At 41.5% G+C, this 288,358-nt stretch overlaps 1 protein-coding gene, 2 long non-coding RNA genes, 1 other non-coding gene and 1 pseudogene across 5 annotated transcripts; 1 reads left to right on the forward strand and 4 right to left on the reverse strand.

The window, feature by feature from the left end:
• Positions 1-8,429: 8,429 nt before the first annotated feature.
• Positions 8,430-211,914, reverse strand: Ccdc60 (coiled-coil domain containing 60). 2 transcript variants are annotated; one of them, XM_087198003.1, is made up of 14 exons: positions 211,444-211,914; positions 116,634-116,713; positions 63,088-63,255; positions 55,266-55,355; positions 48,083-48,190; positions 38,103-38,193; positions 34,360-34,594; positions 25,559-25,643; positions 19,810-19,881; positions 16,555-16,617; positions 15,782-15,904; positions 13,416-13,547; positions 10,814-11,003; positions 8,431-8,846 (listed from the first exon to the last, which is right to left on the reverse strand). In XM_087198003.1, exons 1-14 carry the CDS (start codon positions 211,504-211,506, stop codon positions 8,766-8,768), a joined length of 1,581 nt encoding a protein of 526 aa, XP_087054129.1. In that variant the 5' UTR covers positions 211,507-211,914; the 3' UTR covers positions 8,431-8,765. The 2 variants fall into 2 exon arrangements, with proteins under 2 accessions (XP_087054130.1, XP_087054129.1); XM_087198004.1 differs by lacking the exon at positions 55,266-55,355 and having other exon boundaries at positions 8,430-8,846.
• On the reverse strand, positions 20,004-22,190 carry LOC101706711 (dixin pseudogene; annotated as a pseudogene).
• Positions 138,216-138,414, reverse strand: LOC147821999 (U2 spliceosomal RNA). Its single transcript, XR_015446358.1, has one exon. It is a non-coding gene; the product is annotated as a U2 spliceosomal RNA (small nuclear RNA).
• On the forward strand, positions 144,378-170,245 carry LOC110348818 (uncharacterized). Its single transcript, XR_015446276.1, has 3 exons — positions 144,378-144,654; positions 146,968-147,084; positions 169,197-170,245. It is a non-coding gene; the product is annotated as an uncharacterized LOC110348818 (long non-coding RNA).
• A 21,097-nt stretch (positions 211,915-233,011) lies between the features above and the next one.
• On the reverse strand, positions 233,012-245,977 carry LOC106009320 (uncharacterized). Its single transcript, XR_001183378.3, has 3 exons — positions 245,899-245,977; positions 244,181-244,285; positions 233,012-233,132 (listed from the first exon to the last, which is right to left on the reverse strand). It is a non-coding gene; the product is annotated as an uncharacterized LOC106009320 (long non-coding RNA).
• Positions 245,978-288,358: the final 42,381 nt, after the last annotated feature.

A 288,358-nucleotide genomic window follows, 5' to 3' on the forward strand; every position in this document is an offset into this window, starting at 1 on the left:
CTAGGGGGAGGTCTGGGCTGGTCCCAAATATGAAGAATCTATGGTGGCAATCTCCCAGCATGTTGAGGTATGACCACCAAACAAGGAAGATCACCTGAGCTTTGGTGTTCAGAGTTCTTCTTTGGTTTTCTGATTTTATTAAGACTTCGTTATGTGCTTGATTGAATCATTGACCATGTGATTGAACTCGACCCCTAGCCTTCCTCCTCTTCCCAGAGGACAAAGGGAGAATAGACATCCTGTGGTACAAAGCCTCAACCCTCTAGTTACATTGTTAATCTTCTGACATGATCAAACCCCAACATAAAATTATCTAGGGTCTTACTGAAGGTCACTCAGGGTGGTCCCAGGGTCCCTATGGATGATGACAAAGATATTTCTGTCACTTGGAAACTCCCAGGGTTTATCTCAGGTACTAGTTATAAACACCAAATAAAGACTTCATTTCACAACACTTCTTTGCTGGATCCCAATTTCTCCCCAGACCTGGTGATAACCACTGTCCACTGCTACTTTCTCCTCTGCTCTGCCACCACTTCTAGGCTTAACTCTGGCTGAGACTTTCAGCCTCTTGTTCTCATAGCCCATCAAAGGCCTCCTCTGGCTTCTCTTTCTTCCACACCCTCAGTGCTTCCTCTTCCCAGAACTACGCTCTCTTTTTTCAAAGCTTGTGGTATTAGAAAAGCCCACCTCTCCATGTCTCAGTTTCTTTATTGCTAAAATGTGAGTAGATTGCTTTTAACTCAGCTAAGATGTTCCTCCTTCCAGGAAACCTTCTCTATAGGATGCTTTTGGTGTTTTGTGACTGGCATCCAAATCCTTTCCCTTTCTTTGGGAATCTTTCACACTATGATTTTTTTATTAATTAAGTTTATTGGTATATTTTATATATACAATGTGAGGACACTCATCATTGGGAGTTTGTACCTGTACATGATATATCTTGATTCTTATTTTTTCCCCATTCCCCTGGCCTCCCTTCAACCCCTCCCCCTTCCTATTTACAAAGACTGTTTCCATTTTTTTTCTTTTCTCATATTTTTTCCTTTCCCTTCTTTCCTTTTCCCTCCCCTCTCCCCACCACATCCCTGTCTTCTTCCCCTTTGGACCCTTTCTTCCTGCTTCACATTATCTATTATGTATTTTGGTCCTCATTTACACTTTCAGTTTCTCACACCAGAGAAATTATTTGGTAGTTACACATGTGTAAGAGTATGGCCTCACTATCTATGATGTTAATATTTGTCCTAGTATAAAAGTTGAAAAGGCCAGATAATTGTCTTCTTAGCATTTCTTGCAGCTAGATTGTGGTAATATGACTTACTTAGCCTTTGCAATCTGATCTTTGTGTTCTCAGAGCCAGTAATGTAAAGACTCAGGAATAAATTAGCCAGAATCAGACTCTATTGCTTGCTCATAGATACATTAACTAATGTGCCTTCCGTGACTTGCCAGACTGGGGAGGTGGCTTTCTGTGTGCTTCCTCTGTATCATTTTTTCTGTCTTTAGTCCCATTGTTGTCAGAACTAATGTGGGTTGAGTTCTTACTGTGAACTGGATGCTCTACACAGGCCTCTTTGTGGATTGTTTAATGGTATCCACATTTTACAGGTGAGCTACATAGAAATGAAGATACCACTCAGGTGATGCAGCTAGTGAGAGAACAGCTAGGACTTGAGCTTTCTCAGTGTGACACCAATACCTTCTCTCTTAACCACTGCACAAGGGCACCAGCATTGAACCCATCTACAGTTCCTGGAAGACAGGGTTTATCTTTCTACTTCTTACATCTCTCACATGGCCTGGCCCACAGTAGGTGCTCAATGAATACTCAAGTTCAGGTAGTTGACAAAATCTCACCTGGCTCAAACATTCTATGAACATCCAGCAGTTGCCCGCCGCCCATCTACCTAATTTCAAGCCACTGCCCTTTAGCTCTCTTCTCCACTTTCTGCCTTCAGGATTTGTTGTCTGAACAGTATCAATGGTGTGTCATTTCCTTCACACTCTTGTTCCACCAAATACCTTCTTAAAATCAATGTTGAAAATCTTCTCCAATTGTCAGTTTTTCTTGTTCACTTCATCTCTAGTTTCTTGGTACTTTGGGGCCTTGTACTGCCTCATGTCCCTTATTGTACCCCCAACTCCCTGGTGACCTCAAAGTTTCACATCTTTGGAAAGGGTTTGGCAGAGTTAATTTTGTCATTTGCAGGACAGGCTGCCTCCCTAAGAATAATCCATCTGGATTCCATTTGGCATGATGACATCTTGCAGGAAAGAGTCAAAGGCTTTCTCTGAGATTTGTGCAGAAGGGTACTGTCATTCAAATGGCTACTTAAAGAGCAGACATAGATTGGGGAGAAGAGCAAGAATGTCACAATTCTGGATTTCTGTAACTGAGCGTTTTCAGCTTCAAGTGGCAGAGAAATTCAGACTCAATTTCCATAGACAACAAGTCTGACCAAGGGGATTCTCTTGGACCTGCCCCCTTCTATTAGCAGCAAGATGTCTGTGACAATGTGATGACTTTCAATGGGAGAAGGACTGTGTTTATCCTGTATCTGTCTTTAAGAAAAAATAAACCTTTCTCCAGAAGCCTCTTCTTCTTGCCTGTCCTTGATAAACCTGGGCCGCGGGACCATTTTGTTTTTGGTACCGAGAATTGAACTCAGGACCTTGCTCATGTGAGACAGGCGATGGAACCACTGAGCTAAACCCCCGGCCCACAAGACCATTTATAAATCAACCCTTGCACAGACAATGCAATTCCCAATCTGAATTAAAATGAATGACGATCTAGCCTGATTCACATGGGGAAGGGTAGACACAGAATGAAAATCAGGACTTCTAGCAAAGGAAGGATGAGAAATGGCTGTTGGATGGAACCAACAGCAATGGATATAGCCCCATGGGGCAAGTGGGGGAGACTTTTTACCAAAACATGGGAAATGGATGAGGTAAGGGTAGGATGTTTGTTGGCTTAAGGCGAGTGAAGATAAAGCCTGTCTCTGTGGTTTGTAATAGGAAGCTTTCCCTAAGCACTGAAAGCAGGTCTTTTACTTTTAAGAGTCTGAGGTAGAAGGAATACTCAGGGGTTACATTCATGACCTGATATGTCATTAGGGGAAATATTTGTGCTGGATTTGCCTAGGGATACTAAGCTGTGAGCTCATAACTCACACCATCAGCCTCCATCTTTGCCAGGAAGGACAATCTCACATATGGGTATATACCAGTTTAATGGACATATCTATTTCTCAGAATGAGAATCTGAGGAACACTGATGAGGCTAACCCTGATGATGGCTCATCTTGGTTTCTTTCAGAGCCATCCATCCATCCATCTGGTCAATATCTAATCATATAATTATCCATCTAACTCTTCAGTTGATGCTTGAAGTCCTATGATAGGGGCCAGGAATATACTGACTAATAAAGGAGAAATTGTCTTTGTTCTCATGGAGTCAATATAATCTGAGAGATAGATAAAAATAAAGGGGAGCTATTTTGAGACTACACCTAAAAGAACTTTGTTCCCACAGGGTCTCTAGTATGCTTCCTAGGTTTGGTCTCCCAGACTAGTATGATAGAGAAAACTAGAGAGGTGGAGAGTCAGGTCTATGTCTCAAGTTACTGTGTGAGAACTCAGAGGATTGTTTTGAAGCTCACATGATGCTAATAAATAAAAATATCCTTCAAAAGATGTCAATAGCTTTAAAATTTATTATTATTAAAGCTCTGTCTCTGACTCCCACCTAAAGAGGACCAATTTGAACACTCTGGCAAAAGGATCTAAATAAATAGATACTGTAATGTAGGCAAAACAGTTTTTCAAAATATCGTCATGATCGGGATTTGAACTGTGGATTTATATCTTGAAGGTGTATGACTTGATCAAGCCATATCACCTTTCTTGACTTCCAATTTTTACCATCTGCAAACTGGGAATATGCCAATAATGCTGGTCTCCCCGAGTAATTGTAAGGACTCCCTCAGTGAGTGCATTAATGATGTAGTGCTTGGCACAAGGCATTCAGAAACATTACACTATTATTAAGTTCTTACCTCATGTTTTCTACATCTGGCTTTACCTGGATAGCTCTGGGCCCCAAGATAGGGAAGGACAATTACTCTCAGTTATGCAGGCTAGTCTCAGGGGTTGAGATGAGCAGTACTGGGTTAAAAGGGAAGTGATATGGGAGTTTTGAACATGAACTTGAGCTTTGATTTGGATACCATTTTTACAATTGATTGCTAACTTATGGTTCAGTGCTTCCTTGATCGGGGATCCATTAATATAAATGCCACTTAAGGGTGTTGATGAGAATCTGGCTTCTGCTTTCAACACACTGATATGAAACTTGAGCCACTTTCCTCCTTCATGTAAAGTAGAAAGATCAAAAGTGAAATGCCACTAACAAAATGAAATAACACAGGAGTTATCCACTAGGCTCACTGTGTCTTTTAAAAAGAAAACAGGACACAAACCCAAATTCTGTAGCCTCTGGAAGATTGCTCAACTTTTCTGCATCCCTAGGTTCCTCTATTGTGAAGATAAACTAAAATTAACCTGCAAAGCACTTAGAACAATGCCTGCCACCAAGTATACAATAGATACAGGTACATAATTCTTTTTAATTAATTAAAAATGCTTTTGTTTGTACATGCACAAAATAGCTCCAGAAAGATACACAAGCTACTAGGCACAGTGTAACTGCTTCTCTAAATGAGAATGGGCTCTGAGAGTTGGAGAGGGAGGGAAGACTTACTATTTAGTTAATGTCCTTTTGCACTGCTCAAAATTTTGCACCATATATACATTCTCTTTCCATAAGGAGATAAGAACTATTATGAATAGTGCAAAACAAAAATCTCTTTTTCTAAATTTTCACCATATTTTTCATCAGCTCCCCCTGTCTGCCTTTTGGGAAGACTAGGAAATTCTTCTCCATCCTTACATTTGCCTCCTAGCAGAGAGAGGGGCCAGAGGCCTGTGGACTGTTTTGTGTATGACTTCCAATCTAAGAATGGTCTCTACACGTTAAAGGACTTCAGATATAAAAAGAATATGCTACAAATATTTACTATGTGATCTTTTACTGAAAAAGTTTTTCTAGGGAACGTGTAGTTTTACAAACTCTCATTATAACCACTCAGCAGGCTTGGTCAGAATAGGGGACAGGAACTACGGGCCTAGTACATACTTGGCGACACTGATGCTTCCTTTAGTCCCCGATCTACTTTAATAATAAAAGATCTTCCCTTGAGTAAGTATTCCTTATCTAAGTAAGCACAGTAGGTCTCCTTATTATGGTTGACACCTGCTTCTTCCTTTTTGTCAGGATGGCTGTATTTTGCTGAAGGGTGGGGTGGAGAGTAATGCTAATAATAACCACTAGATGGAGCGATAGCTCTGAGAAATAAGCTCAGAAAGTGCCACATAGGACTGTGGCCTAAATCTTGTGATCTGGGCATCATTCCTTTCCTGGACAGACAAGCCTCATTCTAGACTTGGCTCTGCCACGTACCGGCTGGTGACTGCTGGAAAGCAATCTTATGTCTCAATCTGCTTAGCTGCAAAATGTAGAGTGTATGAATGTCTAACTGAAAGATGCTGTGAAAGTCAAATAAGATGAAACTTGGAGATGAAACTTTGACAGCTCTGGAATACAATGCAAATGTGAGTTAATACAATGCCCAGGAGCCACACCATTGAACCATTCCTTGGGCACGATTGCAAAGGCTCAATAACTCCCGTGGCTTCCTGTATTATAGCTGGGGGCCGGGGTAGTGCTGAGTGTAGGGGTATTTACCAGGTGTCATCAGGACATGGGAGGAGGGAGAGGTGGGGTACAATGAGTAAGAGGCGACAAAATGTACTGTATCTTCCAAAAAGCTCACAGCAAGGATTTTGAATATTTTCACCATAAAGCAATGATAAATGGTGAGCTATGGATGCCTAGGATTTGTGAGGCCATGGGTTCCATCACCAGCACTACAACAAACAAAACAAAAAACAAAGATAATGTTTAAGGAGACTGATATGTTTACCATGATCTGAACATGACACAATGTATATCTGTATACATGGCATCCCCATGAACACGTAAAAGTTTTATGTTTTATGTACCAGTTATGTAAATTTAGTTTACATTTTTTAAAAAAGCATGCAGAACACATGTTGGAGCCTCCTTCTCATCATCAACAGCACAGGAAGAAGACAAGACTGCTGCCCGGGCAGGTTGTTAAGATGGGATGAGAGTATACGTCACACGCTTGGCACAGGGCTGGGGTGAGGCAGCCCGTCAGTAAATGCCACATTATGAGAACGCTACTTGATATATTTTGTGGTTCTATCATCAAAGACCCCTTTCTCCTTTCCTCTTCTGGCCCCTCCTCGTTCTCCTTACCTTAACCATCCCGACCTGTCACTTTTCTATGTCCAGCACAACCCTCTAGCCTGAGTTCTACATCTCTCCATTCTGTGGATCCCCAGGCTTCTCCAATTCAGTAAATTCAAACATAACTCCTCACCTTCTCATTATGAGCTTTCTTTTCTGCCTCTCCTCCTGGTACATTAAGAACATTACCTTCTGCCCATGATTCCTGATACTGTGTTCCCCTCCCACCTTATAATCCATCATGCCAAATTCTGTTGATTAAACATCCTTTCAATTGTTTTTTCTTTCTATCTTCCCTGACATTGCTTCCCACAAATCATGGCTGCAGTGTCCTCTTACCTTTCTGCTTCCTGCCTTTCACATGGAAGCCATTTCCTCCCCTGAAAGCAGATGTCATTATTTTCCTGTTCTAAATCCTGCTATGACTCCCTACCACCAGTAGGATGAAGTAAACTTCATAACATGACCTTTGATACATCTAAAAATTTGGCTTCTGCCTCCCTCTGTCCTGTACTTCTAATCTTAAACATAGTCCAGTTGGTTACTCAACTGAAAAATCAAGCTGTTCATTTAAGATTTCTATAAATCAACAGAGATTATGTAATAGTAGTCTCTCTAGCTTTGACTTCTGGGTCCTACTAAACTCTTTTTATTGTACTTAGGCTCTGAGTCCCCCCAGCCCTTTCTTTGCTCTGGAGCAGACTCACATGTGGAATACACCCCTTATCCTTTATTTCCCTATGACATTGCTCCCAGAGGACAATTGGGTCTGTAGCAGAAATGGCTGAAGGTCTAAGCAATGAAGTGGAGCAGTTGGTTTGTCTTTCTAGTTCTTAGAGATCCTTCAGCCAGCCCCTCCCTGGGAATGCTTCCTTGGTTGGTTTCTCGCATGGTATTTTCTTACTCTCCTGTTACTTCGACATCTCCTCCCTTCTCCTGCTCATTGTTCCTTGTTCTCATCCTTCCTCTCCATCCCCATCCTTCTCTTTTTGCTTTTTTCCCATCTTCTCCAGTCCCTTTCACTCAAATTCCTACTTAATAAAGAGATGTGTAGGGCTTCTGAATTTTGCCATCTCCTTAGAGACTGTATTGTATGTCTCTCATCTTTGCACACCAGTAGCTTGTCAAGATAGCATGTAAGACCCAGGGTACCTACACTGAGAGATGTGATGTTTCACAATCTTCTGTCTCCCCATCACATTTTGCTGACTAGTGCACATGTAACCTCTAGGAGAGCAGGGATCTTGGCTGACTTGTGCAATGCTGTACTCTCAGCCCCTAGAACTTGGTGCATATTGGGTTCTTGATAAATATTCACTGAATGAATGAGTACATGAATAAGTGGATGTATGAGTGTGAGATGTTGCTTACACTGAATAATAATTATGATTCAACTCTTCTCCTCACTTCTGGATTTTCACGGAGAGACATTGAAACCCAACCTACACGGATGCTTTGATAATCTTGATGTAATGGAAACCGAGTCCACTTGTCCATTGTCCATTCAGCTCAGCTATCATTGAGAGAAACAAAACCCTACAGTTCCTAGCTGATTGAGAATGTAGATGAGTGCAAGGATAAGATGAGAAAAGAGGTTACAAGGCAACAAACGCCCTCCACCTCCACCTCTTCGTCCTCCTCCTCCTCCTCTTCCTCTTCCTCCTCAGGGATGACAGGAAGATAAGCTTTCTCTTGCAACCAAAACCACTAGAAAATACATAAGAATTCTTATGGCTAAGATTTTCTTGCACACTATTGCCTTGTTAGAGAATGCCATTCATCCATCCCATCCCATCCCATCCATCCATCCACAGCCATTTTTATAATGTTGAGAAACATATCCTAGTTCCAATTGTGTGAAATGGGACTATCATTGGTACCTACTTAACCAAATTATTGTGAAATTTAAATAACATTATATAGGCAAAGCACCCAGGACTGGGATAGCTGGATAATAGAAGCTCCATGAGTGATAAGTATTACCATTATTAGAATCTGAATACCATAGCTCCAACTCTTTTCCAGCCAGACATTAAACATTCATCTCAATTTTATTATCCACAATGTGTGGAAAAGGAATGGGGTGAAGGAATCTGGAGAAGTAGGTAGAGTCAGGCTGGAGCAATGAGCAGAGACTTGGAGACTGAGGGAAGGGTGGGGGTTGAGGGGAGGACCACTTGGGAGTCTGTCTCTAGAGTGTTTCCAGGAGTCAGTCTCCAGTTGATCTTACTGTATCATAACAAGTATCCAGAAGAGCAGGCAGGAAGCAAGAACACAGGTGGGACACAGAATGTGCTGTTGGCGTGCCCTCCTCCACTGGGACAGCTGGTTGACCAGGCCTAGACTACGTCAGGGTACTGTGGGGTCAGACGGCCATACTGATCTGGCTTTGCAGCCAGGTGATGTAATCCTCACGAGGCATATGAATGATGTGTTCTCGCACAAACTGTGGGTTAAACACAGTGGCAATCTCAGAATTTAGTTTGAAAGCTAGCTTCCATCCTCACCCACCTCCTTTCAAAATCCTAGAAGATTTGTGATTGATCCTGATGATTCAGGATCAGCTGTCATCAGGCCGAGCTGGCCGGTTTGGGAAAAAGGACCAGTTTCCTGGTAATTTTCAGCCTCTCCTTATTGCTATTTGAGAAGGGTAGGAGAATTCAGCTGAATGCATTTCTTTTCTTTTCTACTCCTTAATCTCTTTTTAAAAAGCCCTTTGTTCATATATCTCTTTGAGAATTGATGACAGCTCTGGGCTTGCTTTCCAGGAAAGAGTTTAAGACACAGAAAACATACTGTTTCCTATAGACTCTAGATTTAGAGACCCCAACTTCAGCTTATCAGAAGTTCTGTAATGATCTTTCTGGAGCAGAAGAGAGTGCTAAGTTCTATTACTCAGGGCTGAGAATGCACCTCAGAGAAAGAGGAAGCTTCTGTAGCCCCTTCCTCTTACCCATTCAAGGACCGCCTTCTCCCTGCACCCCTAAAGGTGGCAGGTAGAAGTAGAACCTCACAACTGGCCAGTGCTAGGTGGAAGCTACCCTCTTGGCTTAGCCTGCCAGAGTCTTTCCTGAAAGAGCCTCACAGGGCATAGGGAGTAAATTCTGGACATCCACATTTGTCCACAGGGTCACCCCCTGCCCCTGTTTTTGGCCTTGCTCCTACACACACAATCCAAGTTCACCCTGTGGAAGGGCCAGTCTGATACGAAATGGCCAAGATCTCCGAAGTCCGTGCAGCTGGAGAAATCCACCATTTGAGTCATTTCTTTCTTTGCAGACTGAAGGGCTGATTAAAATGCACATATGCCATCTGATAAAGTTAAGGAAGTGAGTAAGCACCTGTTCATCCCTGCTGTGGAGTCCCTACTGCTGCTGGTTTTGTTGCCCTAAGGGAGTAGAGCTCCAGGAACTTCTGGTAGTGATGGTAATGGCTACAGAAAGCCTCCTCAGCACCTTGGAGATAGAGACCTAAATCTTCACCCTGACTTTCACAGGCCAGCACAGACTGACCTCCCCATTCCTCTTGGCACCTTGCACACCCTGCCAGCCACACCCAGTGACTGACTGCCTAATGAGCTCCTCCAGCAAGTCAAATCCTGTCCTGCTTTGGGGTCTTTGTTCATATGAACTGCTCTTCCTGACCTGCTCTCTCCCCTCCTTTGTATGGTGCTATCTCCTCATCATTCTGGTCTCAGTTTAAAAGTCACTTTCCAGCTGGGAATGGTGGTACATGCTTGTAATCCTGGCATTTTGGGAGGCTGAGGCAGGAGGATCACAAGTTCAAGCCCCATCCGGGCAATCTGACAACTTAGTGAGACTCTGTCTTTAAAAAAATCAAAGAGGGTGGGGATGTAGCTCAGTGCAAAGGCCTGGTGTTTGATCCCCATCACTGCAAATAAAACAAAAAATTAAAATAACAAACATAAAAAAAAAACCCAGTTGCCCTGGCAACTAGGTCTCTGTTAATTTACTTCAAATCAGAGCATCTCAAATTTTATTGTGTATGCAACACACCCGGGATCCCATTAAAATGCCAATTCTGAACTGGCAGATACAGTCTGGTGCCTGAGACTTCGCACAAGCACTCCGGTGAGGTGCAAGCTGCGGGCCCCTGGACTATACCTGCACAGTCGGATTTGGAGCACTCCTTATGATTATCCATTTCTTCATGTTTTCCAAAACCTCTTAGCTTTCAAAGGGCACCATTTGTATAGAATCTAACTTTCCTTAGGGTTGGACTTGAACAACCAAGGTCATGTGTTGATTCTTCTATTAAATTAGGAGCACCGTGATGCAGGGGCTGTATGTCTTTTGCTTGTGATGCCTCCATTCTCAAAACCATACCCAGATGTTAAGAAATGATTGAATAAGAGTGCTCAAGGCATGGTGAGGGGGAGGAGATGGCGGTTACCTCAATAGCCACAGCAACATCTGGGGAGCACAGTTCCCAGACCCTCAGATCCTGCAGCACCTTCAGGAGAACATGGGGCCGGACACTCAGGTCGAGGTTCTCCCCAAACTTCTGGAGTTTGATTAGGATCTTTTTGGCGGGGCGGTAGTTCTTCAGATCCTCAGGGAGTTTGGACAACAAATCAAGGTACCTTCAATGGAAGAGCAGAGGGCCAGTTAGGGAGGTCCCAGGAGGGGAGGGGCACCCTCTTCTCCACGTTCTCTTTCTCTCACTCATGGGAGGTTCTGGGGCAGCCCAAACCTCTATCTGGGGCCTTTCCTCCATCTTAAATTATTAATAGTCCCACAGATCAGGCAAATCTTTATTTCTTTTTAGGAAAAGCTGGAACATGTCTTGTACTTTATCAGAAAATAAATGAAAGGCATGCTTTCAAGGGACACATTTATAGGTTTTATACCAAGCAGACAATGTGAAAAGGTTGACAAAAGGAGGGGGTATTTGGATTCTGAAGCTTCTCTTCTGAGAGTTCATCAGGCCAAGGTGGACATGGACACATCTAGCGGAGGCCTACCAGGATGCCAGAGGGCTCCATCTACCTTCAAGACGACAATGACAACAAAAGTGTGTGTGTGTGTGTGTGTGTGTGTGTATTTTCCATCTCTCTGATAATGAATAAGCTTGGTCCATGGCTTGTGTGTTTCAGTTTTATGAAAGAGTACAATGATATATATATATATATATATATTCATGTCTCCTTGTATAGAATGGAATCCCCATGACAACAGGAACTTTCCCTGAGTTATTCAGCCTTGGGTGCTAGAACTGTGCCTAATTTGTAGTAGGTGCTCAGTAACTATAATCTGAAAGGATGAGTGAAGAGCTACAACTCAGCATCATTGTTACTATGCTGTGGTTCATTTGATTTAATTTTAATGTTACTATGGAGGGCAGTTGCATTCCCCATAACGATGCCAGAAATTCTGCCACTAGGAATGTGGGCTGAATCCAGCTGTGGGAGGATCAGCATTAATTTCCCACTGTAATACCTTTATGTGAGTTACTTTATAACTCTCATTTTCCCTTCTCTACCTCCCTCCTAAAGAAGAGAGAGCACTTGGGAAGGTTGAGGCAGGAAGACAGCAAGTATGAGCCTAGTGTTGGCAACCTGGTGACTTAGTGAGCCCCTGTCTCAAAATTAAGAAAAGAAAATGGACTGGGCACATAGCTCAATGCAAAGTCCTTGGGTTTGACCCCCAGTGCTGTAAAAAGAGAGGGGAGAAGATTTGTGAAAGACTCACCCTTTTCTGCCTTCAGGAGGGTCCCTCTTGAGAGCCTCATGAAAGCCAGCTTGGGAGAGAGTAGTACTCTGGGAGTGTGAAGCCCTGGAAGGTTCCACGACTCTGATAAGCTCCCAGGGATCTGGCTGTGGCACATTATTAATATCAGGGGAGGGATTCCGGGTACATGTTTAAATTTTCTCATCTTGTTCTTAGATCTTGGTTTAGTCACCCTGCCCGGGATGGGGTTTGTGATATCACGGTTCACCAGACTTCAGTTCTTTACTTTGAGTGAGCTCATTGACTGGGGCAGGACAGGGCCTTCCATCCTGAACTCACCATTCACCAGTGTGGCGACCTTGGATACGTGAATGGACTTCTCCAAGTCTCAGTTTTCTTATCTGTGAATTGGGGTTAATATGTGCTTCTCAGGATTTAGGGGGAGGAATAAAATGTTTCATGAAGTTTATTTAGGGTAGTTGTGTCTACCATCCAGCAGTCACTCAATTCATTGTTTCTAAATCTTTCAGTAGGCCTGCATTTTCTTTTCTTTTTCCCTGTAGTGCTCAGGATCAAACTCAAGGCTTTGTACTTACTAGACAAGTTCTCCATCACTGAGCTTCAGCCCTAGCCCAATGTGTATTTTGTTTCTTAAAAGTTTTATTGTACTTTTAGTTGACATAGTAATTGTGCATATTTAAGGGGTAAAGTGTGACGTTTTAATACATGCATATGGTGTGTACTCACCCAACTGGGATATTTAGCATATCCATCAAGCATTTATCATTTCTTTGTGGTAAGCATTCAGGATCTTCTCATTATTTTGACATACACAGTACAGTATTGTTAACTTTGGTCACCCTACTGTACCGGGGAACACCAAAAAGTATGCTGCTTTTTGTGGTTGTATTCACCCCTTGGTGTTCCTTGGGTGTGTCTGTTCCTTGACTAGTATATCCTTGAGGAATTAAATTGTTTGGGAAATGTAGTGATCACCTTATAGCCCTCAGAATCTGCAGAAAGTTTCAGGTTGAGGTGCTTTGTCCCCGGCACCCCCAACCAGCAAGTTGGTTCTCCTTATTTATACATCAGAATCAAACATAAGGTAAATATGGAGAAAACAACAAGTTAGGTTATCTATGGTTCAGAAGCTGATGAGTTCTTGTCTGATTATGCTCTGGATTTAGCCTATTATGGGGATCATGGGCAGTTTTGGGGTGATGTTTTTCTATGCCTTGAAGGACAGTGGAATAAATCGTGATCTTATAATAACAACTCCCTACCCCTTTTCAGGGACCATCTTAGCTGGTTCTCAGGATCTTTACCAGTGGTCGGCAGTTTCTTCTGCATCTCCTTTAACTACAGAGATTTGTTGTCTCATCTTTGCTATATCATTTTGAAAATTTGAGACAAGGCCAAAAGAACGGAACTTCTGGAGACTTCTCTCTTCTTGGTGCCTACAAAGTTGTACAAGAAAGAGGAAGAGGAATTAGATTCCCTCCTTTCACCTTCCTGGCTGCCATTTGAGATCTGACTTAATCACCTTATCCTTAATGAGGCCCTTCCTAACCCTCTCAGCTACTATTTAATTTATGATCTTGCTTTCAGTGGAAGGTAATGTCACTTTCCAGGGATCTGAAACACTTTTCTTGCTAAACTAGCCTCTTTCTATTAGCTCGGCCTTTCTTCCTACTTCTGATTGTGTCGACACAGTTTTCTCATCGGTAAGATGGAAGATAACAGTTCCCACTCTTCAGAGGTAAAGATTAGTTACGTTATGTGTGCAAAGTACTGAGCTTACTGCCAGGCACAGAGTTGGCGTTTAATTCATGCTGGTTCCTCTCTTCCCTAGTTCCTGCATCATTTTGTGCATACATCCTCTCTCTCAGAAGAATTCATGTTATAAATATAACCAACCCCCTCTACACACTGTTCAAAGGCTTTCCATTTTATTCATAAAACATAACTTTGAATAACTTGTCCTCCACGGTACCAGGCTATTCAGTCCCTCCAACATTTTTCAACTTCATCACTGTGTCCAGAATTTTATGCCTTGGCTCATGATCAAAGTTTCTGAGATGGAGTTTGACCTCCACTACTGGGCTAGTAAAGCTTTTTCTGACCTGGCCTCTGTCTTGCTCTCTGGTCACGTTGCAAGGCTCCTGAGCCCCAGCCATAGCTGACTCCTGGCGGTGTCCTTTCTGCCGTCGGGGACTTTGCTGCTTCTTTTCTTTGGAACTCCTCACCTTAAATTTTCCAGTGTGACTCTTCGGGTTTGAACTCTACTCTTACTCTCTAGCCACTTGGGGCACCTTTGATAAGAACTATCTCTGAGCCTACTTTTATTCTCTATAACATGGGTCTAATTCTAGCACTTACCCCACCATTTGTGAGGCACCCATAATACACAAACACAAAGCTTTCACTATACATTCCCTACACTCTGTGCAGTGCACTAACACAGTGTCCCAGAAATACCTTCTGTTTCTTCTTGACCTAAAAATGTGATTTCTTCCAGGAAGACTTCTGATGGCTGTCCCAGGTCAGGAAGTGTATCCTTTTTCAGCGTTTCCTTAGCCCTCTGCTTGTCATCCTGCTGACCCTCACCCCCTTGTGTAGAAACTGCCTGTTTGGTTGTCTGTCTCCCACACCTGATGGGGAGCTCCCAGAAAGAAGGGTTGGGATGAGTCCTCTCCAACCCTTGTCCCCAGGGAGCCATTTGATCACCACAGTAAGGATGAGAGTGCAGAGGGTCATCTTACGGTCCACACTGATTGGATGACTTCACCGGGGGCAGGTGGATGCTGGAGTCAAGGCACAGGCTGGGAAGAGGGCCAGCTGTTAGAATTTCCAGATGAGGAAAAGGGCCCAGTGGCCTGCTGGTGCTCTTAAAATCAACTCCCAATTATCACAGTTACAGCTGTGCATGATGCATCCCTCACTGCTATCCCCACTCCTTCCCCATATCCCTTCCTGCCTTGGGACTTTGTAATGGACTTTTCCAGCCGTCTAGAATGGCATTTCCCTTTCTCATCATACCACAAGTTCCTTCTCACCCTTCAGGGGTTGTCCGAAAGTTACCTCTTAGAGAGGACTTTGCAGATCAGCAAACATCTCCTCCTCCTCCTTCTCTTCCTACTGCTCCCCCTCCTCATATTGTTGTTGTTGTCCTTCTTCTTCCTCTTCTCCTTCTCCTCCTCCTCCCCAGCCCTCCTCTTCTTTCTTCATCTTCTCTTCCTTCTCCTTCTCGGCCTCCCTTCCCCCTCTCCTCCACTGTCTTCTTTTTACTATCTCTTCCCCCTGTCTCCTCCTCTTCCCTTTTTCTCTTTCTTACTTTCCCCCTCTCCTCCTCTTTATTGTTGTGGCTTCCCCTTCCTCCTTCTCTCTTTCTCTCCCTCTCTCCTTTCTTCCTTCTTCTGCTCCCTTTCCCTTTTCATCCCTCCCTGACACAATACCCTGTTGACTTCCTGCGTGGGATGATTATAGTTTGTAACTCTCTATTTCTATATTTATAGATGCAGTTATCTTGTTTCTGCCCCAGTTTTGCAGGGCACTGGTAGCTCCCTGAGGGCAGGGAGTATGTCTTTGCTGTTGCTAGCGGATTATAGCCCTAGCACCTGTCACCTGGTAGGCACGCAGTGGGTGCCTGGTAAGCATTCTGTGAGTGATTTAGATACAGGCATGCCCTTACTTCGAGAGGATTTCCATCTTGTCCTGCAAGCAGAAGCCAGCTTCCTGGGCTATGCTGTAGAACTTGGCCCTCATGATGCCACAGATCCCGCTCTTGTACTGGACAATGTCATGGTTAGCATGGCTGTGGACACAGATCAGAAGAAGTTGAGGGGTGGAGCCAAAGGGGTCCCTTTAGTGGCCTCAAGGGTCCCACTCTGGCCTCCGTGGGCCCCTGAGTTCTCTGCCTTCACTTGGAGCTTTCCCAGCACCCCCAGATGCAGGAAGACTAGATCTCCCCAGTAACACCAGGCTGGTGGCGCAGGCCGTATTAAATGAGCCTACAGTGAGAAAGCTGGTTGAATGAGGGTGCCACATGTTAAGGACAGTGAGATGGACTTTGGAACTGGGAGATTCAGGCTCAAATACCAGCTCCACTCCTTCTTAGCTGTGTGTTGGCCGACAAGACATTTCACTTGGCCAACTTTCAGCTTGCTCCTCTGTAAATAGGATAAAATGCCCTTGCTCATAGGATTGCTTTTGAAGAATAAACAAGGCAATGAATGCAGAATGCCTCTCACGGGGCCTGGCACAGCAGAGGAATTTCTTGCTATTGTCTGTGTTGTCACTTGGCATCTTGGCTGTGACCCCCTTGCCCAGTGGGCTCCTTGTCCCTCTGCACTGTCTGTGGCTTCTGGGAGTCTGGTCTGTATTGGGTCATTTCCACACCCCTGGGAAGGGGAAGACAGAGTGCTCACCATGGTGAGCCTGCCACTGCCCACTTGGCTTACTTACCCTTTCGTCTTCTTCTGCGCTGTTGGGGTGTGGCTTTCTCCACTTGTAGTGCTGGATTTCTCACTGCAACACCAAGGATGGTTTCACGTGGCCTTGAGCCTGCTTTTCAGAAACAGCCTCCCTCCATGGGCCCCATGAAACCCACAAGCCACCAGGATTCAGACACAGGAGGTGGTTCTAGTCCAGAACTCAGTGACTGTTTTCCCCCACTGCCTGGCCTTTTCTGCTGCCATATCCCATGCCTGGAGGGCCCTCCTTCTTCCTCTACCACCTGCTCAAATCCTACCGTGTTTCAGGGGCCACAGAATATCCTACACTCTTGGACTCTTCAGTCCATCTTTGACCTGCTGCCTCTGCATGGTGTCGGGGGACTGCATATTCTCTGGATCCTCTTTTTGTTTGTATAAAATCAGCCTCTTCATCTGGAGGATAACTTTGTTTTGGGCCCTTCCATCCTCCTCTTCACACTCAGCACTGAACACTGGGCCAAGTGCATGTTGGTAAGAGTATGACCAAGTCCTCCTAGCCGTATTGTCTTTGGTGTCTCCACCCCCAGACTGCCTCCTCATTGCAGGGTTCTCTCCGCTCCCTTCCTCTTCCTCCTCTGTCTCTTTTCTTCCTTCTCCCTCCCTCTTTCCCCTCCTCCCCTTCCCAGGGATTGAACCCAGGGCCTTTGTACTAAGCTACATCCCCAGCCCTTTTAAAATTTTTGTGACAGGGTCTTGTTAACTTGCTAAATTGTTCAGGGTGAGCTAGAACTTGCAATCTTCCTGCCCCAGCCTCCCAGTGTGCTGGGATTACGGACATCAGGATTCTCTTCTCCAGCCTGGACCCTTGATCTGAGCACGGATTTCACTCTGCTTTGGAGGCAGACAGGGCTGGATTGAGAGCTCAGCCAGTGGCACCTCTCCCTGTCTGTAACTCCATTCTGGAGTTTCCTCATCTGTGATCAACCCCTCACATTGGCTGGCCCTCTCTAGCAGTGGACTGATTGGATTCCTTGTGTGGATACTCTGTCCTGTGAGTCTGCCTGGGTGGTGATCCTAAGGAAGATAACAGCCTCAACTCAGGCCTGTCTCTCTGCTCGGTCTTTCTCCGAGCACTTCTTTTATTAACCGGGGCCTCCAGCTTCATGGTCTAGCACTTTTCTCCTTCCCTCTCTCCTCTAGTTTTTTCCAAATACTTGGAAAATTGACTTGACCATTTATCTCTGAGGTCCTGGGGTAAGACTGTCTTAGGACTCCTATGTGGATGCCCTTCCTTTCTGACCCTGACCTTTGCTGCTTTCCCCAGAAGTCCATGGGACTGGACTCAGAGGTCTTAGGCCTGGTAGGTGATGGGTATACCCTTATTCCACCTGGATGGGATGCAGGTCCCCAGTACTAAAATCTGGAAGGCTAACGGCCCCCATTCCTGTAGATGAATCTTCTGAAGACCAAGTAGACTTCTTCCTGTTTTCCTCCTGCTCTCTTTTAGAGTTTTGACATAAGAAAGCAGGTGGGAGGTGAGAGAAGTGGTGGTGTTAGCTAGTGATAAAGAAACAAATAGAAACAAAGGCCCCTTTGCTTCCTTCATTCCCCCTTCCCTCTATCTTCAGTGAGTTTCATCCACACTGGTCTTTTCTCAGTGCCTTTAAGATTTCTCCTGCCTCGGGCCCTTTACACCTGTTTCAAGGCCATTCCCACAGACAAGCCAATTCTTTGTTCTTCAAATCTTAGCTTAAATGTCAAATTCTGCCTTGGTTCAGACTCTGGTACTAAAAGTTCTCTCAACCCTCCTTCTTTTTCCTTCAGAACATTTTTCATAAATATGATTTTATGGCTAATTATTTGAGGAATGCTTGACAATTTTATCAAACTAGTGATTCTTAAGCACAGGCAGAATTTAAGGGTCCATCAATGCAGATGGGGACAAAATCCTTCATCTGTATTTTAACTAGCCCTTAACTGAAATAGAAATCATAGGCATTTGCATATCAGATTACAACTGTGGGAAGTATTTTGAAGAACTGTTTACACTCAACACTAATCCAAAATTAGAATAGTTAGTAGACCTGCTGTTATGTCTTATTATATAAGCCTTTGCTAAAGAAGCTCAGAGGTTACTATGTCCCAAACTGGGTTGTAATATAGTAATCCTTATTGCTATAGTTATTTCAGTAATCTGTTGTAATTTGTGGTATATATTTAAAACATCTTTCTGAAAGGAATCCATAGGCCTTCTCAAACTGATAAAGGTTCCACGGAGCGAAAAAGATCCAGACATACTCAGCCATGAAGAATGATAAACTAGAGACATTTATAGCTAAATGGATGCACATTGAGGCCATACTCTTCAGTGAAATAAATAGGACACATATGTGCAAATATCGAATTGTCTTTCTGGTGTGAGAAACTGAAAGTGTAAATGAGGACCAAAATGTATAATAGGTAATGTGAAATAGGAAGAAAAGGTCCAAAGGGGAAGGGGAAGGGGAAGTGAGGGGGCAGGGGAAAGGAAAGAACAGAAAGAAAAAATAAGAGAAAAAAGGGAAATAATGGAAACAAAGTCTTTGTAAATACGGAGTGGGGAGGGGTTGAAGGGAGAGCACAGGAAGGGGGAAAAAATAAGAACCAAGATAAGTCATGTATAGGTACAAAGTCCCAATGATGGGTGTCATCATAATGTATACCTAAAATGTACCAATAAACTTAATGAATAGTAAAAAAAAAGATCCAGACAGTGAGATCCATGAGGGAAAATTGCATTTGTTTGTTTGCTACTGAAACCTCAAAACCTAGTATAATTCCTGGGACATAGAGGAGATCTAGGAATATTCTCTAAATGAGTAAATCAACTGAGGGAAGCCCTCCACTTCTCCATTACAAGTCACCCAAGAGGGGATAGACATTTCACTTAGCATGAGGTCTTCCAGGTTCATCCATCTGTAACCCATAGCATCATGTTGTAAACCTCATATATGGAGGATAAAATTTATTTTTAAAATAAGAGCAGAGGGATAATCCTGTATTACACCCTCCAAACAGCTCTTCATCATTGGAGGATTTTAAATTTCCAACATATAATTGTTGGGAGAACTGCCTGGATACTCACACCCAGCCTCTTGAATGAAAGGATTTGATTCCAGTAAAGTCACAAGGAGAAGGGCCCCTCTCTGCTCCTCCTGTCATAGCCTGGGGAGGGGCATCTCTGCAGCAGCCCTGTAATGGGCGGGAGCCTCCCGATCCACTTGCTGTGGGTTTCAGGCCCTCCTACCTTGACTTGTGGGTGGCCTGACCCTCCTTCAGGGTAGAATCACTCTTGTGCTGGGTGAGCATGGACAGGAGGCTGCAAAGCAAGAGGGACTGTTGGCAAAATGCTGAACACATCATGCTCCTGTGGCAGCTGATATGGGTGGGAGAATGGAGGATGGAGAGTCCTCTTTCTAGAGTGGGATCTTCAGAGCTACCTGGCATAGGAATTCCCTGAATTTGCTAAAAACACAGATCCTGGACCATGGTTCCAGAGATCTGGATTCACTGAAGTTGGAGGAGGGCTCCATGCTGAATTTCAAACTACACACACACACATAAACACACACCCCTAGATTTGCACAATACGCACAATCAAGAATCACACATACACACACACACACACTATAGAATTCTTTTCTTTTTTTAAAGTAGTACATGAAATATACTTTATGTGGGCTAAAGGACAAGCTGCAGAATCAGTTAAGATCAGAAAAAGTGGCCCAAGGCCTCATGGTTTTAGCATAATACAGCACAATATGGACAGCCCTTTTTCCATCCAGTCAACAATTCAGCATCATCCATGTCCAGTTCAAATGATTATTGAAGAGTAACTTTCATCTTTGGTACCACCTCATGAGTTATTCTTAGTTTGCAGTATCCGGAAAGAAGCAGAAAAGTTGGTACCTTTGCCTTGTCTGTGAGTACAAATGCTGGGACTCTGGTTGGTGCAACCATCGAGGCCAATTAAATGAATATTGCAACACACAGGAGTGATGCATCCAATTCCCAGGTTCCAGATAATAGCAGCTATTCCCCCACAGGAGCAGGATCACTCATCCCCACTGGTTAAGGCCTTCATTCTCACGGACAAGGGATTCCAGATGAACCCATGGTCTACATTTGGATAGGGATTTTAAGTACTAGATATGCCAGGCACAGAAAGAGGGCTGGCCTGTGACCTTTCCTTTTGGAGAAGCTTTGACACTGACAGCACAATTTAGAAACTTCTTAGTGCACTCTGGTCTTAGTCCTCTTTCCTGAGTGAAGCAGCCAGAGAGTAACCAGATCTCAATCCTCAGGGTTAATTCTCTCCACGGTCTGCTTTCACCCAGGCTACAATTTTTCCTTCCCAACCAGGGATGGCAACATCATCATGATGGAAAACCTCCTCTTTGACAATGCCAAACTCAGGATCCAGAGCTTCAAAGTGATACTAATGATTCCCTTCCCGATCAATAGCTGCTTTAAAATCCTTCAGTGTCACCTCCTCCGACCTCTGGTATATTGACCACGTAGGGCATGAGTGACCGGTCAGTGAAATAGAGCACTTTAGTGCAGGTGCCGCTGACAGCTGGAGAACTCTGTGAGTCAGACAACTTTGAATGAGGTGGCCAAGACTCCCAGGATTCACTCCCTGCCTGAGTTTCTGGGTGATTTGCCCCAAACCTTTCTTTCCTGTTTCTTCTGTGTCTCCATGAAGTGCAGGCGCTCCGTGAGGCTGGAGATGCCTCCCTCCAAGCTGTTGATGACGTGGTGCTGAAGGTCATGGCCGCTGAAGCTGTTGCGAAGGCTGGGCAGAGCATCTCTGACAAGCTGCAGGTCTCTGGTCCCTCTGTGAGTGATGGAAGCAGCTCCCTTTCCTCTTGTTGGAATGAGAAAGTCGTTGCTTTGAGAACTGTAACTGCTGTAGTTGGCCACCTCATCTGCCTCTCTTTTCATCCAAGGAGCCAAAAGGATGTCTTTGTGTTCTAGCTCCCATTCTAGATCCACCTGCTGGTAACTGACATCTGAGAGTTTCCAGAGTGCTTCTTCCACTTGGCCTGGTGCTGCTGAAGGAGGCAATTCTTCTGCCCCAGCCCTTTCTTTATATTCTCCCAAGACCTGGTTCCTCTCATCTAGCTCCCTCTGCAGATCCACATTCTAGTTATGCAGCTCATCTTTGTCCATAGGTGCCTTTGGTCATTTGTTTGAGCTGAAGAACAGACGTGTCCTGCTGAGTCAAACTCTGCTGCAAGGCATCCTTTATCCCCTGTAAATTTCTGACTTGTTTACATTTCAGCAGTTCTTTAGGTCTTGATTTTCCTCCATACTCTGATCCAGACGACTCTGGATTATAATCTGTAGTCCTGATATCATTTTCTTTGCTTCCTCAATTTCTTTTTCTAAATATTCTTGTTGTTCCAACAGCTGTTCTTCCCATGAGGTCTTCAGATAGGTTCCAGGGCTCCCTGGCCGCCAGTCTCAGTATAATGGAGAGTCTGTCTCCTCTGTTCTGTTCTCTATTCCTTCTGAGGGTATAATCACAAAATCTGCCTTCTCTTCTGCCTGTGTTATAATGGAGTCACTTTTTGCACTATGGATTGGACTGGGTGAAGTCAGGCATTTGACTTGTGTCTCTCCCATGGTCCTCTCTTGGCTCCGACTTCAGCAAGCCTGCTTCCTTGGATGAAGTGGGAGGCTGAGAGTCACATCGCTCCCAATTTTGGGCATGTCTCCCCATGCAGGACCTGAACCATGACTCCACAGCTGAGCCCACCAACAGAGTGGGTTGCCCAGATAGCCAGAGAAAGGGCAGAGGCAGGAGTCTCTGCCCCAGAGCTGGGGATGCTCCTGGATGCGAAGTGCCCTGTCCCAGCAGCTCAGATTCTGCAGCAGCTGGGCCTTGGTGGAAGCTGCCTCCCCATGTGTGTGGCTGGTCCCTGGCAGCTGCATCTTGGGCTCTGTAGCTGCGTGGCCTCGGGTATCCCCCAGAGCGTGGGCATCTCAACAAATCTCCACCCAAGAGGCTCCACACACTACAGAATTCTACCCCCAAACACCTAGACTTACACACACCCTTCCACCTAGAATTGTACACACACATATACACATCTCTAAATTCTACATGCACACATGTGTAGACTCATCCCCTAGAATTCCACACACTCATACATACCTAGAATTCCACACATACACACTTAGGATTCCACACACATGCATATACATACTCCTAGAACTCCACACACATGTATATGTACCCTATATAATTACACACACATACACACACACACACACACACACACTTGTAGAACTCCCCAGCATTCAGTGAATCAGTGCCCACCCATTTGAGATGCGTGTTAAAAAATATAGCTGCCTCTGGAGATTATGACTCTGTTGTTCTGGGATGAGGCCTATATTTGCATTTTTCACAGGTACCTCAAGCTGATTCTGATCTCCAGGGACATTTGGGAAACACAGCCCCTGGCAGATTTTATGAAAAGGCTGTGGGTCATCGTACATGAGTTTGTGCCAGTCAGGCTTAGAGGCTGGGCTGGATGAGGCTGGCTTGTAGGGGTTCCTACACATCCCAGGATTTCCTATTAGCCTCACTGGGAAGACAGTTGTAAAGTGAGAAAGAGGCCTTGATTCCAAGGAGAGGGGGAAGAAAAGAACTTGCTGCTGATCCTGTCTCCCTGCAGCTCCTATGGGAGATTTCTGTGGCTGCTGCCTTAGCCAGAGATTAGGTAGATTTCTTTCCTGGAGGAATTAATGAAGAAGGAAAATTCCAATGGTTCTTTCGCTGTAACCATGGTTATGTTATCACTAAATTGGAAGCAGAGGCCATGTGATGGTCTCCTAAGACCCAGGCTTGAGTGTGATTTCGTCTTTGAAGACCTTTGTGGAAGTCACTCATTGCCACTCTTCAGCATCTTTGAAATGGAGCCAAAGTGACGGTTAATGCCCCTGTCCTGGCAAGGTGTTGTGAAAATTTTACAGGGCACTGTGTAGAAATAAAAGTAATGACAACCCCCACCCTCCCTCAACAGTGTCGTTTATGGAGTGCTTACTATGTTCCAGGCATAAGCTAATGTGTTAAATAAACATGTTATCTCACTAAATGCCTTAAGTGACTCATTTCCATAACATTTATAATACTTTACAAGATTAACATCAGCTAATTCACACCGCTACTCTTTTGGACAGCTAAGGAGCTTCATTTTGCAGAAGTGGAATCAGACTCAGAGAGGTGAAGCAATAAAATGATGAGATGGAGATCATCCCTAGTCTATTTCGTTCCAATGCCACCACTTTGGTGCTACACAATCTCATTGTAGAGATGAGAAAAGGAAGGTGTTATGGCTTAGATTTGAAAGTCTCAGGTGCTTTGAAGGTGATTGGATCATGGGAGACTCCCTTCTCAGTGGATTCATCGGTTGACCAGTTCAGTAGTTCAATGTGCTGTCAGGCGGTGGGACCTGATTGCAGGTGAGTTATTAGGGGCATGACCTGGAAGGGAGTATTCTTGCTTTGAGCAACTCTCTTCCTACTCTGCTTCCTGGATGTTATGGGATGAGTAGCTTTCTTCTGCCATACCCTTCCAACACGCAGTTTCTGCCTTGGAGCCAGCTCACTGTGGACTGAAACAGAGCAAAAAAACCTCCTACTCTTTTAAGTTGTGGGTGCCAAATATTTTGTCCTAGTGATGGGAAAGTGATGAAGACAGGAGGTTTAAAGAAAGGCTAAGTGATTTTCCCCAAGGGCCCAGGTTTTGGACCCATGTTAGCCTGACTCCAAAGCCATTGCTCATGCTATGAGCTCTTACAAAGGAAGAGGCCCAGTCAGGCTGATGTTGATCACTGTCTGCCTGTAATGCTGACAAGTCAGGTTAGCAGTATGGGCCTTCTGGGCCCACCTTGTCTCTGGGTGCTTCCAAGTGCCACCTTCCAGAGTCCCAGTGGAGGTTGAGGCCACACCAGGTAAATTCATCAATAACAGGCAGAGGGAATGGGTAGGGAACAATGGGTGTGAAAGGACTCAGTGATCTGTAATTATGGTAATAACAATAACCAATAAGTCATTGCCAGGATCCCAATAGGCTGAAGGGGATGATGCACCTCTTCTCCTGCCTCATTTATTTTCAAGAAGTAATTTTCTGGCTCAGAGGGATTTACATTTGAGAAGAGAACTCTGACTCTAGCCTGCATTCTCCCTGAGGCTTTTAGAGGTCAGGAGTCCCATGGAGAGGGCTTTCTGCTAGAAGTGTGACGCGTCAGCTTCACGTTCTAATGAGCCAGTTGTATTGGTTTGAAACTTCATAGGATGCCTGTTGCTCAGAATCCTTAGATGAGTTTCTCTAAAATGAGGTCCCCAGACCAGTATATGGCCCTCTGCATCCCATTTTGGCTGTATTTCTGTTCCTTGGAGGTGCCACGGTCCTCTCTGAGCACACTTACACGTAGCTTCCTGCACACACTTTCCCCATCTGTCCTGTCTGTGCCCCACCATTTTTGGCTTCCTGTTTCCTCCAAATCTTGGCTTGTAGTTTTTTCCAAAGGAAGAAGAAACGGATCCCTATCCTTATCCCAGACTAAGTAAACACACCCTTTTCCCTCTCATATTTCCAAACTCTTCTTTATCACCTCTCATGATAATAACTACTACAGAAATATTCATGATAAGGGTGGTTGAAAAAACATAGGATTCCCGACAGGCAGTGTGGTGGAGTGGTAAAGAGGAGATGAGAAAGATCTGCATTTAAGTCATGATCTTACTGTTCACTACTGTGTAGTCCTGAACAAGTCATTTAGCCTCTCTGAAGTTCATTCTCTTATTTGTTAAATAAAAATAACAGTACTTACATTGCAGGATTGTTGTAAAAACCCAAGAGGTAATACACATGAACAAAGTATATAACACTGAGCACCAAGTATATAACACTCAGTAATTGGTAACTGCTATTGTTAATATTAGCATCATTAGGATTATCATTCTTTATCTGCCAAGAGAAATACCTGGGAGCTTTTCTTTGTATCTCATTTTCCATCGTAACTGTCCTACGGGCATCTTCCCGAACCATTTCCAGGAGCTTCTGCAGATCTGATGGGAACAGAATAGATTACCAATGATTTGAAGTAGGATTGTGCATGGCAGGAGCCAGATCCGACTGGGGCTGACTTTGGTTTTGGGTGTCAGAGTGCTGGAGAGGGATTCCACTGGGGTCCAAATGAGGTGACTTATCACAAGTTGTAAATCTGACCTTGTACTACTCTGCTTAAAATCTATCAGTGACTTTTCATTTTTCTTCTGGCATCTCCTCATGGCCTATGAGGCCTTGGAGGATTTGGCTGCTGTTCTTTTTTCCTTTACTCACATTAAACTTTGCTGCAATGAGGGAGGACTGTTTCTAATTCCAAGAAGAAATCTTGTTCAGGAAACTCTTTCTGATCTCCATAAGCCTGACTTTCCAAACTGGTGATGCACAGTCTAAATCAAGCTCACAAATGTATTTGGTTAGATTTGAGGTGTATTCCAACCTTTCAAAGCTAGCAGATTTTGCATAAAATTTCAGAAGTCTAGCTTGCTTGGGAAAGAATCTGAGATGGGGCTACATTACCCTCATTCCTGCTGCATGCTGATTGAAACCTTTATTTTTATTTTTATTTTTTTAATTTTAGAGATCAGTACTGGGTTTATTTTTTATTTATATATTAATTGGTACATTTTAGGTATACAATACATTTACATTTATCGTTGGGTGTTTGTACCTGAACATGATGTATCTCAGTTCTTATTTTTTTCCCCATTACCTATACGCCCTTCACCCCCACCACCCTTCCCTATTTACATAGACTTTGTTTCCATTTTTTTTTCTTTCTCATAATTTTTCCTTTCCTTTATTCCCTTTCCCCTTCCCCTCCCACCACTCCTCCACCTTTGGACCTTTTCCTATTTCAAAGTATCAATTATTCATTTTAATCATTTTCATCCTTATTTACACTTTCTGTTTTTCACACTAGAGATACTATTTGGTATTTACACATGTGTGTCCTATTTATTTCACTTAAGAGTATGGCCTCAATATGCACCCATTTAGCTATAAATGACTCTAGTTTCTCGTTCTTTATGGCTGAGTAGTACTTCATTTTATAAAAAACCCACATCTTCTTTATCCAGTCTCCAGTTGATGGGCACTTGGGCTGTTTCTAAACCTTAGCTATTACAAACTGTGCCACTATAAACATAGGTGCACATATATCACTGTGGTATGATTCTTTTACTTCTTTGGGGAAGATAACCCAGTAGGGGAATAGGTGGATCAAATGGGACCTCTAGTCCTAGTTCTTTGAGGTATCTCCGTACTGATTTCCACAGTGGTTGCATCAGTCTGCACTCCCACCAACAATGGAGAAGGGCTCCTTTCTCTCCACAGCCCCACCAGCATTTGTTATTGGTTGATTTCTGGATAGCAGCCACTCTTTGCTGGGGTGAGGTGGAATCTCAGTGCTGTTTTCATCTGCATCTCTCGAATGACCAGTGATGTCAAACATTTTTTCATATATTTATTTGCTGTTTTTACTTCTTTGTCTGAGAAATGTCTGTTCATTTTGGATGCCTATTTTTGAATTGGGTCTTTGAATTTGGGGGGTCTGATTTTTTTCAATTCTTTATATATTCTAGATAGTAGACCTTTGTCTGAGGTACAGCTGCTAAAAGTCTCTTCCCGTATTGTAGGTTGTCTCTTAGCTCTGTTGGTAGTTTTTCTTGCAGTGCAGAAGCTTTTTAATAAGATGAAGTCCCAGTTGTTGATTCTTTGTGCTAGTTCCTGTGCTACTGAAGTTTTGTTCATAAAGTCTTTTCCTATGCCAATGTCATTGACAGTTCTACCTAACTTATCTTCCAGCAAGTTTACTGTTTCTGTCTTGATATTTAGTTCTCTAATCCACTTTGATCTTAGTTTAGTGCACGGTGATAGGTATGGGTCTAGTTTTAATCTTTGGCAGGCTGAAATCCAGTTTTTCCAACACCATTTATTGAACAGGCTATCTTTTCTCCAATGAGGGTGGTTGGCTCCTTTGTCAAAGATGAGGTGGGTGAGTATGTCTGGAGTTGTTTCTGCATCCTCTAATCTATTCCACTGATCCTCGGGTCTTTGCCAGTACCATGCTGTTTTTATCACAGTAGCTTTGCAGTATAGTTTCAAGTTGGGGATTGTGATTCCCCCAGCCATGTCTCTGTTGCCCAGAATTGCTTTTGCTATTCTAGGTTTCTTCTGCTTCCAAATGAATTTTTGGATTGTTTTCTCTAGTTCTGTGAAGTATATTGTTGGAATTTTGATCGGTATTGCATTAAATCTGTATAGTAGTTTTGGAAGTATGGCCATTTTCACTATATTGATTCTTCCTACCCAGGAACAAGGGATATCTTTCCATTTTCTAATATCCTCTTCGATCTCCTTCTTCAGAGTGCTGTAGTTTTCAGTGTAGAGATCTTTTGCTTCCTTTGTTAGGTTGATTCCTAGATATTTCATTTTTTAGATGCTATTGTAAAAGGAATTATTTCCCGAATTTCTTTCTCAATAGGTCTGCTATTTGCATATAAGAAGGCTATTGTCTTTTGAGTGTTGACCTTATATCCAGCTACTCTACTGAATCTGTCAATTAGGTCTAGAAGGCTTTTGACTGAGTTTTTTGGGTCTTCTATGTAAAGTATCATATCATCAGCAAATAATGACAGTTTCACTTTGATTGAAACCTTTAGATACATGTGTGCTCTCCAGCTCCCCATGGCTCCCACCGCTTCTCTTAGTTGCCTTTTATTTTCATACTTAATAGTATTGGTTTTTAAACAGCATAGAAATACTTCTTCAGAATTAGTTGTTACGGGTTGAATCATGTCTCCCAAAAGATATACTGAAGACCTAGTTTCTAGTAACTCAGAATGTGATCTTATTTGGAAATAGAGCCAATGTGGATACAATGAGTCAAGATGAAGTCATACCAGAGTGCAATAGGCCCTGATACAGTATGACTGGTGTCCTAATAATACGAGAGAGAAACACACACAGGGAAAAGAGGACCATGTGATGTCAGAGGCAGAGATTGGAGTGATATATCTAGAAACCATAGATTGCCACTAAGTACTGGAAACTAGAACAGTCAAGGGAGGCTTCTCCTTTAAAAATTCCAGATAAAGCATAGTCTTGCTGGTACCTTGATTTTGGATGTACAGCATCCATAAATTTGAGGCAATAAGCTTCTGTTGCTTCAAGCCAACTTGGATTGTGGCATTTTATAAAGAAATTAATACACCAACACTCTCAAAAATTGAAATATAAACTATTTTTTAAAAGAAAATGGGAAATTGGAAGTGAACAGTCATGTCTTCTGTGGATACATATGTGCAAATCTCTAGCCCCCTCACTTATTTCTACTCTCTAAATTGGAATTTGATTGGTAGAAAGCCATGAAATCCAGAACTTCCATTTCTCCCAGATGGAAGCTGTCCTCGGTGCTGAAATGCTGCAGTGCGAGGTTGTGACTCAGCGAATGTCTTCACCAGAATTTTCCCTCAGATTTACAAACAAGAGACAGAAGAGGCTTGGAATGAGAACAGGAGGAGGTACACATGCAGACAGCCATTGGAAGATCAGAGGCTTCCCAGGAAATAAAAAGGGGGACTTTTGAGATAATTTTCAAAAAATTCCAGGAACCAAGAAAAATCCTACACTGGCAATGAATGGAATTTATGCAACTGAAGGGAGAGTCTTCAACATGTACTCCCACCAATGCAACCTGTTTGCATCACTAAATGAGCACATATGTTTTTTAAATTATTTTTATTTTTTGGTACCGGGGATCGAACTCAGGTCCTTGCACTTGCGCAGCAGGTGGCGAAACCACTGAGCTAAATCCCAGGCCTGAGCAAACATGTTATATGGCTAGCTCCATGCCACATGGCTAGAGTAAAAATGATTTTTGATTTTCATTTTTTCTCTTGATAGAAAATACTGGTGGTGTTTGTACTATCTCAGAAGAGAGAGTAGAGGGGCTGATGTTGGGTTTGTAAACTTTTGCTAGACCTTTCACATTTTCCTCCCTTCCCTGGAATTCTGAAAGCATATTCTCTTCCTTCTCCACTCACCATACCTGGCAATAGGTCTACCTCTGGACTCCTGAAGTACACTGTTCTGACCTCCCTCACAGCACTGATATCATGGGATGGCAATTTCTGGTTCAAATGTGGGTCTCCCTTTTTAGCCTGTGAGTTCCTTGAGGTCAGAGGACACATTTTAGTTGTTTTTCTATTGGTAGCACTGGCGGAATTCTTGGCACATGGAATCTCAGTCCATAGATGCAGAATGGATAAGTGAACACTAAGGAGAAAAAACTAGGGATCTGGGGGACCCTGAACTAGATCTAGGTATCCATGAAAGAGGGTAATGCTAGTGCAGACACTTTCCACCCTTTTCTGGGTGCCTGTAGGTAACACATGCTCAGATGTTAAAAGTCATACCTGGAAGGGAGGCCTGCAGCCTGGAAGTACCCAAGACCATTTGTGTCCAGCCTTGTATATGAATGCAATAACTGAGGGCTAGGGAAAGAAAGTCACTTCTCAGTAGCTTTGGAGCCTTCTAGGCTGCAATAAATATTAAGATTTGACCATTTTCCACTCTATCTTCAATTTGTGGGCATGGTTTCATTTTGCCTGAATCTAACTTTCATTTCGGTCTTGTCATGCCCACATACACTCTCATCACACATGCCAGAATCCTTGGGGTGTGATAGAAGGCTATTAGTGAGCAAGTGATTGCTGGTTCCTCTTCTTTCTCTTTTCTCTTGGGAACCAAGCAGCAGCAATGGACAATGCTCCCCTTCCTTCTATCCTATCCATAAGCAAACCAGACAAGGTGTGGGTGGATACAGCAAATGACCCCAGTGGCTTGGCACACTGGGCAACCCTCCTAGGGATTACATGTAAAGCTCTGTGCTCAGTGAACCACAGATTATTTTTCTGCTGGCTACATGCCTCTGAGGAGGAATGGTACCAATATAAAATATTACCCCTCATGTATCTGAGCTTAGACATGTGTGAAATAGAACAAGGTCTTGAAAAAAAAAAAGAACAAGGTCTTGGAACTTCTCAAGGTTCCCTGGGAGAATGGACTTGTTTGGAAAGGCTGCAAATGCTACAGTGTAGAGTTTCCCTGATGAAGGTAGCCTCATGATGGATGCTCACACATAGAGGGACCTGCTCGGTTCTCAGTTCCCAAGGCTGTGGAATGCTATGACCCATAACTCAGAGAAAATGGCACCCCAGATTCTCAAATGCCAAGTCATGTCATCAGAGAAAAGAAATTCTGACTTCCTTCCTCCATCTTCCAACCTCAGTTTGTCTAAGAATTCAAACTTCAAATGACTTAAATTCATTTTTTCTTCTTTGTGTGTGTGGGGGGAAATAAGAGAGGTCTTTTTGTTTTATGGGTTGGTTTAAGGAAAAATGTTGTATGGTATAGGGGCCACATTTTTGAGTTCCTATTTAAGTGATTTTTCTCCTGTAATAGTTCCAAGACTGGTAGAAGAAATGACATGAGTGTTAGCTTCTTGGGAATTCTCCTGCCATTAATTTGGAATGGTATCTGTTCACGGAGAGGTCACAACCTGCTGTCTCCAGTGATTTGCACCTACAAAGACTTAATTATGCAGCTCACCCTGGAAATTAGACCTCAGTCAAATGGGGCAGCTCTCAGAATAGGATTCATGAATTCAGAATCAATTTGAGGAAGTTTTAGAAGGCAATGAGAGCCTGGGAAATTAATCTACTTTTGTCAAGGCTCTGACAAATAGGATGGAAGTTAATGTATACATGGAGGAAGAGGGGACTAAAGTAGAAGGACTTCCTCTCTAGAAGTAGATCTCTGATGGAAATGCATTTCTTAGCCATTATTTTGTACTAGGCTGAAGGTAAGACATCCATGCCTGGATGGATCTCACATTCCTTTCTCCCCTTTTCCTTAGCAGCAGAACTATGATTCTTTCTTTGTGGTGAAAGAGAAAGATTTACTAGCTAATTTCCCCAGCATCCTTTGCAGTTGGACATGAATTGGTGATTAAGTTTCTGAATGATGAGATTTTAGTAGAAAGGCAGTATGAAGCTTCTGAGAATGTTGCTTGAATACAGCTGGGTGTGGGCACTTTTTTTTTTTCAATATTAGGAATTGAACTCAGGGTGTTTACACTGAGATTTTTTTTAAAATTAAAAAAAAATTTAAAATTCTTCCTAGATACTAAGTTACTCAGGCTGGGCTGGAACTTGCTATCCTCTTCTCTCAGCCTCCCAGAGTGCTGGGATTACAGACATACACCACCATGCCATCTGCGTGGGCACTTTTATATTTTGTGTACTTTCTTTCTGTTTTAAACCTAAAATGTGGCAGCCATATTGGATCATGTGTCCTACTGAGGATGGCAGAGTAAATAGAAGAAAATGGGATCCATGATGATCATTTGGATTCATTTTACAACCTCTGGATTCACTTTTAAAAATAAATTTTTATCTCTTTTAAGTCACTATTTTTCAGATCTCTGTATTAGCCGAAAGAAGTTCCTACCTGACATAGTGAGATGAAGTTGTAAATTAAATACTCAATAAGAACCAATACAAAATACTAAGAGACTTGAAAAATGGGAATCCTAGGGGAGTCAGGGAAGGCTTTTGAGAGGAGGAAGCATTTGAGCTGGGTCTTGAAGGTTGAGTAAACACCCACCAGACTGAAGAGTCAGGATGAAAGAGAATTTCAAATAGAGTAAATTATGTAAGAACATGGTTTGTTTAAGAAGAGGAAAGTACTGTGGTAAGGTTGGACTACCCTGTCCAAAGTATGGAGTGGGAAAATCTGAGCCAATTACAGGAAGCCTGGGAGAAGGTCAGAAGCAATGAGGAGTCATTGATAAATGTTAAGATCGGCAGTACTAGATCTGACGTCTAACTAGAAAGTTCTCTGTGGCTCATCAGTGAGTGGAGGCAGAAGAGGCAGGGAGACTAGGAAGTTGCTATGCTCTGGACCTACTCCCCTCCTCAGCTTCAAGTCTTCAGGTCTGAGCTTCAAGGTTAGAGCGAGGGAGGCTTTCCTTGGCATCCTGAATAAATCATCCCCACTTCGATCCGCAGTTTCTCTTCAGCATCTACAATTGCATTGCTACTTCTGGTTTTCTTGTCTAGTCTTCCTCTTTCTTCTAAAATGTACTATACTTCAGTTCCTTTCACATAGGGGCTCCACAAACAGGTACTGAAGGAAATCCATATTTAAGAAATCAGGAAGAATCACATATCTGCGGATGGATGAACTTAGGTCCTCTTTATCTCACATAATATTTGTGTTCAGAGAACAGCTTTTCAGGCCTTGAGGACCTTTCTCATCTCCTGTTGACAAGGCGAGGTGGTGAGGTTTTCTTATTGCAGTTGCTACTCTGAGTCTTAGCCACTTCCTGGATGATTGCATTTCTGCCCACGTCTGACTACCAGGGTCTTATGCACACTCTTGGTCTATTTTGACCTCCTTACCATCCTCCTTGGATCTATGCTACATCCAGTCCTTGTTATCTCTGCCCAGCCATGGTTGCTAGACACATTGAAGGTAGTGCCAAAGAATGCTGGCCAAGTAGGCAGGCCTTGGCTTGGATGTCACCAAGGGGAGAGACAGATGGGGACATGGGAAGAAGATATTCTGGGTACCAGAGTCAATAATTTTGCAGACTTCTTCAGGTGCCAGCCTTTCTCTCTCTCTCTCCCTTCCCTATCTTTTTGTATGAGTCCTCCTCTTTCTTTTCCTATTCTTTTTGCTCTACCATCTCAAGCCAGAAAGTTTTGAGAATGAATTCTTTTTTTGGGGGAGGTACCGGGGATCGAACTCAGGACCTTGCGCTTGTGAGGTAGGCACTGGAACCACTGAGCTAAATCCCTGGCCCAAGAATGAATTCTTTATATCACATATAGAATCCAATCACAAGTCTACCTGACTGAGGGCTACAGTCTTCCCAGCTCCAACTGTATGACAAATGGCATGCATGCACATGCATGAATTTTCTTCTTGAGCAAGGGCCCATAACGTTCAATGGATGTTCCAAAAGGTTGGTGTCTCCCACACTGTGGGTTATCGAAAAGGCTTGTGTTGGGGTGAGGGATCATAGAAAAGACAAGCGAGTCTCTGTTTAGAAAAGACAAATCTGTAGAGACAGAAAGTAGATTTGTGGCTGCTTGGAGACTCTGGCTGGAGAGGGAGAGAAACTGCTAATGGATATGATGTTTTCTTTTAGATTGATGAAAATGTTCTAAAATCAGATTGTGGTGATGGATATACAGTTTTGTAAACTTACTGAAATCAGCAAATTATACATTTAAAATGAGTGAATTTTATGGTATGTAGATAACACCTCAACATAGCTGCTTAAAAGTAGATACTGAATTTGAAAGACTCAGGGTGAAAAAAATGATATAAACTGTCTCACTAAATTTTATATTGATTACACATTGAAATGACAGTATTCTAAATAAATTGGGGGCAAATAAAATATAGTTTTCCAATTCAAAAAGGTCAACAAGTGGCCGTGGAGTGCTTCCCTAGGAGGAAGGGCTCGGTGTAATTCGAATTATAGAATGCATTTCTGATCTCTGCTGGAGAAGAAGAAAGGGATCCAAGAAGATTGGATGGGGCTAGGGACCTCTGTGTCTCCATTCTCTGAGTGGGGGTGGAGGTGGGGCAGGAACAGCCAGTAAAGACGTCCAGGCGGAAAGGCACCTCTCAGGTAGGACTTACAGACATGAAGAGGCTCTTCATCCAGCTTGGTCGAAGAGGACTCGTTATCCTCAATGTCTTTGCTGCTGGTCTCCTGGGTGATCAAGCTCTGGGGCTCCTCTGAGCCAGGATTCACAGAGATCATGCTGCTCTGGGGGGAGGACCCCCCGCTGGTCCGAGACAGACTGAGTGTGGAGCCTCGCCAGCTTGGCTTGTGGATGGTGTTTCGAATCACAGGAAGTTTGAATTTCATGGTCTAAAGGAAAGATAGAAGGAGGGATTTCAGAAATGAAAAAAGGATGGAGGAGAAGAAAGGAGACAGGGAAGGTGGGAGGTGCGGAGGGAGGGAGGGAAAGGAAGGTAGAAGGGAAGAGGGGAGAAAGAGAGAGAATGGAAAGAAGAAAGGGAGGAAAAAATAAGGAAGGAAGGGAGGAAGGAAGGGAGGAAGGAAAGAAAAAGTGGGAAAACCGGGCTCTAGGTGTGAATTCTTTCTGGATCCTTCCAAATACCATGCAACATACTGTGGATCTGGAGTGAACTTTTGTCACTATGTGAGATAATTTAAAAATGTGTATGGGCTGGGGATTTAGGTCAGTGATGCCACTGCCTGCCTCGCAAGTGCAAGGTCCTGAGTTTGATCCCCAGTACAAAAAAAAAAAGTATATAACTTGAAGCAAATATGACAGGATTTATTATACCAAATGAGTACTCAGATTGTCAGCTCAGGAAGTCCAATGTGTATATCTAGAACTGGTTTAGACTTTTCTTTTGTAATAACTACTGTGATGACTTTTAAACTGTAGAAGAAGATGGGATGAATATATTTAGCTACATCGTGCTTTTGACCCTGAATTATATGTACCAGGTTCTTCCTCATCAAGTTGATGCCTGGACCTCAAGGATGATGATTTGTATTTGTTGTTCTTAAAGGAACACAATATAGAGACAATTCCTCACCTGATGTTTGGGAAGTGGAGCAGGGGGAAGCAGATTTCTCTGGAGGGGTGGCATTCTTGGGGGCAGGAGCCATTATTGTAGTGGGTGGACAGACCAAAGGACAAGTCCTAGAAGGGATAGGGATCGGTGGGGAAAGTCCTGTGAGGGGAATGTGGATTTGGGGGAGGGAAGGGGTCAGAGAGTACTGGTCACCGATCGGTATGTGTGTATTCCTGCATGCTCATGATTTGTGTCACTTCAGAATGTACTGACTGAGGTAATGTCCTCTTTAAACTCAGGAGCCAAGTTTCTGAGGAGCTTCTTCACTTTCCCAGGCTTCTTCACTTGCTACTCACAGGCAAGGAGAAGAGCCAAGATCCAAACAGAAGTGAGGTTAATGCCAACGCTGATTACTAGGCCTTGGCTGCTCCAGAGAAAGAACTTAAAGCAGGCTGGGAAGAGGGAGACAGAAAGAGAGGGAAGAAGCTTATAGGACTGAAGATGTGATCTCTTTCTGTGTTTGGTTCACTCTCCTCTAAATCTCTAGCAAAGTTCTACACAAATGGAAGAATGCTTCAGAATTCTTGGAGAATTGGGGTTTGAATAGGTTTTAGTGACCTCTCCAAGGGCACATGTGACTGCAATGACAGAAAAAGCAAATACTGGGTTAGCATGTTCTCTCCTTTGACAGATTAGGTGTTCTGTATGAGGCTCCCTCTGTCCTGGCTTTGTACCTAGCCAAGAGCTTGATGGACTGACAGCAAGCCCCTTGACTCCCTGCTTCCCTGGGGAGGGGTGATGTCAGGTCATCTCCTCCTGATTCGTCTAACACAACATGAATTCCTGATGCTGGAAACCAGACTCTTCAGAACAATGTTATCATTGAAGGCTGGACAGATTGTGTCACAAGGGCAGCCTGAAGTCTTCCTGGGAGCCCTGGACTCAGAGCTAAGGGACCCTGGGCAAATCAGACTTCCCTGCCTCAGTTTCCTCATTCATAAGATGAAAGGGATGGGCCGACATGATCTCAGGAAAGCCTTCCACATCTATGGTTCTGTGTGCATCTTCCTCGAGCTAGGATTTCATCTCATGCTCCTGAGGTTGCCATTAATTAAAATTCAATTAACCACTGCAGGCAGGAAATCCAAAGTGAAGGGCTGACACTTCTGATTAATTGAGAGTGGCAGAAAAAATAAAATGCAGGGGGAAGATGTGACAGGCAGTTTCTAGCATCTTGCTTGCCCTTTATTGAACCACTTTCCCTGAATTGACTTAAATCCTCAAATGCTTCTCTAATTTTTTAATATTTCACTCAGGAGCAATGTTAACCAGCTGCTGTGTTCCACTTCAGTAGGGACTGATTTTTTAGTAGCAGAGGAAAAAAATTTTCCTGGATAGTTCCTTGAACTTTCTAAGAAGCAGGGGTTGCAAACTATGGCCCATGGGGAGACATGTTTACCCAGGGTTTTACAAATTAGGAGGTTTTTAACATCGAACTCCAAGTTATTGTTTTTTTCTTGAAAATGATAAACCCTGGGCTCCCACACCCTAATTCACACTGCAGGCCGGGGTTTGATTTATACATTTGCTGGGATATTTAAGTTCGTAAGAGCGCAACTCCAGCAATTCATTCTCCCTTCCTCCGATTTTAGTCATGAATATTCCTGAAAGACATTTGTTAAGGTTTGTGGCTCCTGCTGCTTTGTATGTGCATCTCTGGAGATGGATCCACACAATATCTCCATAGCAACTCTCATGATAAAACAAAGATTCTTACATCTCAGGTCTAGGAGCATCCTGACGAAAAAACGAGAAAACGGTGAAGCTCATTGTGAGGGGCAATGATAATCATGTGGAGAACAGGCATTCGAAGAGCCTGGTGATTAATAAATAGACCCAAGATGAGCTCCTGGCTCTACCACAACCCAGCCAAGGGACCTTATGCAAGTCACTTAACCTCTCTGAGATCCAGCTTCTTCCCTTCCCACCAGAGGATAAGAACAGTGCCCCGTGGGGTCATCAGGAAGGCAGAATTGGGTAATACACCAAAAAAGCTTCCTTAACACAGAACCAGGTCCATTTGTAAGCACACTGAGAAGTGGCCTCTAAAAATATCACAGAAGCACAACGAGGCTCCCCATTTTCACATTTTCAAAATGAGCCTGCCTGTCATTTCTCTGGGTTTTTCACTAACACGAAGTAGGGAGAGACAGGTACTGCATCTATTTTGTGGGTCAGGGACAGGCTCAGCAAACATTCCAGTTGTGCAGTTGGGTGTTGCTCTTATTACTCTGAGTGCACTTGTTTGTTGAGCTGATGAACTGGGAGGTCTGGGGTTAAGGAATAGCTTTGGGTTGAAAAGAATACACCATGTAATATCTTCTCAATAGTGAACACATGTTTTCATTTATAGAAAATCTTGCCTGTCAAGTCACTCACTTTTATTTTCTCACTGAGGGGGAAAGAAGGGGGGGGGAGGGAGAGAGAGAGAGAGAGAGGAGAGAGAGAGAGGACTTATTGATTTAGCAGATAGAGTGAGGTGAGTCCATTTCCTTCTGGTGACATCTTATTAAGCAGCTGCTCAGCACCCCCTCCCTGCTCTATCAAGTAGCGTCCAGCCAAATGTCACTTTTCCTATAATCCCCAGATAACCATTTTAATTAAAATTTACAAAAACCGTCCAACAGCATGTGCTCCGACTTCTCTTCACTCAGAAAACCAACCAGAAGGAAAAAAAATTTCCCAGCAGAGAAGAGATTGGCAACAGCGGTCCCGGACCCAGGCTGGGGCTAGGTTGCCAAATGGCAGAGCCCTGTGGCGCTGGTTACCTTGGATGCTGTGATGAAGTGCTCCCACCTCTGTTCCCTGGACTTGTCCTTATTGACTTTTTTTATTGAGCTCTTGCTTCCACCTGGGTCCCTGAGTGAGAAACAGCTTAATGAGTTTTCCATTTGCAGAGCCTCTGTTTATTATAAGGTTTTGTTTTTAAAAAATGCAATAAGTAGAAGATGAATGGTGGTTGGTGTCTGTTGTGAGCCCCGTCCGGACAGTAGAGACCATTGCTTGCTGAGTGAGGGAGGTGGGATATATTTATATGTGCCCTACATCTATTTGCACTTTGGACTCAGGCGCTCTCTCTCTCTCTCTCTCTCTCTCTCTCTCTCTCTCTCTCTTTCTCTCTCTCCTAGTACCAGGAACTGAACTCAGGACCTTGTAGTTGCCAGGCAGGCCCTGCCCCGCTGAGCTACATCCCGGTCCCTCAGGTTCTCTTATGTGCTCCAGGGCGAGTGTAAGGCTACTCCTGGGAGTGAACTGAAAAGTGTGTTTGTTTCTAAATCTCTGCCTTTTCCATTGACTGAGGTCCCTCTATCAGGGACTCGGAGTGAGTGTTCTGGGTGGAATTGGGTGGGGCCCATGGGGTGGGCTGGACAAGGAAAAAATCACTGGTTTGAGGTTTGTTGAGCTAAAGTTCTCTGGGATGTTATGAGCCACACTTCTCTGTGTTGGTTCTCATCAAACCATCTCAGACTTGACAACTTTGTGACATAGTCATCATCAGCTCATTTTACAGAGTAGGAAACAAACTTGGAGGCTCAAGACACTCAGCCACATGCAGATTTATAATAAAACAAGTGGAGTTAAAGCTTCAGGCCCCCTTCCTATGTGGGCCCCTGCCTCAGAATCTTGGCAATAATTTCATCTTGTAATCTTGTGTTTTTTAAAAAATGTCTTCCTCAGGGTGGAGAGGGTGAAGGGCGCACAGGTAATAGGGGAAAAATAAGAACCAAGATACATCATGTACCAGTACAAGCACCCAATGATAAATGTAAACGTATAGTATTTCTAAAATGTACCAATGAAAGAATAAAAAAAAATGTCTTCCTCACCAGTTAAATAATCTTAGACCCTGCAAAACCTGGGTCCTACTCTCATGGGCTGGGAACTTTCTGGATGGGAAACCAAAATCCCAGCAGCCTCTGTTGGTCACAAGCCTGTAACCCTTCACCCGAAACCTATGGCACCACACATACTGTCAAATTCATGATTTTGGTATTTCAGAAAGAAAATATGCTGTATATGCCATACATTACCATAAGCCCTCCAATAGGGCCCAAGGAAACATCTTAAAATCAAGCAGTAATATTTCTGTGATAAAATACAGGAATATTTACATTCAGTGAGATAAAGACTTTAAGTAGTTTCAAGTAAGATTTTGCCACCAAATCAGTCTGGTTCATGTCCTATTTTTGCTGTCAAATAAGTTATGAAAATCTAAGTTTTCAGAGCTGTTAGACTTTGGACTTGTGGCTTTGGGGGGGAGGTGGCTCTCCATGAGAAGCAAGTGAAGAGTCTCAGTGTGTGATCTTTCTGTTGATTGATTGATTGATCCATCCATCCATCCAACCATCCATCCTCCATTCATCTGTTTTTTACCCTCTTTTTCTCTGCAGAAAGGCTTTTCAGGTGGCTTGGATCTTTTCAATCATTTAACTGGCTCTCACCTAGTACAGCGTGGGGACTTGAAATGAGAAGATGAACAGACCAATTTTGATCACTCAGAGAGGTCTAGATCTGTCAGGATCTGCTGATTGCTGGTTGGGAGGTGAAAGTGCTTAAATATAAGAGGCAAAATGTGATCAAGATAAACCTAAATTATGGCTGGCTTCTCATGGCGCGGGGGATGGAGGGGCAGAACCATAGGCTTTTACGAGCCCACATGAGGAGAGGGGTGTGATTTCCTCACAAGCAGGACCTTGCTGAACATCTACTGGCTCACAGCCAGGGCACAAGAAACACACAGACCCCAAGGTGGAAGTTGGGCTGAGGCAGGTGGGGTGAGAATATGTCTCCAAGCTTTTTGTAAGACTTTATGTTTGATTACACAATAAAAAGCCTTCTGAATAATTAACTGGGAAGCTCATTTAAGTGGGGTCTGCTTTTCTCGCCCCTGAGTAATCAAATTAGGGAATATTTAAAATCCAGCCAGAGGAAGAAGGAGCAGTACTTCAGTCCTATAAACAATATTTAAACTAGCAGCGCTTTTGAAGTCTGATTTAAGGCTCACCAACTGGAAGCTTTAGCATTTCGGCGCTGGAGCAGTTTCTTTTAAAACCACAGGGCTTTTTGCTTTTCACTTTGCTAAGGCGGCCCCTGCTGAGCTGCCAGCCTTCTTCTTGAAGTTCAAAAGCAACCCCTTTCCCCCTTTAAAATTAAATCTGGTCCCAGCCAAGCTTTCAAAATCTTAAATATTCAGGCCCAATTGGGAAAGATGGAATTTTTCCACTAATGCTGACTTCCATGATGACCTGAAATCGATTGCAACTTCAAGAGCAGGCTAAATAAGCTGCAAATGCTTTATGAATCCCACAGACCTTCAAAAGCCCTGAGCCCTGGCGCTGGCAAAGACACTGATAAAGAAAAGCCCTAGTTACACAGAATCAGACTCTCTGATGTTTCATTTTCAGTAGCAAACAAACCAAAAGGTAGATCAATAGAGGGAGGAAAAAAAATAAAACCTCCCAAGGTGCGTTGTCCACCACATACCTCATGGTGAAAGGCAGAGGAAGCTGGTGTTCCTTCCCCCCGGGCCAGGTGGGGAAATCGTTAGTGGCATTCACCAAATAGTCCTCCCACGTCTTTCCTGTTCCCTGGAGTCAGGTGTAGCTCTGTGACTTGCTTTGTTCAAAAATACACAAGTGCAAGTGACATGGGGAGCTTTGGGTGGATGCTTTGTGAGTCAGTCCTGAAGACTGTTTGTTCTGCCTTGTTGATGACGGAAGCCTGGGTTGAGATGGATCCTCTATCAGTCTGGTTCCCCATGTGGCTATAATGAGGAGTGGTCCTGTGCTGGATGTGTAGGCTGAGCACGAAACCAGCTTCTGGGGGCATTAAGCTGCTGAGATTTGGGTTTGTTCACTATGGCAGCTAAGCCTAGCTTACCTAACTGATACCCCTCATTTACTGTCTGTGAGAGTCTGGGCAAGCCTTTCAGAGTCTCAGAATCAACCAAGTGTTGTCTTGGTGGTTAAACTGGCTGTTCAAGTCCTCTATCTGACCTTCTTCGCCCTACATGTGTGACTTTGTGTTAAGTTATTTAGCCTCTCTGAGCCTCAGTGTCCCTGTCTATAAAACGGAGGAACAGTGAAAAGAATTGGGGGTTCATGGAGGCTTTTTTACAGAGAACTCAGGTCAGTTCAGCTAATCACATCAGTAACATGCTTTTTTCTAACATAGATCTTAGGGTTGCTTCAAGGAGGAGCTGGTGCTGGGGAACGAGTCATGAGAAAGGAGAAGTAGCTATCATTTTCATACCATCACCTCTCCTTGGTAAAGATTGCTGGGGGCTTCTGTTTGCCAGAAATCAAGGGAAAAGGGCTCTGAGTAGTCTCATCTCTTTTAACTGTGCTCACCAAGTGCATTTTGTTCCTGGTGGTCATAATGAGAATCAGAGCAATTTTCTCAAATACTTAACTCTCACATTTGAGACTCGAATTTGCTTCTCAGGGTGGGCGGTCAGTTGGCTGGTTTCAGGATGAAACCATGTGTCCATTGCTGAGAGGAAGAATGGCTGATTCTGTACCAGGAAGGGGGCAGAGGTCAAAGCTCTCTGATCTCCTAGGCCAGGGGCCCCATCCCGCCTCTGTGATGATAAAATAAGCTGAGCATCCCCATGCTTTTCCACCCAGAGCTGTTGCTGAAGTGCAAGAGTGGAAAACGGATGTAATGAAATCAGTGTGAAGAGGACAGTGGGGGAGATCAGAGATTTCTCTCCCATCTGAGATTCTCAGTCTTTCCTTGATGATCCAGTTTAGAAGCGAAGTCCCTACCCCCATCACTAAAATGTCACCCATCAATTTCTTCAGGACACTTATTGCTGTTATAAATTATCTTGAGTATTCCCTATTTGGTATCTGTTTCTCCCCTGGCGCCTTCTTCAGAATGGAAGCTTTGGAGAACAGGATGTGCTCGTTTTTTTTTTTTTTTTTTAACTGAAGTAACCCCAGCAGTGGCTGGGAAAACCAGAGTTGGAAGAAAAGGAGACTTTCTTGGTTGGGGGTTGGGACCACATGACAAGGAGAAACCACTTTAAATGAAAAATGCTGTTATGTGTGTTGTGAATGATCCTGCGTTGTTTCCTGAAAGCGAAAACTTGCATAAAACTTGATCTTGAAGGTTAAGCATATATTTGTAGGTGGTAAAAGCTCCTCAGGAAAGGCTCAGCAGTGGTGGGATCCTCCTCATGTATTATGTTAAATACAAAGGTTTAGCTGCAAAGCAGTATGTGCAGAATGGCATTTTTCACTATTGGATAAAAGAAAATGAAGTTTTATATATTATGTCATCTTGGTAAGTGGGTTTCTTTTGTATCCTGGGGACCCTGTTATAATGTACTAATTTGTAATGATATAGTCCCTTTCTTTTTGAAGAAGGCCACCAGATTATCATCAAATTAATTGAAGACTTTGGGCTTTAGCTGTAACAACAGAAACACTCAGTGAGTGGTTAATCATCCAAGCTTTGCAACCAGACCAATTGTGTTCAAATTCTAACTTACCCTTTGCTAACTATGTAAGTGGAAGCAAATTCCACAAATTTTCCAAGCCTCAGTTTCCTTACTGGTAAATTGGAATGAAGAAATAGCATATGTGCAAATGGCAGCTACTGTATTATAAAATAATAGATGACTTTAGGTGTTTGTGTCATATTTGACTTATCCAAGTGTGGTTGCCTTTTAGCTTTATATATTTTTCTAAGGAAGGAAGGTTCCTTATGCCTGGGGCAGACCAGTCCTTGAGTCCCTGGACTCTCTCAATAAATGTTAGGTTTATTGAGAGTTCTCTAGAATGCAGATTCTCAGGCCCTAACTTAGACCTAATGAATCAGAATTTACATTTTAACGTGATCTCAGGTGCTTCATAGGCAGATTATTACCAGAAATGCCTTGAACTAAGGTGCATGAAAGTGTCTTGTACATTGCCAAGCAATAAACATATACATTATTATAATTTTTTTAAAAGCCAGTATTCCACCTGGCTGGCTTCCCCAGTTAAGACTGAGTCCAATCGTGTGTTTCTGGGACAGCCCGAGGCAATGAGACTTAGACCACTGAGTTGTTCCTGAGGCTCTAGGGGACAGCACAGGGTCTTGGGAACTCTGGGAGGCAGGTAAATTGGCAACTCTACCACCTTGGGCCAGGCATTTTTCCTGGTTTTTTTTTTTTTTTTTTCCCCCACTGTGACTAAGGAAGATGGCAGGAGGGTTGGGGAGGTGGCACTAGAACCAGCAGTATTTGCTTCTAGGTAAAGGGCCACTCCTTTTTAGTTAGTCCATGGAAATCTAGTCTGTAATAAGAATAATACCGACACAGGCACACAACCCTTTATCTTAATCCTAAACTCAAAGCGTTTTGAAAATCAACAGCAATTTAAGTAATTTACTTGGCAACAAAACATGACCTGAAAGGCCTTTATTTACTCTTTTATGCTGTTAGGATGAATAGTCACTTATTTGTTTTCTGCAGAAATAATTGTGTTTGCTGACGGGGTGCTGCTTTAGACCCCTCTGTGTGATGTCCTACATGGTATATACCCTATCCTTCCTTACTCACCGCCCCCCCAAAAAACCCCCCAAAACAAAAAAAGAATTCTGGAACATAGTTGGCCCCCAAGGGATTGGATAAAGACCTGTGGATCTTCATTTTAAAAAATCAAGTCTTACTTTGCCTAACAGAAGCTTTTATCTCTCAAGGAAGAGGAATTAGCACATTCATTATTATAGGCTCAGTTTCTCCTTTTGTTGTGAACCTGGTCCATCCTGTCAATGGAAATAAACTCTCTTGTTATGAGGATTAACAAAGATGCCAGAAAATGCTAATGTATTTGAATTGCCACATGGTGCAATGGGGAAGTTGAGAAGCTGTCTTTTTTTCCTAAGTAAAGCTCCCACTCAGGAGCAGTTCACAATGACATCCTGCCACCTGTTATCTGCCCACTCACCTGGCCATCCTCTGGGCCAACTGAATAGGAGATCTTCCTGCAACTAACAGATCACTCTCCTACCTTCATACTCTAGCTGCCACGCGTGAAATCCGGCTGCTGTAGAAAGCCCATGTCAAGGTATTGAGCCAACTCCACTTCCTTGCTATACAATCCATGGGGGAAGGGCTGGATCTATTGCTGTCATTTTGCCTGATGAAAATGAAGCCTCTGGAAGCCGCAGGTCACCCAGGATCAGGAAATGTGTATGGGTATGGGTATTGGGGTCCAGCATTTAAGTCTCAAAATGTGTCAGTAACAAGAGAGGCTGACTGCTTGATGGTGGAAACTCAAATAAGCACAGTCAGGGGAACTGGAGATTTAGTTTGTCCTTGTTGAGGTCATTTCCTGGATTCTTTCTCTTTGCAATTAGTTTTCAGTTGGCTAGGGTAGCCTTTTATCCCTGTCTGTTGGTCCAACACCAGTGACTGTGGATCTTGCCTATTGATAAAATTCTGCTCAAAAGTTTCTTTTCTACCCTGAATTTTTTTATTTTTTAAAGACAGGATCTTGATATGTAGTTCAGGCTGGCCTTGAACTCACAGGACTCCTCCTGCCTCAGCCTCCCTAGTGCTGGGATTACAGGTGTGTGCCACCACGCCCAGCTTCTATCCTGAAATTTTAAAGGCACTGATAATCACAAGCCTACCCCCTTTAGTGAACACTCACTGGGTTCTCAGACTTTAGACTAAACTCTTTCCATACGTTATCTTGGTTAGTCCTTATAATAACTCTTCTGAAGCAGGGACCCATTTGATAGGTGATCAAACATCTGCAGGGATGGCGAGTGACTTGTCTGAGGTCACACAGCTAGTAAGTGGCAGCCCTGGACTCATACCTAGGTCTATCAGATGCCCAAACTCTCACTTTTGGCCAGTGGAACCCATGTGAGATTTTTAAAAGTATATTTGAAGATTTGGGGAAATTCACACTATAACATAAGGGTGAAATATCATAAACAGGAATTAAACACGAAAAAAAAGCCATTCTTCTGCTTTCTTTCTAACTTAAAAGATGTTTTCTGACACTTTCAAGGGAACTTACCCCCCATTAATAATAATAATGACTTAAAAATGAACCCTAAATGGTGGTATGCTGCAACTGGCTCAAACTGACTGTCAAGGATTGATATGCATCCTTTCCTAATTCCAAGTTCAGTGACATCGAGTTGGTAAATTTGAAATCAGCCTCAGTGTGTGTGGGGGTGTGGGGTATTTATTTACGCTGTGGACGGCTGCACTGTTTCAAATCATGGCTCTCCAGCCCCCTGAGAACTGACTGCTACCAGTGCAACACTGATCCCCAGCTAAAAATCCTCCTCAGGAGGAAATGTTCCACTGGAATAAACCAAATCTCAACAAATACTCTGACGTCCTATGGGAATCTCCTGGGACCACAGTTTTCTCTCGGGACTGGCCAGGTCTGGTTCTGGTTCTGATCTTGAAGGTGCGCATCCTGTGATAGCTGATGGATTCTGCCCTTACAAGTTATGGTAGAACATTTGGTACTCTTAGTGCGACCAGTACTTTCTTTGTTGTTATGGCAGTTAACAATTTTTGAGGGGGTCACATTCTGTGCACATTTTAAAAAACCGACCAAAGGAAATAAAGATGATCTTTTTTTTCTCTCCTCAATCTAAATTCTATATGATGTTCTTTCCTTGGTCTGGGAGGATGAGTGCCCATACTTTGGAGGCAAAAGTTGCTGCTGGTGGCTTTCTCAGGGACAGGAAGAGCTATCAGAAGTCAACTGGCTCAGGGACTCAGGATCTAAGCAATCAACTGTGAAAATAAATTAGATGTTACTTTGACCTTGTGCTTTCTATTTCTCAGACTTTACTTAAAGGAAATAATTGCAACTGGGCATAAAAAATGTGTATAAGGATGTCCCACAAAATACTTCTTGAAGAGTCAAAATTTTGAGAATGGCCTCAGTGTCTGGCAGTAGATAAATGATTATCTGAATTATGTTCTGGCCATAGAACAGAATACCCATTGTGTTTTCTCTTAAAAGAATGTGGAAACTTTGCATGTACCAGCACTGAAAAATACCCACGAGTCATTGTAAAAGGAGGAAAATCATGTAGAGAAAAATATGCAGAATGTGACCCCATTCCTGTTAAAAATACAGTGTGCCATTACATATTTATAAGGGGATAGTATTAGAAAGATTTGGAGTTGATATACCTTAAAGCTTTAAAAGGGGTTTGTTTTCTCTAAGAAGGGGATTTCAAGGAGGGAATAAAAACTTCCATGCTTTATAGACTTGTGAAATTTTGTAAAATTTTCATAAGAGTAAAATGGATTCACAAGTAGTTTTGCTTTAAAGAAAAATAAACAGTGCATGGGACATGTTTTAAGTTGGTGGTTTTCAAAGAAATTCTGGGAGCCTCAAAGATATTTTGGAAATAACTAGGGTGCCATGTGGGGCTGTGAGCAAGCTGGAAGAACCCCAGGTTTCCCAGGCCTTCCAAACTTTTTGCTTCATACAGAAGTTCCATTTAGAAAAAAAATCTTCATACAGAAGCTTCATTTAGGATTTCTATTTTTAAAAGAGATTACTATTGCTTGAAAAATAGTTGCAAGTCACTGTATCAAAGGAAACTTTTGCTTTAAAATTCATCCTAACCAAAACCACCAAATAAATAAAAGTCACTACTCTGTCAGTAGATGCATGAGTTGCATTTATGATTGCACGTCAAGTCAGTTGATCAGAGCCCTGGTACATGAGATGAAATGGGGGGGATGGATGGTTAAATGTCCTCTGTAGGAAGGAGTTAATTAAGACTTAGACTTTTCAAAAAGGAAAGTTGACTTCAGTTAGAAGGCAGGGCTGTGCTAGGGTTCCAGTAGCAGCATTTTGGGGGCTATCGGTGGGGATAGTTACCATGAGGCTGGGGGTGGGGAACTATTTTATTTAACTCAGCCGGTAGTTTTCATGGTGCAAATCCAACTCCTCAAGTCAGGGTTCTGTCCTTTTTAGGGGAGAGTCATTTTTGCAGGCAACTTGACTTCCTAAAGAAGCAACACCTGGATATGTGTGTCTGTTCTCTGTTGTGCATTGTGTGTGCAATCAGTTCCAGGGACAGCAGCCTAAAAGCTTTTGCATGAGCCCTCCCGCCGTGGTGATGCTCCTCACACTTTTCTTTTCTTAAGTGACATGCTCTGGAGCTCCTGCCTGGGGAACCCCAACCATTTCAGGATCTCAAATCCTAACTACTCTTTTGGGTCCAAGAGGAGGAGAAATATTCTCCAATCTACATTAAAACACAGCAGAAAAAAACACACCAAAAAAAAAAAAAACCAAACCTGTGAGAAAAAGTAGAAAAACATAACAAAGAGAAAGAGAAGAATAAAAGAGAGAAGTAGAAGGAGGAAAAAAAGAGGAGAAAACAAAACAAAATATCTTTGGGGAGACACAGGCCATGAAAGGGGTAGAAGAGAAATCAAGCTGTGGGTTCATGGTGTGCTGGTACAGCTGGCCCATTTCTGAGGTATAAATGCTCCCCCTGCAGCTGACTGATTTCAAGCTACCAATGTGATGTCACTGGATGCAGGGCTGGGAAGAGACGCTTGAGGGAAAGGCACAGCATGCTAATGGCTGTCATGGGTCTGTAGACCTGGTTCCAGCTCAGGCCTGTTTGAATCATACAGAACTCATAAAGCAGCCATTTAGAAAAGTGGCAGCGGGAGAGGACCAATGGGTAGGCGTCTCTTTCCTACCCCCCAGGCTATTGTTAGTTAAGGGTCAGGGGAGGGCCTGCAGAGCCATACTTGGTACTGAAGCAGGTGATCACCGGCTTCATGATGTGGTGGGTGTGGTCGATGGTCAGGGCCTCCAGAAGCCAGTGGAGAGCGCACAGTTGGCGAAAGAGGGGTTCACTGTAAAGACAGAGGGAGGGAACACAGAGGGGTCCTGTTGGAAGAGCATTCTTCAAAATAACAGCAATACAGGCAGTAGTCACGCTGTCAGAAAGCCGGCACCACCCTCGGCACCCGTATTTTGGACACACCACGAAATTAGCCCTTTCTCAACGGGCCAGTGGGGTTTCCGTTAGCCCCACTTTGCAGATGAGGACTCTAGGCTCTGGGGACTAAGGGGAGCTGTTCCAGGCTCTGGGCCAGCAGGTAGCAGAGCTTCAATTTGAAACAAAATGATTCTACACCAGTCCCTGGGAGTTTGTGTGTGTAGTAGGGGGGGATAACGGAGGGGTCCACCGGCTGCAGGTCCTGACTCAGACAAATGAGAAAATTGAAAAGAATTAATATCCTCTGAGTGTTAGATTGTTGATTTGACAAACAGAAAATAAACTAAGTGTGCAAGAAAATCTGGAGACACAGTGTATTAACCAGTGTATTAACTGTATTTTTTTCAGATTAATAACTGGACCCTTTGCTTTAAATGTTTAAGAACTTTGTCTTAAAATGCAGCTGGATATTGAAGAAAAACACATTAAACATATTACCTGTAAATATAACTAAAACACTGATAAAAATGTAACTAATCTGCATTTTCTAATTTCTTGGACACCTGTATTAAATCTCTACAATGAACCAGGCATTGACTAATGTGCATTTTCCATATTATTTGATTGCCCACAAACTTACTGGATTATGAATTACTATTCACATTTTATAGGAGTAGAAATGAGGAGCTGAGAGGTCAATTAATATGCTGAATGTCACACAGCTCGCTGCTGACAGAGATGGTGTCCAAATATCTCATTTAATGCTCTCAAACCCGTATAAGGAGGTTACTATTCCCACCTTCTCTTTTTCCCTCACCTCCTCTGGATCCGAGGCTCAGAGAGGTGAAGGAGTTACCTGAGGTCACACAGTTGGGCTTAGTGAGGATTTGAACTGAAGTCTGATTAGCTCCAGAGACTGCTTTCAAAGGACCAAGTGCTGATGAAGCCAGTGTGGTGGTCACTCTGACAGCAAGGTCAGGAGAGACTTAACCTGCTGCCTGTGTTTTTCCTGGAAGCAAGCTGGAGTCCTGGGCGGCCTCATCCTCCTATGATTTCCCCTCTCATGATCATATACAAATGCCTCCATTACCGAGCTATGTAATTGTTCTAGGCTAAAACTGAATCCCACCTTGACCAGTGCTCCCCAGGGTTCCTGGGGCTGATGCTCACCGTAGCAGGAATTGTCCTTCCCTGTTTCCAGTAAGCCCTAGGCACTAGGCCCAAGGATAGAACTGACCTAGGGTTCCTGTTAAACCCCCAAGAGAAAACTGATGGTCAACAGCTCTCCCCACCGACCCCTGGATGTCTGGAGAGAAGCAAACTAATTTCCTTCTACCAATTATTTAGTAAGCACCTACTATTCCCTTACTTCTAGTTTGAAGTTCCTGTAAGCTCCAGGTCTTCTCATTATTATTGCTTGCTTCCCCCTTAAGGTCACCTGGAAACCAATAGGTAAACAGTCTTGGTGGCTCTGGGCACATGGGCCCCTCTTTTGTTTCAGTACACAGAGCCCATGTAGACCTGGGCTTTGGCAAACATAGGGTGGGGCAGGGGAGAAGCAGAGGAGTCAGTTGTTGAGATGTGGTCTACTTGGTTTCGGGTTGGCTGGTGGGGACCGGGGGTTTGTGGCCATTAGTGACATGAATAGGTGCAAATCTGACCCTCTTCTTCCCTTGATCAATATCTTCAAACTCCCCAAACCATCTGTCATGGGCTCAGTTGTGGACCTTTAAAATTCTCATGTTGAAGTCCTAACCCCAATACATCCAAGTGTGACTATTTGGAGACAGAACTTTAAAGAGATAGGGTTACAAGTTAGAGAACAGTGTGGGCAACTTAGGAACATAGCAAGACCCTGTCTCAAAAAAAAAAAACAACAAACAAAAACCTGGGGGATGTAGCTCAGTACAAAGGCCCTGAGTTCAATCCTCAGTACCACAAAATAGGAGTGATTCGTTAAAATGAAGTATTAAGGTGGCCTCAATTCAGTGACTGGTGTCTTTATATGATGAGGAAATCTGGATACATGGAGACTCCAGGCAGGAGAAAGCCCATGTGAGGACGTGGGCGAAGGCAGCTGTCTGCAAGCCAACGAGAGAGGCCTTGGGAGCAACCAACCCTCACAGCACCTGCTTCTTGCACTTCCAGCTCCCAAGTCTTTGTCTAAGTCACTCACGCTGGTACTGAATGCACCGTCACACTCGAGGCCCTGGCCATCTCTCTGGCTTCCATTTCTCCCACGTGCATCCCAGGACGAGCCCTCTCAGTTGCTCAAGCTCAGCACACTGCCTGCGTTAAAATTTTAGCTTTGCCATCGACTAGGTATATGTGGCCCTGGCCAAATTACTTAACTGCCTGGAGTCTCAGTTTTCTCATCCAAAAAGTGGTGGTAATCGTAGTACCTCAAGGTTAGGGGGAGGGTGGGTGAAGTGTGTAGCTCTGTTCTCTGCTCTTGATCTATATTCCCATTCCTCCTCCCTCCTGGATTTCAGTGACCAGGCAGCAGCTCAGACATCACTTCCAACCGGAAGCCCTCCTGGAGTGCCCTAGGTCTGGGTTAGGCTCTCTTCAAGGACCTACTTAGCATTCCCATCCCTGCAACGTGTCCTCTTGTCCCCACACTTCAGGTCTCAGATCTGTTATGACTACCTGTTTTTTTTGTCCCTCCAGCCCATGGACCTACAAGCTACAGAGTCTCAGCCCATCCTTCCCCTCCAGCTATGTGCCCCAGGCAGAGACTGGGCTCTCTGCATTTCTGGTTGCTGCACGGAAGATGGTAGGGATGAACTGGTTCACAGCTGACGTTGTCCTGAGTTGGTAACTTGGGGTCACGATTCTTACAGGTACAACCGCTGAGGTGATGGATAGTAACAATAACAGCAATAACAGTGCTTACTCTGCTGGACACTGTTTTAAACACTCAACATCCTTGAACTAAATTCATCCTTAAAAATCCCTGTGAAGTTACCAAGATTATCCTCATTTTTCAGATAAGGAAACTGAGGTATAGAGTCACGAAACTGGTCCACAAAAGCCAGCAATTGGTCGAGTTGGAATCAGAGTCCAGGCAGTTTGGCTCTCAAATTTGTGCTCTGACTTCAATGTTAACATTGGCTCTTGTGCTGGGGCAGAGACTTCCCTTTTCATCAAGTTTCATCCAAAGTGGGTCTGAACCTTTTTCTCTGTTTCTAAAAAGTTTGAAACCCAGTGATCATTCATCTGATCTGTAGTGAAAAATGACTGAAGGGGAAAAAAGTCCTCAGAAATATGCTTAATGAAATCAGTCCTTTCTCATAACAGCCATCCATGTGCCAGGTCACAGCACACTATAGAAAGTGTTGATTTGCTTAAATGCAGGGCAGATGAGGTGCAAACACAGAAGACGGATGCACAAGGCCTGCTTCTGCAGTGCTGGAGCTCAGAACTCAGCGTGAGCGCTAGTGGTCAGCATGTGTGAGCAGCCTCACTACTGAAGCTGCTGTGCCAACCAGAACTCAGCAGTGGGTGAAAACATCCCTGTGAAGAGAACAGCGTTCTTTTCTTGTACTGAAGAGCAAAGATACTGTGTACAAAGCCGTGCCAAGCATGCCACGCTGATGGCCAAGAGCAAATCTGGACACAGGTTGCAAACAATGCTTTTCCTGCATAGCTGCTCACAAAAGACTCAGGGGGACAGCCACGTCACCCCAGAGGGGAAGCAAGGGCCAGGGTCTTCGTTGCATACGGCATCTCTTCCCATTTTTAAAGAATTGATCCTGACACAGTCCATTCAGAATTATTATTATCATCAGTATTATTTGCAGTACTGGAGATTGAACCCAGCATCTTTGCACTAAGCTACAACCCCAGTCCTTTAATTTTTTTGTTTAATTTTAAATTTTGAGACAGGGTCTTGCTAAGTTTCCCAGGCTGAGTGTAAGCTTTAGATCCTCCTGCCTCAGCCTCCCAGAGTGCTGGGATTTCAGGCATGAACCACCACACTTAGCTCTATTCAGAATTACTGGCCAGTTTGGGGATCAGTCATACTGGGATGGAAGGGCTGACAAGGCTCTAGTTCACATTTCATGTGACAATTGATAGTTCTATAACTGATCAGACAGGGCCTATCCTGATGCCCTTGGGTAGACTGATTATAAAAATGCACTCCCCATCCTGTATCCCTCTCTGTTTTGCACACTTTGCAAGGTGACTTTGCTGCTCTCCCCTATCAAGAGATGGGTTTTTTTCCTACTTCTTGTACCTGGGCTGGTCTGATGACTTAGTTGGCCAGTGGAATGTGGCAGAAGGACCACTATATCTATTCTCAGTCCAAAGCCCAGAGACCATCCTAGATCAGCCAACCTCCAGCTCATGCATCAGCTGGTTGGACACATATAAGTAAACTCAGTCAGGAGCAGCCAGGCCAGCCTGGATCAGCAGAACCACCCAGCCAACCAAGACACTTGGAAGCAGTAATGCACGGTTGCTGTTTTAAGCCACTCCAGTTAAACCGGTTTGTAATACAGCAATATGTAACTGATCCAGTCATCAAATGAGGCCAAAGCCTTTGTATAGCCAAGGAGAAGAAAGGACAGTCTTCAGTCTAGGGCAGGGGTTGTCAGGCTACAGCCAGTGGGCCTACCATCTGTTTTTACCAATAAAGCTTTATTGGAACACACCCAATACAATCCATCACTGTAGCTTTTATGTTACAATGGCAAAGTTAAGTATTTTACTTTGGTTTGTAAAGCCTAAAATATTTACTGTCTGGCCCTTTAAGGACATAACAAGTAATAACAACATCCACTGTAATAATGACAATAACAATAATAGCCTACTGTTATGGTTTAGATCTAGAATGTCCCCCCAAAGTCTCTCATATGTTCAGAGGTGGGGCTTTGGAAAGGTGATTGGATCACAAGGACACTATACTCAGTGATCTACTTATAAGTTCATAGCTGAATGTGTTGTTAGGAGGCGGGGCCTGGCCAAAAGAGGCAGATCACTCGGAATGTGACCTGGAAGGGTGTATTCTTGTCCCCAGCTCCTCCCTTGTCTCTCTACTTCCTGGCTGCCATAAGCCTGGCTTCCTGGCTTGCCTCTCTACTTTCCTCTGCCATGTCCTTCCACACTGATATTTCTGCCTTGGACCCAGTTGATCATGGACTGAATTCCTTGAACCATGAGCCACATTAAACCTCTCCTTTAAGTTGTGAGAGTTGGGTATTGAGTTTAGTGATGGAAAAGCTGACTAATACACCTGGTGTAAAGATCTGACTTAGGAGTCACAAGATCAAGAGTCCTGTTATGAGACCTTTGCAAGTCCTGCCCTCTCTGGGCTTTGGTTTTCCCCACAGTCCCCATAAATCCCCATAGCTGATTTAAGTTTCATTGTATTCAGAATAAGTGAATAGACTGGGGAAGGAATATTCATTTCTCAGGCATCCCCCAACCCCATCCTCAGATGATTCAGATGACAGTGAAACTCTCTGATTTCAGAGGGCTTACCCAGGAGAGAGGCAGGGAATAGTGCCAATATTTCGCAGGAACATTAAGAGAAATGACAAGGCCTAGTTTTGCAAGGGGATGTTTTCAGAACATCAAGCTTAGGCTCCCAGTTGGGAGGACCCTGAACAAATAGGTCTACCAAGAAACCAATCACAATATCAATCAAAGAGAAGTAGGAGGAAAGTGCTATGCAGTGGGGTTCATCACAGCCTGGACTATTAGAAGGGAATGAGGAGGTGTCCTGTATGTGCTGCTGATGATAATGATGATGATGGGGTTTGTGATGGCTGCATCTTCTACTTATAGACTCAGTGCTCTTATTGATGCTCTTCTTTGCTTGCCATCTGATCTGGTCTTACGATTTCATTTTGGAGTGATTTTTCTCTTCATGTGTGGGAGACTTGGCTCCCAACTGCAAAGCAACACTGAGCTTTGTCCAAATGGACAGCTAAGTAGACCTTTCTGAGCCTCTGCTTCCTCATCTGCAGAGAAGGGATAATAAAACACCTGCCCAAAGGTATCTAGGGCTGCTGAGAAGACTGAATGAGATAATGTCTAGAGAGGGGTCAGCAGTGGCCATATGACTATGACCACCACGGGCAGTCTAATGATCACCTGACAAATGAGCCGATGGAGAAGTCTAGAATCCATTGCATTATTGGCCTCAAGGAAGTTATTGCCCTAAAGAAGTGATTCTCACTGTGTGGTTAAGGGGAATAATTTTGCACCTAAGGGACATTCAGCCATGTCTAGAGATCTTTTTGGTTGTCACAGTTTGGGGGAGTGGAGCTACTGGTACCTAGAGGCCACAGATGCTAAGCACTCTGCAACACACAGGACAACCCTCATGACAAAGAATTATTGGTTCCAAGGTGCCAATAGTGCTGAATTGGAGAAACCCTGCCCAAAAGTCAAAAGCTTACACCTAAAAGCTTTCAGCTGAAAAGTGCTAACGAGTGGAAAAGGAAAAAAAAAAATTGGAGTTGTAATTCTTCGGAAGAGACACAAGAGGAACAAGATGTCAAGGTTTTAGAAAGCAAGAATGTTCTTCAGAGAACTGATTAGCCTCTGTATACTGTGCAGCAAGGAGCTCGTGTCCTGGGGCATCAGACCACAGAAGCTTCTCAGGAAAAAAGCTCCTGGAGTCTTGAGGCAAAATCACATCCCCCAAGCTTTGGCTGAGACAGTCTGGCACACGCCTGGCAAGGGTTATAGACAGATTTTATCAGGCCTTACAACATATTTGATATCAGAGTGTCTGGCTTGGTAAGGAATGGGCCAATTCAGTCCCAGCTGATTTGCTACCTAGGTCTAAAGCACCATGTTTACTTTCTGTTATTTTTTATACACTGCATAGCTTTGTCAGCTTCAGGCTCCAAGTCCTTTGAAGAGGACAAAGGACCAGCTCAACAGCTCCCAGCACGTTAGCTTGTGGAGTTATTTGAACTCAACTTCCATTTATAAGCTAGCAAGGCAGATGGACAGGAGGTGAGACAGCTTACACGTGAGCCTCAGGCAGCAAGGGCAAAAGGATGCAGCTGTACATCGGAATGAACGGGCCAGCTCCCAATTTCTTTTGCTCATCATAGGTGCTGAAGGAAAAGCAGAAAGATGGGGACAGAGTGAATGGTAAGTAGCAATTTGTATTTGTCAGCTTTCTGTTGCTAGGACCAAATGCTTAACATACACAATTAAAGGAAGGAAGACTTATTTTGACTCACAGTTGCAGAGTGCTTCAGTCCATAGTGAATGGCTCTAAGGCAAAAACATCATGGTGGAGGAAAGCTGCTCACCTCCTGGCAGCCAAGAAGCAGAGTGAGAAGGAAAAACCCAGAGAGGAAGACACCAGGGATGAGGTATACCCTTCAAAGGCATGAGCCCAGTGACCTACTTCCTCCAACTGGGCCCCACACCCTTAGAGACTATTCAGCCACCAACTCAACAATTGATTTATCCTGCATGAACCAATCACCTCTCTGGGCCCCACCTCCGAACACTGCTGCACTGGGGATCAAGTCCTCAGTACCTGAGACTTTTGGGGGGATACTTTATACTTGAACCACACCACAGCTTTACGCACCTTCTTCTCTTGCCAGGAAGATATTACTGGGCACCTACCACATGTCAGGCAATAATTCCAACTCAAGGGATGAGGGTTTTGGATTCAGTTTGGGAACAGAGCACAGTAACAACCCCTTCCCTTGTTGAGCATATCCTACTGGAGGAGTGAAGAGAATAAACAAGATAAATAGGTAACTTGTGTGGTATACTGGGATACCATACTAAGGGTTGGAAATGTTTTCTTAAAGAAACCAGACAAGAAATATTTTCAAGTGTATTCTAAGGGCAGATACTTAATACCTTACTTAAGTGACAGACCATTTCAGTTATAGAAAATAAGTTTTGGGGGGGGCATGCCTGCATTACAGGGCATATAGGAGGCAGAATTCAGCCCACAGACATATTTAATTAGCTTCTTGTGTGCACGTGAAGTTTATATTTTAAAATTGATAGATTTTATGTAAAAATTGAAAAGCTTTGGCTCTTAAAATCTTGTAGGCTCTAGTTACCACTGCTGAGGCTCAGCTGGATCCAAGGACTGAAGCTCACTCCCCATTTTGCAGAATGAATGCGCCCCAGCCTCAGTGACTCCTGGTTCCCTACTCCTCACTTCCTTTCCTCATTCATGCCTCTGCCTGTTTTCCAAAGGCCAAAGGCCTTTTCACTTCCGAGCACCAGTCTGAGAAACTTCATCACGGACTTGTTGATGAGTTCTCTGATTCAGTCACTTGTACCAATAGTTACCAAGCATCTTCTCTGTGTTGGGGGTGGAAGATGTGGCAATGAATGAGACCAATGCAGCCCCCTTTCCTGAAGCTTAGAGTCGAGAGGGTGAGACAGGCACAATCATGCACACACTTGGGGCAAGAATGGAGAGAAAGTAGACAGTGCTTTGACAGCCCGAAGTGAGGAGTTGGCTTGAAAAGGAACCCAGGAAAAGCTTCTTTGAGGAAGCTGTGACAATTTGAAACATGTCTCCCCACATCTCTGATAGTCTTGCAATTTAGAGGTGAGTCTGTGTTCACTTTCTCTTGCTTCTAGGTTCTGTGACAGGCTGACCCAATGGGACATGTGAGAAATGACAACATACCAGGCTCCAGGGACAGGCAGCTTCTCCTCCCTATGTCTTGGGAGGCTGGCTCCTAGCTTCCAGTTGCCATGCTGAGAGGAAGCTGGCAGCCCATGAAGATGCCCACAGGGAGAGGAACAGACCTCACACCTAATAGCCACCAACACGATGAACTGCTTGGAAATAGAGCCTTTGAGCTGCTCCATATGCTGCGATATGGAGTAGAGCTAATCCTTCTCCTCCAATTGCAGATTTGTGAGAGAAAGGTGTTCATGGTCTTGAGTTAATACGTTTTGGAGTGGTTGTTCATGGCAATAGTAATGGGAACAGAAGTAGATACTGGCTGAAGGTGGAATGGGAATTAACTAGGCAAACGGAGGAAGGAAAGACCTTCTATTTGAATGGAATAGCATGCACAAAGGCCCTGCAGTAGAGGGTATTGTCATGAGTAGGAACATAAGACAGTGTGGATGGAGCAGAAGTTGCAAGAGGAGGGCCATAAGCAGGGGCTGGAGAGGTAAGCCAAGAGCAAGATCATCCAGGGCCTTGTGGTCCCTGCTCAGATTTTTGTCTTTGTGGAGGAAATCTACCAAAGGTGCTCTGCTATCAGCAATTTATATTTGGAAAAGATCATTCTGGCGTAGTGTGGGGAATGAGCTAGAAACCAGAGGAGACAATGCTGGCACACAAGTGGGGAATTTATCTTCTTCCTGGGTATTAGAGAACAATTCTAGTGCTCGCTTCGGGAGTACACATACTAAATTGGAGAACAATTCTAGGATCACAGAATTAACTAAAATAGAGGACCAGAAATCTAGGTCCCCTGATTTCCCTTTCCAGGTACTCTCTTCAGTTTTAGAGCTGAAAAAAGGAAACCTACAAGAAAATACATTGCTGTGTCCCATCTTAATGGCTCAACTCTCTCTCCCAGTGGTTTAGAATAATGTAGAAATTAACCGAGCTTTTACACTATTCCTCGATCTCTGGGTTTATGTCTCTTCCCAACCACAATAATAAAACAAATTCCACCCACCATTCTTTTCACCTTTTCAGCTGAATCTGCAGCTGAAAAATGAGGTCACTGAGCACAGTGGGAAGACTGCTTGCAGGCAGGAATCTTCTGGGACGTGCCTAATTTTCTTTTTTCCTGCACAGTGTACCTGACTTAAAACTTTTGTCTAATAGAAAAGTATTCTCTGGTCTTAGATCATGGAAGAAGGAGTAGCGCAAAAATAATTCCATTTACTTTTATAAGGCCCAAGATCAAATACTTGGTTGAAAAAGGATTTATAAATGAGTACTTGTGGTGTTATACTTGTGGGGGTTCACATTGTAGTTACAGAAGCAGAGCTCTTAGATGTGGTAGCTTTCTAGCCTTTATGACAATGAAGATTTATTTTAGGGACAAATTTAAAGAGTTTAGGTAATGGAGGCCCAGAAAGATCAAATTCACTTTACTGTGTAGCATAATAATAGTGAATAATTACGGAACAGGTCTTATATGCTGATTCAGTGCTGAGCCTCTTTTCATGTAATCCTGATAACAAGCTCAGGGTGGAGATAAAGGAGGCTCAGGGAAGCATAAGGAGTTATCCAAAGTGAAACAGTCGTGCAGTGGAAGCAAGACCTTGAATCCAAGTTTTGACTGACCTCAGGGCTTGTGCTCTTGGCTGTCACCCTGTCTTGCTTTTTTAAACACCCTTCCACACTCACTTTTGGTGGGTACATTGTAATAATGGCCTGCAGCTTTATTTTAATAGCCAGCATTGTATAGCTCATAGAATCTACCAGATAAGACATTAACCAGACCAATGTCTATGAAAGAGGAGCGATCTCATGCATATTTACATTTATTGAACTTTAAATAAACCATGTCTTGCCCACTGAAACATGGATCAGAGAAGGGAGAATTGTGTTCTCTGATGGTGGATTAAGAATTCTACCCGAGTAAGTAGAATGTTCTACCTGAACCATTTAAACAGGCAGGGGAGCATCTTAATATCATCCTCCTTCCCCAGCATGGGTTTTATTTTTGGCCTATTAATGTTAGCATAGGTCCTGCACAACAGAGCCATGAATTCATTCCCTTCTTTTATCCCAGGGAAAGGCTGTCAGCTTGCTAGTGTCACTAGGGACATCAAACTGTGAGAACCACTGGACTCAGGCTGGAAGGCAGAATTTGTGGAAGCTCTTGGGACTGTCATGGAAAAATTAAAAACCCATATACCCTTTGAAGGCCTGAAGCAGGAATTTTAATCATTCGGACTCTAAACATTATGTTTATGACTTTTTGCAAAGACAACATGGACACAGAAACAGGTGTGCAGCTAGGTGGGAGGGATGATTTCTAATGTTCAGTGCACAGTAGGTTGGTTACAACCGATTGCATATTTTAACACAGCTGGTGGAGAAGATTTTTAACTCTTTCCAACATAACGAAGTGATAAGTGCTGAGGTAATGGATATACTACTATAGAACTACTCTGATCTGACCATTACACATTACATATAGTCATTGTGTGCCATAAATATGTGCCATTATTGTATCGATTAACTTTCTTTTCTTTTTTTTTTTTGTTTTTTGGTACCAGAGATCGAACTCAGGACCTTGCACTTGTGAGGCAGGTACAGTGCCACTGAGCTAAATCCCTGACCCTGTGTTGATTAAATTTTAAAAAACATTTTCAAAAGATACCACAGTCCCATACTCCCTTTCCAGCCTTTGCTGTCTTAACCAGACTCGTTGGCTGCAAGACTTTCTGGTGCCTTTGATAGTGATGAGTGTCCTAAACGCCTCTTGCTATCACACAAACAACTGCCATTTAGCACTAATGGTCTGCAGGCTCAACAGTCTGGGTTTTTTTCTAGACTCCCTTTTCACTTTTTCAACTGCAAGGGGTGGGAATATATAGGGGCACTTTAGTGTGCTCCCCTGTAGCACTTATTTTTCGTTCTGCATTTGGTAGAAGTTCTCTTCATCCTTTTCCTGTCTCCTTGCCAACTTTGGGCTGCACATGTCTTCAATATATCATGGCTGCTTTGCCATGAATGTTGTTCTGGGTCTAGACAGCTTCTCTTCCCTGCCCCCAAATGGACTTTGAATCTGACCAACCTAAAGGTCTGGAACCTGATGTACTATGGGACCATTGATATTTTATTAAAGATCTGTGGGGAAGCAGAGAGACAGATTCATATCTCACACCATGACACAAAAGCTCATGAAAATTCATATTTGACAAATTTGTTTCTTCCCAGTGAGGGCTGCCTCTTCTTTCTTCTCGCCTTGGGCTTACACACTCAGCCCACCCTTTGGAGGTCTCTGTCCTGTTTCTGAGGGGAATCAATTTCTGCTCCCTCTGTATTGGATGTGTCATATTCATCCAGATGCCCCTGCTCAATGAACAAAGCTCCTTCCTAGGGGGTCCACCCCCTAACAGGAGAAAACATCATCACTCTCTTCTCTCATCCCAGAATGAATAAATGCATTCACAAATGAACACACAAATGTTCATTTAGATCAATGCTTTGGGTACAAATAACCCAAATTCTGAACAAAGTAGTAGTAGCAGCAGCAGCAACAATAATAAAAACCAAACCAAAACAAAATCACAACAAAAAAAACTTAAAAGTGGCAAACAGTTGACAAAAACGTAGAACTCCTTGGGCTCAAACTGGAGAATAGAAACTAGAGCTGTTGCCAGTGTGGTTGCTGCTTTGGGCTGGAGGTCATTTGTCAGTTCAGAACAGCAGAACTCTCCTTCTAACAGCTTCATGGGGTAGGCCAGAAATCACAGCCCAAGGGCTGCTGTAATGGACAGTCAGAGGAACCCTTTCCACAATAAGCTGGGACACCAAGTGTGTCCTGACATGGTCCTGCCGTCTGAATTCTTGTCCATCACCTGGAACCATGAGTTTTAAGGACACCAGCAGTGTTCAGCCCTCTCTTCCACCTCATACATCGGGGTCTCACAGACCTGAACCTTTGTTCTGTTTCAATCATACAGCATAAAATTAACTGTTTGAAAGGGTACAATCTCATGATGTTTAGTACATCCACTATGTTGTGCCACTACCACCTGCATCTAGTTCCAAAACATTTTCATCACCTCCAAAAGAAGACCTCCTATGCTTTAAGCAATTACTTCCCTCCTTCTCCCTCCCAGTCCCTGGCAACCACCAACTAGCTTTCTCTCTAAGGTGAGCCTCAAATCCATTGTGTTAGGTGGCAGAAACCAACACAAGATCACATATTGTACAATTTCACGGACAAGACCCTATTCGTATTTCTTTAAATTAACATTCTGAAGAACAGAATTTAAACAATAGTGCAGAGGAAAGGGCCTGTTTGCTTTGGTTTCCATTTTTTGGTTTTTGAGACAAGCTCTCACTTTGTAATTTAGGCTGGGCTTGAACTCCCTACGCAGTCCAGGCTGGCCTTGAACTCGTGGTGATCCTCCTGCCTCAGCCTCCCAAGTGCTGGGATTACAGGCATGCATCACCACACCCGGCCTTGGTTTGCATTTCATCTTTAGCAAACAACTTGGCAGTTTGAATGCTCAATCATGGTTTCACATTGGAATCACCTAGGGGAACTTTAAAGAATACTATGAACATGCAATACCCGCAAAAGAGCCTGGCATAACTGTCCAGGAGGTAGCACAGGGATCTGTAGTTAAAAAGAATTCCCCAAGTGATTCTAATGCATAGCCAGGATTGAGACAGTTGTGTTATCAGGATGACCGTTGCAGCTGCAGGCCATTTTTATGATGCATTTCCTCTCTGCCTGTTCCAGCAACTCCTTTCCACCCCTGATGTGTGCCTCATTCAGTCTGCAGAAACTAAGTATCCTAAGGTTTGTCTATAATGATTGGTAATGTCCATGGATTTTGGTGCCACTGAGTTTGGAACTCAGGAATGTTTTCTAACTAATGACCCTGGGGAAAATCAATTAATATCTCTAAGACTCATTTCTATATCTCTAAAACAGAGCTAATAAATTCTTACTTTATAGAACTTTTATGTTTTGAAGTTTAAATGAATGGATACACATAAAACACACAGTAAACTCTCATTATCATTCTTGTTGCTTTTATTGTTATGGTTGCAGTTATTATTATTATATGCATGGGCACTTTTTAATGGACCAATCTGTTGATGGTTCTCTCTCAACCAGGGGAAAGTCTTACAAAAAGGGAGAGACTTTACTCAAAAAAACAAACTTTTTTTGTGCACATGCTTTCTATGGGTGCTCTGAGTTAGGGTGCAGCTGAATATCCAGAACCAATACTGAAGTAGAATAAAGTGAACCAACACACTTCATGTGCTATGAAGACCAGGAATGCAAATGTGTGCAAGACATCCTGGCTGGAATCCAGCAAGTGCCCGCTGGAAGGTAGAATTGAAATTGGGTGTTTAATGATGAAGAGAGAAATTTGGTCAGAAAGGATGTAGGGGAAGGAGATGTGTCTCAAGGAGCAGCATAGAAAAAGGCATGGGAAGGAGAAGGACATAGGCACATTTGGGGGACGAGCAACGTTTCTTATACAGTGATCAGCATTAGTGTGTGGTTGGGACCCAAAATGTCTCCAGAAGGCTCATGGTTTTGAAGGTTTGGTTCCCAGCTCATGGGCCTCTTGGAAACTGGACCATGCGGGCTCTGACTTCATCAAGTGGATTAGTCCACTGATAAACTCACAGCTCAATAGGCTTATTAGGAGGTAGAGCCTAAAGAGTGAAGCAGGTCAATGAGGGCTTGGCTTTAAAGGTTGTATTTTGTCCCCAGCTCCTTCCTCTCTGACTCTCTCATCTCTGCTTCCTGGCTGCCATGAGGTGAGCACCTTTCCTCCGCTATGTCCTTTCACCATGATATTTTCCCTCACTACACGCCTAAAGCACTGGAGCTCACTGAATATGAGCTGAAACCTCTGAACGGTGAGACAGTAGAAATGTTTCTGTCTTTGTTTTTCCCAGCTATAGTGACAGAAAGCTGACTAACATGACAGGATATCAGGACAGACATGTAGGCAAGGATGGCGAGGTAGACTGGACCAATCTGAAGAAAGCATCAGATACTCAGACTAAGGAGAGGGGTTCTATCCTGAGTGAGCTGCCACACGCTAAACCCAGGCTGGCAGGGCTCTCTCTCAGTGCTTCTTCCCAAGACCCTAAGCACCACAGCTGCTGTGTCTACTTACCTCGACAACATATCCCCATGGATTTCAGGTAATATTTTGGCTGGTTGGAACTTATTTCTTTCTTCCTCTCTCCGTTTCTGAAGTTGCTGTTGCTTCTTTTTCATTGCAGACTCTTCCCTAAGAATGGTAAAGTATCCACGGCCAGCCTTCGCAGACTGCATCAGTAACCTAGAGAGAGATGGGGGCGGGGAAATATAGAGGGAGACAGGTAAATAGAAAGACAGATATAGAGGGAGAGAGAGATGAAGAGAGTGGGAAAAAAGGAACAGATATAAAGAGTAGAGAGAGAGAGAGAGAGAGAGAGAGAAACACTTTATTAACACAATGTCCTAATGGCTGTCTTGGGACCAATCATCTCTGAGACCACTCCCATGCTTTAGGGTGGGAGTCTCCCCATCTCTAGAGTACCAGAGTCAAAGCACCTGAGCTTGAATTCTAGATCTTTTGAATTCTAGACCATGTCTTACAGGAGACCTTGGATAAGTCACTTAATCTCTCTGTACCTCATTTCTTTCATCATTCCATCACTAGGCAAATACTTATGGAGTGCATGCGAGGTGCCAGGTACTCTGCCAGGTACAATGAATTGAGTAAGACAGTCCACTACCCACGGGAACAGGGACCTTCATGCATGGGAAAGGTCAGTGGGTGCCTGACACTGAGCCCTCCTCCTCTCCATGCCCATTAATTCTTTCTTTGTTTTTTTTTTTTTTTTTGGTACCGGGGATTGAACTCGGGACCTCATGCTTGTGAGGCAGGCAGTGGAACCACTGAGCTAAATCCCCGGCCCGCCATGCCCATTAATGATAGAGCAGGAATGACTCAGTCTAGGCTGCTGCCCAAGGGTGTCCTCACTGCCATTTGCCTGAATACTCACATTTGTGAGCATGTATGAACGCTTACTATGACAAGTAACCTATGTTGGGACTTTATTACTATTTTTCTTGCCAGCTTGTCTACTGTTTCCTAACTAGTCATGACAATGTATTCATGTGCAGATATCCTGTGCCATCATAGTCCACACACTGGCCTTTGCTGATCTTCTCCTTGCTGTTGGAGTTAGCAGCACTGGGGTGGAGAAGGAGTGACACAGAGGTGTGTGTGTGTGTCTTGGTTTGTTTGTCTGTCTGGCTATCTGGGATCTTTCGAGGCACAGTATTTAACCACCATTATATTCCTTTGATACAAATGTTCTGAAATTTAGTTTTATTTGCTCTCCAAATATCTGATAAGCAACCACTGTGTGTTGGGCTGACTACTGGAGATACAACAATGAACAAGACAGCGAGTCCCTCAGAGTGTTATGATTTGTATCTGAAATGTCTCCCAAAAGCTCATGTCTTCATGGCTCAGTCCCCTATGCAGCAGTGTTCAAGGATGGAGCCTTTGAGCAGTGCATGGATCATGAAGGCTCTGATCTCATGACTGTTAATTCATTCACAATTCATAACTTAATGGGTTATTGGAGATGGTGGAAACTTTAGGAGGAGGGGCTTAGCTGGAGTGAGATGATCACTGGGAACATGTCGTTGGTAGGTGCATTTTGTCTCTGCCCTCCCACTTGTGTGCAGGCTACTTCACTCCCCCATCTGTCTCTCTTCTTTTTGACTCCCGTGCGGCCAATGGCTTTCCTCTCCCACCAGCTTCTACCATGATGAACTACCTCACTATATACCCAAATGCCACCAGGCCCAAAGACCATGGACTGAAACCTCCGAAATTGTGAACCCAAATGAACCTTTTCATCTTTAAGTTGATTTTCTCAGGTATTTTATCACAGTGATGGGGAGAGTCAATGATAACTCAGAGTGATGGGGAGGAAGGAGGACTTCTGGGCTTCAGAGGAGGAGAAGGCACCTAATTCAGACTATAAGGTGGTTAGAGACCTCTTCATGCAGAAAGTAGTGTTTTATTCTCCTCTTTCAGAGTTGCAAAATTTCCCCTCTCTCCTAGTCTGTTTTGCTCAGTTTTGGATGGGAACAGATTCAGCCAAATGTCATGGTCAGCCTCTGATATGATTCACTGAGCTCTGCCTATTTGTAAGGAAGAGCTAAGGTGCTACAAAGGACATTTCAGTTCTACCATGGGACTTATACATGCCCATTGGGAAGATGCGGGAAGACGTGGGGGGGGTTTCCAACATTTTTCAGAGCTTATCATACAAGTGGCTGTCGAGTAATAACTTTTCATTCATTCATTTCTCTGGCTGGCTGTAGCTAACCTGCTCTTCCAGTCACCAGTGCAGGGGGCTGGGGCTGCCTCAAACAGTAAGGGCAAGGCACCTGTCCCCCAGAGAGTTCACAGCAGAGTGGAGAAACTATGCCCACAAACATGATCTCCACCCAATGTACCGACGGACTGCAGGAACCTAGAGAAATCCTGGAAGATTTCCGGGAGGAGGTGACATTTGGGCTATGCAAGAGTGCACTAGGACAAAAATGGGAAATGGCACACCAGGGGATAGAATAGCAAGTGTAAATGCAGACAGGTGATTCTGAAGATGGCTTGGTAGGGAACTATCTTTAAAAAGCTGGAGCATAGAAAAATCACAAGAGAGTGGCCGGGTCTTACAGACATTGCCAGCTGGTTGGCAATTGTGTCATTTTGTCCACTGCTTCTGTGCTCTCAGACTTGCTTGTAACTCTGGGTAGCCTGTTTGCACCACTGGGCCCTTGATGTTTCAGTCAACAATCCATTGGACCACGGGTTAGGAGGTCTGAAGAGTCTTTTACTTTGACATGCTCTTGTAAAATCAAGGAAGGGCTAGTGTCAAAACTTTCAGACTGGGAATAGCAGCTGGGAAGAAAAACCTAGAGACAATGGTGGGATACCCTTTTTTGTTTTGTTTTACAGTGCTGGGCATGGAATCCAGGGACTCAAGTATGCTAGGCAAACACTCTTCCAGTGAGGTACACACCATCTCGAACATCCTTTTGGTTGTTTTGGTACTGGGGATTGAATTCAAGACCTTCCTACCAAGTTACACCCCCGGACCTTTTTGAAATTTTTAATTTTGTAACAGGATCTTGCTAAGTTGTCCATGCAGGACTTGCATCCTCCTGGCTCAGCCTCCCAGAGTTCTGGGATTACAGGTGTGCACCACTGTGCCCAGATCAGAGCATCATTTTTATGTTGCATCAGACATTTTTGACACTGAGTGGAACAGTGACGTGGAAGAGCTGGACTTTGCGTGGGAAGTTTGAGGAATACTTTAACCAATGCATTTCATACATATTTTTCTTTTTATTTTCTTGCAAACATAAGAGTGATACACAAAAAAATTGTCTAGGTAGGTGAAAAGAGAATTTTAAAACATGCCATAAGATATGTGTACAAAATAAAATTTCCAAATGATACAAAAGCACTGTCTTAATTTTGTTTGCAGCATTTTCATTTTGCTTTGTTTTTAATGGCATGCCTTTACTTCAGTGGTGGCTCAGATTCAATAAAGTGTACTATTTGAGCTTCTTAAAAACATGTCACTGGTAGATCACTGCCATTCTTTTTCTGAATTTAGACCTTGTTTCTCAGCTCCTGAAAAATTTTCCAAATGTTTGTGCTCCTTGTCACGTATCTATCCTCACTAGTCATTTGAAGGCATGGATCAGTCACATCTGCTCAGCTCATGTTCTTGTCACAGCAAAATAATCTCCCAGCTTCCTCATGTATAAAATTGTGCAACCTATGATAACATAGGAAAACCGTACTTCAAATAACTTTAGCCTTTAATTGTTGGTCCCGCGTGGTTTTGCCTGACTTATTTGTAGAGTTAGGAATTTGAGCAGTTGATTTGTTGTGGAATTCATGTTTGAAACAAAAATATGCTTCTGTTTTGCTCTCGAGCTTCTGAATTCATTCATGAGGGACGAATGCAAGATAACTTGAAGGAAACAAGATAACTTGATAAAGAGAAAGCTCTTACCATTTGCAATGTCTTAATTTCATAAATGTGGATTTTCTCTACATAGGGCAAACAAAGCAAATGCAGGACAACATGAAAGTGGGGGAGGCTGATGTAAGCAAGGTCAGCTACTTCTACTTTTCAGAGATGGGGTAGATTTTGTCTTGGTGTGTCTGGGTCACTGTAACAAAAGTACAGTAGACTGGGTGACTTAAACAGCAGAAATTGATTGCTTACAAATGTAAGGGGGCTGAAAGTTCAATGTCAGGGTGCCAACATGGCCAGGCTCTAGAGAGGGCCCTCTCCAGGTGGCAGACTACTATCTTCTCATTGTATTCTCACATGGAGGAAAGAGGAGGAGGGCTTTCTGGAGTCTCTTTAAAAACGACATTGTGGGCTATTCAGAGGTGGGGGCCTAGTTAGAAGAAGTAGGTCACTGGAGGCCAGCCTTTGAAGGGTGTTATCTTTTCTTGGGCTTTCTCTCTCTCTGCTTTCTAGCTGCCACAATTTGAGCAGCTTTCCTCTGTCAGGTCCTTCTGCCATGATGTTTCTGTCTTGGAGCCAGCCAACCATGGACTGAAACCTCTGAAACTGTGTGTGCCAATTGATAAACGTTTCCTTCTTTAGGTTGTATATGTCAGGTACTTTGTCCCAGCAACAGACAGGTGACTAATGCGGGCATCAATCCCATTCATGATTGTGGAGGTGATTCAGCCCCCCAAAGCCCCACCTGCTAAAGCCATTCTGTGGGAGGTCAGGACTTCAACACATGAATTTGAGAGGGACATAAGCATTCAATTCCTAACAGAACCTTCACCAAAAATGTGGTTCAGAAGTTAAAATAGACATTGCATGCATACCCAGAGGGTTGAAATAGCTGTCATTATAATGCTGAGGCTGGAGAGAGAAAGAAAGGCTCTGAAGCAAGCTTTTAAATAGCGTAAGAGGACAGAGGGGGTAATCAGCCTGGGTCCTGGGGTGGTTGATGGGCAGGGTCAGGGTTTCTCATTTGGGCATGATCTGAACTTGCCACCAGCTGCAAAAGACTCAGCACCTGGACTTTTTATCATCTTACTCAGATATAGGGCAGAAGGGAGGGGACTGTCGTGGGGCTCGAAAGCTGTCAGCAGTCAAACATCAAAGACAAAGTCAGGCTCCTTACCACACAGATGAATACCCAACTTCAAATTTGTGCATCTGGCTAAACAGCTGCATCATCATCAACGATTCAACAATATCATCCTTTTTTTTTGGACATCTATTATGTTCCAGGCACTATTCTTGGTGTTGAGGATACAGTAGTCACCAACACAGCCCCAAATTTTGCCCTCAGGAAGGTCATATTCCAGGGGATGCAGGAAGATTCAAAACGAGGAATGAATTATGTGTTAAGGTTTAGATCTAAAGTGTTCCCCCAAATCTCATGTGTTCAGCTATGGGACTTTCGGAAGGTGATTGGATCCAGGAGGCAGTATACATATCAGGGGATTCATTTCCTGTAGCTGAGTGTGCTGTTAGGAGGTGGGGCTGGTTAGAGACGAGTCACCGTGGCAATGTGTGGCCTGGAAGGGTACCCTTCTGTCTTTGGCCCTCCTTCTCCTCTACCTGCTTCCTGGATGTACAGGTCAACTTGGTTTCCTTAGCCACGCCCTTCTGCTGTGCTATTTCTGCCTTGGAGCCAGACAACCAGGAACTGAATCCACTGAAATCACCAACCAAAATAAACCTCTCTTTCTTTAAGTTGTGGGTGTTGGCTATTTTGACCCAGTGAAAGGAAAGTGACTAATACAGCATACAATATGCTAACAACTATGGGGAAACAAAAAGAAGGGGAATAGGTAAAGGGCTGCTGTGGACATCAGTGCAATTATACAGAGACGGCTAGTGACCGGCTCAGTGAGAAGATGACATTTGAGGAAAGGTGAAGGAAGAAAAGGCTAAAACCATGCAGCTATGTGGGGAAGAGTGTTCCAAGGAAAGGGCCTGAGCAAGTTTAATTTTTAATTGAAAAAAGTCTAGTTTTATTGGATACAATGTTATGTGATACCACACAATACATCTTGTGCTACAAGATATTGGTTTTGCTCTTTTAGATATTGGTGTTCTACGTATGGCTTTCATTTGGCAGAAACATTTTTCCTGAAAAAGGAAGGAAAAATGAAAGTGAAGAAAGTGTGGGAAGGAAAGAGAGAGGAGAGATGGAAGAAGGAATAAAAGAAGAAAAGAAGGAAAAGGGAGGGAGGGGTGAGAGAGGGAGGAATAGAGAAAAAAGGAAGGAAGGAAAAAAAGAAATGAAAGAGAGCTGGGGATTTAGCTCAGTGGTTCCGCCGCCTGCTTTGCAAGTGCAAGGTCCTGAGTTCAATCCCTGGTACCCAAAAAACCAAAACCAAAAAAACAAAACAACAACAACAAAAAAGAAATGAAAGACGGAAGGAAGGAGAAAGGAAAGGAGAGGAAGGAGGGAAGGGGAGGAAGGAAGGAAGAAAGAAACGAAGGAAAGTCTGTGTCCTAGGTTGGAAAAGTAGAGAAGCACTGGGTGACGTGTTGTTCTGGGGCTTCCTCAAACCTTTGCTGCAGGGTCCTCTAGATTTTACCATTTTAATCAAAGAATTCATCTCCAATAACTCAGTCTAAAGGCCCGTGTGCAGGACCCCAGTAGTAGAACTGTAGAGGCCCCTTAACCAGTGAACTCCATGAGACCTCACATACCCTCCTAGCCTATCCTGAGCTGCAGCAGATCCCCCATCTTAGAGGTCCTTTCAGTGAACTGGGAAATGGTGGGATTTCACATGTGTGGTGGACCTCAGTGCTGCTCACCAGTACGTCTGTGTCCCACCCTCCTACTCTTCCATCTTCTGGGTGCACACATTAACTTACTTATCCTATGACTCTGCATTATAGGTGCTGTTATTATAATTTCCATTTGCAGATGAGGGAACTGAAGTGAGGAAAGGCAAGGTCACAATGCTGGAAAGCAGCAGAGCTGGAGTCTGGCAGTGTGACACAAGCAGAGGGTACACAGCAGAGTCTGGTGTGCCCTCTGGCAGGTGATAGAGTGCCAGGATGTTACTCCACATGGATGGTCAGTTTCTCCATTGAGAAGACCCATCATTATGCCTTCAAAATCCATTTTGTTGACCTTGAAGACTCCATGGACCACTGCATTCTTGGCCAATGTTGGAGGCTTGTCACTGCCTGCTAGGTATCAGGGGCTGCCCCTTAGCTGTGAACCTTCCTTGCTATAGTCTGAGTTTCTCGTGGAGTGGAGGCCTGTCAGAGAGGCCTGTCAGGTCCTAAGGCAGAGAACAGTTTGCAGAGATAGGCAGTAGACAGGTACCACAATGATGCACCCCTGTGTTGGGTATTTGCTGAGCACATGACAATGGGAGGGGTTCTGGGGACACAGAGAAGCTTAGTAGGCTTTGGGCTTTTGTTTCTATGTGTTACTAACCAAGACTTCTGTCTTCCTCTGTAGAAGCTGAACCCATTAGGATTCCAAAATGCGTGTGTTATGGATTGAACTGAATCCTTCCCAAATTCACATATTGAAGCCTCAGTCTCCAGTGTTTCAGAATGGTATCTTTGGAAATGGCAGGGTTGCAGATTAATTAGTCAAATACCATCTTACTGGAGTCACCACTCTGACTGGTGTCCTTATGGAAGAGGAGAATTTAGACACAGACACACACATGGAGAGTACCATGAAAAGATGAAGGTGGAGATGGGGGTGTGTTCTACAGGTCAAGGGATGCCCAAGATTGAACTCGGGTCCTTGCACTTGCACAGCAGGTGGCAAAACCACTGAGCTAAATCCCTGTCCCTGGATGCCCAAGGTTGCTGGCTGTCCACCAGCACCTATGGGAATGGCATGGACCAGATTCTGTTTCACAGCCCTCAGAAGGAACAAACACATCCAGCATCTTGGACCTCCAATCTCCAAAACTGTGAGACAATCTGTTTCTCTTGTTTAAGCCACATGGTTTGTGTTGTTTTGTTCAGGAAGCCTTAGCAATGAATACAGTATGATTAATTATCCAGGTCTACACTAAACAGAAGAACCAAATGCCTCTTTAAATTTTTTTTGATTGTAAGGGTTAATGACACTTTTCTTACAATAATTTCTTAATCAGTGCCTGCCCGATGGGCCATACCATAGAAAATAAAAAGGACTTGAATATTATTTGAGCATCTGCTATGTTCCAGATCCTGGGCTGGGCATTTATAATGTGTCAGATTCTGCATGTCAAGTCCTCTCCAAGGGACTGATGCTATCGAGGTGAATATGTCCTCCCCGGAATTCAATCTTTGCCTTTGCATTGTAACTATTTACTTTTATTGGTGGTAATTCATAGGTTTTAAAGGAGCTTTCTGGGACTTATGTCCTTATTTCAAAAAGGACTACAGGCAGAAAATTTAAAAAATGATGCGGAGAGCAGGTTGGGAAAACAAGAAAACAAAACCAAGTAAGACATGTCTCAAAACTGTGCCACATGATTTGGTGCACAGAGTTGGCCCTGAGCATCCTGGTGGCCAATGAAAACAAGGATATACAATCCTAATGTGATTCCTGAGGGCTGTAACATTTTTTAAAAAGCAGCTCAGGAAGTGCTGAGCTATTTTTGGTGCTGAAACTAGGAAGAGATTCCTCTTCAGGATTTACACAGGAAATACAGTATGAAAATCCGAGCCTGCAACAGGCCTTAAATGCAAATAGTATGCCTGTTTTATCAACTAACTCACAGACAAAGATGGAGAATGGGTGTTCAGCCCTCCTTGAGCCAAGGCAGCCAGATTCCCAGTTGCTGTAGCTTCTGGAAGAGCCCAGTGGCAGACGAACAGTTAGGAGGTGACTCCAGGCCCTCATGTCAGACACACCAGTCTATTCTGGGAACTTTAGGTTGTGGGATGTTCATTCAGCAAGCTCAGAATCGTTCCCCTGATACCGTGGAGGCCCATTTAAAAATGCTTAATATTTTAGCAAATTCCCATTTAATTCCCTGTGTTTCCTACATTTTCTCCATCATTATTGCTGATTACCAGGCTATTTGTGTGAAGGGAGCTATTTGCAAGGAAGAGCAGCTTTCGCCTTTATATCTACTCATCAGGGCCTCCTGCTCACTGCTTTGCACGATGTAAAACTCCCCAGGCTGACATCACAAGGGGAATGATGGGGAGTAGAATAATTAACTGCATCAGGCAAGTGGAGGAAGAGGAAGATTATAGAATGGAAAGTTTGCTCTACCCAATGCAACTTCTCCTAAATCGATGGGCGAGAGGGGAGTATGTTTATTTTTAAGATACATGTTCTCCATACAGGAGTCTGTGTGTGAGCTGGTGAGTGGCGAATGTGCACTGCAGCAATGGGAGGACTCTGCTGGGATCCAGCACAGGAACAGAAGGGAGGAAGATGGGGTTCCACTCTCAGGCACCTTGGACTTGAGGTGCAATATGTGAAAAGGCTTCAAAGGGGACAGCCACTGGGTGGAACTTTTACATTGTCACTCTCTTGGTAGAGTTTTTAATTAAAAAAAATTAACTGACACATAATAATTATACATCTTTGTAGGGTGTGATGTGACATTTCAATACATGTATACCACGTATGATGATTAGATCAGGAGAAATGGCATACCTATCACCTCAACATTTATCATTTCTTCGTGCTGGGAACATTCAAATTCTGTTAGCTGTTCTGAAATATTCAATTAGTTGTTGCCAATCAGAGTTATCCCACCGTGCTACAAAACATTAAAAGTTATTCCTCCAATCCAACTGTACCCCTGAATCCATTAGGTATCCTCTCTCCACACCCCTCTTTTCCTACCCTCTGTAACCACGATTTTATTCCCTCTCTCTATGAGATCAACAGTTTGGTTTTTGCATATTTGAGGACATGTGATATTTGTCCTTTTGTGCCTGAGTTATTTAACTTAACGTAATGTCCTCTAGGCTCATCCATATTAGGCAGGTTTTAAATTGCTTGGAGCCACAACCTCTTCATCTTTGGAGGGGAAAAGTATTAGCTCTTGCCTCAAAGGACTGTGGGGAGGGTTTAATGAGGCAGTGGACATAATGAGGTCAGTATGGTGCCTAGTAATTAGATCCAATAACAGGGTGCTATTTGTATTATTTGTCAAGTTGCTTCAAGATCCAGAGAAGTTAGTGCGATTTACAGATGAGAAAACAGAGGGAGAAAGTTACCGGAAAGTGGCAAAGAAGGGATTAGAAGCCAGTAGAACTGATTCCAGAATTTCTGTCTTTCCATGCATGATCCAATACAAGTACATTCACTAGGAAGCATTCAAGCTTTGAGTTTTAGTATCTCTGAGCTGCTAGCTGTGCTGAGGTCATTTCTAGGCTTATAGACACTGAGGCTCAACTTTTCCCCTTTAGATCATGCTTTAACCCATCCAAGACCCCATCTGTGGCAGATTAGGTCAATATTCAGCCAATACTCCTTTCCTTCTCCATCTTCTACATTCAGGGGTGGAATGTATTTCCCAGCACCTGAGCTTTCACTTGGCCATGTGACTTCTTTGCTTGATGGGCTATTAGCAGATATAACTTGAACTCATGCATGCAACGAGTTTCTTGAGGACAAAACTCACTATCTCACCAGAATTAGATGAAAGAGAAAAGAATGAGACAGATGTTTCAGAACTGAGAAACCCCAACCCCAGCCAAACTATGGATTAAGATAACCTGTTAAAGTCATTGAGTTTGGGTGGCAGCTTGTTACACAGCCCCACGGTGAAAATAACTGATAGATACAGCATTCATTATAAACTGTACCATTGTTTCATGAATTAGAAAGAAGGAAAATCACCTGTCAGCTAAATTAAGACGTGATTGTACATTGCATTTCAAGTTTAGGTATGTTAAAATGTGAAAACGCTCCCAAAATGTGAAAAATGTGCTCCTCCGACTTACATAGTATAAAGAAAGAAATCACCTTAAACTAGAGAAAAGATGGGCTACAGCAGAACCTGGGGCATAAAGTAATTAATAGCCCCTTCTGAGAAGTATGGAGGATGTTAGATAAAGTATTTGAGTGATTTCCTGATATTCTCTGTGAGACTGAGTTCTTTCTGGGGTGTGAGATCTACTCATGTAGCTGGCCCGTCACAGTGGTAACTAGACTATTAACTTTTAACTAGCCATCCCTACATTTAGTGATACTGTCTGGTTCCTTGCTCCTCAAGTGTGGTCCAGAAGCACCAGCCTCATCTGGGAACTTGTTGGAACTTCAGAATCCCAGGCTCCACTTCAGACATCCTCCTGTCAGAAATTGTTTTAAGAGGGGTCCCTAAACATTCTTGTATAGGCTGAAGTTTGAGATGCACTGGACTAGCCACTTTTTTTCCTCCCACTAAAAAAATTTTCCCAGACAGAAATCTCCCAACTGGTTTTATTATAAGCCTGGTCCTTCTACCACAAGTCTGAAATAAAATTTTGACACATGCCAGCCCTCAATTAAGCTGGGAAGTTCTTTAAGAACAACTGCATTGAACATTCTCATCCCACAAGGGTACTTGACTTGTAACATGTCTCCCATTACCTGCATCAGCTTCCATCCCAGGGGACCTAAAGGAGAGGAGGACTGAACATCACTTATAATAGTTGTTGCAAGAAGCTGCAGAATACTGGTGAGCTGGGAGGAAGGGGGTGAAGGGAACCCACATTCAACCTTTCTATTATTGGGGGGAGCATGGGATTAACTACCTCACATCACTTTGTTAAAAACTAACAGGCCAGATGTACTTAAAAAAACTTTTAATGGTATTATGGCCTCGCATCCAGCTGGTTTTCACTCACATTCTCATTTCTGCCTACAAGAAATATGGGGCTATAAAGCCAAGAGTGCTTCGATGGGGAAGGCAGAATGACATTAAGATGAACAAATACTGCTGGCAATCCGATTTTGGGGATGTCCTGCTCTTGCAGGAGGGAATTGTCTACATGGGAAATTTCCACTTAACAAATTTTACTGTTTTCAAATAATAGCAGATAAATCAGTTTATTCCCAGCTTGTTGAGGCTGGAGGCTTGGAGAGCCCACTTCATCTGGCTGGTGCATGTCTTGCTTTGTCAGCCTACCCAGACATATTGATTTCTGAGGAGCAGAGGGCAAACCTGATAGAACGGTGGGATCTGAAATACTATTCTTAAAATCTCGAATTTTCAGGGAAGCCTTACAGGCAAATTAATAACAAAACCCCAGTTCAAATGCACCCGAGCAAATATTTTGCATTTAAATTCCCGCATTAGAATGCCCTGTTTATACAATAACTTAATAAATCTAGCCTGGCTGACAAATTGACAAGAAGGTGAGAATCATTCATTAAAATGCAAATGCAATTGAGATGAAATTTGGAATACATTTATTACAATAATTGAACTTCAGTCAACTGTAGTCACAACACAGATTTTGAACTGCCTCTCAGACAAAAGGACGTGTTGTGTATTATCTCCCCCACCCCCAAGTTAATATCTTTGTCAGCATGCAAATTAAAGCCACTTCCTGAGCACTAATGATTTGCAATGGAGGATTTCACTCTTCTTCATAGGACAAGATTGCCAGAGATAAAGGTCAACCACATACACAAAAGATTGCTCTGGTAGCATATTGTGTATACAGCAAATTGATTGCAAACATATTTTGAGTGCTTATTGCAACCGCATTCTTATTAAATCATATCTGAACATCTCTTTACCATCCCTGGGTCATTTGCTAATTGTAATGTCCAACAATGGGAGATTTACTGAGTCAGGATTTTACCTCTCAGAGGAAAAGTTTCAGTTGGATCTCTCTCCTTTATGAATGACTCAGCCCACAGAGAAAGGGTTCCTCTTGATTATAAGTCAGGTGCCAAAAGGATGATATGGGGACTGGGATGGTGGCACAGAAAACTTGACTCTTAGTGGATAAGAGGTCATGGAGCGGCTTCAGTTTTGTTCTCTCTGGTTCCTTTGCAAAATTAATGTGTTTCTTAGGTCTGGACAGACAGCACTTATGCATGTAGCAGGCTGCTGCTGAGCTGCAAGAAAGCACAACCTAAAGCATTTCTTTGGACAGCATAAGTGTCCTGCTTAGAAATCACTGGAAAGTGGTCAAATCCAGTTTGTTTCACCTGAAAAACAAGGCATTCACTGTGTCTCCTTTATCCTGATTGCATTCCAATTAATTGATCATGGAATTATGTTAGCTCTGCTTCCTAAATATCACTTAACTTGCTTGCTGTTGCCACCACCCTACTAGCCAGAAACTTATTAGACAGAAGTCATCATTTGCTAATTTACTTTAAGTTGCCTCCTACCGGATCTTTCTCTTTCCTGATCCATTGTCTGCAGGGCTTTTTCTAAGACATGAACCTCACCATTCTGATCAGAGAGCTCCCCATTGTCCTCAGTCTGTCCAGATTCCTTCCTCTTTTCCATAGTACCAACACCCTCCAAGATGTGGGCCTTACTGTTAACCACTCATTCAGTCATTCCATTCCTTTGCATCTCTTTAGCCCCTAGAATTAGATATGTTTTTCTTTCTCCTGCAGCATCTTCATCTCCTTCACTTGGTTGGTTTCTATTTGCCTTTCAAGGCTTGGGGAAAACTATCACCTTTTGGCCATCAACACCCAGCCCTTCCCCATTGCCCCCGCCAACTTCAGGTTGGGCCAACTGTATTCACAGCTTCCCTGTGCCCATGTGCTTCCCACTACTGCACTTGTCACACTCTGTGACAGTTGCTTATTTACTTATCTGCCTTTCACAGCAGACTGTGGGCTCCTTAAAGATGGTGCCCGGAGAAGGGGAAACTTGCTGGTTTTCCTTCCCATGGCAGAAAATGTCCATTACCCAACAAATATCCATTTCCATGGCTTCCCTAAGGACAGACCACATTATCTTGGGCATCAATATATCCAGATTTAAAAAAATCACCAATATAAAACTATATTTCCCAGCTTCCCTTGCAGATAGGATAGACCAATGAGGTACAAGCAGAAGTCACTGGGAGAGACTTCTGGGAAAATTCTTTGAAGGGAGTTGACACACCTGCATGGCCTGTATCCCCTTCTTTCCCACTGCCTGCAAACTGGATATAATGGTTGCACCCCTAGCAGCCACTTTGTGATACCCAGGAATCCTTGCAAGTGGAAGGAAATACTAATAGAAGGAACCTGGGTACTGGATGGCTATGAAGCCACCATACCAGTACTGGATCATCTTTCTCTAGATGGTTAGTTTTTATGTGAGTGATGTAATTCTTTATCTTGCTGAAGCCATGGTGATTTCAGGGTTCTGTTCCTATGCACCACAATATAATCCCAAGTGACGGTTTCCTTCTCTCTCCTCTCCTTCTTCTTTTCTTCCTCTCCCCTCTCCTTCCCTTCCTCCCCCTCTCTTTTCCTTGACCAGACTGTCATGATTCCCACATTTAAAATGTTATCATCCTTAGCTAAACCACTGGCCATGGAAGAGAATAGATATCAAGAGGATTTTGTTTAGATAAATTGAAAGAGGCAGGGAAACTTACTAGCTTAGAAATTCGGCCAAGAGAATTTGTTCTGGGAGGGTCTTTACTGAGAGGGCCTGGAGCATCCAGCAAATAGATAACAGGAAGACCTGAGTCCCCAAGGAAAGAGGGGCTGGGTGGGTAGGGAGGTAGTTACAGTCAAAGAAATGGCACGGTCTGAAGCTATGAAGGAGCTGTGTTGTGATGACTTGAATGAGACACTAAGCTGAACACCACATGGATTTCCTCACTGGACTCTCCAAAACCCTATAAGCAAGCATCATTACCTCCATTTTTCTGATAAGGAAACTAAGACCCAAAGAGGGCAAGTAGATTGACCACAGGGTTAGTTAGTAACTGGTAGAACTGAAATATAAACCCATGCAGACTGATTCTAAAGTACTGAATGGGAAAAATACACTGGTTTTGGAAAGAATCTGTTTTAGTTTAACTGGTCATCATTTCCTTGTCACTCAATATCTGTGAATCATTTCACCCCTTGAATCATTTGACTTGACTGAATCATTTCACCCCTTGAAGGTGCATTTTCCTCACCTGTAAAATCAGTATAAATGAATACCCAACCCAAGATGTTATTGAAAAGCATATATAAGAGAATTACCATAGTGCCTAGCACACTGAAGGCTTCCACCCTAGTAACAGTTATTGTTTTCTTCTTGATCATCATCATGACTATCATCTCCTTGAATCACCGCTGTTCTAACTCCCTCACTTTGTGCATAGCCGGGATAGTGGTTTGGCTGTGAGCCCCACAGGCTTCTGGAAAGTGGCACTTGGTTCAAGTGGCAAAGCTTAGGGGGCTCTCCTCCCAGGATGATGGCAAGAACAGTCTAATTAGACCGCAATTATTTTGGGATTTAGTAAATTGCATTATGAAGTAATTCATAAAGGTCCGTGAGAATCTGCTATGCATAGTGGTGGTAGGATAAATGCTTGGTTATCATGCAAGTAATGAAATTTATTAAGCTGAAGGGCCAGGGAATTAACCTCTGCTCTGCTGAATAAGATGTTACATGCAGAAATCTTCTAATTATTGTAAGCAGTTTTCTTTCCTGGGTTCTTTATTTAATCTCCATCTCAGATCTTCACTAAAGAAAACAAAAAAGGAAGCTATTGTTTAGATCTAAAATTTCCCCCCAAACCTCATATATTTAGTAGTGGGACTTTCTCATAAAGTAGTTGGATCATGGGGCCAATATATTCATCAATAGGTGAATTCATTGATGGGTTCATAGGTGACTGTGATATTAGAAGGCGGATTGTGGTTGGAAGAGGTGGGTCACTGAAGGTGTGACCTCAAAGTGTATACTCTTTTCCCCAGCTCCTTTTTTCCCCCTGCTTCCTGGCCACACCCTTCCACCATGCCATTTCTGCATTGGAGGCAGCCATCCATAGGCTGGATCCACTGAAACCAAATAGCCTCCCTTTTAAGTTGAGGATGTCAGGTATTTTGACCCACTGATGGGAAAGTGAGTAATTTAGGAGAAAAGGAAAAGATGGAAAGGCTTTAAACCTGGCAGATGTTTTAGAGAGAGATCCTGCTTAAGTCAGTGAATTAAAATTAAACCTATGGGTTTAGGCTGAATGCCCATCAATTATCATATAACTATCCAGGTTATAATTCTAACTCTACCAACAACTTGTTCTATGATATAGGCGGAACAATTAACCACTCTGTTCAGTTAAATGGAAATAAATAGCCATTGCCACCCCTACCTCTATCATCACAATCATCACCATCACTGCCAACACCACCACTCTTATTACTACCAGCAGCAGCATCATGATCACCATTGCCATCCTCATTACAACTGCCACACCACCACCACCACACCATCATCATCATCATCATCATCATCATCATCATCATCATCATCACCATCATCATCGTCATCACAACTAGATGATGAAAAGTTACCATACACCAGTAACTGTGGAAAAGGCTTTAGATCTTAAAGCAGTCCTCCAAGACAACTATTTGTAGCGTTACTAGCCCCATTCACCCAAAGGGCGCTGAAGCACAAAGAAGTTCAGAGTCACCCAACCAGGCAGGGTCGCACCTAGACTGCTTCCCAAGTCTGAGCTCATCTCCCTCAGCTGTTCTTTGAGACCATGTTGTCTTATTTGACTTGTTGTGAAAGATGAACATTGAGCAAATAGTAGCTTGGAAAGGTTTTTAAAATAATACCACACGAACACAGGTGCAATCCTCAATATTCAGAACTGTTCTATTAAGAGAAGGGACTGATTCTTATACCATCTAATCACACTTTTGCTGACTGCCAGGGCTACAGTTAGAAAAGCCAGACCTCCCATCAATGCAGGGTACACATGAGCAGATAATAAGCAAAATTATGATGCAAAAAATTTGTATCCCTAATACAAAACAGCATCTGAGGACCCGCGAGCAGATGGTGAGGACCTCGACGATGTGGAGCGGGGCTCCCTGCTGCCCAAGCCTCATACCCTGGGGACCCCTTAGCCTCACAGGGGACTGCAGCACCCCTCCTCCCCCACCTCTGGCCTCCTGGCTGCGCCTAGTACCTGGTTCCACACTGCAGAGGCACAGGGGACCATAAAGGTCATTGTCCTGAGTTCTAGAAGACAGAGCAGAAGTGAACAACAGAAAGAGGGCCTCTCTCAGGCTCCTTGATGAAAATTGAAGCCTACTGGAAAAGTGAAGAGAATCTGTGCAATAAAGGCACACCAGACCACTGTACTTGGTAAGTTGGAGGGATCATCACCTCACATTGGAACCTGGACTATCTTCAGGTGAAGGGCAGCTGGAACCTGCAGTAGAACCTTGCAGAGTTCAACCCTGCAGGAGGACAGGGAGCTAAACTTGGGACTTGCAGCCAGAAATCTGACTGAATCTCATGGGTCTGCGACTGGCTTGCTGAGATGCACTGACTTATATCTGCACACGGCTGCCCATATTTTCTCTTGTGACAGCAGAGACATACCCTGAAGGAGGCCCTTCATTTTTATTTTTTATTTGTTATTTTCAAATTTTTTTGCTCTTACTTTTAATTTTCAATTTTTTCTACTTTTTTCACATTTTTATTTTTTCTCCCCCCCCCCCCGCCCCCCATTCTCTCACTGGCCCACACAGTTCTTCATCTCCCGTTTTGTTCCTGTTCTGGCACTAATTTGGATTTCTTCTTTAGTTTTCTTTTCTTCTCTTTTTCCTTCTCTTGATTGTCATTATCTTTAAAGGAAAGTAAATACAGTTTCTAGCCTCCCTATTGCTGTTAGGTTGTTCTGTTCTTGTCTTTGTTCTTTCATTCTGTCTTTTCCTCTTGTCTTTAACAGTTTCTTAGAGTTTGTGTGATCTTTCTGGCCTCACTGCTAACCTTTCCCTATCCTTCTATGTATCTACCCCTCCCTCCCTAACTCCTTCTAATTTCCCATCCCAAAGGGCAAAGTTGCTATGTTGAAGAGTCTATTCACTATAAACATATGTTGAGCTGGTCCTCAATTTTGATTTATTTCACACAGTTAAAGGTAATAGATTAATAACTACCACAAATTGTCATTCTTTAAGCTGTGCTTGATGCTGTGGTGTTGCTGATTGTAGAACTTGGGCTAAGGTGTTGTGATTGATCTAATCAGTTCTCCTTCCTGGTATAATGAAAATGAGATAGCCCCAGAGTCATTAGAGACTCAAAACCTAAAGACCAGCTATATCTGGAAGACACCTCTGAGAAGCAATCATTCCATAAGGCTTCTAAATACAACAACAAAGCTACTTACAATAAGCAATTCGGAGTATCAGCCCAGGAATTAAACCAAGGACAGTACCAAAAACAAAAATGAGAAGACATTTAATCAAGGCACAAACCCATACTTCCACCCCACCAAAGGCAAACTCTGGGAGAAATGAGGTGGAAAAGTCTGATAATCAACCACCTGGACACCCTGAACTGATAGCACAGGAAGTAACACAACAGATGAATGAGACTCTAGAAAAATTCAAAACAAAAATAATTTCCCAGATAACTACAGAGACAGCGAGCAGAGTGAAAGACATGATTAGAGGCTCTAGAACAGAAACAGATAAAAAAATAATAGACGGGCTCAGAACCATGCTGGAAGTCATGAATGCCCAACATAAGAAAGAAATGGAATCCATGAAACAGATTCAAACAGATATTCAGGAGATTAAAAACTCCATTGAAATTATTCACAGCAGATTGAGTGAATGTTAAGATAGAATATCAGATATAGAAGACAGGATTGCATTTAGTGACCATGAAATCAGAGATTTCTTTAACAAAGTAAGGGACCATGAGAAATCAATTCAGCAGTTGCTAGATGATGCAAAGAAGAATAACATAAGACTGATAGGAGTCCATGAAAAAGCACGAGAAAGTACAATTGCATAAAAAAACTGTTCACAGAAGTAATGGCACAAAACTTCCCAAGCACGGGAAAAGAACTTGACACACAGATAAGTGAGGCATATAGGACTCCAAATAGCCTTGATCAAAAATAATCTACACATAGGCATATAATTGTTAAGATTCCAGAAACTCAACAGAAGAACAAAGTTCTACAAGCAGTTAGAGAAAAGAAACAAATCACATACAAAGGAAAGCCCATCAGAATCACAGCAGACTTCTCAATGCAAACCCTCAGGGCAAGAAGAGCTTGGAGTGACCTGTTCTAAGCCCTAAAGGAAAACAACCTCCAACCCAGATTGATGTACCCTGCAAAACTATCTTTCAAAACTGATGGAGAAATAAGATATTTTCATGACACAAAGCACCTTAGGAACATCATAAATACCAAACCAGCACCCCCCAAAATTTTAGACAATATCCTAGGAAAAGACAATGAGGATCACAACCCCAGGTAGCACAGCAGAATGAACCCATTGGGGGAAACAAGAAATTAAATGTAAAGGGGGAGAATCCAAAACGAAAGAGTCATGACAATGATAAGTCAATATGTATCAGTTATAACCATTAATCTTAATGGTCTCAATTTACCAATCAAAAGAAATAGACTGGCAGAATAGGTCAAGAAGCAAAATCCAACAATATGCTTCAATTCAAGAAACACGCTTAATTCAAAATGAATTAAAACTGAAAGTTAAAGGGTGGAAAACAATACTCCATGTGACAGGAACCTGAAAAAAAGCAGGAGTAGCTATCCTCTTTGCAGATCAAGTGGATTTCAAACCAACACTGATTAAGAGAGACAAGAAGGGCACTAAATCCTTTAAAAGGGAACAATCCAACAGGAAGAGAGGACAATCATAAATATCTATGCACAAAACACTAGTGCACCCAACTATATAAAAGAAATACTAATGGACATGAAAAATCATATATGCACTAATGCAATTGTAGTGGGGGACCTCAATACCCCACTGTCACAAATAGATAGATCAACTAGACAAAAAATCAGCAACGAAATAATAGAATTCAATCAAACTCCTGAACAAATGAATTTAACAGATGTTTACAGAGTGTTCCACCCCACAAAATCAGAATAAACATTCTTCTCAGCTGCACATGGGTTGTTCTCCAAAAAGACCACATACTTGTGCATAGAACATGTTTAAGTAAATGCAAAGGAATTGAAGTTATCCCCTGTATATTATCAGACCATAGTGCGATCAAATTGGAGATTCATAACAAAAGAAACTGGAAAATTTCATAAACATGTGGAAATTGAACAACATACTTCTGAATAACCAATGAGTCACAGAGGAAATTAAAGAAGAAATCAGACAGTTCCTTCAATTAAATGACAATGACAATACAACATATCAGAATCTATGGGACACAATGAAAGCAGTCTTAAAAGGGAAATTCATAGCAGTGAATACTGATATTAGGAAAACAGAGCTGATGCTCAACAACCTGATGCTGAACCTCAAGCTTCTAGAAAAAGAAGAGCAGGACAAATCCAAAGAACATACAAGGGAGGAAATTATAAAGATCAGAGCAGAAATCAATGCAATGGAGACTAAGAGAATGGTACAAAAAAAATCAAAGAAGCCAAGAGTTGGTTCTTTGAAAGAATCAACAAAATTGACAAACCCTTAGCCAACCTTATCAGAAAAAGGAAAGAAAAGGCCCAAATCCATGCAATTAGGAATGAAAAGGGTGAAGTTACAACAGACACAGCAGAAATCCAGAGGATCATCAATACCTACTTCCAGAACCTATATGTCAATAAGATGGACAACACAGAAGAAATGGACAGATTGCTACATACATATGAATTACCAAAGTTGAACGAAGAAGACCTAAAAATTCTGAACAACCCAATATCAACCAATGAAATTGAAAACATAATTAAAAACTTACAACTAAGAAAAGCCCAGGTCCTGATGGCTTCACTGCTGAATTCTAGAAGACATTTAGAGAGGAACTACTGCCACTACTGTTTAAACTCTTCAGTGAAGTTGAAAAGGAAGCAATACTCCCAAATTCATTCCTGGAAGCAAGCATCACCTTGATCCCCAATGCAGAGAAAGGCCCAACTGAAAAAGAGAACTATAGGCCAATCTCACTAATGAACATAGATGCAAAAATCCTTAATAAGATACTGGCAAATAGAATGCAGAAGATCATCAAGAAGATCATACACCCTGATCAAGTGGGATTCATCCCAGGGATGCAGGGATGGTTCAACATATGCCAATCAATCAATGTAATACACTATATCAATAGAGCCAAGGACAAAAACCATATGATTATCTCCATAGATGCAGAAAAAGCACTGGACAAAATCCAACATGCATTTATGATAAAAACCCTACAAAAAATTGGAATAGATGGTCTCTACCTCAAACTGATAGAAGCCATCCATGAAAAACAAAAGCCAGTATCATACTAAATTGTCAAAATTTGAAATCCTTCACACTAAAATCAGGAACAAGACAAGGATGTTCACTATCACCACTCTTGTTCAATATAGTTCTGGAAACAGTAGCCATGGCTATTAGAGAACAGAACGAAATGAAAGGACTATAGATAGGAAATGAAGAAGTCAAATTGTCATTATTTGCAGATGACATGATACTTTATATTGAAGACCCCAAGAACTCCATCAAAAGTCTTCTAGACTTATTAACCAAATTTAGTAGAGTAGCTGGATACAAGGTCAACACACAAAAATCAATAGCTTTCCTCTACACCAATGACAGACTCACTGAGAGAGAAATAGGGCAAATAATTCCTTTCACAATAGCATCCAAAAAACTGAAATATCTAGGAATCAACCTAATGAAAGAAATCAAAGACCTCTTCTCTGAAAACTATGGCACTCTGAGAAGAGAGATTGAAGATGATACCAGAAAATGGACAGACATCCCCTGCTCCTGGGTAGGAAGGATTAATACAGTGAAAATGGCCATACTTCCAAAACTGCTATATAGATTTAATGCAATTCCAATTGAGATCCCAGCAGCATACTTCATGGACCTTGAGAAAACAATCCAAAAATTCATTTGGAACAAGAAGAGGCCCAGAATAGCAAAAGCAATTCTAGGTAACAGAGACATGGCAGGGGGTGTCACAATCCCCAACCTGCAACTCTACTACAAAGCTACTGTGATAAAAACAGCATGGTACTGGCAAAGAAACAGACTTGAGGACCAGTGGAACAGATTAGAAGATGCAGAAACAACGCCAGACATACTCAGCCATCTCATCTTTGATAAAAGAGCCAAACACCCTCACTGGAGGAAAGATAGCCTCTTTAATAAATGGTGCTGGAAAAATTGGATTTTAACTTGTCAAAGATTGAAACTAGACCTATATCTCTCACCATCCACTAAACTAAAATCAAAATGTATTAATGATCTAAATATTAAAATAGAAACACTGAACTGGCTGGAACAGAGGTTAGGTAGAACTCTTGAAGACATTGGTGTAGGAAAAGACTTTACAAACAAAACCTCAGATGCTTGTGAACTAGCACAAACAATCAACAAGTGGGGCCTCTTCTTATTAAAAAGCTTCTGCACAGCAAGAGAAACCACCAGCAGTGTGAAGAGACAACCCACAATGTGGGAAAAAAATCCTCACCTGCTCTTCCTCAGACAAAGGTCTACTATCTCGAATCTATAAAGAACTTAAAAAGATCAGACCTCCCAAATTTAAACACCCAATCGAAAAATGGGCATCTGAAATGAACAGACATTTCTCAGACAAAGAAGTAGAAATAGCAAATAAATACATGAAAAAATGTTCAACATCACTGGTCATTCGAGAGATGCAAATGAAAACAAAGCTGAGATTCTACCTCACACCAGAAAGAATGGCTGCTATCATGAATTCAACCAATAACAAATGTTGGTGGGTCTGTGGGGAAAGAGGAACCCTGCTCCACTGCCAGTGGGACTGTCTACTGGTGCAACCACTGTAGAAATCAGTATGGAGATATCTCAAAGAACTAGGACTGGAAGTCCCATTTGACCCAGCTATTCCCCTGCTGGGGATCTTCCCCAAAGAATTAAAAGAATCATACCACAGTAATACATATGCGCCCATGTTCATAGCTGCACAATTTGTAATAGCTAAAACTTGGAAACAGCCTAATTGCCCATCAACTGGAAACTGGATAAAGAAGATGTGGCTTTTTTTTTTTTAATGAAATGGAGTACTACTTAGCCATAAAGAATGAGAAACTAGAGACATTTATAGTAAGCTGATGCACATTGAGGTGATACTCTTAAGTGAAATAAACAGGACACACATGTATAAATATCAAATGGTTTCTCTAGTGTGGGAAACTGAAAGTGTAAATAAGGACTAAAAGGTATAATAGATAATGTGGATAGGAAAGGGGCAAAGGGGAAGGAGAATTGGGAGGGGTAGGGGAAAGTAAATAAGGGAATGGAATTAATATGAGAAAATTGAAAAATTGAAACAAAGTCTTTGTAAATAGGGAGGGATGGAGGGGATGAAGGGAGGGCAGGGGAAGTGGGAAAAGTAAGAATCAAGAGAGATTATGTAAAGGTGCAAATTTCCAATGATGAATGTCATTATATTGTATACCTAAAATGTACCAATGATTAGAATGAATAATTGATAATGCAAAATAGGAAGAAAAGGTCCAAAGGGGTAGGGGAAGTGGGAGGGGCAGAGGAAAGGAAAGAAGGGAAAGGAAAAATGATGAGAAATGGAAAAAAATGGAAATAAAGTCTTTGTAAATAGCGAGGGATGGAAGGGGTGAAGGGAGGGACAGAAACGGGGAAAACATAAGAACCAAGATGCATCATGTAAAGGTACAATTCCCAATGAGACATGTAAATGTATTGTATACCTAAAATGTACCAATAAAAGCATTAAAATATATATCAACAAAGAAAAGCCCAGGCCCTGATGACTTACTGCTGAATTCTACCAGACATTTAGAGAAGAACTATCGCCATTACTTTTTAAACTCATCAAGGAAATTGAAAGGGAAGCAATACTTCCAAATTTATTCCTGGAAGCAAGTGTTACTTTGATTCCAAAACCAGGGAAAGACCCAACCCTAAAAGGGAACTACAGGCCAATCTCCCTAATGAACATAGATGCAAAAATCCTCACAAGATACTGGCAAACAGAATACAGAGTGTCATCAAGAAGATCATATACCCCAACCAAATCGGATTTATCCCAGGGATGCAAGGATGGTTCAACATATGTAAATCAATGAATGTAATATACTATATTAACAGAGGCAAGGACAAAAATCATGTGATCATCTCAATAGATGCAGAAAAAGCATTGGACAAAATCCAACACCCATTCATGATAAAAACCCTACAGAAAATTGGAACAGAAGGTCTTTATCTCTACCTCATTAAAGCTATCTGTGAAAAACCAACAGCCAACATCATACTAAATGGTCAAAAACTGAAAACTTTCATGCTAAAATCAGGAACAAGACAAGGATGCCTACTATCACCACTCCTGTTTAATATAGTTCTGGAAACATTAGCCACAGCAATTAGAAAAGAGAAAGGAATAAAAGGAATAAAAAAAGGAAAGGAAGAAGTTAAACTGTCATTATTTGCTGAAGATGTGATACTTTACATAGAGTACCCAAAAACCTCCGCCAAAAGACTTCTAGATTTAATTGACAGATTCAGTAGAGTAGCTGGGTTCAAGGTCAACACTCAGAAAACAATAGCCTTCTTATACACAAATAGCAAACTCATTGAGAGAGAAAATTGGGAAACAATTCCTTTTACAATAACATCCAAAAAAATGAAATATCTAGGAATCAATCTAACAAAGGAAGCAAAAGACCTCTACACTGAAAACTACAGCACTCTGAAAAAAGAGATCAAATAGGATATAAGAAAATAGAAAGATATCCCTTGTTCCTGGGTAGGAAGAACCAATATAGTGAAAATGGCCATACTTCCAAAACTGCTATATAGATTTAATGCAATCCCAATTGAAATCCCAACACTATATTTCACAGAACTAGAGAAAACAATCCAAAATTTCATTTGGAACCAGAAGAGACCTAGAATAGCAAAAGCAATTCTAGGCAACAGAGACAGGGCAGGGCATATCACAATCCCCAACTTGAAACTATACTACAAAGCTACTGTGATAAAAACAGAAGGTCCAAAGGGGTAGGGGAAGTGGGAGGGGCAGGGGAAAGGAAAGAAGGGAAAGGAAAAATAATGAGAAATAGAAAAAATAGAAACAAAGTTTTTGTAAATGGGTAAGGGTGGAAGGGGTGAAGGGAGGATAGGGAATGGGGAAAAAATAAGAACTAAGATACATCATGTACAGGACAAATAACCAATGATAAATGTAAATGTATTGTATGCACCAATAAAAGAATTTAAGGGGAAAAAAAGCATCTGAATTTTGACTATCCAAATGTCTAGAAATTAAATTCCTTCGTGAAAGACACCATAGTTTACTCCTTACCTCCTCCTCTTTCCCTATTTTTTTGGCATATAGTGGGGACCTAATATTATTTTTGATCATCAATTTAAAAAGTGGATAGTTGATTGAATGGAAATGAGGGATTATGTTGATCATCTGATCTTTTGTTGAAGGTCAGTTCTTTTCTTATCTATTTCTAAAATTACAGAACAACAGCCTCCGGCAACATGTCTCATGATTCACAAGCTTACTGTCAGTGAGCATTTAAATCTCTTCATTGCTTGCCATTTGCATTTATTCTGCTAATTTTGCATTTATTCTGGTAATTTTAAATGCAGTTTATTTAATTCCTTCCTGATATCTTTATTGGAGACTGACTATGCATAAGGTGCTGTGTGAAGTTGAGGAAAGATGAAAACATTAATATTTGGCCTTTTCCTTCAGAGACTTTACACTCTCATTGGCATTTGGGGGCCAGAACTTGCATCCTTGTGTCCATAGCCTGGCATTGGCAGTTGTTGTGACCCAAACCAGAAGCTATATTTAGCATTTTGCAAGAGAAAAGGTCCTTTTAGAAGACCTCAAAGTCCTTGTTTTGCAGATGAAGTAACTGAAGTCTAGAAGGAAGAGGTGACAGATCCAGGACAGTCATGGTGGTAGCAGGGTGTGTCTAGATTCTCAGCCCAGTGTATTTCTTCTAGATCCCTTGCCACTTTAGTATACCCAAGGAAGTGAATAGCATTACCTGGTTAGCTGGAATTTAAAATTATTGGCAATGGAACCACCAAAATATTTTGGCCTCTTAGTTCTGCTGCCCTGATATTTTTCACCTTGTGTCAGAGTTATCTTCTTAAAGGGAAGATGTATATCCTGTGAAAATGCATTCCATACTCCTTCATTGACTTCCTTCCCTCCTTAACGGGACTTTGCTTTCCCCACGAGGATAAATAGTCAAAGTTTTCCATTCAGGCTGGTGTCTCATCAAATCAATACGTTTTCACCTCATCCCTAGGTAGCCACTCCCTCTTCACTGGTCTCCTTGCCTTGGTCCTCTTTCCCTCTCCATCCTGTCTTGTATTTCCACCTCCAGACCCTGTAGGGAAGCATGTGGGTTCAGTGAGCACTGGATTTGGTCAGCTCCTTAGCCCTTTTCTTGCCTCTTGGTGCTCTAATGATACCACATATTCTGCTTTATAGCCATGTTCTTCTGCAGCTCAGGGCCTTTGTTTGTACTGCCTAGGATGTTCCTTCCTCTTCTGTATAAACTCTACTCAACCTTTAGAGCTTGTTCAGGTATGAACTCCAGCCTCATGCCCTCTGGAAGCTACTTCTGCTTTTCCTGGGCTGGACTAGCTCCCTAGGCTGTGTTCTCATGAACTCTTGGCTGGTTTGCCTATCAACTACTCCTTCCAGCCCAACACTAGGTAGAGCTTCTTGAGGCCAAGGGCATTTTCTCCTCTCTTCTCTCTTCTCTTCCCTTCCCTTCCCTCCCCTTCTCTCCCCTCTCCTCCCCCCACTCTGGGAATTGAACCATTGAACCTGTAGTCTTCATGCTGAGCTACATCCCCAGATTTTTCATTTTGAGACAGGTTCTCACTAAGTTACTAAGATTCCCAGGCTGGGCTCAAACTTGTGATCCTCCTGACTCGGCCTCTTAGAGTGCTAAGATTACAATTATGTGCCACCACACCCTCTTTTCTGTGTCCCAGAATCTCACACTGATGTGCTATGTTTGCTTTTTCTTTGGGTGGAATAATTTATAGAACCACACCTGCAGAAGCTAAATGATGCAGATAGGATAGAGATAAATGGATGTCTTTGAAATACATATAGTTTTCCAACTGCAAACAAAAATATGGCCATGTTCTGGAATAAGTGATCAAATAAAACAGCCTCTCGTGTGCTGCTCAGGAAAGTTATTTTTTTAGCTCATGATGCCATCTCTGACCTATCTTATGCGCATAACTACAAGTGGTGTTTATGCTCCTAAAGGGAATAGAGATCCAGTATTTAATATCAGGTTAATAGCACACACATGTTGTAATTTGACAGAATTTCATAGGCTCTGCAAGACTTTGTGACCTGTTTCTCTCTCTCTCTGAGACACACACACACACACACACACACACACACACATACACACACAGCATCCTGTTCCCCAAAGCCTCCCCACTCCTTGGAAACATCCTAAAATGGAAACACAGAAACAGCAACCTAGAACAGTTATCATCTTAGGCCATGCTGTCTGAGGCTGCAGCACTGCCTCGCATCCGCACCTGACTGATTTCTGTGTGGTTAGCAGGTACTTTGGCTCAGGGCTACTCTTTAATGAATATGAGTCAGCCTTTGTACAAGAGAACTGAATCTCCTCTGGAAGAAGAGCAAAAACCTGCCAAGTGTCAACAAACAGTTCTATCTGCATCCCAATTAGGGTGATTTTTGGAAGGCAGGCGAAGCCCACCGCAGCTCTGGTTTCTAGGCAACTGCTATTAGAAGTTGTGCACTTCAGGGAAACCGAGCATCTCTAAGTGGGCCTTGTTAAGGAGCCTAAAGTATCTCTTCCTGCGTCCCTCTCCCCCCGCCACCTCATTCTTGTGGACCCAGTTATGTGGAGAAGCAAATAGTGCATGTGGGGGTTGGGATATAGATAAGCTAAATATCCTTCAGGACAAAAGCCCTGGGGAAGGTCAAGCTTGGAAACTCACCATATAAGAATGTGTTCTGCATGTCTCACAGGGCCCAGATGCTTCCTGACATCTCCTTTAATTGCTGTGATAGTATTTTCATTTCAGAGATGAGAGACTGAGGCCCATAGAACTGAAGTCATTTGCCTAATGTCACAAAGCAGAAAGGTGACAAATGCCAGGATTCGGACTCTGCTCTGTCTGCATCCTGAAGCTTCTCCCTCCTTTATTCTAATTGTGTATATTTAATATATATGACTTGATGATCTGATATGTCTGCATTGTTAAATAGCCACCACAATAAGCATAATTTATGTATTTATCACCTCACATACTTTCTCTCTTCTTTTTGAAGACAGGGTCATGCTATATAGCCCAGGCTGGTCTCAAACTTGCTATGTAGCTCAGGTTGGCCTGGAACTCATGACCTTCTGACTCAGCCTACTGAGTGCTGGGATTACAGACATGCACCAATGCATCTGGCATCATGTATATCCCTTTTTTATTTTGATGGTGAGAATAGCTAGCATCTACCCATTCAACAAATTCCAAAAATACAAGACTGTATTGCCACCTAGAGTCATTAGGCTGTCAATCAGAGCTCTGGGACATATTTACCTTGTAATGCTGAAACTTAGTGCCCCTTAAGCAGGATCTCCCTTTCTCCCCTCACCCACAGCCTGGGGCAACGACCATTGTATCTCGGTGTTATGGCCGAGATCTACAGTGGCCCCCAAAGCCTCAAGCGTTTGGAAGGTGATGTGATTATAGGGTGTTACAGCTGACTTGCTGTTAGGAGGTGGGGTCTGGTTAGAAGAGACAGATCACCGTGGACGTGACTTGGAAGGGTCTATCTCCCTTCCCAGCTCCTCCCTTGACTGTCTGCTTCCTGCCTGCCATGACATGAGCCCCGCTTCCATGTGAGCCGACCATGGATAGTAAACATGAGCCAAGCGAGACCTTCCTCTAAGGTGTGGGTGTTGGATATTGTGTCTTGGTAATGAGGAAAGTGACTATGACACTCCGCTACTGTGCGTTCAACTATTTTAGATTTAGAAGCCACTTTCTTCACTGCTGCCACCTGTCATCATCCAGGCGGTTCCTTGCTGTGAGAAGACACAAGTGTGACATCGTGTGTAGAGGCAGATCAGAATTCAGTTCTGAGATAAACTAGTGCAATACATAATGTATACGTATATACACATGTACACACACACACACACACACACACATATGAATGCAAACCCCACCCTGAAACACCCATTATTCCTATTGTGCTTAATGACTAAATGGATGGGAGGGACTGGCCTAGATGGACCTGCCGGTGTGGACATTAAAAAATGCATTAGCAAAGAGAGAGGCTTTTTCTAGAGCACACAATTTCTGAAGCACTTCTGGTTTATAACTTCAGTAAGACAACAAACAGTGGAATAAGGCACAAGACCACCAGCCTGTGATCACTGGACCCATGTGTTCTTCTGTTTGATTGATGGCAGGTCCACTGGATGGATACACAGAACTCCTTAGGAATCCTTGATGGCTTTTCTACTATGTGTTGGTGTGAGGGAATAAAGGGAGAGGTACAGTTTGAGACTTTCTTTCCAAATTCACATCTTGCCTTGGCTATCACTACGAAAAGGCTGCTGCCATGCTCCCGGCCACAGGGTGGCTGCCCGACACTCCTTGTCCTCCTGTGGCCCATTCACAGGGATCCCAAGGGCCACGATTAGTTCTCCCCTCTTCACTCCAGGTCTGCTGAGCGGCATCAGCCACAAGCTGTTCCCTTAACTGTTGGATCCCCAGAATTCAACTCCCACTTCTCATCTTCCTGTCCCATTGGAGATGGCCCTTCACCAGTTTTTTGTACAGTGCCTGGAACTTAGTGAGGGTACCCAGTTTTCCAGACCTTTCCTGACTGTGACCCTGTGCGAATCACTTTCTGCCTGGGATATTTGCCCCTAATCCTCATATTCCTTTTACCTGAACATTTCCTATTTTCTTTTCCACTTCAAAAGCTTCTAAAGAGCACAAACTCAGAAAACTTACAGGGAGCATGCAGGTGGAAATGCACTCAAACATACACAGGTACACACACCTTTTAAAGCTCTATCTAGTAAAACACCTTAGACACTTTTACTCATAATTTGGTCTATGATTCTTCTCTTTCTCTCCCCTTGACTCCATCTCCTAACTCTTTCCCCAATCCCAGCTCCTTATGCTCTTGTTTTTATATTTATATAACTATCAATAAAGTGCTGCTCAATTGCACAACTCCAGGGGCACTTTTGACATTGTACTCTATAAATTGTGGCAACATTCACCTTTGAGCACATATTAGGAATAACACTCCAGAATTGTCAGCCAGGGTCAGCCCTGCCCTGAACATATATTGTCTCTGCCACCCCCCCACCCCATCCTTATGTTTGGGCAATGGGGGAACTTCAGGAAGAGTTCAAGAGACCTAGTAGCTGCTTTCCAGCAAATGTGCATTTTGAGCTGTGTCTCACTTTTCCACTGCTGGGACAAAATACCCAATACTCACAGCTTAAAGGAGGGGAGATTTATTCTGCTCAAACAATTTTAGTTCATGGCAGCAGGCTTGAAGGCAGAAACAGCATGGGGGAACGGTCAGCAGAGGAAAGCTGCTTACATCAGGGTAGCCAGGAAGCAGAGAGCTAAGGGAGGAGATATATCCTTCCAGGTCATGCCCCCAGTGACCCACCTCTTCCGACCAACCACACCTCCTAACAGCACACTCAGCTCTAAAGCCATCAGTAGATTACTCTACTGATGACTGTAGCACCATCATGATCCAATCACCTTCCAAAGCCCCGCCTCTGAACACATGAGCCTTTGAGGGGATACTCTAGATCTAAACCATAACAAGATCTCTCAGGGTAGGGATAGAAATTTAGATTCTTCTCTCATTGACTCTTAGTTTCAATCTGGCTTTATTTAAAGGACTCCTACAGAAGCTTTTTTGGTTTAAAAATGATCTTACAAAACAATGTTTTAATTGGTATTTTTAAAAACTTTGTATCCATATCCTACCAGGAAACTCTCTTTGTGGATCTCATCTGACCCAGAATGAGTCCTAAAGCCCAACACACAATCAGACGTGCCGAAGGGCTGGGCCATGTGCTGTCTCTAAATGGGATGCCTGGGCTTGGCAGGCATTAAGGTAGTCAGAATTTCCTGACATCCCCCCCACCCCACCCCCTCAGATGCAACCTAAGGGAACTTCTTGAAGCATCATTCTTAATGTTTCTCAGGCTGTTTGATTTGGCTATCTTGTATTTTCTTAGCTTAGGGAAGAAATATGCTTTATTGAGCAATCTTGCCTATTTTGTTCTCATTTTTATGGGAAATTTGGGGTAAAGTTCAGGCCAATTCTAAGGGGGGCTTTTTTTTGGTACTGGGGATTGAACTCAGGACCTGCACTTGTGAGGCAGGTGGTGGAACCACTGAGCTAAATCCCTGGCCCCTAAAGGGGGGGCTTTTAATGCAGTGGAAGTGTCGATGCAACTGTGGTGAGGTTGATTTTAACTTTGGGGAAACAACTCCTTCCACATCACTGTATGTCTATTGAAATTCTTTTGTAACATCTGGGCATCTCAATAGAAAAAAAAATGTATTCCTCATGTAAATTTCTCAGCAAGGAAAGGTTCTGAAATCTTTTTTGTTTGGATATTAGGATGGCTTCTTTCAGACTGAGTAGGACTGGGGCATCCTGGAACCCCTAAAGGCCACTTCCCTTATTCAGGTAGCCTGGCTGTCTTGGGGGAAGGTATCTAACCAAATGGTGTAGATTGTGGCAGCTATGATGGTGCAGATCAGTGTAGAATGCCCGGCATGAACTTTAAAATCTTGGCGACCTGCTCTCTACCACGACACCTCATGGCTAGGAGAAGCAATGGCAGTAGAGGATGCACAAGCATCAGCTTCCTCCCCTGTTGGGTGTAGAAGGAAGGTAACCAATTTCATTTTTATTAGACGATTCAAGGGGAAGGTGAAACTCCTAAAGGGAAACCCTAGACTTCCTGCATATAATTCATGTATGGCTTATATGGCTATTTGGAAAAATAAAAGAAGTGTGACTTGCTTTTGAGACTCAGTTCATGATACAGGAGAAATGGTCTTCATGATGTAATTGCTCATCACCCCCTGACCCCAATGATAGGACTGTGGGTATAGAAGAAAGAAATAGATTGGCTTACTACTTATGTAGCCTTTTCTTCTCCCACTGATTCAAGCCATTGCCTCTACTTTCAATAAAAGTGACAGCAATAAGAACATTAATAATGACAAGGGCTAACACATTCTAAATGGCTCCCATATACTAACCAATGGTACCATGAAAAAACAATGTGTGAAAAGCATCTAGCTTGTTGTCTGTCAAGGTGAAGAACAAATGATAGCACCTTAAACGTCTAAACCGCGTGCTCTCTGGTATGCAATTTTCCAACCAGACAGAAAGGAATGAGACAACCCTGGGTGACTGAACAAATGGTTTAAAAAAAAGCCCAAAACACAATAAACCTCAGCCAAAGAATGGATAAAATCTCCATGGCATGGCTAAGCACCTGGGGTGAGGCATGAATAGCAGTATCAAAGGTATGGAGTGCTGTGTGTGTGTGTGTGTGTGTGTGTGTGTGTATGTGTCACACTTATGCCATCCATGTGCCAGGCCAGCCATTATGCATCTCAGTTTAGTAGTTACTTTCCCATCTCTTGAACAAAGCACCAAACACCCACAACTTAGAGGAGGAGCTTATTTTGGCTCATGGTTTCAGTCCATGTTTGGCTGGCTTCAGGGCAGAGACAGGATGGCAGAGGGATATGGTGGATGAAAAGCTGCTGATGTGCAGCCGGGAATCAGAGAGGGAAGGGAAGAACTGGGGGCAAGAATATCCCCTCCCAGGTCATGGTCCTAACTAGGTTCCACCTTATAACAGCGCACTGGCTAGAGCGCCCCATGATCCAATCACCTTCCACATACGTGAGAATTTGGGGGAGCATTTTAGCTCTAAACCATAATAATCCTGTGAGGTAGGATTTATTATTATTCCCATTTTTAAAAATGAGGCCAGTGAGGCTCAGAGAGATTAGGTAACTTGTCCAAATTCAAACATCTACTAGGTGGCAGAGCCAGGATTCAGGCTAGTTCTAAAACCATGCCCTGCCATATTGCTTGTTTGTTTGTTTGTTTGTTTGTTGTCCTTAAGCACTTTTGGAATTGAGTGGGGAGGAAATGAATACCTGTTGAAATATATTTACAAGTATTAATTTTGCAATAACAGGATTCAAACTGCCTGCTATTTTATTGTTATCATTACTTTGCACTCATGTGGACTGTGGTCTGTGTGACTGACAGAAGCACCACGTTTTTCGCAGTGGGCTGCAAGGTGACTTTTTTTTTTTTGGTCTGGTATCCTGTGCTGTACCTGAGTACTTCCCAGGTGATCTGAGGTTAGCTTTCTGGATTTATAATTTTATTTTATTTTACTTTAAGTAAAATGATAACTGACTGCAAAATCTCAGTTACTATTACCGAGAAGACCCAGGCAAAGAAGTGTTCAAAGACTGCAAGCGTCAGAAAAGATGAATGGCTTACAGACATTGGCAGTGGACTCATCTGAGTGAAAATCATGAAATCATGAGTAAAAATCATGAAAATAATCAGGCATGGAGATGTGAGGTGCTGTAGTTTGGATCTGAAATGTTCCCCCAAGGCCCATACATTAAACACTTAACTTTCAGGTTGGTGCTATTGGGAGGTGATGGAAACTTTAAGAAGTACAGCCTACTGAGAGACCTTAGGTCATTGGGGGCATGCTCTTGAAAAGGATATTAGGAAGCCAGTCTCTTTGTCTCTATTTGCTTCCTTGCTGCTGTGAGGTGCTGTGCTACTGCCAGGAACTTCTGCCATGACATGAGGTCTTGCCCCAGGTCCAAAAGTAAGAGGGCCAACTGACCATGGGCTGAAATCTCCAAAACTGTACACTGAAGTAAACTTTTCTTCCATCTTTTTAAAAAGTTGATTATCTCAGATATTTTGTTACAATAACAGGAAGCTGACCAACACACTGGCAAAAAGAAAATGTTGAGTCTCCGACGTCTCTGAGACAAAGACTTCAGGAGAAGCATCCTGGGGTTAGAAAGTAATGTCCTGGATATAGACTGTCTTTGTGACTCAGCTCGGCATTGCAGGGAAATTTCAAGGGAGTTTCTTCTCATGAACATATTCTGTTTTCATTTTGCCTCTGTAAACTGTTTGTTTATTGACAATGAGTATGCTAAAGATGAAAGGGCAAAAAGTCCTATCTGAAGTATTTTCAACCTCTAGACCATATTTCTTGCTTTTCTTCCATTTCTCATGAGCAAAGTTCATTTTTGTTTCAAGGACATATGAATTAGCTACTTTTCGGCAACTGAAACTGTAGATATCTGAAGGACTTTAAGGACTGAGAAGCTTAAAGCTACATATCTTAAGAGTTTACACTAAAGAGCTAAAGTAATGCTGAAGAGTCCATTTAAGCATTGTTTACGTAACAGGAGAACAAACTGAAAATAAACAGACATCCAATGATAAGAAATTGGTAAGATAAATCATGGTACATTTTTACGATGAAATATGATCTTTAAGATGATTATTATACTTGCATGGATATTTGATATTAAATAATTATTGTTTTGAAAGATATGTCATTGTGTTTATAGTTTTAAAAAGAATTCTTATCATTTTTATATGGTTGTTTGAATATTTACAGATAAAATGGTACAATGCTTCAAAATAATGAAAGTGAGAATAATGTGTAAATAAAGCACATATACTATGAGTTGAGTCAGAGTACCCAGCAGTTCATTATATTATTCTGTCTGCTTTTATAGGTACTTGAAGATTTCCATACTAAAATGCTTAAAAATGAGTTATGGTTGTACATTAATTCAAATTGTGAAGGATATTAATCTTTTGGTAAATAAAAAAGTGAATCACAAAGTAGTATATTCAGAATGGTTCTTTTTCTGCAAAAAATTACATATGTAGACATGTATGCATAGAAAATTATCAAATGTTGCAATCTTGAGTGCAGTATTTTAGTTTTACTAGACTGTATTATTTGTGTATTTTGGAAAGTTTTAAAAAAAATATTGGGCTTGGACAACTGGCAGTATTTACTAATGCTGAACATATGTAAACTTGATAAGCCAACAATTTCATCTCTAGGTATGGTTCCCATAGAACTATATACATATATTCAGCAAAAGAAATGGATAAGAGTGTTCATACCAGCTCTATTCATAATAACCCCAAAGTGGAAACAACCCCCATGTCCATCAATACTAAGACAGATGAATTGTGCTATCTTCACATGATGAATACCACACAGAAACTGAGACAGACAGAATGAACTCCAAGTAAACACAATAACATGGATGAATCTCAGAATCATAGTACTGAGCCGAGAAGATAGATATAATGAATGCCAACTGCGCAGTTCCATTTGTGTTCAAAAAGGAAAAACAAACCTAAGTGTTAGATATCAGAATGTGATTTTCTTTAGTACATAAATGACTAGAAGTGGAGACAAGGGAGTTTTTTGAGAGATTGTAGTCATGTCTCTTTATATAGCTGCAAGTTACACAAGAATGTTGATTTTTATGAAAATTTATTGAGCTGTGTGTTTAATAAATTGTGTATTTTCCTGTATTATGCTGTATTTTGAAGGAAAGTTCCAGAAAATTACAGAGCTTATGTTTGTTAGCTTTCCATCACTATGACAAAATGCCTGAGGTAATGGACTTAAAAGGAGGAAAGGTATGCTTTGGCTCATGGTTGCGGGGGTTTCAGTCCATGGTTGCTTGGCTCTGTTGCTTTGAACCTGTGGTGAGGTAGAACAACCTGGCATGAATGTCTGGTGAAGGAGGCCTGTTTACTTCTTGGCTTCCAGGATGCAAAGAGAGAAAGAGAAGGGTCCCGGATCCCACTATCCCCAAAACGGCATATCCCCAATCCCCTAACTCCTTCCAACTGGGTCCCACCTCCTCCCAATGGTATACAGCCAGGGGAACAAGTTTTTAACATATGGGCCTTTGGCAGACATTCAAGACCCAAACTACGGTGGAGTGTATTGCATGCAAGTGTATTGTCTAAGTGGTGGATTAGTGCTTTATAGTGCAGGCTGTGGTTACATCCATTAGTGGAATGGCTTTTTCAACAATCCCAATAGAAAAAGATTTAAAATTAATATGCAAACCCAGTCTTAATAGTTATAACTGCACAGCCTTCACTTATGAATACCTTGATTTTTTTTCTTCTATCAAATTTGCTTCAACTGTCCTCACAATATGGATCTTCATGGTTCAGAATGTGGGATCTGGTACAGTATGCTGGACAGAGACTGAGCTCTCCTTGTAGCCCCAAGACTGGTGACAGAGAAATTCAGTTGTAGTCACTCAGGGCACATGAATGATGGAATACACACAGCTGCGCTTACCATGTGTTAGGCATTGTTTTAAGTGTTGTGAATGCATTAATTCAATCCTCACAGTGACCCAGGAGAGGGAGAAAATACTTTTGCAATCTCCACTTTGGGGATCAGAGAAACTAGGCATCTTTTTTCTCACCACAAATCTTGTGAGTGGTGGAGTAGGAGGTTTGAACCCAAGAAGCCTGTGTGGGCTCAGGGGACAGAAGCCAGCCCATACTTGCCAGGTTCCTTTGTGTTGCAGCCTGGCCACTTGTTCTTTTCTGAATTTATCCAGGCATCTTCTTTCCCAGCTCTCCCCTCAGCCTGAGTCCTAAAGACTGCTAAAAGAATTCTGAAGTATTCATTCACCTCATCCAACAAGTGTTTATGGAACACCAAGGAAGTTCCAGAAACTGTGCAAGACACTGGCAAGCAAAACCACATACAGGCCCTGTTCTTATGGAGCCTCCAGGCTAGTGTGGGAGATGGACATTAGTCAAATGACTAAACAAAAGTGCAAAGTTATACACGTTAAGGAAATGGTGGAATGTGGAACAGAGGTCTTGGTGTACGTGCAATTTCTGGCCATGCTACTGATATGCTCAGTGATTTTGGACAACACAATTCATTTTGCTCTCTGATCTTGACCTCCTTATTTGGGACATGAGGGCTTAAAGTACACCACTGGTTTCCAGAGCGGCTTCTGTTGATAACATGTCACTGTTATGCATGAGAATAAAAGTTTCCATTGTCAAATAAATAACATCAGTTGTTTCTTCACATCCCTTTGTCCTTACCCCTCAAGCTTTTATTTCTTGATACATATTCCAGTGGGTGCTGGAATACCCACTCAGATTCCTCCTTTTGGATGGAAGCTTTCATTTCCCTCATTGCTGTTGCCTGCTGAGGGATCAGAGCTGAGCTCTTCCCCAACCCAGGAACTTCCCTTAAATCCAGAGAGCTGCTTCAGTAAAGGGCACCCCCCCCCAGCGATGGTAAATTTTTTAGAGATGAGTGCCCAAACTGCAACCCCCAAACCACTTATTTATAGCAAAGCCCCCACACTGCAATTAAACCTGAATACTGAGGTTTTAGTTTAGAAAAAATCCCCTCATACATTAACATATTTTGTCTTAATAGAAAAACAAATAACACACATGCCATAAGTTTGGCACCATCGTTCCCCAGGGAAGCCTGCATCCCATGACTGGTTCTTTCAGGGGAACAAGGTCTGGTCTTGTCCTCTTGCCTCACACTGGTGTGTCTCTGGAGGGCCATCTCAGCTGTAGAGCAGCCTCTGGGGATCCCTGAACTCTATGATTGTGTCTCAATTTGACTTCTCCCTGTGCCCAATCCAGCTTCCCACATTTGCTTATAGATGTTTCTCTTAGGAGCACTTCCCAGTGAGAAATCTGCCTGCACATCTACATCTCACAGTTTATTTCCAAGGGAAACTGACGTGTAAAAGTCTGTGCAGGAGCAATTCTCAGGAGAAGACTCTAAAAGGGGATTTAGAAGCTGGACTAGCCACCGTCCAGCTGGCAAGGAGGACCCAATCCAGGAGCTGCTGAGCAAACTGCAATGGCTGGTGAGAGCTAGTTGTGAACATCTCTTCCCAACTCCATGCTCAGTGCCATCATATTGGTGGCTTGGAACTGGCTATGGAGAGAATACTTACGCCACAGAAATTAGCACACACTGCATATCAAGACTTAATTCCCCCATTAAAGAGTTGGATAGTAAGCATTGAGTGGCACTCAGTGGTCCTCCCTTTAGGGGTAGACAGGGTACTGAATATGCTGTAGCCATGGAATTGTTAAAACTTTCCACAGTGGTGGAATTAGCATATCTGTGGAAGTAAATGGATGGGCAGATACAGTATCTCAAGCTGGTACTTTGCAAAGAACAAACTGCCGCGGTGAGGACAGTACTTACTGAGCCACTAACCACTATTGACTAAGTGTCTCTAGAAAAAGAAATTGATCAGAATCCTGGAAAGTCTTTTCTCAAAAGGGAGTAACTTATACAAAGCACATGGATGTCGGCAACAGAAGGGGCATTGGAATTGGATGCTGGGTTGCACTGTCTAAATTCCCCTCCCAGATTGAAGCATTTAATTGTCCACCAAAGAAGAATATTGCCTGCTGAAAGTTCTCAGCTGAGTGCTTCCCTAGGAACTGCCTGGGTACAGAGATGTCACTCCCTAGGTTGATGTGGGACATCTCTAAAGTGCGACCCTCTCTTCAGAGCACCCCTTGAGGTTGCCCAATGCCTCTTTGTGGCTGCATCGCACTTCCACTTCTTCTGTACCTCATCCCACCTCCTCACAGGTGTTGGTCCTGAGAACAATTCCCAATAAGCCACCTGCACACACCCAACCTTTATTTTAGACTGCTTCCCTGGGAACCCACCCTATAGCACATAGAAACAACAGTGGACTTTACATCTAGATTTTTTCTCTTTGGGAGGGTCATTAAAGGTGCTTGGTCTGCCACACAGCTAGAAATGGAAGCTCATGGTTTCATAATTAGGGAATGCCAGGTTATACAGGCTTCTTTACTTCAGGACTTTCTAGAGCATTAAGATACTACTGTGCACTAGGCATCTGTAAGACAGTATGAAGTTCACAGCACTTCCCAAAATGTGTGAACACATATGTGTTCATTTTGTAGGAAGGGAGTCTTGCTGAACACACACTGGAAAACTTTGAGCAAATTTTCTTTTCTTTTCTCCTCTCCTGTCCTCTTCTCTCCTTTCCTCTTTCCTTCTCCTTCTCCTTTTCCTTCTCCATCTCTGTCTCTGTCTCTCTCCCCTCTCTCTTCCTTTCTCTTTTTTTAAAGAAAGGATTTCATTATGTAGCCCAGGCTGGCCTTGAACTTGTGATCCTCTTACTTTAGCCTTCTGAGTAGCTGGGATTAAAGGTGTGGTTCATCATGTCCTGCTTGATGTGTTTTCTTGTAGAGCTAAAATCCAATATATCTCCTTAAGGCACAAGCCTCCTCTGCTCATGTTGGGGCCACAAAAGTAAATATTGTTACAATGACATTGAAAACTAAATAAGGATAATAATTGTAATTTGATGTCAGAATTTTATGTTCTAACATTTCTTTGCTGACTGTAGCTGATCTGCATTAAAGGAGGGATGTGAATTAACCCAGCCCCCAGTTTTGTTAACAATTTTTTTTTTGGTATTGAGAATCGAACTCACGACCTTGAGCTTATGAGGCAGGCATGGGACCACTGAGCTAAATTCCTGGCCTGCAGCCTCCAGTTTTGAATAAGAGTATTTCTTTCTGTTTTTTCTCTGTGTCTCTATCTTTCTGTCTCTCTGTCTCTGTCACGTACCCACACACCCACAGTTTAATTAACTGGATAAATTCACCTAAGGACTCATTTACCTAAAATTTTTGTAGGCAGTGCAAGGACTGAATTAAGGTGTTTTCATTTTTTTGTTTTGTTTTGTTTTGTTTTTGTACAGGAAGGAGAAGGATGTTTTTGTACAGTGAAGACTTATCCTCCACCTCCTCCACAACGGTGGAGACTGTTTTCCTGGTCCAGGTACCCTGAAGCCCAGAGAATGGAAGGTACCAAACTGAGGTCCTGCAGCTCATCAGAGATATGTGGGGCTATGGGCTTTGGATTCCTGGCTTTTCCTTTCTTCTCAGGGCATTGTAGGAGCCAAGAGAGGGAATGCAGGCAGAACGAAGGATTTTACATACACTTTCTCATGTTTGGCCCCACACATAAAAAATCCTCGAAAGAAGGCATTAATTCCATTCCAAGAGGAGAAAGCTCACCCAGCTGATAAGAGACAGGGCTGGGTCTCTTTGTCTCCAAAGCTCATACTCTTGTTTTTTATTTTTTGGTACCAGGGATCAAACTCAGGGTCCTTGCACTTGCGCAGCAGGCGGCAAAACCACTGAACTAAATCCCTGGCCCAGAGCTCATACTCTTTATGGACACTCATTAATACTTTTAGGTGCTCTCGGAACAACTAACTTAAAACTATGGTGACTGTTTTTATTTATCTACTGTACATTCCTAACAGATCCCAACCACAGTGTGAAATAGGTCTTGTTATTCCTCTATTCCACATTCTAAATAAAGAAACTGTGGTATAGAGACTAGATTTTATTTGCTTGTGGCTACCTCAGTTAACAATTGATAAAATTATTAAATTAAATTAAATTATTAATTATTAAATTAAAGTTGGGATTTGAACCCACAGCTGACTCCAAAGGCAATGGACTTTCAGTTATATTTTGGAACCCCCAAACCTGGCTATAAAATGGAGCATGTACCTTGTCATTCAGGAAAGAATTTCAGAAAACAAAGTTTTGTGCAAATCCTTATGCAACAGAAGGTTCAAGAGGCTAAGACATTTTGATTCTTAAATGTGGAAACACTTTTTTTAGTCAATGTGGGACCCTATGAGATAGCCTCAGTCACAAGGAAAGGAATAAAACATATTTACCCTCAGTGGAGAGTGGAGTGAGAAAAGCAGAGAAGAAAACTTGCCCCAGAACCGGGGTTAACTAGAGGTGTCAAAGATACCAGAAAGAGAGAAGAAATGGGAAGGGTCACTGAGTCACATCCAAGGTGACAAAAACACAGTTAATTTGAACCAAGCTCCCTCTAGCTCTTATCTATGTCCCACCCCTTGGCTGTGTATCTGCGTTTGTTAACTCTGGGCTAAGAACATGGGGCCAAGTGTTCATCCTTATGGAGCATACAAGGGACTCATTAATGGCCACTTGCTGGCTGCAGGCTGTGGGGTAGATGTGACATGGGTCTTTAAAGGATTGACAAGGTGAAATTCAGAAGCCTTAATTATGCCTTCATCTAAGGTATTGACCAGGATATAAACCAACGATCCGAAACAATTCTGAGGCTTTGAGAAAAGTCTTAATCCTGGTAGAAGGAGCAATGGTAAGAATCAGGGTTGAACTTCTAAGTGAAATTCTGGGCTACAGCCCATGGTTGTGGGTGAGGATCCTGTGTATTGAATGATGAGATGTTAGAAGCCATGGAGAGCAGTCAGTAGATGTCTGAGGTCAACAATAATTTTTCCAACTGCTTAAATTCACTAAATTAAAATTTAGCCTCCTCCCTAAAGGGATTTGGGTAAGGTCTGTTCCTCCTGCTGGTCTGTTACATTCCAACCTTCAATTTGAGTTAATAAGATGCCATTATAGATAGCAAAGTTTCCTTTTGAGCCCTATAACTTAGAGGTGACAAAATTAAATCCTGTGTCACCAGGCTAGTCCACTGTGGTAGGGGCTCGGAGATGCTGAGACCAACTCTGGGCTTGAAGGGGAAGAGCGCTGTAACCCATTAGTGGTGTCTGTTGTGGGCACAGGAAGAAGGAGTCGGGGCTCTTGTGCTGCATATCTGTCATCCTAAATCTAACTATTTCAATTCAGTGATGAATTTATGCCTTCTTGTTTCACAAATGGTTGGGAGAAGCTGTCTCTATCAGTCCAGACATAAACCATATCTCAAAGTGAGTACCATTAACGTTATGAAACACCATTAACTCATAAAACAGCCCAGGAAGTGGGATGGGACAGGATGATGAAAGTGCTACATTTCCTCTTGATTTTTCTGCCCTTTAGGAGCCAGGAAATCATTTTAGTTAGGCTCCTCGGCTGGCAAGCTAGCCTACCCAAGAGGGGTTTATTTATTTCATTTGTTTGTTTGCTTATTTATTTATTTTGTGGTATTAATAATTGAACGTAGGCTCTTGGGAATGCTAGGCAAGCACTCTACCACTGGCTACATTCCCAGATCTTTATAGTTTTTATTTTCAGGCTACTTTTCCAGGCTGGCCTCAAACTTGCGATCCTTCTAAGTTGCTGTGATTACAGGCATGTGCCACCTTACCTATCTCTCAGTACCTTTTTTCTTTTTTTTTTGGTACCAGGGATCGAACGCCAGTCCTTGGCTTGCGAGGCAGGCAGCGAAATCACTGAGCTAAATCCCTGGCCCTCTCAGTACCTTTTGATACTAGCTCATATCTTAAAAGCCAGCTCAGAATAAGCTATACGAATGCAGTAAATTGAAAGCCCCCAAATCTCCACCCTTTTGCAATGTGGTTTTGCAACTTTTTCCATCACGAAGTGGAATCTATTCTCCTGCCTTTAATCTGGGCAGGGTTTGTGACTTGCTTTTGTTCACAAGAATATGGCAGAAGTGATGTTTGCTAGTCCCTAACCTAAAGCTCAGCAGGTCCCACACACTTCCATTCTTTCTCAGGACTCTGCCACCATGAGATCAAGCCCAGGCTAACTTGTTTGAGAATGGGAAACCTTGTTGTTCTGGTCAAGGTCATCCATATGGCCAGCTGACCTTCAAGCATGAGAGAGCCGGGCCAAGATTAGCAGAGACACCCAGCCACCCTCAGGTAATTACAGATGCACAAGGGAGCCCACTAGAGACCAGAGAAACCCTCATCTCAACCACACACTCAAAATCACTTATAGGTACTTTCTGTTTTAAGTCACTGAGTTTCTCGGATGATTCATTATGCAGTGGTAGCTAGTGGACATAGTAACTTTAAGTAAATCTCAGATGTTCTCTGAGTCTCAGTTTCTCATTGGAGAAATTAACCAACAAGACATTTTCCTGCCTTAGGGAAGATTTTGAAATGTTACATACACATAAATTTCAGCAAATGCATTTTGAGTGCTCATTCTATGCCAAACACTGAGCTAGACCCCATGGACTCACAGGACAGCTTGACTCTGTTGTAGCTCAACACTGGTGGCTCCTCCTTCCAGCCACAGGCCAGCCCCCATAAGTTGGAGTGGAGAATCCTCCTTGAATGGCCATGGAAAAGGGAGAGGTTGACCTGAAAGGCTGTAAGCAATGGACCAGATATCTCATCTTCTGATTTATCCTATTTCCTTGACTCATGAACTCAATTAAGTTAATAAACAAGTCCTTGTCCTTCAAGGGACAGACAAGGATTTTACTTCATCTTATCAGTACACACTTGCTCAGTACCACAAAAATGGACATGACACAGTTCATATGGCACAGTGAGAGCTCTTGCATTCTAGCAAGGGAGGGAGAGATGGAAACAAGTCACTGTGGCCCAAGGATGCTGCCTTTTTCCTCAGTTCCCACATCCAATCCAGTGCCCGTCCAGGGGCTCTACCTCCAAAGAAACCTCACTTCCACCTTCGTCTCCCAATTCCCTGCTATTTCCTTGGTTCAAGACAGCGTCACTTCTCACCATGGCCTCTAGCTGATCTCCATGCAGCAGATGGGATGTTCTTTTAAAGATCAGATCACATCCTTCTCTTGCTCAGGAAGACCCCTCCCCAGTGGGTTCTCATCGCACTTAGACTAAGACCCAAATGTTTTATCCCAGCCTGCAAGGCCATGTATGAAGCAGCACTTGCCCAGTGCTCCAACTTTGTCTCTTGATTTTCTAATCCCATCTCACTCTGCTCCCGCCTCATACCCCTGGCTTCTGTTCCTCCAGCATTTCCAGCTTGTTCCAACTTTGGCATCACTCCCCTTTTGTTCTCTGAAATACTTCATTTCTCTTCCCCTGTATCTGTGTGTTAATGGTTTGTTCTCCATTCAGGTAGCAAGTCCATGGTCTGTTTTACAAACCACTCTTCCCTGGCCACTCTAGTAGCAGTTTCCTCCCCATCACTATGGTCTACACATCATGCACAGCATCATCTCTTATTCCTTGAGGACAAGAATCTTGTCTGGTTTTTTCATTCCTTAGTTTCTGTTACATACAACAATGTCCGATGTATAACTGGTAAGACTTCATATTCAATAAATGTTTGCTGAAAAAAAATGAATGAGCACTCAGGGATAAGAAGTTACCAAGAATGTATCTTTCATCTTTCTGGTACTATAATGAAATATCTGAGGCATTAACTTATAAAGAGTAAAGGTTTATTTAGGAGGTTTTGGAGGCCATGAGTAAGAGGCTCCATTCTTTACTTAATGAGGCAGTGCACTGTTTGATGGAGTGTGTGGTAAAGCAAAACCTCTTACCTCATGACCCAGGAAGCAAAAGAGCCAGGAAAAGGAAGAAAGTAGGGTCTCACAAGGCCCTTTGGGGGACCTCCCCCCATAACTTAAGATTCTCTCACAGCAACCTTTGGAGGACACTCATCTGAACCATAGCAGAGAGGAGTGCCTAACTCAGCACCCAAAACATAGCCTCTTCTTTTGTTAAAAATTCCACCTTACTCCTTTCTGATTGCCTTGATTCAGCTGTCTACCAAACGCAGCTGGGAAGCAAAGTCTCAGATCTCCTAAACCCTTGTGGAATCTGTATCCTGCCAGGGTCTGCTGTGGACGGGTGGGAGTGGATAATTCCTTACTGTTTATTTGCCATTGCCTGTATCTAACTTAACTTTGCCATGGCTAAATCATGGCTTCTGATTCAACATTTTCTTTGTTTGTGCTGAAAAGATATTTATTTTTCTGAAGGCATTTGCAATAACAAGCACCAGTGACTTCAGAGGAAAATATGCTGTCCACTTCAAGAGTGGACTAAGAACTGGGCCCATGCAGAGCCCTTGATCATCAACTTCTGTTAGCAGAAATTCAGCAAATTAGTGCATAGTGTGCTGCTTAGCCCCACCGAACATCTGGCAGAACAGGCAAGGAGGAAAGCAGTTAGAGTTTTATTCTTTTTAGCATCATGTTAAATTGGCCATGAAACCAGAGATGGTGCAATTGAATTATAAGAGGGCTGAAGTATTAAATAAAAATCCAGGAGACAGTCAGGGTGTGTGGCTCAAGGTGGGCTAGACTCTAATAGGAGGTGAAATGGATTTACAAAACAGTAAGTGGAAAAGACAACATCTTCTTTGCTAATAATTTGCCTCATTTAATACTGGGAGATGGGCCCATGGGTAGGGGCAGGTTGCACTCCTTAGGCGGTTTTTCCCTGGAAAACAGGACATTTCCTTCTGGTGGGGAGTTGCTGCTTCCTTAAATGTCAGTGGGATTCAGGAGTGTGTTCAGGTGGAACACTCTATTGTCCTTTCGTGGTTACTTGCTTATGGCTTTTCTGTATGTCCTTCTCCACATTTCTCCTTCATGCCCAGCAGTGGGACAGGCTAATCCCCTCTGATGAAGATGTTAAATCCTAGCTTGTTCTGGAGCTGTGTAAATGGCTGGCAGGAGAGATGGGCTGCACTTGCGAATTTAAGGGTGGCAGAAAAGCCACTGTCTACACTTTCCCCCCGCTACTGGGGAATGAACACAGGGCCTTCCCACTGGACTATACCCACAGCCCTTTTAAAAATTTTTAAATTTTGAGACAGGGTCTTACTAAATTGCTGAGTTCCCTAGGCTGGGCTTGAACTTGGAATCCTCCTGCCTTAGCTTCCCAGAGTGCTGGAATTATAGCCATGTGCCAAAGTGACTGGCTATAAAGCAGCTTATTAAATTTTTTTTTTATTAATTACATACCAAAAAACAATATTTTGGATATATTGGGTTAAATAAATATGTTATTAGGATTGCTTTCATGCTCTTGGGCTCAGTTGCCAGGTGTGTGTAGTTTTTGTTCTGCTGAACAGGACAGGGTGGGGGTGTGGGTGGCAGTGGGATGGGGGTGGGATTTGGATGATGGAGATGGGGACAGAAAGTGTCCCGCTGTGCTCCTCACTGTGGACTGGCTCAGAATGGGTGATGTTAAAGACGTACCGGCCTTTCCCATTGCCTGTACCATGGCTCCTAGTATACCTTGTGTGTGTTTGTGTTAAAAAAAAAAAGAAAAAAAGAAAAAAAAAAGTCTCCAGCCCTTACTCTGCCTCCAGTAGCTTTTTCTGAAGCCCTACTTTGTGATCCCACCTTTGAAAGTTCCAGCTCCCAGGAAAGAGTTAAGGGGTGAGGAGAAAAAAATCGCATCTCACCACAGAGAGATGAATGAAGTCTGTTCCTGGGCCTCAATTTGCTCACACCATAAGCGAAGGAAGGGATGGCGAGTGAGGTGGGCAGGGCTATCCAAGGTCCTAGGAGGGGACTTTTACAGTCATCATTTCACTCACTTCTAACAACATCATTTCATTCTGATTTTACAGATAGGGAAAAGGAGACCGGGGTGGTGCAATACCTCCTCCAGGGTCACCAGCTGGCAGACGGCAGGATGAGCATTTGATCCTGAGTCTGCCTGACACTGCTGTCATCCTGTGGGCCTGGAGGAAAAAGCGTAAACTTTCTGGAGCATGTAGAAACTCTGTTGAGTTAGATTCAGGACTTGAACAGAAAGCAGAGGGAGTTCTAGGCAAGAACTGGCCTGAGCAGGCTATGGAGATAGGTCTGGTAGAGATTCATTCTGCAAAGTATGTGGTGTCATTGCAAAACATGGTGAATGTTTACATTTTTCAAAGAAATTGTCACAGTAAAAGACACATTGCCACCCCTACCGAGGTCCTGAGTCCCACGGAAGATGCCGAATCACCCCACTACAGACAGGCAGCCGCCTGGTTCCACACTACAAAGACACAGAGGACACCAGAACACCAGACCAAGGTACTGAGTCCTGCTGCTCCTGGCCCAGAGGTAGGGGCTTCTGAGCCGCCGTCCCACTGCTCCTGGTCCAGAGGAAGGGGCTTCCTGGTCACCATCCCTCCCACTGCTCCCAGCCCAGAGGAAAGGGCTTTTGGGCCACCATCCCTACCACTGCTCCTGGCCCCTATCCTGCCTCTCCCAGCTCAGAGGAGGTAATCCGTGCAGGCACTAACAGCCCCCCGCCCCAGTTGAAATGAGAAAACACATAAATAAGTCTCAAAACCAGACTTCCAGATCACCTACAGCAACCCCAAAGGGAAATGAGATGGAACACTCTGATATTCAACCACCTGGACCCACTGAACTGGCAACAAAAGGGGATCTGGAAAAAATGAAATCAGAAATAATTTCTCAGATAACAGGAGAAATTGTGCCCCTAGTGAAAGACATGATTAATAAATCTAGAGAGGAGCTCAGGAAATGATGGAATCCCACCATAGGAAATAAATGGAATCCATAAAACAGAAGCAAATAGATTTCCAGGACATGAAAAACTCCATTGAAAGTCTACACAGCAGAATGAGCCAATGTGAGGACAGAATTTCAGATACAGAAGACAAGATTGCAATGAGTGACCAGGAAAAGAAAAATTGCTTCAAAACCATAAGGGAACATGAGAAATCAATTTAGCAGCTGCTAGATGATGCAAAGAAGAATAACATAAGACTGATTAGAGTCAATAAAGAAACAGGAGAGAGTGGAGATGACATAAAAAATCTCTTCACAGAAATAATGGCAGAAAAGTTCCCAAGCAGGGGAAAAGAGCTTGACATACAGATAAGTGAGGCATATAGGACTCCAAATAGCCTTGATCAAAAAAAATCTACATAAAGGCATATAATTGTTAAGATTCCAGGAACTAAACAGAAGAACAAAGTTCTCCAAGCAGCCAGAGAAAAGAAACAAATCACATACAAAGGAAGGCCCATCAGAATCACAGCAGACTTCTCAACACAAACCATCAAGGCAAGAAGAGCTTGGAGTGACATATTCCAAGTCCTAAAAGAAAACAGCCTCCAACCCAGATTGATGTACCCTGCAAAACTATCTTTCAAAATGGACGGAGAAGTAAGATACTTTCATGACAAAGAGCACCTTAGGAACTTTGTGAATACCAAACCAGCACTCCAAAGAATTTGACATAATATCCTAGGAACAGACACTGAGGATCACAACCCCAGGAAGCAAAGCAGAATGAACCCATTTGGCATGACAAGAAATTAAATGTAAACGGGAAGAACCCAACAAAAAGAAAAAGTCATGGCAATGACAAGTCAATATGTTTCAGTTATAACCATCAATGTTAATGGTCTCAATTCACCAATCAAAAGAAATAGACTGGCAGAATGGGTCAAGAAGCAAAATCCAACAATATGCTGCATACAAGAAACACACTTAATTCAAAAGGAAACTCATAGACTGAAAGTAAAGGGTGGAAAACAATACTCCATGTGACAGGAACCCGAAAAAAAGCAGGAGTAGCTATCCTCTTGGCAGATCAAGTAGATTTCAAACCAACACTGATTAAGAGAGATGAAGAAGGACACTACATCCTTGTAAAGGGAAGAATCCAAGAGGAAGAGATGACAATCATAAATATCTATGCACCAAACACTAGTGCACCCAACTATGTAAAACAAATACTAACGGACATGAAAAGTCATATATGCACTAATATAATTGTAGTGGGGGACCTCAACACCCCACTGTCACAAATAGATAGATCAACTAGACTAAAAATAAGTAATGAAATACTAGAACTCAATTGAACTCTTGAACAAATGAACTTAATAGATGTTTACAGAGTCTTCCACGCCACAAATTCAGAATACACATTCTTCTCAGCTGCACATGGGTCATTCTCCAAAATAGACCACATACTCACACATAGAACATGTTTAAGTAAGTGCAAAGGAATTGAAGTTATCCTCTGTATATTATCAGACCATAGTGCGATCAAATTGGAGATCCATAGCAAAAGAAACTCAAAAAATTTCATAAACACAAGGAAATTGAACAACACACTTCTGAATAACCAATGGGTCACAGAGGAAATTAAAGAAGAAATCAGACAGTTAAATGACAATGACAATACAACATATCGGAATCTATGGGACACAGTGAAAGCAGTCTTGTGGGGGAAATTCATAGCAGTGAATACGCATATTAGGAAAACAGAATGAGCCCAATTAAACAACCTCATGCTGAACCTCAAGCTTCTAGAAAAAGAGGAGCAGGACAACCCCAAAGAACATACAAGGGAGGAAATTATAAAGATCAGAGCAGAAATCAATGCAATGGAGACTAAGAGAATGATACAAAAAATCAATGAAGCCAAGAGTTGGTTCTTCGAAAGAATCAACAAAATTGACAAACCCTTAGCCAACCTTGTCAGAAAAAGGAAAGAAAAGGCCCAAATCCATGCAATTAGGAATGAAAAGGGTGAAATTACCACAGACCCAGCAGAAATCCAGAGGATCATCAATACCTACTTCCAGAACCTATACGCCAATAAGATAGACAACACAGAAGAAATGGACAGATTCCTACATACATATGAATTACCAAAGTTGAACGAAGAAGACCTAAAAATTCTGGACAATGCAATGTCAACCAATGAAATTGAAAATGTAATTAAAAACCTATCCACTAAGAAAAGCCCGGGCCCTGATGGCTTCACTGCTGAATTCTAGAAGACATTTAGAGAGGAACTACTGCCACTACTGTTTAAACTCCTCAATGAAATTCAAAGGGAAGCAATACTCCCAAATTCATTCCTGGAAGCAAGCATCACCTTGCTCCCCAAAGCAGAGAAAGACCCAACTGAAAAAGAGAACTATAGGCCAATCTCGTTAATGAACATAGATGCAAAAATCCTTAATAAGATACTGGCAAACAGAATGCAGAAGATCATCAAGAAGATCATACACCCTGATCAAGTGGGATTCATCCCAGGGATGCAGGGATGGTTCAATATACGAAAATCAATCAATGTAATACACTATATCAATAGAGCCAAGGACAAAAACCATATGATTATCTCCATAGATACAGAAAAAGCATTGGACAAAATCCAATATGCATTTATGATAAAAACCCTACAAAAAATTGGAATAGATGGTCTCTACCTGAAACTGATAGAAGCCATCTATGAAAAACCAACAGCCTATATCATACTAAATGGTCAAAAACTGAAATCCTTCACACTAAAATCAGGAACAAGACAAGGATGTCCACTATCACCACTCTTGTTCAATATAGTTCTGGAAACATTAGCCACGGCAATTAGACAAGAGAAAGAAACAAAAGGAATAAAGATAGGTAATGAAGAAGTCAAATTGTCATTATTTGCAGATGACATGATACTCTATATAGAAGAGCCCAAGAACTCCACCAAAAGTCTTCTAGACTTAATAACCAAATTCAGTCAAGTAGCTGGATACAAGGTCAACACACAAAAATCAATAGCTTTCCTCTACACCAATGACAGACTCACTGAGAGAGAAATAGGGCAAATAATTCCTTTCACAATAGCATCCAAAAAACTGAAATACCTAGGAATCAACCTAATGAAAGAAATCAAAGACCTCTTCTCTGAAAACTATAGCACTCTGAAAAGAGAGATTGAAGATGATACCAGAAAATGGACAGACATCCCCTGCTCCTGGGTAGGAAGGATTAATACAGTGAAAATGGCCATACTTCCAAAACTGCTATATAGATTTAATGCAATTCCAATTGAGATCCCAGCAGCATACTTCATGGACCTTGAGAAAACAATCCAAAAATTCATTTGGAACAAGAAGAGGCCCAGAATAGCAAAAGCAATTCTAGGTAACAGAGACATGGCAGGGGGTATCACAATCCCCAACCTGCAACTCTACTACAAAGCTACTGTGATAAAAACAGCATGGTACTGGCAAAGAAACAGACTTGAGGACCAGTGGAACAGATTAGAAGATGCAGAAACAATGCCAGACACACTCAGCCATCTCATCTTCGATAAAGGAGCCAAACACCCTCATTGGAGGAAAGATAGCCTCTTTAATAAATGGTGCTGGAAAAATTGGGCTTCAACTTGCCAAAGATTCAAACTAGACCTGTATCTCTCACCATGCACTAAACTAAAATCAAAATGGATTAAAGATCTAAATATTAAAATAGAAACTCTGAACCAGTTGGAACAGAGGTTAGGTAGAACCCTTGAAGACATTGGTGTAGGAAAAGATTTTATGAACAAAACCTCAGTTGCCCATAAACTAGCATAAACAATCAACAAATGGGATCTCTTCTTATTAAAAGGCTTCTGCACAGCAAGAGAAACCACCAGCAGTGTGAAGAGACAACTCACAATGTGGGAAAAAATCTTCACCTGCTCTTCCTCAGACAAAGGTCTACTATCTCGAATCTATAAAGAACTTAAAAAGATCAGACCTCCCAAATTTAAAGACCCAGTCGAAAAATGGGCATCTGAAATGAACAGACATTTCTCAGACAAAGAAGTAGAAATAGCAAATAAATACATGAAAAAATGTTCAACATCACTGGCCATTCGAGAGATGCAAATGAAAACAACGCTGAGATTCCACTTCACTCCAGAAAGAATGGCTGCTATCATGAAATCAACCAATAACCAATGCTGGTGGGGCTGTGGGGAAAGAGGAACCCTGCCCAACTGCTGGTGGGAGTGTAGAGTGGTGCAAGCACTGTGGAAATCAGTATGGAGATACCTCAAAGAACTAGGCCTGGAAGTCCCATTTGACCCTGCTATTCCACTGCTGGGGATCTTCCCTAAAGAATTAAAAGAATCATACCACAGTGACATATTTCCGCCCATGTTCATAGCGGCACAGTTTGTGATAGCTAAAACTTGGAAATAGCCCAAATGCCCATCAACTGGAGACTGGAGGAAGAAAATGTGGTTTTTTTATTAAATGGAGTACTACTCAGACATAAAAAATGAGAAATTAGAGACATTTATAGCTAAGTGGATGCACATTGAGGTGATACTCTTAAGTGAAATAAATAGGACACACATGAATAAATATCGAATAGTTTCTCTGGTGTGAGAAACTGAAAGTGTAAATAAGGACTAAAATGTGTAATAGGTAATGTGAAATAGGAAGAAAAAGGGCAAAGAGGAAGGAAGTGGGAGGGGTAGAGGAAAGGACAGAAGGGATTGGGATTAATATGAGAAAATGGAATAATAGGAACAAAATCTTTGTAAATAGGGAGGAATGGAGGGGTTGAAGGGAGGGCTGGGCAAGGGTGAAAAATAAGAACCAAGAGAGATTATGTAAGGGTGCAAATTTCCTATGATGAATGTCATTATATTGTATACCTAAAATGTATCAATGATTAGAATGAATAATCGATAATGTTAAATGGGAAGAAAATGTCCAAAGGGGTAGGAGTAGTGGGAGGTGCAGGGGAAAGGAAAGAAGGGAAAGGAAAAATGATGAGAAATGGAAAAAATGGAAATAAAGTCTTTGTAAATAGCGAAGGGTGGAGGGCATGAAGGAGGGCTAGGAATGGGGAAAAAATAAGAACCAATATGCATCATGTAAAGGTACAATTCCCAATGAGAAATGTAATTGTGTTGTATACCTACAATGTACCAATAAAAGAATTACAAACAAAAAAAGACATTGCCATTCATCTCCTGCAGAATGCTCCCCCTAGCTTTGAACTCACCTATGCCATCCTTCTTGCCACTTTCGGAAGTAGTTTTAGAAGTCCTTTTGCAAAAGTGTCTTTAGTCTTAAGCTGCCTGAATGTCATAAATCAATTAAAAATGTTTACCTTTCATGGCCATTTTGACTTTGGGGAAGAATCAGAAGTCACACAGTGTCAGATTTGTTGAATAAGTGTGAATGAGAACATTGTAATGTTTTGATGAGCCTGGCTTTCTATCAGATGGCACTCGGCAGTGATATTCACTATATTTTTTGATCATAACTTGTAAAGACAGTCACAAAAGAGGATTTCCAGAACTGATTCAGAAAGTGACAAGAATTATGGGATGTGGGAGGGTAGGGGAAAGGAAAAAAGGGAAAAGAAAAAATCTGAGAAAAAGAAAAAAATGTAAACAAAGTCTTTGCAAATAGGGAAGGGTGGAGGGGTGAAGGGAGGGCAGGGGAAGGGGAAAAAAATAAGAACCAAGATACTCATGTAGAGGTACAAGATCCCAATGATGAATGTAATTGTATTGTATACCTAAAATGTACCAATAAAGTTAATGGGAAAAAAAGAATTATGGGATAAACATGTTTTAAGTGAGGGGGAGTATTTGGAAGGGGCAGTGTGTCTTTTACTATAATAAGTTTTTAAAATTTAAACAGTCACCATATATTTTGATTACATCTCATGCAACCAAGAAAGGGATGCTGTCTTCTGCTTCTTAGAAAGTTACCCTCTTGTAAATCTTCTGTTGCATATTTAGGGGTGGGGGACACTGAGACTTGGCAAGGACTTGTAGACATCCACAGCCATAGCCTGCTCATCCCTGTCAGGTGGTCTATAGTCATTCCTTGTGGGGCTCACCTACCGGCTTCGTATAAGATCTTTTTTGAGGTTTATTATTTCCTTGTCCATATACCTGATGCTCTTCACTGGCTTGTCTGGGACCTGATGGGGAGAGAAGAAGTGAGAGAAAAAAAGATGTTAGTGCAATTGTTTCAAATACATTCATCTGTGATGTCTCTGATAGCTGGGTTTCCATTAGTGAGACAGTCAACTTATAACGAGACAAGGTTTCTTTTGGCTCATGGTTTTAGAGGTCCTAATCCATTATTGGTTGTTTCCATTGCTTTGGGCTGATAGTTGAGGCAGCAGATCATGGTGGGAGCAAAACTGCTCACCTCCTGGCCGGAAAGCAAAAGAGAGAAAGAGAAAAGGACTGAGGTCCCACAGTCCCCCTTGAGGCATGCCTTCCACAGGGCCCCACCTCTTAAAGGTTCCACAAACTTCCAACAGCACCACTCTGTGGGCCAAGCCTTTAACGCAGAGGCTTTTGGGGGACATTCAAAACCCCACCCATAGCAATGTCTGACCAGGGCTGAGTGGTCCTGGGGAGCACAGAGTCCCTCTCTTCACCAAGACAGGCCATGTGGCACAGGGGGCATAGCAGAGGCTTTGGGGATGAGTGAACCTGAGCTATGATCTTATTTCTGCCCAATATTTTTTTTCTTAAATTCTTTTATTGGCACATTTTAGGTATACAACACAATTACATTTCTCATTGGGAATTGTACCTTTACATGATGCATCTTGGTTCTAATTTTTTCCCCATTCCTTGCCCTCTCTTCACCCCCTCCACCCTTCGCTATTTACAAAGACTTTATTTCCATTTTTTCCATTTCTCATCATTTTTCCTTTCCCTTCTTTCCTTTCCCCTGCACCTCCCACTACTCCTACCCCTTTGGACATTTTCTTCCCATTTAACATTATCAATTATTCATTCTAATCATTGGTACATTTTAGGTATACAATATAATGACATTCATCATAGGAAATTTGCACCCTTACATAATCTCTCTTGGTTCTTATTTTTCACCCTTGCCCAGCCCTCCCTTCAACCCCTCCATTCCTCCCTATTTACAAAGATTTTGTTCCTATTATTCCATTTTCTCATATTAATCCCAATCCCTTCTGTCCTTTCCTCTACCCCTCCCACTTCCTTCCCCTTTGCCCTTTTTCTTCCTATTTCACATTACCTATTACACATTTTAGTCCTTATTTACACTTTCAGTTTCTCACACCAGAGAAACTATTCGATATTTATTCATGTGTGTCCTATTTATTTCACTTAAGAGTATCACCTCAATGTGCATCCACTTAGCTATAAATGTCTCTAATTTCTCATTTTTTATGTCTGAGTAGTACTCCATTTAATAAAAAAACCACATTTTCTTCCTCCAGTCTCCAGTTGATGGGCATTTGGGCTATTTCCAAGTTTTAGCTATCACAAACTGTGCCGCTATGAACATGGGCGGAAATATGTCACTGTGGTATGATTCTTTTAATTCTTTAGGGAAGATCCCCAGCAGTGGAATAGCAGGGTCAAATGGGACTTCCAGGCCTAGTTCTTTGAGGTATCTCCATACTGATTTCCACAGTGCTTGCACCACTCTACACTCCCACCAGCAGTGGAGCAGGGTTCCTCTTTCCCCACAGCCCCACCAGCATTGGTTATTGGTTGATTTCATGATAGCAGCCATTCTTTCTGGAGTGAAGTGGAATCTCAGCGTTGTTTTCATTTGCATCTCTCGAATGGCCAGTGATGTTGAACATTTTTTCATGTATTTATTTGCTATTTCTACTTCTTTGTCTGAGAAATGTCTGTTCATTTCAGATGCCCATTTTTCGACTGGGTCTTTAAATTTGGGAGGTCTGATCTTTTTAAGTTCTTTATAGATTCGAGATAGTAGACCTTTGTCTGAGGAAGAGCAGGTGAAGATTTTTTCCCACATTGTGAGTTGTCTCTTCACACTGCTGGTGGTTTCTCTTGCTGTGCAGAAGCCTTTTAATAAGAAGAGATCCCATTTGTTGATTGTTTATGCTAGTTTATGGGCAACTGAGGTTTTGTTCATAAAATCTTTTCCTACACCAATGTCTTCAAGGGTTCTACCTAACCTCTGTTCCAACTGGTTCAGAGTTTCTATTTTAATATTTAGATCTTTAATCCATTTTGATTTTAGTTTAGTGCATGGTGAGAGATACAGGTCTAGTTTGAATCTTTGGCAAGTTGAAGCCCAATTTTTCCAGCACCATTTATTAAAGAGGCTATCTTTCCTCCAATGAGGGTGTTTGGCTCCTTTATCGAAGATGAGATGGCTGAGTGTGTCTGGCATTGTTTCTGCATCTTCTAATCTGTTCCACTGGTCCTCAAGTCTGTTTCTTTGCCAGTACCATGCTGTTTTTATCACAGTAGCTTTGTAGTAGAGTTGCAGGTTGGGGATTGTGATACCCCCTGCCATGTCTCTGTTACCTAGAATTGCTTTTGCTATTCTGGGCCTCTTCTTGTTCCAAATGAATTTTTGGATTGTTTTCTCAAGGTCCATGAAGTATGCTGCTGGGATCTCAATTGGAATTGCATTAAATCTATATAGCAGTTTTGGAAGTATGGCCATTTTCACTGTATTAATCCTTCCTACCCAGGAGCAGGGGATGTCTGTCCATTTTCTGGTATCATCTTCAATCTCTCTTTTCAGAGTGCTATAGTTTTCAGAGAAGAGGTCTTTGATTTCTTTCATTAGGTTGATTCCTAGGTATTTCAGTTTTTTGGATGCTATTGTGAAAGGAATTATTTGCCCTATTTCTCTCTCAGTGAGTCTGTCATTGGTGTAGAGGAAAGCTATTGATTTTTGTGTGTTGACCTTGTATCCAGCTACTTGACTGAATTTGGTTATTAAGTCTAGAAGACTTTTGGTGGAGTTCTTGGGCTCTTCTATATAGAGTATCATGTCATCTGCAAATAATGACAATTTGACTTCTTCATTACCTATCTTTATTCCTTTTGTTTCTTTCTCTTGTCTAATTGCCGTGGCTAATGTTTCCAGAACTATATTGAACAAGAGTGGTGATAGTGGACATCCTTGTCTTGTTCCTGATTTTAGTGTGAAGGATTTCAGTTTTTGACCATTTAGTATGATATAGGCTGTTGGTTTTTCATAGATGGCTTCTATCAGTTTCAGGTAGAGACCATCTATTCCAATTTTTTGTAGGGTTTTTATCATAAATGCATATTGGATTTTGTCCAATGCTTTTTCTGTATCTATGGAGATAATCATATGGTTTTTGTCCTTGGCTCTATTGATATAGTGTATTACATTGATTGATTTTCGTATATTGAACCATCCCTGCATCCCTGGGATGAATCCCACTTGATCAGGGTGTATGATCTTCTTGATGATCTTCTGCATTCTGTTTGCCAGTATCTTATTAAGGATTTTTGCATCTATGTTCATTAACGAGATTGGCCTATAGTTCTCTTTTTCAGTTGGGTCTTTCTCTGCTTTGGGGAGCAAGGTGATGCTTGCTTCCAGGAATGAATTTGGGAGTATTGCTTCCCTTTGAATTTCATTGAGGAGTTTAAACAGTAGTGGCAGTAGTTCCTCTCTAAATGTCTTCTAGAATTCAGCAGTGAAGCCATCAGGGTCCGGGCTTTTCTTAGTGGATAGGTTTTTAATTACATTTTCAATTTCATTGGTTGATATTGCATTGTCCAGAATTTTTAGGTCTTCTTCGTTCAACTTTGGTAATTCATATGTATGTAGGAATCTGTCCATTTCTTCTGTGTTGTCTACCTTATTGGCGTATAGGTTCTGGAAGTAGGTATTGATGATCCTCTGGATTTCTGCTGGGTCTGTGGTAATTTCACCCTTTTCATTCCTAATTGCATGGATTTGGGCCTTTTCTTTCCTTTTTCTGACAAGGTTGGCTAAGGGTTTGTCAATTTTGTTGATTCTTTCGAAGAACCAACTCTTGGCTTCATTGATTTTTTGTATCGTTCTCTTAGTCTCCATTGCATTGATTTCTGCTCTGATCTTTATAATTTCCTCCCTTGTATGTTCTTTGGGGTTGTCCTGCTCCTCTTTTTCTAGAAGCTTGAGGTTCAGCATGAGGTTGTTTAATTGGGCTCATTCTGTTTTCCTAATATGCGTATTCACTGCTATGAATTTCCCCCACAAGACTGCTTTCACTGTGTCCCATAGATTCCGATATGTTGTATTGTCATTGTCATTTAACTGTCTGATTTCTTCTTTAATTTCCTCTGTGACCCATTGGTTATTCAGAAGTGTGTTGTTCAATTTCCTTGTGTTTATGAAATTTTTTGAGTTTCTTTTGCTATGGATCTCCAATTTGATCGCACTATGGTCTGATAATATACAGAGGATAACTTCAATTCCTTTGCACTTACTTAAACATGTTCTATGTGTGAGTATGTGGTCTATTTTGGAGAATGACCCATGTGCAGCTGAGAAGAATGTGTATTCTGAATTTGTGGCGTGGAAGACTCTGTAAACATCTATTAAGTTCATTTGTTCAAGAGTTCAATTGAGTTCTAGTATTTCATTACTTATTTTTAGTCTAGTTGATCTATCTATTTGTGACAGTGGGGTGTTGAGGTCCCCCACTACAATTATATTAGTGCATATATGACTTTTCATGTCCGTTAGTATTTGTTTTACATAGTTGGGTGCACTAGTGTTTGGTGCATAGATATTTATGATTGTCATCTCTTCCTCTTGGATTCTTCCCTTTACAAGGATGTAGTGTCCTTCTTCATCTCTCTTAATCAGTGTTGGTTTGAAATCTACTTGATCTGCCAAGAGGATAGCTACTCCTGCTTTTTTTTGGGTTCCTGTCGCATGGAGTATTGTTTTCCACCCTTTACTTTCAGTCTATGAGTTTCCTTTTGAATTAAGTGTGTTTCTTGTATGCAGCATATTGTTGGATTTTGCTTCTTGACCCATTCTGCCAGTCTATTTCTTTTGATTGGTGAATTGAGACCATTAACATTGATGGTTATAACTGAAACATATTGACTTGTCATTGCCATGACTTTTTCTTTTTGTTGGGTTCTTCCCGTTTACATTTAATTTCTTGTCATGCCAAATGGGTTCATTCTGCTTTGCTTCCTGGGGTTGTGATCCTCAGTGTCTGTTCCTAGGATATTGTGTCAAATTCTTTGGAGTGCTGGTTTGGTATTCACGAAGTTCCTAAGGTGCTCTTTGTCATGAAAGTATCTTACTTCTCCATCCATTTTGAAAGATAGTTTTGCAGGGTACATCAATCTGGGTTGGAGGCTGTTTTCTTTTAGGGCTTGGAATATGTCACTCCAAGCTCTTCTTGCCTTGATGGTTTGTGTTGAGAAGTCTGCTGTGATTCTGATGGGCTTTCCTTTGTATGTGATTTGTTTCTTTTCTCTGGCTGCTTGGAGAACTTTGTTCTTCTGTTTAGTTCCTGGAATCTTAACAATTATATGCCTTTGTGTAGATTTTTTTTGATCAAGGCTATTTGGAGTCCTATATGCCTCACTTATCTGTATGTCAAGCTCTTTTCCCCTGCTTGGGAACTTTTCTGCCATTATTTCTGTGAAGAGATTTTTTATGTCATCTCCACTCTCTCCTGTTTCTTTATTGACTCTAATCAGTCTTATGTTATTCTTCTTTGCATCATCTAGCAGCTGCTAGATTGATTTCTCATGTTCCCTTATGGTTTTGAAGCAATTTTTCTTTTCCTGGTCACTCATTGCAATCTTGTCTTCTGTATCTGAAATTCTGTCCTCACATTGGCTCATTCTGCTGTGTAGACTTTCAATGGAGTTTTTCATGTCCTGGAAATCTATTTGCTTCTGTTTTATGGATTCCATTTATTTCCTATGGTGGGATTCCATCATTTCCTGAGCTCCTCTCTAGATTTATTAATCATGTCTTTCACTAGGGGCACAATTTCTCCTGTTATCTGAGAAATTATTTCTGATTTCATTTTTTCCAGATCCCCTTTTGTTGCCAGTTCAGTGGGTCCAGGTGGTTGAATATCAGAGTGTTCCATCTCATTTCCCTTTGGGGTTGCTGTAGGTGATCTGGAAGTCTGGTTTTGAGACTTATTTATGTGTTTTCTCATTTCAACTGGGGCGGGGGGTGTTAGCACCTGCACGGATTACCTCCTCTGAGTTGGGAGAGGTAGGACAGGGACCGGGAACAGTGGTAGGGATGGTGGCCCAAAAGCCCTTCCCTCTGGGCTGGGAGCAGTGGGAGGGATGGTGACCAGGAAGACCCTTTGTCTGGACCAGGAGCAGTGGGACGACGGCTCAGGAGCCCCTACCTCTGGGCTGGGAGCAGCAGGACTCAGTACTGTGGTCTGGTGGTCTGGTGTCCTCTGCGTCTTTGTAGTGTCGAATGAGGTGGCTGTACAGAGGAGCGGGGGTGGGGGTCCAGTGGATTGTTGCTGGAGCGTGGGCTGATTCAGCGTGTTCATCATGACTCTGGACCTCGGTAGGGTGTGGGCAAACCTGCCTGTCTGCAGTGGGGTGATTTGGCGTGTTCCTCATGACTCAGTACTTAATTATTGATACTTGATTATTTTAAACACACGCCTGTGCACACACACACACACACACACCACATAGCCTAGATGTGTGGTAGGTTGTACCATCTAGATTTGTGCAAGCATGAAAAGGAAAAGTGTGGTATGGGTTAGTCTGAAAATGGAGTTAATAATTCCAAAGTTTTGTTGTCTGTAATAAATGATTATTTTGAGCCCTTATTTTTTGCTAGTGCTGCCAAGAACATAACTCCCTATCTAACCTGTTAATGCTGCCAAGGACATACCTTGATATCTACCTTCAAGACTCCTTATCTGCCCAGGGCTTGATGCTATCCTGGAATGTAATGTACTCTGTATGATGCATTTCTGATACAGCCCTAGTCTCAGGCCATCAGGTGCCTCTCGGAGGCTGGTGCTGGTGGTGAGCACCGGCACAAGGGTCTCTAACTCTTCATCTCTGTCTGCCAGGGCCACTGTGACCTGCTGCTGCTGGGACAGAAGGATAATACAGGTGGGGCACCAGTCCAGGCTGGGAGCAGTTTTGTTTTTCAGCCCAAGCAAATTCCTCCTTGGCTGACCCTGTCCTGAACTGATGCATACTCTAAATATGTGTCTCCCTTATCTAATTGACCTTACCCTAAATCGATGTTTCTTACCGAGTTTAAACTTGCTGTAGACCAAAAGTAATAATGATATTATATGTAACCAATATGTAACTAATCAACTGCTTGCTCTGCTTCTGTACTAGTTCCTGCTTGCAAATCCTATGTAAACTATAGACAGACAAAAGATAGTTGCCTGGGTCTCTGAGGAATTATCCCAACCAGGCCCGTTGATGTAAATAAAGTTTGCTTTCTGCCTCCAAGTTCTGGGTGCCTGTCGGTATTTCTCATTTGCAGCTACAAGCACACTCTATGATGCCTGCACAATGATGGGATCGCCTGGCAATGCATTACTCAGAACATGCCTCTACCATTAAGAGGTGCATGACTGTACATAACTCCATCCCCCAGCAATTCCACTTCTATCCGAGGAAATAATGTAGCAAAGATGAAAAGATTACCCATGAGGATGGCTATCACTGCAGTGTGAAAAGTGAAAAGCACTTTAATAGGCATGGGGGGGGGATCATGGTCTAGTCTGGCAATGGCACATGAAGCATTTGAATATTGTTGTTACCATTTAATGTTTCTGTAGATGTTTATTTATTGATGTAGAAAGGTGGTAACAATATAATTTGAAGTGAAAATGTATGTTATAAAATGTAAAGAAATTAGATCATCAAGAGTATTAAGATTTATATTCATAAGATCTGTAGAAAGTTGTTTTCTTTAAATTGTGCTTTGAAATTTTGATATATGGCAAGGTGTATATGTAGTAATATAATAACCTGGAAGTAAAAATGACTATTAGGGATGTTCTACAGGATGTTTGAATTGTAAGTAATTAAACAACTTTTTTGGTTATGATTTTTCCTTATTTTTCTGCAATTTATATCAGTTCTAACAAAATAATAGTATTTTTCATGTTTGCACAGCAGTTTTGACTACTTCTCTCAATACAGGCAAAACATAAATATTTAATGATGATTTAAATTGAGTCATCTAAGGGTCTTGAATGATGAAAGTTAATAGTCTATTTTAACACACTGTATCAGGCAGGGCCTAGGCAGGAAATTGGAGCTTGTGTCAGGTAGTTCACTAGATGGAATTTAACAGTGTGGAGCAGTTACGAAGGTGTTGGAAGACTCAAACAATGAACTAGTGATGCAAGAAAAGCTAGAGGTTAGCAAAAAGAAGGAAGCCTTGTCCACTTCCAAGGATGGAGGGACCAAGGGAAGAAATGGTCTTTAGAAGCCCTGGAACCAGGTTTCTTGGCAGAAACTGGACTCAGGAGGAGACATAGTTTTCATTGGCAGTGCCATCAGAAGCTGAATGAGAGGAGGAGGAGGAAATTCCCTGCTTTCTCCACTCCTCCCACCTCCAATTTCCTTCTGCTGCCATCTATTCCCTGAATCTACCTGGAAGCCCCTCATCAGGGCACCTGGGAAGCATAATTTGCAAAGATCTGTTCTCTGTGAGTTTCAAGAAAAGGAAACAAGTGCCAAAAGCAAATGGTTAGGGGGTTATAGTTTAGGCAAATGCCATGTCCCCAGGTTGCTTTTTTACCATAAAGCTATCCTCCCTTTAAGTCAATCGAGTGCCCCTTCACAGATGGTAACTTTGGTTGTTCCTTATCTTTTGGTCCTGAGCCTGAAGTTCCTAGTTTTTCATGGTTTAAGGCAAATCCAAAATTGGAATTAATCTCTCTCTTTTTCCAAAAATTATTATCAAAAGCCATTGTGTTAGCTCTGCAACACTATAACAAATACCTGGGACAATCAATTTATAAAGAGAAAAAGGTTATTTTGGCTCAGAGATTTGGAGGGTTCAGTCTATGATTGATAGGCCCTATCGCTCCAGGCCTATGCTGGGGCAGCACATGTGGGTGGAAGTTCATGGTTGTGTTGGCTGATTGACTGTGTCAACTTGAGAAGTTTGGCTAAGAGAAGCTTAGCTAAATCGGCTCAGCAATTCCATGCCCTAGGGCAGCTTGTTGCCTGGATGGTATAAAGGGGAAATGAGGAAAGACACTGGTTCTGCTCTTCAGAGAAGCTCCAGTCTTTGCCTTTACCTTGGATGTCATCTCCTGGCTTGCAGTACAGACTCTTTAGCCTTACATCACAGATCTGTTGGCCTCCTGATATGGAGTGGCATGGAACACTGCAGTGAGCTGCAGACCTTTGACTATATCCTTCCATCTCCGGTGTGCAAACAGACCCTCTACACTCTTGCACACCTGGTAAGCCAATCTTGTAATTCACATATATTTGTATATCTTTTGTTATATCTGTTTCTCTAGTAAGTACTGACTGATACAACAGTGAAGCAAAACTGCTCACTTCATGGAGGGGAAACTAAAGAGAGAGCAAGGGAGACAGTAGGCTCTCCCTCTTGCTTGCAAGGGCACGCCCCCAGTGACCTGTTGATTTCTCACTAGGCACTGTCTTTTATTAGTGCCTCCCACTTTGCTTTTACCACCTTCCTCCAATATTCCCATGCTGGGGACTAATCCTTTAACACATGGGCTTTGGGGGACATTCCAGGTGTCCCCCATAGCAACCACATTTCTAGGGTATCCAGAATCCTACATCACCCAGCTTCTTTCTCTAGGAAGCATTGTGTGTGTTACATATTAGTAAGCCCCTTTGCCTCCATCAGAACTTACTTGTCTCACTTCTAGACTTAAATGACAGATTCAGGTGAGTAGCTGGATACAAGATCAACACTCAAAAAACAATAGCCTTCTTGTACACAAATAACAGATTCACTGAGAGAGAAATTAGGGAAACAATTTCTTTTACAATAGCATCCAAAACAATGAAACATCTAAGAATCAGTCTAACAAAGGAAGCAAAAGACCTCTACACTGAAAACTACAGCACTTTGAAAATAGAGATCGAAGAGAACATAAGAAAATGGAAAGACATCCCTTGCTCCTGGGTAGGAAGAATCAATATAGTGAAAATGGCCATACTTCCAAAACTACTGCATAGATTTAATGCAATGCCAATTGAAATTCCAACAATATACTTCACAAAACTAGAGAAAACAATCCAAAAATTCATTTGGAACAAGAGACCTAGAATAGCAAAAGCAATTCTAGGCAGCAGAGACATGGCAGGGGGTATCATAATCCCCAACTTGAAACTATACTACAAAGCTACTGTGATAAAAACAGCATGGTACTGGCAAAGAAACAGACCTGAGGATCAGTGGAGTAGATCAGAAGATGCAGAAACAACTCCAGACATACTCATCCACCTTGTCTTCAACAAAGGAGCCAAACACCCTCACTGGAGGAAAGATAACCTATTTAATAAATGGTGTTGGAAAAACTTAATTTCAACCTGCCAAAGATTAAAACTAGACCCATATCTATCACCATGCACTATACTAAGATTGAAGTGGATTAAAGACCTAAATATTAAAACAGAAACAGTAAACTTGCTGGAAGATAAGTTAGGTAGAACTCTTGAAGACATTGGCATAGGAAAAGACTTTATGAACAAAACTTCAGTAGCACAGGAACTAGCACAAAGAATCAATAACTGGGATCTCATCTTATTAAAGAGCTTCTGCACTGCAAGAGAAACTACCAACAGAGCTAAGAGGCAACATACAAAGTGGGAAAAAATTTTTAGCAGCTGTAACTCAGACAAAGGTCTACTATCTAGAATATATAAAGAACTGAAAAAATCAGACCCCCCAAATATAAAGACCCAATTCAAAAATGGGTATCTGAAATGAACAGACATTTCTCAGACAAAGAACTAAAAGCAGCAAATAAACATATGAAAAAATGTTCAACATCATTGCTCATTTGAGAGATGCAGATGAAAACAACACTGAGATTCCACCTCACCCCAGAAAGAGTGGCTGCTATCAAGAAATCAACCAATAACAAATGGTGGCTGAGGTGTGGGGAGAAAGGAACCCTTCTCCATTGTTGGTGGGAGTGCAGACTGGTGCAACCACTGTGGAAATCAGTATGGAGATACCTCAAAGAACTAGGACTAGGGCTGGGGATTTAGCTCAGTGGTTCTGTCGCCTGCCCTTCAAGCGCAAGAACCTGAGTTTGATCTCCGGTACCAAACAAAACAAAACAAAACAACAACAAAAAAAACAAAAGTAGGACTAGAGGTCCCATTTGATCCAACTATTCCCCTCCTGGGTATCTTCCCAAAAGAATTAAAAGAATCATATCGCAGAGATATATGTACACCCATGTTTATAGCGGCAGAGTTTGTAATAACTAAAGCTTGGAAACAGCCCAAGTGCCCATCAACTGGAAACTGGATAAAGAAGATGTGTTTTTTTTTTTTTTAAATAAAATGGAGTACTGCTCAGCCATAATGAATGAGGAACTAGAGACATTCATAGCTAAATGGATGCACATTGAGGCCATACTCTTAAGTGAAATAAATAGGACACACATGTGTAAATACCAAATAGTTTCTCTGGTGTGAGAAATGGAAAGCGTAAATAAGGATTAAAATGATTAAAACAAATAATTGATAATTTCAAATAGGAAGAAAAGGTCCAAAGGGGTAGAGGAAGTGGGAGGGGAAGGGGAAAGGAAAGAAGGAAAGGAAAAATTACAAGAAAAGGAAAAAATGGACACAAAGTCTTTGTAAGTAGGGAAGGATGGAGGAGGTGAAGGGAGGACAGAGAATGGGGGAAAAAATAAGAAGCAAGATGCATCATGTACAGGTACAAACACCCAATGATAAATGTAAACGTACTGTATACCTAAAATGTACCAATAAAAGAATTTAAGCAATAAAAAAAAACTTGCTTGTCTCAGGTCCCCATCCCTTAGATCCTTACACTCCCTACTGACACTGACTAATGCGTCTCCATACTCAAGGAATATATTTCCAAAACAACAACCCCACACTTAAGATCTTATTATGGTTATGGAACCAACTAATGAACATTGTAGAAAAATCAGGAAAAGATTAATGACTCAGAAGAAAATCAGGACCAAACATAATCTCATCAGCGTCTCCTTTGTCTTGGGCTCTATCACCACTCTCAGCCTGGTTGCATAAAAGCCAACTTAGGGACAGCTGGTTTGGACTTTTGTGTCCTTGCTTCCCTGTGATGTGGCACTGGCCTTCCGAGCCTTCAGTTTTTCTGTTTCTCTGCAGAGTGGGCACTGACTCCAGGCTCTGTTTCCTGGAAAACAGACTCGCATCTCTGCCCCGCTCACCTTTTCTACAGCAGGTGCTGACAGCAGCCTTTCTCTGAAAGATTACAAGTCCTTGAAAGCAGGACCGTGAGGAAGTCCTGCAGTGTCCTGTAATGTGTCAGGTTAAACGCTGATAAATGTGGGAAGGTGGGCAAATGTGTGGACTCCTACAGAGCCTTGGGTAGATCTGGTACTTCTTGGCAGATATACTCATATTTAATATTCATGCACTGAGGCTGTTTAAACACTAACAATTGGGAGCTATTTGGTTTAACCTGACAGCTGAGAAGTGGGAAGAGGCAGGAATGAATGGAAAGAGTTTTGTTGTCAGAAAGGCACTGGCTTGAATCCTGGTTCTCTCACTTAGGAGTCGAAGTAAATTGAATGAATTGCACTCACTCCTTGAGTTTCAGTTTACCCATCTGTGAATTGGCACTACTGCCAATCCTACCAATAACATCACCATTCATCTGTGTGCCATGCACTCTCCTAAGTGCATTCTTATGTGAAATGCCTGATTCCATTAGTCCTTGGTATATTATGATTTCCAGTTTATATAGGGCCTTATGGGAGGCTTAGAAAGGTGAAAATGACATGCCATTAAGTGACAAAACCTAGATTTGAACTCAAGTGACACCAAACCAAGTGCTCATAATAGCTACTCTATTCTACTCCCCCCCCACACACTGACCCCATTTTGCATAGTAGGGACTAAGTCAGGAATAGCATTTGCTAGCTTTTGATTTACACATCTACCTTCCAAACTCACCCACTGAATTTTGTTAGATTTCATCATAAAGAATTTTGTATGGCAGAAAATTAGAATGATTTGTAGAAGGTCACAGTCAGAAAGCCAATCTTCTAAATATCTGTTGTTCTCTGTTTTATGAAAGAATGTTCCAAACCTATCTTTGTTATTCCTTAAAATATGATCTACTTCTCAGAATCAGATTAAGATGGAAATGAATTCCTGCGGAATGTGCCTGGGCTGATACAGACATCAGGGGAACAGCTGGAATGCTCCATCAAGTGGGGAGGGGGAGGGGAGACTGTTGGAAAAACAGCACCAAGGAGCAAGTGAGATGATTAGCAAATTCCAGGCTCATTACAGAGAAGCCATGAAGAGCAAAATATGCAAGGAGTGGGTAGGATCGTGGCAAGAACACACACAAGACCTGAGTTTACGCACCAGTATTTCAGCTTTTATTGTGGCCATGGGCACTTTCTTTTGGAGGACAATGAGTACTTTATCCTTTATTTATTGATCATAGGATATAAGATAGGTACCTGCCCACACTGTATTATCTAGTGGCCTTACCCCTCATGTAAACTCTGTAAACTGAAATATAAAGTGTTCCCTTGAGTTCTTTAAAGAATCTCTTTGATGAAGTCAGGGTGCATCCTTCAGAGTATTTTGATTCAGTTTCCTCACCTCCATCTTTTTATGGATCCAAGAGAAAGAAAGCTGGGGTCTTGGGATGGGAAGGGACTGGTGGTGGGAAGGGGGTCATCCAGGGAGATAAGCAAGTCCTCTGCTGAGAACTCAAGGGAGACTGTGCAGCAGGATGAGGGGACTGATTGTAAGAATCGATGACAGTCCCTGGAAAGGAAGCTCCTGATGTCCAGCTTCTGTACAGGGCCTGGTGCTCAGCTCATTGCATTGTTGAATGAATGAAGAGGTGATGCATTGCAGTCTCAAGATTATCCCCACAAGTTAATTATTAATTATAAAGGGGACAAGGTACCTCATTCTGGTAAGGTCTGGTAGATTCTTCATTAACCACTTGGCCATACTTAGCACCACCAATCATGTACAAACAGTGTCACCGGCCCCCAAAGTGATCTGCTGGTGAGTAACAATTTCTCCCTGGTAAGTGTGGATGTATCTTCCTTGTCTTACAGTAGGCGTTTTATTTACATTGCCTCATTTTAACCTCATGAAAAATCCTAGGAGGCCTCCTTATTCCTCTGTTGCCAAAATAGAAGCCCAGGATGGAAGAGCTCAAGGCACTTGCTAAAGGTCACACAGATAGTAAGAGGTAGAGCTCAGCATCTTGTTCTCCTCTTCTCCTTATTTAATCCAACGACAGCAAACTATAGCCCAACGCTGGCATCTGTAAATAAAGTTTTATTGGAACACAGGCATACTCTTGCATGTACTATTGTCTGTGGATGTTTTCCTGTTGAGTGGTTGCCTCAGGGACAGCATGGTGTGCAAATCCCAAATGTTTACTCTCAGGCCCTTTCCAGCCAAAGTTCACTGGACAGTTGTATGCCAATCAAAAATAAACTGAAACTTTGAAAAGGAAATTTGCCTATCCCTGAGCTAATCAATCAAGTCCTGTTGACTTTGCTCCTTAAAGAGCTCTCAAATTCATCTTCCCTCCATCCCCGCCAGTGTCTTCTCCATAGTGCTGCAAGCCTCCTCTGGAACTCAACTGGATACAGACAGGTCCCAATGGCTCTTGCTCCCTTTGACCACTGTTCACACAGATGAACCTTCCTAAATGCACACCCAACTCCATTACTCCTTGCCTAACGCACTTTAAAAATGTCCCTAATTGTTCTTAAAGTCTAAATCCTTCCTGAGAACTATATATTCTATGTGATCTGGCTCCTGCATCCAGTGGTGTCTCACAGTGCTTCTTTGTCCTGATCTTTACGGTCCAGTCACACAACCCTCCTTGAAGTGGTTTGTGTGTATGCTGCTCCCTCCAACCACAGGGCCTTTACACCTGCTTCTCTCCCTTCCTGGGGTATTCTTATGCAACCTTTTCCCCATTCAACTTGTTAGTACTGGCTCACTTTTAACTCATTCTTTGCATCGATTTCTCCAAACCTGGCATGCAGTCATATAAAGATGTACAAGTTGACAATGCACAACTCTAGAGAGATACATCATTCATACTTTAATCTGAGTGCATACAGGAAATTATCGAGATTAACAATTTATTGAAAAAAAGAAAAGAAAAAGGAAAAAAACCAATTTCTTGAGAAATTATCATACCTCAGCACTATGCTTAACATTTCACACCATCAGTTTCGTTTACTTCTTTCAATAATCTAACTAAACAGTTATTAATCAGCCCCTTTACAGAAGGAGAAACAGAAATATAGAGGAAGTCATAAAGATACACAGCTGGTCAAGTAGCAGAGCTAAGACTGGGACCCTGGTCCTCCTGTATTTACAACTTGGCTCCTCAGCTATTAAGCCTCCTTAAAAATTCTGTGTCCCAATCCTTCATGGAGGAAGCAAAGACATCACTCTATCATCTGCTTCTCACTTTCCCCATTTTCCAAGGAGGGTGCTCGCTTTGCTGAGAAGGAGGATGAGTGGGAGGATGGACACTAGAGAGGCTCAGAGAGAAGACAGAAGGCTCCATGATGGGTCACAGAGGGCCAGAAGGGGCCTCAGAGCAGGGGTGAAGGGAGCAGGGACGGACAGCATCCAGAACAGAAACCCGCAAGCTTCCGCAGGATTGTTGCATTGGTTTTTTTCATATGTGGGGTGCCATGTACACTACTGTCTTTTCCACCGCTTCTGCAAACCATTCACACCATTCACTGGTGTTTTGGAAATGGGAATCGGGATCCTCTGAGGGTGTGGGGCTCACTGGGATGAGGTGGGAGCCAGGTCCCAGGTGGGTCAAGGGGAGCCAGAGCAGGCAAGTGACAGATGCAGGGGGAGAACAGGATGTGGAGTCAGAACCCCAACTCCATGCCCTGCTACCTGTGAGGTCTCATTTCCTCTGCACATCAGGGTTCCGACCTGTCACTTGCCTGGTCTTCAGGCAGTAGCTGTGAGAAAGCTAAGAGGTACGCTTGGCACATAGGGCTCGATGAACCAAACGTATCAAGGGAATGTCACTGTCCCTGTGTCTACACTACGAGTATCCGTGCTTTTTACACATAGAGTCATAAATGGAAAATACAACGAACAAGATTATGAAAATGTTCCCAAATAACCTCTTCCAGAGCTCAGCAATGGTAGCAATACAGCAATACAACAGTAGGTGGCGCTAGATGCCATAGCTTTCAACCAAGTCCCACTTGCTTTGACTCTTTCTCAGCCTCCCTCCGCTCTCACTTGATTGAAATGGAAATTGGTTGCCAGGATCAGTGAGCCCTATCCGCCCTGGGCCTAAGCCTGCATGCCAGCAGCCAATGTGCTATCCACCTAGTTAAAAAAATTAAATCAAACATATTAATCTCATAAGCTGTTTTGAAAGACTCTGTATGAGGGGCCAGCAGTCCAGCTGTCAGGTACCAGTAATCAATGGGAATCTACATGGTGGACCAGGCACTGCCTTTCAAAATCTTGAAAGAGTCTCAAGAAATGGGCCCCAGGATGTGACCACCATGCTGTTCTGTACTGTGAACCTTGCCAATGATAGTTCTGTTTGATAACAGTGCTTAAGTTCCATGTGTCTGGAAATGCAATAGGCTTGAGAGGGCAAATGGACTCTAACTTAACTTCAATCTACCCAAGAATAGCCCTGTGGTCCAATCTCACCAGAAGAGATTTCTGTGATTGTTTAGCAATGTCTGACATGGAGCAGGTTGGGAGCAACAGCATCAAGGACACACAGTTGCCATTCCTGTGTGGGTCACTTTGCCTGCCTTTTCTCACAAAATCCTCACAATCACCCCTAAAGTTGAGTGGGGTGATTATTTCTGTCCTTGTTTTATGATTGAGTGATCTGAGACCCAGAGAAGCTGAATTGCTTGCCTCGGGTCACCTAGCTTGTGAGAGGCAGAATCAGAAGTTTGAGTAATCTGGTTGCCTGTGGAACTTCCTCTACTGGTTATCGCACCAAAATTTACTTCCTTTCCTGGAAATGAAATATTATTTGGCAATCTATCCTGGAGGAATGGAACAAGTAGTGATCCCAGAAAGTCTCCTTTTCTACTGTCACTGTCCTGGGAAGAAGAGTGTGTGCTGGAGGTGAAGTCTCCAAGCAGCTCCAGTCCATTATCTTTTTCCCTGGAAGAAGAAGGTGACATTTCTGCTACAATCAAGTGAACCCCTGAAGGTCCAAAGAAACCTAACTTGCCTCTGGTTAATAAATTTCAACCTCATTTTTCACACAAAAAATAGAAGTAGAGTTGAGCTCAAGGCACTGGTGAAAGAGAAAAGAGCCAAGATGCAGAAGGGCTGAGAGGGGGCCTGACCCTTGGGATGAACCCAAGTGTGACCACAGGGATGCGAGTTCCATGACACTGTCCCCAGGATGCCACACTAACCTATGTGGACCACATTAGGACCCTCAGTGGGTGGCAAGAGCAGCCCAGACACTTTAAAATACCTAATACGTGTTAGAAACCAGTTGCCCATAGGATGTTGGCTAAGACACCAGCCTTTCCCTCAGGGAGCTCCTAGATCTAGGCAACTCTGCTTCAGGGTGGTGGTAAATTGAGGCACCAAACACAACTCGGAGGCTGGAAGGGCTATTGACAGAGATCCAGACCAAGCTGAAAACAAAAAGTGGAAGAAAGTGTGTGTGAGGGTTCAGAATGAGACACACAAGGTAGGGCACTGGGAGGGTCTTGGGAGTGAGGGCTCTCTGTCCTTCTTGCATTCAGTTTCTGCTTCTCCCCTGTTTCCCCCAAGCTGGCCATAGGAACTAGAATTTCTCTCCCCTAAAGTGGGTCGTAGAGACTGAAACAAGCCGTAAACAAAGCCCCAAACAAGCCGTAAAATCTAGAAAGGACACTCTCTGACCTCCTTTTCCTCCCCTGGAGAGCCTCCTGTGACCGCTGTGCTGTCCTGACCTTTACCTGCAGGGAAGGAGTGTCTTACAGAGACAAAGAAAACCTGGCCTCACTGAAATCCTCTCCAATCCCAGTTTATTGCCATTAGATCACAGCCCTTTGCCTAATCGTGCTTCCACAGCCACACACTTCTTTCATCAAACTTAGCATAAAAACAGTTTCCCCAGGATCTTTTAGTCTTCATTCCTGAAGACTCCTGTGACCCTCAAAAACTTCAGCTACGTAAATTTGTTACACATTTTATCTTGTTTTTTGTTGCAGGGGTGTGAGCCATGACAATAAGTTTTAAAAGCTACTATTTTTTTTCTCCTCTACACATATTTCAGACAGAGGGGATGCCTGGGAGTTTGAAGTGGCTGACATGTGGAAGATGATGGGGCAGAGGAGAGGTGATGAAGGTTCTTCTGATGTCCCCAAGCAGGAGAGAACATGCCTGAAGCTGGTAATTCTGCTGAGAGGCCATGAGGAACCACTTCAGCAAAACCACCTGTGAGGGAGGACCCCGCTAAGGACTGAAGGTACAGCATTAAGTTTCATGTTATTTTTTAAAATTAATTTACTTGTTTTTGAATAGGTAGTATTTTACAATGGTTTAAAAACATACCAAGGGGTATATAGCTAAAAAGTGTTACTCCTACCTTGTTGTCTATGGCTATTCATTTTCCTCCTTTAGTGTTACCAAGTTCTCTCCTTCCAGAGAGGTTTTTAAATAAGCAAATATATATACTGTACACATACACAGCCTTCTTCCCAATTACAAGCACCCTGCTCTTGCACAAATATACAACCAGCAATATTGTCGGTATGCTGATTTCCTCCCATATAACATAGATATCCTGGGAAGCAGCTGGATACTCAAGGTGAATAAGGAGGCCAGGGCAAAATGATGGGCAACTCTGGGAATATGAATGAGTCATTGTCAGCCCATAGGTTGGAGTTTAGAGACGCAGATGGAACTGGAGATTAAGATTTGATGTGTGCGTTAGCTATCAGAGAGGGAGGTGGAAATGAGAAGAGAGAGAGAGGGAAGGAGGGAAGAAGGGGATAGAGAGAGACAGAGACAGAGAGAGACAGAAAGAAAGGAATGAAGCTATAGAAAAGCACGCTTGGTTTTGTAAAGAAAGCTTTATTGGCACATAAACACCACCCATTTATTTATATACTGTCTATGGCTACTTTTGTACTGTAAAGTAGAGCTGATTAATTGGAACAGAGACTGTATGGTCTGCAAAGACGGACAATGTTTTCTCTCTGAAAGTTTGCTGAACTCTGGAGTAAAAGAATGAACCATATTTCTTTATGGATGAATTTTTAGCCATAGATTATTTTCTCTTTATGGATGAATTTTTAGCCATAGATTATTTTCAAGGACAAACAAAAATACCATCCCTGAATAATCAAGAGCAGCAATTCCAGACCTCATCCCCTCGATGTGCCGATGTGTCTGGAGTCTTTTCTACAATTCTTGCCATTATCTCTACAATCATGCTTGAGAAGATTGGACAGCTGCAAATCATGGTGGTGAGGACAGAGAATTGCAGTCCATTACCTGGCTCCCTGTGCATGAAACGTATAGACATAGAGAATCTTTTGCTTCTATTTTATTTTATTTGAAAGGAAATGGATATTGGTGAAATCTCAGCCTTCTATGCTTACAAAATTCCAAATTAGACATCTCTTCTCATTTCTTAATTATTTGTTGGTGTGAAGGCTAGACCAGAGTTTGGTAAAAAGAATGATGTCGTTTATTAAGGGCCCAGTGCCAACTGGCTGGTGTTGGGCCTCCTTTTCCACAATGCAAGGTGAACTTGCAGTATACACTCCAGCAACTCCCCCAGGCGCTTCTTTTGGTTGTCACTGGGTGGTGGTGGGTATATCCAGTGGGTAGATACCAGCAATGCTGCTAGACCCCCTACAATGTGTGCAATCATCTTTTTTCCCCCACAAAGCTGTGTCTGGCCCAAGTTGTCAAGACTGCTAAGATTGAGCAGCTCAGTTGCAAAGAACCATGTTTTTATTCCTCCTGGAGTCCCCAGGGTCTCCAGCATCTGACCTGTTGATAATTAGAATTGGGTTTTGCTTCTCCTCTATATGTATCTCTGGTAGGCAGCCTCCCAGATGGCCCTCAGTAACCCTATAATCCTCCCTAGGAAAGTGGGCTGGACCCAGTAACTTATTTCTAGTGAACAGAACCCAAACAGGGAAACAGTGATGCAATGCCACTTCTGAGATGAGGTAACAGAATGAACACAGCATCTGCCTTGGGCACCTGCTCTCATTCTGGGAAAAGGCAGCTTCCAAGTTGTGAGGCTCTCTTTGAGAAATACCTGCCAAACAAGGAACTGGCAGCCAGGCACGGTGGTGCACACCTGTAATCCCAGCACTCTGGGAGGCTGAGGCAAGATGATCCCAAGCTCAAGCCTAGCCTGGACAACTCAGTGATGTTGCAAGACTTTGTCTCAAAGTGAAGGGTGGGGGGGTCAGGAGATGTAGCCGAATGCAAAGACCTTAGTTTCAGTCTCCATTACCTCAAAAAAGCAAAAACCAAATTGAGCAAAAAACAACAAAAACAAGGAACTGGCATCTCTAGCCATAGCTAGCGAGCACCTACTACCTGCTAAGAGTCTCATGAATGAACTTGCAAGTGACCCCTTCCCAGCTGATCCTGGAGATAATGAACTCACAGCTGCCATCTTGGTTTTGTCCTTGGGAGACACCATGAAATGGCTGATCCCCACCAAGCTATGCCTGGGTTCCTGACCCACACAAACTGGTAGATGATAAATATTTGTTGTCTCAACCTTCTAAGTTTTGTAGTGGTCTATAACATAACTGTATAACTCAAATATAGCCATGGAGGAATAAACTTTCCACAAGAAATGGTGATCTGTATTACACAGAATCATGTGCATGCCCTCCCGAGGTCCTGAGTTGCGCGGAAGACACCGAATCACCCCGCTGCAGACAGGCAGCCACCTGGTTCCACACTACAAAGACGCAGAGGACACCAGACCACCAGACCAAGGTACTGAGTCCCGCTGCTCCCGGCCCAGAGGTAGGGGCTTCTGAGCCGTCGTTCCACTGCTCCTGGTCCAGAGGAAGGGGCTTCCTGGTCACCATCCCTCCCGCTGCTCCCAGCCCAGAGGAAAGGGCTTTTGGGTCACAATCCCTATCATTGCTCCCGGCCTCTGTCCCACCTCACCCAGCTCAGAGGAGGTAATCCGTGCAGGTGCTAACAGCCCCCCACCCCAGTTGAAATGAGAAAACACGTAAATAAGTCTCAGAACCAGACTTCCAGATCACCTACAGCAACCCCAAAGGGAAATGAGATGGAGCACTCTGATACTCAACCACCTGGACCCACTGAACTGGCAACAAAAGGGGATCTGGAAAAAATGAAATCAGAAATAATTTCTCAGATAACAGGAGAAATTGTGCCCCTAGTGAAAGACATGATTAATAAATCTAGAGAGGAGCTGAGGAACATGATGCAATCCCAACATAAGAAACAAATGGAATCCATAAAACAGATGCAAATAGATTTCCAGGACATGAAAAACTCCATTGAAAGTCTACACAGCAGAATGAGCCAATGAGAGGACAGAATTTCAGGTATAGAAGATAAGATTGCAATTAGTGACCAGGAACAGAATCATTTTACTTCCCTTTAGCTTCTACACTTGATCTTAGCCAAAAGGCCGAGAAGTGATGTCTCTTTAGCATCTAATCACAGGCTTAATAAAACTTCTTGGACCATAAGCATCTCAACTATTGTTGAGGAAAGAGTATGGGTGTGAACCGGCCTGGGGAATGGAATGACTTGATAGCCAACAGGATCATCCCATAGCTGAGCTACCACAGGGGACAGATGATGGCCGTACTGAGAAGCACAGACTTTAGAGTCAGAGCCACTTGGGTTCAAATCCCAGCTCTGCCATTTGCAAACTGCAACTTTGGGTAAGAACCATAAGAGACACATGTTAGTCTAAAACAACCTGCGACTGAGGCATGAAGGAGCAGAATGAATAGATGAGGCTGCAGAATCAGGCGAACTACTGGATTGTGTTCATGGTAAGTAGAATAATAATCCAAGAATTAAAAATGTAATTATTAACGCATATTAATTGCATATATTAATGTAATTTCTGTGATTTTCTGATCACGCCCATTCATTCTCTTTCTACCCTCATGCCACACCCACACCCTCCGCAAGTCTCAGTAATTCCTCATTCGATACTTGTCTCTCTGTGTCTTATTTCACTTAACATCATGTCCTCCAGTTCCATCCATTTGCCTGAAAATTACTGGATTTCATTCTTCTTTATGGTTGAATAGTTTTCTATTGCATATATATATATATCAGTTTTTCTTTACGCATTCATCTATTGATGGGCACTGAGACTAGTTCCATATCTTAGCTACAGTGAGCAGTGCCACAAGAAACCTGGGTATATAGGTATCTCTTTTGCATGTTGACTTCATTTCCTCTGGATATATATCTGGGAGTAGTTCAACTGGCTCATATGGTAGCTCTATTTTTAGTTTTTTGAGAAATTTCCACAGTGGCTGTTTTCTATAGTGGCTGTACTAATTTGTATTCCCACCAACAGTGTATAGGTGGTTCTTTTTCTCACATCCTTGCCAGCATTTGTTATTTTGGCTGGGACTTTCTTGATCAGTATGCATGCATGCATGTGTTTGGGGGGTATATACTACATCTTATCATTTTAATTTTCCTTGTGCACTTGGCCATGCATCTTCTAGGATTGTCATGCTCCACTTTCTCCATGGGACATGCATGCCAAGGGCAGTCAGAATATTTTCCTCTGTGGCTCCAGAGGTCTCTCAGTGCTCTGCACACCTCTCAGGATGAGCAGGTGTTTGCTCTCAGCACAGCTGTCCTCAAAATATATTTGTAGCCAGTGTGCTCTGGACGTTGAATGTTGCAAAGACTCACTGCTGATGAAGGAGCCTCACAAACATGGGATGAAGCTGCCACTGTGATACCTCTCACCTGGATGCAGAACATACCCTTAACAGGTAGCATCGGCTGGATCTCCAGATTTAGCCTGTGGGTCCAGGGTGATGGCAAATGGGCTGAGGTTTGGGTTTCAAGATTCTGCTTATATTCATGAAGCATGAAGAAAACCAAGCAGTTGTAATTTAAATGCTTTTTTGCAATATTCAGCTTTATTGTATTTTGTATTAATATTTTAAACACAACATTCAAAATCAGCATTTTAAGTGGCTGTTCTCATCATCTGAAAATTATGTTTTGCCTCTCTCCCTTTCTAGGGATCTAGCCTTGCAGTGAGCACAAAGAGTTTGACCTTGTCACCGTACATCTTTGGTCTAGGGCACAATGCCAAACAAAGAGTGGTTTCTTGGCACATATATTTGGAGTGAGTGGATGGATGGATGGATGGATGCAAACAAAACTATACCATTTGTTGATTTCTAAGTTGACTTGATTTGGAAGCAAAAACCTGGAAAACTGAATGAAGGAAGCAGAATGTGAATGCTATCAGTCCTAGCAACGTAATAGTAGCAGTAAAAGGTACAAGGAGAGCAAAGAAGGGGCCCAGCTCTTCTACAAAGTAAGGAGCCAGAGAGGCTCTTTGTGGTGAATGGGGCAAGAAGTACAAGTGTAACATATTTTTGAAAGCTACAGAACTAAGTAGCAGGGGAACTACTTTTGAGAGGGCAGGAGGTGATGCAGAAATGCCAAGGGGCTTGATTTTCATCTTTCATAGCAAAAAAGCTGTTAAACTCTCAAATGAATAAACTGAGAACTGCTGGTAAAACTTGAATAATTTAGGGACATGGATCATTGGAGGATATCGCAAAAAGTGGGTTAGATTTGGCTGTCCTCACTGATGGCATCCGGAAGAAGAGAGCAAGGAAGAGGCATTCCTGTTCCTTAGTAGAAGATTTTCCATGCTATTTGCTTTGTTTTTTAAGAGGCTGTGTGTGTTTTACATTAATTTCCTAAAAATAAAAGGAGTTTGAGAGCTCCAGTTGCAATTAAAATACAGAGCCCCACTTTGTTCCTGTGAAAATCAACAAGCACAACAAGCCCCTGTAATATCCATCCTCATTTCAGAGTCAAGGCAAAATTAATTTGGAAAAGAAAATACAGCCGGAGAGCAGAGTTAGCAACCTCAGGAAATTCAGGGAAATGTAATTGAGTAAGAATTATCTCCTTAATTACTTCTGACCGAATCAATAACAACACTAGATGAGAAACCACAGTCTCCGCCAATGAGCATCAAGTTGCTGAGAAACTAATTGGGGTTCGAGCTTGTTTGAAAAAGCAAAACACCTTCTTATAGTTAGCAAACAGAGCTCCTGGGAAGGGTGCTGGTGGTGATTGGGTACAGGACAAGACTGCAGCCTGCAGCAGCTCTCTTATCATTTTCAGATATGAAAGCCCTTGAACCAGGGAGAGCCCTTCAAAGAGGTCAGAGCAGGGTGTCTTTGATGGTATCAAATGTTCATTTTCACGCCTTCCTGGGAAAATCTGGTTGAAGCTGGTTCACCATGTAAAGTAGAGGGAGGTGAGCCAGATGCCCTAAAGGCAGGTGAGGGAACTTTCTTATTTGTAGAACATAAGCTTTTAGGTGGAACTGCCAAGATTTCTTTAAAACAGTCTCAGATGTGTCTTTGGGGAAGTGGCAGAAAGGATTTTTGACTCAAAGGGGCCCTTCTGGGTGAATGTCTAAATCTGTCATGGTTTTGAGACTGGGTTAAGGTCTTGCATGAAGCTGAGATTCAAGGGTACCCCATTGGCCTAACCTTGTCATGATGCTTAATCTTGACCGTCAACTTGACTGGATTGGGAAATGTCTAGGAAATTAGCACAGCACACTTTGGGTTGTGTATCTGCAGGAATGTGGGACAGCAAAGTGGTGGGGAGCCCTACCTGGATTTGAGTGGCACCATCCAATAAGGTGGGAACCCAGATGGAACAAGGGTGGCAGAAGGAGGAAGCTCACTAGCACAGGATCTCTGGATCTTCCATGGAGATAATCACAGAGCCTACTTCATAGGGTTGTGATGGACAGACATTCAATATGCTAATGTGTGTAAAGTTCTCAGGACAGAGCTGGTTTATGAGAGCTCTCAATGAATGCTAGTTGTTAATGTAATTGTTATAATTAATAAATTGTACTGTTAATGAAGGTATAAAACACAGGTGATTTGCCACATGACCTCAGGCTAGTTGCTGAATTACAGTAGCTGTTGGTTCCTTGGTCTCATCGGTGAAATAGGGTTATTACCCACCCTTTGCTCATGATACCAAAGCACTATGAGGATTAATTAGAAGTTTTATAATGTGCTGTGCACTTTGATGCTCTATAAACAGAGAAATGTGATGGTTGAATATTTAAATGATCCCCATTACTGAGGATCTTGAATTGCTTTACTGATTTTACAAAGAGAAATCCAACCTTCCAAAGTATATAAAGCCATCTGAATCAAATAAAAGAAGACTGGACATTTATCATCCACCAATACCTTGGAAACCCATCAGAACTGGACATCTGGGCACCAGTGCACTGGTCTCCATGGCAAAATTTGGGAATATGGAAGGAGATATTTTTGTGGGGCTCTCTTCCTCTAGAGTTTCACAAACCCTGCACTTGTTCAGGACTAAGACTCCACTTTGTCCTCCAGTGGATCCTCAACCTTGAGCATTCAGCTTAATGTGCAACAGGCACTGTGTAAACCCTTAATGAAGGGGAGGATGGATGGACACACAGAGGAAACGATAGATGAGCAGATGGATGGATGACTGGATGGATGGATGGGTAGAATCCTTAACCTGTTGGTGACTGTGATTAGGTTGGTCTGGCCCCAAATACATGGGCCAAATTAGAGTCACATCAGATATTGGGTAAGAAAACTACAATGGCAGTGTGGCAAATTAGAGAGATATTTAGCATTATACACACCTGGGTTTTCTTTCATTTTCTAGTGATGTCTAAATATTAACTCTTCCCCACTCATTACTTTACCCAGGTGCCAAATATCCCTATGCTGCTCTGACATATGAAGAGCAACTTTTAGACTAACTTATCCTAGGGTGGGAGTGACATGAGGTATCCTTCACCCTAGTAGCATTTTTATCTTGCAAATGGAGTGTACTGCATGGGCAATGCTTAACACAAAGGCAATTCAAACAGTGTAATTTCAGGCATGTAAAAGGTTTTACTGTGTCAAGGTATATTTTAGGGTGGGACCATGCTGGTCCTCCCTGATTGCTGACCCCAGGTAATGTTCTATTCTGACCACATTGAAGGGACCAGTTGGCCGAGTAGCATGTCCAGTAGCTGGCATCATGGGCAAAGGCAGATGAGCACAGGGTGGGATGAGGGAGGGCTGAGGCTACTCAGGCTGGTGGCACTGCCCTGCCCTTGCACTGCCCTTCCCCCTGTTCAGAGCCCCCCTGAGAGGCTGTTAGGGAGAAGGCAGCCTCTCTTGAGGCTTTGATCTTTGGCTCTGCAAGTTCCAGGTTCCCTTTGAAGTATAATTATAATTAAAAGGGAAAAAATCCTACAAGTATTAAAGAGAAAAAAAAAGAAAAACATTTAAGCAGACACCAGATGAGGTCTGGGTATCTGTTGGCAGAGTTTCCTGATTCAACAGCTGGCTCCACATGTCAGGCTCAAAGGAAAAACAACAAAAAAAAAGAAGTTGGCCACTCCTTTGAAGGAACTTTATTCTGAATGAGCTGCAACTGAAAAGGTCTCTTAATCCCTAGAGAGAAAAAGACTTCTTTTGAGCAGACAGGAGGGCAAGGGAAGTGTTGGCAGGAAGAAGGGGATTAATTAAGTCAGATCCCAGGTCCCTTGTTCTACAAGAGTGTGCCTGCTTGGGCCCTGAGTATTTCTCTTTTTGAGCACCTTCACCAACAGGGGGGCCGACCCCTATTTGTCATGCAGTTTTCCAGAACTGGTTCTTTATCCCAAGCTAGGAACATGCAGACTCCCTCTTTGGGGTTAAAATTAATTAGGGCCACTTGAATTGAACAAATATTTGTGTCCATATTTTTTTTCTTAATAGAGTCATTTATTAGTTGGAGAAACTTCCTTAGGCATCAATCATGTGGCCTAGGATTCCAGTTCAAATTTACCACCATATGATCCTAGACGACTTATAACCTCACTGAGCACCATCAATTTCCTCATCTGTAAAATGGAGACATTTGTAACAGTGTCTTTCTTTTTAGAGATGCAGTGAGAGTTAGAGACAATGATTTCAAGGTACCTTGCATAGTACCTGGCATTTAGTGGGTAGTTAAAAAATGTTGTCTATTAAGGCAATTATGACCTCTGCCAATAAGTTTCTCAGCTCTTGAAAGCCCTGCTTAAACTAAACCTTACTAGAAAGGGCCAAATGCATTAAAGTAATCTTAAGACTATAAAGGTATCCTTGAGATAGGGTGTCTAGTTGTGATATGCTGGTTCCACCACTTAATAGCACCCATGATCACATTCATTAGTAAACAGAGGAAGAATGAGCAATTGCATCTCTAAGATCCCTTTCAATGGGCTCCTTGTGTCATATCCTTGAGAAAAGCCCAGCCCAAAGTCCTTGGTATAGTGCTGTGACCCTCAACCCAGATGTACCTATGACTGGCTTCCTGGTTGGCCTCATGGGTTCCCACTGACATTCTCGCCTCTTCACAAGTGGTAGTGGGTTAAATAGAATCTCTCTAAAATTCACATCTACCTGAGATCTCAGAATGGGATCTCATTTGGAATTAGAGTCTTTGCAGATGCAATTAGATGATGTCACAGTTGATGATGGTAGCACCCCAATCCAATGACTAGTGTCCAAACAAGAAAAAGAGGGGGCACAGTGAGAAGAGCAGAAAAAGGAAAGGTTATGTCTCCAAGCCAAGAAACACCCAGAATTGCTTGGAACCACCAGAAGCTAGGAGAGAGGTATGGAACAGATTCCCTCTTAGCACCTCCTGAAGGAAACAACCATGCTAATATCTTGGTTTAGGACTTCTCACCTCCTAAACTGTGAGACAATAAATGCTATTGTTTTAAACCACCAAGTTAGTGATCATTGATGACAGCAGCCATATAAAATGTGTATACCATCCCATTAAGCAAAGTACTACCATGCTGTCATTCAAAACCCTTCAGTGGTTCCTCATTGATCTCAAAACAGTCTCAACTCCTCAGGCTGTTGTATAAGGCCTTTCATGGCTTTGCATCTCATGGCCACACTCTACTTCCACATACTCTGTTCTGCAGTTACCTTGAGTAATTATGTAACACATTGAGCTCCAGAAGGCACATACATCTCTTACAGGTGTTGTTCTTTCTCTCCTCTTTCACTTAAAAAACTCCTACTCATTCTCCAAAATCCAACTTAAATATTATCACCATTATGAAGCATTGCCAATCACCACTTTCTTCAATTTTCCCTCCAGCAGCTGAGTTACTCTTGCCTCTCTGTGCTCCTACAGCATATTAGTCAACCCCATCTTCTTGGAACACCGAGCTCATGCACCGAAGCTATAGGTTTTACACATCTGTCCTTATTTAAATCTGAGCTCCTGATGTCAGATCTGGCCTTGTTTTTGTAAGGTATCAATAAATGTTTGTTGGAGGACTAATGACTCTGTGGAAAGCATAATGGAGATGGAAGAAAATGATACTATTAAAGACGATGTTTTAGTTATTATCTTGTCACTGAGACACAATACTCAACACTCGTAAATTAGAGGAGGGTAGGTTTATTTGGCTCACATTTTCCAACCATAGTTGACTGGTTCAAGGCAAGAAGAGCATAGTGGAAGGGTCTGATGGAGGAAAGCTGTTCACACTATGGCCAGGAAGCAGAGTAAAGGAAAGAGCCAGGGAGGGAGATACACTTTTCCAGGATGCACTCCACATGACCCACCTCCAGCTAAACCCCCCCTCCTAACAGAAAGTCATCAATAGTGCCTCATGATTTAATCACCTTTCAAACATATGAGGCTTTCAGAGTCATTTTAGACTTAGACCATAAGATATGCAACAGCTGGGAGGTAGCAGCCTGTGTACAAGGATGACAAGAACACAAAGGATTAAGACACTCCACTTTCCCTATCAGTCCTAGGGAGAACAGTGGCCCATGGGTTTGTCTATGCCATGCCTTAGTCACCCATGAGAATCACAATTTTCTGTGCATCCAAAAGCATGTCCATTCTGGAAGCAACTAGTAAGTGCAAATCTGGTTTTCAGGCATGCCTTGATGAAGCTAGAGATCTCTTCAGACTTTGTAGTAACCACAAAAGTATGGGCCCTGTGTGGACTACCACATGGTACATGGAGGCTAAGCATATAGATTCCCTCCACCATAAAATCACTCCCATTTCCCTCATGTCAGGCATAAAGAACTGGAGGAAATGTTTTTAAGAAGCTAAAGAGGACAGGAAGGGAAGATAAGCAAGAACATGGATTTTAGTGCCAGACAGACATGGTTTCAAATTTTTAATCTTCTACTTCTTGGTGGAGTGACCTTGGATAGGTCATTTGCCTTCTCTGAGCTTAAATGTTTTCACCTTTTTTAAAAAAGTTAATTTTATTGGTACATTTTAGGTATACAATATAATGACATTCATCACTGGAAATTTGCACTTTTACGTACTCTTTCTTGGTTCTCATTTTTCCCCATTCCCCTGCCCGCCCCTCAACCCCTCCATCCCTCCCTATTTACAAAGACTTTGGTTCCATTTTTTCATATTAATTCCATAGCCCCCTTTTTTTTTGCTTATTGTCAGCCTTCTCAACATCTTTATTGTGCTTATTTACATTTTAAAAAATTCTTTTATTGGTACATTTTAGGAATACAATACATTAACATTTACCATTGCGTACTTGTACCTGTACATGATGTATCTTGGTTCTTATTTTTTCCCCATTACCTGTATGCCCTTCATCCCCTTCCACCCTTCCCTATTTACATAGATTTTGTTTCCATATTTTTTCATTTTCTCATATTAATTCCATTCCCTTCTTTCCTTTCCCCTTCCCCTCCCACTTCCCCTTCCACTTTGCCCCTTTTCTTCCTATTTCACGTTATCTATTATACCATTTAGTCCTTATTTACACTTTCAGTTTCTCACACTAGAGAAACTGTTCAGTATTTAAACGTGTGTCCTATTTATTTAGTATATGTGCTGCCGAAGCGAGCACAAAGTAAAACTCATTGTTTGTATGTTGCTTCAACTTTTTTTTTTCTTTTTCTTTTGGTACCAGGAATCGAACTCGGGTTCTTGGGCTTGCACAGCAGGCGGCGAAACCACTGAACTAAATAACCAGCCCATGTCCTATTTATTTAACTTAAGAGTATCACCTCAATGTGCATCCATTTAGGTATGAATGTCTCTAATTTTTCAATTTTTATGGCTGAGTAGTACTCCATTTTATAAAATAACCCGTATTTTCTTTATCCAGTCTCCAGTTGATGGGCATTTGGGCTGCTTTCAAACTTTAGCTATTACAAACTGTGTTGCTATAAACATGGGGGCACATATATTTCTGTGGTATGATTCTTTTAATTTTGGGGGGAAGATACCCAGCAGTGGAATAGCTGGGTCAAATGGGACTTCCAGTCCTAGTTCTTTGAGGTATCTCTACACTGATTTCCACAGTGGTTGCACCAGTCTACACTCCCACCAGCAGTGGAGCAGGGTTCCTCTTTCCCCACAGCCCCGCCAGCATTTGTTATTGGTTGATTTCTTGATAGCAGCCATTCTTTCTGGGGTGAGGTGGAATCTCAGCTTGTTTTCATTTGCATCTCTCAAATGACAAGTGAGGTTGAACATTTTTTCATATGTTTATTTGCTATTTCTACTTCTTTACCTGAGGAATGTCTGTTCATTTCAGATGCCCATTTTTGGATTGGGTCTTTAAATTTGGGAGGTCTGATTTTTTAAAGTTCTTTATAGATTCTAGATTGTAGACTTTTGTCTGAGGAACAGCAGGTGAAAATACTTACCCATATTGTGGGTTGTCTCTTCACTCTGTTGGTGGTTTCTCTTGCAGTGCAGAAGCTTTTTAATAAGATGAGATTCTGGTTATTGATTCGTTGTGCTAGTTCCCGTGCTACTGAGGTTTTGTTCATAAAGTCTTTTCAGATGCCAATATCTTCAAGAGTTCTACCTAACTTATCTTCTAGAAAATTCAGTATTTCTGTTTTAATATTTAGATCTTTAATCCCCTTTGATTTTATTTTAGTGCATGGTAAGAGATATAGGTCTAGTTTTAATCTTTGGCAACCCAGTTTTTCCAACACCATTTATTAAATAGGTTATCTTTCCTCCAGTGAGGGTGTTTGGCTCCTTTGTTGAAGACAAGGTGGCTGAATGTGTCTGGAGTTGTTTCTGCATCTTCTAATCTGTTCCACTGGTCCTCAGGTCTGTTTCTTTGCCAGTACCATGCTGTTTTTTTGTTTTCTTTTAAATCACAGTAGCTTTGTAGCATAGTTTCTGTTTTCTTTTTCTTTTTCTTATTTGTATATTAATTGGTACATTTTAGGTATACAATACATTTATGTTTATCATTGGATATTTGTACCTGAACATGATGTATCTTAGTTCTTATTTTTTCCCCCATTACTTGTGTGCCTTTCACCCCACCACCCTTCCTTATTTACATAGACTTTGTTTCCATTTCTTTTTCTTTCACATAATTTTTCCTTTCCTTTCTTCTCTTTCCCCTTCCCCTCCCGCCACCCCTACACCTTTGGACCTTTTCCTATTTCAAATATCAATTATTCATTTTAATCATTTTCATCTTTATTTACACTTTCCATTTCTCACACCAGAGAAATTATTTGGTATTTACACATGTGTGTCCTATTTATTTTACTTAAGAGTATGGCCTCAATGTGCATCCATTTAGCTATGAATGTCTCTAGTTTCTCGTTCTTTATGGCTGAGCAGTAATCCATTTTATATATATATATATATTAAAAAACGCATCTTCTTTATCCAGTTTCCAGCTGATGGGCACTTGGGCTGTTTCCAAACCTTAGCTATTACAAACTGTGCCACTATAAACATAGGTGCACATATATCGCTGTGGTATGATTCTTTTAATTCCTTGGGGAAGACACCCAGTAGGGGAGCAGGTGGGTCAAATGGGACCTCTAGTCCTAGTTCTTTGAGGTATCTCCATATGGATTTCCACAGTGGTTGCACCAGTCTGCACTCCCACCAACAATGGAGAAGAGTTCCTTTCTCTCCACACCCCCGCCAGCATTTGTTATTGGTTGATTTCTTGATAGCAGCCATTCTTTCTGGGGTGAGGTGGAATCTCAGTGTTGTTTTCATCTGCATCTCTCCAATGACCAGTGATGTCTAACACTTTTTCATATATTTATTTGCTATTTCTACTTCTTTGTCTGAGAAATGTCTGTTCATTTTAGATGCCCATTTTTGAATTGGGTCTTTGAATTTGGGGGGGGGTCTGATTTTTTTCAATTCTTTATGTATTCTAGATAGTAGATCTTTGTCTGAGGTACTGCTGCTAAAAATTTCTTCCCATATTGTAGGTTGTCTCTTAGCTCTGTTGGTAGTTTCTATTGCAGTGCAGAAGCTTTTCAATACGATGAAGGCCCAGTTGTTGATTCTTTGTGCTAGTTCCTGTGCTACTGAAGTTTTGTTCATAAAGTCTTTTCTTATGCCAATGTCATTGAGAGTTCTACCTAACTTATCTTCCAGCAAGTTTACTGTTTCTGTCTTAATATTTAGACCTGTAACCCACTTCAATCTTAGTTTAGTGCATGGTGATAGATGTATGGGTCTAGTTTTAATCTTTGGCAGGTTGAAATCCAGTTTTTCCAACACCATTTATTGAACAGGCTATCTTTTCTCCAATGAGGGTGGTTGGCTCCTTTGTCAAAGATGAGGTGGTTGAGTATGTCTGGAGTTGTTTCTGCATGTTCTAATCTATTCCACTGATCCTCGGGTCTGTTTCTTTGCCAGTACCATGCTGTTTTTTTTTATCACAGTAGCTTTGTAGTATAGTTTCAAGTTGGGGATTGTGATACCCCCAGCCATGTGTCTGTTGCCCAGAGTTGCTTTTGCTATTCTAGGTTTCTTCTGCTTCCAAATGAATTTTTGGATTGTTTTCTCTAGTTCTGTGAAGTATATTGTTGGAATTTCAATCAGTATTGCATTAAATCTATATAGTAGTTTTGGAAGTATGGCCATTTTCACTATATTGATTCTTCCTAACCAGGAACAAGGGATATCTTTCCATTTTCTTATATCCTCTTCGATCTCCTTCTGCAGAGTGCTGTAGTTTTCAGTGTAGAGGTCTTTTGCTTCCTTTGTTAGATTGATTCCTAGATATTTCATTTTTTTAGATGCTATTGTAAAAGGAATTATTTCCCAAATTTCTCTCTCAATAGGTCTGCTATTTGCGTATAAGAAGGCTATTGTTTTTTTGAGTGTTGACCTTATATCCAGCTACTCTACTGAATCTGTCAATTAGGTCTGGAAGGCTTTTGACTGAGTTTTTTGGGTCTTCTATGCATAGTATCATATCACCAGCAAATAATGTCCATTTCACTTCTTCCTTTCCTATCTTTATTCTTTTTATTTCTTTCTCCTGTCTAATTGCTATGGCTAATGTTTCCAGAACAATATTGAACAGGAGTGGTGATAGTGGGCATTGTTGTCTTGTTCCTGATTTTAGTGTGAAAGTTTTCAGTTTTTGACCATTTAGTATGATGTTCGCTGTTGGTTTTTCATAGATAGCCTTAATCAGAGTGAGATAAAGACCTATTCCAATTTTCTGTAGTGTTTTTATCATGAATGGGTACTGGATTTTGTCAAATGCCTTTTCTGCATCTATTGAGATGATCATATGGTTTTTGTCCTTGACTCTGTTAATGTAGTGTATTACATTTATTGATTTATGGATGTTGAACCATCCTTGCATCCCTGGGATAAATCTGACTTGGCCAGGGTGTATGATCTTCTTGATAACCCTCTGTATTCTGTTTGCCAGCATCTTGTTGAGGATTTTTGCATCTATGTTCATTAAGGAGATTGTTCTGTAGTTCCCTTTTTGGGTTGGGTCTTTCCCTGGTTTTGGAATCAGGGTAACACTTGCTTCCAGGAAAGAATTTGGAAGCCTTGGTTCCCGTTCAATTTCCTTGCAGAGTTTAAAGAGTAATGGCGATAGTTCTTTAAATGTCTTGTGGAATTCAGCAGTGAACCCATCAGGACCTGGGCTTTTATTTGTTGGTAAATTTTTTATTACATTTTCAATTTCACTCATTGTTATTGGGGTGTTTAGAATTTCTATTTCTTCTTCATTTAACTTTGGCCATTTGTATGTATCTAGGAATCTGTCCATTTCTTCTGTGTTTTCCATTTTATTAGAGTACAGGTTTTCAAAGTAGGTATTGATGATCCTCTGAATTTCTGCTGGATCTGTTGTGGCTTCACCTTTTTCGTTCTTAATTGCATGGATTTAAGCCTTTTCTTTCCTTTTTTTGATAAGGTTGGCTAAAGGTTTATCAATTTTATTTATTCTTTCAAAAAACAAGCTCTTCAATTCATTGATTTCTTGTATCATTCTCTTAGTCTCCATTGCATTGATTTCTGCTCAGATCTTTATAATTTCCTTTCTTGTACGAGCTTTGGGTTTGTTATGTTCTTCTTTTTCTCAGAGCTTGAGGTTCTGCCTTAGGTTATTTAACTGAGTTCTCTCTGTTGTCCTGATATGGGCATTCACTGCTATGAATTTCCTGCATAGAACTGCTTTCATTGTGTCCCACAGATTCCTGTATGTTGTATGGCGTTATCATTTACTTGTAGAAACTGTCCAATTTCTTCTTTAATTTCCTCTGTGATCCATTGGTTGTTCAGGAGAGTGTTATTCAATTTCCATGTGTTTGTGGGTGTTTTGCAGTTTCTTGTGTTATTGATCTCCAATTTTATTGCTCTATGGTCTGATAATATACAGGGGATAACTTTAATTCTTTTACATTTACTTAGATTTGCCCTATGAGCTAGCATGTGGTCTATTTTGGAGAATGACCCTTGTGCAGCTGAAAAGAATGTGTATTCTGATTTTGTCTGGTGGAACACCCTATAAACATCTATTAAGTCCATTTGTTCAATAGCTTGGTTCAGTTCTAGAATTTCATTGTTAATTTTTTTCCTAGATGATCTGTCTATTTGTGATAGAGGGGTGTTGAGGTCCCCCACTACAATTGTGTTATTGTTTATTTGGTTTTTCATGTCCATTAATATTTGTTTTGTATAGTTGGGGGCATTCATATTTGGTGCATAAATATTTAGGATTGTCATCTCTTCCTCTTGGATTGTTCCCTTCCCAAGGATGTAGTGACCATCTTTGTCTCTTTTAATTAGATTTGGTTTGAAATCTACTTTGTCTGCAAATAAGACTGCTACCCCTGCTTTTTTCTGGGTTCCTGTCACATGGAGAACTGTTTTCCATCCTTTTACTTTCAGTCTATGAATTTCCTTTTGAGTTAGGTGTGTTTCTTGTATGCAGCATATTGCTAGGTTTTGCTTCTTAATCCATTCTGTCAGTCTATTTCTTTTGATGGGTGAATTGAGACCATTAACACTGATAGTTATAATTGAGAGATATTGACTCATTCTTGCCATGATGTTTTATTGTTGTTGGCTCTTTTCTTATTTTTCCCCCTTTCTCTTTAGTGCCTTACCTTGCATAGTGTCTTCTCTCTGTTGGCCCTCATGGAGTTGTGACCTTCATTGTCTTTTTCTAGGATATTGCTTAAAATTGTTTGGAGTGCTGGTTTGGTGTTCATGAAATTTCTCAGGTATTCTTTGTCATGAAAGTATCTAATTTCCCCATTGATTTTGAAAGATAATTTTGCAGGATACAACAGTCTAGGTTGGAAGGTATTTTCTTTTAGGCCTTGAAATACTTCACTCCAGGCTCTCCTTGATTTGAGGGTTTGTGTTGAGAAATCTGCCGTGATTCTGATGGACTTTCCTTTGTAGGTGATTTGTTTCTTTTCTCTAACTGCCTGTAGAATTTTGTTCTTCCATTGGGTTTCTGGGATCTTGACTATTATATGTCTAGGTGTAGATTTTTTTTGATTGTGGCTGGGTGGAGTTCTATATGCCTCACTTATCTGTGTGTCCAATTCTCCACCTCTGTCTGGGAAGTTTTCTACTATTACTTCTGTAAATAGTTTTTTTTTATGTCAATTGTACTTTTTCCTTTTTTTTTTGTGGACTCCTATCAGTCTTATGTTATTCTTCTTTGCATCATCTAGCAGCTGTTGGATTGATTTCTCATGGTCCCTTACTATCTTTAAGAATTCTCTGTTTTTATGGTCCTTAACCGCAATCCTGTCTTCTATATCTGATATTCTGTCTTCAGATTCTCAGTCTGCTCTGCATGCTTTCAATGGAGTTTTTAATCTCCTGAATATCTGTTTGAATCTGTTTCATGGATTCCGTTTCTTTCTTATGTTTTGGGATCATGGTTTTCATTTCTTTCATATGCTGGGCATTCATGCCTTCCAGCATGTTTCTGATCTCATCTATTTGCTTGTCTGTTTCTGCTCTAGAGCCTCTAATCATGTCTTTCACTCTACTCACCATCTCTGTATTTATCTGGGAGATTATTTCTGCTTTGAATTTTTCTAGAGCCTCATGTATCTGCTTTGTTACTTCCTGTGCTATCAGTTCAGGATGTCCAGGTGGTTGGGTAACTGAGTTTTTCACCTCATTTCCCCCAGAATTTCCCTTTTGTGGCATGGAAGCCTGCATTTGTGCCTTGCTTAAATGCCTGCTCATTTTTGTTTTTGGTACTGTCCTTGGTTTAATTCCTGGGGTGATATTTCAAAATTGCTTAATGCAGGTATCTTTATTGCTTGTGTTTAAAACCCTTGTGGAATAGTTGCTTTTCAGAGGTGTCTTCCAGACATGGCTTGTGTTTAGGTTTTGAGGCTCTAATGACTCTGAGGCTATTTTATTTTGCTTATACCAGGAAGGAAAACTGATTAGATCAATTGCAACATGTTGGGCCAAATGTTACAATCAGCAATACCATAGCATCAAGTGAAGCTTAGAAAACGACAATTTGTGGTAGTTATCAATCTATCACATTTAACTATGTGAAGTATAATCCCCTATGCCTCTGTAGTGTGGGACCAGGTAGCAAAAGAGCCACAAGGTGGGGGGTGGGGTGGGGGTGGAATTGGGCCTTGCAGGCACCTGGGTGGCTAAAGGGAGCACCAGATGAAGGCGGGGCTCCAAGTCACTCCCAGGACTTCACTGTGCCGGCCGCAGGAACCAGAACACAGCCAAGGAGCCTCAGGCTGCTTGGGTGACCTGCGGAGAGAAGCACTGGATGAAGGTGGGGCTCCGAGCCACCTTTGTAGCATAGTTTCAAGTTGGGGGTTGTGATATCCCCTGCCATGTCTCTGTTGCCTAGAATTGCTTTTGCTATTCTAGGCCTCTTCTTGTTCCAAATGAATTTTTGGATTGTTTTCTCAAGGTCCATGAAGTATGCTACTGAGATTTTAATTAGAATTATGTTGAATCTATATAGCAGTTTTGGAAGTATGGCCAACTTCACTATGTTGATTCTTTCTATCCAGGAGCAAGGGATGTTTTTCCATTTTCTGATATCGTCTTCAATCTCTCTTTTCAGAGTGCTATAGTTGTCAGAGAAGAGGTTTTTGATTTCTTTTGTTAGATTGATTCCTAGGTATTTCAGTTTTTTGGATGCTGTTGTGAAAGGAATTGTTTGCCCTATTTCTCTCTTAGTGAATCTGTTGTTCATGTAAAGGAAAGCTATTGATTTTTATGTGTTGACCTTGTATCCAGCTACTTTACTGAATTTGGTTATTAAGTCTAGAAGACTTTTGGTGGAATTCTTGGGGTCTTCTATATAGAGTATCATGTCATCTGCAAATACTGACAATTTGACTTCTTCATTTCCTATCTTTATTCCTTTTATTTCTTTCTCTTGTCTAATTGCTGAGGCTAATGTTTCCAAAACTATTTTGAACAGGAATGGTGATAGTGGACATCCTTGTCTTATTCCTGATTTTAGTGTGAAGGATTTCCGTTTTTGTCCATTTAGTATGATATTGGCTGTTGGTTTTTCATAGATGGCTTTTATCAGACTGAGGTAGAGACCATCTAGTCCAATTTTGTGCAGGGTTTTTATCATAAATGCATGTTGGATTTTGTCAAATGTTTTTTCTGCATCTACTGAGATGATCATATGGTTTTTGTCCTTAGCTCTATTGATGTAGTGTATTACATTTATTGATTTGCATATGTTGAACCATCCTTGCATCCCTGGGATGAATCCCACTTGATCAGGGTGTATGATCTTGATGATCTTCTGCATTCTATTTGCCAGTATCTTATTAAGGATTTTTGCATCTATGTTCATTAGTGAGATTGGCCTATAGTTCTCTTTTTCAGTTGGGTCTTTCTCTGCTTTGGGGATCAAGGTGATGCTTGCTTCCAAGAATGAATTTGGGAGCACTGCTTCCCTTTCAATGTCATTGAAGAGTTTAAACAGTAGTGGCAGTAGTTCCTCTCTAAATGTCTTATAGAATTCAGCAGCGAAGCCATCAGGACCTGGGCTTTTCTTAGTTGGTAAGTTTTTAATTATGTTTTCAATTTCATTGATTGATATTGGCTTGTTTAGAACTTTTAGGTCTTCTTTGTTCAACTTTGATAATTCATATATATCTAGGAATCTGTTCATTTCTTCTGTGTTTTCCATGTTATTGGTGTATAGGTTCTGGAAGTATGTATTGATGATCCCCTGGTTTTCTTCTGAGTCTGTTGTAGTTTCATCCTTTTTATTCCTAATTGCATGGATTTGGGCCTTTTCTTTTCTTTTTCAATAAGGTTGGCTAAGGGTTTTTGTTCTTTCAAAGAACCAACTCTTGGCTTCATTGATTTTTGGTATTGTTCTCTTAGTCTCCATTGCATTGATTTCTGCTCTGATCTTTATCATTTCCTCCCTTGTATGAGCTCTGGGTTTGTTCTACTCTTCTTTTTATAGAACCTTGAGGTTCAGCATCAAGGTGTTTAATTGGGCTGGCTTTGTATTCCTAATATGAGTATTCACTGCTATGAATTTTCCTCATAAGACTGCTTTTATTGTGTCCCATAGATTCCAATATGTTATATTGTCAGTGTCATTTAATTGTAGGAACTGTCTGATTTCTTCTTTAATTTCCTCTGTGACTTATTGGTTATTCAGAAGTGTGTTGTTCAATTTCCATGTGTTTATGAAATTCTTGTGGTTTCTTTTGCTATGGATCTCCAATTTCATCTCACTATGGCTTGATAATATACAGGGGATAAGTTCAGTTCCTTTGCATTTACTTAAATGTCTATCAGTATGTGGTCCATTTTGGAGAATGACCTGTGTGCAGCTGAAAAGAATGTGTATTCTGATTTTGTGGGGTAGAACACTCTGCAAACATTTGTTAAGTTCATTTGTTCAAGATTTTGATTGAGTTCTAGTATTTCATTGTTTATTTTTTGTCTAGTTGATGTATCTATTTGTGACAGTGGGATATCGAGGTCCCCCATTACTACTGTATTAGTGTTTATTTGATTTTTCATGTCCATTAGTATTTGTTTTATATAGTTGGGTGCACTAGTGTTTGGTGCATAAATATTTATGATTGTTATCTCTTCTCTTGGATTGTTCCCATTACAAGGATGTAATGTCCTTTGTCTTTCTTAATCCATGTTGGTTTGAAATCCATTTGATCTGCAAAGAGGATAGCTACTTCTGCTTTTTTTCGGGTTCCTGTCACATGGAGTATTGTTTTCCATCCTTTAACTTTCAGTCTATGAGTTTCTCTTTGAATTAAACATGTTTCTTGTATGCAGCAAATTGTTGGGTCTTGCTTCTTGATCAATTCTGCCAGTCTATTTCTTTTGATTGGTGAATTGAGACCATTAACATTGATGGTTATAACTGATACTTATTGACTTATCATTGTCATGAACCTTTTCTTTTTGTTGGATTCTCCCCCTTTGCGTTTTATTTCTTGTCATGCCTGATGGATTCATTCTGCTGGGCTTCTTGGGGTTGTGATCCTCATTGTCTTTTCCTAGGATATGGTCTAAAATTTTTGGAGTGCTGGTCTGGTATTCATGAAGTTCCTAAGGTGCTCTTTTTCATGAAAGTATCTTATTTCTCCATCAGTTTTGAAAGATAGCTTTGAAGGGTACAGCAATCTGGGTTGGAGGTTGTTTTCCTTTAGGGCTTGAAATGTGTCACTTCAAGCTCTTCTTGCCTTGAGGGTTTGCATTGAGAAGTGTGCTGTGATTCTGATGGGCTTTCCTTTGTATGTGATTTGTTTCTTTTCTCTAACTGCTTATAGAATTTTGTTCTTCTGTTGGATTTCTGGAATCTTAAGTATTATATGCCTATGTGTAGATTTTTTTTGATCAAGGCTATTTGGAGTCATATATGCCTCACTTATCTGCATGTCAAGTTCTTTTCCCTTGATGGGATGTTTTCTGCCAGCACTTCTGTGAATAGTTTTTTTTATGTCATCTGTACTCTCTCCTGTTTCTTCATTGACTCTGATCAGTCTTATGTTATTCTTCTTCGCATTGTGTAGCAGCTGCTGGATTAATTTCTCATGGTCCCTTACAATTTTAAAGCAATTTTTCTTTTCCTGGTTACTAATTGCAATCTTATCTTCTATATCTGAAATTCTGTCTTCACATTCGCTCATTCTGCTGTGTAAGTTTTCAATGGAGTTTTTAATCTCCTGGAAATCTGTTTGTATCTGTTTTATGGATTCCACTTGTTTCCTATGTTGGGATTCCATCATGTTCTTCAGCTCCTGTATTTTTTTATCCTCTCTAGATTTATTTATTTATTTATTTTTCCCCATTAAGTTTATTGGTACATTTTTGGTATAAAATACAGTTACATTCATCATTGGGATCTTGTACCATTACATAAGTATCTTGATTCTCATTTTTTTCCCCTTCCCCTGCCCTCCCTTCACCCCCTCCACCCTTCCCTATTTGCAAAGCCATTGTTTCCATTATTTTTCTTTTCTCATATTTTTTCTTTTCCCTTTTTTCCTTTCCCCTACCCTTCCCACTTCCCCTGCACCTTTAGACCTTTTCTTCCTGTTACACAATTTCAATTATACATTTTTAAATTACAATATCAAGATCTAGGAGACATTACCACAGATTTTACAGAATTTAAAAGGATATAGAAAGCATATTTCAAAAATCTGTTTTGAAATAAATTTGACAACTTCTAAGAAGTACCTTGGAAGACAAATTAATGAAACTAACTCTGGAGGAAATAAAAAAATTGAATAGCACCTATTAAAGAAAGCATATTCCTAGCTTGAAAACCTACCTATATGACAACAGCAGGCTCATAAACATTTTAACTGATAAATTATATCAAATAATTAAAGCAGAAAAAAGGAGGAACACTTCTCCCCTCATTTTAGGGAATCAACATTGCACTAATCCCAAAACTGGATAAAGATAATAGAAGAAAAAAGTCTGAACATAGATAAAAATTTGTTTAACAAAACAAACTATTAGAAGTCAGATCAGGCAGTATGTAGAAAGTGGTTTTGTTATAGGGATGGCAGTGTTGGTTCAGCATTGGAAGATTCACCCCCAAAAGTCATCATTTTAACAGAGGAAAGGAAAAAGGCATATGATACTGTCACTAGGTGGAGAAAAAGTATTGGACTAAATTCTACAGCTGTTTATAGTAAAAGCTATCCGGAGACTAGAAGTAGAACAGAACCTTCTCAACAGATTAAAGACATGTACTCCATACTTCCAGTGAGAATGCCTTATATGAATGGAGAAGATACAATTCTTTCTCCTTAAGGTGGGGAACAAGGGAAGATATGCTTATTCTTCATCTGTCCATTAAACTTTGAAACCTAGGCCCCACCAAAATAGTCTGGCAATAAAATGATGCAATTAGGGTAGGATTCGCAAGGTAGAAGCAAAATCTTTATATGTAGATGAAATGATCATCTACAGAGAAAATACTAAGAAATCTCTAGGAGCCCCTAGAACTTGTACTTGAATTTAGCAGGATTAGAAAACACAAGGTATATATAAAAATTCAGGTCTGTGTATACTTGCTATAAATGAAGAATTGGATATTGAAATTTAAAAGTTATGTGGGAGTACAAAGGACCTAGAAAAGTTAAAAAAAAACAAACCAGTGTTGGAAGACATTTAGTACCTAATTTTAAGACTTCTTCTAAAGCTACAGTAATCGAGGCAGTGTTGGTGTAAGGAAAGACATATAGATCATTTGAATAAAACAGAGAATCTAGAAATAGAACCACACATAGATGGTCCACTGAGTTTTGAAAGATTATTTAACATTAACATTTTACAGAATATGAACTCAATTCAAGAGCCAAGGAAGAGATAGTGTTTTCAGCAAATGGCACTATAACACCTGGTATCCATATATAAAAAATTCACCTCAATCCTTTATTTCCATACATAAAAATAACTTGAAGGGATCTATGAACCTAAATATGAAAGCCTAAAAGTATAAAACTTTAAGAAGAAACTATAAGGGAAAATGTTTATGAATTCAGGGTAGGCAAGAACTACCTAGTATACAAAAGACATGAAGTATAAAATAAAAAAATTACTAAATGAGATTCCGTCAAAATTTAGAACTTTAAATGACATCATTAAAATGAAAAGTAGTCCTTAAACAGACCATGTTTACAATGCATATAACCTATGACCAGAATATATAAAGAATTCTTAGAGCTCATTAATAGACAAACCAATTAAAAAGTAGACATAAGAAGATGATAAATAGCCAGTATAGCACAAGGAAAGGTGTGCAACTCTAGAATCAGAAAAATACTAATCAGTACAATAACAAAATTGAATTATACGCTCATTAGGGAGATGAAGTTAAAAGTTTTAAAAGCCTTGTCATGACTTTTTCTTTTTTGTTGTGTTCTCCCCCTTTGCATTTAATTTGTCACGCCCAATGGCTTCATTCTACTGGGTTTCCTGGGGTTGTGATCCTCATTGTCTTTTCCTGGGGTATTGCCTAAAATTTTTTGGAGTGCCGGTTTGATATTCATGAAGTTTTTGAGGTTCTCTTTATCATGAAAGTATCTTATTTCTCCATCAATTTTGAAAGATAGTTTTGCAGGGTACATCAATCTGGGTTGGAGGCTGTTTTCCTTTAGGGCTTGAAATACACCACTCCAAGCTCTTCTTGCCTTGAGGGTTTGCATTGAGAAGTGTGCTGTGATTCTGATGGGCTTTCCTTTGTATGTGATTTGTTTCTTTTCTCTGACTGCTTGTAGAATTTTGTTCTTCTGTTGGATTTCTGGAATCTTAACTATTATATGCCTATGTGTAGATTTTTTTTTATCAAGGCTATCTGGAGTCTTATATGCCTCACTTATCTGTATGTCAAGTTCTTTTCCCCTGCTTGGGAAGTTTTCTGCCATCACTTCTGTGAACAGTTTTTTTATGTCATCTGCACTCTCTCCTCTTCCTTCATTGACTCCAATCAGTCTTATGTTATTCTTCTTTGCATCATCTAGCAGCTGCTGGATTAATTTCTCATGTTCCTTTACAATTTTAAAGCAATTTTTTTTCTGGTCACTAATTACAATCTTTTCTTTTATATCTGAAATTCTATCCTCACATTGGTTCATTCTGCTGTGCAGACTTTTGATGGAGTTTTTCATCTACTGAAAATCTGTTTGCATCTGTTTTATGGATTCCAGTTTTTTCCTATGTTGGGATTCCATCATATTCCTCAGATCCTATATTTTTTTTTATCTGTGTCCTCTCTAGATTTATTAATCATGTCTTGCACCATGAGCAAAATCTTTGCTGTTATCTGAGTAATTATTTGTGATTTCATTTTTCCCAGATACTCTTTTGTTGCCAGTTCAGAGAGTCCAGGTGGTTGAATATCAGATTGTTCCATCTTGTTTCCCTTTGGGGTTGCTGTAGGTGATCCAGAAGTCTGTTTTTGAGGCTTGTTTACATGTCTTCTCATTTCCACGGTGTGGGGGGGCGGTGCTTCTGGTGCCCACGCTGGTCAGCTTCTCTGCCCTAGGAGCTTGGGATGGTGGCAGGGGAGCTTCCTTCTGGGTTTTGGGACTGGCTCACCTTCTCTGCCCTAGGAGCTTGGGATGGCAGCAGGGGAGCTTCCTTCTGGGTGCTGGGACCGGCTCAGCTTCTCTCAAATAGAGCTGTAAATTATCGCAGCCTATCACGCTGTGGTTGTCAGATCCTCTCTAGATTTATTAATCATGTCTTGCACTATGGGCACAATCTCTGGTATTATCTGAGAAATTATTTCTGATTTCATTTTTACCAGATCCTCTTTTGTTTCCAGTTCAGGGAGTCCAGGTGGTTGAGTATCAGAGTGTTTCATCTCATTTCTCTTTGGGGTTGCTTTAGGTGATCTGGAAGTCTGGTTTAAGTGAAATAAATAGGACACACATGTGTAAATATCAAATAGTTTCTCTAGTGTGAGAAACTTAAAGTGTAAATAAGGACTAAAAGGTATAATATATAGTGTGAAATAGGAAGAAAATGGGCAAAGCAGAAGGGGAAGTAGGAGGGGTAGGGGAAAGGAAAGAAGGGAATGGAATTAATATGAGAAAATGAAAAAATGGAAACAAAGTCTTTGTAAATAGGGAGGGTTGGAGGGGTTGAAGGGAGGGCAGGGGAATGGGGAAAAAATAAGAACCAAGAGAGATTATGAGAAGGTGCAAATTTCCAATGATGAGTGTCATTATATTTTATACCTAAAATATACCAATAAAATTAATTTTAAAAAAACAAAAAACCCCCAAATATTTTCTGAAGACGTATTGAGAGCCTGTCATTGTTCTAGGGTCTTTGGACTTGAAAATGTAAATGCTGAAGATGCTGAGGGATTTTAAACAGTTTTTCAAGACCAAAGAAAGTATGCATGTGTGAGCTCTGCTTCCTTAAGTTGTTTGTTAACATCTGAAGTTTTCAGTAGAACCCCGTTGGGTTCTAAAAAAGGCCATCTGACTTTCTGTCACTTTGCTCTCACCTCTGAGGGAAGTTCCATTAAGTGAATCTGAATTTCCTGCTGCACTCCTTTGCTGAAAATGTCACATAGAAGCAGGAAGGTAAGGACTGGTGATATTTCTATCTATTTGAACCCTGTCCAGATATAGACACAGGATACCACTTTGAAGGCTGTTTTTTAAGCCACTGGAAGAAAATTCTACTTGCAAAACTTTCCCTGTGACTTGCTCTCTGAGAGTGATCTGATTAGTCATGTTTGTCTGCATTTATTCGGTGTACATTTCAAAAGTCATTTATTGAAGCCACATTTAAAATATATAAAAATGTTCCTGATTTAATGCAGGTAGAAATCTCCAGAATGTTTGTTTTTTGAATCGGAGGTATAGGTGGTGATGCAGACAAAATACATGCTACTCAGGAACAGTGAAAGCAGAGAGAATGACGACAGGAAGTATACAATGAGAAAAACACTGTGGACCTCTTTGATGTTATTGTGAGATACATCCCCTACCCCTCTGACAGAAAAACTTAAACCATATTTCCTGCACTATAAGCCTAATCTTTGAAATGCCCCTAATCTCATTTTAACAAGTAAACATGATTGAGTTTGTCTAACTAGAGATTTAATGACCTGGAAAATGCATCGTGAGCACCTGGCAACCCTCAAAAACTTTCATACGGCAACTGCACTTCACAAACATGAAACCCAGGGTTGGTATATTTGACTTGGCTTTGTTTAGGAGGCAAAGTCCACTGTCTTCCAGTGACATATTTTACAGAAACACGTGGTCCATGTCATCAAATAGCATAGGTGATACCCTGATTGAGTGATCATTCTTCCCATAAGCTTACCGAGCATTACTGTGTGTGAATTTTTGTGCAAAGGTGTTTGATGTTAGGGATAACAATGATAATGGCAGTCACATTTTACTGAGTGCTCATTATGTACCTTGTGTTGGGGAAGAACTTGCCATTGGAATTTCTCATTTAATCTCCACCATGACCCTATAAAGTAAATTTACTGTGATTATCATAGTCAGTTTTTTTTCTTATGCTAGGGATTAAACCCAGGCCCTCACACATGCTAAACATGTGCTCTACCACTGAGCTACACCTAAATCCCTACCATGAATATTTTACAGATGAGACCACCGACCAAGATGAACTATCCTCAGTTCCAGTTCTCAAGGAGGAATCCGATAGACTCAGCTTGGGTTAAGTGCCTATATTAGTCAGCTTTGCCATTGCTGTATACAACATCTGACACACAACTTAAAGGACAGATTTAATTTGGTTCATGTGTTAAGGGGGCTTCAATCCATGGTTAGCTGGCTCCAAGGGAGAAGCAGCATGGTAGAAAGACATGATGGAGCAAAGCTGCTTAGTTCATGGAAGCAGGAAGGCAGAGCAGGGGAACAGTGTCAGAAAGGAAGGACAAATCCAGAAGTATGTGTCACCGATCTCCCAGGTGTTTCCCAGGCCAATCAAGTTGACATAATCAAGCTTAACCATCACACTGTCTATCTCTATTCACTAAGGCAAAGAGAGGTAAAGAGATGAAGAGGTGGGAGAGGAGACCAATGATATCCTGGGTCCTGGGGTGACTGCTTTGGAAGGTCCCATTACATCTTCTACTACTGAACACCACAACACACCCCAGTCTCTGGGATAAAGTCCCTTTTGTGGTCTATGAAAGGGTTTTTATTACTTATAACAGAGAGGTCCTGGATTTGCTGGTTTTGTAATCACAGATCTCTGAGTATTTCCAGAGCCTTGTCCTAAGAGTTGGCCTCTGTCCTTTGCAATATTGTGCACACAATTGCACAGTGGAGCAAAATAATAGAAGGCACAGGGGTCTTGAGCACTTAGTTGTGCCAAGCAGGCCTCTGGCAGTCTGCAGGATCCCGTTCCAAAAGGCTTCCAGAAGGTGGCAACCCCAGGTCAAGCATTTTCTCGAGGCTCAGAAGGAAGAGACAGACACAAGACCTTCACTTATCCTAATTTTAAAAAGGCTGTTCAACCTACAATCAAAATTCTTTTAAACAAACAAAAAGAATTCTTTTAGCTCTCCCCATGGGGGTCGACAATGACAATAATGATAAAAATAGCTCTTATTTATTGCTATTTGCTATGTGCTGGACCCATAGCATGTATTGTACATATTCTGTTTGGCATTCACAACAGCCCTTTCAGGTAGGGATTATTATTGCTCTCATGGTACAGAGGCAGAAACTGTGGCTCAGGATGGCTAAGTAACTTGCCCTAGATCACACAGCTATGAAGTGTGGGAGGTAGTATCCTACTCCAATTCAGTCCCAGGGTAGAGCCCAAGCTCTAACATTATATTACACCCAAGGCATTGAGCCATTTCCTGGAACCCCAACAATTTGATGGTTAGTGTTGAGGTCATTAGCATCTACAGCTCAAAATATCTTCTACAAATTCTGAAAGCACTCAAGTGTTGAAGGCATTTAAGAAAAAAGAAGAAACACATATATCACATATACACACATGTACATAGACATATACATTTGTATATTGTGTGATGTACACACATAATTATGTATACTTGGGAAAGGAGATTACAGGTGCACAGATAGTGACAATGGAGCTGCTGGTCTCACTGAGGCAGCTGTCATTGGGTGACCGTTCACTTTCTGATGTGTCTTGAATTTGAGTCAGCTCAGCATCCTAATATCCTTATGTTAAGTCAAATCATAAGAAATTGGGTGCCTTGGTGAGGTCAGTGGCTAAGACCTGCTATCCCTGGAGAAATAGCATCACAGAGGCCCCCAGCATGTACTATACCAAGGCCTGCCTTGCTTGCCTGAGGTTAGAATCCAGGAGAAGTCATGTAGCATGGCTGCCCTACTGGGAAGTATTGCTGCTTTGAGAATCTTTCTTGAAAATAAATGTCAATGAAGGCAAAAAGAATAAGCATTTTATGTATAAATCCACCTGCTACTGTTCTTGGTTAAGAGCATCTGTGTCCTTGTACTTCAAAGTCTGCTTCAGAGATAGGAGCCTGCATCACCCAAGCACCTGCTAGAGATGCAGAGCTACAGAACTTGGAGCTCTGCATTTAACAAGATCAATGGATGATCACATGCATGTTAGAATATGAGAAGCAAGAGCTCCTGGAGGCCATCACATGCTTCGTCCTGGATTTCTTAAACCGGAAGAATGACCACTGACTTTTCTGAGGGCTCCATTCATTCATGTATTCATCCATCCATTCATTCACCTATTTAAAAATATATGTGTTGAGCATCCATTGAGTGGATTGAGTAGATTGAGCAGAAACTGAGGCTATAACTATCAATAGGAGAGATGATTTCCTAACCTAATGAAACTTATTTTCAGGTGGGAAAGACATTAAACAAGTGTTTATTTAGTTAACATGGTAAGTATCACAATGAACAAATGTAACCAACACTGCAAAGGTGGTGCTTCGGAAAGACCCAGCCTGCATGTGGATAGGGAGCACTTGAAGAGAGGATTAGAGAAGGCGTCTGTGGGACAAGTGATATCTAACCTGAGACCCAAATCATTACAAAAGTGCATTTGTGAAGTGAGTGTTCCAGGCAGTAGGAACAACTTGTGCAATTGCCTGTAGATAGGAAGATGCAACCTTGTATCTAAGAGACTATCACCTTGTCCCTTAAATTTTGAGAGTGGCATTATTGTAGCTGCGCATGTGATAATGAGATATGGGAACTGTCTCCCCTTCAAGGAGAGGTGTCCAATGACCTATTTATTCTATGTATGAAAATATGAGAAGTTATAGATAAGCAGACATGTGTCCCCATAGAGAAAGTCTATCTCTTTTATATGGGCACATAACAGGCAGGAGTTAGGGTGCTTTCTTAGACGTAGAGGAAAGAAGGGCATCTTCATCTTCCATTTGCACATTTAGCTTGCAAGTCTTCAGTTGGTAATGGTAATGTGAGCAAAACTACCACCCCAATGAATGGGAGGCTTGCTCCGTGTGTGTATGTTTGTATGTATTTGTATGTATGAGTGTGTTTGTATCAGAGAGAGAGAGGAGAGAGAGAGAGAGAGTTGGTGTTGATTTGTGGAAGAAATGGGATATGAGGGGAGGAGGTTAACCCTAAAGATGTCTTGGGCTGGGACCTCAGCAATTCCATAGTCTGCAATTCTTACCCAGTCTTTTCCAATTGTACCTACTGCTTCGGATATTATAGCTTTATGGTTACACAGAGTATACGTGGGGGTGTCCCAGGAAGCACCAGGAAGAGAGTGAGACAGCAAAGGAAGGTGTGTTAATGACCATGTAGGAAACCAAATGGGCAACTTAGGTTCAGCCCTACTGGGCCCTACTGAGGAATAGTATACAGAATGGAGGGCTCAGCAAGCTTGTCTAGAAAGAGGTTTTGCAGGGCATAGTCTCTCTTCTTGTAGAGTGAAAGGAAATAGAGACACTATATAAACACACAGATGTGGCTGTGCTTCAGTAAAATTTTGTAAATGCTAGTAATGAGCCAGATTTGGTTGGTGGGTGGTCTTTTGTGAACTCCTGGTATAGAATATTTCTTAGAAGCATTGTATCTGAAGGCAAAGCTACCCAGTTATTTATCCACCGATTTTTATTTATAATGGGTGAAGGGCTCTTCCTAAGGGCATTACATCTTGCTCCTTCTGGACTGCCCCAGATCACAGATGAACCACTATGGTGCTACTATGGGAAGCCATGGGCATGAGTGAGAATGGTAAGAGCCATAAGGCTATAGACAGGGCACTAATCTAGCTGCTATGTCCCATAACAATCTGGAGGGGACTATTTTACAATGAATGAAATGAGACCCAGAGAGGAAAGGCAGTGAGTCTGAGATCACACAGGTGGGTTGTAGTCCTAATCAAAAAGAGCTTGTCTATATGCTACCTGTGCACTGTGAGATTTTGAAACAGGAACATATTATGTGTTGCTCTCCAGTTGCATTTTAAGATCTGGCAAAGAACTTGTGTTCTGAAGCACATGATTTGGAAAGCATGTCACCATAACCTTCTTCATGAAATGAATTTTCATCTCCTTCCTGAACTGTTACAGAAGCTCTTGAGATTCTAAGCAAAAATAAAGATGGATAATTTCAGTGTTCTTTGTCCTTTAAAACCTTTACAACCTTTATAAGTTTTTTGATTACATTTGTTTCCAGGACACAAATATAGAACTTTTACAAACCAGTAAGAACACAGCAAACTACCTGATAGAAAATAAGCAATGATCCAAATATCTAATTCTCAGAGGGGAAAATGGAGATAGACAATAAATACATAGATTCCTCAATCTCAGTGATCAGGCAAATGCAAGAAAATGTCTTCTTTGCCCATCACACTCTTAAAAAAATTTTAAATGGAAACTAACTGATATTCAGGTACTCTTTGTAGACTGAAATTGATATAGATTTTTATGAAGGGTAGTTTGATTAATAAAATCCATTTCTTTTCCCTTTCTTCTTCCAAGACCCAGAGGAAGAATTACAATTGGTTCATGCCAATCATGGTCATTCTATTCCTTGTGCTGGTGACAGGTGTATATATTAGTTTGCAGCTCAATCTTGGCCAATGGACCTGAAGAAAGCTGAAGGGCTATGGCTGCACATATCACCTAAAAAGTCTCCAGCCATTGTGGGTCCACTGAGGAGGCATTCCTATTTTTCTGAGAAGGGTAGACCAGAAAGATGAAAAGAAAGCCAGGGATGTAGCTCAATGGTTCCGCTGCTTGCCTCGCAAGCATAAGGTCCTGAGTTTGATCTCTGGTACCAAAAACAAAAACAATAACAGAAAGATGAAAAGAAAACTGCCTGGGTTCATAATGATGGCACTAAGCCATTGAATTACCCAATTTTGGAAACTCCCCACCATCAGACTTCTAGGTAATATAAGGACATCAAGTCCTTATTGTTTAGCCACTTGGATCTTCATTTACTGCAACTCAAAGTGTCTTAATGGGTATAATTATCTCTCCCATATAGAAATATGAGCTCCTGTGTCCAAATAGGCAACACAAAGTATTTGTTTATTGCATGTAGTAGGGAGATGTTAAGAGGAACTTGATTGTGTATCTTTGGGAACTTGGTGAAATAAACCATGGTTGCTGGGGATTTAGCTCAGTTGTTCTGGCACCTGCCTCGCAAGCTCAAGGTCCCGAGTTCGATCCCTGGTGCCAAAAAAACCCAAAAAACCCAAAAAAAACAAAAAACAAAAAACCACGGTTGAGTAACACAGCTGGTTCCTAGGCAGGATTAGAGACAATAAGGTAAATCTCTTATGTACCAATTCCAACATGGAAAGACTTCCAAGACAGAGCCTTAAGTTTTAAAAGCTTGTGAAATGAATACATGGGGCATAATCCCATTTGTGAAGAGCAAAATAATTATAAAAGTGAAATGTGTAAAGATTCATGTATATATATTCATGCCAGTGGGAAATGGTGTGGGAGAAGCCACATAATATGCATAAAAGTATTCACTTCTGGAGACGGGAGATGGACAAGGAGTGCTAGTTAAGAGAGATATCTGCTTTTTTATGCACAATGCTTATCCTTTCGGCAATAAAAACGGGTGAAATTATGACTTTTGTCATAAAAAAATCCCACCTGCTCATTACAGAAAAATCTAGCAAATACTGGAAGGCATGGATGTAAGTTCAAACTATGCATAAGACAGAGTTCCTTTTTTTAGACCACTATTTCAGGCCTCCAGGGAATTCTCCTCAGGCCCTCAAATCTGTTTCTTATGTGTAGCACAATTACTCCAGCAGAGCTCAGTGTTTCTAATCAAAAGCCAGTTGTCAAGTAGGCAATGTCACTTTTCCTAGTCCGCATAAACAAAGGTTTGTGGGAGCTGTGTATGGGAAGCTGGAGAACTGCATCATTAGGACTGGAGGGGGAAGGGGAAGAAAAGAGGAGGAGGGGAGAAAGGAAGGAGAGGGAGAGGGAGAGAGAGAGAAAGAGAGTACAGAAGGAGGGCAGAAAGGAGGCAGAGGGAGAGAGAGAGGAGGGAGAAAGGAGGAAGAAGAGAAAGGCAGAGAAGGGAGAGAGATATTAAAGGGAGAGGGAGAGATAAGGAGGGAGGAGAAGGGGGGAGAAGGAGGAAGAGGAGAGACAGATGGAGGAGGTGCTCTGCATATGATTCTGGAAAATTCCTGGTAAAAATACAGAACTATCCACCCTGTGTCTGTTTTCTCCCCAAGACTTGGTGCCGTAGGAATTGAATCTGACCTTCCAACGGAGAGAGCCTTCCTAGCGATGCTCCACTGGTAATGACAGCCTTGTAGGCACAGACTATGTCGTAATTGCCTTCCAGTTGTCTCCTACATTTTTCTAGGTTGGGTACCATTAGTCTCAAGGCTCCTGTCATGTGGCCATTAAATCATTGTTTTCTCTGACAGTGTCATTTCCGCGAAGCCCCAGAGGGAAAGTGCTGCACCATCTCCAGGGCTGGAATGCTGACATCTGGTCGTTATGCCCAACAGCCCTTGGACCGCTGCCCCCAAAGAAGCACCTTTGATGAGACTGCACAATGGCTCCCCAGATGCCCAGCTCTGCATTTCTGCTCCAAGCTTCTGCAGCGTGGAATTATCCTGGCCAGCAAGCACCCACGAGCACTCATTTAGGAGACTGGGTCTGGCAAATGGGTGGAAAGAAAAGAAGAATGGCAGGGAAAACAGATTTTTTTTCCCCAGAAATGAGAAAGGATGCTCCCCTAAGGGTTTCACTTATTTTTTCCCCTACTGGCGAGAGATGGAAGCTAAATTTTTCAGACAGGGTCTAACTGTTGTCCGAAACAAATTGTTGAGAACAGAGAGATTTGAGGTCTGCTGAGTGTGGAAAAATGAGGTGGGAGGAACAGTCTTCGTGATTGGTTTGCTGCAGCCTAGCTGTGGGGGCGAGTGAAGGGGGTGCTGGTGAGTTTTAGATGAGGAATGGCATGAACAAGCCCTGTCCCCACTGGGAGTCAGCATTCATTCATTCAACAAACTCTGATGGTTGCTTTCTGCCAGGTACCCTTCAAGGCATGGAGGACATAGCAATGAACCAAGTGTATTCGAGTTGGGAATTTTTTGAACTTGGGCTTTCACACTGAGCTACATCCCCTACCCCTTTATTTTTTTTTTATTTTGGGACAGGGTCTCCCTAAATTGCCCAGTCTAGGCTTGAATTTGTGATCCTCCTGCTTCAGCCTCCCTGAGTGCTGGGATTACAGTTGTGTGCCACCACGCCCAGCTTCAATTGGAAAGCTGAGAACTGTTGAACTCAAGGGAGTATTTACAAAGGTGAGGCCAGGGGCTGGTAACACCAGGGAGACTTTACCACTCTTAGGCCTGAAGGGGCAAAGCCAGCAAGCAGCAGCCAGATCCAGGAGGGTCATTCCCAGGAGGCCATGTGACAGAAGCTATGGCCTCAGGCACAGAGTCACAAATAACCAAGTCAATGCATCAGAAAGGTGGCTGGGGTCAAATACTGTACCTAGCTCTCTCCTCTCCCACCCTTGATTTCCGGCTGGTCCTTCCAGTTGGCTGAATTCAACCGGCAGCAGGGGAGCAAGGGACACCATGAAATCGTCCTCTTCCTTGGGCATGGGACAGGGAGAAGAGTGGCAAGTGGCCCTGGAGAGGCAAATGGAGTATTTCCAGCACCTTCTCTGCCCTCCTAGAGCTTACATTCTACTTAGGGGAGATATACACTAGACACATAAGCCAGTAGCTCTAAATTACAAGCACTCAGTCTAAGCCAAGCAGCGCCTTTATGCAAATTGGAAAAAGTCAGCCTCTCTCCAAGTGGACAAAGCCACCTTCCAGGGCACCAAGGCACCTGGGTTAGCCAGGTCAGTGCGGCCTGGGTGCCAGCCCCCATTTGATGTTTGGGTCAGGAGCTTGTGTGGGACTGAACCCCTAAAATATAATATCCTTGACCATCAGGGAAGCGAAGTGTCTGGAAGAAGTGAAGCATCGGAGGAGAGTGATGAGGGGTGTAGGCAAGGGAAACTGTGAGAATTTTGCCCACATTTGATTTCTCATTGTTCAAGGGTCCTCTGCCTTTCTGTCAGCCCTGCTCCCACCAAAGAAGATCACCACCATGACCCAGAATAGGTAGGTGACAGGTGGCATGCACACACAGCTTTTCCAGAGAATTAGGCTTGAGCGTGTGGGTGACAGGTGACAAACGTAGCCGATTAGAGGCCGCTCCCCTAGAAGTAGCCCTTTGTGGGCCCCTGCAAACCTCAAAGCTAGGTAGGCAGAAGTCCGGGTGTGTCCCATGCAAAGTTAGTCACTGGTGCGAGCTGCCTGAGCTAGCAGGGGACAGCAAAGCACTCCTCTCCCAGCTCTGGCTCCCTGATCTGTAATGAGCAATTTGTCTTTCAGCCTTGATCTGCTGTCAGCAGGCGGACACTGACTTCGAGTATTAATTTCTCCTCGAGCTGTCTTACATTGCAGCCGACAGAGGGACAAAAAATGAAGTAGAGTTGTCGATCCAGAAGCCCTTCACCCAGCTGCTTTTATGAGCAGTAAAGCTGTGGGGAGAGATGGGGCCCGAACTGCACTCCCCTTCTTTTTCAAAGAAGCAGATGCTGAACTCTAATGAAGCAGCTTTCATTTTGTAGCCCTGAGCTTGATACCATTCTCTGTCACTCTCCCCCAGCCCAATACTGTCTTTGCTCTGTCTCCGTAAAGCAACCAGGCAGGGAGTTTATGGCAAGACCTGTGGACACCCCAAATCTTTTCATCTGTCTATGAAGCACTCACCCATCTCATGAATATGCCCCCTTGAGTGTCTCAAGTTTTTCAGATTGTTCTTTACTCAATGGTCTGTGGTTGGCAGAAAGGGAAATGCATTCATCCAATTCAAGTTTGAAAAGATGTAGGAAATCTTATGGAATCCATGACAGGAAAGCGCAGCTGCTTGCTCTGTCTCTTGGGTTCTTCATAAGGGAATAGATGCTCAGCCCTATTCTTTTCCACTCCCTCCTGTTCCCCAACACAATCCATTGTGGTTATGCCAAAATGGCGGCCACAGCCCTGGAGTTCATTGGACCATCAACTCCATACTTTATGGCTCCAGGTTCAAAGTCCAAATTTCCAAATAAGGAAATCTGATTAGGGTACCTTGGGTCAGGTGTTTCCCCCTGATCCAATCACCTGTGGCCTGGAGGGTAGCACTATGTGACATATACAATTCCCTGGAACTTCCAGAAGCTTCCATAAAGGGATGCTATGGTGGCAAAAGCAGATCTGGATTTAAATTTCTACTCATCCAGCCCTTTCTAGGTCTGTGGCCTTTGATAAATTATTCCATTTCTCTAAGCCTCAGTGGTTTCATTCAGCCCATAGGGGTGGAAACGTTTACCTCACCTTATTTGGACTCATCGAACAAGTCAGCCTATGTAAACTATAATGAACGTGTCTGGCACATGGTAAGCGTCCAGTGTATATCACTCAGTGGCACACTGTGTCCTCTCAGCCCACCTTCAGCTTCAGCTGCTGTGGTGGGGGACAGTTTCTGTGCACAAGGACGTAATCCCACCTCTCTTTTCTGCCTTAGGTCTTTCTCTAGGGGCCCCAGGAGGCCTTCTGAGCCTCAGGCATGCACAGTTCACGAGTTTGGGGGAAACCAACACCTCAGGGGCAGCCTCCGGTCTGTGGAGGATGCACTCCAACAGGTCGGCCTCCCATTCCAAGCCTTGCTGCATCCCAGTTTCCCCACAAGGAGGACAGACCCAATGATGTACACTTTACTGGGTTTTCCTCCTCCTCTGTGTCTTCCTCTCCACTCCCTTATTCTGGCTTCCTGGAAACACCTCCAGATAAACTCCCTGCACCCAAGTCCCCTGTCTCAGCTTCTGCTTTTGCAGAAAACAAAATTAATGCAAATCATAAGTTAGCTAGTGAATGTTTTGTTGACATAGGGGGAAAAAAAGTGTCTAGTGCAGCCACCGCCTGGAGTCATGCTGGCAAAATGAGCTCCTGGAATGTGGCTAACAGGCAGGCATTGAGGACTCCCAGCCCTCCACCAGGTGCTCACCTCCACGATGGGAGGAAAGACCAATAGGGAAGCAGGAATAGTTCCTATGAGTCTGCTGCATGTTTAGCCATCTCATCTCCCTGGTGAGTAAGGGGAGAAATAAAGCTTCGTATCACATTGAGGGTGTCAGGATGGGTGGGTGGTGACATAGTCATAGTCATATGTCATATTCAGTGGCTTGGCATTTGTGGAAAAGCATAAATATGATCACCACTCTGTTATTTTGTCTGCTTCCATGGCCTCCCTTTGCAGTTTGGGTCAAGGTCAAAATTTCTTGCAACAGCTTAAAAGACCCTGTAATTCAGCGTAAGTGTACAGCTCCATCCTAATCTCCCACCAATCCTTGTTAGACTCGTTCCTCATTCATTCTTACTTTATTGAACACCTATTATGAGCTAGCCCAGCAGGGACCTGACCAACTCTGCTTGCTGTCTCTCATGCCTTAGGCCCTTTGCGTATGTTCTCCCCCCTGCCAGGAATACTTTTGCTTCCATCCCTTCAGCAGTCCTGGGCTCCCCGGCACACACACCCGCCTCTGTTGCATCCCTCACACTGGTGAAGACTCGCAGGGTGTCCACAGGGGCAGGAATGGGGCCCACCCTGCTTCCTTTGTGCCCTCAAGAACCAGTGGTGCCTGGCACCTGCCAAGGGCCTGGGCAGTACCTGCTGAATGAGGTACACACTGACAAAAAGGCTGGGAGATAGATCTCTGACTCATGTGACCACACTACAGACTGTTACCATGCTCATTCATGGATTCCCAAAACATTTTAGTTACTCAATATTGACAAGAGAAGAAAACTGTGGCTAAAGCACCAGCAATTGATTCCATGTTTGCAGAGGACAAAGACAGGTGTGAGTTCGTTTGGCTGAGGGTGAGGTCGTCAGCCTCCCTGCCTCCCTAGCCCTCTCTCTCTGTGCATAACAATGGGAGGAGGGTGAGAGGGTGTCACTGCTGCAGGGTGCCCGTCTGCTTTGCCTTCACTTAGGGTGCAATCTTCTGACTTCAGAAAATAATGCCTTTCCTTCAAGGTCTCTGCTTAGCAGGGCCACCTCCTCTGTCACTAGCTTCGACTTCCCATGAAAGGTCTGAAGTTTTAAGATAAGAAATCCTTGTCATGGTCTCAGAACACAGACCTTAACAGGCTCACAGGTCCAGCTAGGAATTCAGTGTCTGCTGCCTACTGGCCTTGAATAAGTGATGTCCCTCTCGGAACCTGTGTCCTCCTCTCTAGAATGAGGCGGCAAGAGCAGGTGGCTTGTGGGGCTATTATGAGGTATAAGCAAGAGAATGCACAGGAAGTCCTCAGCTTAGGGCCCAGTCCAAAGGAAGGCCATTGTAGGTGGCAGTTGTTATTAGCTACCACTGAGTAGACAAGTGGTGATAGAAAATATGGTGAATGTTTAGAATTTTTAAAAATTATTACAGTGAGAGGCACATTGCTATGAGCCCCCTTCATTGCTATTAAGCTCCCTCTCACTTTGAACACACTTATCCCATTGTTCTTGGCACTTTCTGAAGTAGTTCTTGGAGTTCTCTGTCCTTAGTGTCTTTACTAGGTGTGGTAAAAACATCTGTGAATGCTGCTGCCAAGTGCCCTGCAACAGAAAGTCAGGCTGGTAAAAACATGGTGTGTCGTCATCCAGCTCGCTAGTTTTTGACTTTTACTTCTTCCCTAAAGTCAAAATGACCATGAAAAGTAAATATTTTGAATTGATTCAGGACTTTGAGGCAGCCTTAACAGTGCAACTAAAGACACTCACAAAAGAGGACTTCCAGAACTGCTGCAGAAGGTAGCAAGAAAGATAGAAAAGTATGTTCAAAACTAGTGGGAACATTTTGAGGGGAATGAATGGCAATTTTTAAAACTGTAATAATTAAAAAAATTATTAGTGTACATATACAGTACATGATTATATTCATCACAGGTACATAACGTACACATGTACAGGTACATAACACATCTCACACCTTCAAAAGTGTCAGACATCATACCAAAGATCTGATCTCCCAGGATACAGCTTGGGAGTTCAAGAACATAACTCCAGACATGGGGTACATGGAAACAAGTTCTCCTGCCACTTTTGCTTGGTAATCATAGGCCCCAGTTCCTCCGGAATAAGGAGAACAGCTTCCAGAGGATAAATGTTGACATGCTAAGGGAAGAATTAGACCTCCATGGACACTGGGGCTCAGGCAGTGTACCACAAACGCTCAGCAGCCATGACAATGGACATCTGGAGTTAAGGCTAGAAACTGAAAACCTCAAGAGTTTAGTGAGTTTGGCCAATAGGGGAATATTGTAGGACATACATTTAATTAAAAAATGGTGGCGGTGATGGTGAGAGATGAAAACTAAGCCTTTTTGATTTGAATGGAAAGTCTCAAGGATTACAATAGCAGATGCAGTGTCTCATGGAATAGCAACCTTCTTGTCACTGGAAGTAATTAAACAAAGTTGGCCTGACCTGGGGTACGAGTGTCATCAATCATTCACATTCCACCTTTGAGATATTTGCCATGACTCTGCACCAGTTGCATTACTAATTACTTAGTATTTGTCTTTAAATGGGCTTATTTTTAAAACACTAGAAAAAGCAAAATTGGTATTGCCACCGTAGGGTGAAAGCTATTATTGCAGGACACAAGTAGAAGGTAACTATAAAAGCAAATCTAACAAAAACATAGCAGTATCATTCAATTACACCTAGGTATTACTGTCTGCACAAGGCTGAGTCCAAGGAGTGCCCTTTCTTTGTTAAAAAGAAGAGTAACAAGTGTTATGGAGGTATTAAAGACTGAACTAGCACTAAACTGAGAACTTCTGTTTTGCATAATAAAAGGACAAAAGAGAATTTAAATAAAAGCAAAAAGACGATTTCCACTATGCAATTTTATGTTAAAGTCTATGTAACATTGAGGAATCATCACCTTATCTGCTCAGTGGTGCCAGGGCTCCTCCTCAAGGAGAATTCAAGCAACAGATCCCAGACTGGGTAAGAAAAGACCTAGTATCCCTTCTACCTCTGGGATTTTGTGGCTTCAATTTCTTATTCTACTTTCTTGATATGAAGTTCTTAGCCAGTAAACAGCCAGTAAATATTTAACAACCTACTCTCCAGAGGAGGAAAAAAGGGCCTGATGTATGGTGTTTGCCAATTACCCTGGTGTAAATACTCCAACCATGGCTGGTTTTGCCATACCAGCTATATGTCACTGAATAAAAAGTAGGGAAGAGATGAATCCAGTAGGCTTTTGGGAGCCTGAGCAAGCTGGTTCCTACACAGGACTTGTTCCTACCCAACTGTGGTTGTTCTCTTAGAGACATAAAATAAAACTGGGATCCAGAGGATTGGCAACTAATATTTGAATATCTCTAAAAACCTCTGAAACTATTGGCCATATCCTACAGAATCAGTACATGAGGGATGAACTAGTTTTGCAGTTCACCCCACAATCTCTTTGTATTTATGACCATTTTAGAGGTAAGGATATTGAGGTACCATCTTAAAAACATTTTAGTAACCACTAGAGTTGGGCTTTACTTTCAATTGCCCAATTTTTGCACATCTGTATTTAACTAACATCTGCATTTCTCCTGCTGCATATTCTCAGGAGCTTTGCTGTGCACCCATTCAGGGTGGGCTTAGATTCCTGCCTTCTTAACTTTTAAGTCAAGGCACAAGGACCCCAGCTTTCCTGGGTCAATTAAAACCAGTCATCACCTCTGAAGCTTTAGCATCTCCCACAAGTCAATTACCGTTTGCATCTATGTGCAGGCAAATTACTGTGCATTACTGTGGCAATTAAATCTTCATCAGATCTGTCTGCACATTTCATTCTCAATACTTTCAAGGAAGCTCTGCATCTAAATAAGATTTTATTGAGGGCCCACTATGTGCCAGGCATCATATGATGTCAGTCTGTTTTAGGGAACAAGGTAGGGAATTAAAAAAGAAGCTAACCCACCTCTGCCACTCCATACCAGGTTTTGTCTCTATTCACCGAACTAAACATAGCTCAGAACACTGCTCTGGGCCCCGTGGGTGCCCAGTCAACACTTGTTGATGGCAGTAGAGCTGCCAATGGCTCCAGATGCAAGCCCTGGCTGCTCTTCAGTCCAGCCCAGGCCTCCTTGTAGCTCCTGGGTGCCCAGACCACAAAACATTTGAGTGTCCTCCACCTGGAAAATGGTGCTCTATATATCACCACTTAGGCTTAATTGTTAGTGGCTTGGAGGACACCCTACATGGGCCAATTTTACACAGGGCTATTATATTGGCATATGCATTTCATGATCCGTGCCCATCGCAACAACAGCTATTTTTAGCCTTCTAGCAATGGTTTGGCTTGAGCTCCTGTTGTGTGTGTGTGTATTTTTTTCCTCACTTTGATGCTGGAATTGGCCCCCATCTAGTACAACCATGCCAGGCTAAGATGGGGGCTCCTAGAACAAGTGGAGAACTGCTGGGTAAAGCCGGCCATTGAATACCCTTGGCCCTGGCTCTATATCCACCAGAACGTGTTGGCTCTGGGACGAGCATCAGTTATCACCAGCATCTTAGATTAGTGGCTTGCTCATCCAATGCAGAGGGAGGATTCTATTCATGGGTCTGGTGCTCTGCATGTCCATCAGGGTCACTGACTGCTGTCCCAGCAAATCTGTGTCATTTGGCCTGTGCACAGGGATTTGCCTGTGATGTTATCTAGACTTTGCCTTAAAGTATTTTGCAAATGAAATCAATTTCAGCAATGCACTTGACACTTGTTGGAGGGACAGCAAATGTCAGCTATGTCCTGGGAGGCAGGTGCTATATTTGTTAAGAGCATGAAGAGTGCTGGGTTCCAATTTCATCTCTGATACTTACTGTATTAGCTTTATGATCAGTTACTGAATCTTTCTAAGCTTTGGTTTGTGTGTCTGTAAAATGGGACCAATGACATCATCTCTTTGAGGGTTGTTGTAAGATTAACTGAGGTACATTGCACAGTGCTGGCATGCTGTAAGTAATTCTTTATGCTTCTTGGCAAAGTGTTCAAGAGCTTGTGTTTAGAGAGTAGTTACATTTAGCAGAGGAAAAAAATGTGTAGAGATAAAATGGAAAGACTTTGGAACCAAATTATCCTGGATTTGATTCCAAGATTTCCTATTTACTAGCTGAAAAAGCAGGGATATAAAAGGAATCTGGTTCAACAGTTAATAACACCTAGTTCTGGGTTAAGAGAGGGTTTGGGAAGGTGGTTAATGATGCTTTTAATTCAAAATATTGTATTATTATGTTTACAAGGTCCATGTATTTATATTATTATTTGGGCATGCACAGACTGAGAATTTAAAGAAAACAGAACTGGTTATTTGAGTTTCTTAAAGTTTTGTGGGTCCCAAAGACAAGGTTTTGTAGCAACTGGAAAACACTTCTTACTCAACTTCTCCATATCTTGAAATTTGAGTTGAGATCATGAGGGCATAATTTCCATTCTACATAGGCTGGTGGGAGTTTGCAAACAATATCAAGCCCAGAGCATGACTACATTTTTCTCTAACCCCCCAAACCTTGCAGTTACTCTTACAGTTTTCATCTTCAATATCCCAAAGGCTCATATATTGAAGGTTTGGTTCCCAGCAGATGGTGTTAATGGCAGGTGGTGGAACCTTTAAGAGGCGTGGCCTAGCTGGAGGAAGTAGGTCATTGAGGCATGTCCTGGAAGGGCCCCACCCCCTTCTCTCTCTCTCTCTCCCAGAAGCTTTGCTCTGCCACAGGCTTCCAGTCATGATGTTCTACCTTGCCAGAGGCCAAAATCTATAGGGCCAACTGACCTTGCACTGAGACCTCTGAAATTATGAGTCAAAATACATCTTTCCTCTTTTAATTGCTCTTAGGTATGTTGTCATAGTGATGAGATGAACAGTTGACTAACATAGCCCTACAATATTCTGAAATGGGGAAGTGACCTCACTCCTAACCACTGAGACCTTTTCCTATTAATTGGCCCCGCTGGTGATAGAAATCACCAGCTCAGGATAGAAATTGAAGGGCACATTGAGAATGAATCCAACACAATCAGTAGCCTGACATTATTTCTGTATACTTAGGTCAATCTTCTGAGGTCTTTAAGGGCAAAGAGAATCTGCTTTATCACATTAGTGTCACATTACAATAGTGCAGGCTCTAGGGTCAATGTTCATATTTCAGGAAAGTGTGGTCAGACGACAAGGCATTACAACATTGGGGCTGGGGACACTGACTCCTTGGACAGCCAGCCAATGACCTGATATTGTGCATGTACTGAGGCCATTTCTGCCCAATGTGGGACTTCTCCAATGAGGACTGTTGGCTCTGGATCTTCTCAGAAAGTTGGACTGGCTAGTATTTCCTCAAAGCCACCCTGTAGCTTGATGTTCTTCCTTCCTCTTCCTCTCCTCCCCTCCCCTCCCCTCCCCTCCCCTCCTCTTCTCTTCTCATTCCAGGGGTCTTCTTTCCTGCATCACAGTCTGAATCTTCTTTATCTGTTACAAGGATGACCCCTGAAAGATCTCTGACCCTTCCAACTCTGTCTTGGCATCTGTTTCCCAAAGGAACTGAAGGTATGCAACACAGTTACCTCCATTCTTCTGGCTGCAATGAGCTAGTTTCTTCATTCTGGTTAACTGGATACTTGCTTGTTTTCCTGGGCAGATGGGACAGGAGGGATTGAGGTGGCTAAGGAGAAATGCTTCAGAGGTCAGGCTGCATGGCAAACCTAGCCTTCAGCTCAGAGAGGGATGACTCTACTGCTCCAATGGGTTGGCCTGGCTCCACTGAGGTGGCAGCAAGCAGGGCACATTGAAGGTGGCCATGCTTTCTTTGTTATGAACGCACAGAAAATGTACCCAAAACACAGATTGGGACTGGTGTGTGGGGCGTAGGGCTGTCTTCTAACAGCCACATTTCTTGGTATAATGTGACCTTTCCATTTAGTTTCTATGCTGCTCCTTTCTCCAAGGGAAAGCCAGGAGAGGAGGTGTTTTATTTTATTGTATTTATTTAAAAATTAATTTTATTGGTACATTTTAGACATACGTAATGATTGCATTCATCATAGGGAATTTGTACCTGTGTGTAATATGACTTGATTCTTCTTTCTTTTCCCCTTTCCCTCCCTTCCCTTCAATTCCTCTTATCCTCTTTATTTACAAAAGTTTTGTTTCCAATTTTTTCTTTTTTCCTTTTCCCTTCCTTCCTTTCCCCCTCCCTAGCTCCCCTTCCCATTTGAACATTTTCTTCCTATTTCACAATATGCATTACACATTTTGGTCCATATTTACACTTTCAGTTTCTCACATCAGAGAAACCATGCGATATTTGAACATGTGTGTCCAGTTTATTTGAGAGGAGGTATTTTAAAGAGACACTGGGTGAGTTAATTAGGTGGCTCCACATTTGTCAGACTTTACACTGACAGCTTAGGGGAGAGGAGGTGGGGGTGGGGACCAACCCAAGAAGAGCCGTGGGCTTGGTTCATTTTTTTTTTTTTTTTGGTACCGGGGATCCAACTCGGGTCCTTGCGCTTGTGCAGCAGGCGGCGAAACCACTGAGCTAAATCCCTGGCCCTCTTCATTTTGAAGACTGGCTCTGGGGCTTCTGGGTAGTACCCCACACAGCACCCTGTGTGTACCAGAAGCACACGAAATTTTAATGACATCCGAGCCATTTCCCTCCACAGCTCCATATCTGTCCATTCTGGGGAAAACTGAATTTGTTGTGTGTGGAAAACCATGTGGGTCAAGGAAGGACACTGTTTCCTAACTCCCTGACCCTATACTCCACTATTTGAAGTAATAAAATCAAACACAACCTCCAGTGTGCTATGCATAGAGAGATCATTGTGAGGGTTCACAGACACATTTCCTTTGTAGCGGAACACTCTGTAATCGGTCAGGGATGTTCCCTGGGAAAAGACAGCCAAGGGACCCTTCGAGGGAAATATCACAAGTCCAGTGGGCACAAAGCAATGGTGTACCAGCTCATAAGAGCAATTGTGTGAAAGCTGTTGTAAGATTTTCCCCCCAACTCTTTGTTCAGTGATAGCTGGAAATCAACGGCTGCAGGAATATTTACACTATAGGAATTGGCAAATGTTAGAAATAAGGAGTTTTTTGTTTTGCTTGTTTTCCCTAGAAAGCTGGTTGTTAAACATTTGCCAGTACATCACTGGGGAAAATTTTATATATACCTGGGCACCTTCCTAAGAGACACTGTCTCTATACCTCACCACTCCTCTATAACATTTCTTGCCATACCCTCCCCTGTGTAGCTTATAAATACCTCTGAATTTTTATGCATTATTTCTATATTCCTTTCCTTAGTGTCACCAATCACTGCCTCTAAAGTTGGGCAAGTTAGTTAACCTCTCTGGCCTCAGTTTTCTCATCTGTAAAATGGGGACACTGATTGCATCAAATGTGTAGGGCAGTTTCTTTGGAGGACTGTACTAAAATACTCCTCACAAGGACTCAGTAACACAGGTGTTATTATCCATATAGGGAAGGGGAGACCCTGGGTTGTGAAGTCACTGGATGAAAGCTTGACAGTCAGTAAGTGGCAGAGCCAGGAATTGAATCCAGAGCTTCTGGAATCCCAAAGCCTCTGTCTAACTTATGTACTAAACTGCCTCTATACCGGTAGCATGACTTCTCCCCCCAGTAAGGTGGCTGCTCATTGCTTATCCTTGCACAAGCACCGGTGTTCTCTCAGGAGCAGAAAAAGAGAAGTTCTTTTCATTTCTTTCAAAGAAACTCTTCTTGCCTCAAAGAGTGAGTGGGAAAGGAATCAGTGTAAGTTCATTTGGAATTCTGAGTTCATTATCCACCTACTTAAAGCCTGTCTGAATGACAAATGAAATGTGAAACAGGTAGTCAATCATCCACATGTTTGGCCTCTGAGATGTCAGAGCTGGTATATTGTAGAAACATCTGGATGGTTAGAAATGAGGCCACACCAAGCTTTTCTGTAATGAGAGAGAACTTGTGGAGAGGAAGAGAGAGACCCTCCATCCTCTTACAGATAGGCCAACTGGGACCTCCAGGGAGGAAATACCTTCCCAGAGTTACACAGAATTTTAGTGGCAAGGCTGGAGTATAAACTTTCAGGGGCACTGCACTACTCTTTGGCTGGAATTGCTCAACACCATGCCAGACACGGAGTCCCAAATGAACAGACATAAATCAGTGACTGGAAGCCAGCTTCTCATGTCAGTGCCTTACTGACAAGAATCCTCTTCTGCAGATGAAGAAACTAAGGCTCAGAAAGGTTAGGGAACCAGCTCAGGGTCACAAAGCTGCTGGTGGGGTTCAGCAGGATTGGAATGAACTCAGCTTTTATTTCTTTTAGGTCAATCACCCATAACCACCTCCTGTTAAACATCACAATAAGAATTACAACTGTTTATTGAGCAAATACTACGTGCTAGGCATTTTATGGCTGGAAAGAAATTGGAGGAGTATCTGAGTTCCCTATTCAGCATCAGGAAGTTAAAGTTGCTCCAGGAGTAGGTCAAGACCAGCCACCTGGTGTATTCTAGAACTTTGTAAAGATGACTCCCTCCATGTGCATCTTGAACCTGAACCCCCACCTGTTTCCATATTTTCCAAAATGCAGTCACCAATTGTAGTCATAATCTATTGTGATGTTCATGCATAATTTTTACTGTTAGCATTTTTCTTTACATTAATATTAAACAAAACACCTATTTTAGTACCTAGTTTAGTTTCTTCCTAAACAATAATATCCATAGCATTATGCCTTTGAAAGTGTTCTGCAGAGATCTCCTAAGGCACCACTGAAATTAACACCATTGAAATTAACATGAACCATTAAGGGTAAGAAGCTATCCATCTGAAGTCATCTCGTGTGTCACCAGTGGTTTGTGTAAGATGCTCTTGTGCAGCAACTGCTGAAGCCCAAGTATGGTGTGAAATATGCCACCCATTCTTCAAAGGTGGAGGGGACCAAGCACCAAGACACCTCTTCCAGTGGGGTTTGTTTGGTGGATGTTGAAGATAGAAGTGCTTTCAAGAAGGTTTGGACTAAGGTGCTGCCTGACTTCATGGTGTAGAGCATATCCACTTGTCTATCAAATCTCTAAGATTTTGTCCACTGATGTTGTCTGTCTTGATTTATGTTCCCTGGGATCCTGGACCCATAGCTATGTAAGGTTGGCTCTTTATCACCTCAGTCCTAGGTATCAACTCCAAACCTCTCATACTCTTGAAAGACAGATGTTATACCCCCATTTTACAGATGAGAACTCAGCAGAGCTAGTAAGTAGAGAAGCCCAACTTCCAGACTAGGTTAGGGTAACTTGAAAGCCCAGAATAAAAAATGACGTTCAGTTGCCATCTTGACCAGATCTTCTGCCTCTTTCATCTCTGGAATCACCAATCAGGAGGGTCCCTGGCTGGGTCACTGCAGGAATTCAACAGAAGTCCCTTTCCACCATGGATATAGGCTGTAGCTGGTAATATCTTTACAAAGGCAGGGCAGGGAAGTCCTGGTCACATTTTTCAGAAGGAAAAACTTGAAGTTTAGAGAGAGAAACTTACTCCCGCAGAAATGAACAAGCCTAGAGTTGGAAAGTGCAGCTGCTTGGAGAACTGGATGATGCTGAGGTTTGTTTTAGAAACTATAAACAGTAGCATAGGGGCACCTTTGAGATCCCAACAATGGGAAACCCTCAGGCTTGGAAAATCAGAGCATCTCATCCAACATTTTATAGCATAAGTGGTGGCCCTGGGATTCTAATCCAGCTCTGACTACAAAGACAGCTACTTTCCCTGACTTGCAGGTAGATGAGTCATTCATTCATTCCATAACTCCTCTTTGAGTCACTTTTTCATCCAAGCTCTGGAAACAGGTTAAGAACTAAGTTTGAGATTCTAGGCTCCTATATTTCTTGCTATTGTCTCAAGTATATATTTTGCTGATGTAGACACAACTTCATGTTGTTGTTCTTCTGTAGAAGAAATGGATTCCCCAGTGATGGCTATTTAATGAGGAAACATGAGGCTGTATCAAGAACAGGAATCTTGTGCTTGACTCTACAGCACATATATTAAGAAACAGAAGCAAGGCCAAGCATGGTGGTGCATCCTTATACTCCCAATACTCTGGAAGGCTGAGGCAGGAGGATCACCAATTGGAGCCCAGCCTGGGCAATTTAGTGACTTCAGAGCCCAGGGTGATGATGAAGCTACTCACACACTGTTGCAGAGGGGGTGTTTCTGATGACTGCCCCCCACCCACCACTTCTAGGCTGAATTTATTTTGATGAAATATCTGCATTTTACATCTCAAGTCCTCTTCTCAGTGGATGCCAGAGAGGTTCCTGAGATGAGCAGGGAGTCATGGACTGTCCCACCCACAGGGTAGATTTCACACCCTTTGGTGTAGTTTTAAGAAGCCGGGTAGAAAGGGACCTTTTGTAGCCCATCTAACTGTGATGTGTGTTTGGGACTGTCAGCTTGTAAATGAGGTACAAGGTGTCACCTTTGTGAGGCACTTCTTTTTGCAACCCTGACATGATATTCTGGCTCTGTTCCCGAGCCTAAGTGAGCAGGGCAATTCATTATCATGACAACTTAAGCCAGGGTCCGAAGTGTGGAGCGCACCGTGGGCACAGCGACTGCCCTGACATTTGGCAACTTTGCCAAGAACTTAACAACAGTGCATGACTATATTTGATATGCTTTCCTGAATTCATTAAGGACTTTGTGGCTTGCAGAGACAGTGGACTTTAAAAAGTGATTGTGTTGGGTTGGGGATTTAGCTCAGTGGTTTTGCCACCTGCTGCGCAAGCACAAGGACCAGAGTTCGATCCCAGGTACCAAAAAAAAAAAGTGATTGTGTTGTTCAGGCACCCATCTGGCGAGGCGGCAGGACCTCTCCTCTGGTGGGGTCTCCAGCTAGGTCTGGCCTGCATTTCCTAGGGTTTGATAGGGAGGAAGGTGTGGTCTTTCATAGTTCCTGTCTGGGCCTTGAAAACATTTGAATTTGAAATTCTTGCTTTTAGGAGCTAGGTTAGAGACAAGAATCTGGGTAAGTGATGTACTTTCTGATGCCCCGACAGGTCTTTGGAGCCCCCTTCCATCACATTCATTCACTCAACAACCATCTCCTGGCACCCATCTCACGCTCCACCTTGAGCTAGAAGCCAGAGGCAGTGGACACTAGTGATTAACACACCTTGACTGCTATTACATGACAGATGCTGCTTAAATTGGGTTCACTGCTTAACCTCACAACAATGCCAAGAGGCAAGAACCATTATTGTTCTAGTTTTGTAGAGCTCAGAGAGGTGAAGTAACTTCTCTGTGGTCGCACAGCTAGCAAATAGCTCTGTTGTGTTTTTGTTACCGGGATCGAACTCCGGACCTTGCGCTTGCGAGGCAGGCAGCGGAACCACGGAGCTAAATCCCCGGCCTAGCTCTGTATTCTTAATCACCACACATTTCTTTTTCACTGGCAAGACGGATTCCCCAGGAGCTTACAACAGCTTTCAAGGATTCGGTTGCCTTTAAGCTCCTACAGCCCTCTGAATCTCTCCTGCTCTACAGATTGCAGAAATGCAATGTGATACAAGTGTTTTTTCAACACATTAGAAACGGAAAGCTTCTCCCTTCCCCCAGGAATGCCATTTTCAGCACTCTGCTTGCAATCTTCACCCCTTTCTGGGCTGAAGGGGAGACATCCTTGGAGCTTTCTGCGATGTAAATCTTTTTAAAACCTCTGCTGCCAGTGTCTTTCTCTCCAAATATGGCGACTTCTCAGGCCTGGATTTAGTTTTCATTCCTCCAGCAGAGGCAGCGAAGACGCCATATAAGGTCATGGCTGTGTGGTTTTCATCTCCTTGCACAACCTGCCCGCCTGGCTTTTACCTCTGATGCCCCCATCCCCGCAGCCTGGAGCTCCAGGTGCCGCTGAGGGGCCTCCCTGTGTGGTCAGTGCTGAGACTTCTTTTCTCCCTTTCTTCCTCTGTCACCAGGAGAACACGTTGCCCTTGCCCCTCCTCCCTGTCTTTTCTTCTTCCTCTCAGGATGTCGATGCAGAAAAGCCAGAAGAAGGAAAAAGTAAAGCAGGGGAAAAAGAGCTGGAAAGTGATCAGATGAGCACCAGCAGAGAAGAAGAAATAATTAGCACCGATTAAATTTAGGGGGTTAAAAATAAAACTGCGAGGAAGTGGTGATTGGCCCTAACCGAAGCAGAGCTGCTGGCCCAGGCCATGTTAATTACACGGAGGGGGTCTCCATGGAAACCCGACTTGGGCATGTTTATGAACTCGCTTTAATTATGTGAGATTCTCTGTGTTGCCAAATGGTGCTGAGAAAGGGCAGGAGAAAGTGCACTGTGTATGCCCCGCTGTATGGGAAAGTCGCGGCCACAGGTACAATGTTTGGTGGCTGTTGGTGAAAAGCATAATTTTAGGTGGTTTTTCTCGTGGCTGCGAATGTTGAGTTTAGAAGCCTGAGGGTGTAATTCTTGGTGGACAAAGACGTAAACCTTATGTCTCCTGGGGTACCCCAGACCCTCTTTGGAAATACCCAGCCCTCCATAGAGTTTTTAAAGAAAGGGTTATCAGCTTTCCCTGTGTCCTTGCTATACTGATCACTAAACATGCTAATAGCATTTACTATCATCCTCTGCTATCATTAGAAGAGAAATTTGAGGCCTGGGTAGTTGATCAAATCTCACAGCTATAATGATAGCTCTGGGGCTTGAACTTGGGAATTGTTGCTCTGGAGCTTGCTGCTTCATGTTTTTGTTGTTGGTCTTGACAGCTTTATCAAGGTATAATTCACACACGGTAGAATCCACCTGTCTATAAAGGATCAAATTCAATGATTTTTAGTATATTCACAGATATATGTAGGCATCACTGTGGTCAGTTTTAGAAACTTTTCATCAGCTCAAGGAGAAACCTTTAGGTATCACCCTGTTATCCTCTTCAGTTCCACCACCCCCAGCCCCTGGTAACCTACTTTCCATCTTTGTGGATTTCCTTGTTCTGGACTTTCATTTGAATATGTGTCTTTTTTTGTGTCTGGCTTCTTTCACTTTGCATGTTTTCAAGGCTCATCCATGTTGTAGTATGCGTCAGTCTTTCATTCTGTTTTATGGCTGAGTAACATTCTATTGTATCTTGTTTTTCCATTTTATAGTTGAGGACCATTTGGGCAGAGCCCTCATGTTGACCTCTACATGGCAGTGAGCTTTCCAAAGGTCACAGTTCAGGGCAAGCCTGGAACTCAGACTCAGGTCTGCTTCCTTAGCTCATGCACATAAACACTAAAATAAATAGACAGTTCATTTCACATTATTAAAGAAATACATAAAGCTCTTGAACTTCAAATGTAGAGCTTGGGGGACAAGGGGGATGACAGGATGTGTAATTATGTAAGGAAGGAGAGCTCTTCCTGACTGTGAAGAAATCAAAAGGGATTTGATGGCTCTTTCTGAACGGGGTAGACTTACTTCAGAGAGTAGGACTGGAGACCTAGTGACCTTGGACAAGTCTCTTAACCTTGCTATGTCTCAGTTTCCTCATCTGCAAAGTGAGGATGAGTAAAAGTACTTAACATTTTGGATTGTTTGAAGGCTAAATGAGTCAATCTTTATAAAAGAGGCTAGAACAGGGCAGGGCACGTACTGAGTATGATAGAGCGTTTTTTTATTGCTTCTGTTTTTACCTAGGAGATATCTGGTGGGGTGTCTCATCTTGGTTCTCCAAGTCAGGGCTGCTTTGTTCTGAGAGACGCTCACTGTCCCATTTTTCTTATTTTGGACCTCAGTTTGCCTATACGTTAAATTACGAGGCTGGGCACTGTGAGTTGAAGATCCTCTCCACTTCCTTGGATTTTCTTATATCTTCTCAGGGAATGGTTTGCTCTGCATGGAGTGGGGTTTCTCCAAAAGCCCCTCTGCCTTGTGTGGGTGCAGGATGGAGGCAAGGTTGTGGCTTTGGTGGGAGGCAGCAGAGCATCCTAGCTCCACCCCCACCAAATCACCGAGCCCACTTCATCCTCAGTTTCATTACTCTGATATGGGGCTAAGATCGATCATCTCTTCTGTACGGTGGTTTGAGGATAAAGTGAATGAGTTCATGTAAAACATCTCTAGAGGGTATATGTATATGTCAATGCCTGTTACCTAGTACTATTGCTGTGTGGCCAGGATCTAGGAGGGAAGCCTGACTCTTAAATATCATCACCTCAGCCCCAGTGGCTGCCACTTATTAGGCAGACTGTGGCCCTCACAATTTGTGAGTTTACTGGAGAGAGACCGTCCCCGATCTCCACTGTTTCTGAGGCGCTGCCTGTGTCTCCCATCCAAGTGAGCCCCTGCTGGAATTCTGATCACATCTCTCTGTTAATACCACAGATTTCCATGTATAAGGGAACAAATCACACGCAGACAGCCCTGCCTACACAGGCTCGTGGTGACACTTTCATTGTCCAGGCATCCAGGCAGCACTGTCTGCTCACTGCTTCTGAGGCTATAAAGTTAATTGGCAGTTCTGTTTATCTGGCTGTGGTGAACTGCTAGATCTCTCTGCTCCTCGGTTTGTAAACACTCGGTGGTGCTTCTCAGATCTCACTTTCTTTTAGCTCTTGCCTCTGACCACAAAAAAAAAAAATAAAACAACAGCAAACACACAGAAAACCCCAAACTCTGCATTTGTATCATGTGACATTAGGAGAGCAGAAGAGATAGCATTTGATAGATTTGGCAATGTGTCTTTCAAGCAATGGATTAAATATAAATGAGGAGATATATACACTAGGCTGAAGTATTTCCTTTACATGGATTTTTATTAACTCAATAAGTACTGCATATACATATTTCAGTGTCTATTACATGCCAGGGGTATTTATTTTTGTGGTACTACAGTTTGAACACTAGTAGCATATAGCATTAGTAGTATAGAGCTACACACCCAGCCCTTAAAAAAATTTTTTTTAAGTTTGAGAAAGGGTCTTGATAAGTGGCTAGGTTCCCCAGGTTGGTCTCAAACTTGCAATTCTCTTGTCTCAGACTCTCCGATGCCACAGTGTTGAGGTTACAGCTCTGGGCCACCACACATGGCTGCCAAGGACTTCCGTGATTCTTCTCTCATTTGATGCATTCTTTCCATCTCCTCTGTAGTTAGTCTAACCAAGGTTGGCCTCAGGTCAGGGTGGAAGCTTTGGACTTGGAGCTGAATGTAAATCCTGCCATTGCTACCAAGACCATCACCTGGGGCACGCCATCTCATCTCCCTGAATCTCAGACTCCTCATCTGTCAAATGGAGCTTAATATGATTCTTCCAGTTGTTCCGAGGAGTAAATGAAATAATATTTTAAAAAGTGTCTATCATAATATCTATCTCACTATGTGGATGTTTAGTGATGTATTAATTTCCATCTACCTTTCACGTCCACTGAGTTTTCTATGCATCCCAGAGCCTGCCTTAATCTTTGTGTGTTTTTTTCCAAGTCATCCTTGATTCTCATCTCAAATGATTTTTTAGGAAGCTTCTCCTGAATGCCTGGATGAAACTAGATCTTTCTGCTGTCTGCTCCCCTGGCAGCCTGTGCCTGTCTCTCTGCAACACTCATCCAGCCTGAAATGAATTATCTGCCATGAGCCTCACATTCTGGCCCACAGCTTACATCAGAGCTGAGATGGTGCTCTTTTTCACCAGCGTGAGTCTCCATCAGAAGATGCACCAGCAAATGGCTCACAGCATTGCAAATTTTAAAAAGGAAGAAAACCTGGAACCAATCTGAATGTCCATCAACAGGCAAATGGATAAACTCTGCTATAGTCATATGGTGAGACAGAATTCAGCAATGAAGGAGAACAAACTACTGAAATACCCAAAAATGTGGATGAGTCACAAAAACATGTCAGACGAAAGTAGCCAGGCACAGAAAAGTATATGCTATATAATTCAACCCACAAGTTAACTTGAAAACAGGTGCAAGTAACTTATAGGGATAGAGTGTAGATCAGTGTTTGCCTGAGTCTGTAGTGGGAAGAGAGAACTAACTTCCAAGATATGAGGGCACTTTTTGGGATGATGAAAATGCTTTGCATCATGATTGAGTGATGGCTACAAGGGTATATACATTTGTCAAACATCAGTACTATGTACACTTGAAGTGTGTGTTTACATTTATTATATGTAAATTATACCTCCATGAGTTGGTTAAAAATAAAACAAGAAAACAAAAATGCAAAATCAGTTAAAGAAGGAAAGAAAAAAGAGGAAGAAAAGGAGAGAAAGAGGAAGAAAAGGAGAGAACTAGGAAGGAAAGCAGGTGCCCTCACTTGAAATGGCTCACAATTAAAATGAGTTCAATTTCAGAGTAGGATGTGGCAGTGAGTGGAAAATTATTGTTTTCACTGCATCAATAAAAAAAAAAATTACAAAGATCATATTTTTGAAGACACGGGAGAGCTGTGGAAGCAAAAGTAGACTAGATGAACTAAAATTCCAGAGAGTGAAGAGTGCTTAGAAATTATGAAAGCCATAAAACAATGGAATGACATCTTTAAAGTGCTAAAACAAACAAATGCCAAAAACCAAAAACCTGTCCACTACAGTTTGGTATTCAATAAAGATATCATTAAAGACTGGCAGCAGAATAAAGACATTTTCATACATACACAAGCAGAAGGAATTTCTTACGAGCAGCTGAGTGGACTGTAAGAAATAATGATGCAAGTCTCCAGGCTCAGGAAGTTGATTCCAGATAGAAACAGATGCCTGGTGAAATGGAGAAGCCAGAAAGGGTAAATGTATGTGTAATCCACAGAACTGAATATTAATAAGAAATATTAATAACCATGTCGTTGACTTCCTGATGAAAACAGAAAAAGTACCAACTACAGTAAAAAGAATTGATAAACTAGGCTTTGTTAAATTTAAGAACCTCTGCTCATAAAAGGCACCACTTAAGGGATGAAAAGAGGCACTGGGTGACTGTATATACACGCATATGCGAAAAGACTCACACTTAGGATATATAAAAAATCTGCAAGCCAGTAATAAAATACAACACATTTAAAAGAGATAGAAGACTCAAATACAAGAGAAATTCAAATTGATCCATAATGTATAAAAAAGATGTTCACCATTACTACTCACCAGGGAAATGCAAATTAAAGCCACACTGAGTTATCATTACTCACCAAAATGGCTAAAATTAAAGACTAAACTTTCACGAGGATGTGGAGCCACTGGAACTCTGTCATGTGGTGGCACCTTGGGATGCTGGAGGTTTATGACAAAACAAAACATACTTGTATTCTATGACCTGGCTATTCTTAAGGGAATTTAGGGTGCATTTATGGGAAAGGGATGCAAAAGAATGTCCAAGCAGCTTTCCTCCTAACAGTCCCCAAATGGAAGCACCCCATATATTTACCAATGGGAGGGTGTAAAGAAATGTGACAGAGTGAACTATTACTCAATCATGAAAAAAGTGAACTTATGAATATGTGCAACACCCTGAATTAAACCACAGAGCTGTCATAGTAAGCGAAATAGGCCAAGTGCAAAAAAGAATACGCTCCATGATTTCATTATATGAAATACCAAGTAATCAGCAGTGAAAGAGGTTAAGATAATTGTTACATCCAGGGTGGACACAGTATTAGTTTAGCGAGAGACTTGAGAGAATCTTCTAGGATGATTGGAAGGTTCTATCTTGGTTAAGGTGGTGTTTTCAAGGGTATGTAGGTAAGTAAAATTTAACTGTGCTATGCCTTAAGATTTAAGCATTTTACTGCATGTAATTTGCATTCCAAATAATAATAAAGAAAAATCTTATAAAGAATCACAGTTTCTTCTTAAACTTCTTAGAATCAATCTCTAAGTTTAACATAAAAGCATTGAAAAAATATATACAGAGACACAGACATAAATATATAGATATTTAAATATAAATGGCATCATAACTTGACCACCATACATACTCCTTACCTAGAACAATTTTGACATATTTATTGTTTCAGTGTAGTTAATTATAGCACTTTTATGTGTTTTATTTTGAAAAGTATCCAGTTTAGACAATAAATTATATGGTCAGACTCATTCTACTATACACATGGTGATCAGTTTTCTCCCATTGGACATTGGGCATATTTCCCCATGTTTATATGTATGGATTTTTCTTATTCATTTTAATGGCTGCATGATAATCCACAGTATACGTGCACATGATTTATTATGTGATTTCCCTGTTGATGGAGATTTAAGGATGTCACTATTTTCTTGATACTATGATTTAATGCTGATGGAGCAGACATCAACTGTTTTTGCCTCATCAATATTTGGGAGGTTTTAAAAATAAAGACATCTGAATTTCTACTCAGGAGTTCCACCTTGTCTGTCCTCAGAGCACGTCGGTTGGGTGTAGGTGGCCCGGATCACTGCGGGTGAGTAGTAACCATGTGAATAATTCAGGGGTGTTCTTTGGGGACTCTTGATGGTTCTTTTGAGAGAGGGAGAAGTTTTTCTTCTGTTCTTCCTAAACCAGAATAATTTAAGACTGGAGGTGCTCAGGGCCATTTTGACAGTTAATAGAGAGCTCTCACCTGAGGATGAAACTATCACAAATGAAAAGAGACAATGAATATAGACAGGCAGATTCTTGATGACTTTGTGTAAACTTACGGTTCCAGCTATGCCTGACATCCCCTTGAGTTTTCTGTAACAGAAGCTTCCGATTCCTTCTTCATCCCATCCTCTCTCTTGCTTATGAAAATTTGCGGATTTTTTTCATACTTGCAATTCAACATTTTTTGACAAAATACAGCTGTGGTAACCACATGCATATATGCTTATTTGTATGCTATACATACATATAAGTTTAAGGATATGTGAATATATGTTCAAGAATATATAATATATTCAAGTACATGTGTAAATCTATTCAAGAATATATATAGTATATTATGGTCTCTATGTATAATATTTGTTTTTGAGGACAGTAATTCAAGGAATATTTTTGTGGAGCCAACACTAAAAGTGAAATGACTAAATACAAGATCTTTGTGTGTTTAAAACCATACTCCAGAAGTGTACAGATCTTCTCTGTCACCTCTTGGAAAATTCTAGTTTCCTCCCGACCTGGAGCTTAGATGTGTGTGACAATGGAGAAATGAGCAAAAGGCTGGAATTGGCACATCACAAAGAACACGTCTAAATGGCCAGTAACACTAAGGGGACACGCTGTGCCTCAGGAGACATTAGAGAAATGCATACTACAGCCTTTCTACAATGTGATACCACATTGATACACCCATCAAAAGAGCTAAAATGAAAAAGACTGTCAGTGCCAAGGTTGTTGCGGATGCAGGCAACTGGAACTCACTTGCACTGCTGGTGGCAGTATCAATTGGTGCCACCACTCTGGATAAATGTTTAGTGTCTTCTAAAGCTGCATGTATGCAGATTCTCTGGCCAGAAATTTTACCAGTAGGAAACCTACATTGATTCACCAAAAGACATAGACAACAAAACAAAAGAAAAGAAAACAAAAAACACACGCATGCCACTTTTGTAATAGCTTTATCACTCTTCTTCCTCTATGTAAAAAGAGAATCCCAACATCTTTCAACAGATAAATGAATAAATATATTGTGGCACATTTACACAGTAGAGTATTATATAGCATTGAGAAGGAACAAATGACAATTATACTCCAAAACATAAATAAATCCCATAAACATAATGTGCAAATGAAGCCAGAGCCACAAGAGTATATACTCTACGATCCATTTATGTGAAGTTCAAAATCCAACAAAATTAATCAGTAGTGCTAGAAATGAGGATGGTGATTACCATTGGAGAGAATGGAGGTCACATCTCGAAGACAGCTTACAGTGTTTAGGTAATGTGCTATATCTTGGTGAGGAGGTCGTGTGGATCTTTTTACTGTGTAAAAATTCATAAAGCTGTACATTTATATTTGTATGCTTTTCTCAGTGTATGCTATTTTCAATAAAATTGTTTTTTGAAAGCATTTGGAGGAAGAATAAAATAATTTGGGGAAAATCTACTAGTGGAAAGAGATTTCCAAACACACAGGCAAATGCAAGAATTTGGGAAATTGGTCCTGATGCAAGATATTGGAATGATAAAAGGCCAATTCTTCAGACCTTTGCTACAAACCCAAAGTGAAGCCTCTGAGATATTTCTCATTTGCATTTCTAGGGAGTTTAATCTCTGGACAGACACAGGAATAAAGTGAAAAACAGAGCAGAACCAATAAAGGAGGAAAACTTGATGGAAACTTTGAGTAAAGCTGATCACAATATATGTATCTAGGGGTTGGCATTGGATTGAGAACAGTGAAAATTCTGCTGACATTCAGGCCTAGAATTTAGAGGGAAATGTTCTAAAAATCTGGTAAAAGATTGACATGAATTCATGACCAGAGCCTCTAGAAAGAAATGTGACATTAGATGGTTGAAGGACTCTAGACCCACATTTTTGAATGAAATGAATATGAATAAATTTGTATTCATGTGAATAAAATGAACGAGCAAAATGGAGTGAGGAAAATAACTATGTATCATTCTAATAACAAACCAAGGTGCCACATCAAACTGATTTTGCCTAAGATGGCTGGGAGGGTATGTTTCAGGAGTATATGGAACATTCTAGAATATTTGAGAATATTCTGTAAGAATCCAGAAAACCTAAAGGCAAGAATAGTGGAAAGTATTAAATAATAGCAAGAAGAATGCATTTTCAAAAGGATTTGCATTGTTTGGAATAAGTAGATATGCAAGGAGATAATAGGTCCACTATTTGAGGAAGATGGGGGATTAAACTATGCAGAAAACATTTATTGTGTTTGTTCCATTAGGCTCCATTGGCACAGTACGTAGCACATAACAGGTGTGGTGCACATAGTTGTTGAGTGATTGGATAGATTCAATGATCTTTAATGGCAGTCCCTGCTTTAGTAGACCTGCTGTTGGTGATGACACAAATGTACCATAATATGGAACCCAGAGTTGTGCAGGGAGAAGAGAAGGAGAATCTGACACAGCTTCTTTAACAGAAGATCGTACCTATTTTTTTTTTTTTTTTGTATGAGGGATCAAACTCAGGACCTTTCGCTTGTGAGGCAGGTGGTGGAATCACTGAGCTAAATCCCTGGCCCTGTACCTAGTTTTGATGATCCCTGAATATATGCCTGAATCCAAGGCAACATATTCATCAACAACAGGAGAAAGACATAGAAGCTCAGACGACATCTGAATACCAAGCCCACATCTGGCCACGTCTCTCTTGGAGAGGCCAGAAGAGTATATCCTGATTACCTAAGTTACAAGATTACTAAAAGTAGGTACTATCTTTATTCTCATTTTGCACATAGGGAAACTGAGGACTGAGAGGTGATTTGCCCTTCAGGGTCATCCTGTCAGTAAATAGCAGATCTAGGACAGACTCCAGGACCAGCAAAGATTGCCATTACATTCTCTCACAAGGGAGAGGGAGCTGGTAGATGACCCTCAGGGTTTCTCTGTAACTCTGTGGTTCTGGATGATGGGAGAATCTGCTGGTTTGGATTGTTCTGTCTCCTTAACTGGAAAGAGAAATTCTTGGGCTTAGTTTCTGCTGGCTTGAACTCTGCCTCTACTTGAACAAAAAAGCCATTATCTGAATGTTTTGTGACCTTGGTTGAAGCAGCAGCAAAGTTGTTCTGTTAAACTCATGCCTTCCATTCAACTGTACCTTTTCTCCCTTGAACCTATTAGGCTTTTGTGGCATCTGCTTTTATTTCCCTTTTGGTGCCAATAATACACTTTGTTGAGAATGAGGTTTTGTAAAATGAGGAAATCATCTGCAAAAACATTGCCTTGTCTATATTAGTGAGTTGTAACTTGATATCAAGTTCTTTATCATAACAAACCCCATCCATTTGCTTGAAGCCCTGGGCTCTGCTGTTGCTGGGAAGAAAGCTTTTCTTTTTCTTTGTGAAAGCAGAAAGATGGACCTTCAGAAATGGCCATTTATGCTGAGAAACTCTAGCAGGCTCTTAACTGAAACCACATGCATTGTGGTCCTGTCATTTACAGCGGGAGACACCCTCATGATCTTCTGCTTTTGCTTTAAAACATCATCTGGACCACTCTGCCATCAATCTTGTCTAATGATCTATTTACCCACAGTACACAGTTACAGACAGACACTCATTATAATCCAGGGAGGAAGACAGGGCAGCAGTGAAACCAAGGGACTGCAGGATCAGATCGTTTAGCAATTGGTCTGAAAGGCAGCCTTTCCTTGATGTCCAAGTGGCGGGGCTGTCTAGGGCTTTCTTTTTTGCTTTTTAAAAGATGAAACTGTTACAATAATTAAGGGAGAAGCTAAAGGTCACAGGGGGATACCTAACATATTATTAGGTGTCATGACATGACAGGGCGATAGGGAGGGAGGGAGAGAGAGAGAGAGAGAGAGGGAGAGAGAATATCTATAGCTTCCAAATTCTTGGTGAAATCAAGACTGTCTTCTGGGATGTTGTGTTTTTTAATTTTCCCTGAATCAGTTTGCTGCTTAGAGCCACTTGGCCTCTGCCCAACACCCCCGTCCTTGTCCTTTCCTTCAGGACCTTTGTATGCATTAAACTAAGACCCATTAAGTGTCAGAAGAAGGTCTCTTCCTACACAGGCAGACAAAGACTAGTGGGTCTGGTTTCCTTTCAAGTCAGCCTATGGGAAGGCCATGTTCTCATACCGGAAAAGGAAGATGGGGCCACTCTGTTCTGTAAGTGTAAGACGGCTGCATCTGATGTGCCTTCTGTGCACAGGGGCATCCTCTCCTAGAATGACCCTATAACTTCTGATGAGCTCAAAAAGGTGTTGGCGACAGGAACTTGGGCTGTATGAGTGTGGCCTAAATCTGCATTTGGAGAAGCTCAAGAAAATGAGGCCAAATCTCCAACCCAGTAAAGATGAGCTTCTTTGGGCATCCAGCAGAGGAGAAAATTGGGGCATCGGGGCCAGTTGGGCCTGGTTTTGAGTATCAGCTTCTCCATGCCCTAGGAGTACAACTCTGTATGACTCTACTACACAAGTCACTTTTTCCCCCTGAGCCTCAGTATTTTTATCTGCAAAATGAACCTGAAGGTACTTTCCTCATGGGGCAGTTGCAAGGCCTAGAAATGATGTTTGTAAGTCAACTGCTATGTGGTCAATCTTGAGTATATGGTATAAGAACAAGATAGTCTAATAGGTAGGATGGGTCAGACTGAAAGTACAAGATGCCATAGAAAACAGACTCCAAAAGAAAGTGAGAAAGATCACCTTGTCACTCTAGAAGAATGGGTTTCTCAATCTGTGACCACTTTGAGACGGTAATGAGAGAGAATGCAACGGCAGAGCAGGATTTATGAAGTGATTTTTTTCAATATCAGCTTTTGTGTTGGCTTAAATCATGACCCTAAAGGGAAGAGGCCACTTTATCCTTCACCTCAAAAGGAATGAGGGAGTGGCCACATGGGACTGTCCAAGACCTTAAAATGAGATCCTGCACCTGAGGACTTGTGGATTGATCTCTGAAACCTTCTTGGAAAATCTAAGAGTCAGAGGCAGGTTAGCAAGTCTTTTGGGGCAGGAGAGAGAGGTGGAGAGTAGCAGCTGTGTCCATGGTATAGGAAATCTGGGGCAGATGTAGCAGCAGAAGAAATATCAACCTGGGGTGCTGCCCACAATGGCTCCCACCTGAGACATAAGTGATCCCAATACCATGAGTCTGGGGGGTGCCAACTACTGATAAACCAGGGTCTAAGGGGAGCACACAGCCAGTAGAAAATATGTAGGGACTTTGCACTGAGAGATCTTCAGTAGAGATCTTGCAAAAACCTAAGAGTAGTGCCTGGAGGAAAAGGAGCTAGCTTCAGGCATCTGCTGGACTTAGGGAGAACAGAGCTATCTTTCTACAGTGCTCTTAAGAGCTTTTCTATGTCCACCATTTCCCTTCCAGCCAATATGGTTAGAAAGCTAAGAGGGCTGCAGGATCTCTGTGGGTACAGAAAATGGCATGCCCCACAACTCCCTCCTGGATGGCCTGCCTGAAACCATTCTGAACAGGAAGGAGAGGGAGGCCACTCCTTTCCCTGAGGGAAGATTGCAGTGTCACCTAATAACATAAATTGATGCTTTTAGTTTCTGAACTGTGACTGTGTTTTGTGAGACTGGCTACCACCCATGGGTAAGCAGCAAAGGTACTAGATCCACTATTTTATGCACAGAAGAGCTTCCTTTGCTGAAAATATCTGAAGGTGGCAACAAGAGGCAAAAATAAGGTTGCGTTTTGATAAGATCCCAGGCTTCTTTCAGTAACGGATGACATTTGTGACTACTGGCATTACAGACGACAGCACGGAGGCTTCATGGGCTTCTTGGTAGTGGGCTGGAGTGGACCCAGACTCCTGCGGAGTGTTTGTTAGTTGTCAACTTCAAGGACTGTTGGAGTAAGTACAATGTCCTTGAAAAACACCCTGGACTTTGACTTTGGTGAATGAGGACAAACCAGGTGAGCACAGCCCTATAGGACACAATCAGCATTTTCTTTACCCCTCATAGTTCCTCAAAGTGGGTGGGTTTCCTTTCCTCTATTCCTGTTTTGAGAGTGGGAGCACATTTTCTCTCATTCCATGTATCTACCAACAGAAAAAGCCAGGCTTACCTTGCTGAGTAACACAACCTACTTGTTAAGAGTGGGAACTCTTCAAATCAACCTGACTTGGGTTCAAATGCTAGATGGTCTATTCACTAGCTATATGAATTTGGTGAACTCATTTAGCATTAGTTTCCTCGCCTGTAAAATGGGACTAATAGTGTCCAGCTGTTAGCATGGTAGAGGGCATGGAATTGGATGATACCTGTAAGAGGTTAATGTGATGTTTTAGAACAGCCGGCCCCAAGGCAGGATGGCATGACACAGGGCATTGTGGAGAAAAGCTGCTCATGGCATGGCATCCAGGAAGCAGAGAATCAAGGGAGGAGCCAGGAAGGGAAATCTAACCTTACTGGTCATGTCCACAGTTACCCACCTCTTCCAACCAGGGCCCGACTCCTCACAGCAAGAAAACTATAATGGCCCTATAAGCCAATGACCTGCCAAAGGTACTGCCTATGACTGCATGAGGCTTTAGGGGGACATCTAAATATAAACCGTAACACATGACATGTAGCACATAGTAAGTACCCAACAAGCAGCAGGAATTATTTCTATTGCCATTATTATGCCTGTGCAATTTACCATTTGCATGCCTTATTTTGCTATCCTCAAGACAAAATTGAGACAATGGTTACTTCTTGTCACTAAAACACAGTACCCAACACCCCTAGCTCTAAGAAGAATAAGTTTATTTTGGTTCACAGTTTGTAGCAGTTTCAGTCTATCGTTACCTGGCTCCAAAGTAGGGCAGCCTGGCAGAGGGGCCTGGCCAAGGAAGCTCACTTGTGGCATAGTGGGCAGGAAGCAGAGAGGGAAGGAGATAGACCCTTCCAGTCTGTATCCCCGCTGACTGACCTCCTCCAAACAGGCTTCACCTCCCAAATCATAGTTAGCTATAAACTGATCCACTGATGAGTATCACTCCCACATGATCCAGTCACCTCCCCAAAGCCCCACCTATGAGCACATGAGGCTTGGGGACATCCAGATATAAGCCCTAACAAATGATGGTTCATTAGAAAATAGTTTTTTTAGGGAAATATATTTCTTTTTAGAAAAAGCTGATGTTGGCACTATACTCATGTATGGGACAGACTGGGGTATACATAAAGCACCAAAAGGTAGAATATGAATCAATTTCAATTACTACGCTGGGCCTGGTCTTTATGGGCATTATCATGGATCTTCACAAGATTCATGTCGTGTCGTATGAGAAATTCAGCATTGGACAGGAAGAGCAGATGATGGCCCTGGATCACAGAGCAGGAAAGCAGAATCCGAGTTAGGACTCAAGGCCTATGGTGCAGGGGCCAAGTCAACTGGCCTTGACAAAAGTTTTGTCTGGTCAGAGAAAAATTGTGCTTGTTCAGAGGCAATTTAAATTTCAGGTCCCAATCACAAGGGAAAGTGGATGGGGAGAGTTATTTATTGGTGTGGGGCAGGTCAGCAACAAGTAAGGAGGCCAGCGAGGGTTACAGAAGCCTCCAGGTTGTGTGCTCCACTTTGGACATCCCATCTTTTTTCCATCCCCTGTGAGGCTGACAGACCTGTGTTCTCTCAAACTCCTTCCTATCTGTCAACAAGCATTGCTTCCTGAGTTTTGAGAAGCTGCTTTAAAAAGGTCTAAAAATATCAAAGAAGCAATTTGATTAGTAGGGGATGAGATCAGCTAATAAGTAATAGCAACATAGGTGAGAGTCATGTGCTAATTGCCTTTTGGGTATTTTCTTCAAGGGCTCTTGAAAATGAACCATTTTAGTCACGTTACCCTATTGGCTCCTTCTCCTGAATGCATATAAAATAATCAGCATGAGAGCTGTCATCTTTGGAAATGTCAGTATTTAAACATCTTAATTCTTGATATTTGGGGGGTATGGCTTCGATCCCTGAGTGGAAATACTTACTGAACACTCAGTAGGTGTTAGGGGCTTCTCTGCATTGGTCTTCCTAACAATCTGAGGCAGGAACTGTTACTATTTCTATATGAGTCACAGGAAACTGAGTCACAGACAGTAAGTTGCTCAAGGTCACATTGCAAGTTTTAGAATGGGTGTCCATATTTATAGGAACACTTAGCATAGGTTGGGAATGCAGCCATGAATAAAATGTTTGTGGCCTGTATTCAAATGGAATTTGCAGTTGCCCAAGGAATGAGTGGCCCTATTCATGATGTAGAGCTATCCTTGGTCCTGAGAGCAAAGATGAACTAACATTGAACATTTTCCTAGTGCCAGCTCCTTTGCTGAGCTTTGGGGCAGATAGAATCATGAGCTCCAGCAAGATCACTTTCTCTAAGGGCTCCAAGCCTAGTGGTGCAATTGGAAAAATAAATAGGCTATTATGATGCAGGGTATATTTTGTAGTAAATAAAAAATTCAGTGAGTCAGAGCTTCGATTCAGAGTGAATCCATTTAACTCGATTTTTACCCAAATTATTCAACCCAATTAAGCTGTTTACGATGATCAACATCTCAGCTACACACACCCCAGCACCTAATCCCTCATTAGCTGGGGCTATCTTCCTCTTATTTTTATCTAGCAGGTCTTGGCAGTGTATTGACCCAAGATCAAAATATGCCTTTCTTAGAAAATGTGACTCTAATTAGAAATGGCTTATAAATCTTCATTGAAATGAGCATTATGTAGAAAGATGAGTCTAAGCCACATCTTCTACAGAGGACTTTTTCTTCTACTCCCTATCCTTAGCTGTAATTCTCTGCCAGAAACTCAATAGTATATTTTAAAAAGAGCTAAATGCAAATGTTCTTGTCTGTGGTCACGGGCACAGTCACATTCTTATTTGCATTGTCTACAGCTAAAATTGGTACTCACTTTTTTTCTGCTAGAGAATTTTTGAAAATTGCCCCAGCAGATGCCCCTTTTAGAGATGCTTGTCCACTTCCCCACATTATGATAGTCTGGGAGGCTCATCTTAATAACACAGGCTTTCTGTACTTATCGGTCCTGGATTCAAATCCCAACTCCATCACCTGCTTATGGGGTGCCTCTGGGTAGGTTAAACAAAATCTTTGAGGCTTGTTTTTCTCATCTATGCAGCTAGGGGTTTATGATAACACCTGTTCCACAGGATTGAGGAGTTACATTTTAATTGTATACACAAAGCGCCTGGTACAAATAGATGTGTTATAGCTATTATTTTGCTCTCTGGAATCATGTAGCAACAAAAGAGCCCAGAAACTGATAGGTCAGGTTCTCTGTTTCTGCAGATGACAAACCAAAGAGGTTAAATGGCTTGTCCAAATTCCCACAGCCAGGTAGTGAGAAAACCAGGCACCAGACCTCCTAATTCTAGGCAAGGGGTATACTTGGTCCACCACCAGTTGGAGCTCTGGGAATATCTTGTTATGGAAAACCATCAGGATTTGATTGTTTCAGGGGAAGTCTTGAGAGGTATCTTTGAGCTATTCCTTTCCTACATTCCACCTAGACTGCAGGCTCCTCTATTGGTCCCAAGCAGGGTTGGTTTGGCTTTAATTCTAATTAATGGCTGGTTATAAGGTAAACAAAGCCTAGAAAGATGGACCAAGTACTGTGGGATACTTGACTTATGGCAACAAAGCTGATGTGTCTCTCACCCTTGAGGAACTTCTAGTTTGCAAAGGAAGATAGTGTTATAAAGGGGAATCTCGTGGTGCAAAGGAAGAATGTGACTTGGTTTAGGAGGGACCGGTCAGGGAGGGCTTCTTTAAAGAAATGACAATTAAGCATCCAGGTGTGGAGGCACAATCTGTAATCCTAGCACTCTGGAAGGGTGAGGCAGGAGGATCACAAAGTGGACCCCAGCCTAGGCAATTTCTTGACTAGTGAGATCCTGTCTCAAAATAAAAAATTTAAAAAGCTAGGGACATAGCTCAGTGCAAAGCCCCTGGTTTCAGTCCTCAGTACTGAAGGAAGAAAGAAGGAGAGGAAGAAATAGAAGGAGAGGGAGAGAGAGGGAAAGGGAGAGGGAGGGAGGGAGAGAGGGAGAGAGAGGGGAGAGAGAGAGAGAGAGAGAGAGAGAATAGGAAGTCAACACTGAAAGAAGTAGATGTTCTAGAAGGAGGAAGAAGATGGAGAGCACATCATATTCAAAACCAGTTTGAAACCAGTTTGATTCTGGATTCTGGATCAAGTGATGAGAGATGAAGCTGGAGAATTTGGCAGAGGTCATATCATATGGAGCCTTTTAAACCTCATTAAAGTCATCCATCCTCATTTTGAGGGGTGTGTGTGTGTGTGTGCGTGTGCATGTGCGTGTGCATGTGTGTTTGGAGGGTGCACTGGATTGTTTTAAGCAAGGAAAGGACAATACCACATTGGCATTGAAATAGAATGTGTTGGAAAGAGGGTCAGACTAAAAGTAGAGTTCAGTCAGGGGTTGATGGAATTGTTTGGATAAGAGATGATGACATTAGGGATCAGAAGGTGACCTTGAGGATGGAGGCAGTGTCCACAAAACACATATCTGAGGGCAGGGGTCACAGCCCCTGGGCCACAGACCTGTACAGACACTGCTTCATGGTCTGTTAGGAACTGGGGCACACAGCAGAGGAGTGGTGAGTGAGCAAGTGAAGCTCCATCTGTATTCACAGCAGCTCCCCAACACTAACATCACAGCATGAGCTCCACCTCCTGCTAGATCAGCAATGGCATTGGATTCTCATAGGAGCTTGAATTCTACTGTGAACCATGCCTAAAATGGATCTAGTTTCCAAGCTAGTCTGAATCATCCCGAAGCCATCCCACTCAGCCCCCACCCTGTTGGAAAAATTGTCTTCCACAAAACTGGTCCCTGTTGCCAAAAAGCTGGGAGGCTGGGGACCACTGCCCTAGGACATTTGATTGGACCTAAGGGGGTGACAAAGAGGGAGAGGTCAGAGTTGCACCATTGGGTATACAATGGCATTATTTATTTACATGCAGATATTTAACCATCAGACAGGTGTTCAACTGGGGAAAGATATTTAGGCCTTTGATAGTTCTTTGCTAGTGGTTCTCAACCAGATAGATACAAGTATTTTTGATTCTGAAGATATCTGGCAATATTGAGATGTTTTTGGTTGTCACAACTAGAAGGTTGCTACTGGCATCTAATACATAAGAAGCCAGGGATGCTACTCAACTTCCCGCAATGCACAAGATGGCCTATCTGATCCAAAGTGTCACTAGTGCTGAGTTTGGGAAATTCTGCTCTTCTGAGATTCAAATCTTTGAGAGAAGTAACATGTTATTTAAAGCTTTGGTAGGAATTTGTGGAATAAAATCCTCCCTGATTCGACAGCCTTCTGCAATAGAAACTTGTGTATGTATGTGGAGAGCATTAAAGGATTGATCTGTGGAGGAAAATTCTTTAGACAATGTGTCGAGAAAGAACCCGTTCTTTGAAGGAGAATGGTAATATCCCCCACTCCACTGGTATGCGTTAGACAGTAAGTTCTAGCTCTGGCTGTGTCTTATGCCACCCCAATCCTATATCCAGCCATCATTCAGGATTTGTATCAGATGTTTTCACTGCACATCTCTTCCCAGCCTAGACCTCATTTCTGCCTCCGAAGTCCTATGCACAATCAGCCCTCTTCTTCCATGGATTCTGAATCTATGGCTTCAGCCAACAATGGCTCAAAAAGGTATGAATAAAATCTCATCTGTTCCGAACATTTATAGACATTGTTTTTTTCTTGCAATTGTTCTCTAAACAATATAGTGTGATAACTATTTACATGGCTTTGACATTGCATTCAGTATTAAAAATAATCTAAAAATGGTTGAACGTACACTCAATGATGAGAGTAGGTTATATATAAGTAAATACCTTGGCATTTATACAAGGTGCTTATACGAAATCTGCAGATTTTGGTATCCAAAAGGGGTCCTGGGTCCAACCCTTATATATACTGAGGTATGACTGCAGATTGTTTTCCTTTCTTTTTGGTATTTGTTATTTGCCATCTTGACTCATAGTTGATTTTGAACATTCTACGATAAAAATGTGGGTTCCTTGGGAGAAGGCCTTCAGGTTTGATTCATTTCAGTGCCCCCAAGGATCTGTTGCCTGGTAGGTGTTAAATATGGACCTCAGCAGATGACCTTAAGTATGACCTGACCATCCCTGGGGCATACTCCCACCCTTCCTGTCACTGAGCCGCGGCCCACCACCAAACCCTTAGCAATGCTGAACCCCTAACAGTGGTCACCCCAACTGTACAATATTCTGGCTTTGTGAAACCCAGGCCCCTCTATGCATCTCCAGTCTTGCAAGTAGATCTCCAGACTCAGATTCCTGAGTTAGTCAATAAAACTACCAATTGCATAAATTCCAATTTAGGCAGAAATATGTTAGATCCAAATTGAGCCCTGCAAGAACTTTTCTCAGCAGAATTTGAAAACAGGAACTTAAAAGGGAAAATGCCAGCATCTCTTGATAGAAGGTATCCCATCACAAGTGATTATGGTTTTGGACTTAGCTGTCAGAAAGGTCTCTGAGAAAAATATGTTGGCTTATTCCATCCAAGAAAGGTTTAATTGGCTTCTGTCAGATTTTATATAACTGCTCCTTGCCATGGAACCCCATTCGGATTCTTGAAGCTTTTGAATTTAGCAGCTGATGGCTGAGTCTTTGTTGGCTGTGTGGATGTTGAAAGGGAGTCAAGACGGGGTCGTCTCGCAGTTGTGCAAAATCTTGTCTAACCAGGATTGCTGCAGACCCCATCAAATGCTGGAAACTGATGTCACCAGAGAATGAAGATGGCATGCACTTCACAGGTTTGGGTCCCCCTTTACTTCATTCCCTAAATAGTATATTCTTCAGTTTCTGGAACAGCATCCTATCTGATCATCTTCATTCACTTCTGTGTCCCCGACACCCAGAACTATGCATAGCACATACTAGGAGCGCTGTATCTATTCGCTGAATGAATGAATGTTCCAATAGGGAACTCTACTCTCTCCTGGTCCCCACAGCCTTCTGATGGGTTTTGCTCTATGGCCAAATGCCCTTAGGATTGCTAAATAGTTATTGTGTAGGGTAGGGAAGAGAGAGAGGTTGTCTTTCTCATGGGAGTTAATCTCTGTCAGGAAATAGCTTGGGACCCCCGAGGTTTGAAGTTTTATGAAATTGTACTAGTCACTCCAACACTCCAACACTCATCTCCAATACTAGTACCTTTCCCTTGCCTCTGCTTCCTATACTCTTGTAAGATACATACTCTCCCAGTCATCCTTGCAATAAGAAAAGAATGGCAACAATTTTCTGGAAAATGAGACAAAAGGAAATAAACTAGGAAGATTCTTTCACTTGCCTCAGAAAGGGAATGTGCATAACTCTTACTCTGCACTTTTCCATTTTCTGCTGGAAGATGGGTGTGATGCCTGGAGCTGGGACAGTCATTTTGTAACCATCAGGAAAGAGTCTCTCCCTGCCCTGACATTAGTGAGCTTTTGAACCAATGCCAGCAGTTATCCACCTCCAGACTTCTTCCATGAGAAAAATAAATTCATATTTATTTCACTGGCTTTTCAGTTTTTTTCTTACTTGGAGCTAGAAATTTTCCAAATTGGTACATATTATATATATCTTTCTCACTACCTTCTGGTTCTTCAGAGTATTCAAATGTGCGTAATGAGACTGGGTTGAGGGACTTCAATCATGCTCAGGGGCACTCCTTTTCCTATTTATTTGTTTGTTTGTATAGTTTTAAAAACATGGTCAAGGTTGGACTTGAACTCATGATCCTCTAGCTTCAGCCTCCCAAGTAGCTGGGATTGTAGGTGTGCAACACCTGATCCAAGGTCTAGCAGCCTGCTGAGTAGTGGGTTAGCAGGTCCAGGGAAAAGATGACAAACCAGGCAGAATCCTGGGTATGGAGAAGAGCTGGGTAGAGCATAGAATATATGTCTAGACCTGATTCTTTCCTTTTGCCTTTAACTGGGGCCTGACCTCTCTAATGGCAGAGCCCATTCCATGACTTTACCTCTAGCCTTCACATCTGGGATAACCACATCGTCACTGAAGTGGTGGCGGCTTTCACATCCAGAGATGGCAGAGGGACAAGAGAAATAATAGCAACCACTGCTGCCGCTTATCAGAAATTATCTATGTGCTCGATATTATACTTAGTGTTTCACATGCATTGTTTTATTTAATCCTTCCAAAGCCCTATGCCATAGATCCTATTATTGTTCAGTCCATTTCACAAAATGTCATACCAGAGAGTGTCAAAAAGGGGACTCGAGCCCATCTTTGTCTGCCTCCGCTAAGCTTGTATCACACCAACAAGACTGATGTGTTTCTCGCTCCCATCCCCTGAATCTCCTCCCCATGCAGAGCAGCTGCCTCTCTGCAGATGGGACAAAGCACTTGCTTCATTTTGTCCAGCATAAAGAGAGAGAGCCTATCGCTCTTCTGCTGTCAGGAGGTAATGAACATGCTCCTTCCCCGAATCCTGATTTATCTTGGAGGGAGCTGCCTGTCACATGGGCCTGCAATTAGACACAGTAAGATTTGCTAAGGCAAGCATTACCAACCCAAAGCATCAGGCCGCAGAGAAAAAAAATTAAAAACTAAATTAAATAACCTTAAATTCTGCAAATTGTCATCTATAGTGGCAATGGAGTCAGGAGAATGCCTGGGGGAGAGAAAAGGACTCTTATTTTCCTGGCCTAAGTCACGAATGATATAAAAACAGAGGTACAGCTGACTGAGATTCTTCAGAATAAAATCTCCAGTGTTCATCAGATATTTTATTTTTTTTAAGATAATCAGTTATTCTGTGCAGGCGGCATGGTCTTCATGATTAGAGGCCAGAGAAAGCGCTCAACCCTGAGCTCACTTTTAACAAAGACCCATGGCTCACCAGAGAGCAGCATTTACCTCTGCAAGCCACACTTTCTCCTATCTGGACGGAGAGGGAGAGCATTTCACATTTTAGTGGATATATATTGTGCTGGGACTCAACATTTCTCTTGCTGGGGAAAGTCTTTCCAAAAAAAAAAAAAAGTGCTGATTCTCCTGCTCAGATTCTAGGCAGCCCAGCTGGGTTCAGAATGGGCTGGTCCAAGCTCTCTCAGAGCAGACACATCCTCATCGTTTAGGGGAAGGGAGGGAGATGTTCAATCCAGCTCTTCCCCATACCCAGGATTCTGCCTGGTTTGTCATCTTTTCCCTGCACCTGCCAATTCACTACTCAGCAGACTGCTAGACTCTGGGGCTCTTCAAACCTCAGTCTACCCAGGTACAAGAGGGAGTTAACAACATACCTAATATACCTCTACGTAGTTAACAAGTGGCTAATATTCAGTGGTGTTGATTCTGTGCCAGGCTTTGTTCTAAAAGCTTTACCCATCCATCTCATCTTTTTCTCACAACAGTCTTATGAGGATGGAGCATTTTTAGCTATAATTCATTTATTCCAAGGTGCACAGTTTCTTTCCTCATTTTATCATCTTCAAAACTGGGATGCATCTTTTCGTCTCATTAATCACTAGAGATTTTTTTTTCTTAATGGCACAAAAATTAAGATGCATTTTGAAATGGGAGCTTCTTAGTTCAGATAAAACATGGCGCGCTTCCTTCACAGAGGAGGAAACTGAGGCAGAGAGGAGCTGATTTGCTCGAGGTTACCTAACTGAAGAAGTGGCAGAGTTCAGTTTGCATCCAAATAGTTTGCTGAAGAATCTGTTCTTTTAATCATTCTGCTAGAAATAAAAGCCACACTCCCAGTCTGCCTTCTGAAAGTTTTGAGATTGACCCAAATTAAGTATGCTTTTTCTCTCTGAGTTTTTATGACAGCAAAGTGGAAACTTTCAGGAACCAAGAAACAGTGTGTACAAAATATTCCATACCTTAATTGTTTTTGCCAAATGGTATTCCTACATGCCCGTTCTTTAGAACATGGGGCTGGTGAGATGTCCCTTGTATCTTTCTTTTCTAGACTTTGCTCCAAGACAGAAATTGTTCATCCATAGCGACCCTCCACAAAGCTTGCTCTATCCTCCACTCATGGCAGATTCCATTAGACTTCTCTTTTGCTTCCAAGAGAAACAAAGCAACAAGGACTACCTCAAACAGATCAGGAAGCCCATGCTAGGGGAAACCTGGGAAATTTTTCCACCAAAGACCTTTAAATAGAGGATTTGCACATTTATATCTCTTCTGTTGCAAACAAAGCCATATGAAGATATGGTACAAGGCAGTCTCACCAGCATGACATTAGCTATGCTATAGCAACCTCCAACCCTGGGCAAAGGCCAAAGGGCTAGTTTCAGAAGGCCGTGGGATGCTTTTGGGGGTTCCCTCTAGGGCCATTTATGACACTAACATGCAGTAAGCTCTTGGTGCTACTACACAGTCCAGTGTGGCCACAGCTTCCTCCCCTGAGATGCCAGATCTCTCCTCTCATTCTTCCTCGGGGACATTAACTTGTCTCTCGGGCATTTTAAAATTCTCTCTTTATGCATCATTTCCCTTCCCCTCGATTGTGCCTCGCACCTTCTGTTTGGATTCCCTATGGTCCTGGGCCCTAAATGGGGCAACACTTAGCGTATTAATTTGGTGAGGCTGGACTAACTTGATAGGAGAGAGAGGAAGAGAAGTTTTGAACTCTGGAGCAAGAAGATCTTAGTTTGAATCCTAGCTCTATTCATTGCTGGCTGGGTGCCCTTGGGTAGTGACCTGTCCTCTCCAAGCCTTGACTTTGCTGTCTACCTCATGAAGAGGTAGCTGTTCATACTTTAAAGTGATTATAGAAGGTTCTGAAGATCTCACAAAGTTGGGGCTTTGGCTGAGAAGGTGGCACATAGTGAACATTCAATATACCATAGCCATCATCATTGTGAGGCCAACCGAACTTATTTGCCCCAGAAGTCAATCTTGATATCCACATACTTTCTTCTGGTTTGTTAATTTCTAGTTAGCCTAGATTAGATTAATCAATGCCTTTTGGTAGCTCTCAAAAGTGGAAGTCCTAAAAGGCTTGGTCCCTGAATGAGATACAGGGACTCACCAGGGTCCTCATTACATCCTAGAAAGCAGGGTGGAGGCAGAAAGATTTTAATGAAGTTTTTGTGCCTTGGGTCTTAGTTTATTCCACAGTCCTCTGGATCCTTCTTCCCATCTCTGGTTTCCCAAGTCCCACTGCCCTCCTCCCAGGAGAGATGATCTTTGCAACCTCTGCATCTCCCTCCACGTGCTTCTCTATCCCTGGATGGAAATGGCCACATTTACTTGAGCACATGGATTTGTTCTTCCCTCAGATATAACATGTGTGTGTACACACACACACACACACACACACACTTAAGATGTCCTTTTCCTTTTCCTCCACAACACCCTTGGATATTTTCCAACCACATCATTAATCACCTTGCATTATAATGATCTGTCTCTTCTCTCACTACCCATTCTAAGAATACACATTAGAGAGTTGAGATTCTTAGAAGAAAGTCTTTTTTTATAAAATCAAATTTGTAGCACATAACAAGGATTCATTAAATCTTTGTTAAATAGATGAAATTACAATAAAACAAAAATCTAGAGAGTGCTTAGTATGTATCAGGAAGTGTTCTAGAAGTTTTTGATATATCTATATCTATATCTATGTATCTCTCTATATATATCTGAAGTCATTTAATGCTCACAGCAGTCTCATGAGGAGGTAACAGTATCCCCTTTTTACAGATGAAAGTAGAGCACTTCTGTAAGTTGTTCAAGGCCACAAGGATGCTAAGGGGCAGGTGCAGCACAAACCCAAGCTGTTTGTGACTGCTGACTGCTCTGACACTCACCTTGGCTACTGAAATATCCATCCTACTTTTCTCTTTCTCCTGCTCTGCTGATTCAGCCCCTGAGGGGACTGCTCTGGATGGAAAACATTTCTGTACAGAATTTGGAGGGGAAAAGAGATTCAGGAAGCTACACCTTGCAGAGTGAGCTCCCTAAGAGGGCTGTGCAATGAGGGGTGCACAAAGATGAGTCAATCTTTCCAGAAGAGCAACTCGAGGGTGCTCTGGACCACATGGAAAGTGCTGGTGGGTTTTAAGATGTTAAGCTCCCCTGTGTACACTGAATCCCCCTCAGGCCACCTTTCCTGGGGTTTGATTATGGGGTCCAAAGTGTTCCCCTGTGAGTGGACCAATGTGAGCCAGCACTGTTCCTCTCTCCCTCAGCCAATCCCTACCGATGTAGGGACTGAGGCTTCTAAACCAGCCATGCTTATCATTGTGGCCTACTCAGTTATGATCACTTACAAAGAAACCCTTAATGCTAGTAATTCAATACATGCCAATTTGTCCTTATTATTCAAACCAACAGCACAATTTCATATCCCATATACAAATTAGCAAATATTAGCATCACGCTGGATGACTTCCATATCTGACTTCATTTGGTCCACATGCTATTCCTGCCTACTTGATGTTCCTGGTCCCTTTCTGTAGACAGAAAGAAATAAAGGTTCAGGGATGCCAAGTGACTTGTTTCATGTCACAGAGCTGGTGAATAGCAAGTCCAGCCTTCAGACTCAAAAGTTTGACAACCTACAGCCTGTCTACAAAGAGGGAGGATATGCGTGTCTCCCAAGCCAAGTGGATCTCTGAAAATAAGTTCTGCAATAGCAAACCTACAATTCATCTCAATTTTTTCTGATGTTCTACAGTGTCACTGCTGATTTATTCCATCATTTTGGAATTACTTGCTAATAGGATGGCCCAGCTCAGTGTTGTGATTCATGTTTTCATTCTTTAGGAGAACTAACCATTGATAGGAACAGAGATGTGTCTCGACAATTTAATTACACTGTGACTCTTCTCTCTTCTACTCTCCCTTATGGGTCTGGAAGCTAATTCCTACTTCACTTTTACTTGAAAACATAATTGGTTTCCACAGAGAGTGGAGACTTACCTGTGTTGAATAATCTGGGCTGGGTAAGCGCTGCGTCCTTTTAGTAGCAGGTACGTTGTTCATCTTGGAAATCCTTCAGGCTTTAACTGATGCCAACCAAGGCAAGACTTTCCTTGAATCTTCTACTTTGGCAGCCACTGGTGTGAAGGGTTCCAGAAATTTCTCCAAGGAGTATGTATTGGGAGAGCAAGTCATCTGGATGTCCCACAAACAGGATAAGGAAGCCCAGGTAGGGTAGAATCGAGGAACCCTGGAATTACTAACTTTTAAGAAAGTTTAAAACTTTTAAGCTTTTCCACTCTGTGAGCAGAGGATATCTTTTTCTCCTATTATAAATAAAATATGAACTAAAAAAACAAGACTCCACTGACAAAATTCCCACCTGCCCGTGTCCAGGAGCTAAGGGGGGCCCATCGCTGGGCTCAGCAGAGCCCTGCGTGGGAGGGGAAACGAGCGCCTCCAACAGCCAGAACCAGCCCACTCAGTTGCCTGGCAACGGGACGCCATGAGGGACTTCCTCATTGGCTGGGACTGATGAAGGCGGAGTCGCAGTCTCCCAAGCTGCTGGGATTCCTGAGCATGTGGCTGGCACTAGAGCCACATTCTGCATACTCTGGTTTTTCCTCTCAGTCCTGAGGGCCCGATCCTCTCTGCCTAACCACAAGACTACTTTCCTTTTAAACTTTGTCTTCTCGTGCCTCTAACTTTCTTGCCCCTTCCCCTTTTGCTCTGGGTCGCATAGCAGAGTGTGTGCATTCAGCCCTGAAAATGCTTAACCTAAGATGCTTATTTCTCCTCTTTCCCGCCTGAAAAACTCCTACTCATCCTTCATAGCCTACATATAGATTCATGCGTACACACATATATAGAATACACGAATGTGTATGTATGAATAAAAATACATACATGTATGCATGCTATTTATTATGAGCTGAAAATGTACTAAATACTCTTCTAAGTGTTTTACATTACAATGTTAATAGAATAATCATAGAACCCTTTAAGGAGGGTATTTTATTATCCTGTCTTGGGGACTGAGGCACATTAAATGACATGTTTACGGTCACATAGTACGTACTTGAGCTGGGATTTAAAGTCAGAACTGTTTGATTCTAAGACCCAAGCTCTTAGCTGCTTAGCTGTATGACTTGGGGTAAGGTGGCTTCCACGTCTTTAAAATGGAGATAATATGTTTACCACAGGTTCATAAGGATTAAAGTAGATAACATATATATAAAGGCTGAACACGTGGGGAGTCCTGATTGAATACCATTATTATTCCCTGATGTGCTTCCCCTATTGCACTGGGTTCATTTCATATAGATATTAACACTAACCAATATTTATTGATCACTTGCTCTGTGCCAGGTACTGTGCTAAGAATTTTACATACATTAATTCATTTAATTCTTCCAATAACCCTACAGAATGGATTCCAAGCCTGCTGCAAATTTATTGCAAATGTTTTGATTTGCATGCCTTATCCTTGGCATTATTTTACACTGGATCAGTTTAATACATGTTTCATCTACAAACCTTGAGCTGCTGAGGATTATGATATTATCATGGCCTTGTCTTCTTTAGAAGGCACCCACTGAAAGGTGCCAATCCACAGAATGCTTTTGCATTTTGCTACACAGCTCCAGATGATGATGGCTGGGAGTCATTATTTTCTCACCACTGTCTGCAGACTGCACCTGACCTTCCCTTTCATAGGAAGTTTTGGTCCTCCTGCTTCCTTTGTAGGAAATATTAAGCAACAAGCAAGTGCTTTCAGAATGATGCAGAGAAACAGAATCGTGTTCAGAGGAAGGGGCTGGGAACAGGGGATGAGAAAATAAGTTAGAATGGGAAACGTTCAGCCCTGAACAGAACAGACAAAGGACTGTTTTCTTATAGGCAAAGAATGACTCAACTAGTTCTGTATGAGCTCAGAAGACAGGAGGAAGTTTGGGATAAATTTGAGGAAATATGTACACAGTAGAACATCATTTTAAAAGGTGTGAGCTCTGGAATTAGACTGACCTGGCCACTGAGCAGTCTCAGGGATAATAATCCTCCAAGGACTGTAATGAAAATCAAAAAGGATAATCCATGCGAAGGACAATGTCTAGCACAAAGGAAGAGCTTTACTAAGGTACATGCTAGCTCAGCACTTGTCAAAGCCAGGTAAGCACTGCAAATAGAAAAAGCTCTGAAATGAAAAGGGCTTGTGTTTGAATCCTAGTCCTGCCACTTGCTAGTCATAAGACCTAGGTCAAGTCACTTCATTTCTCTGAGCCTCAATTTTATCATGTACACGAAATTCATATATGAAATGATTATCCCCAGCTTATACTTGTTACTGGGAGTACTAAAATGACAAAAATAGAGAGCCAAATACTCAGAAAGGGCTCAATGCATGTTGTTTCCTTCCTCTGTCCAGAAAGGTGTACATTACACAAGGCAGGAATGAGCTCCCAGCCACCTCCCGGAGGTATTGAACCAAGTGTGATGCAGCTTTTTAAGGGTTGAGGAGTCTCAAATGATCACTAAGGGATGTTAAGATATTTAAGACTCTTTCCAAATTTAACTGAGAGACAATATGGAGCATTAACTAAGCCAGTGTTTAAATCACAAGTTGGCCAATTACCAGCTGTGTGACTTCATCCAAATAATGTTTTCTCATTAGAGAATCGGGTTAATAGTACATACATGAAAGTGACAATGTACATAAAACCTGCAGCACAGTATCTGGTACATATTAAATACTCAATAAAATTTAGTTATTGTTAGTTTGTGATTGAACAAAAATATTTTCTAGATCAGTCTAGTGTTTTGGAGAGTCAACTGGTTAATAAGAAAAACTCCCCAGTCTCATGGCATTTTACAATCTGGCTGTTTGGAAAGCACACACACACACACACACACACTGAACGAAAGATCATAAAAAGGGCATCTTAGTTGAGATTCTTCAAGAAGAAAATTCCAGAATGGAATAATATATATGCTATTGTTTGGAGGTGGTGTGAGTGTTCCCCAAAGTTTCAGGTGTTGGGCGATTGGGCCTCGGTGTAGTGGTGTAAAGAGGTGAGGGCACCTTTAAGTGGTGGGGCCTAGTGGGGGAATAAATGGATCATGGAGATGCTGCCTTCAGAAGGAATGATGTCGTTCTGTGCGACCCATTTTGGTTCTCCTGAAAGGGCTGCTGCAAAAGGAGAAGCCTGGCCCCTCTCCTTTCTCTCTGGCTTGCTGTCTCCACATTTGATCTCACCCTCTTGAATGGTTTCCTGTCACAGTGCCATTCATCATGGTGTGATGCAGCCAGGGGGCCTTCATCAAAGCCAACTCCATGCTGTTTGGACTTTCAGCCTCTGAAACTGTGATCTAAGTAAATTTCTTTTCTTCATAAGTTATCCAGCTTCAGGTATTCTTTTACAACAATGGAAAAAGACTAATACTATGTGCAAGATATTTATTGTGGAACATGGTACAAAGGGGAAGGATAGGAGTAGGTGGGGAGAGTCTGTTGAAGGAGGAGAGGAAGGAAGGGATGGCTAGGAGAAACAATACTCAGAGACAAAGTTCTGAGAAAGTCTTGGCTGGGCTGATGGGGGGCCTCTGAGCCAAAATTAGCTGCTGGATGAATGCCTGCCCCATCAGACTGGCTGTAGGAACCCCACCTGCCCGGTTACTGACCGAGAACATTAGGAGGCAGGATGCATGCAGTGTGCCCAAGTATGTAGCATCTGCAATCCACTATGCTTCCTGCAGCATTCTCTCAGTGAGACATCTAACCTGGATACCTCCATAGTCATCCTGGGTCATCTTTTATGCTGCCTAGGTCCACTTCAGGATGCATGACCTCCCTCATGGCTCTTTTCTTCTTCAGAAAATACTTCTTTAAAAAGAAGCAAACTCAAGCGCCATCACTGCTGCTGCTCTCAGAAATGAACCTGGTATTCTTCCTCTTTCTCATTCACTATCCAGTATACATTCTGCTTACCTTCAGCTGCTCCCTCTGCAGGCTCTGGTGGCTCCGCTAGCGGTGGGATCACCATCTTCATTCTGGACTATTCTGAGTCCATTGGTAAATGTCTCAGGGTTGCTTCATGTGTCAGTTGGGCAAGAGTATATTAGGAGGCATCTTTGTGCCTAGGCTCCTCATCAATTCTTTCCTGCTCCCATTGTGTAATTGCTGATCAGGGTCAATTGTCCCTAACAAAATGATAACTGTTATTCTCCAATTGCTAGTTCCTAGACATCAGATTCCAAAGTTCCTTGTGTCAACTGTAGCTCATAGTCATTAAAATGCTGACTTTGTCCCCTAACAAAAGTGCATTCACTTTGGAGACCTGGTCCTCTAACTTTGCAGAGCCCCAAAATGCAAAAATGAAGACACATTCCCTCTGTGGGGCATTAGATGTGAAGAGCAGTGGAACCACATCTGTTTCCATTACTTGATGGCCTGCTCTCTATGTGGGTGCTATTGGAGACACAATGCCATGTGGAGGTCTCTGATTTGATGCACATACTTCAAATTGTAATATATCCTAGCATGCATTGCTTTTGAGCAGATGCTCCAGCCATGCTTTCAATAGACTGATGCAAGACTCTGAATCCAGCTGCTTCTGGGTGGTTCGTTATGTGCCACAATTCCACCCCACGGCCACTGTGAAGTAGGTTTCTAGAGCCTAGAATTTCTGTGAGCATAGAGGACAGTGATAGTACCAGACACTGTTGATACCCAGTGCCTTCTTCCTCCTCAACACTCTGGTTTTCAAGGAAAGCTCTTCGCTACTATTTTGTCTGAAACCTCCCTCTTGCTACAGCACATATTCCCAAACTTTCTTGGCTCATGGAGTCCTTTGATTCTCAGCAGTTTTTTTTTACAGCATCTCTAAATTAAAAGAAATATCCTTCTTATTAAGTAGTTCAGTTCACACGACTTTGTAAGTATTTATATCCTAATAATACAGTAGTCATCTGAAAATGTAATACAATAATACAATAAATCAAAAGAAAATAATATGTGTATTTGATTCTTAAATAGCCACAATTTCTTCCCAATGGGACATGTGCACGTAGTGGGCACTGTGCAACTTATCAAAGCTTGGACTCAGATTGGATACTACCACTTCCATTTTCTGTAACACTGATTTTTACACAAATCTCACTTTTTACCACAGCAATTCTCAAAATTCAGTTTTTTAAAAAGATATGATATCATGAAAGAACTGTTGTGCAATCTTCGGTTGAAATTGAGTCTGCCAGTCAGCTACAGCTATCCTTACAAACTATAATAGTTTGGGTGGTTTCAACAACACAGATTTTTTTTCTCCTCCATAATGTGAAGACTGAAAGTCTGAGATCAAAATTGCTACAAGGGTGATTCCTTCTGAGGCTTCTCTCCTTGGCTTGCAGATAGTTTCCTTCCTCCTGGGTCCCTAACATAGTCTTCCCTTTATTTAGATTTCTTTCTTTCTCTCTCTGTCTCCTCCTCCTCTTCTTCCTCCTCCTCCTCCTTCTCCTCTTCCTCTTCACACTTTCTTTTCTTTCTTCTTTTCTTCTAGGAACTGAACCTAGGAACTTCACACTGAGTTACATCCCCAGTTTTTGGTACTGGGGCTCGAACTCGGGTCCTTGCGGTTACACAGCAGGTGGTGAAACCACTGAGCTAAATCCCCGGCCCCATCCCCAGTTTTAGAAACAGGGTCTTATTAAGTCGTTAAGTTGCCTGGGCTTGACTTGAATTTGTGATCCTCCTGCAACAGCCTCCCAGAGTGCCAAGATTACAGGTGTGCACTCTAACACCTGGGTTTTGGGTTCAAATGTCTTATGAGGACACCGATCCTACTGTATTAGAGCTCACATTAAAGACTTCATTTTAAATTAATTACCCCTGGAAAGATCCTGTTTCTAAATAAGGTCGCATACTGAGATAAAAGGAGTTAGGGCTTCAGCATAGAAATTTAAGGCCAAGAGAGGAGGGAGCGCAGTTCAGTCTACAACACTGAGCTACTCTGAGCTAGTGATTCATGTAGGGTTTAACAGATATCTCTGTCTCCCTCAAAACTTAAAAATAGAGTTTTTTTGGTGAATTTCTTGCAGCACTCTGAGGCACTTTGGTGCATAGTTTGGGAACTATAGGGCTGTAGGAATGTGTTCTGCCTTGGAGCAGAGCAGGCTGGAAGCGCAAGACATGAACACCCACAGGAACAGCTCTACAGCAATGACTGACGGGTATTTGTGGGTAAACACCTCACCACCTCAGTCTCTGAGACATGTTCTGCACTACTCTTGAGCTCCCACAGAAGAGTGATTTGTGGGCAATCCCACACCTCCCAGTTGTTGCTTGCTCACCAGTACACTCCAGACTGGCTTGATTTTTTCCAGTCCCACTTCCCCACATTCCTTCTGGTTCTTCTGGATGGGCCCCCAAGCTAAACCTCTTATATCCAAGCCCTTGTTTCTGCTTCTAGGCCCCCCAACCTCAGTCACGGTTGACTGGTGCTGTCAGGGAGATCAGACTTAAGTCAGGCCTTGAAGTTGAGCTACAGATCACTGTCCAGGCCTCTGAATTTTCCCCTTTCCTTTATCTCATTATATGGGTTTCCTGCAGGCTTTGATTACTTGGTCCCATAATCACCTTTGTGCTGTGGCTTTCTTGGATATTTTAAAGAGTTTCTAGATATTCTCCACATCCCTTAAACACTGAGAGGGCAACATATGTTCACATATGCAAATACATCCCCAACAGTGAAATATTTGACAACCAAGATATGAAGTGATTGTTTAATTCTTAATTCCTGATTGATTTATGCAAAATATGAACTGAAGGACGTGCAGTGACAGGCATCCTCTCCTCCCAATTTGCCAAAAAGAAAGGCATCGGAAGGGATTAAAAATAGATGTATCAAGTAGAAGAAAAATTTGGGAATGTGTCAGACACCAGCTGGGGTAGCTGAAGTGAAATCTCAAAATCTGGTAAACACTTGAATTTCAGTCAGCAATACATATGTTTGGCATTAAAAATCTATTGGAAAAGTCATTTTTTGGAATATCTTTAATATGCTTTTCCATGTTTCATCCAGAGTTCTCCTTCTGGGTATTTTTACTAAAATGTCAGCAATGGAGTTACAAATTATGGGACCCAGGGGAAGAATAAAATTTGGGGCTCCCTTGACACCTGGTAGCTGGCAATCTATTGATGAATTGCTTCCAGGACGAAATGCCACTGGATAATGTGCATTTTCACCACCTCTGTGGATTCCAGTACTTCATTAGATTAAAAGATTAGTGCATGCTATCTTCTCTCTGGGGGCTTCTAGCCCCACATCCCACTCCTGCCCTCCTCTCCAAACTGCAGTCCAAGGGGAAAGGTGGATTTAGATCCTTGCATAAGAAGGGAAAAAACATCATGTGAACCTGCCTCTCCTACTCTATCTTACTTTGTTCCACCCTGTATAGTAGCTGAGGAAGAAATGTGGTATTCAGGAATATTCTCAGTGAATTTCACCAATTGGAGATGTAGGATGGGGTTCAAGCTACCTCCACAATATTACCATCCATTTTTAAATGCTTCATGTCAGCATGCCCTAAGAGGTAGGCCAGATGGGAATTATGGAACTGTAAATCCCACTTTACAAATGTAGAAATGGAAGCAAACTGTAGGATTTAGTAATTTGTTAATGATGGAGATTCTTTGAAAATCCAAGTTTTAAAATTCCAAATTCAGTGATTTATTTCAACATCTGATCATGCTATCTTAATGATCTTTCACCGAATGGGATGTGTACGCATGTGTTTGTATTTAGTTCAGCAGAGCAATGTGAATTCACATCTGCAAACTCTACAAACTCTCAATACAGTGAGACACTTGAGACTTTCAAATCAGCTGGAAGGCTAATTTCTCCAGCCTTCTGCAGGAAGACTGTGTTTAAAAACCAAATGAGACATCACAAACTCTTTCCCAGGTGGGAAGCCATCTCCTTCGAAGTCTTCCCATGAATTTCCAAGGACCTCAGAATTTCCTGCTCAGCATACACTTCAGCTTGTTTCCTATAGTTCAGTAGAATTACAAAATATATTTTTCAAGTCTTTAACCCCATTATCTATACACATAACCTTATTTGGAAATAGGGTCTTTGTAGATGGCTGTGATTAAATTATACTGGATTAGGGTAGGCTGAAATCTCTATCTGGATAAGGAGATGTAAATTTAGACATTGAGACAAAAGACACATGAAGAGAATGCCATGTGACAGTAGAGGCAGAGAATACATCTACAAGCCAAGGAACACCAAGGGCCAATAGCAAACCCTAGAATCTAGGAAGACTCAAGGAAGGATCCTCCTCTAGAGAGTCTGGGGCTGGTTCTTGCCAAAGCCTTTGGACTTCTAGTGCTAGAACAGAGACAATAAAAGTCTTGTTTTAATCCATATGGTTTGTAGTAATTTATTAGAGCAGCCCCAGGAAACTAATATACCACCCATCTTGATTGAGCTTCAGTCTTCTCTCTACTCCATGTTATTAATGCCTCTGTACTTTCCCAGAGTGGTGCATAGTAGTATTTTACTGGAGGCTTGGGATAAACAGAAGATTGCAGCTGTACAGTGTCAATGACTTAAGATTAAATATTAAGCATCACTGAGTTTTCAATTAAATTAAAATAAAGTTCCCAGGTGACTCTAACACAGAGATAGGGTAGGAATCTATCACCTATCCTGTTTGGAAGCTGTTTTTTTCACAATAAACACTCTCCATTTTATAGATGCATTTTAATGTGGTTTTAATATGACTGCTTGCAAAAATGGAGTTCCACTTTATGGTTTTATACCAGTTTTGTTTAACCAATTCCATATTATTAGACAGAAAACAGTCTATTCTTATTCTGACTCTACAAAACAGCAGTATCTAGAGGGTATGCTAATATTTTGTTGGTTGCAGAACTTTGAGATCAACTTTAGTTGAATGCCTACATCCCATTGTGGGCGCCTAGTGCACGGACATGTAGCCAAGACCTTATGCAGTAGATATTTACTGCTTTTCCTGTCTAGCACCTACACTTCCATTGGAGAACTGGCCCTAACCTACTTCAACTATGAGATTCTTTCAAGAATCACAGGAATGAGCTTATCAAGCAATACTGGACAACACAACACCATTTCCTTCTGACTACAGTGATTGGATCAAGGTTAAGGCTGTTGCTATCATTTAGATGTTGTTTCCTCCACAAGAAGACCTTATGTGTTGGAAGCATTGTCCTCACTGAATTGGTACTGAGATGGTGGGAACTTTGAGAGGCCTTGCAGAAGGCCCTTAAGCCATTAGGGGTTGATCCTTAAGTCACTGAAGGGACTATGGTAGTTCTCATGGGACCCCTGAGTTAGTACTTGCAAGAGTGAGTTGTTATAAAAGCAAGCCTGACTCCTGAATTGCACTCTTCTTCCTCTCTTGGGATATGCTCTTACTCCTGCATGTGCTCTCACCACTATATGCCTTTCTGCCACCAGGTCTTCACCGGAGCTGAACTGATGCTGGCACCATGCCTCTGAACTTCCAGAAATGTGGGCTAAATAAAACCCTTTTCCTTTAAAGCGGCCCACTTCAGCCATTTCATTATAGTAATGCTAAAATGAATACAGATGTTGCCCAAACTGGATCACTTCGAATTGTTACTCAGAGTTGGTTTCTCTTTTTCTTCTGTTTGGCAAAATATTTAGGGGAAGTAAAGTTCCTTTCAGGTCATAGAACTAGAAAGATATAATTTGGGATTTGACATTAGAGATTCTGTCTAAGGGCACTCTTATGTGCCACAAGGAAAAGCCTTTCTGTAACAGAAGAAAGTTAGGCAAATCTGATGGAAGAGAGACATGTAAATCTGATAAAATTGTTGGTGTGCCTGTCTCTAAGTGGATTCAAGGCTAACAAGATCCAAAAAATTCCATTTATCGGAGTCTGTGGCTGCCATTTTGTTTTTGCCCTGGCTGTGGTTGTTTTGACTGTCTTCCTTAAATTGATGCAAGTTGATTTTTGTCATCTGCATTGGGAAGCGTTAACTAGTTTAATTATTTCTGCTTTCTACGTCTCCTAAAATCCTATTTGGGATTTTTAAAAACCTTGTGGAATCATTAGATCTAGATTTGGGAATGGGGAGTGCATCCAACTGAGAGACAGTGTAGTATACAGAGAAAAGCCTGGAAAACACGTGGGTCATAATGAAAAATAAAAATTAAATAACCTACGCAATATATAGGGGTATTGTGAGGTTAAGTGACACAACTGTCCATCTACGTGAATGTCTACATACCTATTATCTCTATTATCATCTATATATTAGATATAAATGTGTATGTTAATATACACAAGATAGGTTCAAAATAAGATCCTACTCTCCCTTTTCCTGATTCCTTTCCTTCCTTCCTTTTTTCTTCCTTCCAGTTAGAATTCACCAATGGGCTATACTTTAAGGGAGGCTAACGTAGGAGGATTGCAAATTCCTGTCTCACCTGGGCAATTTAATGAGATCCCATCTCAGTGTAGTTAGAGCATTCCTAGGTTTGATACCCAGTACTGAAAAAAAAAAAAGATGATATGTAGAAAACAGATCAACCCTTGCACAGACTAAAATTCAGCTTTAAATCAACCTACTCTGACTAGACCACTCTAGACCACTAAGGTGGTCTTCCCTTTTATAGTTGACTTTCAGAAATCAAGTCTTCCTCTATGAAAGATGATAATGCTATTCAGAACTTCAAATTAACTATATAATTTTTTCTACACACATTATCTGGCAATCAATCACCATTTACCAGTATCTTAGCAGATGGGCCCAGATAAGAGAAAACTGAGAAAAATTAGAAAAAGTAGAAGAAAATCCAAAGGAATCTAGATATTAGAGTTACCAGATATAAATTTAAAATAGAGATGACATATGTGTTCAAGAAATAGATATTTCCGTGTCATCAAGTTCACTAACCATTCCCTCTTCAATATTCATTAATTCCAGCTAGTGTATTTTTCATCTCTAGAAGTTCAGTTTGTATCTTTTTAAATCTTCTGTATCTCTACTTAACATAGTTAATTTTTCCTCTGGCTACATAATAACTGTTTTAATGTCTACTAAAATTTTTCATTTCTAAGATAGTTTCAGTGGATTGATTTTCATGTTATTGTGGGCCATATTTTTTTCTAATTTTTTGTGTACTTGATAGTTTTTGATTGGATATTAGGCACTATCTCTTTTACCTTGTTAGGTGCTGGATGCTTTTGTATTTCTGTATATGCTTATGACCTTTGTTCTGAGACATAGTTAAGTTTGATCATTTCAAATCTTGTTTTTAAACCTTATTAGGCAGATTTAATTTAGGGTTAATCTTGCCCCATACCTGAGACAAACATTTTTTACATACTCTGTTCACTGCTCCATAAATTAGGAGCTTTTTCCATACTGGCTAGTTGGAACAGACAATATTTCTGGACTCTGTTTCTAGATCTTAGATATTTTTTGCTCTAATTCTTTCAGATGGCTCTTTCATAGCTTTAGCTGCTTTCCTCACAGATGTGTACTTGTCAGTACTCAGCTGGGTACCTGAGGGAACCGTCAGAAGATCACTCGAATTCTTTTGCTGTGTGGCTCTAGCTTTGCTACTTTTCCCTATGAGTTCTAGCCTCTGTGCCTCCTTCGACACCCTACATTGAATTCTAGAAATATTCTCCATTCCATAAACTGGGTAATTGCAAGGCTCAACTTTTTGTTTCCTAATTCTCAGAGGTTACCATCCTTCACTGGCTGATGTTCAATGTTCTAAAAGCTCTTATTTCATATATATATATATATATATGTTAAATTTATTTAGTATTTATAGGCAGCAGGATTCACTCAACCCCTATACATGTTGGCCAGAAAGTCTATAAATATATAGTGTAATAACTGAATTTAAGTACACAACAGACAAATATAACTTTATGTTAGATCAAGATGAAAATAGAATAGATATTATCTTCAGGAAAGAGGGAAATGGAACCTGGGAGGGCCTCCAGGGAGGGTTTATGCTGCTGATAACGTTCTATCTTTTGATCAGAGTGGTGATTCTCTGGGTGTGCTCACTTTGTGAACATTGAATGGCACACATTCTGATTTGACTTTTATTCTGTTCATATGTTACACTTCAATTCATAAGTTTACATCAAAATACATTCAAGTTACAAGAATAAAACAAATTTGTCATTGACAGTACACCTTAAGATTCATACCAATATCCAATATATCATGGGATTTGGAGTTGGGCAGATCTGGGTTCAAATCTTGTGTCTGTGTTGACTACATATGTGACTATACATATTTACTATATTAAATCCTATCACTCTCTCTCTGAACCTCAGTTTCCTCTTCTAAGAAATGAATCTAATGGTGACACCTGGCCCTCCGTGTGGAGGTGACAATGAAATGAGGTATTTTATATAAAAACGTGTTAGGCACATAGTAGTTGTAATATATATATTTTGTATGTATATATATTATATGTATATATTTTATATGCATATATATCATATATATTTTTATATATGTATATATGTTTTGTTCATACAAAACCACACAGCTGTTAAAGTAAGGATAAGGTTATGTTACATGTATGGCTATAACATGATCCAGATAACACTTAGGGTTGTCATCTCTAGACTTGAAGGGAAGAAACAGAGGGAAGAATTAGCAGAATGGGAAACTGTAGAAGAATGGGAAGCTGCCTAAAAGGATCAGTGGACATCTAGAGATAAAAACAGCAGACTGAAACAATCTGGCAGGGAGGGAGCAGAAAGGTTCGAGACCCCAAGCTCACTTCCCTCTTGTCTTCTTATCTATTATGAGTGTCATACCTTCAGTTAGAAACTGGCCTCCACTCATCAAATAAATATCACAGGGCGAAGGAGCCCACAGGTACTTTTCACATGACTTGAGCAGAACCACTGAGCAGAGTGACAGACACTGAGTGGATTGGTGGAAGTTGTGCAAAACACATCAGGAATAATTTTTAAGATTTTTTTTCTAAAAAGTGTATTACGTGTTAATGTTTTTGAGAGAGAGAGGGAAGGAGTAAGAGGGAGGGAAGGAAGTGGGGGGGAGAGAGATTAACGAGATTAGGAGGATACACAGGAAACTGTACCAGTGGTCTCCTTGAAGTAGGACGCAGTCACACTGGAGAGGTAATCAGGGGTGGAGCATGGCAGGCACAAAATAAGAAAACACGCGAGTGTTTCTTTACAAAGGGATTATTTACACAGGTGTGGGTGTAGTGGTGTAGTGGAGCACGTGAGAGAGTGAGTAACTCAGGTGTAGAATTAACAAGGCTGTGTCTATTCCTAATCTTTATGGGACCAGGGGAGGGAGTAGTTACCAGCACCATGAAGGAGAAAGATCATGTTATGAAGCCCCGCTGAAGAGCAGCAGTGACCAACAGTCTGGAATCCAGTCTGAGGGAGACTTGCAGGAAGGATGCCCAGGGAGTGACTCCTTGGTCTTTTTCTCTGTTTGTCAGCTAGAACCTCCCAGGGCAACCCACCCTGAAGCCAGAGGACATGGGAGCCTGGCTAGTGCCACAGAGGTGCAAAATGAATACGGGGCAAGCAGAAGATATTTAGCACAGAATGGAACTTACTTTGCATTAGTTGCTTTTTGTGCTGTTAGATTCTTTTCCTAATCTACGTGCATACATTATTTGAACAATACACAATTAAAAATAAAAGTCAATTCCCTCTCCCATTTTGCACACAGAAACGGAAAGAAAAGTGTTACTCTTTGAAAAGAAGGGGGAGGAACAAATGGCTTCCTAGTCCAGGCTCAAAGCGTGGCCACATCATTATTTCCCCAGAGGGCTGAGCATTCTAGGTGAGGCTGACAGATTGATCAGTACCAAGATGAGGCTGGAATTTCCTATTTGTGTGCATCTACCCCAGATTCATCCCTTTCCCATGATGTTTCTCTCCCTGTTCTTCTGAAACAGTGACAGGTAAGAATTTAGTTTACTACTGTTGTTTTCCTTCGTCTGTCTCCCTTTTTCCCCTCCATCCAATCCCATTTCCCCCTATAATTTCTGTTGATAACTTGCAATTTTGGACTCAGAATTCAACTGTGCATTTGTTGGCAAAATTTCTGCTTTTACTTTCTTTCAGGAACCATTGTTTAGATAGATGCCTGGGATGGCTCAGTTTTAAAATTTCCTGACAACGGATCTCTTCCTTGAAGGGAGTCTCCTGGCATCCTGTCTTTTGGTTTTGTCCTATGCCCCTGCTTGCATCCTGTTCAAGCACAGCCTTCGAGGAGGACTACTGTTTCCTGTCTAGGCATCCTCTGACTTCTGCCATGTTGGTAGAAACTGTCTCTCTTTCTCTCGGTTCCAGTGACACTTCTTTCTCAATAAATTATGCTCTTTCAAACAGATGTTGAGGACTATGACATTTGGAATGTGTAATAGTTGCATTCTAACATATACCTTCATCAGACAGTAGGTAAAAGAAAAGGAGCTCACTGATGTGGAAAATCAATGCAAATGATTTTCATATTCTCTCACCCTCTACCTCCCTACCTGGCTCTACCCAGTCATTCTTTCTGTTGACTATATTTTTGAAATTTCCAAGTTTTATTTGCAAACTTTTCTCCCACAGAAGAATCATGGAATTCAAAGAAGATGAAACAAAATAAAAGTTTTTCCTCTTACATTTATACTGGTTCTTGTGGGAAATATATAAAATACAAAGAATTAACAACAGTGACAACAAAGAGAACATTTAAAAAGTGCTTCTAATCGAAAGTATGGTTTGGATGTGGTTTGTAAACCAAATGTTCACTTGTCGGTTGCTTAGCCTTCCGTGCCTGGCGTTGACTTGGTAGAAACTTTAAGAGATGAAGAGGTGGTTAGATCGTTGCAGGTACCGCCCTCAGAAGAGACTAAGGTAGCTAATGTAAGACCCAAGTTAACTCCCTTGAGAGTGAGTCTGATTCCTGAGTATCTTTCTGGCTTCTTGTCCTGCCATGTGATCTCTCCTTCATGGAGCCCTTGCTCCATAATCCCATGTGTCCAAGGGCAAGGGGATGACTCACTAGAGATGGCCCATGCTGGTTAAACTTTCTGCCTCCAAAACTGTGAGTTAAATATACCTCTTTTGTGTATAAAATACCCAGCCTCAGATATTAAGCTGTAACAATGGAAAATGGATGAATAAAATTGGCACGGTTAGTATTTGAATATATTTCTTCTAGGTATTTTCCTTAGAGGGTTTTCAGAAATATACTCATCTTTCAAAATAAATTAAACCTTATAAAGATTTTGGCTGTAGAGGTAAAGCATGTCTTTTTTAAAAAAATTAGATAACACAGAAAGTGTACACATAGAACTGAAAACTATCATAATTCCCCTTGCCCGAGGATAATAACTTACCATTTTGGTATACACAATTCCATATTTTTTTCAGTTATAACTATATATATATATATCTTATTCCTTCTGTTGTTTTGTTAAAATTATACATATCAATTTTTAACTTTCTGGTTTCTTTCCCTTCGGTGAGTATTGATTTATGCCATTGGCTTTCAAAATTTTTGTATCATGATACACAGTGGGAAATAATACTTTAAACTATGATCCAGTATAGTGTGTGTACAGTACTTATATATTTATAATTGAAATAAAAATTTCATGAACCTATACTCTCCTTCATTATGTATGATGTACTCTGTTATTTTCTACTTTCTTCTCTTTTATTCAAAAAAGTACTGGTTATGACCCAGTAAGTTGATTTCAAGACTCACTAATGGGTTGTGACTTGCACTTTTAAAAACATTCTCCTATGCTGCAGTTTTAATGACTTTATTCTATTTTTAACTCACAGTTTTTAAGTTGCATGGAATCATATAGGAGGTCTTGTTCAGCCTCTTAATATTATATGCAGAGGAGTGAAAATTTTATTTTCTCAATAGCTGGTAACAGAATTCCCCTCGGGAGGGAATTTTCTTTCTTTAGGGAAATACCTTCATAAATGCTTATTGGTAGGGTTGTGCAGGGGAGAGAGTAGCTGAACCATTCTGCACAAAGAATAAACAGGAATTTGGAATAGAGAACATTGAGGCAAACAGCAGGTGGATTAGGCAGAACTTGAATGAATAAAAAGAGAAAGAGCTTTTGGAAACAAGAATACCTAATACTAAATTTATATTATTTGCATTGCTGTTGTAAATTCATGTACCTGCTCAAGTTTTCAGTAAGGTTTAAAATTAGCCAAGTCTCTTTCAAGAGCAAGGGATAGAACTACAACTCAAATTGGATTAAGGAAAATAAACTAGGAGTGTTTATTTAAATATGAATTCAAATACACCAGACATGGCTGGATCTAGGGTCTTAAATAATGTCATCAAAATTTGGTGTCTTATATATATCTTTTCTCCAATTTGGCTTTGCTCTCAGATGCTAATTCCCAACCCTCCCAGTCCAAGATCCATCATGGCCAGGGGTATGGAGTGCTATGATTGGTCTGAACTGGATCACATGTTCACCCTTGGTACTAGAGATGATGTCACATCCACCTCCACTTGGACTGAGGTGTGCCAGGAAGGAATGGTTTTCTGAAAACTGGATTCACATAAGGAGCATCAGTGGTAGGGAGCAAACACAATATAAGACCACTATAGGATCATTCATACAAATATCTCCTATTGGTGGTGGAGATTAAGAGGCTGAATTCTTCGTCTGCATGCTCCAAAGCAGAATAGGATCCCACGAGTGGGATATCATGATGATCACTAAATAGAGCTAAGAGCAGAATAATATCACCCCTTGGAATTCACAGAGATCTTATGGAAGGCACCAGACTTTCTACAATTTGTACCAAGCATACCTATCAATTTTGTCTAGGTGTCAAAGGGAAAACAAGTCCTAGAAGGTACGTGGATTACATAAATGGGGAAACTGAATCCCAGAGAAATTCTGAGGCTTCCCCAAAGTCACAAGCTGATTTTTTACTCAAGCCAGGCTTGCACATATTCTTCCCACACTTCAGCAATGTTTTCTCTATATCTTCCAAGCAGTGTTCCTTTTTTCCTGCTTATCCCAGGAAATCTAGAGATACCTCAAGGTCCTGTTCTCCAGCATTTGCTCTTGTTAGCCTATGTTAGTTAGCTTTCTGTCTCTTTGACAAATTACCTGGCAAAGTCAACTTTCAGGAGGAAATGTTTACTTTTAGGCATCACAGTTTCAGAGGTTTCAGTCTATGGTACACTGGTTCCATTTCTGTGGGCCTAAAGCAAAGAGCATCATAGTGGAGGGGTTTGGTGGGGCAAAGTGCTCATCTCATGGGGAGCTGGAAGCAGAAAGCAAGGCACAGAACTGGAGAGCTTGTGCTAATAGGCTTTGTCGTTCTGCTTTTGTTTCACTCGGGTCCCCATTCCACTGGGCAGTGCCACCTACGTTCAGGGTGGGTCTCCCCATCAATTTGCTGTCCCACATGCCAGTCCTTTCTGGAAACACACCTGGAGACACACTCAGAACTGTGCTTTACTAATAGCCTAGCAGTTCTTGATCCCATTAGGCCGATAATCCACATAAACTATCACAGAGCCTTGCCCAGTCCTTGGGCTGCCAGGGGGCTCTGCTTGGAGCAGGAAAGAGGAGTTTACATGGGGATAAAAGAGTCAGGCCTACCTCTTTTAGAGCCAAGAGGCTCAGATCTCGGGAAAGATATAGAGCCCAACTGGAGAAGCAAACCCAAGGGGTGATGTCAGTGGAATAAGAAGGAATCATTGAGAGGGGACAAATTTTGAAAGAGAGATCATATATTACCTCCTATTTACCAGGCTTTTTGTGTATATAATTTTATTTAATCTTTACATAAATTTTGTTTCAGGGGGCACAAGTAACTCAGTGAGGGGAAGGAAAGAGAGCTGGAGATGAGAAAAGAGGTTGGCAGAGGCCTTGCTACGAAGTCTTGAATTTGGCTGAATGAATTAATACCTGTATTTATTAGCCCAGGATACTGTAAAAGAAAAAAAAAAAAAAAGCATCACAAAGTGGGTGGCTTAAATGACATAAATGCATTGTCTTACAATTCTGGAAGCCAGATTCAAGGCGTCCAGAGGGTTGGCTTCTTCTGAGACTGAGGGAAGGATCTGCTCCGTGCTTCTCTCTAGCTTCTGATGGTTTGTTGGTAATTTTGGGGTTCCTTGACACAAAAGGCATAAACCTCCCTGCTGTCCTCATCTTCACACGGTGTTCTCTCTGTGTTAGCAACTGCGTCTAGATTTCCCTTTTGCATAAAGACACAGTCCTATTGCATGAGGGGACCAACCTATTCCAGTGTGACCTCATCTTAACATAACTATCAACACTTGCCACCACTCTATTTCCAAATAAAGTCAGGTAATGAGATACTGTGATTTAATGCTTTAGCATAGCAATTGGAGAGGTACACAATTCAACCCAAAACAATAGATGAATGGGTCTTGAAACAACCTGGGTTAAACAAAATTAAACAGATTTCTGTCTACCTTAGAGCCTCTGAATTGGTTTTACAATGTGCCTGCAAATTTTCCACACCTCTCCCATTGAGAGATAGCACCTCTGTTCCCTCCCTTGAATCTAAGACCATCAGGGTATGGTGCAAAAGATGATATGTGATATCTAAGGCTGGATCATAAAAGGCCAGGCCAGTTTGCTTCATTTGTTACAATATGGAGGCATCATGTTAGAAGTTCAAGAAAACAAGATCATATCCTAACAGATATCCCAACAGACCTCTCTGGCCTAAGGTCCTAGCTGAGCCTAGCCCTCTAGTTATCCTGCCCATGTGCAGAAAGGTGAGTGAAAAATCGATCTGGTCTTGCACTTTCCAGCTCTAGCCTTTTGAGTCCCAGCCATTTGAGCCTTCCCAGATGAAATTGCAGAAATCATGGAGCATGAGTGTATGATCCTTGCTGTGTCCTGAGTCTTGAGCCACAAAACTCAGGAATATGATAAAAAGATGTTGTTTTAGTCACTAAATTTAAGTTAAGGCTGTGTATCAATCAGGGTTATTCAAACAACAGAACAATAGAGATTTGTATATCTATCCATCATCTATCATCTATAAATACATAATTCTAATACAGGCTAAATGTTTCCATAGGATATATGCTACATCAATTTCCCCACCTCTGTTGGGCTGTTTCTTTGGACATATCTGCAGATCCTGCATCTATGTATTCAACCAACCGTGGATAGAAATTTTTTTAATTGTGTCTTTTAAAGATGTTTTTCTTATCAGTATTCCCTAAACAAATATTTACATAGCATTACATTGTATTAGGTATTATAAGTCATCTAGAAATGAATTCAAGTACATGGGAGGATACAAAGTATATAAAAATACTATGCCATTTTCTGTAAGGAACTGGAGCATAGTGGATTCCCCATGGATACTGAGGGCTGACTGTCTACATGGAAAGAGTTATTGTAAGGAATTGGCTCATGTGATTATGGAGGATGGCAAGTCCAAACTCTTGCAGGGAGGGCTGGGAGGCTGGAGATTGGAGACCCAGAGAAGAGCTAACATTGCAATTCAAGTCTGAAGGTAAGACTACAGGCAGAATTTCCTCTTCTTTTTCAGTCTTTTATTTTCCTCTTTGAGCCTTAACTGATAGGCAAGGTTTACCCTTAATTGAGAGTGATTTGCTTTATTTGAAGTCTACAGATTACATTGTTAATCTCATCTAAAAACATAGAGCAATGTCTAGACTAGTGTTCAACCAAATATCTGAGTATCATGGCCTACCAAAGTTGACACATGAAGCTAACCGTCGCTACCTGGAACAGTCCCCCACAGCATGATGTTGTGTGCCTTGACCTTCCAAATGGGCCATAATATGACATTTTCCAATTCTCTTTGGTCAGATCTCCCCTTTCCCACTTTAAAAACAGATTGGGAGGGGGCATGGTGTTCTGTAGAACACCTCTAAAGAAGCTCGAGTCCCTGATTTGGAATCAGACAGGACCATGTTCAACTCCTGACTGTTCTAGCTGCTAATGATGTCAACTTGAACAGTGTTTTTAAACTTTCTGAGCCTTGATCACCACATCTATAAAGTGAGATAACCATGCTGGTCTCCGTGCTGCTGTAAGGTACAAATTAAATAAGCAATGGAAAGTGTTATGGTCTGAATGATGCCCCCCACCCCAGGGCTCATGTGTTGGGAGCTTGATCCCCAATATAGCACTATTCAGAGATGAGGCTTTTGGGAAGTGATAGGATCAGGAAAGATCAAAGGATAATGAACTAATGAGTTCATAGGTCAATGGGTTTGTTAGGAGGTGAGAACTGAGTAAAGCAAGTCAACTGGGACATGGCTTGGATTTGTTTTGTTCCAGTCCTTTCTTCTCTGGCTTTCTAGTTCTTCTTTGCTTCTGGCTGCCATGAGGTGAATAGTTTTCCTCCACCATGTCTTTCCACCAGGATGTTTCTTCCTCACCACAGGCCTGTCCAATGGAGCGGGTCAGTCATGGACAGAAACCTCCGAAATTTCAAGCCCCAAGTAAATCTTCCTCCTTTAAGTTAATATTCTCAGGCATTTTGTCACAACAATAAAAAGCTGTCTAATACATAAAGGGCTCAGTCCTGAGCCTGGGCACACAATTTTTATTTTTACTTTTATTTTACTTTTTGCTTTAGTTTATTTATTTACATGCCAGCCCCAGATTTTGCCAGTCTGTAGTGCCGCTTCTCCTTTAAAGATTTTCACTGTGATGTTTAAGCTTTCATCTCTCTCAATTTCTAGAAGCTTCTCTCCCTCTCCCTTCCCTTTCTTCCTTCCTTTGCTTATTCTTCCCCTCTCCTTTTTCACTCTCCTTTATAAAACCAGGTGTCCCTCACTGGGGAATGTGGGAATGTGGTATGTTTCACAAATTTATCTTACTTGTCACTTTAGCCAGCCGCTGTTCTCTGGATCACTGCCTCCCATTTCCCAGGTGGTGCTGCTTTCTCTGCTTCTGTTCCCCGCCTTCTGCCTCCAGCTGCTGCTGCACTGCCCTAGCACCTCCCCTCAGCTCCAGAAAGATCCTCTCCTTCTTGCCACTGGAGCAACAAAGAACAGGCTGACTTTCATGCTGATGTGGCTCAAAGTTCTGGGAGGGGAGAAGGGCAGCAGGTGTAAGGTGTTGCTGCTGACTGCTCCTGGGGGTAACATGCTGAGGACCCATGGAACGACTCTGTGATCATGGACAGTGACTGTGATGGTCAGGACAGAGGAACTCGCACCCGTCTTCCACCACAGAGTCTAAGGCCACCTCTTTACATCCTCAGTGGTGGGTCTCATACTAGGGAGACTGGCAGTAGTGATTTCCACTCTATTCGTGGAACTCCAGCTTCACCATCAGGGAAATTATGTTGCCCCACAGACTTCTGTATTTGTCAGAGCTTGTCAGAGAAATATAACCAATAGGATATACATCGCATGTATTGTATAATACAGCACATTTATACATGATAAAATATAGAATATATCTAACATCAGGAATTGCAGAATGGTTATAGAGCTGAGAAATTCACTTCCAGAAGAGCTTATGGGATAGTTTCAGTCAGACCCTGAGTAATTTATTTAGTAGATGTTTATTGGCTCATAGTTCTATAGGCTAGGAAGTCCAATATCATGGTGTTGGCATCCATCAAGGGCCTTCTTGGTGCATCTTTACCTGGCAGAAGGTAGAAAGATAAGAGAGGAGATGAGGGAACCAAACTGGCCCTTTTATAATGGTACCAATTTCAGGCATGAGCATGGAGCCCTCGTGGCTTAATTACCTCTTAAAACCAGGAGATTTGATAGAATATGTTTCATTTTGGACCTGATTTTGAAGGCAGGAGAAGAGCAATGTCCCAGATTGAAGACAGTAGGGTGAGATGTCATAGATTCAAATGTTAACCTCATTCAGAAGCACCCTCATAGACGTACTCAGAAATAATGTCTAACCAAATACAACTATTTGGGCATCCCATGGCTCAGTCAAGTTGGTGTAGAAAATTACCCATCTCACCCTCATTATTATGGGACCCCAGGTGCCCAGCACCAGTGCATGGTTGACCCCTTTCCTTTTTCTTCCAGAGTCAGCTCCACCTTCACCTCCTCCAAGAAGCATTTACTGATTTTAGCCTCCACCTGGTTTATAAAAATCACCCCAAAATGCCCACTTGCTTATCATCTCTACCACTCAACCCACTTATTTTCTTCATGGAACTTAGTACCATTTGGAATTCTCTTGCTCATTTTACTTGTTTATATCATCTGTATTCCCATGTAAAATATGAGTTCCATTAGTACAAAGAACTAGTCTTTCTTGTTCCCCACTGCATTTTCTAAACCTGGAGCAAAGTAGCATTTGAACAAATATTTTTCAAATCAATGAATATGGATTCTTGTTGTTCAATTTTGAAGCCTTATGTGAATGTCCAATTTGACTTCTCTTCCCACTCCCAGACTTCAGCAAAGTGTACAGAAATCTCTTGGGTGAGTGGATTCTGTTTAAGGGTGATAATTATGGAAAGGGGCTGAGTTTAATATCTGAACTAATGCTGTGATGAACACAGGAAATCTACATGGAAATAGAAGCTTGAAACCAGGAGTGATCATGGCGGCATAAACTCCCAGAGATGTCCAGGAATTGGGCAGAGCTCTGCAGTCTCCTAGTGCATGGAATGAGCCTTATAACTCCCCTTTCAGGCTTTCCGGAGACCTGAACACTGCCACACATCTTCTTCAGAGGATGCTATGTTAGTTCGTCTGGGCTGCTGTAACCAAGTGCCACAACTCAATAGTTTAAAGAAGAGAAACTTATTTTCTCCCAGTTCTGGAGGCTCAAAGTCCAAGATCAAGGTGTTGGTAGAGTTGGTAAGAATCCATGTCAGGACTTTCTCCTTGGTTTCATAATGGCCATCTTACTGTTCACATGGCGTTCTCCTGTACGCACATGTGTGTCCCAGTTCCCCCTTCTTATCTGGGCCCCAGATTATTGGAGTAGGGCCCAACTTAATGATTGCCTTTTAACTTGACACCTCTGTGAAGATCCTATCTCTAAGTTAGGTCACTTCTGATGTATTGAGGGTTAGGATGTCAACATACACATTTTTGGAAGGAACACATACTTAACACATGACAGATACCAAAATGACCACTTTCAAGCTGCCCCAGGAAGGCTGTAGGATGCTCTGAAACCCATATCCCAAAGGAATACCCTGATGAACATCCATTATTTTTATCTACCTAGCAGGTACCTCCACTCTTCTGCACATAGCACCCTTATATTTCTTTGGGGATTCGCCCCATGATACCCTCTTTGTACATCGTTTAGGTAGACTTGACCTCATACTCTAGATGTAAGTTTGGGTACGTGACCTAGGTAGAACCTATTGATGCATTTCACCCTTCAGTCATAATTGTTTCAAGCTGACCAAAGTTGACCCTATGAAATTCAATTTTAGATGTGACAGGTTGGAAACTTGAGAGTTCCAGAGACCACCTTCCCAGACGAAGCCAAGACAGAGAAAAACATGTAGCAGATGTAGAGAAAGGCTGAACCTAGGGACATAGTTAAAGCCCCTTAACTGAGCCATGCCTGAAGTTAGCTTTAAGGGTGGACTTCTCTTTACAACAGATTCCCTTCTAGGCTTAATGCCAGTTTGCTGTGGGGGTTAAGTGATTTGTAGCCAAATGTATTCTAATCGATGTAATTATACTACCTCCTCTCTCCTGTTTACACACTTCCATAGTTTCAGGAAGCCTACCTTGGGAAAACTTCACCAGGAAAACTAAATTTCTTTCAGGTTTTCTGCATTGTCTCAAAAGACTGTGCTTTAAAGCCCCAGTGTAGATTCCTATAATTGGCCAATCATAGCAAAGGACCAGGCCGGTAAATGTGTGCCAACAAATAACTCAAGCAGGCAAAACTCCTGGTGATTTTATAATTATGTGAAAAGGCCTAAGATTTTTGGAAGGCAGGGGTCAGTGAATTAAAATTCTCCCAGGAGCTAAGGGCCTCTGAATGTTTATTTCCGATAATCTTGTTTATGTCCTGGGGTAAATAAATCTGTCTTTTGTTCAGTGTTATTCAACTCTCAGCACTGTTGGTAATTAAAGGGGTGGAGGGTGGAAAAATGAATGAGTTCTTTAATTGGCTCTGTTCTGGGTGACTCAGAGTAAGAAGAAAAGTCCCTCATGGGCAGGGGTGGGAGTGGCCTGTTCTGCCCTGGAAAAAGCTGATAAAACCCTGGGCAGCTGGTGATCAAGTGGCAAAGGGGAGGAAATCCATCGTCATTAGCGTGATCAATGAGCACAGGCTGCGCTCGTGCTGAGTTGCGCTGGGGTCCTCCTGAGACACAGAGAGAACTAGAATAAATATCTGGTTTCAGAAGTCACCCCATTTCAAAGATCCCCTGGTGGAAGGATCATTCATCCACCACTTTCCCTCAATCATAACTCTGAGGGGATGGGAAGTGATAAAATAAAGTAAACAATCCCACCAGCTGGTCATATAACCATTTCTAATGTGATGTGATAGAAAGTGATTCATGAACACAAGTAATAATAACAAATACAACAGCTAACAGGTGTTGAGTGTTTTCTACATGCCAGACTCTGCATGGAGAGCACTACATACATGATTTCTTTTAATGTTTGCAAGAATTCTGTATTAGCGGTACAACTGCCTACATTGTACAGATGCAGAAACGGAGCCCTAGAGAGAGGTTAAGTAACTAGCAGGAGGTCTAGCAGCAGATAAATGGTAAAGGTGGTGCTTATGTTCAAGTCAGCCCGACTATAGAGCTGGATATACTTCCTTTAGGCTAGCATAGAGTTTTGCTCTGCTCTCTGTAGCTTTTTCACTCTTTGACCAAGTGTTCTGTCTCTGAGTCTCAGATTTACCTGTGAAATGAGGATAATGAGACTTCTGTGGAGCAGGGTGCTTGGATGGAAATAACAGAAAGAGATATTGGTTAATTAAAGCAAAAAATAGAATGTAGAAACGAGCTATCAAGCTATGAAACGACATGGAGGAAAATTATCATTATGAAGTGAAAAAGGACAATCTGAACAGGTTACACACTATATGATCCCAACCATGTGACATTCTGGGAAAGGCAAAATGACGAGATCAATGGTTTCCAGGGGTTGGGGTGGGGGAGAGCTGAATATCAGAGCATAGAGGACTTTTAGGGCAGTGAAACTAATATGGGTGATATGACAATGGTGGCTACATCTCATTACGTATTTGTCCACACAGAATATGCAACACCAAGATGAACTGTAAATCATGGATTTCAGTGATAATGATGTGTCAGTGCAGGTTCATCAGTTGTAACAAATGTATCATTCCTACTGGGGGATCTTGATAATGAGGGAGGTTATGCATGTGTGGGGCCAGGGGATAGATGGGAAATCTCTGAACCTTCTGCTCAATTTTGCTAAAAACAAAAAACTACTCTAAAGAAGAATTTTAAAAAATGGAATGTTCTGGAAGGATAATGGAGAGCTTATGGATCTCCTGTCTGTTCTGCTTTCATAGAAGGAGACTGGTCCATCTGTGGCCAAGAACTACCCAACAGGGGATTTGCCCTGAACCAGAGTAGTATTCAGATTCTGAGCAGCAAAAATACCCCCCAATCCGACTTTCTAAAAGAGCTTTGTGGTGATGGGTGTCTTTGGTACCAGGTCTGACACACAGTAAATGTCCAGTAAATAGTTATTATTACTACTATTATGAATAATAATATCTAGGAAAAGACAGCTCAGCCTGTCTCCACGCCTTTTGTATACACAGGATTCTGTGATGCTTTTCCTGTGAGATGATTTAGATTTCCTTTATGAATAGAGACATAAACCAAGCTAACATATCCTCGAGACAGAAGGATGCTGGCATGTCTTCAAATTGGTCACTAAAGCATGTCCTCAATTGGGAAAAAATCAAAACAGATTGCATCTAATTTCTCACTGTTCCAAGCAAGAAATTACCTTTTTAAGTGAAACATCATGGCTTTCAAGCTGTTTACAAATACAGTTTTTATGGCATGTCTTATCTGAGACTTGGCTCAGCTTTCTGGACTAGATTGTCTGTCTCTGCGGGGTTAACTGGGTTTTCACAGAGAAGAGCCACAAAGAATCCACTTCTTTTACTTCTTTGTGATATTAGGAGCTGGTGAGTCCTACTTTTTCCACAGGTGGTTGAATAGGTTATTTTAGGAAAAGCAACAGCTTTGTAGCCAGGCAGACCTGGGTTTGAATCTTGGTTCTACTATTTCCTGTTGTGTAGTAGTTGGGGAAACTACTTTATCTCTATGGAGTCTATTTACTCATCTTAAAAATTAGATAATTATTATTTATTTACTAGAGTTTATAAGTGGTCCATAGTAACTATTGCTTTTGTTCAGGGCTGCTGTAGTTCAAATGACACCTTTGTATGAATTAGAAAAAGCCATTCCTTATTCTCACAGATGTATTTGGGACTATGGTCCATGGCTTGCTGAGCAGACCACAAGGAGAATTTTATCCCTCACTTTGCCCCAGCTGGAGGCTTTTGTGCAGTATACAGCCACACAACTCTTCATAGTAGTCCTGTTTTTACCTGCTTATTAAACTTTTAAAAATGCCTTTCTTCTACTGACAGACACAGACCCTTTGGCCAAAAGGATAGTCGAACCATCTGATGACAAACTGACTGATTCAAGAAATGGGCATGTGAGCGAAACTGTCTAGAGTTTTTCCTATGACTGATACACACCTAGTGGGAAAAAGTAGCACTTTATATGCACTGGAAACATGGCAGGTATGTCCCTCTTTATATGGGACAGACCTGTTTGTGCTAGGAGAAGATGTGATCAACAGGTAAATGCAATCAGAGACAAGTAGAGTTAAGAGAATGGACCTCTCTGGAACCAGTCATGATGCCAGTTCCTCTTCCATTAACTCTCAGCTCTAACTTCTCCTTTCAGTTATACAAGCTCAAACATTCCTTTTTTGCTTATGTTAGTGTGAATCAGCTGTATTACACAACCAACACTGTTCTGATGACTGTGGGGTTGCTGTAATGTGTATTATATCCGGGAAACCCCTAGCTCATAGTGGCACTCCTTACATAATAACTGTTATTATTGTCACAGTGCATCACATGGGCTTCATACCAGTTTGCTTCCTTGGAGTGAAAGAAAAAAGTGAGTTAATTAGATTTTGGATGTCAAATATGCCAATAGCCCTTGATTTCATGCCATGGCAGACATTAGTAACCTGTTAGTGGAAAACATGAAATCTAAAAGGCTATGGTGCCTCTTTGATACTTTGCTGTTGTTATTTTGCCTTGGAATCATCTCAGAGTCCTTCCTACCAGGTGCTATAGGCAGCTACTCCTAATTATTTAGAAATGAAATGGGAGATGGAACTGAACATTTTGATTTTGGACAATTTGTGACAACATCCATTGCAATCCATTTTTTCAGCCTCTAACTCATGGAAACATGCCTACAAAGGTGAGAAAATGTTGCTTTAAATTAATGCCAGGAAATAAAGGACTTACAATAACACTGCAGAAGCCTCAGTGGCTAATGAGGTTTGGCAGATGGATTTTGTGAGCATGTGTAGAGCACCTGGGTCAACAAGCAAGAGAATTCCCAAAGACACAAGGGAAGGTGAGCTTAGCACTGCCATTGTATCTGGGCTAAAACTCACCATTGCACAACCTTTGGGGGATGGAAAGGGCTTGGTAAATTTTCTATCCAGAGGAAGGCTTTGTGGTGGAATAGAGAAAAAGAAAGAAAATAATTTAAACTAACAATAAGTGTCTAGTTTCTTCTGACGTTCTTGGAGAAGTTAAAGAGCTGTTATCAACAGTGGCGTCTAAGGGGCTCAAAGGGGTCAAGTTTGATATTAGAGAATTATTTCAAATACTCTTTAAGTTTTCTGATGTATGCTTCACTATGGTGAGATGCATGGTGAGTTTTGGTTGGGTGTTTGGGAAACATTCATTTTTTGTCACATAGAGAAGCACCTGTTTATGCAGAGTCAACTCACAGACAGAACTACCCTGAGTAAATTATCAATAACTGGCTTATTATTGACTACTTACTATGTGCTGAGTTTATTTTTACACACGCCATCTTTAATCCTTCCAATAAATGCTACCAAGTACCATTTTAAGACCCATTTTACTGACAAAGAAATTGAGGCTCAGAGCAGTTACAGTGGATGTCAGGATTTGAAGGCAAGTTCTTCCCTTGCTGAAGTTCTTTCTGCCATAATGTACCACCTAGCTTATTTTCTCTTGATAAGAAAATTACAAAACGAGCACAAGAAGGATGTATGTAGAGAGCTTTTTAAAGCTGCCCCCCATTAAGTATCCTCCTCACCCCCATATTTCAGAGGCAACCTATAGTAGCAATCAGGTGTGTGTTTTTCACAATCTTAGATAGTGCCACGAATAATACGTGTTCATTACAGGAAAGTCAGGAGGTGCAGATAAGCAAAAAGAAAGATAAAATGTCACAATTTGAAATAAGTTGAATACACCAATGTGTTTCCTTTCTGTTGTATGTGTTCGTGTATGTGTGCATGTGTTTGTGTGTGTGTGTGTTTATGTGCATGTGTATCTGTTTGTTTTCAGAAAAATATTTATTAAACACTTGTCACATGGCCAGTCCCACAGGGAAAAATAATGCCGGGGAAAAGAAATGAACAAGACCTGGCACAGATTCTAGGTGTCACAGTCTTGGGGTACTGAAGAGTTACAGTCACCTAATGCAGGGCTCTCTGATCTTTGTTTTCATTGTGGGCCAAGGAAGATGGTGTGGGAGACTGCTGTGTGGCATGAAGCATTCTTTGTGGGCATATTTCCTATGGGTCCTATGTGAATTCCTCCCAAGAAATTTATGCTACAGTTCCCATTGTACAGATGAGAAGAACGGGGCTCTGGGAAGCTTGTAAGTGGTAGGAAAATTCTCTATTGCTCACTTCTCATCTGCTACAGTCTTCCTAGTTGTGGGTCAGGCCTTGTCCACAGAGCAGTGGAGTAAACTCCTGGGCATAGGACTGTGGGAGGGACAGTCAAGTATATGGCTCCCTACAGTCCTTAGAGTTAAATAAATCTGGATTCTGGTCTTGGTATTGTCATTCCCAAGCTGTGTGTCCTTGGGAGGGTGACTTCACTTTTCTGAGCTTCAGTTAGCTTATCTGTTAAGTGAGGATCTTTATCCTACTTACCTCATAGGGTGAGGCTGAATGGGCAAATCCATGTGAGTCTCTTATAAGAAGCCCAGTGCTAAATAAATTGTTCAAACAATTATTACTGGTTACTGTACTATAATTGCCTTTGGAAAATCTAAAATTTGTTTTTTTGGTAGGAGTAGGTGTCACCTCACCTCAGAGGTTGTGGCTCTATTTCTGTTCCTGATTGCCTTTCAGCACAGTTGGGTGACACTATTGTTCCAACAGCCTTGAGAAAAACAAAGCTTACTCTGTAGCCTCACAGGCTTCTCTTGTTGCTATGACAACAGAAACAGAAAGGAGATATGATTATGGGGGAGTCTTCTTTGGGACAAATTCTAGGTAAACCTTGGTTTTCTGGCATGCTCAGGACTTTCTTGATTCCAAAATCTTCCCGATTCTGGCTTTACTCTGCTCTTTACCCTTGGTCTCAAAGCCTATTCCTCTCTTCTCTCTGCTTACCTGATTCTAACCCACCTTGTGCTTAGCACAGAACCTGATACTCAATAAATAATTATTAAGGAGTGAATAGGTGATGGAGAAACACTGAAGGTCTGGCAGATAAAGAGAGTATTGGAGGAATGTTGAAGAAGTCAGTCCTCTGGGTCTTGATCACCAGCTCTGTGTGAGGGGGATAAGAGTAACATCAACTTCTGGGGTCACTGTGATAGTTGAATGTACAGCGTACGACACTTGGCATGGGGCTCAGTGTGTGGAAACTGCCAGTGTTATCCCCTTTTGCTTCTGCTTTTTCTCTTTTGTGAAGCGTTTCGGTGTGGTTTTCCACATGGAGTCACTTAATTGAGTTAGACAGGAGAAAGGCCCTCTTCTGTTCTGATTCTTTTCCCCACTGCCTGGATGCCCAGGGAATAATATTCAGACACTGCCACTTGCAGCCACTTCTCCACCTTCACAATTCTGTCCTGCCTTCTTTCAGCCTTGTACCAGGTACGCTCTCACCTACAAACCCTATGACAAATTCCTCCACTTCCCCAAAGCACTCTCCTTTCCCCTAATTCCCTTCCTACAGCTTATTGAGGCCAGAAATAAACGGTGAAAACACAAGAGGACCCCATAGCTACATCCAATGGGATATTTGATTAGAATTCACAAAAAGCATCCTACAGCCAATCAGTCTTGCTCAACACAGAAAATCTGATCAAACACAACCTGGACACATAGGTTGACCAGCTGCCCCAATGGACTGGAACCACAGATTTCTTCCACTGCCAAAGGAGGGATTGACGGACATTGCTTATAATTCAAGTTCTTTAGTCACTCATCCATCTGCAGAGCAACACTGTGAGTGTATAGTTCATATTACAGACCCATTTTACAGATGTAGGAACTGAAGCTCAGATAAATTACTGAAGAGAAAACTGATTTGGAGGGAATTGGCTTTGGAACAAAAGATACTGCTATTTTCTCTGGCATTATGGATATGTGTGGAGATATTGGGGTTTGCCCATTGGAAATTAAGATGTTAAATTTGATTTTAGATGTAAATTTCACATCATGCAAAATTACTTCCCCTTAGAATCCCCTGGAAACAGAATTAGAGCTTGAGGAGATTGCAAAAGAGACAAGGGGGAAACCTTCTTATTCAATAATGAAAAAAGTATTTCCAGCTCTGACAATATTTACAGAGTTTGTAATTAAGGGTTGGTACAAAAAATAGAGGTTTCTTTAGGAAATAAATGATACGGCCACTTCTTCAGTAAATTTTCCCAGAAAACTAGAACTATGTGAACACATCCATGAGGATGCCAATGGGAAATGAAGGAGGGGAAGAAGGATGAGGAGGAAGAGGAGACAATAACAATGATGACAACTATTACATATTTCTGGAGGCTGGTTACTATAATCACCATGTTAAATGCAATTCTGCTTTACACACAACTGAGATGTAGATAATTTTAGCTTCATGTTTTAGGTGAGGAAACCTAACTTCAGAGAAGTGAAGTGATCTGCCTAACATCACACAGCTAATAAGATTCAAACCCTGATTTGTGTGAGTTTAAAGCCCACTCTACTTCAATAGAAATATTGGGTGTAGATCTCAGGGTTTCAGCAAAAAGTTTTCCATAGGGAGCTCTGCATCTTGCAGTGAAAGAAGCCAGCTCAGCTAAAGGTTCCACATTGAGTCTAAGTAAAACAGCAGTTGTCCATAGTGTCCAGGAAGGACAGGAGGCAGTAAATGCAGAAGTTGTATGTAGAAATCTCCTCATCTTAGTTCTCATTTTATTTTTTCAGCACCAGAGGCCTCCAAGTGCACTTTCTCTAAAGCCTAAAGGAGGGGAAGATTCACCTGTGTCTGCACTAGGGCTGGTATCTGAGCTCTGGGGTTAGGTTCTGTCTGCATTTTGATGGTGGTGCAGGCACCAGACAGTCCCACTGCCCTCCCCAATCCACCCTGAGGTTTTGGTTCAGGAAGAATTGTTGTCCAGTGGGAATAAGCAAGATGCCCTTCTGGGAGCCAGCATCATGAAAGCAGCAAATGCGTTTTCCCTGGAGCTGACAATCCACCACAGTTGGAACACAGGGGCCCTTCATGTTTTGCTTGAGGATACAAACCTTGTTCTTGGCCATTCATTTCCTCCCAATGGGCCAGGGACTGCCCAACCAGAGCTGACCATCATATGCAAACACCTTAGGATTTAGCTCCAAAATTCTGGGGTAACCTTCACCTGTACAAGTGGCTCAAGAACTACCCATCTACCGAATGCCTTTTGGGTAATTTCTATAAATTATCTGCGTACAGAAAGAAAAGAACTTGTGAGACACATTCATAAAAACTACCATTGTCAGCCAATTATTATGCAGTCACAGGACTCAGGCTGACTCTGAATGAATGTCAGATAGGTTCTTTGACTCATGTGCTTATTTGTAGGTATGAAAAACATCTTTGGTCTCTGTGGTTCAGTTCAGTGATTTCTATGTCCAGTTAAGTGCAGTGGTCAAATCCCTGCACTTCATTCACTAAGATTTGCCACAGACAGAGGCTGCAGGGGGAAATGTATATGTAAGATTCTTGCATTTCCTGAGTGGTGATGCTGCCTTCAATCCCACCCCCACCCCACCCCAGCCAGGCTGCCCCTACCTCTCTGAGGTTGGAGAGAGCTCAATGGGAAGAGATAAGGGGCAGAAAAGGTCTCATTTCACTGGAATTGCTGTAAGCTGGGCTCTGAACACTGTTACTCTCTCTTGAGGACTTTGTGTAATCTTTGGAATTTTTCTCTTTTGGCTCTGAGGCACAACAAAACCTTTGTAGAAATTAGAGAAAAGATCTCAGAAATTAGAGAAAAGATACTCAGATCGGCAAATAGGTATGATCTTTTGTAAGAAACAAAGTGTTCCCCTTCATCTAGGTTTTTGCCAGTGCACATGGGCACGCACATCCAAAGGCAGAACATGGTTAGATTACTGCAATGCTCCTAAAAGAGTGATTTTGTTCAGTGCATGGACTGCACACCTGTTTGTGAGGACTCTGGGTTCATCTCTCACCTGTGGTTCTCTGGCAGTAGAGCTGTGTTCTCCACTCTCCAGTAACAACATCATCTCTGGATTTGTTTCTTCTCAGACTTTCACTGCCAGGGTCTCATCACTGCTCTGGAAGATTAAGCAAATCATTTTTCAAATATTCCCAAGTCAGGGCAGGGGATTTAGCTCAGTGGTTCCAGAGCCTGCCTCACTAGTGGAAGGTCCTGAGTTCAATCCCCGGTACCAAAAAAAAAAAAAAAAAAAATTCCCAAGTCAGCATTCTTGTGCATGCCCTCTTTCTTCTTGGGCCCTGTTTTCTCTCTCCTGTGGAAAACACTAGCTTTTACAAACTGTAACCCCTTTTAGCCAGGCTTGAGTCCTTTAGATTTCTTGGGCATGAATCACACTCCAGCCCATGAGGTTCTGCAATCTTTAGGGAACACAAATCAAGTTCCCCAGGTGGCTCTTAAAGCTCCTCCCACTAGGCTTCAGGTGAGGGAACCACACCCCTTTCTTCCCCTGTGGAGTTGGGAAGAGAAAATATTTTAGTGCTCTATCAGCTTTATCCAAAGAAATTCTTCCAATTTCCTCCCTGCCCTACACTTCAACTTGAACCCTCTTATACCCTTGAATTAGATTTAAAATGTAGGCTAAGGCTAAGATAAAACAGGTTTTGACTACCTTCTTTGCCTCTAGTCATGTTGCAAGAATTGTACTTCTCTTCAAAACATTGAAATACTTGGTCCTTACTTTCTTTCTTGGATTTCTTACCCCCAAACAGGAATGCTATGTTTCATTTTGACACTGGCAGTAGAAGTAGCCAGTGACCCATCAGAGCTGATGGCAGCAGGACTGAAAGGTCATCTTCCATGGCTAACATGGACACCTGTGTGCCTGGGGATTTCCTTGAACAGGAAGAAGACCAATCTGCCCACTTCCAAGGCAGACCAGAATTGCCAGGGAATCAGCAGCCCCTACCCACAGAATAGCCCTCAGCCTACGACTTAGAGCAATAGGTTTGTAAAATTCCCAGATCCTCATCTCTGAGTGGGATAATACAGAGGTATGTGTTCTGTATGTTTTCTCAGAATTCCATGGGACTATTTCCAGTGCCTGCAGTCATAGCTGACTTGATAATAAACCTTTTATTGCCTTCTTTCTCTTTCTAGTATCACTTCCTCCCAGTTCTCTTCCACTACATATCAAATAAGTAGCTAGCTTGCACTCAAATTCTTACCCTAAGGTCCCCTTCTAGTGGCACCCAAGCTAAGACTAAGTGTTTTGTACAAGCCCAATCATCTAACCTTGCCAGAGAGTTTTCTTGTTTTCACTGAGGAAGCAGAAGATCCCAGGGATGAAGTGCTTTAATTATCAAACATGGTAGGACTGGGATTCAGCCTCAGACTCCTGTCACTCCCAAAACTTGTTCTTTCTTTCATATCATCTTCCTTCCCAGCAGCTGTCCTCTCCAGCACCTCCTCCAGAAAGTAAATAATCCTTTAATCCACTCTAGCCTTAAAGTACATTGAATATCTCATTCTCTTGGTAGTCATGACCTTCGTTCTGAATCATTTGCCCATGCTATTCTTTACTCTCCCTTCCATCCTGATTTTAACATCCCCAACTTCTATTCTCATTCTCCCTGGATTCAATGCTGGGTGCTGCCTTCCTGGGTGTGATGGTCAGGCTTAATTGTCAGTTTGATTGGCTTGGGAATCATATAGCAGATAAGTAAAGCATACTTCTGGGTGTGTCTGAGTGGGTCATGGAAGTACAACTTGGAGAACTCTATCTGGTCTCTGGTACCTTTCTTTCTGGGGCCGTTCCCTTGCTCTGCTTCCAAGCCATTATGAAGTCAGCAACTTTGCTCTGCTAAGGGATTCCACCAGATGCTTCAGCCTAGCCAGATGATCATGAACTGAATCCCCTGAAGCCGTGAGCCAAATTTTTTCTCCTTTAAATTGTGTCAGGTATGTGGCCCAGCAATGAGAAAGCTGACTAATACACTGGACCCTGACTTTGGCTGGCCATCCATCTCCATTGCCTTAGAAGTACTCTTCCCAGCTGGATTAAGCTTCAGGACACCTGGTCATTGTTCATTATAGATGAGATTCTGACTGGTTCATATCATGGCTGTCCCTGTATGCCTTCATTCCTCTGTGTTTTAACAATCTATATCCTTAGCTGGAGTGCAATGAATTTTCATCCACTGGCTGAAATTTGAAAGCACATTTACAAAGTTGTGTACACTGGCTGACAAAGCCTCAGTCCCTATCAGGCGGACTCTGATATCGCTACTGGGAATCGGCTAAGTGAGAAGATTTTAATTGTTCCCAGGCTCATTGCATCCTCCTAATTTCCTCTAACAAGCACACACAAAGCAATGAGGAGAGATGTGGGATTGGATGGCAATTCAATCCCTCATAATGCCAGATAAATTGCGGCTCCTGCTCCACGGTATTGCATTTGCTGATGTCTAGGAGATGGTCTCCATGGATGCTAATTCAATTACACTGAAACATAGAAGGAAATTGTCAGCCAAATTGCTGCCACACTGCTGGGCTGCACCCAACTGACAATCCCAGTGCTATTTCCTGCTGATTCAGCAACAGACAGCTCTCCTAGTCTGAGAATGACCAGCAGTTGTGTTCCACCTGGCATGGTTACTTGGGTCTTCAAGAAAACTTCTTATTTTACACCTCTAAATAGAGAGAAGAGTTTTTGTTAATCCTTTCCTTGCTTTATTTCCTTCTCCATATATCTTTTGCTACATAGTATTCATCATTGAAAACAAATATGTGAAAAACTTAAAAGAAAATTGAGTTGGATATCTTGTTCACCCATTTTCAATATTGCTCTTCTTTTTAAAGTAAACATTTCATGGGCTTTCCCAAGGGATAAATGACCCTAAACACCAGGCTCACCTTTCTGAGCTTCTGTCTTTTTCTGGATCTTGACTGTTATTCTTCACTGCCTTTTCAGCTCTCCAATACTTTCAAGTAGACTTATTTTGTAAAGTCATATGATAGAAATCACTATTGCAAATATTACTCAGTAACCACTGAGGTATAATTCAAATACGTAAACTATATATGTGTGAAATGTACAGATGAAGTTTTTGGTTTATTTTTCCTACCGGGGATCGACCTCAGGACCTTGTACTTGCACGAGGCAGTCACAGTGCCACTGAGCTAAATCCCTGGCCCAAGACTGATGAGTTTTGACACATGTATTTGACCACCAAATTAAAATAATGAACACATTCATCACCCCCAAAGTATCCTCAAGGTCCTTGGTAATTTTTCCTTCTCTAATTTCTGCCCTAGTCCAACATCACTGATAAAATAGTTTGGATTTTCTAGAATTTTATACAAATGATAATGTATAGAATTTACTCCCATTTGTCTGGCTTCTTTTACTCAAAACAAGTATCTCAAGATTTATCTGTGTTTTGGTCCATGTCAAAAGTAACTCCTTTTTTAGTGCTCAGTAGTATCCCATTGTGTAGATACACTCACAATTTGCTTATCTATTCACTTGTTGGTATTCTGGTTGTTTTTAGTTTTTGGCTCTTACAAATAAAATTACTATAACTCTTTGTGTAAGGGTTTAAAAAAGTAAGAAAATATATTATTCCACCTATAAATCTTGCTTGAGCATCAACTGTAGACTAGGCACAATCCTAAGCAACGAGAATACATCACTGAACACAATAGGCAAAGGCCCATGTCTTTAGGAGTTTACAATCCTGCTTCATCTTCTAAAGAAGTGTGATTTTTACATCCATCACAAAGATTTGTTTTTTTAGAATCTAGATATTGGGTAAACGTGAACACTCAAACAGGAAGGAAAAGATGATTCATAGAAGAAAGAGCTGCATCGGAAGAGAAGAGAGGACACAAAACAGGAGGCATGCCTGGGACTGAAATTTGAGGGAATTTACAAGATAAAAGAGAAAAATTTACTGGAGTAGGCTGTGGACAGCACAATGGAAAGAAGGAAGTGAATTTCAAGTTTTGCTCTAATTTATGGATAGAATACCTCTGTGCTCTGACTTTTGCTTTGACACTTTCTTAAATGCAGTTTCAAAATTGCTTTTATTAAAAACATAAATCAACAAATATTTATTGAGCGCCTACTACATTTCCAGTATTACACAGATACAGTTTTTGTCATATCTGGCAAGCAGTTCCAAGTAAAAGAAGGACTGAACATGTAACAGGTGCATAATGGATAATGGAGAGGGATGAAGCTTTATCTGGGAAGACAGAGAAGGATACACAATGTAAATGGAATTTATGCTGAGCCATGAAGAACCAGGAGTTTATTAGGTGGAAGAGTGCTGGGTGTGAAGATAGGATCAGACAAAGGCAATGGCTCTTGAGAAGGCTTCATGGAATAAAAGAATGCAGTTGACCTGACCCCATACTGGTCCATCCCGAGGATGATACTGGGAACTCTTCCACCAGACTTTTCTCAGTAAAATCATATGTTCTCAGGTGGGTTCCTGGAATGTGGGCACGAACGTACCTTACCCTCAACCTCTGCTGTTGCCACCATCATTGAGTAGACAAACACTGAGGTAAAACCAAGGATGGCTGGATGTGTTATGCAGATTTTTGTCACTGTGATGAAATAACAGAGATGAACAAATTCAAAAGAGGAAAGATCTATTTTGGCTCATAGTTCCAGAGGTTTCAATCTATGGTCTCTTAGCCCTGTTGTCCTTGGGCCTGCAGTGAGGCAGCACATCATGGCAGGTGGTGTGGTAGTGGAGATTGCTCACCTCATTGAGGCTGGGAAGGGGGAGGGCAGGAGACACACACGCACACACACACAGAGGGAGATCAGAATCCCAATATGATCAGGGATTCTTTAATGGCAGACCCCCAATGATCTAAATTTCTTCACTAGACTCCACATCCGAAAAGTTCTACCACCTCCTGACAGCACCATTAACTGGGGACCAAGCCTTCAACACACGAGCCTTTGGGGAGCATTTAAAATCTAAACTATAATACCTATAATACTAGGGCAATGGAGTATTGTCTTTCAGATTGGTTGGTTAGTTTTTAGAATTGTGTCTTCCTTGTTCTGGATTCTGTGCTGTGGTAGCTTCGAAGCTGAAGCAGGCCAATCAGGCCTTATATGGGCAACATTTATTAGGCACCTACTGTCTACTCATCTCTGTGCCAAGTAATGGGAAGCAAAGTGAACAGCACACATGGTTCAGTTCTTGCCAATATTATGTACAAAGCCTTCTGTAATAAAGAGTTATGGCCAAGTAAAAAGACATCAACATTATCTCAATGTCCTAAAAACTGTGGCCATGTAGTTTACAGTTTGCTTTTAGAGGTTCTTAGGGAGGTCAGATAGACCTGAGTTGGATTATCAGCTCTGTCAAATAATTGGGGTGTGACTTTAGGCAAGTTCATTCTCCTGTATCTGAAGTTTCTCCTGCGTAAAAATGAGCACATAATAACCACCCTGAAGGACTGTAATGAGGATTAGGGACAGCTTGTGTGTCACCATCCTGATGAGCAAGCAGAGCTCCACAGGCTATAATTCTTTTCACCATTGTCCATTGACAGGTCTTTCTCTGCCTTTGGGTAAAACCTGGAGCAATCCACATCACTTTACTGATCATTCCTGAATCATCAAACACTCTTCAGTCATTTTCAGGCACAGAATAGTCTGTCTCAGTCATTAAAATGTCTGCTCTTAAGTAATGGTTAAAAGCTTGCATTTCATTTGAAGGTAAAGCTTCTTTCACACAAACCAACCATAAAAAGACATTTCTAAAATAATTGGAGAAGTCTGAACATATAGATGAAATTAAGGAATTCTTGTTAATTGTGTAATTGTAAAAATTATAGGTAGAGATGTATGTTAAATGATAGAAAATGAATAATGTAGTATTTGAATTTGCTTTCCAATAACTAGAAGTTTGAGAGGAAGGAGAGATTGAGTTATAAATGAGCCAAGAATGTCTATATTTATTTTATTATCTTATGTTATTATTTGAAAGCTTCCTGGAAGAAATGTTTGACAAAGATGTCAAAACGTCTCCCTTAGGCAACCACATATGATTGGCAGGTTGTATGCCACATAAGATGAGTGGGTATTGTTCATATCATAGACACTGTAGATCTATGTATTTATTATAAGAGTTCTTTGGCTGAGGGCAGTGGTATATTGCTCTAATAGAATCAGGATGTTTTGTTATATTATACTAGTAGACAAACTTCTATAATGATCCCCCTAATTATCTCCTTCTCCAAGAATTCACAACCCATGTAATCTACCACTTGGGCTGGACTTAGTGACTTCCTTCTTCTTCTTCTTTTTTTTTTTAGGTAACAGGAATTGAACTTGGGTCCTTGTGCTTGTGCAGCAGGCAGTGAAACCACTGAGCTAAATCCCTGGCCCCAGTGACTTGCTTCTAATGAATAGAATACATTAAAAAAAAAGGATGGATTGTTATTTCTGAGTTTATGCTATAAAAGGCTAGTTTCTATCTGACATTATCCCTTCTAAGACTTTTCTCTCCCATTCATTTTGATGAAACAAGCTGCTATGTTGTGAATTAACTTTTGGAGAGACCCAGATGGCCAAGAACAAAGAGCCTGACCTCTGGCCAATAGCCCTCCAGGGAGTGAATCTTTCCAACTGCTTCATGAAACTCAGAGGAGGGTCCTTCCCTGGTCCAAACTTCAGCTGAAATCACCAACCAACCAAACTCTTCATTGCAGAGAGACTCAAGGCTACAGGACCCATGTAAGCAGCACCTAGATCCTTGAGGTAATAAATGCCATTGTTTAAGAACTAGTTTTTGGTAGAAATTTTTTATGCAGTAGTAGATAATTAATATTTTATAACAAACTCCAAAGAAGTGGAAGTAAAAGTCATGTTTTTGAGTTCAAAGGTACAGTATTCATCTGGGCTAGTATTGCCCTGCATCATCCTTCTTTTAGCTTAACCTTCTTAACATTTAACCTTTACTTAACTTTTTTTTTTCTTAAATTCTTTTATTGGCACATTTTAGGTATACAATATGTTGACATTTGTCATTGGGAGCTTGTACCTGTACATGATGTATCTTAGTTCTTATTTTTTCCTCATTACCTATGTGCCCTTCACCTCTCCACCCTTCCTTATTTACATAGACTTTGTTTCCATTTTTTTTTCTTTTCTCATAATTTTTCCTTTCCATTCTTTCCTTTCCCCATCTCCTCCCACCACCCCTACCCCTTTGGACCTTTTGCTATTTCAAAATATCAATTATTACTTATTAAACTTTTTAATCATTATTTACACTATTTCTCACACTAGAGAAACTATTTGGTATTTACATGTGTGTCCTATTTATTTCACTTAAGAGTATGGCCTCAATATGCATCCATTTAGCTATAAATGACTCTAGTTTCTTGTTCTTTATGGCGAGTAGTACTCCATTTTATTAAAAAAACCACATCTTCTTTATCCAGTTTCCAGTGGATGGGCACTTGGGCTGTTTCCAAACTTTAGCTATTACAAACTATGCTGCTATAAACATGGGCACACATGTGTCTCTGTGGTATTATTCTTTTAATTCTTTTGGGAAAATACCCAGCAGGGGAATAGCTGGGTCAAATGGGACCTCCAGCCCTAGTTCTTTGAGGTATCTCCACACTGATTTCCATATAGGTTGCACCAGTCTGCACTCCCACCAACAATGGAGAAGGGTTCCTTTCTCTCCACACCCCCACCAGCATTTGTTATTGGTTGATTTCTTGATAGGAGCCATTCTTTGTGGGGTGAGGTGGAATGTCAGTGTTGTTTTCATCTGCATCTCTCGAATGACCAGTGATGTTTAACATTTTTTCATATGTTTATTTGCTGCTTTTAGTTCTTTGAGAAATGTCTGTTCATTTCAGATGCTCATTTCAGATGCCCATTTTTGAATTGGGTCTTTGAATTTGGGGGTCTGATTTTTTTCAGTTTTTTATATATTCTAGATAGTATCCCGTTGTCTGAGGTACAGCTGCTAAAAAGTTTTTCCCACATTGTAGATTGTCTGTTAGCACTGTTGGTGGTTTCTCTTGCAGTGCAGAAGCTTTTTAATAAGGTGAAATCCCAGTTGTTGATTCTTTCTGCTAGTTCCCATGCTATTGAGGTTTTGTTCATAAAGTGTTTTCTTATGCCAATATCTTCAAGAGTTCTACCTAACTTATCTTCCAGCAAGTTTAGTGTTTCTGTCGTAATATGTGGATCTTTAATCCACTTTGATCTTAGTTTAGTGCATGGTGAGAGATATGGGTCTAGTTTTAATCTCTGGCAGATTGAAATCCAATTTTTCCAACACCATTTATTAATAGGCTATCTATCCTCCAGTGAGGGTGGTTGGCTCATTTGTCAAAAGTGAGGTGGCTGAGTATGTCTGAAGTTGTTTCTGTGTCTTCTAATCTATTCTACTGAGCCTCAGGTCTGTTTCTTTGCCAGTACCATGCTGTTTTTTTTATCACAGTAGCTTTGTAGTATAGCTTCAAGTTGGGTATTGTGATACCCTCAGAAATGTCTCTGTTGCCTAGAATTGCTTTTGCTGTTCTAAGTCTCTTCTGGTTCCAAATGAATTTTTGGATTGTTTTCTCTAGTTCTGTGAAGTATATTGTTGGAATTTCAATCGGTATTTCATTAAATCTATATAGAAGCTTTGGAAGTATGGCCATTTTCACTATATTGGTTCTTCCAACCCAGGAACAAGGGATGTCTTTCCATTTTCTTATATCCTCCTCGATCACCTCTTTCAGGGTGCTATAGTTTTCAGTGTAGAGGTCTTTCACTTCCTTTGTTAGATCGATTCCTAGGTATTTCATTTTTTTGGATGCTATTGCAAAAAGAATTGTTTCCCTAATTTCTCTCTCAATGAGTCTGTCATCTGTGTATAAGAAGGCTATTGTTTTGTGTTGACCTTATCTCTAGCTACTCTACTGAATCTGTCAATTAAGTCTAGAAGTCTTTTTGTAGAATTTTCTGGGTCTTCTATGTAAAGTATCATATCACCAGCAAATAATGTCAGTTTCACTTCTTCCTTTCCTATCTTTATTCTTTTTATTTCTTTCTCTTGTCTAATTGCTATGGCTAATGTTTCCAGAACAATATTGAACAGGAGTGGTGATAGTGGGCATCCTTGTCTTGTTCCTGATTTTAGCGTGAAAATTTTCAGTTTTTGACCATTTAGTATGGTGTTGGCTGTTGGTTGTTTATAGAAAGCCTTAATCAGATTGAGATAAAGACCTTCTATTCCAATTTTCTGTAGCATTTTTATCATGAATGGGTACTGGATTTTGTCAAATGCCTTTTTTGCATCTATTGAGATGATCATATGGTTTTTGTCCTTGACTCTGTTAATATAGTGTATTACATTTATTGATTTACAAATATTGAACCATCCTTGCATCCCTGGGATAAATCCAACTTGGTCAGAGTGTATAATCTTCTTGATGACCCTCTCTGTATTCTGTTTGCCTGTATCTTGTTGAGGATTTTTGCATCTATGTTCATTAGGGAGATTGGCCCGTAGTTCTCTTTTTGGGTTGGGTCTTTCCCTGGTTTTGGAATCAAAGTCACACTTGCTTCCAGGAATGAATTTGGAAGCCTTGCTTCCCTTTCAATTTCCTTGATGAGTTTAAAGAGTAATGGCATTAGTTCTTCTTTAAATGTCTTGTAGAATTCAGCAGTGAAGCATCAGGACCTGAGCTTTTCTTTGTTGGTAAATATTTTATTACATTTTTAATTTCATTCATTGTAATTGGGGTGTTTAGAATTTCTATATCTTCTTCATTTAACTTTGGCAATTCATATGTATCTGGGAATCTGTCCATTTTTTCTGTGTTTTCCATTTTATTAGAGTACAGGTCCTTAAAGTAGGTATTGATGATCCTCTGGATTTCTGATGGGTCTGTTGTGATTGCCAGTTTTTCATTCTTAATTGCATGGATTTGAGCCTTTTCTTTCCTTTTTTTGATAAGGTTGGCTATAGGTTTATCGATTTTATTTATTTTTTCAAAAAACCAAATCTTTGATTCATTAATTTTTTGTATCGTTCTCTTAGTCTCCATTGCATTGATTTCTGCTCTGATCTTTATAATTTCCTCTCTTGTGCGAGCTTTGGGTTTGTTATTCTCTTGTTTTTCTAGGAGTTTGAGGTTCTGCATTAGGTTATTTATCTGAGTTCTCTCTGTTTTCCGAATATGGGCATTCACTGCTATGAATTTCCCTCGTAGAACTGCTTTCATTGTGTCCCACAGATTCCTGTATGTTGTACTGGCATTATCATTTACTTGTAGAAACTGTCTAATTTCTTCTTTAATTTCCTCTATGATCCATTGGTTGTTCAGGAGGGTGTTATTCAATTTTCATGTGTTTGTGGGAGTTTTGCAGTTTCTCATGTTATTGATCTCCAATTGTATTGCGATACGGTCTGATAATAAACAGGGGGTAATTTCAATTCTTTTACACTGACTTAGACATGTCCTATGAGCTAGCATGTGGTCTGTTTTGAAGAATGACCCTTGTGCAGCTGAAAAGAATGTGTATTCTGATTTTGTGGGGTGGAACACTCTGTAAATATCTATTAGGTCCATTTGTTCAATAGCTTGGTTCAGTTCTTGAATTTCGTTTTTATTTTTTTGTCTAGATGGCCTATCTATTTGTGATAGTGGGGTATTGAGGTCCCCCACTACAATTGTATTAGTGCTTATTTGGTTTTTCATGTCCATTAATATTTGTTTTGTATAGTTGGGGGCATTCATATTTGGTTCATATATATTTAGGATTATCATCTCTTCCTCTTGGATTGTTCCCTTCACAAGGATGTAGTGACCATCTTTGTCTCTCTTAATTAGTTTTGGTTTGAAATCTACTTTGTCTGAAAATAAGATTGCTACCCCTGCTTTTTTCTCAGTTCCTGTTGTGTGGAGAGCTGTTTTCCATCCTTTTACTTTCAATCTATGAATTTCTTTTTGAGTTAGGTGTGTTTCTTGTATGCAGCATATTGCTGGATTTTGCTTCTTAATCTATTCTGTCAGTCTACTTCTTTTGATTGGTGAATTGAGGCCATTAACACTGATACTTATAACTGAGAAATACTGACTCATCCTTGTCATGATGTTTTACTGTTGTTGGCTCTTATTTCTTTTTTCCCATTTCCATTTAGTTTCTTACCTTGTCTGGTGGCTTCCCTCTGTTGAGCCTCATGGAGTTGTGACCTTTGTTGCCTTTTTCTAGGATATTGCTTAGAATTGTTTGGAGTGGTGGTTTGGTGTTCATGAAATTTCTCAGGTGTTCTTTGTCATGGAAATATCTAATTTCCCCATTTATTTTCAAAGATAATTTTGCAGGATACAACAGGCTAGGTTGGAAGTTATTTTCTTTTAGGGCTCAAAATACTTCCCTCCAGGCTCTCCTTGAGTTGAGGGTTTGTGTTGAGAAGTCTGCCGTGATTCTGATGAGCTTTCCTTTATAGGTGATTTGTTTCTTTTCTCTAACTGCCTGTAGGATTTTGTTCATCTGTTGGGTTTCTGAGATCTTGACTATCATATGTCTAGGTGTAGATTTTTTTGATTGTGGCTAGGTGCAGTTCTATATGCCTCACTTATCTGTATGTCCAATTCTCCACCTCTGTCTGGGAAGTTTTCTACTATTACTTCTGTGAACAGTTTTTTAAATGTCAATTGTACTTTCTCCTGTTTTTTCATGGACTCCTATCAGTCTTATGTTATTCTTCTTTGCAGCATCTAGCAGCTGCTGGATTGATTTATTGTGGTCCCTTACTATTATTAAGAAATCTCCATTTTCATAGTCCTTCACTGCAATCCTGTCTTCTACATCTGATATTCTATCTTCAGATTCTCTTAACCTGCTCTGCATGCTTTCAATGGAGTTTTTAATCTCCTGAATATCTGTTTGAATCTGTTTCATGGATTCCATTTCTTTCTTATGTTTTGCAATCATGGTTTTCATTTCTTTCTTATGCTGGGCATTCATGGCTTCCTGCATGATTCTGAGCTCATCTATTTTTTTTTTCAGTTTCTGTTCTGGAGCCTCTAATCAAGTCTTTCATTCTGCTCCCCATGTCTGTAGTTATCTGGGAGATTATCTCTGATTTGAATTTCTCTAGAGCCTCATTCATCTATTTTGTTACTTCCTGTGCTATCAGTTCAGGGTGTCCAGGTGGTTGATTATCAGACTTTTCCACCTCATTCCTCCCAGAATTTGCCTTTTGGGGGTTGGAAGTCTGAGTTTGTGACTTGCTTAAATGTCTTCTCATTTTTGTTTTTGGTACTGTCCTTAGTTTAGTTCCTGGGTTGATATTTTGAAGTTGCTTATTGTAAGTATCTTTGTTGATGTATTTAGAACCCTTATGGAATGATTGCGTCTCAGAGGTGTCTTCCAAATATAGCTGGTCTTTAGGTTTTGAGTCTCTAATGGCTCTGAGACTATCTCATTTTCATTATACCAGGATGGACAACTGATTAGATCAATCACAACACCTCAGCCCAAGTGATACAATCAGCAACACCATAGCATCAAATACATCATTAGAGAATGACAATTTGTGATAGTTATTAATCTATCACCTTTAAAAATGAAGGGCCTCCTTTAGGGTATGTCTCTGCTGTCACAATAGACAATGTGGGCAGCAGTGTGCAGTTATAAGTCAATGAATCCAGTAAGCTAGTCCCCCAGACCTCTCTCACTCCCTTTCACTCCTCCTTGCTTATTGAGCTCTCTGCTGTTATGGACTTCTAGACTTCCCATCAGTCTCCCTTCAGCACCCAACCTCTCTGGGACCTGTGAGTAGACAGTAGAAGGAGGACTGGCCCTAGGGTGCTTTGCAAGTTCAGGTGGATGGAGGGAAAGTGGTCCCACAGTTGTTCTAACTGCATTAATGCCATCTCACCAGAGAAGGTGAGCCGGTCCCACCACCTGGAAGGAAGCGCCCCTGCTGCCATCCCACGCTCCTAGGGCAGAGAAGCTGAGCCAGTCCCAGCACCTGGAAGGAAGCTCCCCTGCAGCCTTCCCAAGCTCCTAGGGCAGAGAAGGTGAGCTGCAACCCCCCCCCCCACCGTGGAAATGAGAAGACACATAAACAAGACTCAAAAACCGACTTCTGGATCACCTACAGCAACTCCAAAGGGAAACGAGATGGAACAATCTGATACTCAACCACCTGGACTCTCTGAACTGGCAACAAAAGAGGATCTGGGAAAAATGAAATCAGAAATAATTACTCAGATAACAGCAAAGATTTTGCTCATGGTTCAAGACATGATTAATAAATCTAGAGAGGACACAGATTAAAAAATAGAGAATCTGAGGAATATAATGGAATCCCAACATAGGAAACAAATGGAATCCATAAAACATGCAAACAGACTTCCAGGAGATTAAAAACTCCATCAAAAGTCTGCTCAGCACAATGAACCAATGTGAAGATAGAATTTCAGATATAGAAGAGAAGATTGTAATTAGTGACCAGGAAAAGAAAAATTGCTTTAAAATTGTAAAAGAACATGAGAAATCAATTCAGCAGCTGCTAGATGATGCAAAGAAGAATAACATAAGACTGATTGGAGTCAATGAAGAAAGAGGAGAGATTGCAGATAGCATAAAAAAAACTGTTCACAGAAGTGATGGCAGAAAACTTCCCAAGGAGGGGAAAAGAACTTGACATACAGATAAGTGAGGCATATAGGACTCGAACTAGCCTTGATTAAAAAACAAATCTATACATAGGCATATAATAGGATTCCAAAAATCCAACACAAGAACAAAATTCTACAAGCAGTGAGAGAAAAGAAACAAATCACATACAAAGGAAAGCCCATCAGAATCACAGCACACTTCTCAATGCAAACACTCAAGGCAAGAGGAGCTTGGAGTGATGTATTTCAAGCCCTAAAGGAAAACAGCCTCCAACCCAGATTGATGTACCCTGCAAAACTATCTTGCAAAATTGATGGAGAAATAAGATACTTTCATGATAAAGAGCACCTCAGGAATTTCATGAATATCAAACTGGCACTCCAAAAAATTTTAGGCAATACCCTAGGAAAAGACAATGAGGATCACAACCCCAGGAAACCCAGCAGAATGAATCCATTGGACATGACAAATTAAATGCAAAGGGGGAGAATACAACAAGAAGAAAAAGTCATGACAAGGCTTTTAAAACTTTGAACTTCATCTCCCTAATGAGTGTATAATTCAATCTTGTTATTGTACTGATTAGTATTTTTCTGATTCTAGAGTTGCACACCTTTCCTTGTGCTATACTGGCTATTTATCATCTTCTTATGTCTACTTTTTAATTGGTTTGTCTATTAATGAGCTCTAAGTATTCTTTATATATTCTGGTCATAGGTTATATGCATTGTAAATATGGTCTGTTTAAAGACTACTTTTCCTTTTAATGATGTCATTTAAAGTTCTAAATTTTGATTGAATCTCATTTATCAATTTTTTTCTTTTATACATCATGTCTTTTGTATCCTAGGTAGTTCTTGCCTACCCTGAATTCATAAACATTTTTCCTTATAATTTCTTCTTAAAGTTTTATACTTTTAGGCTTTCATATTTAGGTTCATAGATCCCTTCAAGTTATTTTCATGTACGGAAATAAAGGGTTGAGGTTAAATTTTTATATATGGATACCAGGTGTTCTAATGCCATTTGCTGAAAACACTATCTCTTCCTTGGCTCTTGAATTGAGTTTATATTCTATAAAATGCTAATGTTAAATAATCTTTCAAAACTCAGTGGACCATCTATGTGTGGTTCTATTTCTAGATTCTCTGTTTTATTCCAATGATCTATATGTCTTTCCTTACACCAACACTGCCTTGATTACTGTAGCTTTAGAAGAAGTCTTAAAATTAGGTACTAAATGTCTTCCAACACTGTTTTTGTTTTTTTAAACTTTTCTAGGTCCTTTGTACTCCCACATAACTTTTAAATTTCAATATCCAATTCTTCATTTATAGCAAGTATACACAGACCTGAATTTTTATATATACCTTGTGTCTTCTAATCCTGCTAAATTCAAATACAATTTCTAGGGGCTCCTAGAGATTTCTTAGTATTTTCTCTGTAGATGATCATTTCATCTACATATAAAGATTTTGCTTCTGCTGTGCCAATCCTATCCTAATTGTGTCATTTTATTGCCAGACTATTTTGGTGGGGACTAGGTTTCAAAGTTTAATGGACAGATAAAGAGTAAGCATATCTGCCCTTGTTCCCCACCTTAAGGAGAAAGCATTGTATCTTCTCCATTCATATAATGCATTCTCACTGGAAGTATGGAGTACATGTCTTTAATCTGTTGAGGAGTTTCTGTTCTACTTCTAGTCTCCTGATAGCTTTTACCATGAACAGCTGTAGAATATAGTCCATACTTTTTCTGCAACTACTGAGAGGATCATATGGCTTTTTCCTTTCTTCTGTTAAAATGATGACTTTCGGGGGTGGATCTTCCAATGCTGAACCAACACTGCCATCCCCATAACAAAACCACTTTCTACTTACTACCAGATCTGACTTCTAATAGTTTGTTTTGTTAAACAAATTTTTATCTATGTTCAGACTTTTTTCTTCTATTATCTTTATCCAGTTTTAGGATTAGCGCAATGTTGATTTCCTAAAATGAGGGGAGAAGTGTTCCTTCTCTTTTCTGCTTTAAATATTTGATATAATTTATCAGTTAAAATGTTTATGAGCCTGCTGTTGTCATATAGGTAGGTTTTCAAGCTAGGAATATACTTTCTTTAATAAGTGCTATTCAAATTTTATATTTCAGAGTTAGTTTCATTAATTTATCTTCCAAGGTACTTCTTAGAAGTTGTCAAATTTATTTCAAAAAATATTTTTGTAATATGCTTTCTATATCCTTTTAAATTCTGTAAAATGTGTGGTAATGTCTCATAGATCTTGATATTGTAATTTAAAAAATGTATAACTGATATTGTGTAACAGGAAGAAAAGGTCTAAAGGAGCAGGGGAAGTGGGAGGGGTAGGGGAAAGGAAAAAAGGGAAAAAGAAAAATATAAGAAAAGGAAAAAAGTGGAAACAAAGTCTTTGCAAATAAGGAAGGGTGGAGGGGGTGAAAGGCGGGCAAGTGAAGGGGAAACAAATAAGAACCAAGATACTCATGTAATGGTAGAAGATCCCAATGATGGAAGTAACTGTATTTTATACATAAAATGTACCAATAAACTGCATGGGAAAAAAAAGGGAAAGAGAAGCTTGCTGCTGCTACCTTCTGTCTGCTCTGCCATGTACTGTTTCTCCTCTGTGATGCCCCTCTGCCATGCCACCCTGCCTTGGAGCCAGCTGACTATGGATTCAAACCTCTGCAAAATAAACTTCTCTCCCTTCAAGCAAACAAACAAACAAACAAAATCTAGTCCCAGACCCATGAGATTCAGGCAGATTTCTGGCTGCAAGTCCCAAGTTGAGCTCCCTGTCCACCTGCAGGGTTGCACTCCGCAAGGTTCTATTGCAGGTTCCAGCTGCCTTTCCCCTGAAGATAGTCCAGGTTCCAATGGGAGGTGATGATCCCTCCAACTTACTAAGCACAGTGGTCTGGTGTGCCTTTATTGCAGAGATTCTCTTCACTTTTCCAGTGTTCTTGTTTTCATCATGGAGCCTGAGAGGCCCTCTCTGTGTTGTTCACTTCTGCAGCTCTGGACAATGGCTTTTATGTCCCCCTGTACCTCTGCAGTGTGGAACCAAGTAGCTGCACAGCCAGAAGGCCAGAGGCTGGGGTGGGGTGGGGGGTGGAGGCTGGGCCTGTTGATGGAGGTGCCCACTTGGCCAAGCTGGGGTTGGTGGGCGTGCCTGGGGGTTCCTCCTCACCCTGTCTTGGTCCCAAGCCTATCCTGGTCGCAGCTTAACCTTCTTTTAGCTTGGCCATCCTTTTCAAGTACATCCACTCAAGGATTTGGGGTTGGCACTCTCTGCGTGGCAGGTATTTAGAGTCTCCCTGGGTTTAGCAGTGCCCAAAACCAATCAGTTCTTTAAGGTTCACTGTGGTTCTTTGGGGTCCTCTCTAGTGGCTTCCCCACTGCACATTTCCTGAAATGGTGGGGATCCTACAGTTTTCTCCTTGTGATACTTCCTTCCCAGATCCCATGCAAACTGGTAGACAACAGTGCCTCTTTCTGTTTCTGTTGGACAGGATATTACTTTTTTATCCTTTACCCTAGTTTCTGCATATCTATTGGACTAATGGCAAACTTGTTCATCCCTGACATTCCAACCAAGACATAGTATCCATTACTGTGCTTCCACTGCTAACCCTTCTCCTCATCCTGAGATCTTGATGCATTCCAATCTGACTCATTTATAATTTTTATGTCAGAATCAGATGCCAGTTACCCCAGACTCCAGGGGATGCACAGCAAACTAGAGAGATTTGCTTGAAGTTCTTCTTATAATAACATGGGCAGGAGTCAAAGCCTCTCTCCTCTCCTGGGGGGTGGGGGTGGTGCTGAGACCCATTTCATATTAGCCTAGTAACTCTAAAAAAACCTTATATGTAGCTTCCAATCTCAAATTTTCTTATACTCCAGAGGTGAGCATTGGTCCAAGGGTCATAAGCAATTTTCACTTAGATCCTTTGTAAAGTCAACATCTTGCTTTGAAATGTCAGATAGTTGAACATCCCATTACTCTTAGCTTTTGGAGCCTCAGCTAAATCCAAAACCCATAGCAGCCTATTTTATTTTATTTTTTATTTATATATTAATTGGTATATTTTACGTATGCAATACATTTACAATTATCATTCGGTGTTTGTACCTGAACATGATGTATCTTAGTTCTTATTTTTTCCCCCATTACCTATGCACCTTTCACCCCCACCACCCTTCCCTATTTACATAGACTTTATTTCCATTTTTTTTTCTTTCTCATAATTTTTCCTTTCCCTTCTTCCCTTTCCCCTTCCCCTCCCACCATCCCTACCCCTTTGGACCTTTTCCTATTTCAAATTATCAATTATTTGTTTTAATCATTTTCATCCTTATTTACACTTTCAGTTTCTCACACTAGAGATACTATTCAGTATTTACACATGTGTGTCCTATTTATTTCACTTAAGAGTATGACCTCAATATGCATCCATTTAGGTATAAATGACTCTAGTTTTTCATTCTTTATGGCTGAGTAGTACTCCATTTTATTAAAAAAACCACATCTTCTTTATCCAGTTTCCAGTGGATGGGCACTTAGGCTGTTTCCAAACTTTAGCTATTATAAACTGTGTGGCTATAAACATAGATGCACATATATCGCTGTGGTATGATTCTTTTAATTCTTTTGGGAAGATACCCAGTAGGGGAATACCTGGGTCAAATGGGACCTCTAGTCCTAGTTCTTTGATGTATCTCCATATGGATTTCCACAGTGGTTGCACCAGTCTGCACTCCCACCAACAATGGAGAAGGGTTCCTTTCCCTCCACACCCCCACCAGCATTTGTTATTGGTTGATTTCTTTCTTTTTTTTTTTTTTTTGTTACCAGGGATTGAACTTGGATCCTTGTGCTTGCGCAGCAGGTGGCAAAATCACTGAGCTAAATCCCCAGCCCAATTGGTTAATTTCTTGATAGGAGCCAGTCTTTGTAGGATGAAGTGGAATCTCAGTGTTGTTTTCATCTGCATCTCTCGAATGACCAGTGATGTTGAACATTTTTTCGTATATTTACTTGCTGCTTTTACTTCTTTGTCTGAGAAATGTCTGTTCATTTTGGATGCCCATTTTTGGATTGGGTCTTTGAATTTGGGGAGTCTGATTTTTTTCAATTCTTTATATATTCTAGATAGTAGACCTTTGTCTGAGGTACAGCTGCTAAAAGTCTCTTCCCACATTGTAGGTTGTCTCTTAGCTCTGTTGGTAGTTTCTCTTGCAGTGCAGAAGCTTTTCAATAAGATGAGATCCCAGTTGTTGGTTCTTTGTGTTAGCTCCCATGCTACTGAAGTTTTGTTCATAAAGTCTTTTCCTATGCCAATGTCATTGAGAGTTCTACCTAACTTATCTTTCAGCAAGTTTACTGTTTCTGTCTTAATATTTAGACCTGTAACCCACTTCAATCTTAGTTTAGTGCATGGTGATAGATGTATGGGTCTAGTTTTAATCTTTGGAAGGTGGAAATCCAGTTTTTCCAACACCATTTATCAAACAGGCTATCTTTTCTCCAATGAGGGCGATTGGCTCCTTTGTCAAGGATGAGGTGGCTGAGTGTGTCTGGAGTTGTTTCTGCATCTTCTAATCTATTCCACTGATCCTCAGGTCTGTTTCTTTGCCAGTACCATGCTGTTTTTATCATAGTAGCTTTGAGTATAGTTTCAAGTTGGGGATTGTGATACCCCCAGCCATGTCTCTGTTGCCTAGAATTGCTTTTGCTATTCTAGGTCTCTTCTGGTTCCAAATGAATTTTTAGATTGTTTTCTCTAGCTCTGTGAAGTACATTGTTGGAATTTCAATCAGTATTGCATTAAATCTATATAGTAGTTTTGGAAGTATGGCCATTTTCACTACATTGATTCTTCCTACCCAGGAACAAGGGATATCTTTCCATTTTCTTATATCCTCTTCGATCTCCTTCAGAGTGCCGTAGTTTTCAGTGTAGAGGTCTTTTAGCAGCCTATTTTAACATCTTGTTATATAACAAGCATATAGTTGCTGTTCAATTTATTGAGGTTGTTATTTAATTTTTTACATTATTTATTATTTGCATTGATGGGTCCAATCAGTGGTGATCCTATAGCTACACTCTTAGCCATGTGACTTTTCAGTCCTGCCCACATCAAGGGATGAATCTAGCTCTTGTATTTGGGCTGGCCTTGCAATCACTTTGACCAATAGAATGTGGATGAATTAGTCTTTATACATCTTCTGAGTCTGGGAACAAGAAATCCTGCACAATTTTGGCTTTTCGCTTGGAACCTTCGTGCTGCTCTCTGAACAAACCTATGGGTAGTATGAAAGGTCATGTGCATAAGAGCTGAGTCAGCCAGATGCCCCAGGTATGTAAGGAAGCCTAACCAAAATCAGGAAATCCACCTCGTTGAACAGAGACATGTGCACTCTACCAGTCTCAATTCAGATGAGCAGACCTTCCTGTTTCACTCACTGACTAGTGAGTGAAAATTATTGTTGGTTATTGAATGCCATTAAGTTTCATTATGCAGCATTAGGATGGCAATAGATAACCAATGCAAATGATGTAGGACATTGATTGGGGAAGTGGTCTTTGAGCAGAGGACCCTCTCAAATATCAGATGACAAAGCCCTTTGCTGGCTTTACTTTGTCACCTACATCTATCCCTCCAAGAGGGAGACTGTTTTACTTCCTTAGGCACACTCAGCTTCATTCTGGACAGATTCCTCCTGGGCTTGTCAAAATGTTCTAGAAAGCAGTACAGCAAAGAGGACTTCCTTTGGCAGCTTGTTAGAATAATTGAAATGTGGGTGGAAGCTCATTAAGCCCCTCATCATCAACATTCTTCCTTCCAGGCTTGGAGAAGCTGAGAATTCTGTCACATCCCATTAGCACCATGTCTGGGTGGTTTCCACACCTTTCCAGGCAAATCAGACACATGGGGTCCACATTCAAGGGAAAATTAATTTTATTTCCACAGAGAGGGGCATGTTTAATGGAAATTTAAAGATGTTGGTACATCCAGCTGGGGTGGATGATGAGAAGGAGAATGAGAAGATCTAAAAATGCTTTGGAAGTATAAGGAATCATGCAGGTTTAATATGTTGCATATATTAAATCTAGCATTGGAAATATTTTCTACACATCTTCAAGTCCTCTTCTATTTTTGTCTCATGCAATACCTTCATTTATGGATCTTACTTTTATGGAAATCATTTTGGAGTCAAAATTACTTTTGTTCAAGTCTTGGTGAGGCCATAATAATAATAGTGATGATTATATAAACTTTTAGTGAACATGTATTATTGACCAGGTCCTATGCTAACAGTTTTAGATAATCACATTTGACCTTAGACAGGAAGGTCCCTGAGATCAGAGATGATACCCATTTTGGTTTCTAGTTTCTATCAAGTGCATATCATAATTATTGGCATTAGATATTCAATAAATATTAAGTGAATAATTAGAATGAATGATAATCATATGAAGTGGTGATAATTACTCTCATCTTCAAAATAAAGAAAAGGAGATCCCGTAATTGACTTAGGTTCCTACACCTAGTGAGTAGTGAGAGGGGCTTTAGGCCAGGAATGCTATTTTCAAGTGCAATGGTGCATCGGTTCATGAGCTTAATTCTTTCCATAATTCTGGTTGCAAAACAAGTTGGATGTAAACCAAATCCAATCCAATGGTTAGGTTCAATGTTGCCTTTACAGAGAAATTTGATTTGGTTCTCATCCAATTCAATTTGCCACCAGAATCATAAATTTTTTATTTCTGTTATTTAATTTAGTCTGCAGAGGACCAGCTTGGGTGGGGGATGTAGCTCAGTGGCAGAGCCCACAGTTTAGCATGCATGATGCCCTTGGTTCAATCCCCAGCATCAGAAAAAACAGTCTTAATAGTAGCAACCTTATGGAGCTGTTGTAACAATTAACATAAAGCAGGCATGGTAAACATATAAAAGATAATTGACACAGATGAACAGCTCGAATGTCAATTTTTGTTTATTTTATTTTTATTTATGTGTCTTTGTCTTCCAATAAAGTGTGCAGTGATGGGTGGCTGGTTAGTGGAAACAGACCAGTGGACTTGTGGCACCCAGAACCAAAACGTCATGGGCTCGGGTGTTGACTCTACCACATAATTCTTACATCACTTATTTAAAGTCGTATAAAAATCAACGTCATCCTACTTAACACATAGTGTTCTCATTGCACTGGGCTAAGGCTGCCAGGGAAGAAAGTGTGGGTGCAGGAACTAAACTGACTCATCATTAAATACTTTATATCAACAAACACCATATGCTTGTGCAAATCAATCAACAACAATTAGTTCTAAAAAAATTTAACAACACAAAACCTGCCTCATAGGGTTGTTTTTAAGACACAATTAAGATCACAATCAAGGATGCCTAACATTTGGAAAGTGCTTAGTAATAATAGCTAATAATAAGTAAAGTTTATTGAGAACACACCACGTGCTTGGACTTTACTTGCATCATTTCATTTAACTATGCTAAGGGCTCAGCTGCACACTCATCTGCCCTATGAGACAGGTACTGCTAATTATTTCTTTTTACAGTTGAGAAAACTGAGAGGTTGTAACAGTTAGGGTTTTCCAAAGGAACAGAATCAATATAAAATATGCATAATTATATAAAGGGATTTATTAGGTAGATTTACAAGCTCAAAAGCAGAAAAGTCACAATGGCCATCTACAGAATTAGGGGCAGAAGAATCCAAAATGGCCATCTGCATGAAGAGCCAAAGGATCCAATAGCAGTTGGAGTTTGAAGATCTGGAAGCTCATTGCAGAGTCATCAGTGCAAGTCTGTGTCAGAAGGCCGAAGAGTGCATTGAAAAACTGAAGAAACTAGAGATGAGCATCCAAAGACAATGTGAAGGCCAGGGCTCCCCCAAATAGGGAACACTTTCCTTTTCTTTCCCTTTTTATTCCCTCCAGGGTACAAGCCTATTGGTTGCCTGGGGAGGGTCTTCCTCCCTCAGTTTGCTCTACATAGCAATCATCCACAGACACACTTAGAACTTTACTAATCTACTAGGTGGCTCTTATTCAAGTCAAGTCGACGTATCACAATTAACAATCACAGAGGTTAAGAAACTTTTCTAAGGTCATACATCTAGTAGATGTATAGTTTCACTTTAGACTCTGGATACACTCTATGGAGGAGGAGCAGGAGGGCAAAACATTAGGCCACTTTGCTTGACCTAGGAGCAAACCCCAATTTTTAATAAGCCAAGTTAGGTAGCTTCTGATTTAAGGCATTTCTGGTGTTTTCTGGTACTTCTCCTGTAGCCCATTGGTTACAAGGTCACTCTAGAAAGGATCCAGAGGAAATGGGATTTCTATAACATTGTCTTGAAAAGGGCATTGTGTTTTCATGACTGTAGGAAGGAAATTCCCTAAAAAGGGTGACTTTAAATGATTATGCATTGATCAATTAAATCTGGGATTTGCTACTCCCATTACTCTGGTCAACACTGTTCCATGGTTGTAACTTATTGAGAAGGATTTGGGCAAAGATTGATGCATTCAATTAGCAATGATTGCTGTGGGCAAGGAAAGGATCGGGGCATGTGTGCCAAGAATTACTGACCTTGTCTCATTCGAATGCTTTGAAGTGTTCCTCTAGGAGGGCAGGCACACACTTCCCTTTGTTAGAGGTTTTGGGATATACCTCAAGGGTGTCCCCACACACTACACAAAGAAGTATTGTTATATCATCTGAATTTTCACGTTATGAGTCTCACCCAGGTTCAGATCTGCTATTGAAACCCTACCATATACCCAAAACTTTCTCTAAGATCTTTTCATTTTATTCTCATTGGGTAGGAATTATTATTCCCATTATTTGAAAGGCTCAGGGAGGTGAACTAATGTGCTCAGAGCCATACAACACCTAACAGTATCTGACATCTAGTAGTTACCAAATAAGTTATGTGTTGATCAAGCAACTCATTAGAGACAAAACAATGATTTACATGTAGATTTTCGGCTTTAAAATGAATGCTTCTTCTATGGTACAGTAGCTGGCTCTGGAGAAAGAATAAGTTGTGATCTCAGTATTCAAGGAATCTGTACACTTATTCCCTCTCCCTCCTCAAGAGAAAGAAAGGATCATTGCATTTTATCTGTGTTTAAAATGTTGGCACCTTCAGATTCTGATGGGAGGCAATGGCCATTTGTAAGCTGCCCATCTAAAAAAGGAAATAGAGCTTAGGTAGCAGACTGATGACACATTTGGTAGCAGTCCTGAGGCTCATGGGTCTAGAGAAACCCACTGAATCTCTCTGGGCCCCTTTCCTCCTTAGGCAATTATATTCGATTTGTGTCTTGGTAATCACAGCAAAGGAGAATTAAGAAAACCTAATAAGGGGGCCGAGGATTTAGCTCAGTGTTTCCACTGCCAGCCTTGCAAGTGCAAGGACCCAAGTTCGATCCCCAGCACCAGAAAAAAAAAAAAAAAGAAAGAAAAAGAAAACCTAATAAGGAGTCTCATGGATAACTTAAAGCTCTGTGCACAAACAAAAAAATGAGAATGCTGCGTAAGAAATTCTCTTTGTTTTAGCAATAAGTCCCTTCTATGTGTTCAGCCCTCAACACGCTGTCAAATCTAGTGACTTATGTGAGCATCACAATAAATCTGGAGGTTGGTAAGACAGTAGAAGCAGACTCCGGGAAGATTCTGACACAGAGTTAGGTGGGCCTCAGTTGCATCATTGCATTATTGTGCTAAAAGGGAAAGAGAAGGAGGTGAGACCCCCTTAGCAAAGTAAATGTTGGCAAAGTGAATGCAAGTGATTGAGTCAGACGGTGAGTGAGTGAACTCCTGTAATCCTTTCCAGGGACAATTTTGCTGAGAGCATCAAAAGCTCTAAAAATGTAAATTCCCTCTGATCCCACTCATTCCCTTTCTTAAGAATTTATCTCAAGGAAATAATCAGATAAGATGAGGAAATATTAGGGCCGGGGATTTAGCTCAGTGGTTTCGCCACCTGCTGCGCAAGCGCAAGGACCCAAGTTCGATCCCCGGTACCAAAAAAAAAAAAAAAAAAAAGATGAGGAAATATATTATCTAGACATTCATATTATTATTTTTAGGAGACAAAAATGGTATGTAATCAAAACATCCAACAAGAGGACATTAGTTTGAATAAATGAATAAAAATAAACCATGGCATCCCTCTTTTCTATGCTTTAAAAGAAGATCTTTGATGAATACTAGAAAGGTATGTACAGTGACTTAGCTGCATTTGTGTTCATTACAGTCTTCTCTGAATGGGCAGAGAGAATACAACCCTAAACATCCAACAACAAGGGCTTTGGTGTCTCACTACATTGGAATACTGTATAGTTTTTATAGCAATGATGTAGATGGATTTTTATGTATATGGAAAAATGTTTATAATATAAGTTAAGCTGAGAAAGCAGGGAAAAGAATATGTACAATATGATCTCTATGTATGTAAGGATATACTGGAAAATGAAAGAGAGATGGTCTTTGAATATATGTATATATATATATATCAATAACCAGAATAATTCTTATTACAAGTGTTGCCATGCACTGTGGTCTTGTTATAGGCTGTGTGTGTGACTATGCTAAGCTCACAGACCTTAGCCTATTCTGAACACAGTACTGCTCTACAAACCAGATGTTACTGCATGAGAAAGATAACAGCTCCATGTATGGGGCTGACCTGGAAAGAACAATGAAGAAGGAACAGGAAGATTTGTATCTTTGGTAAGTTCCCACTCTGAGCCAGGAACTTAATACAATTACTACATGACAATGACAAGCAAAGGCAGTGACAGCTTGGGAAGCCTTGTTTATCATCTAGCCCCGCTTTACCTCATAGTGAACATGGAGGCAGAGTCTAGCCTGAGATCTTTGAAACCTTACTTCAAACTCAGCTTACAACCTTTGAGACTGTGGTGAATTTGAGCTCCCAACCTTGTCTCTGCCTTTGGGAATGAACATATGGATATAATATTATCTATCTTAGTTTATTTCCTTTTGTCATAACAACATACTTGAGAGTAGATAATGATAAAGGAAAGAAGTTTATTTAGCTCATGGTTCTGGAGACCTGAAGTCCAAGATCAAGCAGTTGTATCTGGTGAGGCTCTCATGCTGCCTCAAAACATGGTAGAAATGTGGCAGGGTAAATGGGTGGGAATGGAAGGAGTAAACCACAAGTGGCGACTTCACTTTCTAACAACTTGCTCTTGTAGTAACTAATCCAGTCCCTGGATGAGTTAAGAACTTATCTAATTAAGAGCTGCATTAATGCCTCTTAATACGTAATTACCTCTTAAAGTTCTCACCACTTCTCAACACTGGTGCCTTGGAGACCAAATTTCAACATGGCTTGGAGGGCACAAAGCTATGGATGAACTATGCACAACTGTGGAACTGACTCCGATCCTGCATTTTGCTTGATAACTTCAGGCTACTGGCTTCCCCTTTCAAAGCTTAGTTTCCTTACCTGGAAAGTGGAGTTAATAGTGCCCATCTTCATGGGGTTTCCATGAGGTTAGAAATATTTTCAAAACACTTGGTACTCAACATTCAGAGTTTTTAAAAACTCACTCTAAAAGTATAGGAGTGATGATATGCAGGGACCGTATACCCTTAGTGGGGCAAATAACACAGACCAGCTAGATGCACATTTATTTTGTAGCCCTGAGGAAAAACACTTCAGACTTTTCCTTGTCAAATTAGAGTCAATTCCACCTTAAAATTCCCCTCTGCAAACATTTGGAAAGATGGTATTTAATCCATCATAACATCCTCAGACTCTCAGGCAGCCTCTTTCTTCCTCTTGCTCATCACTGCTGATTACTCAAGATATTTTTGTGTACACAGAAAATGGCTCCTGCATAATTAGACCCATCCACCCTCATTCTCCCCTGCCTGCTTTCCTCTGCTGCTAGCCATCTCTGAGGCTAATCAGCCGAAGTCTAGGTGTTTGTTGAGCATGAGAATCCCAAGAGGGCTGGACTGGAGCCACAGACACTGACTGGAGAGGTTGTCACTCAGGGCAGTGCAAGCTCCTAAGAGGCAAAACTCTGGATCTTCAGTTTTCCCCTCTTGGTTCCCTCTTGTCCATCCCTTTATTCCCAGTTTCACATGCTACTCGTCACACCCATCGGGAGAGGCTCTCTTCCCAATGCAGTAGCTCTGGGCCTCATCCTTGACTTTCTGTTAGGTAATTCCAGATGAGAAAGGGTTAACCTCAAAATAACTGAATCTCAGTCTGTGGCTTAGGTAATGTATTCCTTCCAAGGTAGTCCTAGGCATGCACAGGATTGGAATCTTTTCAGCTTTCAAGTCCCTGTGAGACCAAATCATGACCTCAACAATAACAATGAGGGCAGAGAGTAAATTGTATCGTCTCCTCTGTCTTTTCTCTTTAGACCATTCTGGGAATTCGGAGGTGCTCTGTTTATGGACTTCTAATAGTTCAGTTGAGAAGGTGTGGGAGTGCTGAGGAATAAGTCCACAGAAATAAGTAAGATTGGATTTGGGCTTTGAGGAGTTTTCATGGGAGGAGTGGATTAATCAGATTGTGTTTTAGAAGGATGATTCTGGCTGCAAGATAGCTAGGTGATGAAGGGACAGGAAGCTAGGGACAGGAAGACTATTTTGGGGTTCTGTGTCTTGGACTAGGGCGCAGTTGGCTTCCTTTACCTCCTCTAGGCTCTTGTAGTCTCCTATGTCTACTCCAGGCAGATGCTGTTGGTACCTGACCTACATCTCCTAGGCTTATCCCTTCGATGATCTGTGTGCTGTTCTTGCAATGCCTGATGACTTCCTCTATCTCTGATGACCTCCGAGCAGGTTGGAAGTGCCAGAGGAGTGACAGCTCAAGAATGACCCTTGGCCAATGAAGAACAGAAATATTCGGTCAAATACCCCAACTTCCTCGCTCCTAGGTGGAGCACCTAGAAGTCTCCAGCGGGATGAAACCTCAACAGCCCACAAGAATAACCACCCCATTAAGGTACTCTGCTCTGCTATTGTTCCTTTCGTATCTTATTTCCTTTCTCCTTCACATGCTTCTTGGTATTATTTCAAATAAACTCTCAAATATACTCCTTGCACCCAAATCCTTATTTTAGACTGGACACGGTGGTGCATGCTTGTCATCCTAGCACTCAGGAGGCTGAGACAGGAGAATCACTGAGCAGTCAACCCAGTCTGGGCTACATAGTGAATTCAAGGCCAGTCTGAACTATATAGTGAGACCTTGTCTCAACTCCCTCCCCCCAAAAATCCTTGTCTTAGAGTCTGTTTTTAGAGGAGTCAAACTAAGGTAATAGAATTTTACTCTAATTTCCTATTTCATGATTACCATAAAATACATACATATTCACTTACGCTATACTTTCTTACCTAAATTTTTGAAATCAATTATTTCTTTAAGAGGCACAGATAGCTTTCTGGGACCCCATATGCTACTCAAACTTTCTGAGGCACAGCATTTAGTCATTCGCACTACTATCATGCACAGATCCCAAATGTCAAATGAGGCATTGAAATGCCCCTGATTTTGAATTTCCAAAGTCAAGGTGCAAGAGGTTCTGCAAAAATGAAATACTCACTCCAGTAGACTCCATCCATCAGTGGTGTTCAGGCAGGACTTAGAGGTCGGGCAAGGGAAAAAACCCTTAGAAGTGCCATCATTTAAGTTTCTTTGGCCTGAGAAGCACACATGAATTGTTTAAAGGGTGTGAACTTTATGGCTGGTGGAGAATTTGATATTACTTCATCTTTCCTTATAAAATATCTTGGTCTTAAAACAGGGACCTCCTACCAGCCCTACTTTACTGGCAAAGGAAAGCTCTGTAGTTAAAGTTTATTTTAAATTTTTGAAGAACTGGAATAGGAACATATCAGCTATTGTTCTTGACCAGGGATGACTTTGCCCTCAGGGTACATTTCTGGAGCCATTCCTGATTGTTACAACTGGGAGGGAGTTTTACTGGCATCTGGTTGGTAGAGGCCAGGGATGTTGCTCAATATTCTACAGTGCAAAGGTCAGGCCCTACTACACAGGATTATCTAGTCTCAAATGCTAGTAGTGCCAAGATAGAGAAACCCTGCTTTAGAGGAAACTGAATCCTAGTTTCTACTTTTCCCTGTAGGCTTGCGAATGGAAGGATCCAGATTATGGGCTATACCTGGGGATGCTGCAGAAGAGGGTACTGGTAGAGACCCCATGTCTGTCTTTGCTTTTGGCATAAGGTGGTAGTTGTGGGGAACACAGGGCTATAGGAATTGTTAAGGGATTTGTTTCAAGGTATTCTTGATAGTGAGAAGGTTAAACAGCAACCAAAGCTTGTTAAAAAGAATGTAGTATCATTACCATAAATAAAAAACCAGAGTCACTTGCCTTGATTAGAAGGCAATCACAAAATAAATGCAATGAAAATAATCAGATGTTATTGAATACTAGGGAGCTGAGTAGACTGAAAGTCAAGAGGCCTTAGGAAAGTTCCATCTCTTCTCTGGACTTCAATTTGCTTAGCTATGAATTGAAATTTGGCTAAAATAATGTTTCTTAAAGAATAGTAAGGGTAGCACATTTTGCTTAAAGGAGATAATTTGTGGTTGCACAGAGACAATATTAAATAACAATGAAATACTTGACAAGATACTGATTCCTTTCTTCAATTTTCTTTTAATCCCTCTAAACACAAAGAGAAAGTCTCCGTTTAGGGGATAGCATGTCTTTAAAACCTTTCGAACAGTTGCAAATTTCCTCTTTCTCCAAAGACAGAGGAGTTCACAGGATCAAGGCCTTTGTGGAATCACAATATTAGAATTTGGAAACATTCTACCATTTTATTGTATTTGTTCTATTATTACCTTCTATTCATGTAAAGTGCTATTGGCTTTCCATTTATGGTGGTATTGTAGAAGTTTCCTCTTGAAATACATTTAAGCTCTGTAGGTAAATCTATTTAATAACATAACAAAAGTGAATAGGTAGTGTATAAAAATGGCAAATATAGAGTTAGCACATGTTGTAATACAAGGAAGTCAGGCTGTCCTCCTACAGTTAACCTTAATCTACTTTTTACATGCAAAGTTAATAATTTGCAAATAAGTTATAAACATCTGTATTTCAAATATTATCTTAAAATCACACAGTACTCCCTTAAAATGAGTTGGATGGTATGTATGAATCCTTCCTGCTAATCACACCTCATCTGACTCATTTCACAATTTCTTTTGCAAGGAACACTGTTCTTAGATCTAACACAGTGCTTGACACAAGTTGTGTTGGTTGGCCAGCTTTCCAGTGCTGGGGCAAAATACCTGGCATATACAACTTAAAGGAGGAAAGGTTTATTTTGGCTCATGGTTTCAGAGGTTTCTGTCCATGGTCAGATGGCTCCCAAGCAGAAACATCGTGGCAAAAGTGTATGTACAGTGGAGCAAAGCTGCTCACTTCATGGCAGATGTGAAGTAGAAAATGCTTGAAAGAGCCAGTGAGGAAGGAGCTATGACCCATGCAGACATACCCAGAAGCGTGCCTTACTAATTTCCTTGATGTCACTCAAGCCAATCAAGTTGACAATTAAAATTAACTGTCACACAAAGTAACCCCTTAATGGGTGCTTGTTGAGGAAATACGTGCAGCCAAACAATAAAAAAGAAGTTATTAGTTGGTATAGACAGAAAATCCAACTCAAACAGGCTGAGAGAGAGAGAGAGAGAGAGAGAGAGAGAGAATTGGAGGGGATGTTTAGAGATAAGGTGGGATTTGGTATATTTTGATTCAGAGGCTCATGATATGATCTAAGCTATGACTTCATTTCTCTACACTTTTCTTAGCTCTTCCATCCTTTATGTTCTTATCCTCTTGAGGAGACTTGCTTCACGGTAGTAAAATTAACTGCTGCAAAATCAGGTCCCACCTTCACATACCACAAGTCCAGAGAAAAGAAACATCTTTCTCCCTGCATGCCACAGAAATATCTTGAGATATACTTCAGTAGGACCATTTTGCGTCACGTGCCAACCCTGGAACTACTCACTAAACCCAGAGAGATAGAATCCACTGATTGTTTCTTCTAGGTCACATGCCCTATGCCTGTGGCCAGAGATGGTGCTACATTCTGCAGAGACACATGGGTCCTCCGATGGGAATTGAGGATTCCTGGGAAGGAGTGTGAAGGTGGAGATAGAGGCTGGGAAGGCATGGACACATGAAGGATTCCCACTCCACCTATGAAGGATAAACAACACTGAAAGATGCTCTGCTGGTTTATGAAGTGTTTTATTATTTGCCATGATGAGGTAAGAATAAGTGGTCATTTAGAAACCTTTAGAGAAACTGAATGTTTATACAAGATCCAAATGTGTGATAAGTGGACACTCATCTTGTTGAACAAAGTATAGAACACAAGTATGAAGAATTGGGAAAAATAAGTAGTCTTTCTGGAGAGATAATTGAAGAAGTACAGATCTGGAAGCTGTTCATGTGGGTTGTCCACTGTCTGCAGATTGGTTTCCATATTCAGCTGGCATAGGGATGAGGTTATGTTTGATTGAAAGCAATAGTAGCATATAATAGTAGTTACTTTGGCTTACAAATGGAAATGATCATAGTCCATTCATCCAGTCTGTATGTATAGTGTAGTGATTAAAAGTGAATGATTTGGAATAAGATAGATGCAGATTTAACTTTCACTTCTGGTATTTCCTGGCTGCGCCGTCTAGAGTAAAGTACTAGGATTATTTGAGGCTAAGTTTTATCCTTGGAAAAATGAAACTAACACTGAGGTTTCTGTGAAATTCTTGACTAATGGTAGCTCTTTCACAGGAAAGTCTGTGAGTTAGATATAATATCACTACTATGTTATGGTTTAGGGATTGAGGTGTTGAGAATTGAGTTTCACCCTAAGAATCTGTTCCCCACTCACTTTTATTCCAGACTTTTATTATTAGGATATAGATAGACAGTCTGAACTGAAATTCCTAAGATTTGTGCAATACTGTACTATGAGTTGCAGGACATTGGGAAATTCGGGTATGAATTGACAAGGTGCCAAGATGTTATGAGCATCCTGATTCATCTGGAGATATTTCCAGACACCAACAAGTAGGTGTTAGCCACTGGATGGGAAAAACCTTCAAGAAGAAAACATTAAGGATTTGGAAATGATTGTGAGTGAAGATTACATTTTCCAGCTTCTTGTCAGTTCTAAAATATCCTTACTCTTTATTATGGGATGTAGTTGCCATAGTGACAGGAGAGTTAAAGGAGATTGTGCAAGGTGGCATTGCAGTTAAGCTTCATAAAAGTTGGTTTAAATTTCCACCTGGGAATTTAGTTCTAAACACCTAATTTCCTGTTAACATGATACTAGAGGTTTCCCTAAAGACAATGAAGTTTCCTAAGGTCATGCTAACAAGGCTCCTCTGTGTCCTCATTCCTCAGCGGGAAAGATCTAGTAAAGACAAGTCTTGGTTCTGCTAAAACCAATTATTGTCTCCTTTGGGCTAATATTTCAAAGCATCTTTCATTGGTGGGGCCCAAAACTACTGGAGGGAGCATTATAGAGGAAGACTAAGAGCTCTCCTGGAATCAGGGGTGTCTTAGTTACATTTCTCGTTGCTGAGATAAAATACTCAACACCCAAAGTAAAAGGAGGAAATATTTATTCGACTCATAGTTTGTAGCAATTTCAGTTCATAGTTGGCATGGCCGAGCGGGATTGCAGAGGAGAAACAGTTCATGGCAGGCAGAGGGAGGCAAAAAAAGCCAAGTAGAGAGGAAGCAAGCAGCAAGAGACAAGTGACAACCCTCTTTCTAACCCTGATATCTTATCCAGGCTACCCACCCTTAGGGCAGGTAGCACTCACACCCGTGGTGGGGCAGTCTTAAACCTAGCATTGCACCATGAATCAATCCCAGCATCATGTCCTCGATCCCAGCATTGCACACTCTAGATCCAACCACCTCCAAAAAGCCTCATCTATGAGTGCATGAGGTTTTGGGGGACATTTAGATACAGCCATAACCAGGGATAACTAGAGACTGACAGTCATTACAATTTTGAATCTCAACTAGAAATTTTCTTTCCATGTGCAAAGGCAAGGGTCAAAAGGTGATATTTCCAGAAGAAGTAATCTAAGGTTAGGGATTTACTTTTAAATACTCAAGAGAATATGATACAGATAAAACAGGAATAGTTAAATGTGATGGATATATGGAGTTCATTATATTCTATGTTAAACACTTTCATGACAGAAAGTTAAAAAGAGGATTTAAGATTCAACTGATTTTACTAGTATTAAAAATACAGCAAGGAACACATGTCAATCAATAAATAATTGTTGAGAATCAACTAAGCACCAGGCACTTTGGTGGTGACCTTTGGATGAACCTTCCCATAAGGAAAATCATCTTTAATAAAGTCCACTGGCTGGAAAATTCTTCTCATAAATAAAAAATCTAATTAGTTTTCTCAACATTTAACTTAAAATTATGTCTTCTCATCATGATTGACCAACATGTAAGAAAAACCTGTAACAAGAAGATAGAGATAAAGTTGAAGAAAACACAGATTATGTAGAAACAGAAAATAATGTAAAACAAAACAAAGAATACTTAATATCCTCTAGAGTAAAAAGAAGATATTATGTACATGAAACAAGAAAAGGATATTACCAAAAGGGGGCAATAAGAGTTAAGAATTAATTATTAAAACAATTTAAATGAACATGAGTATTGTTTTTAAGATGAATTTTTAAGGATTTTTTTTGGTGTACTTCTCAATATGTATTCTATATTTTATAGCTTACAAAGATTAAAATAAAATGAATTGTACTACTAAAATCAATAGAAAGGTTATGAAGTTGAAGGAATCTCTCATGGGAACATAAAATAGAACAAAAACTGAAGAGCTAGAAAATAGAAGGGAAAGAATAAGAAAATTGCAGTTCTAGCAAAAAATAGAAAAAAGAGAGAATGAGAGAATCAGACAAAAAGTATTAGAAAACATCTAAGAACTAGGGGATATGAGAGTGCAAATTCAGAGGATCTCATGAGTGATCTGCATCATAAAGCAAGGAAATTATCCACACTGAGGCACACTGTCACACTGTTTTGTTTTGTTTTGTTTTGGTACCAGGGATCAAACTTGGGACCTTGTGCTTTCGAGGCAGGTGACGGAACCACTGAGCTAAATTCCAGGGCCCTCTGTCACACTGTTTTAAAACAGAAGATCATGAAACATCCAGAAAGAAAGAAAATTTTTTTTAAAAGAATAGGTCACTCTCCAAGGAACAAGAATCTGAGTGACATCAGAAAGCTAAGAATACTATTGGAATCTTTATTAATGTCTTCAAAGTTTATAGTAAACATTATTTTCAACTTTGCATTGTATACCTAGAAAAACTAGCAATCAAATACATGAGTGGAAGAAAGGCATTTTCAAGTCTGGAAAGTTTTTACTATTTCCTAGTTTCTGAAAACATTATTAAAGGAAATGTTTGAGCCAAATAGGTGAGTAATCAAAAAAAAAAAAAAAAAAAACAGACAGAATATCCTGACAAGGGATGTAGGATAGAAGTAAAAGCTCTGAGACAATAATAAAGGCAAATCCCAAGTCAACAGCCTGCAAAGAAATCTGCCCATTTTGAAACAAAGAAGAGAGAGTGTAAGAAAAGAGAAAGACAAGGAGGAGGAAGATGGATCAGGGAGGGAAAAAAAACAGAAGGAAAGAGGAGGAGGCAAAGAAGAAAAAGAAAGAGGAAGAGAAGAAAACAAGGAGGAAAGAGTGAAAGAGGGAGGGAGGGAAGAAACAGAGAGGCAGAGGAGGAGGGAAGGAGGGGAAGAGAGGTGAAGAGAAAGGAAGGAAGGAGTTGACAGATTACAAAACACAACTGAGTATATAAAATGGCATTAAGATCTTTGCATAGCACATTTTAGGAGGCACTAATGGTATGCACATAGTAAATAAAAGTAAGAGGTAATTATTACCTCCAGGAAAAAGAAGAGGCTGGATAATACAGGACATGTACTCATAGTATAATACTCAGCTAAATAACATTTTTGCTGTGATTCTGAGACAGAGAAGAATTTCTTCTTCTCCCACGTCTTCAGAGGGGGAATTCTTTGGTCACAGCTGCCATGCTCCTCCCTCTCCCTTCCCTTTGCACCCCCACTCCCACCCCCAGATTGCCATGGAGTCCTCCCCAGTCATTGAGCAGCCACTCTCTTTCAGGCTGCTCTCTGACAGGAGGAGCAGCTTGGCTCTCAGCCATAGTCCCTCTTTCTCAATCCTATCTCTGCAGAGGCTGCTGCCAATTCTTTGAAGAAGATGTAGGGAACAACCCTGACATGGCTAAGATCAAGTGTGTGTGGGGGTCATGGTCCATTATTAATATCCCCAACCTCCCCAATCCGCAGTAAGCTGATATGGACACAGCTAGGTCTCCTGAAGATTCCTCAGTTTGGGCCATTTTCATGGAGATGCAACAACTGTCAATCAAAAATGGTTCAAGTCTCCTCACCCATTTCCTCAACCACTGCCATGATAGCTGTGCCTGTTCTGGAGACCCACATGAACCAATCACAGGTGTGCACTTGGACCAATCAGCAGGGTCAAAATTTGAACCAATCATAGTCCTACACCTGGATCAATCACAGGCCTGCAGCTTCTATACAAGCAGCACTGCCCTTATACTTCTTAGGTTGGTTTAGGAGGCTTCCTTCAAGTGTAACACTCTGTGCTACAGCACAGGGTCTGTTCAAATAAATTCTCACTCTGGTGGGCCTGTAAATCAGTTTATGATTTATTTCTCTGGTAGTGTGGGCTCAAAAGTTCTTATAAATCTACTCAGGATTCTTATCCTAAATAGTGTGGACAGAGCAGTCACTCTAAAAGAAAGAACAATAAACACTAGGGGCTATTACCTCTAAAGAGCTCCAGAGAGTAAATGTTCACAAAGATCAATGGCAGCAGTGTTGGCCAACAGTATCCAGCAATAACTGGTGTTGACCAGTGGCATCAGAGCTGCTGGTAGAGCTGCTAGTAGAGCTGTATTTGGCGGATTCATGATTTCTATCTGAATTGAACGAAAGGACCTCAAATGATAGCTCTAGTAATGTTAACACCAAATACCGCTTTAAACAAAAATTGAGATATTATATGGGAAAATTGGGGGAGGATGAGTGTTTGTGTGGTGGAGAGGTCACAATGTAAGAGAGTTGAACTGCTATCTTTCACGAATGAAATATACTGGATAATGCTTTCAATATGTGGCTCAATAAATACTAGTTATAGTATATGACTTAAAATATGGAGATGAACACTTAAGAACACAGTTTACAGTGTTAAATGTGGTTCCCTCGGAGGGGGAAGACTGGGACAGGAAGTGATATTGTATGGATGAACCAAGGGAACTGCAAATTTTTGTTAGAAAATCTTAACTATTACATATATAGTATTTTAATAAATAGTAACCTAATTTTTAGAATATCCCAGACCACAGAATGTGGGAGAAAATGGAGGGAAACCAATATTATCATTCTGGTACTTCACTTAGCCAATAAAAACATAATTTCTTAACTTTGGCTTCGTAATTGTTGTAGTTCCTAGCTTTGTTACTCAATCGGGAGATGGAAAATACTGAATTTATTAGCCTGCTTTATTAACAGACATGATATTTTACCACTTTGGCCTAATCTTGGATCCTGCCATCTTTGAGTTTTCTCTTTCTCTGTTATTCTTTTCTTCTACCCAACAGAGTTACCTGAAATATGAAAAGGAAGAGTTGAAATTCCAGTCATGTCTCTCCTCGATTCGGTCTGATTTTCAGAAATTGCAGTAAATCAGTAGCACTGAAAATTGGCCTATTTTTTTTTTCTGGGGGTGTTGGTTTGGCTTGATGAGAAAGAAAAACAAATGCAGTTTATAAATGTAACTAATCAGGAAGTTAAAGAGAGGTTAAACCTAATGGATTAATCAAATTCCTCTAGGAAGTTTGAAGAAAAGGTAGGAGGGAGGGAAGAAAGGAGCCACAGGGCAACTTTGGTCCAAACTGATTTAATGAGACTTTCAATGGAGCAGCCTGAGTATCAGGGGTTTTCCCGCCTCGCCGTGTCTGTCTTTTCCAGTGAGGGACATGGAGAATCACTCCAAGGCAGCAGTCTGGGATGCTGAGTGGAGAGCAAGTACCAGCTGCTATAGGACCTTGACTCTGATTTCTGGTTCTGCCTCTTTCTAGTTGTGTGACCTTAGATATACTCCTTTACTCTTTGAGCTGCTGTCATGTTCATCTGAAAAATTGGGTCAAGTTTCCCAATTTCCCAACATTTTAAGTCTTGCAACAGTCAACAGAGGTCATACTGTAGGGTGTAGAGTTGGAAGTGGAGACAGAGATGAGTTCTTGCAAAGGCCTTCAGGTTAGAGGGTGACTTTAGAGGAAGTGGGTGGCCACTGACCGGAAGAAGAAAATCAGTGTACTTCACTTCAGGGATTTTCATTGTGAGAGATTGGAAGAGACTGTGAAACATTTCAAGGATGACAAGGAGGTCTGAGATCATCAAGTTTGTTTTGAGATCATTCATGTGAAGAAAAAGTTCAGAGTTTCACATGTCACATGTCTTGGTGTCTTTCGAATCTTGCTCTGGTGCAAACCTTCTTTCTTTTTCTTACATGTATATTCAGTTGTCCATTAGGCAACACTCCTGGTTGTTCCTCAAGCACTCAGATCAAGAATGTTCCAAACTGAACTCTGTCTTCCTCCCCAAACCTGACTCTCTGCCACCATCTTTTTCACTCTGTTTCTCTGTAAAGAGAAATTTCTACTTTCCGCTTCCTTCTTCCTAGATAGTGGAATCTTGGATGCTCTGCCAGTCAAACACTATATTACTCCATTTACTGGTCTTTCCCACAGCTAGGTGTCACTGAGTTCTAGCTGATGAGATTAAATAGAAGGTTTATTCCTACATAAGATCCCAAATGGGATCCATTTCACATTCCACTTGTTTTCCTTCTTATATTCTGAAGCATAATTGTGATGGCTAGATCTTCAAGGGCCACCCTGGACCCTGAGGATAAAGCTAAATTGTCAATATGGTGGGACACACAGAAAGCACCAAGTTCTCTAAATATCAAAGGGCTGCAAAACAGCAGTCTCTATCTACATCTAGAGTCTTTTAACTGAGGAGGAAAAAAACCTTTCTTTTTTATGTCTAATTGGGGTTTCTGTTTCTCACAGGTGAGCTTAATCTTAAAGGCTAGTATCCTGGGAATTGTCTCCTAGATCCAGTCTTACACTAAGTCCTGCATTCTGATTATCTCTCCAATACATCTTATCTTTGTGTGTACCACATCTTTCACTGAGGTGACTCTAAGAACCTTCTCACTGGTCCCCTGTTTTCAGTCCCTCTTCACAGACACCCACACCCAAAGAATTTCTACCTTTTATTTAAGCAAACTTCTGAAAAACCAAATATGGCTGTGTTACTTCTGGGGAATCATGGAATTATGGGCACTGGAAATATAGAATGTAAAGGATTTTTTTTTGAGGTTATTTAATCCTTGATTTCTAGTTGGATTGGTTTGACAAAAGAAAAGCAGGAAGAACTTTCAATAGCCTCTTCAATCATGTGTATGTGATCTCATGTATTAAATGTGGAAGTGTACTTGTCTGGAGAAGACTCAGAGTTTCTAGCACATTCTCACAGCCATCCACCAAAACAAATTTCTGGGAAGTCTAAACTCCTCATTTTGTAGGCTGCAAAACTGAGGTCCACAGAGGTGAGATGACATGTCCTAGGGTCACACAGGAACTCAGTGCGGAGCAGAAACATCCAAGCTTTCCTCCAAACAAGGACTGCCAGTGAGCAGTCCAAGCAGATATGAAACTTCATCTTTCTCTCCTTGAGGAGTGGGTGTCATTTTTCATCCTGTCTCTCCAGATGGAGCTCACACTGATGAGAACTGCATTGTAATTAGCATCAGTAAAAATAAGGAGCCTTAACTGAGTTATGAATTTTATACATTTCTGTTTATAGAAGAATAATACTGTTAGATTCATTAAGCACCATTACCAATGCATGATCTAATAATTTATTTTCTTCTTTTAAATTAGTTTTATTGGTACATTTTAGGTGTACAATATAATGAAATTCATCATTGGAAATTTGCACCTTTACATAATCGCTCTTGGTTCTTATTTTTTCCCCCTTTCCCTGCCCTCCCTTCCACTGTTCCATCCCTCCTTATTTGCAAAGACTTTCTTTCCATTTTTTTCATTTTCCCATATTACTTCCATTCCCTTCTTTCCTCTCCCCTACCCCTCCCACTTCCCCTTCCCCTTTGCCCCTTTTCTATTTCACGTTATCTATTATACCTTTTAGTCCTTATTTACACTTTCAGTTTCTCACACTAGAGAAATTATTTGGTATTTACACATGTGTGTCCTATTTATTTCACTTAAGAGTATCACCTCAATGTGGATCCACTTAGCTATGAATGTCTCTAATTTCTCATTTTTTATGGCTGAGTAGTACCCCATTTTATTTTTTTAAAAACACACTTTCTTTATCCAGTCTCCAGTTTATGGACATTTTGGCCGTTGACTTGTTTTAGCTATTACAAACTGAGCTTCTATGAACACGGGTGCACATAGATCACTGTGGTATGATTCTTTTACTTCTTTGGGAAGATCCCCAGCAGGGGAATAGCTGGGTCAAATGGGACTTCCAGTCCTAGTTCTTTGAGGTATCTCCATACTGATTTCCACAGTGCTTGCACCAGTCTACACTCTCACCAGCAGTGGAGCAGGGTTCCTCTTTCCCCACAGTCCCACCAGCATTTGTTATTGGTTGATTTCATGATAGCAGCCATTCTTTCTGGTGTGAGGTGGAATCTCAGCATTGTTTTCATTTGCATCTCTTGAATATCCAATAATGTTGAACATTTTTTCATATGTTTATTCGCTATTTCTACTTCTTTGTCTGAGAAATGTCTGTTCATTTCAGATGCCCATTTTTGGATTGGGTCCTTAAATTTGGGAGGTCTGATTTTTTTTAAGTTCTTTATATGTTCTAGACAGTAGACCTTTGAGTGAGGAACAGCAGGTGAAATTTTTTCCCACATTGTGAGTTGTCTCTTCACACTGCTGGTGGTTTCTCTTGCTGAGTAGAAGCTTTTTAGTAAGAAGAGATCCCACTTGTTGATTGTTTGTGCTAGTTCATGGGCAACTGAGGTTTTGTTCATAAAATCTTTTCGTACACCAGTGTTTTCAAGAGTTCTGCCTAATCTTTGTTCCAGCTGGTTCAGTGTTTCTACTTTAATATTTAGATCTTTAATCCATTTTGATTTTAGTTTAGTGCATGGTGAGAGATGTAGGTTTAGTTTTAGTCTTTGGCAAGTTGAAACCCAATTTTTCCAGCACCATTTATTAAAGAGGCTATCTTTCCTCCAGTGAGGGTGTTTGGCTCCTTTGTCAAAGATGAGGGGGCTGAGTGTGTCTGGCTTTGTTTCTGCATCTTCTAATCTGTTCCACTGGTCCTCATTCCTGTTTCTTTGCCAGTACCATGCTGTTTTTATCACAGTAGCTTTGTAGTATAGTTTCAAGTTGGAGGTTGTGATACCCTCTGCAACGTCTCTGTTGCCTAGAATTGCTTTTGTTATTCTATGTCTCTTCTTTTCCAAATGAATTTTTGGATTGTTTTCTCAAGGACCATGAAGTATGCTGCTGGGATTTCATTTGGGTTTGCATTGAATCTATATAGCAATTTTGGAAGTATGGGCATTTTCACTATGTTGGTCCTTCCTACCCAGGGGCCGGGGACGTCTGTCCATTTTCTGATATCATATTCAATCTCTCTTTTCAGAGTGCTATAGTTTTCAGAGAAGAGATCTTTGATTTCTTTTGTTAGGTTGATTCCTAGGTATTTCAGTTTTTTTGGATGCTATTGTGAAAGGAATTATTTGCCCTATTTCTCTCTCAGTGAGTCAGTTTGTGTACAGGAAAGCTATTAATTTTTGTGTGTTGAGCTTGTATCCAGCTATTTGACTGAATTTGGTTATTAAGTCTAGAAGACTTTCAGTGGAGTTCTTGGGGTCTTCTATATAGAGTATCATGTCATCTTCAAATAATGACAATTTGACTTCTTCATTTCCTATCTTTATTCCTTTTATTTCTTCCTCTTGTCTAATTGCCTTGGGTAAGGTTTCCAAAACTATATTGAACAGGAGTGGTGATAGTGGACATCCTTGTGTTCCTGATTTTAGTGTGAAGGATTTCAGTTTTTGACCATTTACTATGATATTGACTGTTGGTTTTTCATAGATGGCTTTATCAAATTGATGTAGAGACCATCTAGTCCAATTTTTGTAGGGTTTTTATCATAAATGCATGTTGAATTTTGTCAAATGTTTTTTTCTGCATCTATTGAGATGACCATATGGTTTTTGTCCTTGGCTCTATGAATATAATGTGTTGCATTTATTGATTTGCATATGTTGAACCATCCCTGCATCCCTGGGATGAATCCCACTTGGTCCGGGTGTATGATCTTCTTGATGATCTTCTGCATTCTATTTGCCAGTATCTTATTAAGGATTTTTGCATCTATGTTCATTAATGAGATTGGCCTATAGTTCTCTTTTTCAGTTGGGTCTTTCTCTGCTTAGTAGATCAAGGTGATGCTTGCTTCTTGGAATGAATTTGGGAGTATTGCTTCCCTTTCAATTTCATTGAAGAGTTTAAACAGTAGTGGCAGTAATTCCTCTCTAAATGTCTTGTAGAACTTGGCAGTAAAACCATCAGGACCTGGGCTTTTCTTAGTTGATAAGTTTTTAATTACATTTTCAATTTCATTGATTGATATTGGCTTGTTTAGAATTTTTAGATATTCTTCGTTCAACTTTGGTAATTCATATGTATCTAGGAATCTGCCCATTTCTTGTGTGTTTTCCATCTTATTGGCATATAGATTCTTGAAGTAGGTATTGATGATCTGGATTTCTGTTGCATCCGTTGTATTTTCATCCTTTTTGTTCCTAATTGCGTGGATTTGGGCCTTTTCTTCCCTTTTCCTGATAAGGTTGGCTAAGGGTTTGCCAATTTTGTTTGTTCTTTCAAAGAACCAGCCCTTGGCTTCATTGATTTTTTTTTTCATTGATTTTTTTTTGTATCATTCTCTTAGTCTCCATTTCATTGATTTCTGCTCTGATCTTTATCATTTCCTCCCTTGCATGAGCTTTGGGTTTGTCCTGCTCTTGTTTCTCTAGAAGCTTGAGGTTCAGCATCAGGTTGTTTAATTGAGCTTCCTCTGTTTTCCTAATATGTGCATTCACTACTATGAATTTCCCTCATAAGACTGCTTTCATTGTGTCCCATAGATTCTGATACGTTATATTGTCATTGTCATTTAATTGTAGGAACTGTCTGATTTCTTTTTTTTTGTATATCCTTTTATTGGTACATTTTAGGTGTACAATATAATGGCATTCATCATTGGAGATAGGCACCTTTACATACTCTCTTGGTTCTTATTCCCCCCCACACCCTGATCCCCTGCCCTCCCTTCAACCCTTCCATCTCTGCCTATTTACAAAGACTTTGTTTCCTTTCTCTCATTTTCTCATATTAATTCCATTCCTTTCTTTCCTTTTCCCTATCTCTCCCCCTTCCCCTTCCCCTTTGCCCCCTTTCTTCCTATTTTACATTATCTATTATACCTTTTAGTCCTTATTTACACTTTCAGTTTCTCACACCAGAGAAACTATTTGGTATTTACACGTGTGTGTCCTATTTATTTCACTTAAGAGTATCGCCTCAATGTGTATCCATCTAACAATAAATGTGTCTAATTTCTCATTTTTAACGGCTGAGTAGTACTCCATTTTATTTTTTAAAAACACATTTTCTTGATCCAGTCTCCAGTTGATGGGCATTTAGGCTGTTTCCACGTTTTAGCTGTTACAAACTGTGCTGCTATGAACATGGGTGCACATATATCACTGTGGTATGATTCTTTTATTTATTTGGGGAAGATAGCAACTGTCTGATTTCTTCTTTAATTTCCTCTGTGACCCATTGGTTATTCATAAGTGTGTTGTTCAATTTCCATGTGTTTATGAAATTCTTGTGGTTTTTTTTCTATTGATCTCCAATTTCATTACACTATGGTCTGATAATATACAGGGGATAACTTTAATTCCTTTGCACTTACTTAAATATGTTCTATGAGCAAGTATGTGGTCTATTTTTGAGAATGAGCCATGTGCAGATGAAAAGAATCTGCATTCTGGTTTTGTGAGGTGGAACACTCTGTAAACATCTGTTAAGTTTATTTGTTCAATAATTTGACTGAGTTCTAGTATTTTGTTGCTTATTTTTTGTCTAGTTGATCTATTTGTGACAGTTTTTCATGTCCATTAGTATTTGTTTTATATATTTGGGTGCACTAGTGTTTGGTGCATAGATATTTATGATTGTTATCTCTTCCTCTTGGGTTATTCCCTTTACAAGAATGTAGTGTCCTTCTTTGTCTCTCTTAATCAGTGTTGGTTTGAATTCTACTTGATCTGCAAAGAGGATAGCTACTCCTGCTTTTTTTCGGGTTCCTGTCACATGGAGTATTGTTTCCCATCCTTTAACTTTCAGTCTATGAATTTCTTTTTGAATTAAGTGTATTTCTTGTGTGCAGCTTATTGTTGGTTCTTGGTTCTTGACCCATTCTGCCAGTCTATTTCTTTTGATTGGTGAATTGAGACCATTAACATTGATGGTTATAACTGATACTTATTGACTTATCATTGTCATGACTTTTTCTTTTTGTTGGATTCTCCCCCTTTGTGCTTAATTTCTTGTCATGCCTGATGGATTCATTCTGCTGGGCTTCCTGGGGTTGTGATCCTTATTGTTTTTTCCTAGGATATGGTCTAAAATTTTTGGAGTGCTGGTTTGATATTCATGAAGTTCCTAAGGTGCTTTTTGACATGAAAGTATCTTATTTCTCCATCAGTTTTGAAAGACAGCTTTGGAGGGTATATCAATCTGGCTTGGAGGCTCTTTTCCTTTAGGGCTTGCAATACGTCACTTCAAGCTCTTCTTGCCTTGAGGGTTTGCTTTGAGAAGTCTGCTATGATTCTGATGGGCTTTCTTTTGTATATGATTTGTTTCTTTCTCTCACTGCTTGTAGAACTTTGTTCTTCTGTTGGGTTTCTGGAATATGAACTATTATATGCCTCTGTGTAGATTCTTTTTTAATCAAGGTTAGTTGGAGTCCTATATGCTTCACTTATCTGTATGTCAAGTTCTTTTCCCCTGCTTGGGAAGTTTTCTGCCATCACTTCTATGAACAGTTTTTTTGTCATCTGCCCTCTCTCCTGTGTCTTCATTGACTCCAATCAGTCTTATGTTATTCTTCTTTGCATTGTCTAGCAGCTACTGGATTGATTTCTCATAGTCCCTTACAATTG

The sequence above is a fragment of the Heterocephalus glaber genome, unplaced genomic scaffold (genome assembly GCF_053883595.1).
Source record: "Heterocephalus glaber isolate CG9 unplaced genomic scaffold, H.glaber_assembly_v1.0 deba00001687, whole genome shotgun sequence".
NCBI lineage: Eukaryota > Metazoa > Chordata > Mammalia > Rodentia > Bathyergidae > Heterocephalus > Heterocephalus glaber.

Coding starts and splice junctions, on each gene's coding strand:
- Ccdc60 (XM_087198003.1), bottom strand. CDS start 211,506: ATGAACAACGTACCTGCTACTAAAAGGACGCAGCGCTTACCCAGCCCA. Junction 116,714..211,443: donor GCCCAGATTATTCAACACAG/GTAAGTCTCCAC, acceptor TCTCCCCATCAG/GTCCCAGACAAGCCAGTGAA. Junction 63,256..116,633: donor AAAGATCTTATACGAAGCCG/GTAGGTGAGCCC, acceptor ATCTCTCTCTAG/GTTACTGATGCAGTCTGCGA.